The sequence below is a fragment of the Pezoporus occidentalis genome, unplaced genomic scaffold, assembly GCF_034315485.1.
Source record: "Pezoporus occidentalis ecotype Australia unplaced genomic scaffold, CSIRO_AGI_Poc_V1 ctg179, whole genome shotgun sequence".
Taxonomy (NCBI): domain Eukaryota; kingdom Metazoa; phylum Chordata; class Aves; order Psittaciformes; family Psittacidae; genus Pezoporus; species Pezoporus occidentalis.
In genome coordinates this window covers 1169126-1449724 of record NW_026913629.1, presented here as the reverse complement: position 1 = coordinate 1449724, position 280599 = coordinate 1169126, and the positions used below count along the sequence as shown (strand labels likewise).

The 280599-nt window shown below is 47.1% G+C and overlaps 10 protein-coding genes and 1 long non-coding RNA gene across 17 annotated transcripts in view; 8 read left to right on the top strand and 3 right to left on the bottom strand.

Annotated features, from left to right (window-relative positions):
* Positions 1 to 37843, top strand: part of ATP2A3 (ATPase sarcoplasmic/endoplasmic reticulum Ca2+ transporting 3) — a 53347-nt gene extending 15504 nt beyond the window's left edge. The window contains exons 1-22 of one of the 3 annotated variants that reach the window (XM_062614956.1): positions 2503 to 2566; positions 2689 to 2706; positions 3147 to 3229; positions 3418 to 3522; positions 4254 to 4392; positions 7389 to 7469; positions 8612 to 8697; positions 9218 to 9682; positions 15466 to 15554; positions 18849 to 18951; positions 19195 to 19326; positions 21209 to 21334; positions 22378 to 22596; positions 23067 to 23402; positions 23495 to 23715; positions 24421 to 24623; positions 24734 to 24819; positions 25435 to 25568; positions 26005 to 26122; positions 26776 to 26893; positions 28649 to 28721; positions 32569 to 37843. In XM_062614956.1, the coding sequence (XP_062470940.1) occupies positions 2518 to 2566; positions 2689 to 2706; positions 3147 to 3229; positions 3418 to 3522; positions 4254 to 4392; positions 7389 to 7469; positions 8612 to 8697; positions 9218 to 9682; positions 15466 to 15554; positions 18849 to 18951; positions 19195 to 19326; positions 21209 to 21334; positions 22378 to 22596; positions 23067 to 23402; positions 23495 to 23715; positions 24421 to 24623; positions 24734 to 24819; positions 25435 to 25568; positions 26005 to 26122; positions 26776 to 26893; positions 28649 to 28721; positions 32569 to 32644 (3060 nt within the window). In that variant the 5' untranslated portion in view covers positions 2503 to 2517 and the 3' untranslated portion in view covers positions 32645 to 37843. Of the gene's footprint in view, positions 1 to 2502; positions 2567 to 2688; positions 2707 to 3146; positions 3230 to 3417; positions 3523 to 4253; positions 4393 to 7388; positions 7470 to 8611; positions 8698 to 9217; positions 9683 to 15465; positions 15555 to 18848; positions 18952 to 19194; positions 19327 to 21208; positions 21335 to 22377; positions 22597 to 23066; positions 23403 to 23494; positions 23716 to 24420; positions 24624 to 24733; positions 24820 to 25434; positions 25569 to 26004; positions 26123 to 26775; positions 26894 to 28648; positions 28722 to 32568 lie in introns of those variants that run through there. The other 2 variants (XM_062614955.1, XM_062614957.1) reach the window with 2 other exon arrangements.
* A 4613-nt stretch (positions 37844 to 42456) lies between these two features.
* Positions 42457 to 53720, top strand: P2RX1 (purinergic receptor P2X 1). The gene is made up of 13 exons (XM_062614954.1): positions 42457 to 42795; positions 45961 to 46108; positions 46356 to 46427; positions 46860 to 46929; positions 47776 to 47872; positions 48161 to 48241; positions 49747 to 49888; positions 50512 to 50642; positions 51294 to 51384; positions 52078 to 52143; positions 52301 to 52393; positions 52895 to 52942; positions 53231 to 53720. The coding sequence occupies exons 1-12, from the start codon at positions 42659 to 42661 to the stop codon at positions 52937 to 52939; spliced, it is 1173 nt and encodes a 390-aa protein (XP_062470938.1). The 5' UTR covers positions 42457 to 42658; the 3' UTR covers positions 52940 to 52942; positions 53231 to 53720.
* A 6373-nt stretch (positions 53721 to 60093) lies between these two features.
* CAMKK1 (calcium/calmodulin dependent protein kinase kinase 1) lies at positions 60094 to 150850 on the top strand. Of its 2 annotated transcripts, none has more exons than XM_062614927.1 (16): positions 60094 to 60190; positions 98027 to 98577; positions 107683 to 107730; positions 109654 to 109707; positions 116864 to 116915; positions 117484 to 117617; positions 118181 to 118217; positions 120380 to 120401; positions 122331 to 122419; positions 134123 to 134322; positions 135033 to 135086; positions 136158 to 136231; positions 140813 to 140900; positions 141966 to 142094; positions 143034 to 143137; positions 149291 to 150850. In XM_062614927.1, exons 2-16 carry the CDS (start codon positions 98122 to 98124, stop codon positions 149361 to 149363), a joined length of 1614 nt encoding a protein of 537 aa, XP_062470911.1. In that variant the 5' UTR covers positions 60094 to 60190; positions 98027 to 98121; the 3' UTR covers positions 149364 to 150850. The 2 variants fall into 2 exon arrangements, with proteins under 2 accessions (XP_062470911.1, XP_062470910.1); XM_062614926.1 differs by lacking the exon at positions 60094 to 60190 and adding an exon at positions 61023 to 61281.
* On the bottom strand, positions 131831 to 266700 carry IFT22 (intraflagellar transport 22). 3 transcript variants are annotated; one of them, XR_009964080.1, is made up of 6 exons: positions 266581 to 266700; positions 266258 to 266337; positions 266059 to 266148; positions 265258 to 265460; positions 263445 to 264320; positions 131831 to 131843 (listed from the first exon to the last, which is right to left on the bottom strand). XR_009964080.1 is itself a non-coding variant. In XM_062614951.1 (5 exons), exons 1-5 carry the CDS (start codon positions 266617 to 266619, stop codon positions 264172 to 264174), a joined length of 561 nt encoding a protein of 186 aa, XP_062470935.1. In that variant the 5' UTR covers positions 266620 to 266700; the 3' UTR covers positions 263294 to 264171. The 3 variants fall into 3 exon arrangements, 2 of the variants coding, with proteins under 2 accessions (XP_062470935.1, XP_062470936.1); XM_062614951.1 differs by lacking the exon at positions 131831 to 131843 and having other exon boundaries at positions 263294 to 264320; XM_062614952.1 differs by lacking the exons at positions 131831 to 131843; positions 266059 to 266148 and having other exon boundaries at positions 263294 to 264320.
* MIS12 (MIS12 kinetochore complex component) lies at positions 159519 to 160339 on the bottom strand. Its single transcript, XM_062614921.1, has one exon. The coding sequence runs from the start codon at positions 160297 to 160299 to the stop codon at positions 159637 to 159639; it is 663 nt and encodes a 220-aa protein (XP_062470905.1). The 5' UTR covers positions 160300 to 160339; the 3' UTR covers positions 159519 to 159636.
* Positions 160606 to 166787, top strand: DERL2 (derlin 2). 2 transcript variants are annotated; one of them, XM_062614941.1, is made up of 8 exons: positions 160606 to 160743; positions 161084 to 161149; positions 161413 to 161486; positions 161936 to 162029; positions 162529 to 162724; positions 163241 to 163331; positions 164048 to 164133; positions 165650 to 166787. In XM_062614941.1, the coding sequence occupies exons 1-8, from the start codon at positions 160651 to 160653 to the stop codon at positions 165736 to 165738; spliced, it is 789 nt and encodes a 262-aa protein (XP_062470925.1). In that variant the 5' UTR covers positions 160606 to 160650; the 3' UTR covers positions 165739 to 166787. The 2 variants fall into 2 exon arrangements, with proteins under 2 accessions (XP_062470925.1, XP_062470924.1); XM_062614940.1 differs by lacking the exon at positions 165650 to 166787 and having other exon boundaries at positions 164048 to 164966.
* Positions 166919 to 176291, top strand: DHX33 (DEAH-box helicase 33). The gene is made up of 12 exons (XM_062614925.1): positions 166919 to 167136; positions 167402 to 167562; positions 168263 to 168490; positions 169146 to 169316; positions 170049 to 170234; positions 171289 to 171400; positions 171770 to 171929; positions 172337 to 172425; positions 172961 to 173088; positions 173648 to 173851; positions 174550 to 174636; positions 175672 to 176291. Exons 1-12 carry the CDS (start codon positions 166956 to 166958, stop codon positions 175978 to 175980), a joined length of 2016 nt encoding a protein of 671 aa, XP_062470909.1. The 5' UTR covers positions 166919 to 166955; the 3' UTR covers positions 175981 to 176291.
* C1QBP (complement C1q binding protein) lies at positions 177517 to 182826 on the top strand. Its single transcript, XM_062614939.1, has 6 exons — positions 177517 to 177795; positions 177960 to 178110; positions 178975 to 179062; positions 180068 to 180163; positions 180958 to 181080; positions 182388 to 182826. Exons 1-6 carry the CDS (start codon positions 177555 to 177557, stop codon positions 182535 to 182537), a joined length of 849 nt encoding a protein of 282 aa, XP_062470923.1. The 5' UTR covers positions 177517 to 177554; the 3' UTR covers positions 182538 to 182826.
* On the top strand, positions 186041 to 195803 carry NUP88 (nucleoporin 88). Its single transcript, XM_062614924.1, has 17 exons — positions 186041 to 186391; positions 187219 to 187388; positions 187831 to 187956; positions 188153 to 188239; positions 188868 to 189044; positions 190086 to 190269; positions 190707 to 190857; positions 191536 to 191634; positions 191783 to 191873; positions 192071 to 192172; positions 193175 to 193333; positions 193527 to 193652; positions 193962 to 194027; positions 194190 to 194270; positions 194590 to 194716; positions 195082 to 195200; positions 195577 to 195803. Exons 1-17 carry the CDS (start codon positions 186056 to 186058, stop codon positions 195638 to 195640), a joined length of 2265 nt encoding a protein of 754 aa, XP_062470908.1. The 5' UTR covers positions 186041 to 186055; the 3' UTR covers positions 195641 to 195803.
* RABEP1 (rabaptin, RAB GTPase binding effector protein 1) lies at positions 199359 to 244836 on the bottom strand. The gene is made up of 18 exons (XM_062614922.1): positions 244697 to 244836; positions 224990 to 225118; positions 222657 to 222860; positions 221244 to 221404; positions 218025 to 218144; positions 215423 to 215558; positions 214514 to 214692; positions 213504 to 213629; positions 210345 to 210812; positions 209049 to 209153; positions 208220 to 208336; positions 206862 to 206960; positions 205481 to 205621; positions 204602 to 204791; positions 204275 to 204330; positions 203579 to 203677; positions 202070 to 202186; positions 199359 to 200000 (listed from the first exon to the last, which is right to left on the bottom strand). The coding sequence occupies exons 1-18, from the start codon at positions 244728 to 244730 to the stop codon at positions 199899 to 199901; spliced, it is 2583 nt and encodes an 860-aa protein (XP_062470906.1). The 5' UTR covers positions 244731 to 244836; the 3' UTR covers positions 199359 to 199898.
* An 886-nt stretch (positions 266701 to 267586) lies between the features above and the next one.
* Positions 267587 to 269235, top strand: LOC134161765 (uncharacterized). The gene is made up of 2 exons (XR_009964079.1): positions 267587 to 267909; positions 267940 to 269235. It is a non-coding gene; the product is annotated as an uncharacterized LOC134161765 (long non-coding RNA).
* Positions 269236 to 280599: the final 11364 nt, after the last annotated feature.

Sequence of the window (280599 nt, the reverse complement as noted above, 5' to 3'; positions counted from 1 at the left end):
TGAGCTCTGAGCCATCAGCCAAAGAAAGGGGCCATTCAGGTGCCAGCCAGGAGTTTGTATTTCAGCCTCACTGCTCACTGTGTTATCCCAAAGGAGCTGCAGGTTGGGGATCGTGCTGGTTCCCTGTTGCCATAGGACATGGCAGTGCTGCAGCTCAGCAGCACCACCTCTGCTGCCCTCCTCAGTGCCATGCCACGCATCAAACGTGGGTTTTGGTGGGTACTAAACCATTTCATCTCTAGCAAGATTTTGGAAGGAGAGGGAGAGGCTTCAGCCCCAAAACTTCTGGTGAGTTTTGATTGATTCAGATCCAGAAATGTGGGCTTATTGTGACTTTCTGCCTTTTTTTGTCTGGGTATTTGGTGCAGAATGGGCACTAAGCTGCCATGCGAAGGGCAGTGGAAGGAGCCGCTGATGGCAGGGGAGGTGCCTGGTTCTCAGTATACTCAGAATTGTTTTTTTGGGAGGTGCCTGCAGCAGCGTTGATGATGGTTGAGGTTTGGTGACAGCGGTGGCAGTGTCACCGTGCCACCGGTGGTATTTCGTCTGGCTGCCCCGGTGCACGTGTTTCCTCCTGAGCTCACAGAAACCTGTTTTCCCTGCTCTGCAAACAGCATCTCTGCAGCTCTTCATGCACACCCCATGGGGGAGAAGCACTAAGAGGACCACGACATTTTGGGTGGCTCTTGGGGTGGAAAGTCACCCCTGGGCACCCCAAGAGCCAAAGCCTGCAAGGAGCCCCATCCACCTCCCTTGTGGCACCCGTCTGCCTCCAGCCCTCTCACCTCACGTGTTTGCACCCTCAGAGTGGAGCCTGGATGGAAATAGCTGCAGCACATCTCTTCTGCTTTTAATTGTGGTGGCTCTATGGGCTGGGGAGAGGAAGCTGGGGGTGGAGAGGAGCCGGCTGCAAAAGGGGGAAGAGCCACTTTCCTTCTGACACGCTCTGTGGGGTGATCTTAACGTTGAAGCTGCTCCAGGGTTACACTTACACTTCTCTGCCATAAGAATAATTATAGGTGTCACGCACTGGTCTGTTTCTCACGATGCAGGGCACCAGAGTACCCTTATCTAAGAGGTACCTGGGTTTAAAACCACTTGTAGTGAGCGTGCCTGAGCATTGAGAAGCTGGCGCAGTTTGCAGCATAAACACGTTCAGTCTTCTTGTTTTCACTGGTTTGTTCAGTGAAGGTGGGGTTGGGGTTGGGGTTGGTTGTTGGTTGGGTTTTTTTATTGCTCTGAATGAAAACACAATGGAAAACAGCCGAGCAGGTTTCACTTCCTGCCCTTGCTCAGGGCTATGTGCTGGGGGTGCTTGGGGACAACCCCACATTTGGTCTAGTGGTGGGGCATCAAGTGTGTCTGCCTTGAGCCAATTCCTGTTGGACTTCAGCTGGTCCCTTATTCCCCCCCAGAAACTCAAGGGTTTAGAGGAGGATCTTGTTATATTATCACCCCATGGGGTGTAGAAGTAGGTGGCAGCCAACAGAGGCTTTGGGACAGCTCTTTGGGAAGGTCTGATTGAAGTTTTCTCTGCTGGGAGGTTTTCTGCCCAGACTCACTGGTGCTGGTACCTTGTCACCTCAGTGCTAGGACCCTGCTGTATCCTCTGTGTGCTCTGTGATGCCTTTGAGCCAGAAGCTCAGCACTCCAGAGGGTTTGCTGCTGCATGGCTATGGCTTGAGTTTCTCCAGCAAGCTCTGCTGCGCTCAGCAAATCCTGGATTTCCTTTTCTGTCTGCATTTCCCCACCTTGGGCTGCTGGCAGAGGGTTTGCTCTGACCGTGCTCTGTGAGCAGCCAAAGGATTCACCCTGAGTGCAGGAACAGTGAGTGCGAGTGAAGATGAGCACCCCTCAGCAGCCAAAGCCAGGGGGGTCACTCCTGAGTCCTCCCTGGGTGCAGGACCTTGCAGTCCTTGGCCAGACCTTGTCATGGCAGCGCCAGCACCTCAGTACTGCATGGGTGAGGATGCAGGAGCGATGCCCTAGGTGAGTACTGGGGTTTGTTCATTGCCCAGTGGCCTTGGGACTGTTCAGCACATGTGGCATATGAAGGTCCTGATCATCCATGGGGATGTGGCAGTCTTGGAGAGACAATGGTGGTGGTCAGGAGCTCTTGGGGGTTTTTCAGGTTGTGCAGGTGGTTGGGAGCAGTGTGGATGGAGGCTCTGCACCCACCAGGCTGGATTCAGGAGGATGGCTTGGACCAGCTAAGCATTAGCTTTGGATTTCTTTCCAGGAGCATCGCAGGCTGTAAAGTACAACTGATGAATAGGGAATGTGGTCTGAAAGTTACAGTCCCCAGGGGGTCCCTATTGGCTTTCTGGCAGGGCATTTTGCATGATGGTTTGACCACTGTGTCCTGGATTTGGAGAGGGCAGCTCCTGAGGAGTATATTTTAGGCAGGCTGAGTGCAGCAGTGAAAGCTACAGGAGCAGCTTGCGGCAGGGAAATGATGTGTGGGTGGTGTCGGGAGCGTCCAGTGCCGCTTGCTTGGTGTCAGACAGAAGTTTGAGGATGAGCTGTCTTGATGCGGGAACGTGTGTGGAACAAATTGCATTTTGGGGTACTGAATGGACTGCTGGGGCGTGAGGGTTGCTGGTCTGGGCCCAAATCACTAATTTATCTTTTTATTTTTATCATTTTCTACTTTGTTTTGCTCGCTGGGCTGTCAATGAAAATGCACAGAGCTCCCTGCAGAAGAAGGTAAGTTGTGGGCTAGAGGTGAAGGTGGGTACATGCTTTGAGTCTGCGTGGAAGGACAAAGCGAAGGGGGTCTGTGGGGTCTTTTGATGTTGGTTTTAATCCCAGAGAAAGCTGGGCTGACAGCAGTAGCTTTCCTGTGATGACAAAGCTGCCAGCTGTGCGTGGAAACACAGAGGATTTAGTTTCTGTAGTTAAAACCAGACACAGTTTACATTGCCAGGGCAGTGCCAGAAATGAAGGTGTTTAACAGTAGAGAGAAAAATTCCCCACTGCAGCACTCAACATTCTTACTAGTGCCCACGGGCAGTGGGCACTGGAGCAGCTCTGCTGCGACCAAGGGACGGGCTCCTGGTGGTCTGAGTGGCCTTAGTGGTATAAACCCCTGTGGCCTTGGGTTATTTTGAGCACTGACTGTGCTTGGCTTCGTGTTTTGCCACCAGGAAAGTCCCTCTGGGAGTTGGTGTTGGAGCAGTTTGAAGATCTCCTCGTCCGCATCCTTTTGATGGCAGCTTTTCTGTCCTTCGTAAGTACCCTGGGCTTGGGGTGGGCACCTTCCAGGGCACAAATGGACCCAGGTGGCAGCCAAAGAGCAAAGGAGCTGGAGGAAGGTGCATGGTGGATGAAGGAGATGTAGCAGCAGTGCTGGAGGGTGTTTCGGTGTTGGTACTTGTTTCAGTCACATTGTGGTCCTTCTCTTCTCTTGCCCACCAGATCCTGGCCTGGTTTGAAGAAGGAGAAGAGACCACGACAGCATTTGTGGAGCCTGTTGTCATTATTATGATCCTGATCGCCAATGCTGTGGTGGGTGTGTGGCAGGTAAGCTGTAGCTCCCCTCAGCTGCCCTGCTGGTCTCTGCTCCACATGGCTGAGACACTTCATTTGAAGGTCTGGTTGCTTCTTGCCATTAGAAACTCATTTTTCAAAGGTTCAGTTCAGCCACTGATGCTCCTCTTCTTGTATATATTCAGCTTAAGGACATTTATTTATCTGCAGTGTGATCTGAGGTGGGTTTGCTGTATGGGGAAAAACATCCAGCTGTCGTGACAGGACAAGGGGTAGCGGGTTAAAACTTAAACAGGGGAAGTTTAGGTTGGATATAAGGAAGAAATTCTTTACTGTACGGGTGCTGAGGCACTGGAATGGGTTCCCGAGGGAGATTGTGAATGCTCCATCCCTGGCGGTGTTCAAGGCCAGGTTGGACGAAGCCTTGGGTGACATGGTTTAGTGTGAGGTGTCCCTGCCCATGGCAGGGGGGTTGGAACTGGATGATCTTAAGGTCCTTTCCAACCCTAACTATTCTAGGATTCTATATGGGTGGGATATGCTGCTTCCCAAACCAAGAATGAGAACATCAGTGCCCAAGACCTGGTGCGATTTAAGCCAGTGGGGACCATTTCAGAGCAGCTGAAGAAGACATGGCATTTGCCCCATCCATGGTGCAAATGGGTACCAAAGCCAGGGCCATGGTTTGGGTGCTCTGTCTTTGCAGCAGGTGGGGAAGGAGCCTGGTGCCACCACTGACAGCTCTGCTCCTCCTCCACTTGCAGGAGAGAAACGCCGAGAGTGCCATCGAAGCCTTGAAAGAGTATGAGCCCGAGATGGGGAAGGTGATCCGCGCTGACCGCAGTGGGGTACAGCGAATCCGCGCCCGGGACATTGTCCCTGGGGACATCGTGGAGGTGGCAGGTAGGGTTCCATCACCTTAGGGCACTGGGTGGGATGGGGAGGAAGCGCTGAACAGGAGGGCTTTGATGATGGACACCCTGCGGTCCTTGTGGCAGTGCCATACTGTCCATGTGCATCTCCTCTGGAGGCATGGCCACCTTGTTGGTGTACACTTGAGATCTTAGTTTCCCTTCAAATGCAGAGAGGTGAAATGAGCTGGGACAAAGCTGGGGCTCATCAGCCTGCTGAGGCTTCGCCCTGAGCATGAGGCAGTAGAGAACAGCAGGAAAGGGAAAAAAAGTGTGTGTTTCTGGCAGAGGTTTTGCATCTCGGGGGGGGGGGGGGGTGTTCCCCGTGTTCTAGGAGAACTGGAAGAACATTCAGTGTTCCGCCAAGATTCCCTCTTTCTGGAAGCAGCTCTCCCACGTGCATCCCCCGGACAGGGCTGGTGCTGGGTGCTGCGTGGTGGTGCCAGGCGAGCGCTGCCACCAGCTTGGAGGGGTTTCAGTGCTGCAGGCAGTAGTGCTGGTCCTGCCTGTGTGGGCAGGATTTCTTGGGAATGGGAATTTGTTATTTGGGAAGGGCGAGAGGCAGAGGGGACCAGCTGCAGGGTGTTCCTTTCTAATGGGGTTTTGCATTCAGCAAAGGATGTCTGGGGTCTCCTGCCTGCCCTGCAAGACCTAAGGAAGATGCATTTTGCTTATCCCATTTTGTTTGTTCATTAAATGATGCTGTAAATCCCCAGAGCCACAAAACTAATCCTCTCCTTTCCTCCTTGTGGCCTTGCTAGTGGAAACATGCTGCAATCCCTCCTGCGCCCAGCCAGCTCACTGTTATTTATGTCTTCCATTTGGGTTTCAGCTGGAAGATGAACATAAGAATAATGCAGGGAGGATCAAGCACTGGCCAGAGCCTCAGCTGGGCGAGCTGGCAGTGCTCCCAAGCCAGCTCTGGAAATACACTCCAGCTGCTGACCTAGCCTTTAATTAAATTAATTAATTAATAATTGATTAAATTCTGCCATCTTCCCCCAAACTGAGTGCTTGCTGCCTGCCCGCTAGCAGCTGAATACTGCTTTGTAATGGCACAGTCAGCAGCACGACTGGGAGGGAAAGAGCTGAGCTCCCTGGAGGGGCTTGCAAATGATTAGCAAGTTAACTGGGTTTAGGAGGTTCTAGGAAGTGGGGAGGATGCAGTCAGGCTGCCTGATAGGGAAGTGCACCAGGAGCAATAGCTCTGAACATGCAGTGGACATTGGGTGACATCCTGGGGACGGCAGGGACAGTGCTCGCAGGAGGGGACTGGCTTCTGCTTGTGCAAAGGCAATAAATTGGGCAGCAGGGAGCGGAAAACCTGCTACACTAAGAGGGGGATGATAGAGCCTTGGCTGCCATGGTCTAGGGTGAGGCATCCCTGCCCTTGGCAGGGGTTTGGAACTAGGTGATCATAAGATCCATGAATTTATGATTCTATGATGGTTGCACGTTGGCGAGCTGTTTAAATCCAGCTCCCAGCTGATTTTTGCTCTTCTGTAACAAGGCAGTCGAGGTGAGCCCTTGTGCAGGCATCTGTATATGGACTAAACCCAGCTGCAGCACCAGCTTTTTTTGCCTTACCCCAAAAGAGCAGGCAGGGCATTGCTGAGGGAGCTCCACCAGGTGCTGCACCACCTGCCTGCTCCTGCTTTGCTCCAGCAGTGTCTGTTTCCTCTCCTTCCCTTGGCTTCTGGCACAGGGGAGATTTGCCATGCTCAGGTGATGTGTTCAGTGGCTGGCTAATGGCAGCCTCCAGGTCTGTACAGGAACTCTGTCCTGTGCCATGCAAGCCTTCTGGGATGCTATCCGCTATCCACCCTGGAGCAGAAGGCACTGGTGCCCGATGTTGCAAATCTCCCCTCTGTCAGTTTACAGCCACCCCTCTTGTTTGGTCACCATATTCCTTTGTAAAAAGTCCTTCTCCAGATTTCTGGCATGTATTGAACCTCACAAAGGACCAGCCTCCCTCCTCATCTGCCCATGAGTTGTATTCAAAAGGAGGGGACAAGGAGACCTGGCTTTGCTATCCCACTGCCAAGCTCCCCGAGTAGTGGAGCTCTTTGCTCCCATTAAGATTCTCCAAAGTCTGCGTGCATGAAGTGTACATTCTGGGGGCTCTGTGGGTCCCTGTGTTTAACCACTCCCCCCCAAACCCAGCTGCAGTGTGGATCAGGGCAGGTCTGCCCTGACGGCAGATGTTTCACGCCGCATCCCAGCGCGCCGGGATGTGCAGCTGGAATAAGTGGTTGGTGATGGAGCCATGCCAGCCCCATCCCGCTGTGCTCAGGGGTGGTTTTACGAGCCCCGGGAGGAAGTGCTTGTTAAAGTCTGGGATCTGAGACGCTCCTTAGCAGCCAAGCCGGCAGTGTTGTGTAAGGGATGTGAGTGCTCTGAGCCAGGGCTCGCTCTGCATCAGTGTTTCCGAAGCACCGGAGCGCGGTTGTGGCCAGCCGATAAGGGAGCAGGAGGAAGAAACCCAGCGGGGAAAGGAGCTTTAAATGGGTTTTTTTAAGGAAGCACAGGCGTCTGAGAGGGTGGCGATTGGTGGCTGTGAGTTGATGGGGCTGCTTTCACCCATAACCACCCTGCTGGGCCAGGAGACCCGTGGATGGCTGTTTGTTATGCAGCCAGGAAAGGTCATCCAGTGTCAACGGCTTCCAGTCAGCCCACGGAGCCCTGAAACAGGGTTAAGAGTGATGTTGGGAGGCTCAGGCTGCTCTAAAACTGGGGTGTTTGGGTGTTTTTGCAGGGAAGAGGGAAGACGGAGGGTGCTGTAGGGGTTTTGCAGGGAAGAGGAGAGACTGGTATGTGGTGGGGCAGGCAATGCCTTGCTTTGGCTGCCCCGTGCAGAGCTCCTCCTTTGCTACGTGTCCTGGCAAACCTGGCTCAAACCACAGCAAGTTTCACTCGGGTGGCAGCTGGGGAAGGTGATGGGCAGGGCTGGGGGCACCTGATGGAGCTGCTCTTGTCTTGTCCTTGTAGTTGGTGACAAGGTGCCAGCGGACATCCGGATCATCGAAATCCGGTCCACCACCCTGCGGGTTGACCAGTCCATCCTCACTGGTACGTGCACGTTTGATGGGGCAGAGGCGGCTGCTGAGCACAGAGCTTTCCCTCTGGAGCCAGATTTGGGGACTGATCCTGGGCTGAGTGCTTTGCTGGGGTGGGAAATGGGTGGGAGAACAAAATGGGGAGGTCCCAGCATCATGTAAAAACCACGGCATAGGTGAGGTGAGCCTGGTGCTTGGGCATCCCTCCTGCAAAGCACAAAGCATGGAGCTTTCCTGTGCAACACAAGGGAGGAGGTGCTCAGTTCCTGCCCATTCTCCCCCAGTTCAGCCGTTGCATGATGACCGCTGGTGCACGAGGCCTCATGACTTCAGGGAGAGGTGACAATATTTGGGGCTTTCTTTTCTAAGCAAAAAAAGGCCTCTGGAAAAGCCTGTAAAGCTGATAATCTGTGATAGTTCAGGAATAATCTCTCTCTGCTGTCAAGGAAGGCCAAGAGGTTTGAACTAGATGATCTTTAAGGTCCTTTCCGACTCAAACCATTCTGTGATTTGATGAATGATAAGATGACAAAAAGGGCTTTCCAGTGTTTCAGCCCTCTTGCATGATTTTGGAAATGCATCAAGTTAGGAGATGACAGCAGGGAAGGAAACCAGAAAAACTGTTAAAAATATGAGGAAAGGAGCCCAGTCTCCTCAAAACATGGCTTTGCATTAACTTAGTTCTCCAGGGGCAAAAGGAACTGCAAAAAAAAGGGGAAATCTGCAAAAGACAAAACATAAACCTTCAGTAGAATGGCTTGCATGGAATCCCAGGCTAATTTGGTTGGAAAGGACCTTAAAGCTCATCCAGTTCCAGTCCCCTGCCATGGGCAGGGACGCCTTCCACTACTGCTCCAGGCCCCATCCAACCTGCCTTGGGGCACCTTTCCCATTGTGCTGCCCTACAATCCCCATCTGACCTGCGGGCTCCCTGGCACAGGGATTTGGCACCATCCCATTGGGCTGTATAGGAGCTTGTGTCTCCTAGTGCTGTGCACAGCTTGTTTCTCTGCAGCCCTCATCTTCGGGGCGCCTTGGCCCAGCTCTGACATCCTCATGACGGATGGTTTGATGGCCAAATGCTGCTTTAGAAAGGCTCAGGGCAAAGGCTGGAGAGGAAACGTGTGGTTCATCTCGCCCTTCTTGTCTTGGCAGGGGAGTCTGTGTCAGTGATCAAGCATGCTGACCCCATCCCTGACCCCCGGGCTGTCAACCAGGACAAGAAGAACATGCTTTTCTCTGTAAGTCCTTCATGCCTGTCCCCACCTCGCCTGTGGTTTTCCAAAGAGCCACCAAGTGAAGAGGGTGATGGAGGCGGGAGATCTCTGAGCAGAGAAAGGGAGTGCATGTATGAGAAAGTCCTAAATCCATAAGAGCAGCCCCAAATACATAAAAATAAGGACCTGCTTTGTTTGGGCTATGACACCCTTAAATGCCCTGGGCAACCACTGTGGGTTTTCCATCGGGTAGGATGCGTTATGGGTGGGGAAAAGGTTTGTGGTTGAGCCTGGAGCTATTGCATTTGAGCTTCCTCCTCTCTCATGCTCCTCTCGGACAGCAGTCAGGTCCTCAGGGGGTGAGAGAGCTCTCAGGAGGGATGTCCAGCTGCTTCAGGTTGGGTTTATGTAAAACCCCAGAATGTCTCATTTCCCCTTAACCAAGACCTTATGTTCTCCTTTCACAACAAGCACCCCATTTCCCTGCTCAGGCTGAAAGGTTTCATGCCCACATACCCACTCTGTCCCCTTTCTTCCCTCCCAGGGCACCAACATCGCCGCCGGGAAGGCTGTAGGGGTTGTCATTGCAACAGGAGTGTACACCGAGATCGGGAAGATCCGAAACCAGATGGTGGAGACCGAGCCTGAGAAGACGCCCTTGCAGCAGAAGCTGGATGAGTTCAGCCAGCAGCTCTCCAAAGTGATCTTCCTGGTGTGCATCGCCGTCTGGGTCATCAACGTCAGCCACTTCAGCGACCCGGTCCACGGCGGCTCCTGGTTTCGGGGGGCCATCTACTACTTCAAGATCTCAGTGGCGCTGGCGGTGGCTGCCATCCCTGAGGGCCTCCCCGCTGTCATCACCACCTGCTTGGCGCTGGGCACGCGGCGCATGGCCAAGAAGAATGCCATCGTCCGGAGCCTGCCCTCCGTGGAGACCCTGGGCTGCACCTCCGTCATCTGCTCCGACAAGACCGGCACCCTCACCACCAACCAGATGTCCGTCTGCCGGGTGAGCGCTGGGTGCTCAAGGGTTTGAGGTGCAGGGGGAATGCTCTGTAAGCCCCCAAGCACTCTGCGTTGCTCCATCCCCATCACTGGGGTGTTGGGCTTTGTTGTCCTCACCTGACTTGTTTCGTATCGGGACTGTGAAGGTGAGAAGATGGTTTGTAGGAAGCGCTGAGCTTCCTCTCTGCCTGAGCAGGGTCAGTAAGGCTGATGGCTTCTCTTGGCAGGGTTGTTATTTGAAAATTGAGGGACTCTTCATTAGGGACTGTAGTGACAGGACAAGGGGTAACAGGTTAAAACTTAAACAGGGGAAGTTTAGATTGGATATAAGGAGGAAATTCTTTCCTGTTAGGGTGGTGAGGCACTGGAATGGGTTGCCCAGGGAAGTTGTGAATGCTCCATCCCTGGCGGTGTTCAAGGCCAGGTTAGACAGAGCCTCTGGTGGCATGGTTTAGTGTGAGGTGTCCCTGCCCATGGAGGGGGGTTGGAACTGGATGATCTTAAGGTCCTTTCCAACCCTAACTATTCTATGATTCTACAATTCTAAGTAATTTTTATGAGCACACCAGGTTGGAGATGCCACGTTGCAGATTTACTTCAGGGCTACCTCTCAGAGAGCATTTCTGCCTGCTGGGCTGTGGAGTTGAGACAGAGCTCCTGGAGATGCCAGCACAATTGGCCTCCTCTGCCCTCTTGCCCATTTCCCCCTGTTTTGACCAAACCAGGGAGAAATTACAAAGCCTGGACCCATGAGATCAAAACTTGTAGGGTCACTGCAGTGTGTGAGTTTGTGACAAAGCTTGCGTAGAAATCCGTGGGTTCAGAGAAGATGCCCATGACCTGGTGAAAAGGTGCTTTGGTTACTTGTCCTTTGCTGGTGGAAGGTCTCCCATCAGCAGATGTGTGCAGCTGGGCTTGGACTGAAAAGCTCTTCTGGCCGAGGGAGCACTGGAGTGGTTTGGCAAAGAGATTGAAGGCTCCTGGTCTACCAGAGAGCTTTGTTGCTGCCTGCCTGGCTGCATGGAGAGGTGACTTGTTAGGAAAGCCTGGAGCATCCAAGTACTTCTCAGTTTCCCCATTAATGCTCAAGTCTCAGGAAAGCTTTTCTTCATGGCCTTGGCATGTCAGTTTTATAGGAGAACCTTGGAAAATGTGTTGCTGTGGGGAAAAATGGACCTGGCCACCATTCCTCCTCTCTGACACTTTGGTAGCGTGGTGGGAAGCTGTGATCGTGCTGCAAGCTGGCCATGGGCTTTGGCCACTGGTTTGCTCAGCACAAAATACAGATGACTGGAAACATCTGATATTCCTCTCCTGTAAATGATTTAAAACGAGACACTGCTGGGATGAGGCAGTGGCCAAGTTGCCCACGTGTTCCCACCAGTCCATTTTCTGATCCAGTGATGCAGGGAAGCAAGTAAAGGGTGAGCCCAGTATTTGGGCTCTCTTCAGCTCTGCAGACTGCAGAAGGAGAGGTGGGAGTGACCATGCCTTCTCCAAAACACTTCTTACTGGAGGATGTGCTCCTTGAACTCAGGAAGAAGTGCCATGCCACCGTCTCTTGCAGTCTGGCACGACGAGGAGAGGCAACATTAGGAATGCTGAGACAGGGAGAAGGCAGGAGGGGGATGGAGTGGGGCAGTGGCATGCATGAGGGGCTTTAGCATCAGGCATCATTTGCAGAATGAACTTCAATTAAATTGAAAATGCAGTGTATCATTCACCCCATCTCCCCACAGCCCCATTCCAATATCCATGTTATTCACTTGGCTGATTCCTCACTCCCAGGGTGCAATAGCAAGAGCCGGGCTGGCCCCAGGACACACGGACGTGGCTGTTAATGTTTAACGGAGAGGGATTCCCATGTTGATACCGACAGCACAGGGACCGCTGATGGCTCTGCTGAGCAGTGGGTGGGTAAATATTTGTGCTGTGCTGCTGCCGTGTCCTGGATGTGCTCCTGCCCCAGAAGCTGCTCAGCCACGGGGGTGAAAACCCACAAAAGCCTATTGATAGCCTGGGGAAATGCATTAATTGAGTGTGATTTCATTAACTCACACATTAAATTTGACTGAGCACAGCTGCTCAGCCAGGGTATGGTGCCAAGCAGTGCTTGCCCTCTACACCTCTGCTGGCATCAGGTCTGTAGAGCTGTAAAGTGACTCTTAAAAGGCTTTAGGTCTGCTTTTAAACCCTCAGCTCTGTTGCTGGATCTGAGTCGCACTCGGTGTCTGGATTTCATAGCTGGGATGCAGCAGAGCCAGCTCAGCAGGGTGCATGTGGATGCCAGGTAGTCTGCAGGGGTGAAACTGTGCCCCCCACACGCCCATGGGCATTATGTGCCCACTGAAGTGCCTTATGCCAGGGCCTCGTCCACCTGGGATGGCCAAAATCTTGGTGCTTTTGCTCTGATCTCAAGTCCACCAGAGGTTACAGCTGTGCAATATCACAGTAAAGCCAAAACACCAAAACTTATTAGATCAGATTGAACCTATGGTTTGTGTCACTCACCTTATAGTCAGCTGGGGTCTCTGAGACCACCGTCTCACCCAGCCTATGGTGTGGAGCAACCAGGAACAGCCTTCTCCCGGCTATTAAATAACTATGTGGTTGGGAGTGATGGGAGTCTGGCAGGGGGAGAAGGGGCAGAGAAGCTTTTCAGCTTTGCTCTTGCACATTTAAATCACTCTCCTAAAACTTTCAGCACCTTTTATGCATTAGAGCTTCATTTTCCAGGAGCTTGAGGGTGGTGTTTGAAAGTCAGGACCTGAAGCAGAGATGTGAGTGTGGCTGTGGAGGCTTGGGGCTGTTGCTGTGCAGGGCAGAGCAGGACAGGGCTGGAGAGGAGCCTAATGTCTGGGAGAGGGAGGTGATGGTTGGATGCCTCTGAGATGGTGTTTTGGGGAGCATGAGCAGAAAGCGGGTTTATCCTCAATAAACCGTGTAGCAGAGCCTGTATGTGCGATCTCCTGTTCCCAGTGCAGTCGGGGCTGTGTGGGCACTATTTGCTTTTAAATCTCCAGGACACTGCCTTGATTCAGCAGTGCTGTCTGTCTAAACCAGTGCTAATTAATGGGAGACCCTGCTGGGGGTTTCCTAGGGGCTCTGGCAGTTACTGATGGGTGCCGGGGCTGCTTCCAGCGCAGGAGGAAGATGATGCTGATCCGTGGGCTGATTGAGGGGTAAATGACTGCTGATTGCAGCCTCTTGCTATTCCAGACAGCAATCCTCTCTTGTCTGCCTTTTGATGAGTACTTCTTTTGAAGGTACTACAGAAATGTGCAGATGTATCCTTCACATCTCCTTCCCCGCAAGCCTGCAGGCGATGCATCCGTGGGTGCCCTTTGCTATCTAAAAATACGCCCAGCAGCGTCTGGCTGTGTGATACAGCGCCAGAGCCAGACAAGACTTGTCAGGTGCAATGGTTGAAACCCTTCTGGAGCAGGGGGTGCTCGTAATGGTTTCCTTCCCATCTATCTCCCTGTTGTGTTAACCCCCCAGATCACCAGCGTGGTTTTAAAACGGTTATGGGGGTGAGCAGAGGGAAGCCGTGGGGTGGTGCTGGCTGGATGCTGGAGCTGGTGTTCACCATGGCAATGCAAAAGGTCTCTGTGAGCATCTCTTGTCAGCCTCCGCAAACCAGGCTGCAGCATGCAGCTTTGCCACCTCCTCCTATTGCTCCTGTTACTATTTATGTTATTTCTGTGATGGAAACCTTACCTGCCCTCTTCACAGATTAAGACACAGCTGTTTCCTCTGGACTGCTTCCCCTGCCTGCAAACCTGACCCCTTTTCAGTGCTAAAACACCACTCAAACCCCTGCCAACACCTCTGCAGTGCCCTGGCTGCCCATCCCCTGCCAGTCACACAGGCTGGGAGCGGGCAGGAAAAGTGCTGTAACCTCTGGTTGCTGTGGGTTACACAGCACCTCTTTTAAAGCAACATGGAAAAATAAAGGGCCTGGAGTGACTTTTATATTTTTTCCTTTTACTTTTTTTTTTTTTTTTAACAAGAAAGCTGCTATTGTAAAAGTAGGAATTGTTTTGTAGCCATGAGTGGCTGGAAACAAAGAGGCCCCTATCAGGCCAAACCACCAGTGCCTGGGGTGGATGCTTCCAGGTTTTTCAGTAAATGAGCCTGGGTGGCATTTCTGAGCACAGGAGTCCATTTTCTGAACAAACCAGAAGGTTTTGGCTCTCTGGAAAGCCTGTGACATTGGATGTCTCAAAAAGAGATGAAGGATGCTCAGCCTTTGAACATCGTCTTTGGTGCTGGCTCAAAGTAGGTGCCACACTTCACCTTGGTTTCTGGAATAGTCATCTCAGGGAGGTTTCTGTTGAGGTTCTTCATGCGTTCTAGTGGTTGCACCTCCTGCCAGAGGAGCTCAGTGCCTCAACAGAGACATCTGGGACATCTGTTTAGCTCTTGATTTTCTTTGAAACCCTTCAGGAATGCTGAGGGGTCTCCAGGATGGGCTCTGGGAAAGGCGCTGAGGGCACTAGCCTAGCAAATGCAGTATCTGCAATTCTCTGTGCAGCTGTGGGGCCATGGGGAGGTTGCTTTGACCTCAGAAGTATTCACGCAGGAGGTGTTTGCTTTGAACCTCCTGCTTTGATTTGCCCAACCCTGTAGAATGTGGAGGTGAGAAAACCCACCAAGGTGTCTTGGTGCTAAACCTGCTGTCAACGTGCTTCACTAAGCTTGACCTTTTTGGTTTGGCTCTAAGCTTGCATCTGGGGATACTGGGCTGCGTGGGGATGTCTCTATGGTGGGGTGCCCTTTTATAGTTAACAATAATTAATAATAACAGTCAATTAAATAAAACACTAATAACACTAAAACTCACTGCGTTAAGGAAATGGCTGGTACCCAGATCTGTGGCATCTCTGGTGCTGAGTGACGCCACCCAATTCCTTCAGCATCTGTTGCTTCCCTCTCCTGGAGAGCATCTCAACCAACCAGAGGAAAATCAGGCTTCCTCCTGGCTGCTCCCGACAGGCAATTGCAGCCGGGAAAATGCATTCACCACACCAATTTTATTTATTTATTATGTTACTTTTTGGCCTCAACCTGGGTCATAAATAATGATTAAGCAGAAACAAGCGTCGCCAAAGTGCTGCCTTGGCTGGGGTCAGGCACCGCTCTTGCTCCAGCTGGATGGGCTGTGCTAGGAGGGGGCAATGGGGTCTGGGACAGCTTGGGGAGAGGGGGATTTGTATTGTGGTTTAGGTTTTGGGGGGTTGTTGCTTTCACTGTAGCACTAAGAAACTGGAAGGAAGTTTGAAAGGCAAAACTCACTAATGGAGCATGTGGGACTTGTACTGCTCCCAGGGGCTTTATTACTGAGCTGCCACACTGCCAGTGCCTGGAGCAGAGCTGAGAGCCCAGTAGTGTACATGGCAAGCTGGTGGCCAAGAGCTGGGAAGGGGTGGCAGGGGCAGCTGGATGGATCCTGCCCCACAGAGGCTTTCCAGGGCAGCCGGGGCAGGAGTGGAAAGCTGGACCTGGCTCCTTCTCTGCTCCAAGAAAAACACAGCCACCTTCTTAGGAACTGGCTCGGCATCGCTCCTCTCCAATGGAAAAAAAGAGCTGGAGGAGGTGAACATGTAAAAGGCTGGAGAGAGGTGGAAGGATTCAGGAACAGCCAGGAGCTGGGGGTGACCAGAGAGGGGGCTGAGCCCAGTGCACTGCTGGGATGGTGCTGGCTGGTGGGTCTCCATGCTGGGCACATGGGTTATACCAACAGATCACTGCCTGATGCTCTGTCTCCACCTTTCCCTCTTGCAGATGTTCATTATGGAGAAGGTGGAGGGCACCCAGTGCAGCTTGCACGAGTTCAGCATCACCGGCTCCACCTATGCCCCTGAAGGACAGATGTGAGTGTGGGTCCCCTCTGCTTCACGGGTAACACAGGGTAGCCCTGCATTGGCAGCAGGGTCAGGGGGGAGACAGAAGGGTCAAGCTTGTGCCTATGGCTGGGGAACCCCAGGCTTGCAGTTGATGGGTGATTGCCCTTTGCTGTGGGTAAAAGCCAAGGCAACTGCTTCCCCATCCCTCATGGTTAGTCCCTGCCCAACACAATGTGGAGGGCATACACCCCATTTCTGCCTGCTGCCCTCCTGCTGCTCAGCAGAGGGGCTCCCACATGCTTGTCTCTCCCTTTGTTCACAATAGAATCATAGAATAGTTAGGGTTGGAAAGGACCTTAAGATCATCCAGTTCCAACCCCCCTGCCATGGGCAGGGACACCTCCCACTAAACCATGCCACCCAAGGCTTTGTCCCACCTGGCCTTGAACACCACCAGGGATGGAGCATTCACAGCTTCCCTGGGCAACCCATTCCAGTGCCTCACCACCCTAACAGGAAAGAATTTCCTTCTTATATCCAATCTAAACTTCCCCTGTTTCAGTTTGAACCCGTTACCCCTTGTCCTATCACTACAGTCCCTAATGAAGAGTCCCTCCCCAGCATCCCTATAGGCCCCCTTCAGATACTGGAAGGCTGCTATGAGGTCTCCATCACCTTCTCTTCTCCAGGCTGAACAGCCCCAACTTCTCAGCCTGCCTTCATATGGGAGGTGCTCCAGTCCCCTGATCATCATAATATATCATCATGATCCAACAAGCCTGATTCTGAAACAGGGAAGATGGCAAGTGTGGGAATAGCGATGAGCGAGGCTTTTCACAGTACGTGCTCATTCTCCAAGTTTCTGAAGCCTGCATGTTTTCAGTATTGGCTGGCAAGTGTTGCCCCTGCTTCAAGCAGGACCCAGGGCCAGCTTGCAAACGGCTGCAAACCCTGGCAGAAAAGCACTCCCCAAACCCCATGGGCTCAGCAGGGACGGCCGAGGTGGCTGCTGTGCCCAGACACCATCCTACTGGTGTCAGGATGAGTTTTTGAGGGAGATGGGGGCTTTTCCCTGGTGTGTTATTACACACGTGGGGTTTTCTGCCGTTGAGTTTATTTATTCCCCTCCTTTGAAAGGAGGTGATGCTCCCCAGGGTGAGGAAGGAGGAAGCTCAGCCAGCGGTTGAAGCACTCTTTGCTCCCTTTGCTGTGTGATCCCAGACACGTTCTTCACTATGGTCCCTTCTGCTCTGCGGAGCAATGACCCAGGCTCAGACTTAATTTCATGAATATTTATAGAACCAATTTGATCCTTGGCTGGGAATCTTCATTACAAAGTGAGGCAGGACATGGGCTGGTATCAGTCTGCGTTTCAGTCCAAGGAGGAGGACTGAGGGGATGAACTCTGAAGCTCAGTGCCCCTTTCCTCTGGGACTGCCTGCAGGGAGGCTCCACGTCTGCAACAATTCCTGTTGCTTTTGAGTTTTGCTTCAGCCCTGTTCTTGTATCATGCATTGAGGGTGATGTGAGGGCTCACTTAAGTGTCCCAGAGAGAACCCCCCCATTCCCCTAAGGCTGGTGGCACTGAAATGATCGTTTTGCTTTAGCCTGGCCTCAGCATGGCAGATATTACTTGCTTGACCTAGGTTTTGCTCACATCCCTGCACAGCACCCATCCAGCAGCACCTTTGCTGATGCTTTTCCCAGCTCTGTGCAGGCACAGCCGATAATCAGGACGTATTCCCCCATCCCTTCCCAGCAATACTCAGGGGATCACACACAGCAAAAGCCATCCTTGGAATTTCCACCTTCCAAAACATGACAACCTTGGCCAGAGGATCTGCAGGCTCTTCCTTCCACCCCCTGCCTTTCCCGTGCCCATGACCAGGGCTGGGCAGCATCCTTTGGGCAGGAGGCAGTGGCTCTGCCCTGCCCGTTGTCAGCCCATTGCAGCTTCTTGTCCCTCAGCAAACAGGGCTTTCAGATTTCCTTGGCCGCTCCCTGTTTTCCGCTCCTGAGCTGTTACAAGGGCTCCAAAATGTTCTTTCCATTGGGAACCAGCAGTGGAATAAACTGATCCTAATAAATGCCTGACAAATTATTTTTCCAGCAAGCAGATGACCTGGCTGGGTTTATGCAGCTTTAACCTGCAGTTACCTCTCCTGGAACTGGGATCATTTGTTGTTTCCCCTGCAAACCACCGCTCCTATTTCTGCCACTGGGCAAGCGGCAGCATCCAGCTTTGCCTGGTGTGTTCAGGGCTGCTCCTTTTCCAGCGATGTTTGTGCTCCTTTACATAGCAAAGAGCTGCTATTTGGGAAGCAAAGGCCACAGTCTGCCACTTGCTTGGAAGCAGCCACAGCGATGCAGCTGTTAAATTTGTCTGCTGCTCTTAAATGCTCCCTTGGGTGCCCTTCAGCTCACCAGAACACAAAGCAGCATCAAGGGGAGGAGAAGGGACTTGCTGCCGGTCCTACAGCTCGCCTGGATCCCCAGCAACTGGAGATCCCCAGGGGAGTGGACGTTAACATGGAATTTGAATTCCTTTACTCCTTTTCTGTCCATCATCTTCATCATCAGCCTTTTGGCAGCCCCTGCTTTCAGGTCTAATGCTGTTTTGGGCTCTTCAGCAACCCCTGTTATTCTGGGGCCAATTCTAGAGTTTATTCGCCTCCTATGATATTTTATTTGCAACTGAGTCCTGCCGTGTTTTGGTAAAGCACAAAATATGAATGCAAGTGTTTATTGCCAAGCCTGAGGCTTTAACGGAGCTCTTTCTCCCACTTATCAGAAAACATTACAAAGGATATATAGGAGAGAGGAGGCCACAGAGGTGCTTCGAGGGCTGGAGCAGCTCTGCTCTGGAGCCAGGCTGAGAGAGCTGGGCTGGGTCAGCCTGGAGAAGAGAAGGCTCCTTAAGGGAAGACCTTAGAGCAGCTCCAGGGCCTGAAGGGGCTGCAGGAAAGCTGGAGAGGGGCTTGGGACAAGGGATGTAGGGACAGGACAAAGGAATGGTTTTAACCTGCCAGAGGGGAGACTGAGGTGAGCTCTTAGGCAGAAGCTCTTCCCTGTGAGGGTGCTGAGGCGCTGGCACAGGGTGCCCAGAGAAGCTGTGGCTGCCCCATCCGTGGCAGTGTTCAAGGCCAGGCTGGACACAGGGGCTTGGAGCAAGCTGCTCTAGTGGAAGGTGTCCCTGCCTGTGGCAGTGGGTTGACACTGGGTGAGCTATCAGGCCCCTTCCAACCCAAACCAGGCTGTGATTCTATGCTCATTTGACCATGCGAGCTGGTGTGAGGTTTAGGTGTTGTTTCCTCCCCGCAGCCTGAAGGACGAGCAGCCGGTGCAGTGCGGGCAGTACGACGGGCTGGTGGAGCTGGCCACCATCTGCGCCCTCTGCAACGACTCCTCGCTGGACTACAACGAGGTGCGGGGGCACTGGGGCAGTGTGGGGGACAGGGGATGCTTTTCCTTGAGCCTTGGGCCACTTTAGGGCAAAGCCAGCGGAGGTGTGTCCTTTGGGATGCCCATCCTTGGCTTCCCTTCATTGCAGGGTGATGCTCTGGGAGCCCCAGGGTGGTGCAGTGGGTGGCAGCATCCTTGGTCAGTGCAGCAGGTAGGGGACGTGCTCTAAAGCTTAAGTTTTGGTTTTTTTTTGTATGTTTTCTAGTCAAAAAAAGTCTATGAGAAGGTGGGGGAAGCCACTGAAACAGCCCTGACGTGCCTGGTGGAGAAGATGAATGTCTTCAACACTGACATCAGCAAACTGTCCAAGGTGGAGCGAGCCAACGCCTGCAATTCGGTGAGTGGGGTGCAGCCCCTGTGAGCCCCAGTGCTGGGGGACGAGAGGGAGAGGAAGGCTTCCGGATGACTGTTCTTTGAGCAGTGACCATTGCAGTGATCTAAGGACTGACCTGCCACAGGGTGAAATTCCCTGGCTCACAAGGGGCCTGAGCTGGTTTTGAAGCAGGCAGGGAAATGACCCTGGGGGGTGATGCCAGGGCTGGGGGGACAAATCTGGGTTCACATGGGGCTTTGGACCAGGTGATTCCCAAGGCTCAAACCCAGTTTAGTCCCTGCTCATCTGGGAGAGACCCCCTCGACAATGTCCAGAGCTCTGGAGGCAGAGGTTTGGAGTTTTATAGCTCCACAGCAAATCTTTAGGTGCCCAGTTTGCACTGAGCAGTTGTCCTCCACAGCATGAACCAAACCCCTGCCTGAACAAGGCTTGCTCTTTGGAAGCACCTATTTCTGATGTGAAAATACCCCGTGCTGGCTTCTCCTGGGCTCAGTGTAAACCACAACGTGGCTGTTCCCTTACTCCAGCTCTCCAGTATCTCCCTGTCCTCCCGGGGAAAACACACTTTATTTCATGTCTGGATTTACTCAGCTTTGGTATCATGCTGTTAGATCTCATAATGTCTTTGCTTGCTCGAAGGAAGGGCTCCCTGTTCTGGCATTTCCTCCCCAGATAGGCCAGAGCAGGTCATAATAAATCCCCTGCCTCCTTTCTGATAAGGGAGATGGAATTTCCTAGCCATATATCAGTCCAGCAGCTGCTTGGTTACGTGTACTCATCACTGCACTGCCTCTCGGGCTGGGGTCGGTCACTGGAGCTTCTCTCCTTACTCTTGTGTTATGCAGTGACAGAACACCCTTCCTTGGAGTTTCCTGGCAGCAATTCTTCACTGCTTCTTGCTTGTGCTCTCAGTGCCTCTGTGATTTGAAATCTCCAATGGGATTTTGGGGTTTCCACAGCAGCTGCTCCCAGGTGTCCTTGCTGATGTGCTGTGTGTGTGCAGTACAGTGGGGACAGCACTGCTTTTATGGGCACAGCACCCACTGTAGTCACTGCACTCATGCCATGTGCTGGGTTTGGCCTTTGGGAGCTGCTTGGTGTTTGCCTGGAAGATCCACAGATAGTGCTGGCATTTTGCATGGACAAATTCACTTCACCCATCTACCTCCCCAGCTCCTGCTCACAGCCTCGCTGCAGTAGGAGCATCCTTTTAACTTTGAACTTGCAAGGTTTTACTCCAAAAGGAGGAGGTTTTTTTGCCCTTTCACTGATGTATTTACACGTAAGTTGCTGTAAAAGTCCTGTTCAAGAAACTGGTTGTGTCCCTGTCACAAGCAAGACCTTCCTGGCAACAAAATGTAATTGTATAAGCTGTAAGGTTGGCATCAACATCCTCACTGCCCTCTCCGGAAAATACTTTGTATTGGACCCAGATGTCCTGCTCATTCAATGGCTTTTTTGGGGCGAGACGTGTCCTTCCAGGAGGGGAGCTGTGATGCCATCATGGATGAGAGAAGGAGTCTGGTTGAGGAGGATTGGCTGCTACTGTGCTGAGCATTTGGCTCCCGAAGTATTTAACTAGTAGCGATGGTAGAGCCTGGTTTGTGAGATGGGTTTAGGAGTGTTGAGGTGCAGGAGCCTGTCTGTGGGCACTGCCTGTGCCCATGGGTCCACGTGTTGGGGCAGCCCCTGCTCTGCCATCACCCTGCAAACCTGTAGGTACCGTGTGAGGGAACGATTGTTACTGCTTAGCTGGAAATTAGCACGTCCTGAAATGAGCTTGATTAGAGCCTCAGCTGCTGTTAATGTGATGGATTGTTAGATGGAGAGCACCGGCTGCCGTGTCCCTGTCACATCCCAGCTCAGCCCTGTGCTGTCCCCGCAGGTGATCAAGCAGCTGATGAAGAAGGAATGCACCCTGGAGTTCTCCCGTGACCGCAAGTCCATGTCTGTGTACTGCACACCCACCGGCCCCGGCCACAACTCCACTGGCAGCAAGATGTTTGTCAAGGTAGGGGAGCACCCTCAGCACCCTGCAGGATCCTCCTTCCCCATGCACACCCCAGCAGGATTTTGCCCTTACTGCAATGGGCAGTGATGCTTTGCAGTTTGGCTCCTCCCTTAGCTGTCTGGGGTCCAGGCAGGCTGGTGTGGGCAGGGAGGGGGTGAGTCTTTGCAATAATGGGAGGAGAAATAAGGAAATAAAGTGATTTAGAGGGAGAAAAAGATGCTGAGTGTGCTGGTGCTGGGGCCAGGGGAGAGCTGCCCCAGTGCAAAACTTGCCTTTATTAAAGGCTTGGACCCTCTGGACACCAGAAATGCCCAGAGGGTGATGTCCAGCTTTCCACTGTAACCAGAAATAAAATAGTGTTTTAAAGGGCATTTTCTTCCCAAGAAGAGATGCAGCAGGAATTTCCCCTGGCTGAATCTGAGAAGATTTGTATATTGTTGTTCCCACTGAGAGATCTTCTGGGTGGGTGAACTCTGTCCTCCAGGTCAGGTCAGGACCCTCCCAAACCACAGCATCTGTGCCCTGGCAGTCCGGGATGAGCTTTTTTAAGAGGAGCAATAGAAGGATTTCAAGTTTGATATTAAAAAGAAACTTGAGGGGGTCCTTTGTAAGGTTAGAAGGGGTGGGGTGAGATGCTGTGATGCTAGAGGACAGGCTTTCTTGGATCACAAAGGCATCGCAAGCATCCATTAAGCATTCTGCAGGCAGCAGAGATGCTGTTTTGGCAGCAAAGATTTGTCACCCTGATCCCATCCTGCTCTGAGAGGGGGTCTGTGGTGCGGGAGCATCCTGGAGAGACATGTAGGTTTTGCGGGATCCCCTGCAGAGCAGATCCTGTTGCCTGGGGACCTGATGCAGTGTGCTCGGTCGGAGGCTGCCATCTAGTGCACTGAGCCGCAGCGCCAGGGTCTGCATGCTGGACTTTGGGAGAGATTTCCTTCCCCTTTGCCCAAACTTGGTGCCTTCCCTCCCGCACTCCCTTCGGTGCTGGCAAGAGAAGCTCATCCTCTTGGTTCGCTCCTAAGCCCTCCTCCTCTCCCCAGGGTGCCCCGGAGAGCGTGATCGAGCGCTGCACCCATGTCCGTGTGGGCACCACCAAGGTGCCGTTGACAGCCCCGGTGCGGGAGAAGATCCTGGGCAGGATCCGGGACTGGGGCATGGGCATTGACACGCTGCGCTGCCTGGCCCTGGCCACGCACGACTCGCCTGTCCGCAGGGAGACCATGCAGCTGCACGACTCCGCTGCCTTCGTCCACTACGAGGTACGGCACTGGGGGCTTTCTCCAGGAGATTTTTCCCTTATTCCCAAAGATTTCCCACCGACTTCCAGCTGTCCCAGCAGTGTTTTCCGTCTGGCTTCTCTGGGCAGCAGGCAGTGCAATGGCTCAGCTCTGCTAATGGGTTCAGAGCTCTATTGCAGTTGTCCCAGAGCCAACAGCCCCATGCCAGTGGGAATCAGTCCCAGGGGGTGACTGCTGAGAGGGGCCTGGGAACCACCAAGAGGCACAGGGAGGAGGGGAGTGAAGCAAACCAGTGTGAGGAGTGGCAGCGTGGCTGGGATCATCCCATCGCGTTGGGTTATAGGGTGCATCCATGCAGCTGCTGGTAGAAACCTCATGAAAGTTTCCTCCTGGGGAAATCCCCATGTCTGGGGTGGTTTCACAGTGGAGAGGGAAGCGGCAGCATCCTGGGAAGGATTAGTGTGGATCTGGGGCTGTTTTCCCTCACCCAGAACAACCTGACCTTTGTGGGCTGCGTGGGGATGCTGGACCCTCCCCGCAAGGAGGTCACCTCCTCCATCGAGATGTGCCGCAAAGCCGGCATCCGTGTCATCATGATCACCGGTGACAACAAGGGCACGGCGGTGGCCATCTGCCGCAGGATCAGCATCTTCTCCGAGACTGAGGACGTGGCTGGCAAAGCCTACACAGGCCGGGAGTTTGATGAGCTGTCTCCCGAGGCGCAGCGGCAGGCGTGTCGCGATGCCCGCTGCTTCGCCCGTGTGGAGCCAGCGCACAAGTCCCGCATCGTCGAGTACCTGCAGTCCTTCCATGAGATCACCGCCATGGTGAGTCCTCCAGGGGCACCCCACCACCTCCTGGGCCCTTCCTCTCTGCCCGGTCTAGTCCTTTGCACCCCATTAATCATGGCTTCATGCAGACTGGCGATGGTGTCAACGATGCTCCAGCCCTGAAGAAAGCAGAGATTGGCATCGCCATGGGGTCGGGCACCGCCGTTGCCAAGTCAGCCGCGGAGATGGTGCTGTCTGATGACAACTTCTCCACCATCGTGTCAGCTGTCGAGGAGGGCCGGGCTATTTACAACAACATGAAGCAGTTCATCCGCTATCTCATCTCCTCCAACGTCGGGGAAGTCGTTTGGTGAGAGTCCCCCACACTGGGCACCACACCAGGGGGAAAAGGAGCTGGAACAAATGACCTGCAGTCCTGTGCATATTCCCTACTCCTGCCATCGTGTGATGGCCAGAACTAACCCTGGGTACCAAATGAAGCAGCCATGCCTTGTCTCATTCCCCATGGGCAAGGGGACTTTTCTGTTGTAGTTTTATAGTCATGCCACCTCCCAGGAACTGGTTAGTTAATCCATTGCCTATTTAAGCCCAGTGTCTGAGATAGGTGCAGATATCTGTGCACAGGCTGTTGCCACCAGGTCACACCACTGCACTTTGCATCGGGTCCTGAGTAGCTGCCCCATCCCTCACAGTAAACCAGTGCCGTCCTCAGCAACATGGGCACAGCCTGGGGATCGCTTGGGCATCCTTCACCCTTTTGTTTCAGGAGGGGTGTTTGTGCTGGGAACTGGAACCCACGTGGCCATGGGGATATAAGTGGTTGGGTTTTAACTGCAAAGCAAACTTTAATAGCAACAGGAACAGTTTTTAGCTGCAAAATTCAGTCCTGGACTTCTGGTTCCTGACTCAGGGGCTGCGGGTTCATCTGCAGGGCTTTGGGTGAATATTGAGTTTGGGGTATTTGGATCCAGTGTAGCTGCTTGCTCTCCCCTTACACAACACAGACACTTTCTCTGGCTTGTCTAATCTGGCATCTCTGGTTTTTACCCTGCAGCATCTTCCTTACAGCCATCCTGGGCCTCCCCGAGGCCCTCATCCCCGTGCAGCTGCTGTGGGTGAACCTGGTGACGGACGGGCTGCCAGCCACTGCACTGGGCTTCAACCCCCCCGACCTGGACATCATGGACAAGCAGCCCCGCAACCCCAAGGAGCCCCTCATCAGCGGCTGGCTCTTCTTCCGCTACCTGGCTGTCGGAGGTGAGCCCCTGTGGGCACCGTGAGCAGAGGATGAGGATGGGCACGGGGTGCCATGGGGCAGGGGGCCCCTTGCTGGGTGCTGGGGGTAAGGGTGTCTCTCTTGGCTGCAGTGTACGTGGGCCTGGCCACAGTGGGCGCAGCGACTTGGTGGTTCCTGTACGACGCTGAGGGACCACAGGTCTCCTTCCATCAGCTGGTGAGTTGGGAGGGGAATGGGCTGACCTGTTGAGCAGATGGGTGAGGGCATGGATTCAGGCATTGGGATATTTCCTCCACCTTTCTTCCATGGTTGCGCAACGCTCGCAGATTCCTGTTGGAAAAGACAAAAAATAAAAGCAAATTCTCTCCCTCAGGCTCGATTCCAGCCTTGCTCTTGCCAGTGACCAGCATGGTGGGCAAAACAATTCAAACAAGCTGAAAATAGCTCCTGTAGCTGATCCCACATTGAAAAGGATTGATTTTTCATTCCTGTAGGTCCAAACAAGATGGTGTGAAAGCGGGTGCCATCACAACAGCATGCAATGGAAGGTGTATTTTTGGTGGAGACGTGTGTGTGCTCAAACACTTATTAACTGCCCATGAAAATCCCTAAGCCCCTACCTAGCCATAACCCTGTAGCCCCAACCACAGCAGAAGCTGGCTCACTTTAGGCAGTTCTATCAGTTGCTCTGCACTGTGGGATATTTAACAGCAACCCTCATAATGAAGGTTCATCATGTACCCCCAACCAGTTGACGTGTTCCTCCTCTTTCCTGCCTTCCCTATGCTGCTGCTCTGCAGTGTATTTACCAGCTGTTTCCTGTGCCGACAGAGGAACTTCATGAGGTGCACTGAGGACAACCCCATCTTTGAAGGAATTGACTGTGAGATCTTTGAGTCCCGATACCCGACCACGATGGCTCTGTCTGTGCTGGTGACAATCGAAATGTGCAACGCTCTGAACAGGTAGTGTGGCCACAGGGTTGCTCTGAACGTGCTGGGCATGACCCATTTAGTGCAGGTCCTCTTTGAGCACCTGTTGGTAAGCTGGAGGCTTTGCTTTGACTCAAAAGAGCCACTTGGAGCATCCTCACAGGGGTACCCTGGGTTTGCTGTAGATAAACTCCTCCAAGGCAGTGTGCTGTTGCTGACAATGGTGGAGGAAGGACTGGATCCACATCTATTAGTGGTTTGAGTCTGTTAATGACCGGTCCTAATCCATGCATGGCTGGTTGTGTTGGGATTTGTGTCCAGATCCAGTTCACAGAAAAGCCTGAAAAGGGACAGTCTGGAAGAGAAGGGCTATAGTGTACAGCCTTGCACCTTGGGGAGCAATGGGAACACCCAGCTTGGGCAGGAACGGGAGGTTGCTGGGGTTAACCCTGTCCCCTTGCTTTCACAGTGTCTCTGAGAACCAGTCACTGCTGCGGATGCCACCATGGCTCAACATCTGGCTGCTGGGAGCCATCGTCATGTCCATGGCTCTGCACTTCCTCATCCTCTACGTCAAGCCCATGCCTGTGAGTGTCTTCTGCAACCTTTGTGCACAGCCCAGAGGCTCCTGCTGTGGGCTAGGACAGCTCTGGAGCAATCTTTGGGGCTGGAAGCTTCTGGGATGGTTGTCCCCAGCACACACCCTCAGGACCAGGTCATGAACCAACACGAGGAGTGGGAATCATCCTGCCCCAGAGAGCTTTTACCCTAAGTCAGAAGCTCTCTGTATAGGTAATGTAAAGGGGTGCAAATACCTCCAGAAGGTTGTTCAGCCTCTTCCAGAGGCATCACCCCCCTTTGCAGTCCAAGGCTGGCGATGCCTTGGTTGATGCCTGAGGGTGCTTAAGATGAAGCGTGTCACTGTGCCCAGGCGGTTGCATGGTCTGTTATGCCCTGCTGAGCCGCTGTAAGCACATGAACATACAGTCCTAGCTTGTTCCTCACTTTACCCATCTGCAGGAGAGGCCATTTTTGATTCATCTCTTGGCCAAGAGCCACCTTGGGATCATGACAGACCTTGAAGAAATCCTGCTTTTTGGGTTGTCTGGATCCTCTGTCCTTGTAATCCCTCCTAGAGAGGAATGACCCCCCTCAGCTTGTGCCATACAACAACCTGACCCTTAACTAAAAACTCCCACCTCCTTCCCTACTGACATATGCAATCCTTTGCATCTTGCAGCTCATCTTCCAGGTAACCCCCCTGAGCTGGCCACAGTGGGTGGTTGTAATGAAAATCTCCCTGCCTGTTATCCTGCTGGATGAAGGACTCAAGTACCTTTCCCGCAACCACCTGGATGGTGAGCATGGTCTGCAGCACACTGGGTTATGCTTTGCTTGGGGTTCGTGGTGACTTCATGCTTACCTCTTCTGCTCGTGTGGTGTCTGCTACTGCATATTCATCTCCCTTTGCTGTGAAAAAGGGACTTCTTCTCTTACCCCCTTTCCTGCCTGGCAGAGCAGTTGGTACTTACATCAGCTTGAAATACTCCCTTAGGAGCTGGAGCACTAGATAAATCTGCCATGTGTGTTTATTCAGCTCCTCTTGAAACTGGGAACTGATCCCTTCAAACAACAAATCAAACACGGGTTTCTAACAGGAATCCCTCCTTCCCCCCCCCAGCCTTCCGCCATCCTTATCTTGTGTTTGCTACTTCTATGTTAAGATCAGTTGAGAGCTTAACACCTTATAAACTGGTTTTAATGGAGCTGCCCTTTGCCAGCACCTCAGGATTCAGCTCATGGCATGCACAGAGGAGAAGCAGCTCCTGTGACGCAGGGGCAGCGGTTCCTGTGTGCTCCCAGGCTCCGCACTTTAAATCACAGCATGTGCTTGGGCAGCCCTCCAAAGAGATGGTATCATCTCGCATCCCTTGCAAAAGATGTTGCTGTAGGTGATATCTCGGTGCTCTTTCCCCTCTCCAGAGGGGAATAAAACAGGTTTTATTCATTCTTTAGGGTATGCTTACCCTGACAGTGATAGCAGGGGGAAGAAGGGCAGGAGAAACACTGCCCTTGCACGGGGAAGATGCAGTGGCTCTGGAAGGCAGATGAATAACCTGATGGACTAGATGTCCGTCCACAGCATCACCTTGCTCAAACCTTTTTCACCCCCTAGCAAACCTCTTTTTTTACCTTCACCCTTTAATAATGAGCCAGGAAAACTGTGCAAAGCCACTCTTGCCTTTCAGGGCTGAAGGCAGGTCCATCCAGCCCTGGCAGGGAGGGATATGGGGCATTGTAAGAGCTCTGTTTGGTGTCTCATGGAGCAGAACCATGCAAAAAGTTGGAAATATGGGATGGGGAATTACTGCAAGTAGGAGATGATTGTAAACTGGCCACCCTTCCCATCAGTGGGCCACAGCTCACATCAGCCTTCCTTTCTGTGGCAAGCTGGTGCATAACTGCAGTGATTGCTCAGAGGAGCCTTCGCTGAGACATGGAGGTGCAACTGTCACAGACTGAGGTGTTTTGCATCACCCAGGTCTGGTTTATCATGTGATTACCAGCCTTTAGCAACAACTTCATGGCACTGCTCTGGGCTGGGATGTAGGAGAACTGCTTAATTCCTGGCTGTTGCATCCCATGCATGCCCCCAGTGTTTGCTTCACCATCTGTGATCTGGGGATGAGTCTTTCTCCCACACTTTGCATTTGTCTATAAAAACTCAGTGCTGTTGGAGGGGAAGGGCTTTTCTTTGGCTCTGCCAGCACAGCTTGAGCAAGCAGGGTTTCTGGCAGGCAGATGATCCTTTCTGGTCCCATAATACGAGGTCACTGTTTCCTCCTCTGATACCATGCTCCCAGCATGAGCTGCCCTCATCCCCATGGCCATGATGCCGCTGATGCTCACAGGTCGCTCTGTATCTCATCCAGCAAAGGTTTCCTGTGCAGCTATTCAATCATGGCTAAGGGCAAAATGACATTTAAAGCATCACATTTGAAAGAAATAATTGAAATCTGCATCTGCCAAATTCCTCTGGGCTTTGAAAAGCAAACAGAAAACAAGGTCCAAAAGCCACTTTTAAGTGTGGTGTTGTGATTTTTTTTTGCCAGGCATTCTCAGGACAGTAAGACACAAGTGGAGCGGGGAGCACCAGTTGAAAACCTGCAGGACTCCAGAGCAAGGGTTGGCTTTCTTATGTGTTCATCCCTGAGTGCTGTATCCCTGTGCTTCCTCCAAAGTCTTGCTTATGTATGGTGGGAATCTGCTTGGAACGTGGGTGAATGTGGCTTGGAAAACCAGCAAATACCAGAACCCAGGGACCCTGTACCCAGACAGGTTCCTTTCCCTCCATGGTTTGCCTCAAAATAAGGTCTAAAAAGCCCATGAAGCAGCTGATCCTATGGCAGTTTTGCCCAGGGGCCAGGCACCCACTTGGTGTCCGCAAGGCAATGCTTGGGGTTGGTCCTCCACGTGGGACCTTCTGAGGGATGGCCAAGGGTGTTCAGTTGAGGGATGCCAATGTATAGCTGTGAGTTGTGCTGATTCAGGTTTTGCATGGAAAAGTTTCTCCTTTGATCAGATTTAGATAAGTTGTGTTTCCATTGTGCTGGATTTTCATTGTCCTTGAAGTGGCAGAAAGCTGCGGCTCTTCAGTTTTCACCCTGGTCTCAGTGCTTTACATTCCTCTCCCCACCACCCCAGTCATTTCCAGCCTCTCATCTTGCATGCTTTGCATATATTGCTGCCTTCATCCATCTCTGGCTACTCTGAGGTTTCTGCTGTCTTAGTTTTGGGACACAATGTGAGTGTGGAACAGCAGTTGAAAGGGCACGGCTGAACTAGGCTGGCTCAGTGCAAGCCACAGATGTTCTGGTCAGGAGCATGGAGATGTTCTCCAGGGGTCTGTCACACATGCTGGCAGGCTCAGAAGGGCTGACCCCCCTCAAGGACCTCTTGCACTAATACTTCTAACATTTGTCATGCTCTGTGCATTGAAATGTGTTGTTCCTTCTGAGCCCCATGGTGTGCAGGAGGCAGGTTTCCAGGCATCTGTGCCAAGACCTTGCATGAGTCTCTTTTCTGAGTGGTTCTCAAAAGATGCCAAACCCACACAAGACACTGAGCTAACGCCGGTGCTTGTGTATCTACATGCACCATCAGCCTGCTGCCATGGCCACCCCGCTCCCCTCCTTCCTTCCTGCACCATCCCTGGTCCTCCTCATCTTCACCATCTCAGAGCAAACCCATCACAGGCATCAGTGGTGGCACTCTGGTATCTTCACTTGTTTTCAGGCCCTGCCTGGCTCCTTGGACTTCACCGTCCTTACCTGTGCCATGGGAAAAGCAGGGGCACGACAAGAAGCAGATGCTTCCTGCCACACAACTGCCTGGGCAGCAGCAGTGTCCCTGAAAATGGGAAGTTTTGATGCAGAGTCGTTGTCAGCTTTATGCTGTAACCTCCTCCCAGAGGAGAGCAGCTGGCAGCGGTGGCTGTATGGTGACAGCTGCATCCCGCTCCCTGCCAAGGCCAGCTGGGGCTCCGCATCCCTCCGGGACAGCCCACAATGTGCAGGGACCACAGTCTGTGTGTCCCATCACAAAACTCCTTCAGCACATAGAGAAGAGGAACTGCTCCCCCTCATCTGCCCCACGCACCACACCTGGGGATGAGAGCACCCCCCAAAACTCCCATGGGAGTGCAGTGCTGCAGCCGCCCTCTTTCCCTGCGCCAGAGGCAGGAGCATCCCTCTTCCCGGAGCGGCAGAGAGCCGCAGCCTGTGGCCATGGCTTGCCCTTGTAGGGTAATCTCTGCGTGGAGCTACCTTGGCTGGGTGCTGGCGCCAGGGGAGGAATGCGTCCCCATGGGCCAAGTCGTTTGCTTGAGCTATGGGATGCTCGGAAGGAGAGTGGCAGCTGCACCTTTCAGTGCTGGAATCTCCCCAGGCAGGATCATACAGCTCTGCTGCCTTGCTTTTTCACTATTCTTCGTGTTTTCCCCTCGCTCCTGTGTTTTGTGTGTGTGCCACGCTTTAGAAATGGGAGAGGGAAGGTGTTGGAGTTGCTGCCCTGGTATTGAGAAGGGATGGCAGGAGGATTTCCCTTTTGGTCCTCTCCCAGGGTCTGGGCTGAGCCCTGGTGCTGTGGGGCAGATGTGCAGTTCTCAGAGCTATGAGGGCTGCAGCATTTCCTTTGGAGGGCAGTGATCCAGGCTGGTGGCTGGAGCCTGAATCCCTTCAGCATCACTTTCTACAGGAACCTGTTAAGAGGGTCAAAGGCAATAAGGAAAAACCTCCCCAAAAGCCTTGTCTGTCCCTGTGGGGAGCAGATTCTGTAGCACATGAGCTTGTGTTGTTTGGTTGCAAGTTTTCAAGAGCTGAAGGGCTGTGACACCCCTGAGAATTTGGTGTGAGGTAGGGTCCAGGTGGATCACAACCATCTGCAACCATCACAGCCATCTGCAACCATCACACCTGCAAATGGGTCCCCGCATCCCCGATACTCTCGTCACCCGTGTGTGGAGACGAGAGCCACACTGGCATGTAGGGACCTGCATCCTATTAAAGCTCCAGGGGTGCCAGTTCTCATGGAAAGACCCAACTTCCTCTGTGCCAGGGCGTGCTTAGAGGCATGAGAGTGACATTCTGAAGAGCATCTACTGTGGTTAAAGGCTCGCTGTTGGTGCTGGAGCTGTGTCCCCATCCTGCCCCTGCCCACCATACAGCACAGCCACAGTGTGAGCTCTCAGGGAAGCAAATAACCACCTGCCTGTCACCAGGCGGGGACTGTTCAGCTCCTGGAGTTGCTAAAGAGACACCCTTCAACACAGAGGAGATTAATTTTGATGACTGCAGTGAGGTTTAATACACTGTGGTCGCCAGCATCCCTGCGACCAAATAGCATCCAGAGGGATGCAACCGTTGCAGCACTCAGTTCTATCTCAGGACACGAGGGCTGTGCTCTCCAGCCAGCACTGGAAGGAAACTTTGGCTGAAGTTGCACAAAAGCTGTTTTCCCCCTTCTCTCTGCCCTGTTATTTATTAATTCCCCTGGAAGCCTGTTGGCATCAGGCTTGGCAGCAGGCGTGGAGCCTCGCTGGTAACCCCAGGCAGGACCCCTATTTATCAAGAGCACAGTAAAGGCGCTGCTCTGCGAGATGTGTTTGGTGATGTGTGCAGTGATGAAAGACAGAGAAATATGGTCGAAAGATTCATGATAAGTGATTTTTTTTCTAACTCTTCTCAGAAAGTGCTGCCTTGTGGGTATTTTTTAAAGGAAAAAAAGACTATTCCGGGCAGACAGAGCTGCCCACAGGGTCTTTCCCAGTCCTGGGCTGAAGTGTAGCCACTGCCTCAGGGCAGGGGACACTGCTGTCAACTGCTTGAAAACTGCAGATCTAATTGGTGCGAGTCAAGCCCTGGCAGGGATTTCAGAGCTGCTCACACTGAGCTCAAGCTGAACACTGTAGCTTTCCTTCAGGCCATGTGTTGGTTGTTGCCTTCTATCCATCAGTAGGGTGGGAGAAGAGAGGAGGGCAGCCCTGAGGCTGGGACAGTGAGTGACACAAGGAGATTGGTCCTTGCTAGTTCTTCTGCAGATATATATGGATGTAAATACATCTAAAATATATCTGCTGGGTGTAAGTGGTGCTAGCCCATGGAACGGTATCCATCTATCCTGCTGCAGTAGGGATTGGTGGTGGGATGCAGTGAGCTTCCCCCTCTCTGCACTGCTTGCTTCCCTGGGTGCTGCCTGATGCTCTTGTTAGGAGCAGTACGAGGGATCTCTGCCTGCTCTCCTTCCTGCTGTTCCTCCCTGCCTGGCTCTGACCCGTCCCTTTTCCTGCCTTCATAAGTGTGCCAAGCCCTTCCTCACCTGGGGACTGGCATCCTCCTCCTTGTGCAGCCCAAGCAGGTGGGGCAGCTCATAGAGATGGGATGCCAGCTCCCTTCTGGGACAAAACGAGGGAGCCGGGTTGGTTTTGAAGCCTTACCGATACTTTTTCTCCTTTTCTCGTTGTCCTTCACTTTAGGAGAAGAGCACAAGAAATGAATGACACGAAGGAAACGCTCCTCACTAAAGGATCCCTCGCTTGTAACTCGGACTGAAGCCTTGCATGTGTGCCCCTCGCTAGAGACCAGCAGGACATGCATGTGTCCGACTACCAGACAAATGCGGGTGAATCGTCGAAAAGAAAAATCCTGATTTTGTTTTGTTCTGTAGCTTTCTTTTTCCTGTACATAGGAGTGCAGTTACTGGGCAGCTGGTGTAGGGTTTGGGGACGGAGCTGTGCAGACCTGGGTCATCATAACACGGTTCCTTGGGAGTTTGTTCCTGCAGAATTTGAGGCCCTCTTTCCAATTCTCACCCTGCTGCGGTGAGCTCAGGCCGAGGTGCCCTTCATGGGAGATTGAGGGGGGAACCCGGGGTTTTAGGTGATACACTGAGTGTGGATGGGAGGCTGCATCCCCCATCGGGGTGGCATGCAGAAGGGCAGCTCCTGGAGTTGGGAAGGGTAGGGCAGGGAGGCGAGATGGCCATGGGTTGGGATCACTGCCCCTCGATGGTGTCCGTGGTGTCGGTGGGTGCTGTGTTCAGCTCCAGTGGCCACAGTGCCTGCAGGCTGCAGCAGGTCCACATCACTTCGCAGTGTGACCAGTGGTGGTGTGGATCTCATGGACGTGTGTTTCTATGTCGAGATAGGGTGCATGTCTTGGAAGGTGAAGTTTTCCCTATTTATCATGCTGTCCTGTTTGATCCCTGTGTTGTAGAAAGCCCCACACCTTCTCAGGCTTATCTGACACCAAAGCATGATGTAGTCTTGTCTATTCTCCCCTGTCCAGCATCTTGTGAGATCCCAGCTGCACTGTTTAAACTGTAGCCCTCTTCCTCATAGGGGCAATTATTTAAAGCAAGGCATGTTCCATCCCTGGAAGTGTTCAAGACCAGGCTGGACAGGCCCTTGAGCTACCTAGTCTAGTATGAGGTGTCCCTGCCCATGGCAGGGGGTTGGAACTGGGTGATCTTAAGGTCCTTTCCAACCCAAACCATTCTATGATGCTATGGGGATGACTGACTGTGCATTCCTCATGTCTACTGCTTCCTCCTGGTCATATTTTCTTTCCTCAGATGATTTTTAACTGTTTCCTTAGCAGGAGTAGTGCTTAAATCCTTAGGAGCACATCTATGAGTTCTTGTTCTCTGCTTTTGGAAAGCATCCCTGTCTTGCACAGGGCATCCTTGACACCAGTGATCCGCCTTCGAGACAGGAATGAATGTATGCTTGTACATAATGTAGTTCTTCTCTGTGAGCAGTGTTTGTCATGGCATCCCTTTTTATAAGGCACCAACTCTATTTTATCCTCTCGGGGCTTCTCTGCAGCAGGAGCGACACAGGCTGCAGTGAGAGTTTGTGGATCAGGAATGGATTTTGGGATCCAGTAAGTTGACCTTTCTCCATTGAGCTGGAGAAAGAGATAGTGGGGAGCTGATAGCTGAGAAGCTGATAGTGGGTGATTTCTTCTCCAGATCTCTAAATCTTCCCTTCTGTTTTCCTGATGTTCCCTTATGATCTGTCCTGATGATATTTAGTTAGCCAGACCCTTTCCTTTCTCTTAATTCCAGCAGCAGCACTAGAGCCAGGGTTTTACATAGCATTTGGCTCCTTTGCTGTTGGCTTTTTTCTTTCACTTTTTGCCTCTTGAGAGCTTCCAGTGCTTTGCTGTTCCTCTTTCACTTGGGCAAGAGCTACTTTTCCTCTGTACAGTAGGTGCCAAATATCATCCCTCCTTTCCTTTCTCCATCACCAGCATTGAAGATGAGCAGAGCCCCCCAGACCAATGGGAATGTACAGAATTGTTATACTACTGAGCTGATTTTATTGTACAGAAAACCTTGCATGAAATGTCGTTACTGTATTTAATATATAATGTATTCAAGGAATTTTAATATGGAGCTCTTTAAAAAGATCTTTATAGATACTCTGTGGTTAGAAGATTGTTGCTGATTTTTAATATTATTATACTTTGTCTTGAAGAAAGTTTTATTTTTCAAATGTGTTCTGTCTAATGGATTTAATTGGTGATCCCATGGGGCTACCAGTTCCTCCTTAAAGATTTCCACCATGGATGAGACTCACCCTGGTGCAGAGAACCAGGGCATGACCCAGGTACTGATTAAACCTTCGAAACAGGGCTTTAGTAAGACTAAGGCTATAGATGTGTGATTTGCCCTTCCCCACAAGGGTGGAATTCACCTTTTTAGAACATATCAGTGCAGGGAAAGAACCAGTGGGAATTTAAACCAGTACCAACTCAATGACTTCAGAACAAATTGCTTCTGTGTTTCCCTGAGGCTGAAAACCAGTTTGGGAGTGGCTGGACTGGATTCAGAGCATCCCAGCCCCATTCATAGGGTCCTGCAGGGCTTTCAGGTGCCCATTGGCATCTCCCTGGGATATGGTGGTCTCAGTCCATTGTGCCTACGGGGACTTGCTTGGTCCATCTGTTCTGTATTGCACCTCCTGAGTTACACCGGTTTCCCTGGGCTTAAGGTCTTGTGTAGGATTATTAATTTTACCCAAGCATGTATGTGTGTGGAGGAGTTCCTTGTGTAAAGGTCCCCCTAATAAATACTGAGTAATGGATGGGAGTCTCTAATACAAAGAAACCTAAAAGGGGAAACAAAAATGAAACAAGAGTTCTGCTTCAGAGCAGAGATGAAAGAGTGAAATCCTAACTTGCTTACACATTCCTGCTGGTAACTTGTGTGCTCTCACCTGACAGCAGAGAGCTGGAGGAATCGGGCATCCTTCTGAACCCGCTAACAGAGCAGCCATTTGAAGAGATGCTGAGTTTGTTACCTTGCTGTTGGCAGAGATGCCAAGCTGCTGCTGTTTTGTCGTTGATGGAGGTGCCAGGCTGCTGCAAGCCTGGGCAGCGTCAGTCTCTTGGTGCAGTCGTTGGGTTCCAATGGTGAGTTCCCAAACCCCAAGCCATCGCTGGCAAGCAACCAGAGCTGTGTCCCAGCCAAAGGCTGCTTCTTTCCAGCAGCAAACTGCATTTGCCTGTGTATTGTAAACTTCTAGAAAATACCTGGGAAATAGTGCAGGAAACCTCTGCTAAGGCTCAGGAGGCATCCCCCTTGCTAACAGGGAGCATTTAACACATCCCCATTTCCCATTCGGAATGGTTGACCACATCTCTCTTTTCCCCCCTGTCCTTTAATTACTTGGAATACAGTTTCACTCCATACTTTTTGATTACAGAGGCTTATAGTTCAAGTACTTTAATGAAATAGGAAAATAGATCTAATTGTTTTCCCTTTATGCTTCAATGAAGGGTCAGGATAAATCACGGAGTAGTTATTTATTGCATGTATGCCACCAGCAGCATGCTGGGCTATTTTACAGGCTGGAGCATGTTCTTGTGCAGACTTGGGAGATCCCAGAGCTGAGACCATTGCTTTGGGATCAGGTCTTGTGTCTTACCAAGGCATCTGACTGTGTGCAATACAAGGGACATAAACACTGGGTGGCTGTTTTGCCCAAGAGCTAGTTAAAGCAGCTTAGAGACAAAGCCTCCAGGACCCTTGCTTTTTTTACACCAGAGTTTAGGAATTACTTCCTTTTTAGTCTTATTTTGATAGTGCTGCCTGGAATATTCAAAGTTTTTAAACAAAACTTAGGGTTTTCCAACAAGACCTTTAGCATTGGTGGGCTGTTGTGACAGATCCTCCACATGCAAGAAGCAGCAATGCAAGATGCATGGTGGAGGACACACCATGGTGGCAGCGTGTGGTTGTCCATGTGCACTTTAAACTCCTTTCTCAGGGGCTAGGCACTGTGCTGGGTTACAGCCAAGGCAGGAAGCAATGGTCCCATGTCCCTGGGTCAGCTTTGGGCAGCAGCAGTGGAAAGTCTTTTGTGCTGTTTTGGGACATCATGTCATTGTGGCCAGTCACTGGATGAGCTTTTCTCCCTGTGTGATCCTATCAGGAGGCACATTGGGAAAGGGAAAAAAGAGATGCTACTCAGAGCAAAACAGTGTTGCATCCTATGTTTTGTTTCTCTCATGTGGCCACTGCACAGCTCAGGGTCTGGATGAGGTTTTTTATGTGTGTGTTTCAGACTTTGGCACTGTGAAGTTGTTGTATGTGTGTTTCTGATGTTCTGCTCAGCCAAGGCTGGATGGTACCACCAGGCACTGGAGAAGTCAGGAGGGGCTGGGGGACTTCATTCCTTAAGAGGATCAAATCTGGCACTGAGCCGGAGTCTCTGCTCACAGTGTGGATGGCAGAAGTAGCCAGAGGAGCAACAGGAAAGCTCAGCAGCAATTTTGGGTCACTCTTTTGCAGGTCAGGTTGATAGTGCTGATTCCCAGGTGAGTCCTGCTCCACCAAAACTCATCAAAGAATTGCTGTGCAAGGGCTCAGGCTAATGCTGTCCCAACTGGTGGAGATGTTCCTGAGGTTCAGTGACCGGGGCATCACATCAAACACACAGCAGTCCCCAGTGCCAGCCCCTAAGACTTGTGATTTTTGGTCCATACCTTGTATAAATGATGCCAGAGATTCAGTTGTCCCTGTTCAGTCCTACCTGGCCTTTCCTCCCCATGCTTCTGAAGTGGCAATTTCTGGCAGGGCTTCTCCCTGGAGAGGAGACAGCCCATCCTTTTGGGATGAAGGAGAAAGGCTTCACCCTGTGCAGAGGCTGCGTGGCACAGTTCGGGTTAGGGTTTGCAGGGCTGCAGTGAGGAAGGCAAATTGTGCTCCATGGACCTGTCCTGTTGGTGTCATTCAGCTTTCGGTATGAGAGGGGCATTAAATGAGCCTGAATCTGTGTGTGCCTGGAGTGATGAGGACATGGGTACCGCTGGCTGGTGTCCGATGTGGGTCAGTTTGGGTGCTTGGGACCAAGAGGAGGTCCTTAGCTGCCAGTGGCCTTGGTCTGGGAATACGCTGAATTTATATATGTGAGATGCCTGAACAGCCAAATCTAGAAATCTCTGAGTTTGTGCTTCGTAGTGAAAGGTAAATCATTGTGTCTTGGGGATGGGGTGGGAGGGTGTTATTTGAGGGGTGAAACTGAAAGAAACAGCTTTCCTATTTTATTACACGAGAGATATTTTTCCACTAAATTACCACTTCCTAAACTGTGTCCTGTGTCCGACTGTAAATACCCAGGTGTGCCATGAAGGCGTGGGAAGGTTCCTCGTGGTCACATCCGTACGATCCACTCTGTTCACACAATATCGGGCTGATTTGTTTTATACTCATAAAATTACAGAAATAAAAGCAATTTTACTGGACGTCTCTGGGGGTTTATGTTGGGTTTCTTTGTTGCTTTATGAATTATTTGGTTTTTGCCTTTCTTTGTGGCCGATTTGGGGGACGTTTGGGAGCCCATGGAGCTGTACGGGAGTGCCTGAGGGCATTCTTCAGCCGTAAAAGGAGCTGTGCTCACCAGAACAGGATTTCTTGTGGCTTTTCAGAGCAGCCAAACTAGAAATGGAGCTGAGCTTGTCTCTGGCATGGGACAAAGGCGAAATGGAAGGAGTGGCATGATATGACTGTTGGGAATTCTTTAAAGTACCAGCTAATTTGCTCTCAGGGCACAAGAATACAAATAACAGTGCTAATTTTGACTGGATCCAGAATAGTCCTCACCTTATCTCCCCCAGCTGAGAGAGGTTTAAATAAGCCCTGCAATGACCTCCATAAGAAATAATTATGAAATAAGTAATAATTAAATAACTTGGCCTCCTCTGAGGGTGGCACTGGGCCTCCAGGCTGTGTGTTTCCATCTCCACATCGCCCAGAGCTCTGCCCATGGTCACGTTTTGAGTGGAAAATCCTGATGCAACAGCAGGTTGTGTTTTGGAGCAAATCTGGGTTCATGGTAACATATGCTCATGGTGTGCTTTTGCTAGGAGGTAGCCCTATGTGCCCCTTCCCAATGGTACAAGCAGAAGAAAGGGGCTGCATAGGGTAGCCCAAAACCTTTGTAACCCAAAGGGGGTTACAAAAAGGGATGTGGGATACGCAGGCAAGTGTGAATACTGGTAAAAGGCCATTGCTTGGCCTCTTCCTGAGCTGGGCTCCAGTGCTGGTGCATGATGCTTACCACAGCCATGGCAGTGGTGGTCCTCTACCAGCCACTGCTGAGGATGCAGCGCTGTCTCAGCACGTAGCAGTGAAGGTAAAACCCCTCCACATTCCCCATCTGATGGTTCATTGCTCCCTGGACCACTGGGCACCATCACCACTGGGGCTATGCATTCAGAAAACGGATGTTACCCCCAAAACCCCACCCCAGTGCTCCCTGTACCCCATGGCACTGTTCAGCTGCCCCACAGGATGTGCCTGCCATGCTGCCAGCAGATGCAATGGGCAGCCCCAGCATCGCAGGTTTATGTGTTTGCTTTGGCGTTGGCTGAACCACAGCCGAGGTATTTCCAGGGTGACGTGTTGCTGCAGCAACAAGGGATGGAAATGCTGCTGCTGTGGGGTGAGTACCACCAAAAACATCTGCCTGCGCCGGGCTGTCGCAGCGCGGGCCGGGCACAGAGCGGAGCCAGCGCTGCTGGGAAGGAGCGAAGAGAGGTCAAGGACAAGTTAAAATTGGAAAGAAAACTGAACATGCTGTTTTGTAGGACCTTGCTTGCTCTCATCTGCCAATGTTTTTCCACACTCCCCTTCCCATCGCCAGCAGGGCAGCGTGAGCATCTCCTTTGGCTCACGGGGGCTGTGGTGGCCAAAGAGCCACTTAACTTTCAGGGGCTCTTTTTGGCAACCTCAACCACAGCAGGTCCCCTTCACACCCGTCCTCATATTTCAAGTCTCCTTGCCACCGTGGTGTTCCTCCCATCCGCAGCTTTGCAGCGTGCTGCACATTTTTGTGCTGAAATTCAGAGCTCGGTGTTGCACGCTGCCAAGCATGAGTCTGGGTTGTGTAATGAGCTTCGTCTATTATAGTTGTAATTTCCCCCTCCCCCAAGGAGGTTTTGGAGCCATCTCTGAGGGCTTGGAAAGACCTGGGAGCATTTATACCTACCACAGCTTCACTTTCCTGGGTGCGGGAGGGCTCAAGCCCCAGGCAGAGGCTTTCAGACCACCCTCTTTGTGCTCCTCCATGCTCTGGCTCTGGGTCCCAGCAAGGATGCCCTCGCATTTCCAAATGCCTCATTTAAAAACGCCATTTTTTGCATTTTTCTCTTGACAGCCCCAAGCAGAGGTTGAGTTTGTTGAAGGGGCAGGGGGAGGAGCTGCATTTGCAGCCATGGATGGAGCCCTGCGTAGCCCTGCGAAGCGCTGCCAAGGATCCCTCGGTGGGTCACCAGCCCTTGATGCCCTTGGGTCTGACCCAGCTGGAGCTGAAGGAGATGCCGGATGAGGCCAACCCGGTGCTGGGGACCAGGCAGTGCCAGCTGACTCAGGAGAGCATTTGGGCAAACAGGTCCTGGGGCTTTGCAACCCTGGGCACTAACACAGAGGCTTTAGGGCCTCATTTGCTGTTGCTGCTTCCACTTTCCCATAGGCAGCAGAGCAAGATGGGCTGATTCCCTTATCTCTGCCTGGTTTTGCCCTCTGTGCCCCCATGTTGTCCCACTCCCACCCTGTTTGGTCCCACATTTGCATGCTGCTCGGGTCCAGCCCAGCTCAGCGCTCTCTGTGCCCAGGACCTGCTGCAGCCGATCTCAAGCTGCTGCTGCTGCTCCTCCAGCAGCATCCTCAGTGTTGGCACTGAGCACACCCCCAGGGGGCTTGATAGGGACCAAGAGATGCAAAGTTGTTCAGAGGAAATGACTGTGGGTGTATCGACAGCATCCTACAAGCTTGTATCTGCAGGACTCCAGCAGCCCCAGGGTCACAGTTGCTGTGCAGGGGGTTGCACCAGACACAGTATAAAAATGCTGATAGAAGCATCTTTTTCCACTAATTCTATTTTTCATTTACGTGTTACAACAATATATTTATTATCACCACAGGTGATTGCAAACAGAAAGAGCTGGCATCAGGACAGCCCAGTGCCTGAGCTGCAGCAGCATCACACCCCATGAACTCAGCATCTCCTGGCAGGTAATGTCACAGAGCCCAAGCAGAGCACTTCCCCACAGTAACCACATGGTTAGTATGCTGTTACTGCTGCTGTGTGATAGCGTGGTAGCATGTGAAGCCACTATGTTTTTTTCTCAACATTTGGGTGCCATGGCCAAGAGAGTGCCCGTGTCAGGTGCTAATAGCAGCCAAGAGAAGACCTAGGCCCCATGGGTGCTCCTGCGCTGGGGTCTCCTGCTCCCCACATCACCACAGACACACCCGTGGGGTCCGGCCCCGCTCACCAGCTGCAACGTGGCTCCAAGAGGTACTATAATGGGAGATGCATATTATCTCCCAATGGAAAGTATTTTAGCTAAATCCATGCTATAACCATTTTATTGACTCCAAGTACCAGAGTGAAGGTTAGAAGTGACTCTTTTACAAGTCATTTTGCTGTTAAATTTAGCTGTCCTATTTTCATTATCCCCATGGCTTTGGCAAGGGTGAGCAGCCTTCCCTAAAAGGCCTCGTTTCATACAGTAAGTTATTTGCTTCTCTCCTGACAGATATCTAAGCTTATAAGGTTTGTCTGCTCTGCTCAATAGCAGTATCAGCCTTCAATCTTATATGATTAGCATCAGCATTTCATATTTGCCTTTGGCTCCCCATTTGACAGCTTTCCACGTTGCTGAGGCCTGGGGCATTGGGATGTCACGTCACTTGCAAAGTGGGATCATCTGATTTTGATTCCCAAGCTTCATGGTACACCCAAAAGACTCAGCTAAATGGTTCATCAGCTTTTCCCCCTATTTTCCCTATTGCCCAACAAAGATAATTGATTTGTTCCATTCATTTTGTGGTTGTCAAGTCCGTAAAATACTGAGTTGAAAGGTCAATATGATGCTCAGTGATGGGCAATTGAACATGGGAGGTGATGATGTTAAATATTCCAGAAGGGACATTTATCCCAGCAGGTTAAACTTTTCCATATTTCCAATAACATTTCCCCCTGCAGAGAGGGACCTTGTGTCAGACTCGATGGCTGCAGACACCAGTGCATCCTTCAAAGTCACGGGAAGCAGCAGATGAACTGGGACTCATGGGATGGATTCTTGTCCTTCTGGGGAGTGCTGAAGCTTCTGGGCTCCGGGCTTTTGGGGCAAAACTTTCTGTTTCCTCCAGAAACAGCCCTCCTCAGCCCAGTGCTCCCCAGCAAAGAGCGCACCCCTGTGAGGCTACCCGCAAAGCTTCCCACTGCAATGATGTTGCCCCCCAGATTTCAGTCTGGCACACAGAAATCCAGCTCCTTTCTCAGTGCTATCCCCTTGAAGCAGTGCCTGCACCACCCTGCTGAGCATCTCTCGCTGTGACCCGGCCCTGCTCAAGGCTCAGGAAATGCTGGGAATACTGAAAATGCTTCCAAACGTGCCCAGCCCAGCCCCTGGGATCCAGCCAAGCCCCAGCCAGGGAGCCCCACTGCGGGAAGGGGCTTTGGCTTCGCATTGCTGGGCTGGGGCTTCTGTGCCCACTCCCTCCCCTTTCCCAACCCTTTTACTGGGGCAGCCCTTGGGGGACGGAGGAGGACATGGGTTAGGGACATACACAGGAGACCCACAGCCTGAGGTGGCTGCCGGGGCAGGAAAGGTGATACCCTCTCCCAGGACCTCCTCCATCTCCACCATCCCATGGTTGCCTTGTGGTCCCTGCTTGCCTCGAGCCCTGCCTGTAGCCCCTCCATCCCCAGGGATGGACCCTGCCCGGATGAGGGTGCATCCCCCATGGTCAGATAGCTCTGTCCCTGTGGCATGTGGTTGCCCTGCACCCTCCCGCACCCTGTCCCACCCCCAGGCCATGTAGGGCACCCAGCCCAGAGCTTATAGGAAGAGGAAACCCCATCCCTGCGCAGAGGAGGAAACCCGACAGCCCATATGTGCACAGAGCACCACAGATAGCGTTTTATCCGCTGCCTTCTCCCTCCTGTCTGCAAGCACAGGACTCGCTCCAGTGGCAGCAGGCACGGCCTGCCCCACGGCACTGTGAACAGCGGGGCTGGCACGAGGCTGCAGCACAGCCCTGGCACAACCATGGGGCAGAAGTGCATGGAGAAGGTGTCCTCCTTCCTCTTTGAGTATGACACCCCCCGGATGGTGCTGGTGAGGAACAAGAAGGTGGGACTGACCTTCCGGTTGATCCAGCTCATCGTCCTGGCATACATCATCGGGTAAGGCTCCCCCGTGCCTGCTTTCCCCCAAGTTAATGCTTTGCTACCGGGTTCAAGAGCAGCAAAGAGGCTCCTCCATCCCCTCTAACCCAATGCAGGGGGAGTTATTGCTGATGGCAACACATCCCTCTGGACGCAGCCACTCCTGCGCAGCCCAGTGTCCTACCGTGGGTCTTCCAGATGGATGCTTGGTCCCCACATACTCTCCAGAAGCTGCTGTGTGTGCAGGCTGGAGGTTCAGTCCGTTCCCAGCCTTGCTCCGCGCTCCGGGGCCCCGTCTCCTCGCTGAGGCACATCCAAACGCAGCTCGAGCTGCTGGACAGTGGCCTGAGAATCTGTTGTTATTTTTATTTTCATCTCTGTGAAGTGAGAGGCCGCTGGGGCCAGCGCAGTGATTTGTGAGACCCAAGCGGCTGCAGACAGCACCATAAATCTCCCTGTCCACCGCCCGGCCGGGGAGGCAGGGCCAGTACAGCGGCTGGGGCCGGGATGGAGCCTTGCTCCACATGCATGGGCTGGTTTTGCTTGCGGGAGGCAGCTCCGAGAGCAGTCACGGTGCAAGAGCAGCTGCTTAAAACAGGCAGAGCGGAGGAAGCGGGGACAGAGCCCCGTGGGGATGTGGATGTGTATCCTTGGGTGCCCTGGGGCTGCTGCTCCTGCCGCGGCACTTCGGTCCTTGTTCCCTCAGTGTTGGGCAATGCACTGTGCTGTGGTTAATAACAGCCTTTGCTGTGCCTCCACAGCTGCTGTGGGCTCGGTACCCTTCCATCAGGAAGGGCCCCACAGCAGGAGGCTATGAACTGGTCAAATTGAGTGTTTTAAGGGTGGAGGCTGCCTAGTCAGTCCGGAGGAGAGGCAGCAGCTCCCAGGGCTCAGTGCAAGTAGGTAGCTGTAGGGAGTAGTGGTGCCCGTTCCTGCTTTTAGTACAGATCCCCTGGAAAGGGGGAAATCTTCCCACTGCAGGACTTGTGTGTCGCTCTGACCCTGCTCACCAGTGCTTTGACTCACAAGGATAACCCTCATCCTGAACTGCTGCCAAACCAAGACCTCAAGGATGTTCCATTGTAAAGGGTTTTGCACTGGCCCAGACTGGTGTTACTGGGAGCAGGACTGGCTCTCCTAAGTCCAGCAAACCTGGCCAGGGGGGATGCTCCTGCGGGTGGGGAACCAGCAGAGACTGTTACTCAAAGCACATCTTCCCAAGGAAATGCAGCTTAAGCAACCCAACTGAAAGGAGACAGGAGAGAGGAGAAAGGGAACCAGCCTGGGGGTGACAGCCAGGGGCAGAGGGGAGGAGGTTGGCATAAAGCTGCTGTAATTTGGGGGGGGGTCTGGCTCCGCTAGCAAGGAGCTGTCTGTGCGTGTGGCTGCCCACAGCCCCACCAGCCATTGGCATGCCCTCACTGCTCAAAGCCCTGCTCTGGTTCCCTGCCTGCACTGAGCCACCATGGTGGAGATTTTATCTTGGCAAGCAGGTTTGGCAGCAGATACTGATTTATTCACACTTCCCCCAGCTCTGGTCCCCCTTCGTAGGGGATGCTGGTAGGGATGCATGCCGATGGCTGTGCTTGGAGGGATGGGTGGCAGTGCCATCAGTGCAGAGGGGGGACATGGGGCTGATCCTGCTGAAACCTGGTGTTATCCTTGGGGGGCAGCTCTTGTTTCTGCTGACAGGCTGAGATAAGGTGGTATCGCTGCTGGGCTGGATGTCACTCTCTGGCTTTGGTTGCATGAAAACCTCACACGCGAGGAGGCTGTGGGCTGAGCCACAGGATGGGGCCAGTGAAGGAAGAGAGCTTGGTCACTGCCACAGGAGGGGGTGACACCAGGGGACTTTTACTGTCTGGGCAGGGCTGGATGTGGCATTTACAGCATGATGGGGAAATGACACTTTGTTTGCTGTAACCACAGCTGGGGGGGGGGGGGGGGTGCACATCCTGCCCTGCAATGGGGAAGCTGTGCTGCAGTACGGTGCCCAGCTCTGTGCGCCCACCTCTGCCAGGGGAGGATGAGGTGGCAATGGCAGAGGAGAGGAGGCAGATTTAGGGAACCACTCTACCATGGTGCTGCCCAGCTCACAGCCCCCACGGCATCAGGGAAGTTGCCCAGTGTAACCAGTATAACCCAGTATGACACTGCCTTGGCAGAGAAGGACATTGGAGCTGCAGGTCCCAGCTGGGGTGGCAGCAGTGCTGAATTTCTGCTCCCATTCCCAGGTACTGGGGCAGATGCAATCCCTGAGGTCTCTTTGCCTCCTGTCTTGGGATGCCAATGGGGTTGCAAGCCAAAACCCGCCATCACTAGGAGGTCCCCATAACATCCAGCACCCATAGGGCAGACTTCTGGGCATCACCTGGGGTTATTTTCCTCCATCCCCATTGCTCGAGAGCCTGAGAACAGGGGGCTGGCACCACGGGCTGTCCCATGGGCAGTGGGACCGGTGCCCGCGGTGATGGGACAAAAACCAGATCGCTCCTTTTTTAGTGCTGGGAGAGCTCCCCGGAATGGTTGCTTGCCCATGTTTATAGTGTCCCTGAGTCAGAGTTAATCCAACAGCAGCTTGTTTATGTCACAGGTTAAATAGTGTCAGGAGCCTGCTCTAATGGCTTCGTGATGGGTTGGAAAACGCAGGGAGAGCCCTGTGCTGGCCACAGCAGCGTCCCCAACCCTGCTCCTGCAGCCCTCTTGCACTCCATGGTTCCCTTTGTTGTATGGGGAATGGTAGCCCTAGATGTGAGCCATTTCCTGACTTACCCCTGCCTTGGCCCTGGAGCACTGATTTTTGGAGAGTGCCTATGAAATGGATCAGAAGGGTCCAGGTTGCTGAGCCCAGCAACCTGCAAACCCACCACAGGCTTTAATCCTAAATAGCTGATGGCCACACTGCTCCACCAGCCTTCACATGCCCTCAACCACAAACATGTCCCAGCCCTCAGAATAAACCATCCCACTGTGGGTGGAAGTCAGGTCCTGCAGCTACTGCACGCCTCGGGCAAAGGGTGGGAGAGCTCAGCATCACGTCACTCATCCAGCTGGAGGGAATTGGGCAAATAATTGGTGAGACTTGGTAGAAGAAGCTCCAATCCACAGTGATGTGCTGGGACTTGGGGCTCCTGTGGTCAAGCACCAGTGGCCATGCTCATCCCACCACCTTTCCCTGTCCAGGTGGGTTTTCCTCTACGAGAAGGGCTACCAGTCTCAGGACAGCATTGTCAGCTCAGTCTCAGTGAAGCTGAAAGGCCTGACGCTGACCAACGAGAGTGTCATGGGCCCTCACATCTGGGATGTAGTGGATTATGTCTTCCCACCCCAGGTAAGGATGATGGGAGGCTATGGGGGGGCTTGCTTTTGTCCCCACAGCTGCTTTTCTTCATGTGCTGGAGTGCAGAGGGGCTCCTGGGTGTAGGCTTTCCATTGGGCTAACCATGACATGGCATCCCTGTGGTGGAAAGCTGGCTGCTCCTGCCACAAACCTCTGCCCACATACCACCCCTGGGGGCATTTGGTCCTTGGGACCCACCATTGTGCTGGCTGTGAGCTCCTTGGCTGTGTCTCCACAGGGGGACAACTCATTCGTGGTGATGACCAACTTCATTGTCACCCCTGGACAGAAACAAGGAACCTGCCCAGAGGTAAACCTCATAGCTCCCTTCAGTGGCCTCAGCTTCTGCAATGTGGGGGGGGTTGTGGTGATGGCCCTGGGGAAGCAGTTCTGGCATTGCAAGGTTTAGTAAAAGCCTGAGCCTGGCTCCATAGTACCCTTCCTGTTTCATGAAAGCTTTTATTCTGCTGAAAACCAGGAAGCATCCCTTTAAGTTTTCTTCCCTTTATGATGATCAAGCAGAGCAGACTCGAGGCTTAAACAAGAGCATCTGCCTGGAGTTCAAAAAAGAAATCCCCCCTTTCTCCTGCTCATCCCTGGTTGGGAAGCGGTGTATGGATGAGGCTCCGGCTGCAGCAGAGCAGCATTTCCTACAAGGAAAACACTGCCTGGAGAGGCAGGAGGGACCAAGGGGCCAAAACCAGAGGTGTGATGCTGAGGGGTGGCTGCTTTCTCCAAACAGCTGCCGGACGCTGGGCTCTGCGCAAGGGACAGCGACTGCACCAAAGGCAAATACAGCCGCCAGGGACAAGGTATGGCACGAGGCCACCGAGCCTGGCACCGGCAAGGCTGGGGTGTGCCAAGGGTACAGGTTTGGGACCATCAGCTAATGGGGTTTGGGAAGAGCAGCTCCCATATAGAGCCAAGCTGAGAATGTTGGGGCTGTTCAGCCTGGAGAAGAGAAGCAGTGTGGAGACCTCAGAGCAGCTTCCAGTGTCTGAAGGGGCCTTCAAGGATGTTGGAGAGGGACTCTTCATTAGGAACTGTAGTGATGGGACAAGCGGTGATGGGTTCAAACTGAAACAGGGGAAGTTCAGGTTGGAGATAAGGCAGAAGTTCTTCCCTGTGAAGGTAGTGAGGCACTGGCACAGGTTGTCCAAAGAAGTGATAAATGCTCCATCCCTCGCAGTGTTCAAGGCCAGGTTGGACAGAGCCTTGGGCAACATGGTCTAGGGTGAGGTGTCCCTGCCCATGGCAGGGGTTTGGAACTGGATGATTTTAAGGTCCTTTCCAACCCAAACCATTCTATAATTCCTCTTCTGAAAGACATCTGAGCTGCAAAAAAACTCTGCCAGCAGAAGGTTAATCCAGACTAAGCCATTTCCCCCAGACTGGTACCCCATGGTATTGTCTGAGGTGTATTTTAGCAAGAAAACCTCCCAGTTGCTCCCTTGTGCAGCAGTGCAAGAGAAGCCCCTGCCCTAGCTGAGAGGCCACAATTCATTACCCTTTTCATAAATAAATAGGCACCAAAGTGATGGGTATTTTGTGCCTTGGATGTCCATGGCAGGGCTGAAGCTCTGACCAACTCCCACCCATCCCGGTGTGAGGCTGGGATTTCCCAGTGTCCTGGGTGTGAGCAGCTTCCTTCCCCACAGGGCTCATGACAGGCAAGTGTGTGCATTTCAACATCTCTGTGAAGACCTGCGAGATCTTTGGCTGGTGCCCTGTTGAAGTCGATGACCATGTTCCCAGGTAAGGAATGATGTTGTTGCCCCATTTTGAACCCCGGTCCCACCTGAGCTGCACCAGCAGCGCTCAGTGTAGGGCAGAGCAAGATGGGGTTGTCTCCGCTTCCATCCTTCTTTGAGGCTTTCCTGAACCTTGTTGGGATCTTTCACTTAGAAAGGGAAGGGATGAAGGAGATCACCAGTTTTTCTGGGTCCTGCTCATTCCAGTTTGGATGCATCCCCACCAAATGGGGTTTTCCCTACAGGCCAGAGGGCTGAGTGATAGACGCAGGTCAACATTTGTGTTTTTCAGCCCTGCCCTGTTGTCAGAAGCAGAGAAGTTCACTTTGTTCATCAAGAACAGCATCACCTTCCCCAGGTTCAAGGTGTCCAGGTAAGGAGAGGTTTAGGGGATTGCTTCTGCCCGGTTCCCTCAGGGGAAACCATGGGTATATCAGGATGTTTTGGCATAGAGGATGCTGTCCCTCACCAGCGAGCCCAGGACTACTCTATCTGTCCCAGATCAGTTGGTAGCTGTGGTTACAGGAAAGGTTTCTGGAGTCAATGTCTCTTGAGTTACCCTTGCATGATGCACATGAAAATACAGTTTCTCTGAGCCTTCATTTTGATTTTCCCCTTTACTCCCTGAAGATAACAATAAAATACTACATGACACAGTGGGATATGAGCAGCCAGACAAGCTTGGTGCCCAGAAATGAGCAGAGGTCCCTCTTAACATCACAGTTTCCACCTGCTTCTGCAATGGGTTAATGCCTGGAAGGGTTGGCCCCTTCCAGCTAAAGGCACGCATGTAAGAGAATTTGTGATGACACTAGTCAGAGATCTCATTTGGAACAAATTAACAGGAGCTGTTTGTGCTGGAGACAGTGGATTCCTCCTTCTAAGGTGATCACATCCTTGTGCTGTAGCCAAGGTTAAATGTCCTGGCGACCATAATGTTTGGCAAAGCCTTGAGCCGACCTCACACTGCACCCCAAGAGGTGTCGGGGAGAGGGGATCCCCACCAGCAGCAAGGAGAGGTGGCAACCAGGATGAGAGCAGGCGGGAGAGGGGACCTGGGTGGGGACAGCAGGTCCTGGGAGGTGAGGGCAGCCGGGCTGGCTGCTGCTGCAGGGGCTGAGCTGGAGCTGATTGGGGTCACAGGGAAAACTTCCTGCCTTTGGTCGCTGCTGCTAATTAAGCACTGAGCATAAATGATGGGATGGGGTTGAGCAAGGCACAAGTCTTACAAAACCATCTGGGTCAGGGAAGCATCACAGGAAAGCTATTTTTAAGGAAAAGAGCAGAACGGGGTGGAAGGCAAGGCATTGTCCTTTCCTGTTCACCCTTTCTGGAGGAGAGAGCAAAATCCAGCTCAGCGTAAAAGCTGCAGGGTATACTATCCCTGAGCTGTCCCAGCTGAAAATTGTTGGTGCTTGGAGCATTGCCTGGCAGAGCCCATGGATGAGCTGCTATGTGAATGGGAGAGGCAGCTGGGAGAGATGCTGGAGGCCATGGGAGGGTTTGCAAAGCTGAGGAATAAGAGAGGGGGTTGCTAGAAGAGATGAAGAAAGGCAGATGTGCTGGGTTTGGGCAGCAGGCAAAGCAGCAAACTCAAAGCAGAGGTGGAGAACATCTGCAGGAATGTTCCTCCATAGGAACAGTGCAGAAACACTTCCTCCATAGGAGGGGGAAATGAGTTACTTGATGGGGTGGAAGAAACCAGGCAGGGCTGGAGGGAAAGGGTCTCATGAGCATGCTGGTGAGGAGGTCCTGAACTTGACATTACCTGGCTTTAGGTTGGTTGCAATAGTAGCTATAGGTTGGACCAGGGACCTCAGAGATCCTTTCCCACCCAAATTACTGGGTTATTCAGATTCATTCTCTTTTCATTCCCAGGCGCAACTTGGTTGAGAGCGTTACCAAACAGTACCTGAAGAAATGCACCTACCACAAAGTCACTGATTCCTTGTGCCCCGTGTTTGACCTGGGATACATAGTGAAGGAATCGGGTCAGAATTTTACCTTCCTGGCTGTTAAGGTGCTTCAATTTCAAGTGATACTTCTTGCTGACATGGGAAAGGGGACACTGGCGGCGGAAACGTCCCCAAGCTGTTGAGACAGCTCAAGACCTCAAGGACCCATAAGGCAGTGCCAGAAATAGCTCTTAAAGACTATGAATCTCCTTGGACATGGTCTAATATTTAAACCTTTCTTGGAAACTCCCCTGTAAGATTGACAGGATTTGACTTGCTGGCAGTAAATCCAGGGTCGAGTTTGGTTTAATTTGTGCAATGACTAGAGCTGCATGGCAAAATTCCATCCAACCGAGCTTGGAAACCATGGTCAAACATCAGTGGTCATTGCACACTGCAAACTGCTGCCTTTCCCCAGGGACAGGGTGCAGATCAGGAGCAAGAGGGCATGAATTTAGTTGCGTATCGAACATTTAACAAAGAAGCAAGTGCCTCCCCATAGAGTGATGAATAAGGCACAAAGCCAAGGCTGGCCAGAAGGGCTGAGGCAGTGGTGGGGTCCACGTTCCCATGGAGAGCCAGGGCACTTCATAGCATCAAGAAAGGCCACATGTGAAGAGGGAAAGCATTTCTCCATGTGGGCCAGATCCAAGGAGGGGCAACGTAGTAACTCCCCTCTTGGCTGCAGGGTGGAGTGGTGGGCATCACCATAGACTGGAACTGTGACCTTGACTGGCCCGTCCGGCACTGCAAACCCATTTACCAGTTCCATGGCCTTTACAATGATGACAGTAATGTTTCACCAGGCTTCAACTTCAGGTAAGGAGACCCCTGTTAACCCTCCAGGCAGAATTCCGAAGTGACACCTTTGAGGATGCCAGAGCACTCAAGGGAGGGTGGAAGATCAGGTACTGCTCTTCCAAACACAACCTTTGCAGTGCCAGACAGCAGTGCTCCTTTTAGAATGGCATGAGAAAAGTGATAACCCATCCCTTGGCCTCCAAATTACCCCATTGCCTTCTCTGTGACTCTCCTCCCCCTTGCAGACTCTCCTGCTCAGCTGAGCTCTAGAGAAGCCCCTTGAAAGACTGGAGATGGTGCAGGGTCATCTTGCATATCCCCACACTTCAAACCATTCAGCCTCAGTTATGAGCTGCTGACCTAACTGCTGCTTTGTGTGGAGCTGCCACTTGTTCTGAACTAATATCTGCTGTCACATAGCATCTGGGGTCAGTGGGTATCAGCACAAGCAGAAGCTTGAACTCCAACTTGAAGGCAGGGAAACTGAGGCACAAAGGGAGAAGTGCCAACAGCCCAGCTCCTTTAGGGGTTAAGGAGAGGGTCAGGAGCAGGTCTGTGGCAGCACATCCCCAGGTCTTTGTCCTGCTCTGGAGGCCCCGATGCTGTTGGGTTGCAGGGGGCTGTTAGACACCCTGGCAGGCCACTAATGCTCACCATTCAATTGGACAGGTATGCCAAATACTACAAGGAAAATGGGGTGGACAAGAGGACACTCTACAAGGTGTTTGGGATCCGGTTCGACATCCTGGTGAACGGCAAGGTAAGGACGGTCAGGCCCTGGGGTCATCCCTGGATCCCTGGGATGCCTGTACCACATCCTCAGGAAGGTACCATCTCTGTAACACAGCCCTGGGGTCTCGTGGGGCCAGGAGAACCAGCGTGAGTGGTGTACTTGAATGCTGGCCTGATCACAGCAGCCGTGGGGAAGTACCAGGGAAGGGAACATAGAGAGGAAGCCCATTTTACAGGTCGCCTCTATCAGCTGGATTGGTTCCAGAAAACACCATAATGGGTTGGGGGAAACTATGGAAAGTCAAAAACTTTCTGATATTTCCAAAAGCTGAATATTTGCCTTTTTCTATTTTGTCTTTTTCTTCCTTGAGAAAAAGCTTTCCTTGTTGTTTTCCACTGGGAATATTTAAAAGGGATGTGTATGTGTGTCTCTGTGTGTATGTATGTATCTATACATATAAATGTATAAATAAATAGATAAATAATATAGAAAGCAAAGTAATTTCAACTTCTGTCAGCCTAAACCCAACTTACCAGATTTTTGTTTGGCCATAAACTTAAACCCAGCTCTTAGCCAGCTCCTCTTTCTGTGCTGTGGTTATGGTTTGGGCTGTTGCAAAGGCACTTTAGCTGAAGGCCATCTACAGCTCTGGACCCCTTTTATTACCTTTTCCCCTGGGCTGACTGTCACATATCACCTATTTCCTCTGGTTTTATTCAGGCAGGCAAATTTGACATCATCCCGACCATGACCACCATTGGCTCTGGAATTGGTATTTTTGGAGTGGTAAGTTCAGATATTTCCAAGCCTTTCAAATTATTCTCCTTGCCTGTGAAGCAGAAGGGACCCTCATTTGTGGGGCAAACTGGGACACACTGGAAGTACAAGGTGGCATAAGTGATCTGGGAGGGCAGCTCCAACCCTAACTGCTCTTTGATTTAAGGCCTCTGTCCTCTGTGACCTGCTCCTGCTGCATTTTCTCCAAGGACGGGACTATTACAAGCAGAAGAAATTCAAATACGCAGAACAGGAGCCTGTAAGTAACAGCCCTACAGAGGCTTTTGTGGGTGTGTGAGTGGGGATGTGTGCATGACACAACATTCATACTGAGGAGCAACCCGGTGCCTTCCTGACCTAGGGGGAATCCCAAGCCCATGGGACTGTCAGAGACTGGGATCCCTGAACATCCTCTCCAAAAGGAGACATCTCCTGTGTGTGACTCACTGATAACAGCTTTATTCCCTCCCTTTAGGCGCAGATATTCCAATATCTGGTAACACTTGCATTGCTGTAAGGGAAGCAAGGGGAGGCCAGTGCTTTAGTAAGCCGGAAAATGTCCCCTCTTCTGCTTGTTCAGAACACCTTCATGACTGAGGGATGCTTTGCGGCCTTTCAGGCATGAAAACAGCTCCCCTCAAATTCATCTGGAAGCATGTTTATACACTGGGGGTTAGAAGTTGCTATTCGACAATTTTCCTGGCATTAGAATGGGGTGGGTCTGTAAAGGAATCACTGTTTTCTCTCATTTAACCCCCAGTCAAAGTCACATAAGAAGGAAAAGGAGCTGGACAACGCACAGTGAGAGGTGAGTGGTGTTTCCCCAGCCCTGCTAGCATACAGCATATGGGTCTCAGGGCTATCCCAAGGCCCCTGGGAAGGCAGGAGAGCTCCGGGGAAGGCATGGAGGAGATGTGAGCTGTGAGCTGCAGTGTCTGCCCTGGGGTCAGCAGCTCTTCCCAGAGCAGGAAAGAGCACAGGGCAGCACTGTGCAGGATGTGGGATTGACATCACATCTGCAATGGCAGCATCGCTTGAAAAGGGGCAGTGGGGAGCAAGACACCAGAAACCACTGTACACCTTTCTCTCTTGGCAGAATCCACATTGACTGACAGACCTGCACCTTCTTCTTCCTTCTCCTCTCCTAAAACATGGTCATCATCCCCTGTCACCACCCTGCATCAGCTCCAAGACCAGCAGGAGCAGCATCTGACACCAGCTCAAGTGAACATGGCACCCTGCAGCTAGGGCAGGGTCCGGCCGGCCCAGCACCCTGCCTCTGGTGGGACACACTGCGATGCTCAGGGTGGGTTAAGCTAAAGGACCCTCAGGGCCCTCCAACAGCCCTGCTGCACCCTGCCTCGTGTGCTGGGGCCGTGCCAGGGCATCCTGCACCTGAAGCCCCTGGGAGAGCATCACTGCCTCTCTCCTTCCCCAGCAGCACTCTTGGACAGCTCCAAATTGAGAAGGGGAAGGAAGGAGAGCAGGCAAGAATCATTCCCAGTCCCTCAGCATGGGAGAAAACTCGGTTATTTTGTAAGGATGTATTTTATTAAAGAAAATAAACCTTTAGTTTTTCTACTACATCCCTTTGAATGCCCATGCTTGCCCTGGGTGTGGGGTACGCAGTGCTTTGTGGCATGTTGGGGAGGTTGTGCATGCAAAGCAATCCTATCAGTTGGGCTGGAGCATGAGGCTTTCTGTGCAGGCTCCCCTGGGCTCTGCCCTCCCCTGCAGGGCCCCTGGGCCTCTGGCCACGAGCAGAGGTTGTTATCAGTGTTGTCACTTGGGTTTCCTCCTCAGACAGGCTGGCTGGCAGGGAGCACTGGCGTGCTGCCGGCCATCGAGAGCTGCTCCCCTGAGCCAGCTCTATCTCTTGCTGCCCACATTGGTCAGTGTTAGCTGGCCAGAACTGACCTGCTTGGCCTTAGCCTCACAAACCAGGTCTCTGCAGCCCGGAACACAGCTTCCCCTCTCTGCTGGAAGGTTTGCACCAGCGTGTGCAGTTGGACCCAAGCCCCACATTGCTATGAGCAGACCCTGTCCTGTGCTGCTGGCTCTGTTCAGTTCTCTAGGATGCATCAACATAGGCTTTCCACAAAGTCTCTCTTGGAATGTTGTTTTGCTTCCCCTGGAGGAAATTTTGCCTTGGTCACTTCAAAACTGGATCCCAGCTGCGGTGGGAAAGGCAGCGAAGAAGGCATAGAGATTGCTCTGCCTGTGGCTCTAACGCCACTGGCTGTGGTGGGGAGCATGTGCCTGTGGGATGGATGCACCATGCTGGGCTTGTAGGGCCACAATGGCACAAGCCCCAGGCAGTCCCAGATGACGTCTGGTCATAAGCTCAACACGAATTTCAAGCCATACATTCCCCAGGGGGATCATTTGCTCTCAGAAGAATGCCTCAGCTTCCACAGGCAGGGGTTTCTTTTAAATTATCCATTTGGCTGTTTCACCCTTTCTCATGATGTGTAAAAGAGGTGCCAGGTGCTTACATTAAGGATGCATTGATGAAGGTGAGGATAAGCTCCCTGGTCTCTGGGGGAGTCCGTGCCGTCTTAGGGGGCACCGAGGGCAGAGGCTGGTGGCATCCCTGCTCTCCTGCAGCACTCACGGAGATGAAGCACTTCACAGTCACTGCCAAATGTCATGGTGCAGCTCTCCAACAAGCTGCAACCAGCAGAGGGGACTGGAAGACCATTTCACACAGGCAAGCCTGGGGAAAACTCAGCTGCTAAAGGTTAGACGAAGAGAAGCAAGAGTGTTCAGGTAACCTTTCACATCCACTTAAACTGGGTCCGTCTCCAGTCAGAGCTTAACCAGTGCAAGGCTGCAGGTAGAGCAGGCGGTTGTTTCTGCCTGCTTAATCTTTCAAGCTGCTTGTAATGAAAAGCCCCTACTCTTTCCTAGGAAGTATTAAAAGGCAGAATAGGAAATTAAGAAAAATGCTACTTGTAAATGATCCCCTGTAGTTCCTATTCAAAACCCTGAGTTGGAATCCCTAAAAGTCCTAAAATTGCTTTAAAAACCGTGGGAGGATTTATTTTCATGTCCTTGTTTGTTGGTGTTTTGTTGTTGTTTTTTTTTTTTGTAATGCACCATCTGTGGGGGTCCTTTCCTTTGCTTTTCATTCATTTCTGCAACCAGCAGAAGGAGACACTGTAATTCCCATTCTTTCACCAAAACCAGCTCCTCATCTAAGCCAGGGTCCTAGAGCCCATGGCTTTCAGGTGGGGGCCATTCAGACCCATAGCTGTCTGGTCTGGAGGAAAACCAAGCAAGGGTCTGGTTTTAACATACAGTGGTCCCTTCTGTCCCTCCTTTTGGCAGAGGGGCTGGAGCTGGGGCACAGGGGTGCGAGAGCAGGGAGGAAGGGCTGGTCTGCTCAGCCCCATGGGGGAGCTTCTGCTGCCATTGATGTCCTGTTTCAGTTTGCTGAAATTCAAGCCGAATTACTGAATGCAGGATAGCACACAACATCTGAAACACTGATAAATGGGATTCATGGCAAGTTTATGATTTGCCCTGAGAAAGGCTGCACCATGCATGCACCTGTGCTGCTGCTGAGCTTGTTGCATGGAGGTCTTTCAGTGCAAATCCCAGCAGGAGGTGTGGGTGACCAGCAGGACCATCCTGCTGTCCTCTTTCTTTGCCCTGATCTTGCTTTTAGGGTAAGGGAAGAATTTCCTGGGCTTGGCATCTGTTCTGGTCAGAAAATGACTATATTTAAAGCTGTAATAGAGCATCCAATGTACTCTGCTGCTCTGTGACTCCTGAGCAGTGAGCTAAAGTGTCACAGAAACCCAAAGGGATTTAGCTATCAAGTGAAGACTCCTTCAATAACAATTTGCTGCATTGCTTCCTATTTACCCTGTGGTGATTGAGGCTTGGGTTGATTTAGTGTTTATTTCTTTAAACTCCTTGTTTAATTGTATTTTGGTTTTAACACAGTTATTTAGCTAATAGAAAAATACTACTTGAAAGGGAACCTTAAGTAAATCAAACATGCCTCCGGTCCTTTCAGACAGAAAACACGCAAGAAAGAATATATATTCTCCAGCTAATCATTACAATATATAATCTCCAGCTAATCAATCTCCTTATCATTACAAACATCACCAAAAAGCCCTTGTATGTGGTGTTGTCAGGGTCTAACAGAGGACTCTTGTGTCAGTCATGGGTGTTAGATGAAGAGAGTGAGCCATGAGTGCAGTGTGACTGTTCCCATTTCACAGAAAGGAAAACCAAGGTACAAGCAAATAATTGCTGAACATGCATGCAAACGTGGTGAGCAGGTTCTGCCTCTGAGGAGATACTGTTATCTGTGAAAGTTACCAGGTTTTCATCCCTCAGGCATGGTTATTCTGACAGAAACCAAATGGCACAGATATTCCAGAAGAGCAATTGCAGAAAAACTTACTTGGCAGCAATTTTGCTGGTTAGTGATGATGCAGGGATGAGGAATTACATTTCAACCTCTGCAGAGCTGGCAACATTTAATCATTATGTTTGTGCACAATTCCCATCACAATGGGGCTCTGATTTCCACCTGGGGCTTCCAGACACTATAACAATGCAAATTAAAAATGAAGAACACTGTGCTATCTCTACTATCTCTAAGCCCACTCATTCTTTCTCTGGAACAGCAAAGTCCCTTTTATTTCCAGTCCTCCACTTAGGACATTATTGGATTTTTCCCTAAAAAAGCACCTGCCTTTCTGGATGCACTAATTCCCTTTCTCTTTTGATGTGAGAAAGCAGGTTTTCAGTCAGATAAATCCTCTGGCTGACACACAGTGAAACACTGACACGAACATTTATGTCCTCACAGCACTAAAGGATGCTTTTATTTCCTTCTGTCCCAAATATGTGCATTCTCGGGCTACATTGTGCTGGGTGGCAAAAGGACCCTCTCTGTCAGTAGAGCACTAGACACTGCAGTTCAGTCAGCACTCATACTCCCGGTGACAGTATGGTTGTTACAGCTCATTTTCACTGCTGCCAGCTCTGCATTAATTACGCCACACTATTTTCTTTTGATTTCTTTGGTGAAGATCTATTTCTAATTGCTTTATTGCCTTATTTTAGAAAGTGTAAAAGCCAACAGTGTCCCAGTGGATTCTGAATATAGCAACGCTGCAGTCAAATGATGGGCTTTTTAGCGGGGGTGAATCAAGATCGTTCCAGTTAACAGAGCTCTGCCCACTGGTACCAGGCATGGATCCTGCTCAGATTTATGGCATCAGAAAGAGATTTAGCCCAAGCTGTTCTTAGAAGAAATGATGGGTTCAGCCCTTTTTTTACCTAAACATACTTGTGAAATGCCTGGGGAAATGTCAGGTCTCCCCCTCATGACTGTAACCCAAGGACAGGTTGTCTGGGTCCCTGCACCCAGAAAACACATGGGAAGTAACAGGTTCCAAACAACTACATCTGACCATTATTGAACAGAAATACCAAAGTCTTCTTTTAATGTTGTTATAGCCACCATGGTCTAAGCATCAGAGACATTTGGGGCTCTTTTTGCACTGGTTATTGCTGCTCTGTAGTGTAATCATCTGTGTACTATGAAAAATGAAACTGAGGCACATGCTTTGTTGTTGTCATTGTTGTTCTCTGGAAAAAACAGCAGGTTCTGACTGGGAGTAGCTAACCAGGTTATTCCACTAGGTCAAGTGCTAGCAGTCTCTGCCAGAGGCGATAGTTTCAAACCCTGATGCCGGTGCTAAAAGCACTCTAGACGTCACTGGTGATTTAAACTGCCTAATGCTAAAGAAGACAGGTCCTTAGGGGACAATCCTCAGCACTTTCCTAACAGTCAGCATCCTCTAGGCAACTCAAAGCCAAATGTGAATCAGTCCAAATGACTTTGGAACCTTTGAAAATACTTCTCAGCAGTAGTTACCGCAAGAAGAGAGGAGTTTCACTCATTGCTCAGGAGATGCTAAGTTGAACATGTATGAACAAGGCTCTGCTTGACTGAATTGCAAGCCCATGTGAAATACATTAGTATTTTATGTTATGTATGTTATGGTCTTTCCAAGCAACTCTCATGCCCTGGAGCCATAGGAGCAGTCTCTCCATAGATGCAGCCACTTCCTGGGTCCTAGGCTCTTCTACCTGGGCATCCAAGGAGATCACTGGGGCTTTTACTGCTCAGGGCTTGAGGAGGCTTTACTTTACCTCATGGATATATCCAGGGTCCACCATGGCCAACAGACAGCCCAGAAGCTCAGGCTGGTGACTGTCTTGAGATAATATCTAATCAGTGATCATTAGCTAATATCCTGAGATGCTGGAAGAAGGCAACATCTTTGGAAGCCTATGGCAGGGGGGTTGGAACTAGATGATCTTAAGGTCCTTTCCAGCCCTAACTATTCCATGGTTCTAACTTGAGGTCATAAGCACTCTGCTGTCCTGTTACAATCACAGAATTGTTAAGTTGGAGAAGACCCTGAAGATCATCGGCTCCAACTGTTAACCCAGCACTGTACTTCTCTGGGCAGCCTCTTCTGGTGCTTGACAACTCTTTTGGTGAAGACATTTTCCTAATATCCAGTCTAAACCTCCCCTGGTGCAGCTTGAAGCCATTTCTCTTGTCCTATCACTTGTTACTTGGAGAAGAGACTGACTTCTACCTCACTACAACCTCCTCTCAGGTAGTTGTACATAACAATAAGGTCTCCCCTCAGCTTCCTTTCCTCCAGCTAAACAACCCCAGTTCCCTAATGATTAGTGTATCATCTTAACCACATTTTGATGCTTCTCTGAACACAGTGACAATCTGAGTCATGTTCTTTGGGACGGGAAACAAAGTTGGTAGTAAACCACACGCTGCATACAAGCTGTTGAGTTGCTTTGAGGTATGAAACCCGTGGTAAGAAATACATTTGTTTCTAAAGCAGAGGATTATTTGAGACCTACTGAAAGGCAATTTTTATCTGCTTGTTGTCCCAGCGGGAAGGAGCAGCAGTCTGCAGTGGGTTGAGTCCGGATGTTGATTTAATCCAACTCTTGGTCTCTGGCTAAAGCCAAGATCCCCTGGTGGGGACCCTGCTTGTCACAGCGGAGCCCAGCGAGCCTGAGTGAGAGTCACTTATCACAAACCCAACATCCTCAATGAATCCCACAGGAAACACACTTCACAGCTGGGTGCAGGGCTGCAATGGGAACCCCTCAACCCGGAGGCAGAGTCAGCTGCAAGCCAAGTAGGTAAAAGAGACTGGGAGGGAAATATAAAGCCAACGCATGAGTCATAAAACATAGGAGGACATCTGCTTGTAGGAATTCCTTGAGCGGTGGCAGTGCAATTAGCTGGTGTGCAGCGTGTGCTGGGTTCAGCCTCAAACCACGACACTGTTTCTGCCCACTGCCTTCAGGCTTCAGAGCATGCTTGTACATAAGGGTCAGGGTTGACTGTTAGAGCCTGGATGGGGGGACACTGTCCCATGCCAGCACCCCCGAGAGCAATTCCACCCCGCCCAGGATGTGTGAGGTGTGCTCCCACCGCCGCCCCCTCAGTGCCAGAGGAGAACACGCTGCTCTGGCACCAGGAGAACCACCCACAGCCCAGCCACCGGTGACCCAGGGAGCAGCCACCGGCGTGCCCACACCGGCTCCGTCTCACCCCATCCTTCTGCCTGGCACCACTGCCCCAGGCCCAGCGGAGCCTGCTGATGCCGGCAAAAATCCCAGTGTCTGAACCCAGGAACCTGTCCCCAGCCCCCCCCCCAGTGCTTCAAGTGGGCACCACACAGCCCCGAAAAAGGGCTGTTTTACCCCAAAACGCGCGCCTGGTCAGGGCACGGCGGCAGCCCCAGCACCGCCTCACCCTCACGGGCAGCGGCCGGCGGGAGGTGCGGCCGGCGCCAGCCAATGGGAGCGGGCGGGCGGGCGGTTCCTTAAGGCCCGCGGGCGGGGTCGATCGGGGCCCGCCCGCGGCCGGGGATCAGCGGCGCAGGTGAGCGGGTGGGCTCCGGTCACCTCAGCGTGAGGGGCCGCGCTCCCGCCCCGCTGCCGTCCGGGACCTCGGCGGCCGCTCCCCGGCCTGGAGCAGGTGCAGCGCGGCGGGTGCAGGGCGGGGGGGGAACAGCCGGGTTTGGTCCGCGGGCAGCGGCGCGGTGGGGCAGGGCGCGGCGCGGTGCGGTGCGGTGCGAGCTGCTGTTATCGGAGGCGGTGTGCGGGGGTTCCCTCAGGCCGGTGCTGCCTCATCCCCCGGGCGGCAACGGGCAGCCGCAGCTCCGGAGGGGTTGCTTTTACAGAGCCCAAAATAAATGGGAAAACCCAAATCCTTAAAGAAAATCCCGTGATTTCGAGCAGTTTACTCGCCGCACCGCTCCGTTTTCTTGAGGGGGGCAGAGGAGGTGCGAGGTGTGGTGAGCTCCGTGCGGGTTTGTCACAGCCTCCCAGCCATTGCTGCCCTTGGGGACCACTGTGAGATCCTCAGGGCTTGGGTTGTCTCGGGGTCAGTGCTTCGGTCTGAGCTGCCCTCGCACGGTCTCAGAGCACTCGCCAGGCTGGCGCGAAGAGGATTTGTCTTCCTCCCTATGCTTACCTTGCTCTGAGGTAAATAAAGCGCAGCTCTCAATGGCCTGTGTGCAGTGAGCGAGGAAAACTGCTGATCCTGCAGGGATGCAGCTTTCTTCAGCGGCTCCGGTGGAGCTGAAATTGACAGTCTGTTGTAGTTGTAACTTAATGGGATAGGTTTTGTTTAATGGGAACCTTGCCTTTCTATTTGCAGTAGTCTGTGGTTGAGGTTAACAGTGCCACTTCCCATTGTGTGTTAATTTCCTCCCTGTGAGGCATCTCTGGCAGCTTCAATTTGTTCTGGTGTTTGACATGGGATGGCTTTGAAGTGTTGCTTTTGAAACTGGATAAGGCAAGCAGGGAGCTATTATCTCAGTTGCTTGGAGAGAAAAACCATGCTGGGGCCGTGCTCCAGCATGTCCCTGCACAAGGCTTGGCTTGCTGTGCTGCACCCTGTGCTCAGGCTGGGGTGTGTGGTGTGACTAGGATTAATCTCCAGACGTAGCAATAAATGCTTTCCTGGGCTTGCTTCTTCAGCTTGTACCTGAGAAGGGCAGATCTTAGCAACCAGGAGCATAAGCACCAAGCACCAGCCTCTTACCATTCTGGCGAGGAGTTCAGGTATGTTATTGTTTGATACGGTGTGAAGGCTGGGCTTTAAGACACAGTAGGTACTGGGCTACTGTGTACTGTGTTCACGGGTGTGAAAACCTTCAATCTGGAGCTGTCTCGAGCTATTTCTTCTTGCTTTTGGCATGTCTTGGGGGTTGAAGCTGGAATGCTTGAAGTGGGACATGTGTGTGCATATGCTTCCAGGACAGTTCATAGCCCAGAGAGAGTGGGAAGAGCTGCTCATCCAGCTGCTTCTGGCACTGAGCCGCAAGGAGACCTTGCCCCAGAGAGCATCAAGGTGCCCCCACCACTGCACACAGCCTGCTGGTTCTTTACTTCTGCTCTGGTTTTCAAATCCAAATTAGGGTGTTTGTTAAGCACTAGATGTCTTGCCTGATACAATTAATTGTCCTTGTACTAACCAGACTTTCAAGGCTCAGTTTTCTTTTGCTAGGGAGAGACTGTGGCATTTCCCTTATGGGCTCTTGTGTGGTGGCTACAGTGGGAATCCCGTCAGCCTACAGCAGAGGAGGTATTTAGAAGGACAGTGCAGCAGTGTTCTGTTTGATGGAGGAAGAAGCTCTGTTTAGGTAGCAGTCACCACAAGTGCTTGTGTGGTTTAGACCTTGGCTGGGTTTGAAGAGGTGGCACTGTGCTATGTGTCACTGTACTTCAGCCAAGGATCTGCTTGCCAGAGTACAGCATCTCTTCTTGCTGGTTTTAGTTCCCTGCAGTTACTGAAGGGTGTATGAACCCAGTCGTTTGTGCCAGCCTCTGCAGACAGAGGAGTCCTGTCTGAAAGCCAAGTCTTCTGTTACATGTCAGTCCTGACCTTAGGAGAGCCTTTCTAGAGTCACTGCTACCTGGGAGCAGGGGGAGGAGAAACCTCTTTAGTAAGAGGGTTCAGGAAAAGGCTGAGGGTGCTTCATGGCTTCTGCAGGCTATTAGCAGGGTAGCTTGTGTCTCCAGAGGCTGCATCTGCCTGCCTGAGGGGCAGAGAGGATAGATCTGATGCAAATCAGAGTGTGCCAAAGAAGTGGAAGAGAAAGTGTGTGTGTGTGTTAGTGAGGAGCTCAGTGTGAGGATTTTCTGTGCTGGAGTTGTAGGAGCAGTTTGTCTGATAACATCTGAAATCAATATGTGCAATTACTCTGCTTTGAAGATGCCTGGAGAGAGCATACCTATTGCTGCCCTAAAGTGCAGGTGGCTGGGTCTGTTCAGCAGCAAAAGGCACTGACAAACACTGGGTGTGAGATGAGGCAGGCTTTGCTTTTGTGCGGGTTTCTACCCATCTCTAACTTGGGGTGGGGGATTTCTTCCTGCACAGCCTCTGCCAGATGTTTGCTGCTGCTCAGCCCTGCATTGCTGCTGAAGTTTGGCCGCTGGAGAAGACAGGAAGCTGAGACTGTTCCTTTGTTGAGAACCAGTGAGGAGGCAAGTTACCCCTTTGTCTTTTGGATGAAAGTGAGAACTGGGCTGTCAGTGTGAAGCCAAATATAAAGTCTGTATGAGATAAAATGTTGTTGGCTTGTACCTTGAAAGGTAGGACCTTGGACACATCTGGGGAAAACTACCTCTACAGTACCCCTTATGAAAATCCTTCCTCTTATGTCATTCCCTTAATGGTTTCTTCTCTGTTCTTCAGTCCTTTATTTTTTGGCATAGGATGTTACTTGCTTTGGGAAGCAAGCATCCAACATGCAGGTCGGTGACCCATCAGCAGAAAATACGTGGTTGAAGAAATGAATGTGGGTGGCTCTTTGTAAAAGCAGTGGTGATGATTGAAGTGTACAGAAGCAATTGCTGACATACTGCAATCATGGTGGCAGATCTGAAGGTCAGGTAGAGATGTCTGTGATAGACAAAGCATTGGGTACAGCAGATAAATGAATGATATCAGTGTCAGGTAATCAGGCATGTTTTAATTAAGGTAGCAGTTAAGCTGTGGCTGGAGAAAAATGTCTGAAATCTAGAGAGGAGAAATGCTGATAATTCATAGATTGGGTAGGACACTAATCTGAAAGATACAGGTGGGAAGAAGGTGCAGTGACTTTTCATGGGTGAGTGGGAGGGTGGTTGCTGACTTGTGGTGGTAGGTGAGGTGTAAGTATACCTGCATGTTTCTGAACATGTAAGTATACATGTCGGTTCCCTTTGAAACTGATATGTTTCTCAGGCTCATGCAGTTCCCAACAGGAAGGACAGTCTTTAACCACAGGAAAACATGCTCAGTTAGGAACATCTGCACCAGATCGGGATGTGACAGAAGTGTCAAGAAATGGAGCTGCTCAGGCCCTGGGCAGAAGTGGCAGCCCTGCACCAGCAATTGTCATATGCCTCAGGAGCTGCCCCTCCTGAGGATGGGAGCTCCTGGTGTTGGTCTGGGTGAGAGGTAGTACCTGGTGACAGGCACAGGGAAAAAGCAATAAGACCAGAGATGTGGCGAAGCAGCGAGGTCTCTGTGGGTTCCTAGGGGAGGCTTATGCCTTTCTTCAAGAGTTGCTATCAATTACCAACTGTAGCATTGTTTTCCAGAATGAAATATCAGGGCTATCAAAAAATCCATCTGGAAATCTGACACAACCTTTCCTATTTTCCTAGTTTCCAGCTACTGTGTTGCTTTCCAGTCTATTTTTTCCCTGTACCCTATGCAAATACAGTAATTTTATAGAGTTCATCATTAATGACAGGGTCAAGCACTGCATAACTTGCATTCTAATTTGTTTAGGAATTTGCAGTCTGGATTTGTTAGTCACTTTTCCTACTGGGTTAAGTCTTTAGAAACATTTTCCTGTTCCGTTGCTGTTTTCAGTTTTGTTTTTGGCTGAAGTGATATGGACAGAGGGAGAAGCATAAATATGTGTGAAGTGCATGACACTGGAGAATTTTCTTTATTGCTTTCACATGCTGGGGTCCCTGGATGGAGAAGTTCTGAAAGGTCAAAACTTTCTGAGGACACAGTGGGCAGAGGCTTGTGGCTGAAAGGGAAGGCTGTCCCATACCAGCTGTGGGCTTCTTAGCCCAGAAACCTGCTGGTTTAGGGAGTGAACCTGGCTGAATATGAACCCTTGTATTTTATTTCTGATGGCATCCAGTGCATGAGCTGAGTCATGCCTTGTGGATAAAGGTGTGGTTTGTTGAGGACTTGTTTCTTTTGGGTTGCTGCCCTGAGCAGGCATTATTTTAGGGCGAGTACCTCTGAAATCGTTGTAGTTCTTTCTGCCAGAAGCCGTGTGGGATTAATTTAGCTGTTTTGTCTCTGGGGTGGTTTCAGTGTTTCTGCAGATTGGTGTGTTCAGGGAAGGCTGTGAAATGTTGTGATTAATTCTTCAGTATTGTTCAAAGTGTATAGTGAAGTTGTTAGCTAGTTAACAGTGACTGCTCTAATTATTCTAGTGTGAGTGTAAACAGCAAGGTTGTGATGTGCCACTGTCTGCTGGAACAGCACTTGAATATATATGTCTTTGAGACATAGACATCCTTTCCCTTTTTCTTATTCCCATGTTATGCTCTGCACAACAGCCTGTGTATGTCTTGAACAAGCAGGAAAGCCATGGAAGTCCAGCCTTCCTTTCTGCCGATGCTGGAACTGAGAGGCAACTGCTCCCCTGAGATCAGTGGAGCCAAATTCATTGCCTCACTTTTTTTTGCTACCTTCTGCAATTCCCTCTTTCCAGTAGTTTCCACTCACTCACACCAGTGAAGTGAGGAAGACTCCCAGCCTTTTCAGCTGACAGCAGGGCCTATTTAGTTTGAGTCCTTGCTGCAGAGTAGAGGTGGAGCAGAGGGTCTGTATTAAGCCATCAGGAGCAGAGAGCTGTGTGCCAAGGTGGGAGGAAGAGAGCAGCTCCCTGAGACCTGCAGTTCCTCTGCAATACCCTGTGAAGTTTTCTGGGGTGTGCTGATTGTTTTTCTCAGCCAAGTGGCTCCATAATTGTGTAACATTCTGAGGACGAGGTATTAATGACACATTTTGGATGGATGTTAGGTCCCTCTTCCAGTGGGGAAGATGTTCAGGGCAAGACTCCTGGCTTTGCACAGCTGTGCAGAGAACATTTTCTTCAGAGGAAAAAAGTCTTCCCTGGTATTCTCACTTTACATGGACTTCTGGTATGGCTGTTGAACTCTAAGTACGATATGCAGAAGCAAGTCCTACAGAGCCACAACAAAGCTTTCAAGGGAAAAGGATGACTTGGTATGTAGGACATGAAATTAATGCAAAGAAGACTCATTCAGTTGTTTCCTCTGGCTACAGATTTCCTTGGTAACCTAGAGCTCCAGTTCACAGATAGACCCAAACACTGAGTGCTTAGCTTGAGTGTTAAACTAGGAGCAGATGTGAGGGGCTCAGCTGGGTGGGAAAAAAAAAGGGAATAAAGAAGTGCTGTGGAAGCCCAGGCTGAATAACACTTTCTGAGGATGTGTTAGTGTTTTTGTGACTGTGGTGAAGGTGTAAATCAGTCGTACCAAGGTGTGAGATCATCATACTCCAGTGACCTGGACTGTAGAGCCTACATTTGACAGTTTGGTACTGTGCTGGGGCAGTGCTCTGCAGTCAGATGCAGTCCATCTGGTGGCTTGTGTTCCTCAGTTGTCCTTCTGTTGCAGAGCTTACTCACAGTTTTATCTTGCGCTCTTGAGTGCAGCAAAGCTTGGACCAGCCACCCCATAGTTTGTCTTGGGTTTGCCCTACTTTTGCATGTTATACATAATAACTCAAAGACTGTTTTGCTGTTGATCCCTTGTAGTCATGAGAGACTTTATCATGGGGGTCTGTCTTTTCTTCCACTCTCCTACTCTAGGCAGTAGTTCAGGTTTCTGTTCTATAGAAATGACTCCTAAAACAACAAAATTGCTGGTGAGGACAGGATTTTTTTTTATATGCAAGTATCATGAACACAGCCTCATGAAGCCTGCAGTTGCAGGCTGTCACATCTAGAGTAGATAAAGCTGAAGGACTCGGGTAACAGCAGGAAAGAAAAAGTGCCAGCACAGCTTTGCAGAGTACTGTGGCATGCACACCTCCCTGAGGCTGGCTCTCATTACCAGCTCCCATGCTGTTGCATCAGCTCTGTCAAGTTACTCTCAACTAGCTCCTGCCTTTGTGCTTCCTCACTATGGTATGGCAGCATGCTGGCATTGCTGGAGCTGTTCTGCCTCCAGACCTCCTCATGTGCTGGACACAGCTGGTGGTCTTAGTCTGATCTGCTCCTCTGATGTGTGTTCTCAGAGAGAAATTGGGATGTTCGAAGGGACCCCTGCTAGAAGAAGATCTGTAGCTGTTGCTTCATGCTGGGTGTCTGCTACCTGACCCTCTCCTCCCCTCATACAGCACATGGGGCCTTATCTGTTCATGGAAAAGAAGCTGGAAGATGTGTGAGCTGCCTCCTTATTAGGAGCCGGGGATGGATGCAGTCTGGGGATGAATCACAGGGAAGGAAGCTTCCTTACTGCAACATGTGAAAAGTGATTGACAGTAGCATGAAAGAAAAAGAATGGATTGTCCCCTCAAGGGAGTTGAGTGTGAGTGCTGCCTCAGAAAAGTGTATTCTGTTTCTTCAGAGCTGTCCTCCCTCTCTTTTATGAATGGTTACAGACCAGTATGGAAAAACTGGGAGGGAAGAAGAGAGAACTTGGTTTGGATACTGATGATACAGAAGGCAGTAGCCCCGTGCCAAAGAAATCAAGATACTTGAAAGGCAGCAGGACCTGGTGCAGTGTTCCTGTAACAAAAGTTATTACAGTACACATGCATGACCCAATCACTTGGACAAGTGAAGCTTTAACTTTGGCACTAATGCCTGCTCTTGTTAATGCTGTCTGGGTAGTGCTCTTCTGTATATTGTTTGTGCCTGAACCAAGGCCTCAGTCTGTCTGTGCTAATGATGTGCCTGCCTCAAGTGGCAGTATGAGGACAGAAGATTCACCCATGGACCTCTTACTGATGAGACGTTTTGATGCTGAAGTCCAGATTGACCTTTCTGCAGCTTGACTGACAAAGGTTAATAATATCTGAGGTTCCCAGCTCTGTGAGGCAGTGCAAAACTGACCCCGAGATGAGGGTTTTTTTTGTCTTGCTGTGTCATCACCTCATCGCCAGGCTGAGAAATGGGCCTGGACATGTGGAAGATGTTTCAGTGCAGCTTTGTCAGACCAACCCTTGCTGAGTGCAGAGGGAACAGAAAAGTGTGCCTCTGCCTCTGGGCTGGGGCATGACATTATTGCTTGTGCAGAGTATGATTTTTTGGAATGGTGAGAACAAGGTCCTCTGGCTCAGCTTCTTATGTGCACAGCACTGGCAGAGGAAAGGCTGGGGGAGTGTGAACATCTGAGGAAAGAGGCAGAAGGGTTTTATGCAAACTTGAGAGGGCTTGGAGCTTCTACAGTGCTGTCAGGTCAGTCTAGTCCATTTGAGGGTGTGATATAGGCATTATGTCTTGTAGTGATGGTCATGAACTTAAGTGCTCTCAACTAGCAAATCAGGCTGCGTTACTACTGTGCACTTCCATGTTAGAGAGATCAGGCACCTCTTTGAGCATGTTTCTGTACTCTGAGGCTTCTGCGTTTTGCTTTCTCATACAGTATTGATGTGCTTGTAATTGCCTTGAAGCCAGAGTAAAAAGGCATGGTTTAGTCACAGCAATTCCTGGGAGTCCAGTTGCTTCCTACCAGATAGATTGATTTAAGTCAGGCTGCAGGACAGAGCTGGCTTTTTTTTTGTTAATTTTTTCAGGGTTTGCTGTTTCCAAGGAGCCAAAAAGTGGCTCTGCTCCATGCAAAAGCCACTGCTCTCTGTCTGCCATCCAGAGTGATTATCACAGATGCAAAAAGGCAATCTAAGGTTATGCCCTACTTGTGAGAATTGGTTCTTCTGTGGCATGTCCTCCCAGCCACCAAAGGAATGAATGAATGAGCAAAACCAGTACAGCTTTCCCTATGCTTGTCCCAACAGCTGTCTGCTTGGCTCGTTGTTTCTTGTGTTAAGAGCATAAACTTCACAGCAGGGATAAGTGCTCTCTCTGTAGAGCATCAGACACAGGTGATAACTGTGTCTGAAATGCCACAGCAATGGAGAGTAAGTCTCCAGGTCTGAGTGAAAGAGCTGCAGATGTGCTGGGGATGTGAGGCTGAAGAGCTGTTTGTTAAAGTGATGTGTCTGATCTGACTCCAGAGTAATGTGTTGCTGGGCTGCTTTTGGTTCCGTTCCTGCCCAGCTTCCCTGGGAAGCCCTCTCTATTCCCAGAGGTGTCGCTCACCCTTGCTGCTTTCCGTGATGAGGCTGCTCACCCTTTCTTGCTGCTTGCAGTAGGTTCACCAGCCTCCTGCTAATGGCATGGCTGCAATGCCAAGGGATGTTTGAAGCTTTGCAGTAAGCTGAATAAAACCACCTGGATTTATTGAGGGTGTGTTGTAGTTACTGCAGTGCTGCGAGTCTCATTCCGCTAAAATCTTGCGGAGGAAAGAAAACCTTCCAGAGTGTTTAATATTCCATGCTCTTTAGGTGTGAATAAATATTTCCTTGGCCTGAAACATTCTCCTGCTGTGAAATCCATTCCAGTCTCTTTGTCTAAGACAGCCTCCTTCCTTCTCTCTTCTGTGCCTCAATTTTTATTAACCTAGAAATGTGCTGACACTTCACCATCAAACTGTTTTCTAGCATGTTGGGGAGCTCTGCAGAGTGTCTTTGGAAGTTGTTTATGTAACTGCATGCAGGAGAAGAGGAACGTGGTTCAGAGTTGTTCATGTCCTGGGGAATTTGCTCTTCCTAATGATGGCTTTCTGCAAAAGCATGAGAGCTCTGTCCATGTGTGTCTGTTCCCTTCTAAGAGAAGGGTACAGGACTGGGGAGTCAGTGAAGAAAGATACTTCATCATTGTGCTCTTGGCAGTGCTCACTCCTGTAGAGAATCCCTCTCCCACCATGCAAGTGTGCTGATTTGAGCCTCTCTGAAGCTGTCTGTTCCACTGTCATGACCTGCAGGTAACTTGGTGCCTCTGCAGTCCTTGTTCTACTTTCTTGGCAAGAAGGCTGTGACTCATACAAAGTGTCTTCCTGCTGCACTCCCCAGGAGGCAGAGCTGGCTAACACTCTCTCATAAAAGAGCTCACTTGTTCATCTGTGGGATTTCTGCAGCCCCCTCATTTGGTGGCAGATGTGACTCCTGAGGGGCAGGAGGCCCGAGTGAAACTCAGGTGACTGCACTGCTCAGGATGGACCGAGCTCCTGCCACCAGCTGAAGGCAGCTTGCTTGTACCTGGACAGTTAATACCTTGAAGCAAAGTCATCCCAGCCACTCCTCTCTTGCAGGCATGGAGAAGCACCATTTCCAGCCGCAGCGAAGTCCTTCAGCTGCTCTGAACCTTTCTGCAGCTTTGGTACCTCCCAGGCAGAGCAGTGCTGGCAGTTGGGAACTGTGGTGTCCAGGCTGTGGCACTTGTGATTGGCCTGCTCTAAGGCAAATGGCAAATCCACTTGGGCTTGCCACATCTCTCACACAGATGCTGGGAAGCATCAACTCCTTCCCCTGGTCCTGTGTCTGGCCTGCAGTGTATTAAAGCATACATTTGGGTGGGCAGTCTCTCTCAAACTTTTCTGGCTACAATTTTGTCTTCTTGGAAGCTTGTAATTTTCTAGCCTTTCAAGCCCACCTCCCAGAGAGCATGGGAATTGTAAGTCTTTAGACAGATAATAAGAACGATGTAATTAAAATCCTTAATTTTATTTTTTCTTGTTGGAGTTTTTTAATCCCTTTGATTTAAAGGGTGGTAGTGGGTAATTGGATTCTGGGCCAGCCTCGCAGAGGCAGCCAGGGGGGAAGGGACCGCAAATGAGCCCAGCCAGGAAATTGCGCATTTAAATATAGTTCTTGGTAGGGTCAGCAAAACACCCAAGGGACAAATTAAGAATAAAATTTCTGCTGTAATGTGTTCATTTAGCTGCAGACATCATCTTAAGAGAAACAAAAAGGAAGCTTGAGAGAGAGGGGAGCAAATTGAAGGGTAGGTGTCCCTTCTGCATTACAGTACAGCGTGTACTGCTGCAAGTCTCTCCCAGGCAGTAGCATCCTTCTGTCCCCTGGCTGGTGCATTGGCCAATTCCCAGAAGACAAAACACTGAAGGGAATTTTCGGGTTTGGGGGCCTGGTGGTTTCACTGGGAGGTGTAATTCGCTGGGAGATGTAATTCATACTTCACATAATGCCGTGGGGCTTATGTTGTTATCAGCTTTGGCACAGGTTGCCTGGGTCACACTGTTCATCGGGTGGCAGGGAGGTGGGACCAGCCATGACCTTGTTTGCACTGTTTGGGTTATTGGGGGACAACTGAGGGGTCAGTATGTCACACATGCTGTTATATTGTATGAGCATTTTGAGAAATCACACCTCCGATGCCCTGTGTCACTTGGTAGGGTTCTCCCTAAACAGACATAACAGGCTTGTTTGTGCGGGTGCTGGTTGGGGTTAGACTTTCCAGGGAGTGAGTTTAGCACCCAGTTAAATGCCCTGGCCTTTGGGGATCATTTATGTCCTGGCTTCGGTTGGGATAGATTAATTTTCTTCCTAATAGCTGGTGCAATGCTGTGGTTTGGATTTAGGATGAGAATAATGTTGGTAACTTGATATCTCAACCTAAGGATTTTAACTCCCCTCCTCCCCCCTGTTCTCTCCCCTATGGCACTGCTGGGGGGAGTGAGCAAGCGGCTGAGTGGTGTTTAGCTACCAGCCAGCTTCAACCCTGGCACTTCTGAAGCTAATTCCTGCTTTGATTATAAGCTCTTGGAGCCAAAGCTTGCCTTTCAGTGTGCCTTACAGCATTAAGCACAGCGGGCAGTGAGATCTGTATTAACTGGTGGTGTTGCCAGGCTATTGAAAAGTTATAAGAACCTGGCCAGATTTTCAAGTGCTGGTCTCAGCTTTCTGCCTGGATGTCAGAAAGGGGAAGGTAATTACAGTGTGAACCAAGGAGAACAGCCTGGCCTCAAGGAGCTGTTGTTAAGGTTCTCCTCAGGCCCCAGGTCAGCCCATGTCAAATCACAGCTACATTTAACTCTTCATTTCTTCTTCCTTCAGTTAAATTACTGCTAAGTGATTTCTCACAAGTATAGACACCTTTTATACCAGTGGCTGTTTTCTTTCAGTAATCCTGATTGGGATGGGATTGCAGAAAAGACAGCAGTTGCTCCCCTTGCCCTTCCTTCTTGCTCTGCACAGAAGCATTGGCTTCCTGCAGCCCCTGTGCTGGGGTCTGCCATGGGGCAATGAATGTGTGTTTCTGTGACTTATCCTCTCTGACACCATGTGAAATGGGTGTTGGGGATGCCCCAATCTCCCAGTGTGGCTGGCAGGTATGTCTCAGATAGTGCTTTCTGTGCAGTGTTGTCACGTTGCAGAGCTCAGTTCCCTGCAGTGCTGTGGCAATTGAAAATGTAAGTAGCCTCAAAGGGGTGGTAGACAACTTCAGAGTTGCTCAGGGCTCACCAAGTGACTGCTTGAAGCTGGGAGGCAACTCTGAATTCTTCCTCAATACCATTACTGTTTTTAAACTCTTCATTCCTGCACTTGTACCCCTCCAATCACCCACTGCTGGCCCCTCTTGGGGACAGATGAGGACAAGGTGGATATGTGGCCTGACTCATGTGGTTTTTCCTAGACATGATCTGCTGGCTTGTCTTCTAGAAGTTGTTGACCTATGTCTCAAACTTGGTGCTGGTTCAGGAAGGAAAAGCAGTCATGAGGCCATAATGAACGTGAGCACAGAGTTTCATCGTTGCTTCTTGCAGTTCCTTCTGAAGATGGAAGGACTTGGTGGCAGCTGGGGCCAGGAGGTGGGACTTGAACCAGGTAAATCAGAGGTAAATCAGAGCTTGCTGTAAAAAGTACGTAAATTATTCAACCTGGTTTCCTTCTGAAAGGAAGACAAGCTAGATACGCGCAGAGCATCTCTCTCTGTCAGTCCTATCTGCTACCCTGCCACCTATCAGCTTCTGGAGCGTTTTTCCTTCTGGACTCAAGTGTTTTGCAGTGGTTAAGATTTGGTGTGATTTTTTCACAGGAATGGATGGTTGGGTAGAGGGAGAAGATGTTATGGAGAGGGAAAGGTCAAGGGCTTCAGTCAGCAATTCTGCTCATACCAGAACCAGCTGGAAAAAGATCCTCAGAGGAGATTTAATAACTGGGGAGGATAATGGTGAAGTACTTCAGAATATTAACCAATGCATCTAACTGGCTTAATGAAGCTGGGTGCTTGGGTTCTTTTTTAATCAAACAGATGGTCAAAATATTATGCACAAAAAATGAGATCTGAATACAATGAACACATTTAATTAGCAAATAGAAGACAGAGGGAGGATTTGTTTTTCAACTTGAGAAGGGAGAGATTCTTCTTCAGTGAATGCTCAAAAAGAGCCTTAAATGCTGAGGTTTCTCCCAAGTCTGACTGGTACAAGTGTTACTTGTAGTGGTTTGGGGGTTTGAGATGGCAGTCAGCCTGGGGGTGGCTGCATGTGGCAGCCATGCCTCGTATCAGTGGCTGCTTGCTGCAGGTTGGATTCCCTAAGAGCAGACTCAGTAGCAGTAATACTGCTTAACACCCTGCTCCAAATCCTTTTACCTAAGTGTTTACACCCTGCTCCAAATCCTTTTACCTAAGTGTTTATATGTGATCACCTCTGTTTTGCAGAAGGGGAAAGTGAGGTTAACCATGGCATAAGTTCATATGGTGCTGGTCCAGGTGCCCTCAGTATTCAGAAACCTGCAGAGCTTTTCACTGATGTCCTACGCTTGTGTGATTTGTGCCTGGAGTTTCTGCAGCCACCTATGTGCAATGCTGCTGGCCCCAGTTAGTGAGATCAATTCCTGCCACTGATTTCACTGGCCTTGCTGCTTTGCTGGCTTCTGTCCCTGCTGGTGCTCGTTACAACATGCCCATTTTATAATCTCTCTAACCAGCTTTGCTGTGCCATTGAAACCTGGTGCAAATCAATGCCTTTCTTCTCCAGACAGGAGACTCCCACATGAACCTCAAGTGTTTCTGTAGGTGTGTAACATAGACCCCAAGTCTTGCCAAGGCTGGGAGCATTTGCTCCAGTCTAATGTTATAAGCCATTTTGATATTAAGCCTATAATAATAACACCTTGTAGCTAAAGATTATGTTTTTTACCATTGGTGACTTACTCAGCTCTGTTCTATTGAGGCAGTGTTTAACAAAAGCAGAGACTTTCCCAGGCTATAATTAAACAGAACTCAGAGAACTCTTCTGCTTCATTTCAGTGCTGTGTTGCTCTACAATCTCATCTCTGGGGGAGTTATAAATGGAACTTGTGCTCTGCCAGCACACAGCCCAGGCGGGTCACTGTTCCCTGCCCAGATGTGCCTGTCCAGGTGTGCCCAGTGGTGTCCTAATCCTGGAGGGGCTCACGTACCTAAGGACACAGCTGAGTGGGTTCTTTGCTTGAGCCATGTGGCCCATTCTAGTGGCAGCTCAGCTAACACACTTTACAACTGAGATCTGGGGGGTTAGTTTCTACCTGCTTCCTTTTTTGTTGCTAAGGTTGGTAAAAGAGCATTTGGAGTCTGATGGCTCAGTGGTTAACAATTAGATGCAAAGGGAAGACTTCACTTTGAAGGCTCCTGCTTTCTATCTTAGGAGGTGTTGGTGAGCAGATGGTGCTATGCTTGGGGTTTGCTTATTGTTGCAGATTATTTGCCAGATAATTTTTCTGACTAATCCTTTGGCCTGGAGGCTGTTTCAAATCCGGGAGTCAGGTTTCTGCTCAAAACACTTGTGTTTGCAAATTCTACAATCTGTTCCTGTGCCTGCTTGCTCATGTCCCTGGGAGCAGAAGACTGGGTGGCAAATGTCCTCTGCTCCACGGGAGAGGGGCAGCTCCTAGAGCTGGGACCTCCCTGCCAGTAGAAGGATGGAAAGTAGCACCCTCATGCATTGTTTGGGGCTTGTTTTATATTAAAGCATGGCATGGCTAAAGTCCTTGGCATCACTACTATCAGAGTGACCGCCCCTGAGCGGCATGGTAAGGAAGCTGGTGTTTTGTGCAGGTGATGCTGCACAGCTTCACCTCTGCAGAGTGGCAGTTGGGTGATTTGCCTATATGTAGCAGGGCAGAGCACTGGTAGCAGCACTGATGGGGTTCCTGCAGCCACCAGCACAGGGCTCACCCTGCTCAAAGCCTGCTGTGATTGATTTCTTTTTAATTACTATTTTTTCCCCCTCATCTCTGGCCACCTCTCCCTTTTATAAAGTAAAAATACACTCTTGGCTGTCTCTGGAGAGCTGCCTGCGCTAACTGCTTGACTGATTTATTCTAGTATTTTAACATTTACTGGATTTACATAACAGCCAAACAATCTGTTTCAGGAGTTTAATATAAACCCAACTCTAGTGAGTCACAGCCATGTTAGCAATAATGCAAAGGGAGGCAGCTGGGGGAGTGAGGAGGTGACTTGTTTCTGCATGGGAATATCTGCCTGCCTGAAATATTCCTGACACCTCATAGCTGAGTGATGCTGCCAGTTCTCTCCCATCAGAGATTAGTTCTGAAGCTCTGAAAGAGCAGCAGGAGCATCACATCAGTGCTCCAATTGCTCATCTTGGTGGCCTTTCCAGAGCTATGCAGGCAGTGCTGTGTGTCCCTCCTGGTGTGTTAGGTTCCTTTACCTGGTGCATGCATGCTTGAAAGAGGAGCATAACTATGAAGGTGGTGAAACACTGGAAGAAGTTGCTCACAGAGGTGGTAAGTGCTCCATTCCTGGAAACATTCAAGATCAGGTTGGGTGGCCCTCTGAGCACGCTGATCCAATGGAAGATTTCCCTGGTCACTGCAGGGGGTAGAACTAGATGACCTTTAAAGGTTCTTTCCAACCCAAAGTATTCTATGATTCTATGAGAGCTGCAATATAAAACCTGTAGTGCTTGCTTTTTCAACTAAAAACCATGTAGTCTTTGCTTGTGTCAGAACATTGTTGGTGAGGTCCTCAGGGTGTCAGCAAGTGGGATGCTGATGTTTCCAGCACATCTTCCTGGGATATGGTGGCCCATGTGGATGGTTTTGGGGCTTGAGTGGATTTGAGCCCAGGGGGGCGAGAGCTGCCCCAGGCATGAGCTGGGTGAGCAGGGCTTGTTCCTTGGGGACAGCAGGAGTGAGATCCATCCGGATGATTAACAGTAGGCATTTCTCAAAGCATGGTGTGTATCCTGCAGTTTCAGGTCCTGTCCAGGCAGCATAATTCTGGGACTCCCTCAGTTGTCTTGTACACTTGTATGAATGCAGGAAAGTTCCAGATCAGCTCCACCGTGGACAGCCTGACCCTGCCTGCTCCAGAGGCTCTGTAATGTGGTCAAGTGAAACAGTCTCCAGCTTGAGCTGTCATTTATGAAAGCCCCAGGCAAGAGACAGCAGGAATGGAACCACTGGGCTCCCGTTGCTGCCTGTCTTAGAGGTTGGCTCCTGAGCAAAGCAAGTGCTTGCAGCTTGCTTATTTGAATTCTTGTCTTTAGAATGGAAATAAATGCTGGCTGATGAGATCCATTACAGCACTAATTTTAGAGCATGCCAAACACTATGAAATTGTTTTGTCTTCAGTCTCACTTCTCTTCAATCCCCCCACCCCTGAATTTGTGAAAACAGCCTTTGTGGTTATTCTGAATGCCCCGTGATGTCCCACTCACCAGTATCTTCAGGCGTTCTCCTTCCAGCCCTCTTTTATGAAACTTCATTCAGCCACTTGACCCTGCTGCTATGAAAGCTCTCTGGGGCTGCAGGCAGCTGTGTTGGCGCAATGCAGGCAGTGAGCACTCAGCCAGCCAGTGTGAGATGCCAGCAGAGCCCCCTGCAAGGTTGGGGGGAGCAGGGAAGGCAGCATTGGAGTGGAATTTCTTATCCTTGGGCACCCTGGGCTTTATAAGTCTTTCCAGCCCCAACCCAGCCTGCTTTCTCAGTGAGCAAGAGGGAAAACAGGAAATTCCCCCTGCTCTGTTGAAGAGTTTAAGAAGCAGTCCCAGATCTTCAGTGTTTGTCCTTGGCACTAATGAAAACCTGAGCCGATGCTCAAGAGGATGGAGCAGGCAATGAGTTAGGGATCGAAATCCTCCATCAGTGCCGCAGGTAACAGCGCACGCTTTAGTGCTGCTCCTGACTCGCAGTGTTTAGGAGAGACTGAGCTGCAGATTAAAGCTGGTGGCAAAACTCCAGTGGCTTCACCCCATGCCATTTCCAGAGGCTCTCTGGAGTATGTGTTTCATGAGTTTGGCAACCAGACATCCCTGATGGCAGCTGCTGTGACCATTAGCAGACTTGGTACCTGCCTGGGGTTGGAGGCTTGGAAATCTTCCCTCTCCTGCCCCCAGCTCCCTCACCCTTCTCTCACTGGGAGAGCCCAGCCTGCTGGCAGTAGCTGTATCCCTCAAAAAGAGCTGTCTCTTGCCCTGCTTCTTGTGCTGGAGACATTTCATATCTGAACCCAAGGTGTTAGCCCGCAGGAATTCGGCCGGCAAATGTCTCCACAGTCGGCCTTGGTGAACGTGGCTGAGATAAACCCTTTACTGAACTAAATGCAGTAACAGCTAATCCCTTGGAAACAGTCACCTGGGCCCTGCATGATGAAAAGAGGCTTTGCTGCTCTGATTAACAGTGCTGGCAAGAACATTAACTCACTTTTCTTTGGAAATGAAAAGCACCTCTCCAGGAGAGTTTAAGGGATTAGGCACCAGCTGTAATATTAAGGTAGGTTTTTTTGCATCTTCCTTCTAAATGTCTAGTGTAAAAGCCCATTCAGCCCTGGTCAATGAGTGATTACGGCTCAGCATCCCAGTGCTGTGGTAGAGAGGAGACTTGATGTGGCACAGAGTCCAGTGTGAGTGTGGTGTTACCCAATGAGTTTCCCTGGGAGGGCAGCAGCAGTGAGCACCCACTGCCTGTGCTGGGGTGTCTTACAGGGCACCAGGGCTCAGTATTGTAACTGAACCCCTATCAGACTGGCCAGCCCCCGCCTGAAGGGCTGAAGCTCATTTAAGCCTTGCTAAGAGCCAGATGACACTGACCTTTTCCAGCCCCTCTTTAGCAAATGCTGAGGCTGAAGGCTCTGGAGAGCGTTCCTTCTGTTTTGACAACTCCACTTTCTTTTCTAGGGGTGATCTGCTGATTTCTTTGCTATTTATTTTTAACACAACACTTGGTTTTGAAAACCTGAACTAGAAATTCCATCTACAGTCAAAGCAAAGCACTTGGACTTCAGTGAGGGACACTTTGGGCTGCATGTTTCAGGCCAGGCTTTTATCTTGATGCTGGTTTCCATGAGGCTGCACACCCAAGTTCTGCCCGGACCAGCGAGCATCCCATGTGATGGTTGCTGATGAAGGCTGTTGACCAGCAGCCTGGCCACCCAAACGGGCTCAACCAGTTGTATAAAATATGTCTATAAAATAATGTAAGATTGAGAAAAGATTTAACATCTGTATGAAGTATTTGTTGTTCAGAGCAGGTTCGCGTGCTCAGCACACTTCCAAAATCCAAAATCCCGTCGCCTTTCAACCTGTCTTTCTCCAACTGAATTTTCTTTCTGAATTTATTTTAAGTAAATAGCACAGAGTTAGCTTGGAAGGGAAAAGATACAAGTGTTACTGTTCAAAGTGTGCTTTGCTGGTTAGATATGGGAGACATCCAGGAAATGAGCAAACCCTTGAAAGTATATGTATTATTTATTCTTGTAGCTGATTAATCACCACTTGAAACCTTTTGGTTGATGTTATGTCTCTCTATACACTTCACCAAGCTGTGCTCCAGCAATGTATATGCTGGCATTTGTCCCAGTTCAGCATTGCAGGAGATGAGTACCACAGCTGATTTATGGAAGTAGGGAGTTTGAGCAGTGGAAGATGACAGTGTGGCACTAGGTGAAAGCATCGCTGAAAGTGAGAGACATCTGCAAGCAGACAGGACCCAGCACCAGGATGAGGAGTTGCTGGCCCATTTTGTGGAGAAGCAGCAAACTGGGGTCAGTCTGTCTGTATCTATATGTGATGACAGTTGGGAGTAAAACTTGACTCTCAGGCATTGCGCTGTCAGCAAAGACTTGGGCTCCCCACTTCTACAGCTGTGATTCCTCCTCTGAACTTGAATAGAGAAGTGCAGAGTAGTTGTTTGTCTTACCTGTCCCAGCTGTGCACCTGGTTCTGAATCCATGGGCTTGCTGGGCATACTGTGCAGCAACCTGCTGGCTCCACGTCCTCCCTCTGCCTTCAGCAAAGTAGGTGCAGTGCTCAGTTGCAATGGGTAGAATCCCTTTCCCCTTGCTACTGCTGGTGTAAGCAGAGGTGGCCCCTTTCCCCCAGCACTGCCCATCCCTGCAGGGATCTACAAGTTTGCCGAATGCTGCAGTCAGAAAAGTTCCTTTCATCAAATGCCTTCTCTGCAGGAAAGGAGTGAGGGGGCCTGGAGAGGAACTGCAGAGTCATAACAGAGATGCAGGGAAATACTTTTTATGGAATGAATAATGTTTGGTGCAGAGGTGGCAGCGCCGTATTTCATTCTAATTTGGGGGTTTTGGGGAGCAGGTGACTGACACCCCACGAGGGTGCAGGATGCTGTTCCTTAGCAGGCTGACATTCTCACACTCCATTTACCTGTTGGCACCCCTGTGGAGGCGTCTGTCTTTGGATGCCACTAACCCCTTTTCCATAGCACGTCCCTGCAGCCTCTCATGGGAGCTGGCAGCACACGAGGAGCCCCATTCAATTCCCAGAACCCCACACTTTGGGGTTGTGCTTTGTTTTCCTTGGCTGTACCTTTGCACTGGTGAGCAGGAGCCTTCCTGCTCTAAGTCCATCTGTGGCTTGTTGCTGATGCGCTTGGCACAGCCCAGCACTGCCTAGCCCTGAGCTGACAGACCTCATCAGCTCCAGGCTCGCTCCTGTCAACACATACATTTTTACATACCTTACATCATCCCAAGCTCTCCTCTCTCGCTGTGGGTGTCATCTCCCTGGCAAAGGACTGCTCTTGTGTGTGGGTTTGGTGCCTGGTCTGCAGCAGTGTGGGTCCCTGCACACCATCGTGCCCAGACCATGCTGGGTCAGGGGCAGCAATTCTGGCACCAGGGCTCCTCTCTCTCCCATACTGGCCTTCCTCAGGAGAGAGGGACTGCTAGTCCTACCCTTATGAAAAGGGCCGTTAAGCGTTTCATTTTGCTAAAGTATAAATTTCAGCCAAATTCTTCCTCTTGTCCCTGTCCTCCTGTGTATGTTAAGTGCTGTGAGCCCAAGCAGAGTCTCATTGCAAAGTAAACTGAGAGCCTGGGGGCTTAAGTGAGCCTTTTGTTACTGCTGTACAGGGCTTATGCTACGAACAACAGCAGAGATTGAACCCAATCCCTGATGAGCTTTCCAAGAGTCTGATTAATCTGTTGAACAATGGATCTGAGGTTTTGTTTTCATCTTTTTTCAGAGAGTTAAATCTGTGTCCCTTTCAGAGTAGCAGTGGATCATGTCAGCACAGCAGTGTTGCTTTCCTAACTGGCTTCAGGCTTATCTCTATTATGTGAAGGGTTTGCAAGAGCACCCGTCACCATGGCATCAGAATGCTTCCTGTGCCAAAACTGCTTGATAGAGACATACATAGATGTATGCACACACTTTCTGGGGTCTGTTGGAAAGTGAGAAGGCATTCTGCTGGAAGATCATGTTCTCGCCTGATTGTGCTCCCCAAACAGTTAGCTTTGCAAATAGCTCCTTTCTGCTCATGCTGGTGTTATGGCTCTGGTCCACATGCCATTGAAGAGAGAGACATCTTTCCGATGAGTTTAGGACCAGCCCCTGTACAAGCAGGATTTTGCATTTCTGTTGTTTATGGTTCATCCTGTGGGGATAGTGGTGTGCAAAGACAGAGTCGGTGACAAACCCTGACTCAAAAGCTTACTGTGTAAAGGTCAAGATACAGCAAGGGGAGGACAGCAGGCTGGGGAAGCAGGGGGAAGAGCACATTTTTAGCCAGTCAGACTAGTGTCTCCCCTGGGCAAGCCGCAAATGCTCTGTCTGGCTCTGACTTTCTGAAAATCACAGCAGCAGTCTGGGGAAATGAGATGTTTAAAGTGAAGATACTGATGTTGGAGGGAACAGATTTAAAGGCTGCATGGCACAAAACACATCTAGAGCTGAAGGAAGCAGGCTACACAACGTGCACTCGGGGAAAGGTTCCACTGTTTATAGCAGAAGCTTCTTCCTCTCTTGATTTCACCTCTTCTCGAATGCACTCAGTGATTGCTTTTCATGTATGAATGCTTGTAAAAATGAAGCTTCCTAAACAAGCATCAACTGTTTATACACGTCAATGCTCTGGTTGTTTAAAAACAGAGTGGTGATGAAGTTGCCTTGACCACAGTTGGCAGTCCTCCATGGAGCAGAGCTGGTGGTGGGACAGCGTGTGGTAACTGCACACAGCTCCATCCTTGGGGAGCTTTGTTGTCACTGACTTCACTAATGTGTTTATGGCAGGAAGGAGCCTCCCCAGGGGTGAGAAATCCATGTGAGTGTGTAATGTCTCTGGGATTTGTGCTGTCACAGAGCAGAGGGTGAATGAAGTCTCACCAGTGACTTCCAGTTGGAGCATGGTAAAACCCTCAAGCTGAAACCAGGTCTTTATGCAGTGTTTTATTCTGGGTATTTTCCTACTGCTTCTTTGCTCCCCACAGTCCCCTTTGAATTCAACTGCCAGGAAAGAGAGCTGCACTGGTGTGCTGCTGGTTACCTCGAGGGCAGACCTGCCCTGCTTACAGGGTGGATACAGATTGCTGAGGGAGTATTTCCAGGGGTGAGACCGACCTTACACCTCTGCAGCGGACTCCCAGAGAAAAGGATTAAGGATAATAGTAAGCTCCTTTCTGCCTGCTTCTTTCCTTGCCCAAGGTACAGCTATTTGTCTGCTGAGAGGATCAGTCTCTGGGTTCACTTCTCTCCAGTGCTAGGGGTATAAGTTCAAAGTGCTGCAGCAGTGTGCTGGTCTGTAATCCTCCAGCAGCCAGCGAGTGCCTTGTGTGATGGCCAGGAGAGCTGGAGGCCCCTGTTGAAGTCTTCCTGCCTCATCCATGCTTGGGAGAGTGGCTTGGACAGAGACAGGCACACAGAGCAGTTGTCCCAGCAGGGAACAGACAGATCTCATGACGTTACAACCGTAGCAGTCGAGCTGGTAATTACCCTTTATTCTGAAGAATGCATTTAGTCTGGGAGAGCGGACGTGTCTGCATCAGCATGAAGTGGATTTGTGGTGGAGCTGCTGTGCACTCTTCTTGATGACTGTTGGGTTTTCCTCCCTCCTGGAGGCTTTGTTCATGCATCCCATACGATCGGCAGGGAGAACAGTAGGTGGTGATGTGCTGGTGGGATGTGGGCTCTGTGTGTGCATATGTCTGTGAAGGTGTGTATAAGTGCCTGTGCCATCCACAGCAGCTGAGCTCTGCTCACAGCTGAGTTGCTGGTCCTGAGATCCTCCATGTGAACCCTTTGGGGTGTGTGTTGATCCACCTGCAGCTTTAGTGGTGTTTGCTGTAATGATGCTGAAAATTGACTTATCCTTTGCTAATCTTGTACCTGTGCCTGGAGGCAGCTGTTGTGAGCCTCTGTGGAGATTTCCAGCCTTTTCATCCTTCCTCATCAATGCTGGCAGCTTCTGCTTTGTGGTATTTGTTACGGAGTTCTAATATCCAGGTTTTTCTGGGCTGCCTCTTTGGGTGTGAGCCTCTCCATCCTCAGGCCCAGCCTGTTGTCTGAGCTCTCTTCCCTCCTGCTGCCAGACATGGGTCATTTTCCATGTTAGTAGGGTATTTCAGTGGTGAAGCTGAGGTTCAGGAAGGGAAGGGGAGTGTAGAAAGGTGGCCAGGAGGCATGGGCAGACATAGTGTGACATTTTAGCTGGGGAAGATGACTGCCATACTCCAGGACAGCAGCTGTGGTGCCAAGGCTGACTGTCTTTATGGAGTTATCTGACCTCAGTTTGTGAGTGGTTGAGTTGGTGGTCACTGGATCTGGTGCAAAGTTTTCCTCTGTGCCAAAGTGAATAATGAAGGCAGAGCAGCCTCAGCTCCGTAGAGGAGAGCAGGTGAGTGTTGGCAAGGCTTAACACCTCTAATCCAGCACAGGCAAACTGCAGATTCACTCCCTGGTGAGAAATCTCTATTCTTTTATGTCTGCTTATGTAAAAGTAGATGCTCACAGGCAGGTGCAGTGAAAACCCTGTCTGCATTCTCCTATGGGTCTAGTGAAAGGTCCAGAAAGCCTAAAAACTGTGGAAATGCAGTGCCAAGACACTGGTCATAGTGCGACGCCAGTGGTATCATCATGCAGAACGATTTAAATCAATTCTGTGTAGTTATTCCACTTATGAGTGTGGTTTTTGTGCTGCACTGATTGAGATGGAGAAGACAGCAGCCTCACAGCAGACTGTGCACTGGACTGTAAACCAGACTAAACAGACCAATTGTTGCTGGGGGGGGGGGGGGACACCAGGCTGTTTGCTGGGGGTGTTAATGTTGCTTTGCCTGTGGCTGCCCTGTGGAAGCACAGTAGCGTGAGGGCCTTTGGAGGACAGCCCAGACCTGCTGGCTGATGTCCTCACCTGGATGTTAGGAAGAGGGCAGAGAGTTATCTATCATAGACCTGCTGTTAGATCTTCAGCTAGCATTTCAAAGGCATCAAGGTATCTGCTGGGGTTTAAGAAGTATTTACGGGAATTGCATCTAGTCCCCAGTGCCCTGTTTCCCTGCCCATGAATGTATCCCACAGGATGCTTGTGAAGATGAGCACATTTGTTTTGCGGGGTGCTCATATTCCTCCAGAATGGAGAGATATTTAAGTACCATAAGTGGCTTAACTTAATGCTTTTGCAGCTTCAGATAAGAGCTTTCGCAAGAGTAACAGAAGGATGTTGAAAGAGTTTGGCTGCAGTCCTGGCACCTGCCTGCTCTGCGTCCCTGCTGCCAGGAGCAGGGCTTGTGTTTGCACTTGCGCTGCACGAGTGGCTGGTGCCAGCAGCTTACCCCAAGTGTCAGCTGAGGTTGGAGGTGGCTTTCAGAGCACTTGAAATGCAAACTCGCCACATGCTTTTCCTCTGTTGTTTCAGCACAGGGTTTCCTGATGGTGCTCTGTCTGCCCTACCAATTACGCTGATGCTGGATACAGGACCTCTTCCTGACCTGGGGCTGTTGCTGTATTAACATCAAATGGACAAGTGATTTAGGTAATGAAATGATTTAGATGTGGTCATGGATTGAATGAGACTTCTAGAGCCAATGTGCTTACTCATCAGATGACTCACGTCTTAGTCACTTTTAGACTAAGTGCTTCTGTTTTTGGGTGCTTCCAGAACAGCATGGGTAGAGAAGAGCTTAAAATTTCTACCTCCCCCTTTGATAATGTTTTTAAAAAGTATCTAAAAAAAGAATGATTGTGGGAAGGGAGATTGATTGATGGCTTGGCTTCGCGAGTGAAGATTTGGGAAGGGCTTTAACCACGCTTACTACAAGCACGATGACCAAGGGCGTGTGGGAAATGCAAATCTGGTTGGGAAAAAGGGTGCTTAGGCAATCAGGAAGTGCCCGACCAGGACTGTCATCTCCTGAGCGATCTCGAGCTACCCACGCGCTGGTCCGCCCGCGTGCAAGGTTGGATCTGCAGCTTCCCATGCACCTTGACACCTACCGTTTCGACCCTCGCCTGTCCATACAGACAAGTGAGAGTGAGCCCTTCCAGCTTGGGCAGAACTGGCCCCACCCTTTACACCTGAGGTTTAACTGCCACAGCCTGGCTAGCTAGGACGGTGACAGCAAAGTCCCCAGGTCATAGGTTTTGTAAGAGTGTCCTTCTCTTTGAGGGAAGACCATACAAGGCCAGATGAGCCCGGGTTTGAAGGTCGGAGTTTGCCTTCTCTTATGAGGAAGTCCTGACTTCGCTCACAAAGATTCAGAATCCCGCCTAGACGCTTGATGTTGTGCTGTTGCATCATCGGTCCCTTGTGATTGACCCAGGAGATGACAGTCTTGTTCCCGAATCCTCGTTAGCGAAGACGGGGAAGGGAGATAATGGAGTCAGATCAAGGCCTTTGGCAAGAACGTGATGGGATGGTTTATCTGACAGGAAAGGAAATGGCTCTGTCCTGCATCCCAGGAGCTTAGTCTGAATTCTACAGCACTGAGACTTTAATTTTGCTGTTTCCTGGTCAAGCAGAGTGATCTCATGCTTCGAGGCAGACTTCTCAAGCTTTGCTCTCAGGTTACTCTAGTGAGTCCACACTGTGGGTAGCTGCAAGTCTGAGCCTATTGTCAAATTCCTGTGCCACCAACAGCATGTAAAAGCATCCTTACATCAAAACTGGCCGCTGGAACGCTCTCAGAATTGCTATGCCAATAAAACTGGGCTGTTCTCAACTTGTTATTTACATGTAATGATATTTTTCCATTACCAAAATACTGAAGAAGTTGACTTAAACCTTAACATTCGCAAATGTGCACATGTTTAAACAACTGAATTGCATATCTGAGAACCTGGAGGAACAGTGCAAAACTGCTTTGTAATCCACTGTAAGCTTTAGATAGCAAATAAACTTTGGCTTTTTTTCCTGTTTAATCTCTTTCATTCTAATCTCTTCTAATCTAATACAATATAGGCTATTCCTGACCTAACCAGGTTCCCAGTATTGGTTTCTGCTTTTTACCTGACCTACATCGCTGGGTGGCAACCAAAGAGAGACAAAGCCATACAGGGAGCAACATGGGGCACTGCTGCTGGCTTAGGCTTTGCTCAGCTGTATGTGTTTAAACTCTTATCAGTGCTTCAGATGTTGAAAATGGGGCTGCACTGACTGTCAGTAACAGCTCTGTGAGCATGACTCTAGTGTAGATGGTTTGCTTTGTGTCAGGAATGATGATGTAGTGGTGTTAGATCTACTCTTACAACAGCGTGTTCAGTTACAGGAGGAGTACAAAGGATGAAGTAGCCAGAGATTGGGAATTAGAAATGTGGGATTCTCTTGCTGAGCATTGTGTCTTTGTGACCCTGAACCAGTGTCTCTTCCTAACTCCTCTCTGTAAATGTTCTTTCAGCCTTTAGAGAATAGGGACCATCTGTAAAACATGATTTGGTCACAGCAGGTGACAGATACTATGTAAATGAGAATTTCCCATTGAAATGTATTAGGCCACTATTTCAAACCCAGGAAGCTGAAGAATAGGGATTTATTGTTAAACAGAACTGGTGAAAGGAAAGCCAAAAAGAGTTTACTTATGTGGGTCCTTTGTCAGGTACTGGAGAATAATTCTCAGGCTTGTAGGTTTGAAAGTCTCTCTAATTGTCTATGCTAGAGCCCCTGGGTCACAAGCAGGACGATTTTACCAGCAGTCCCTTTCAGAGATTTCAAGGCAAGAGGAATTTATCCCTTCCACAAAACGTTTTCCAGTTTGTTTTGCCTCTTTTAATTGCAGAAGTTCCTTTATGTTCTGTTTTAAAATGTAACTAATTTACAAGCCCGTTGCTAAACCTCGAAGGCAAAGGTACTATACTAACACATGGTAATAATGTTGTTATAATAGTAACAGTAAAGGCAGATGTTAGAGGTTTGTTGTTACTGCACAAAAAACCTCTCAGGTGAGGTTAGTTCCGTGCAGAGAATGCAGATGAAGCTGCAGATAAAGCTGCATTCAGGTGGGTTACCTCTGTGGGTTTATTTGTACTTCTGCTCGGTGTTTGGTTGATGACGTTTGGTGTTTCTGGATCTGGGCAGGAGCTGTGTCCAAGTGCTGGATCATCATCAGCCTATGGTGGGATCTGTGATTTTGGAAGACTCAATCTGAGCATAGCTGATCTGTGTAACTGGATGAGGTCTCTCTGCCCCCCCCACGGCTGGACTGTGTCCTCACTCCCCGTGTCTTGTATGCAGGTAGCTGCAAACTCATCTGGACTGAGCCCAGCCCTGCCTCCATGGGATGTGCGACTGCCCTGGGGGCAGTGCAGTGCTCTCTCCTTGTGGTAGGATGCAGAGCTCAAGGTGGCTCTTTGTGCCGCTGTGGCTTGAGCAGGTAGAAGGAAGCAAGCTGGATGGGGTGGGCTCCATCTAAGAGGACGGATGCAATGGGAATTACTTCCAATGCTTCCTTGTGATGAGTCCTGCTAGCCTAAGAAAGAGCTGTAAACGCAATGTGGAAGAAAATGCTGTTGTCCTCCTCCCTTCCTGGGAAAGGAGCCCTGGGACAGCTCCAGTGGAACTGGGCAGCTCTTTCATTTAGACACGTGAAATACATTCATCCAGACACTCATGAGCATTTGCACGTTTCTGAGGCTGAGATTTTCCGTGTTGTTCACACTTTGGCACGTGAGTGTTGCCACTTCTGATGTCCTGAAACCATAGTTAATGTTCAAGTATGTGCTTAAGTGTTTTGCTGGAGTAGAGCTGACATCTCCATCACATCAGCAGTGTGTTGGGAAACTGTGGCTGCATAGAGACTATTGTTCTGAGATGCATCCTGGAAGGTGCTGTGCTGGCTAGGAGCCAGCAAGGCTTTTAAACACAGGCTTTGCTTATTTCTTCATGTTGTTCCCAGTTCTGTTCTTTGATTTCTTTTTCCTTGGCAACCAGCGAAGGATATCTGAGTAGCCAGAGCAGTGTCACTGACTTGTCAGTGATACCCTGACCTGGACCACAGAGATGTCTCACAGGACATGGGATGGCTGATGGGAGCAGGTCTTGCTACCAGTGCCCAAGTCAGCTGGCTTCAGATTTCCTCCTCTACATTCACCTGCTTCACATGGGGCAGGCCAGGCTGCATGAGCGGTGCTCACACTACGTTTGTAAACCACATCTCATCTTTCTGCATGCCTTTGCTTGTTATTAAAATGTATAATCATATGTCCCTCTTCCCACCCCCCCTTTCCTCTTGGACTGTATTTACCTTTCCACTGCCTTGAATTTTTTGGCAGCAAACTGCCAAATTCAGGTTTTATTTGGAAGCAGCATCATCTGCAGGGCAGAGAGGAGCCTAAAAATCATCTGGAGTTTGATGCTTTCTGACTGCTCTTGGGTTTTCAAGGCATTGTTCTATGGCTTTACCTGGTGTGTGCTGGAGAAGGGTGCCACAGCCCTAGGCAGTGACTGGGAAGGAGGCTTTGACTCTGCAAAGAGGTATCCCTGTGCGTGCTGCCATTGACATTGGCTGTGTCTCTTCTGTGCCTGTGTGTGCAGCTGGGGCAGCTCCTCCTGTAGCTCAGCCTCCCTGGTGCATACAAAGTGAGACTGCATTCTGTGTTGCTGTCAAAACCTGTACTTCCCTTAGCAAGGGACATCTCCTTGGCAGCAGATTTGCTGCTCCTGCACTTGCTGACTGGACCAGGAACGTGCCCTTTGCTGCTGCTGTCATGGCTCTGCAGAAGTAGAGCTGTCAGATGGGTTTGCATTATTCCTAATGCTTCAAAAAGGCTCTGCCTGGTCGGGTACAATGTGCAGTACTTATCGAGCCACAGAGAGCAGAGCGGCTGGTTTGGTGTCCCAGGCCACCCCAACCGCTGCTCCCACTCAGCCCCAGGCTCACTGTGCACAGCCAAAATCACTGGGGTGCAACTAGGGGGACCCAGGGTGGCATTTTCACACTTGTTTTTCCAAGTAAAGCTGCGCCTGGAAACTTTCATTGGTCTTTTCTGACAAACACTGAGATTATCATCAGCCTAAATATCTGGAACAGGGTTGCAGTGACTCAAAATGAACAGCTTTTTCCCCAACAGCCTTTGCCTGGTGACTCCCTGGATAATCTCCAGTCATTGACCTTGGGGCTTTCAAAGTGCATGTTGGCTTAAAGAGCTAAAGCTTAAGGCTTCAAAGGAATTGGGAAGCTTGCTACCCTTTACATTGCCAAGCAGTGTGGGTTATGTGTAATAGTGGACAAGGGTAATGTGTTATAGTGGACAAGGGTAATCACAGGGGTGGTTTACCTGGTTCTCACTCCTGTGGGATCTGTTGCTCATCCCCTGGAGCCTGTTCCCTTTGTACAGAGCCTCTCTGCTGCTGCCTTTGATTCTGTGCAGGTTAATGGAGGACGTGGTTTCCAGTCCTGGGGGTTCTAAAGATGTGAGGGTTGTCAGAAGGTGGGAGTTATTCAGGTGGAAATACAGGAAATACTTTGAGCTCTGAATTGAAAGACCATTTGTTTTTTCCTCCAGAGTTCAGTGCTTTTTGTCTTGCCCTGTGTAGTTGTTCTGTGCTTTGCCTTTTGCCTTGGGGCATACAGATTGGCAGAGCTGATGAAAACCTTCAGCCCATGGACACTTAGAGGTGGGTGCTGGGATCATTTCCCTGGTTAAAACTCTCTGTAGAGATCACCTAGACTAGAAATATCTTCCCTTATTTGCAGTGCTGGGAACAAAGCCTGCTGTGTTCTGCGCTAGACATTGGCAATCCTGGAACAGCTGGAAATGCTGGAAAAACTTCCCTGCAGCCAGCTTACAGGGCTAAGGAACTCCAATATATCCCCTGAAATACCTCTGGATCTCTCAAGGGCAGCTGAAAGCTTTTTACTTGTCTGGGAGGAAGTTAAACCTCTAAGACTGACATGTATAAATGTGAACTTGTTCTGCCTGATGGCTTGTTCTGTTTGTTGTGGGTACTTTATAAACAACACTAACTTCAGTGCTGTGAGATCTGAAGCTGGCAAAGGTATCTGATGCTGGCAAAGGTATCTGATGCTGACTCACTTTGCTGTGTTGATGATCTAGAAGTGTGCTTTCCCCGATCCCACTTTGCTGCTCCTAAACTGTACCAGCACTGTTCTGTAGTGATTTGCTTCTCTGTCATGGAATTCCTCGATATTGTGCAGCAATAGGAAATCTGAGCATCCGTGAGCACCTCGAAAGCAGAGCTAGCCATGACAGTTGCTATGGAAGGTGCTAATGGATGCAGGGCAGGAGACTGAGAACTATGAAATAAATCAACTGGGGAGGAGGAAATGGCCTGGCAGTGTGCTGCTGGTGCCAGTGGTGCTGTGGGCTGCTGAAGCAGCAGCCTGGAAGTGTGTGTGTACTGTGGGCTGTGCTGAGGAAGCAGGACACTGCTCAGGCTTGTGGGACCTTGCTGCAGACTATAGCCCAAAAATCAGAGGAAAACAGGCCCTGCATTGAGCTGGCAGCATTCACAGTTGGCAGAGCCCGCTGTTTGCTTGCAGCCTGCATAGGTTTGATGCAGAGTGCTGAAAGCTCTGCTGCTTGACCTGGTTTGTTACAAGACTCGTGTAAGCTGGTCCTGCCAGGGGGAGGTTGGTGTGTTTTCCTCTCTGCAGGTTTTGAGCCCAGATGGGCAGAGGAGGAGCCCTCAGAAGTGTGAGGCTCCTGCACGTGTGATGGATGTTGGCAGCAGTAGGGCAAGGGCCTGGAGGAAGAATGCAGGAGGTTGTCTCCATGTATTTAAATACCTGATGGGGGGAGACAGTACGGCAGATGGGGGCAGATTTGTCTCGGTGCCCAGTGAATGGACAAGAGGCAATGGACACAAACTGAAAACACAGAAAACTCCTTTTAAAAGGATAACAAAATAACATTTCCTGCATAGCAGGCAGCTGAATGGAGGCTGCCATTGTTGGGCAAAGCCGCCTTGCAAAGGGAGCAGACAGGCTGCTCCTTGTGGTCTGCAAAAGGTGGGCTCAGCTGTATGGTCCTTGTGGCTTCTGGTCTCTGACTGAACATGTGCAAGCACACTTTCTATGGGCTGCTTGCTCATGCCCTGGCCCCGTTTGTATCAGATGTGTCCTACTCTGCAGCCTAATCACCCAAAGGCACTGCAGCAATTGCTGTGGTTTAGAGACAGGTTTGATTTGAGTGCTCAATTCCACTCCCATGAAATCAGAGCAGATTTGACCATTGCGGAGGGTTAGACATCGCCCTTGCAGACTGCTAATGCTCTTCAGGTCCTCTTGATTTCTTCATTTTGGGTTTGTTCATCACTCTATCATTTTCTGTGGCAATTTTGAGGTATTATTACAGATTGCAGCAGAAGATGGCTCACCTGAGATGAGTTTCCCATAGAACAAGCTTTTTCTCTTTAAGCTGCCATTTACCTTGCTGTGGTACAGACATTTGAAAAGTCATTATTGCAATGAAGACCCTAAATATTAAAGACTCCCTCATTCTCAGGGAATTGTTTTGCTCATGAATCAATGGGGTCTGGCTATTGCCTTGCTTGTTAATATTTCACAGATCATCTAAGCCTTCCAAGCTTCACATAATCCGACATTTCTCAGTTGTTTTCAGAGGCACCCCCTCGCTAGCTGTTTCAGTGCCACCTCCAGCAAGCTGTGCTGCCCCCTCTCCTGGGAATCATGCTGCCTCTCAGCTCAGCAAGTGACAGCAACCATGACACTTCTTCCACCTCTTCCTCCTCCTTCTCCTCCTCCCTGCTCAGGTTCAGCCCCTGAAGTCTGCTCTCTCTGCTGCACAGATTCTGCACTGACCCTACAAGAAACCTCTCCGTGAGCTGACATTGTCCATGCCCGCCTATGGAACCGCAAGCTGTAAGAGCATGTACAGTTGGTCAGAAGGATGCTTTTCCACCAGATGATGGGGTTCAGCTTTCACTGTGCATGGTGCAAGCTGCATGTGCAATGTTTCCTACACTCTGGATGGGTATTGAAGAGGTAGGCAGACTCTGAGGTCTGAGCCAGCATCAGCTGAGTGCCAGATGGGAGCACACACAGGAGCAGCTTTGGAAATGGGGGTCTCCTGAGTTTTTGCTCTTCTCTGACCTCAAACCAAGTGATTCAACTGTTGTTCAGGCTCTGTGTGCATATTACAAGCCAAATCCCTTCCTGTTGCATTCCCTAGAATCTCTTGGAGGTAAGGCAAACCATGTGGTATGGCTAGGAACGTTCCAGGACACCCATCCATGCAGTGTGACTGGGCTACGTGTTCTCTACCTACCCCGACCTCCTCCATCCTCCCATCCTTCCTTGCTGTGGTGTTAGGAGCTGATGTCAGGCTGGCACAGAGGCTGGGGTCCTTCCTCAAGGCATTTGTGTCCCTTGTCACAGGGACAAATGTGATTTGTTAAAATCTGAGCCCAAGTTGTCTGCAGGGACAGTGTGGCCGTGTGGAGTTGGGTGTTGGGACGTGCTGGGTTTGTGGGATGTTGCAGAGATGGTGACTCAAAGCACGTGGCATGGCATCACTACAAGCAAAGCCTTTAGGCTGTGTGAGCCGAGTGCCTCTCATTGCCCGTTCTCTATGCTTTCCCAGCCATAATTTGCAAAATAAAAGCACTTCCATTACTCATACACTGATAAACAGCTTTAAAAGATTAAAGCAGAAGCAAATACAGTCCAGCATCAGCGTCTGATCCCCACAAGTCTCACCAAACCTCTATCTGCTGTAAAACAGGCAGCCAAACCTGTCGTACAAAAGCAGTTTGCAGCCAAGGTGTGAATACAAAGGAGCACAACTCCTCCTTAATTCGATGGTGCTGTCCCCATTGAAGCCATGGTTGAAATATGCTGCCATAGCTGCACCTAGGGAGGAGGGTTCTGGCAGAGCTCCTGCTCCCCCAGCGTTAGCTGGAGTGTTTAATGTTAATATTGCTCTTGCTTGGATAGATTTGGCACTCCTCAATGTTTTCTTGTTACAGGCATTTCCTTAAGTAGAAACTTTTTCTTCAGAGTAATTTTGGGCTGATTATTGCTTATAGACGCAATTAGTGCAATTGCAGCTGATTATACAGATTTCTTTCATCATGTAATTAGAGCATGGAGGGATGAAATACAGTGTGGTAAAACTTCCCGAGCTCAGTACTCTGTGCACAAGGTGATGGTTGTCTCTCAGGCTATAGACTGGAGATTTTAGTTCAGTATCCTGGCTACTTTCAAACTATACTTAAAACATGCCGTTAAATGCACTTCAAATTGGTTACTTGGTCTTCATGGTGTGAAGGAGGGTTCAGTTTTTCACATGAGGAGCACAGAATCAGCCAGGTTGGAAAAGACCTTGAAGACCATCAAGTCCAATCATTCTTCCAGCACTGCTGTCTCACATGTGCATCCACACCTGACACCCAGGGATGTGAAAGCATCGATCCTGCATTGGACCCAGTCCTCAGATCCTGTCTTCATCTGGAGTCTTTCCTTGTGGAAAGAGAGGGAGAGCAGGACAAACACGACGTGAGGGCACCTTGGGGTCTCTTGTCTGTAGCTCAGGGGCTGAACTAGCTCTGAAATCGCTGTTGAAAACCCTGAGCCTTGGCAAGGACTAAGGAGGAGGAGGAGGTAGAACTGGTGTGTTTGCAGAGCACGGTCTGGAGATGTTTGTTATTCAGGAAATCTGGCAGGAGCTGGGGCCTGAACCTGCTTTTCAGATTTCTCACCCAGTGCTTGAATTACAAACCCTGCTGTTCTTTGTCATTCCTGCTTGCTTTCAGAGCTGTGCTAGGAGCTTCAGAGAAACAATCCAAACATCTGGCTTTTATGATCTCATTTTCAGCTGTGGCACAGCAGCCAGGCTCACTACCAGCAACTGTGGAGAGAAGAAAGCGAAGGACCAGGTTAGTTACAGCAGGATTGAGTGATTCCTCAGCAAGACACAACCGTCTGTGCTCTGAAACAAGAGCCTGGTGAGCCACAGGATAAAGCGAGCACATGGTGTGTACGCAGAAAGCACAAGCAGTATATTCTTATTTATTACTTGTATTGGGTTGATGTCTCCTGTTTCCAGTCAGGAATCAGTAGGAGCAGTGACTACCCTCTTCCCAGCAAGAGCACAACCCAAATGGCTGGGCTGGTGTACATCTGTCTTGATTATCTCTGCAAGGGCTGCAGGGATTTGCTTTCTTTTTGGCTTCACAGAGCTGCAACTTGTTGTTCTTTGCTGCTTGGTTTGGGCTGTCTTTTGGCCAGTGGATGGCTCAAAGTGGTTTTCCCAGATGCCAAGAAGCTCTTGTGCTTCTCTGAGGCAGCAGCATTGTGAGTGGAGGTTGGCTGGAGGCAATCCCATCTTCAGGTGCCCTGCTTGGTGTGCCCTGAAGTAGCAGAGCTGAGATGAAGGTCAGCGTGCTCTGAATTAAGTTGCTGCAGAAAAGCTGAACCCTCTGGCTGCTCTCACACTGCAGCAGTGACAGCCAGTAAGTGGCTGGCTCCTTAGATCTGAAGAGCCACGTATTGTGCTGTGGGGCTGGGGGCAGCTCAGATGTTCCTCCAGTGCATGGCTGTGGGAACAAGTCCTCCTAAAGCTTCTCCAGACAAAGGTGTTGGAAGAAGCTGGCCGGACTTCAGGCAAGTGCCTCCCCATGTATAAGAAGTTGATGGGATCAGGGGGGGAGCTGGAATTACCTCCCTCATGTCAGGGTAGTGGATTAATGCTGAGTGCATGGGGAAGTCCTGCAGACCCCACAGCAGAACAGGGAGCACAGGAGAGACTCTGGGGTGGAAATAGTCCCAGGCTGTGCTGTTTGGTGTGGGGAGACAGCTCAGGCTCTGGAAGGGACTTGCTGACCTAATATTTCTGAAATGTCATTTGAGGAGCTGTTCAGGGCTTGGCAGCTCAGCCCAGGACTTGCTGCTTCTCTCCTTAAAGGGAGTTTCTGGTGCTGGTTGACAGCAGTCAGAGCAGATTCTTCATCGTGGCTGTGTGCTGTGGGGCAGCATCTGAAGGAAACACAACAACAAGCTCTGGATGATAGAAGATAGAGCTGGATGTGCAGGTCAGCTCTCCCCCAGCGCAGGACTGAGTTCCTGGTGAGGGTCTGACCTGAGCTGAAGGATGCTGGTGATGGAGATGACATTCCCTCTGCAAGCAGCCTGTCCTGGTGCATGGCTAGCTACAGCAGTTAGATGACCTGACTGGCCTCCTGCCTTTGCTACTGTACACTAAAGCAGCAGACTGAAGTCTTCCGTGATCTTTGGTACTTCTCTTTGTGAGAGTGCCTGTGGGTCTTGCGTGGTCAAGGGGAGTCTAGTGGATGTGGCCTTCATCCCAAGTTTGTGTGACATCTCTGCTGTTCTGCGTGCTGGCATGGAGGATGCCATCCACAGGCATCTAAGAGGTCTCCAGCTCTGAACAGCAGCAAAACTGCTGCCTGAACGCTTTCCATGCGAATATGCATTGTAGTCATCACTCACTGTGACTTATTTTACTGCAGAGACACTTGGTGCCTCAGCACAGGGCAGTTGTATTCTCAGAACCAGAAAGGAAAGCAGGACAAAGTGGGCTGAGGGCAGCATCGCTCCTTTTAACCTGGGAACTGTGACAGACCAAGCAGTAAAGTCACTTTTCTGGATGGTCTGTAGCAAAATCAGGAACTGAAGCTGGATCTGCTGAGGCCCAGCGCCTTTGAACCTCCCTGTCCTTTCTCATAGCAACATTTCTAGTTAGCCAAATGGATGGACCAAGCAATAAATGAGATTTATGATATTTTATTGTTCAAACAACACTTTGAAATACTTTATTGAGCAGCACAATCACTTGCATGTGCTCATCCCCCACTCCCATGTACAGCACCGACAGATCTTCTCCACAGTCCTGTTCCTTTCAAAACGTTTTTTTGTTCCATGTGCCTGGCTGGGAAATGTGCAGCCATTTGATAAGTGCATTGTGAAAAACAGCGTGGAAGTTTTAGTCTGTCTGCAGCACAGGAACAGCTACAGGGGGAAATGGCAAAGAAGAGATGTATCAGTAAATTAATTTTGCTCATATAAGCTTGTTGTCAGCTTTGGTTCGTGTCTGCAGCTTAATCCTCTGAGCTACAGCAGATGTTTAGTGTGGGGGGATCAGGCTGATGACCATGTGAAGAGCATCGAGCCCAAAGCTGCACAGGAGCTTGTGGAAGGTGGTGATGGTGTCTCCATTCCAATGGGGTTTCCCATCACAGCACGGTCAGTGTGTGACAGCATCACTAACTGCAAATCCCCCATTGATTTTGCCTTGCAGAAGTAAATAATTGCCTTTTGTCCTGAGTTTTATGCACAGTAAAGCTGGTCTGTGTGTAACTGATCTGTTTATTCAGGAGCTATTGCTTTCCAATACACTTCTGGAGGGTTTGTCAGTGAAAAGGAATCCTTCAGAATAGCAGAACCTGAAATAGAGCCCAGCTCTCCAGATGAACAATTATGTGCTTTTAAGTCTATTTTAGCATACTTTTAGCAGCTTTGTATTATTTGTTGTGATGCTGTTTGGGTCTGTTTTGATCAGATGAACTGATTTATGGGGGGGTTACCTTAAGTTTAAGTTGTCATTTAGCTGGAGTTTTGTCTTGCAGCCTGAGCTGTAGGTTAGAGCTCTACAAGTGTGCTGCTGCTTCTGAGGGGGTGACACCCTGGGGTGCCTCATTTGGGCAGGGAAGAGCTGCACTAGCAAGAACATTGCTGTTTGCCAGGACCTGGCCACTGTTCCCAGCGCTTCTGGCTTTTATTCCTGTTGCCTCAGCAGTGTGAGATGCCCGAGTGCTAAATCCAGGTGGGTGATCTATGGGCTTTCATAGCCAGCCCTGCAGCAACGTGGGAGATGCTTCCGTCCCCTTGCTCCTGCAGGCAGGAGGGAAGAAGGTGGAGGAGCTGCAGACTTCAATTGCAGGTTGATTTTCTGCTTGATGCTCCCTAGGAGTGAGGTGAGCTGGGACTGTCCAGAAGCTAAAGCTGCAGCAAGGAAAGGCCTGGAGTTTGTTTCTCTGTACCCAGAAGCACAGGGTGGAATCAAAGGTTTCCTCCCGTCCCTTGTGCAATCTGCATTAAATGGTGAAATGTGCCAACCTTCACCCAGAGCCAAGCACAAAGGCATCCCGTGAGGATTCCTCATGGGTGTCTGGCTGAGGAATGTGCTGCTCCACAGGCTCTGGAGAGCAAGGAAAGCCTCCTCAGAGACAGCAGGGTGGCCACAGTCTTGGAGTTGCCCTGACCTGATGGTCCTAGGTCAGCTCAGAAGCTTTCCAAGTGCAAGCCTCGCACGAGCATTTTGCAGACAGCAAATCCTCTGCAGGCTTCCTGCAAAGCCATTTGCAAGGACAGGATCACTGCTGAGCCAGCTCAGGGCTACAGCTGGGTTTCTGGCTTGAAGGCTGGTATGGGGCCTGGGAGAGCAAAGAGGTCTTGCCTGTGGGTTTGTGGGACCACATGCAGTATGTGCTGGACCAAACCCTGCACCCCTTCCCTTGCTGCCACACCCCAGCGCCTGCATCCTGGCTCTGAAAGGGATTTGTGCTTCAGGATTGAAGAGCTTAAATATAGTTTTAACAGAAGCTTTCAAAGCGAATCACACCATTTCATTACTGGTTTGAGTGAGCGACGCTGCTGTCAGCTTGTTTCAGAAAAGGCAGAAGGGGGCAAGATTATACCTGGGTGGAGAAGGATGGGAAGGAGTGAACAGCAGGCTGAGGGGAGGAATGTGTTAGATCTGGATGTTTCCTTTCTGTGACACTGAGTGCCCAGCATGTGTCCCTTATAACTGATGCACGACCCAGGGTGAAGCCTCCAGAGCTTTCTCTAGTTTCCTTATGGATATAAAAGATTGCTTGAGCTTGGCTGCTTCACTTCTGCAGGGATTTGGGAGGTCTCTCCTTGAAGCAGAGTGCAGCTGTGGTGTGTTTAACTGAGCATCACTGGGCAGCTTCCATCCTGGATCAATCTTTGCTCTGAGCTCCTCCCGTGCCCCCAGGTTGATGCTGGATGGGGCTTTTTGAACCTGCTGAGCTTCTCCTTCCTCATGTAAATTACATGTAGCCAGTGTGAAAACAGGACAATGCAAGTGCCACCTGGTGCACAACCTGCTTTGAGTGTGGAGGACCAAAGGTTGCACTATTTCAGTGTTAAACCTACAATGAAAGGCATTGGATGCAGTGCAGACTGCTGGACTAAAACTAAGTTCTCCTCCGCTATCCCCATGGGATGCATCCTACAGCACTGCATCTTCAGAGGTGTTTAAGGGATGACAGCCATATGCTGCAGAGCATCATTTCCTGCTCTGGACTGTGCTGGGAAGACTGAAATCTGTTTTGAATTGAGTCTGAAATCAGCATCCAGGAAAATGAGGTTTTATTCGGCAGTTTTAGCTTTGTACTGTGTTTCTGTGCTCTGTAGGACTTTTCCAAAGGAAAAGCTGATTCCCATATGCTGGTAACCATTAAGTATTGTTGATCTGCAACTCAATATAGCTTTTATACATGGTGGACAGCAAGGTTAACGTGTGTTTGCTCACTGTGGGGGGCCCTAGTACCAGACTGCCTTTGCTGTTGACTCCATTGCAAGTAACAGAACGTGGAAGTCACCAGCCATGGCTTGGCTTTCCAGGGCATTCTGTGACACTCTTTAGAGCCCTGCAGGGCACCAGAGGGACTACTGTGGAGCCCTAAAGGGCTGTGGAGTTCTCTGTGTCAGGTTTGGATACATACCAAAAGCTCTCGTACCCTATAAATAGGAATTTGAGAAGTCAAAAGTTTGACCCCTTCTCCTCAGCTTGTTCACTTCTCCCTCTGTTGTAAGCTCTGGTTGGCTGTTGGTCTAGCTGCAGAAGAAGTTCACTTCAGCTGTGTCACTTGTTGCACATCAAATAAAATCTCCTGTTTATGGCTTTCATAAACCCTAGCCTGATGCTTAGGTTTGCCTTTCCTTCTGAGTGTTTGCAACTTGTTTACAACCTGCCAGTGTTTTGCCTTCCCTTTCTTTTACATTGGAAGAAGCCAGAGATGAATGTCTTGGTTGTGCTTGTGCTGAGTGAATACAATTATTCACTCTGTTTGTATTTATTCTTTTAGGTATTTCATGGAGAGGTTCCTTCAGGCCAGATGCTGTCTGTGAGCATCACAGCTCTCTGCAGTGCCATCTGAGACTGTACGAGCTGGACACAGCCATGGGGGATTCTTCAGCAAATGCCATGGATGGAGGTATAGACATGTGCTGCAAAGACACACAAACTGAACTGGCAGAGCAGGTAGCAGCTATAGATGTGGCTGTTGGTCCAGACAGAAGTGACCAAAATGGTGAAGACAACACTGAAGAGAATGACACAGTCTTTTCTGATAACCTAAAAGACAGCCAAAGGAATGGAGTCAACAGTGACACGAGAATGAATGAATTTCTGCCTTCCCCACGGTCAGAAGATGCTCACTGGAGGAATGTTCCCAAGAGACCTCTCACTAGACCTGTATTATCAAGTAGGAAGTTGTCTCTTCAGGAAAGATCATCAGGAAGTTATTTGGCTTCTAGCAACACACCAGGTTATGGTCCTTATGCCACAGGGCCATCACCACGTATAATGAGGAGACCAACAATAGAGTCCAATCGGGTCTCCATATCAGATTCTGAGGTAGGCACATTCTCTCCTGTACTTGTGGTGTCAAGGTAAGGCAAGTCTGTCTTAACTGGTAATGGTGTCTTCAGTCTTTTGGAGGAGTAGATCTGAAAGCAGTGTTTCTTCTAAGGGGAAAAAAAAATCCCTGCAACCAGGGAGTGTGTTAGCTTGGAATTGCCTTTGCATCCATCCTCCAGACCTGTGCTGGTCCTTCAGCCCTCCCCTGCCTGGGATAGTTCTGTTGAGGGGCCAGGACCCCTGTAGTGGCAGCAGCGGCACACAGAAAGCTTCTTATGCTGTTCAGAGAAAGGGCTGCCCCCAAATTGCTTTGCTTTCCTGTTCTTTCTGTATGTGCCCTTTGGGAGTTTATAAGTCACAGCAGCTTTGCTGGTGGTATTTTATGGATTTAAGCTTCTGGAGATTATGTATCTCCTACTGTGTTTTGCCATTATTAAAGGCATGATTTAATTTTATAAAGAGCTTAAATGCACTGATTCTTCCTACTCCTGTCAGGATTTCCCTTTGTCTTTAAAGCTTTTGTAACAGCAGTGGTAACCAAGGACTGTGACCCTCCTCTCCTTCAGAGGAGACTCTCAGGGTGGCTGTGGCTGTTCCTGCTGTCTATCTTGTGGCAGCTCTTTGCTACCAGACCTGGGCTCAGACTTGTCCCTGAAGTGTAACACACTGTTAGTGGTCAAGTGTCTTGTTGGAAGCATTTGCTGGTTGTAATTCCCCGTGCTGTATGTCATGGAGAGGATGGGGAGCAGAGGGAGGGGGCTGTTTAGACCATGCTGCTCAGTGTGGTGCTGGAGCCGCTGAGCCTTCAGCAATGCCCATGAGGAAGGGGCAGGGCTTCCTTTGACAGCCAGGAGTGATGGACGTGCTGTAAAATGGGTGCTTCTTGAAGCCACAATGTTTTGTAAAGTGCTACTCTCTGGGGAAAGTCTGTAAGTAGGGAACGGGCTGTCTGGAGTACTGGAGAGGGAGCATCATCTCGGCAGCACTGGCAGTGGGTTTGGGGAAGAAAACATGGATTTACACCTGAATTTTCCCCCAAGTCCAGTCTGTGCCTTTTCCTGAGATTTTTATCTGCTATTTGTGGAGGAAAACCAAGTTTTCTATGCCTTGATGTTTTTCTCCAGACTGAATTTGATTCCCAGGCATATTTGTCTTGTGTTTCTGCTCTTGGGGAATAGGGCAGGGCAGAGGAAGGGGAGGGGGATCTCTGTGGGTGCCACAGCTCTGCAGTCTCACTTGGAGCTGCCATAAAAGAGAGGAACCAATGGTGGCATGGACCTGCTGGCCTTACCTTGCAGGGAGGGCTGCATCATCTGCTCCGTGCTGCAGAAGACTCTGGTTTATCTTGTGACCATGAGCCTTGTTGTGGTGAGGGACAGGCCCTTTTCATGGGTATTTTCAATCCTTTTCTTTTAGAACTGAAAGTACAGCAATGCTCATCCATGAATTCACTTCTCCTGCTGTGTCCAGGCACTGGAGCGGGACAAACACAGCAGCCAGGGGCTCAAGAGCTGCTACGCTCTGACTCTTCCTCACCCAGCTGATGGAAGAAGATGTTACTGAACGTGGCTATGCTGGTGCCACTGTGCCAATGTGTTGTTCTTGGGCACTGTGGTGCTCCCAGATGAGATGCCTAAATCCCACTGTGGTCATAAGGGCCCATATCTCTGAAGTTTAGACTTTTGCCAAGTGACCTAGAGCTCCATATCTGTGTGGTTTATTGTTTTCCTCCTGGAAAGTGAGTATTTGCCCTTTGCACATCTGAGAGGGTGGGTGCTGTGCACAAGCAAACTGGTCATTGTCCTCTGGGAAGTTTTGCATGTCACATTAGCTGTGAGATGGGCTGTGCCACCCCCCCAGATAAGAGGATATCCACAGAAGGTGCACTGCAGAGATTTCAGCTTCTCTGACAGCAGCCATATGCTTTAATAAGTGAGACAGGGAGGAGAGGAGCCAGTTTTGGAAGCGGACGTGACTTGTGTGCCAGCTCTCCCATCCTGCAGTACTTTGTGCCAGCAGTGTGGCTTTTCTGAAATCTGTTTCAAAGGAAGTGCAGTCGAGTGTGACTAGCACATTCCCATCTGCAAGCAAAGCCAAAATACCCTGTCCTCTTCCACAGCATCTGCATCCTGGGGAGCAATGGTTGTTGCCTACTGTGTGGGAAATGCTTAGTTTGAAGTGCAGATGTGGAGCCTTCCACTTCCCTGCTCCTGCAGCAATTCTTTACACTGTACTGTGTTTTTAATGGTCACTCTGATATAACTGTTAAGAGCCCTGCTCCAGTGCAGCCCAGATGCTTAACAAAGCCCTGCTCCTTGGAAACCATCATTCATATTAATGGGGTAGGAGGGGAAAGGGAGCCCAGGTGAGAGCTGTGCAGGTTTGGAGGTGGGTGCTTGCCCTTGCAGCAGTGCTCTCAGGAGCTGTGCTTCATCTTCCCAGCTTATAGGGGCAGTACCTGTATCCTGTAAGGAATAACAAGAGGACTAGGAAGATGCATACTTGCTTACAGGAGAAAGTTTGAAACTGACCACAGCATAAGGAAAAATAAGTGTTAGGTGTATGACAGCAAGGTGAGCGTGCAGTCTGCGCACAGCCCAGCTCCAGCACCCTATGGCTGACCTACCTAAGAGGCTATGTTGCATGGTCTTTGTCTTCATGGCTGTGAGAGGCACTGACAGTCCAAATCTGAGCTATACAGCAGGGACCACAGAGAAACGGAGAGCAGATCTTCAGCTGTGGTGTGCATTTGCTCAGTGTGTTTGCTCAGTACATTTGCTCTAAGCAATTAGCAAAGCTGTGCATGTGGTTAGGAAAGACTGCCAAAGCAGGAGGTACAGGCTGGGCTTCTAGGAGTTATGGGGGACTCCATGTTGAGGCTTTTGGCCCTCAATTGTGGTTATACAATAAACCTGCTATGAGAAGTGCAGTCCCAGTGTACGAGCAGCAGCTGCTGCTGTGTTTTCTGTTGATGCTTTTGATGTGCAGGCCCTCAGTGAGCAGGGAGGTTGGTGGGTCACTGACTAGATCCAGCTCACTGGTCATGGCATTGCCCCTGGTTTCCCTGCAAATGACTCTGACACATCTTCTAGGCAAGCTGCACATTTGTACTCAAGTCCATGGCTCTCACCTGCTCCTTTCTCCTTGCATTGAGTATCCAGCACCATCAGTCAGTGCCTTTCAAGTGGCAGTTCATCCATTGCTGCCCAAGTGAGTCACAGGGTGCAAGAATGAAAATGAAATTGATGAGCATTTGGGCTTTATCAGTGGCACAGATGCAGGCACTGTCTATCAGGAGCAGAGATGGATGGCACAGTGCATATCAATGTTTCCTGTGCTGTGCTGATAGCCATCTAGGCTGGAATCTGCTTTTTCTCTCCAGTCATAGCAGCAGTGTCAGCTTGCTGTCAGCAGCTCTGTGTCCTCGACTAATCTGGAGGAATAATGGAGAGATGTGCTATGAGGATACAGCAGAGGTGAATTTTCCATTGTTCTCTACTAAATTATGGAAGCACAGTGTGTCAGAGGGACTCTGCTCAGCTTTTTAATGCTACCTTGATATTTGTTCACAGACTGGGAGGAAAACTTACATTCAGGGGTGAGAGGACCCAAGAGCTGAAGCTGAGGCTGTGATGCAGCAGGAGGATTCACCCAGTGGCGAGTGGGCAGTGCATCGGGATGTCCTGTCCCTGCCTTCTGAGTGGGGCTGCTTGCGTTTGTCATTTAGGAAGATGATGGCTCCTGGGCTGGCAGGGCTGCAGCAGAGCCAGGGCTTGTTGTCTTGCATAGAGGCAGTTCCCAATGCCCTGGGACGCAGTTGGCAGCGCTGGTGTCTTGCAGCTGCTGCTGCCAAGTCTGGATCTGTGGTGTTAACTGCAAGAGAAGTAACGTGTTCTGCTCTCCTCACAGCACTGCTGTGCGCTTAACCTGATCTGCCCTATCTCTGTCAAAACTGATCTGTAGTTTAAAAAGTCTCCTGCTCATTCCCTGCTTTCTTGGATTATTCATGGACTATGGCTTTGGAAGGTCCTTTCAGTGCTGCCTTTTCTGGTTGGAGCACTCCAGAGGCTGGTGGGATTTCTGCTGCCTTTGCTGCCCATCAGTGTTTTGCTCTAACAAGGGAATGGCTTTACGTTTAGCTGTGGCACAGAAGTGATTAAGCTAATGCTATTAAGGGTGCATAACTGTAGAGCTGAGGCACAGGTCCCAGTATTTGGGTTGCTGGCCCACATTGCCTCTGCTGATGTGACATTCTCAGCTGCTGCTTGGTGCTGGCAGTGTGGCAAGAGGATTTCCCTGGGGCTGCTGAAAGCAGCTTCCGCTTTGCCGCACGGATGATGCTCCAGTGCTCGTAGGTTCCAGGGCAAGGCTCTTGGGACCATGTTTGTACAGACTGATGGGCACCTTGTCACCATGTTTGACAGAACTTGCCCCCTGTAAAATGGCAGGGCTTGTATCTGTGAAAGGGTAGAGGTGCTGCTTGTCAGAAAGCGGCATTTGACAGTGCAATGTTGTGGGGGGTTTTATTCTGCCATCCCAAACCAGCCTTTATAGGTAGCCAAGAAGTCTTATTGGAGGGTGGATAGAAAAAGAATAAAAGATGTCTTTTTCCAGGCTTTCTCCCCATACCTCCCAGCACTCTTAAGTGCTTTTTACTTTCTCTTCTCCAGTCTCTTCTGGCTGCGTTGTCTTTTCTTTCACACATTCCCTTTCTCTCCCAGCATCCACCCAGTCCCTGGCATCCCTTTTTTTTCCAGCCCTGGCGCCTGCATGGTCTCTCCACTCTCTGGGATCAGCAGGAGGTCATTCCAGCTCCCAGCCATCAGCTGGGGCCCTCTGTGCTTTAGGAGAATTGGGGAAGATGAGTCAGGCCAGTGCATTCTCCCTCCTTGATGCAGCTGCTGCTGGCCCAGCTGTGCAGGGAGGAGGATGAGCTGACAAAGGGAATTTTCCAAAGCTTGAGGTCCATGGCTTATCCCAGTGGCACGGAAAACAGGTTGCTTTGTCCTTTCTTTCCTTGGCTTCCTACATCTTTCAGCACCAGGCTGATCCAGGTCTCATGCTCCTCCAGTCTCTGGGAGCTGCCTGGTTTTGTTAGGAGTGAACAAAGGTGAACCCAGGTGGGACCAGGGCAGTGGTGGGGACCAAGCTCCTACGCAGCATGGACTGGAGAGCTTCCCCTTCCACGAGTCTCCCAAACTCATCTCTTCTGTGGTGCTCAAACTGCAGCTCTTTTGAAAAGATCATACAGACTTGGAAAACACTTCTTCAAAGAAGAGTCTCCCCCAGGCATTGCTAACTTCTTTTCCTTGTATTAATTAACCTTTATTTAAAATTACATTGCCAACTTGTAGAAGAGCAAGGTTTGAGGGAAGGAGAAAGCCCAAAGCTGCAGCTGCAGAGGGGCTGGAAAGGAGCTGCCTTCATCCCACTGGTCCCAGCCCCCTTTCATTCTTCTGACCACTGCCAACGAGAGAATACTTCCAGCTTTGGGGTGAGCAGTGCTGAGCCTTGTGCCAGTGCTCCTGCCAGCAGCTACTCATGGTGCTGGGCTTCAGGTTCAGCCCTTGGGTTTGGATGTTGTTTATTTCTTTTACCTCCATGAGCTCTGGGCTTTCTGTGTGTCCTGCTCTGCCCCTGAATAACCTGTTATTGTGTTCATTGCTGCCCCTGTATTACCCCTTGTCTGGCTTTTAGTTTTGTTTCTCTTTAGAACTCCTTTCACTTCCCCTTCCAGACAGGATGAGTTTAAATCGGTGCTAGTTCCCAATTTTCTTTCCCATGCTCCTCTTTAAAGTGTATCTCTGAAAGGCTGAAGCTGCCTTCTTTTCAGATTCCTGGGTTTGCCTTCTTTTAATGCATCCGTTATATAAGAATGTGGGCAGTCTGCTTAGTCTGGAAACAAGCTCTTGCTCTTTCCTCCTCATCCCTGCATTCATCCTGGACAGCAAAGCTCAATTCTCAATTTCTCAGGGTTTCTGTCACCCAGTGGTGGTGGCAATGGATTTATGGAATTGGGCCTGGACTCTGGGCTTCATAGAATAATAGAATGGTTTGGGTTGGAAAGGATCTTAAGATCATCCAGTTCCAATCCCCCTGCTATGGGCAGGGATGCCTCACACTAGACCACGTCACCCAAGGCTCTGTCCAATCTGGCCTTGAGCGCTGCCAGGGATGGGGCAGCCACAGCTTCTCTGGGCACCCTGTGCCAGCGCCTCCTCAGTAAAGAACTTCGTCCTTATATCTAACCTGAACTTCCCCTGTTTCAGTTTGAGCTCATTCACTGTGCTTTGTGATTTTTAATCAGTTTTTGTTTTCTGTGGCATTGATTCTCCCCTCCCTCTCTTGAGTAATACCTTGGAGATGTGAACAAATGGGCAGGTTGTTTTTAAGGTGGAATAATTCTTGCTCACTTGGACAGACACAGCAATCTGATTTGCTGACAGCTGTTCATTAAAGGATCTCATTCAAGTTCTTGCTCTGTTCTTATTTAGCAGCAGTTACAAATACATTGGCGTGATGAAATCAAGAGGACTGTACACTGTTATCTTTAAGAAACACTTGGCCCAGAGATAAGTGTTTTACTCTGATAAAGGAGCAGTACAATTATCCCACTTCCTGCAGGAGAACCAAATAACATCGTAATCACCCTGCCAGTCTGCAGCAACACGTGGCAGCAGTCACTTGAGCTCTGAATTATGGGCTTTCTCCAAGGAAATAAAGGTAGAAGGCACCTATAATCTGTTTTGATTTTGCTGCATTCAGCTCAAGTGCTGAAGCATGGGAAAAGCTCAGATGATGGTGAAAGGGTGTCCTGGCATTGCTCACAAGCTCTATTTATCAACAGTGAAGAACTAGAGAGATATTTCAGGTGATCAGTCTGGTGCAGGATGAGAGTGGTGATGAATGAGGGGTGGTGGGAAGGTGATGATCAGAGTCAAAGGAATTGGTGCCTTGGACACAGGGACCAGGAGTAGTCCCTCCTCGGTTGCACTAAAAGCTTTGGAAGAGGGTTTGCCCACTGGATGGACCATATCCTTCACAAAGGGATCTCCTCTTTCTGGGGGGCTACACGGTGTGTTGGCAAGAAGCAGCAGCAGACTTGGTGCTTTAGAGATGTCACCTTGGCTTGAAGCAGTACTGAGTGCAGACCAAATTGACAATAGCTACACGGAAAAGGCTGTATTTACTTATGGAAGTAACCCTGACTTAGGGGAGGAGGCTTGGTAACAGGACCTGGTCATTGCAGGAGCAGGAGGTACTGAGGTGGTTGGAGGCTTTCTCAGAGGGTGATGGCTTTTCCTGCCATTCTGGTGAGCATTTCCTCATCCCTGCAGTTTTGCACTGGCCGTGTATTTTGCATCTTTGCTTTTGCTGGGTCTTGTTCTCACCTGTCTTGTTGCTCTTAGTTCTGATGTATTGGGTTTTGCCTTTGGAATGACATGTGCTTTGCTAGCAGCAGAGTTAATACACTTCTACAGGCTCATTACTCACAATTGGCTCCTCTTCCCTGTCAGAGCAGTAGAAAAAGCTTTCCTTACTGAGAACAAGATTAAGATTGAAATAATTCCTTGTATTCCTGACAAGCCAGTGCTTGCAAGCTTAAAAAGTCATCACTTCACCATTCCTGTGTTCTCCTTCGCTGTGATGATTGCTTGTGTTAACAGTGTCTTCTGTTCGTGATGGTGGGGAAAGTAAAAGATACCATCTACCATGTCCATGTTCTATTGCATCCTGAGAGGCAGAGGATGGGGATTCTGCATGGGGCCAAGGCTGTAACACCCCTTGATCTTGCTGAAGGTGTCTGGCCCAGCTTTTCTGTCCTGGCACTACTTCTGCAGACTGCAGGGCTATTTTGAGGTTTATGGGGAGGCTAATCTACCTGTCTGTGTATTTTATATCAGCTTTGTTCCTGGTGCAGGGGCTGGAAGTGGATTTCCAGCCTTTTTAGTGCTTGGCAGTATCGGGGACAAATAGTGTGTGCTGTGTGTGGGGAAGCATGTCCCATCTAAAGCTGAGCACACACCACCTCAGAGGGGCCCTTCTCTCACCCCACTGAGCTTGGGGCTCTCCCTGCCCCTGCAGTGGAGGTAAGTGCTGTGTGTGAAGTCCAGACAATGGCAGAGATCCCCATAAGAGCGCTCTGACTCTTTGCCAGCAGCTCTGCACTGCAGCGAGGTGTGAGCTCTCCCCATGGTCCCCATTGTGGTGGCCAAGGTGGGCAGGTCCCTAGGTGCTCCCCAGCAGCCAGGCAGTGCAGGCAGAGCCTGGTGCAGGCAGAGCTGGGTGCAGGCAGGGTGCTCTGCCCACACTGCACTCACGGTCTGGAGCCCCCCAGGGCTTCTGTGGCATCTGGGGGTTTCTGCTTGTAACTAATGAGGGTGGAAGTGTCAGCTCCCAGTGAAACAGAGCTGTGGAGCTTTTGCTGCTCTGTGGAAGTGTTTTCCTTTAGGTAGTACAATGCTAAGGAAGGGTGGATTTAATACCAGGTAAGTGCCTGGCTTTTCTGTTCCACCTTGCTTTCCAGTGGTGGATGCCTGGGGCCACCATCACTCCCTGTGATGCTCCTGGTCACTGAGTAACTTAGCACCCCACCATTACAGCCCTGTCACAGCTTGCAGCATCCACCACCTTCCCACCCCTTGGGGTTTCAGTGCTGGGTAGCTTGCACACAAGGATCAGACCTGCTTAGGGGTCATGTATGTTACCACATCCCCTTTAAAGGAATCCTTTACTGTTTGTGTGGCACAGCGGAGGAGCTTGGATCCATGTGCTCTCCTCCAAGACCAGCCCATGGTCCAGGTGAGGGCTCCCTGGGTGCAGGCACAGCCCACAGAGGGTCCCTGTCTTTGCCAGGCTGATGCTGTGACCCTGGGGCTGGAGTGAGTCCCTGGGAGCTGCGAGAGCTCCGTGGAGCTGGGGACAGGTGTTTTCCTGCTTGGTATTGAGCACAGTAAAATAAAAAGTGTTTCTAGTGCCACGCATACCCGTTTAAATGAGATTTAGTCTTTCATTATTCAGCACTCTGCCTCTACTTGATAGTGATTCAAACTCAGTCGTTTCCTTTTACCAACACTTTAATTATGTTCTTTTGATCTGCAGGACTGCGTGCAGTTAAACCAGTACAAACTGCAGAGTGAAATAGGCAAGGTAAGTTCCCGGAGCTGGTGTTTGTCACAAGCAACCTGCATGTACACACGAGTGGAAAGACTGTGCCAGGCTAAGGGATCTTACTGGCCAAGGCCAAACCCTGTGTTTGGTTTGGGGGTGTTTTCTTTGGTTTATGCCTTATTAGTTTGAGCAAGTTTTGTTCAAGGTCAAAGTGGAGCTACTTCCTCTGAAAGCTAAATTTACCTTCCTTCCCTGTGCAGGTTGTTCAGCTGGCTCCCTTCCAGGGGGTTTGCTTGCCAAATGTCACACTAACAGCTTCTGACGCATTAATACAACCCATCAAAGAAAGAAAACCAAACAAAGATCAGGGCAGGTGTTTGGTCACCCCCAGGATGAGTTTAAGTTTTTATGTCCATCAATGAACTAGTTTAATTCTAGACCGCATTTAAAAGCTGCAGACTGATTCTAATAACTCCAAAGTTATTTCGAGGTCTAGGCTGGTGAGCAGCTCAGACACCTGCACGTTTGGATGTCTGCCACCACTGCAGATGGGGCCATGAGTGATGGTGCTGTCTGGAAGCTTATGTTTGCAGTCAGAGGGGACTGCACCCTGAGCTGCAGGGACCTTCGGCAGGAGTTTCATTAGCACAAACTCCTCTCCAAAGCAGAAGGCCCCAGGCCATGGGAGGAGGCACCTTACCATCTGTGCAGTAGGCTGTGCGTTTGGCTGCTGGCATCAGCGGGTAAGGATGGAGATACCACTGCTGGTGGTACAGCAGATCAGTCGATGTTATCTGAAACTCACACACAGCTTATGGCTTTTGTTGTTGGCTTAAGTATGACTTAAGGAGAGCATGAGGCCTTTTCTGTGGTGGATTTGCCCTACCTCCTCCTTCCCTTTGAGTCACAGTGAGCAGACAGGCACCCTGAGGTTGGTAGAGAGTCTACTGGTCCTGCTGTTCTTCTGGATCATCTGCATGGCTTGTTGGTCTCCTCTGAGAACAGGAGCTACATTCCAGCTCTTAGTGAGGTCAAGAGATATGTTTTGAAGGCTATAGTGTTAATTCTACTCATTTATTCAGTAGACACCTGAAAGAGGGGAGATTTAGATTAGGAAGAAGCTCTTCCCTGTGAGGGTGCTGAGGCACTGCCACAGGTGCCCAGAGAAGCTGTGGCTGCCCCATCCCTGGCAGTGTTCAAGGCCAGGTTGGACACAGGGGCTTGGAGCAAGCTGCTCTAGTGGAAGGTGTCCCTGCCCATGGCAGGGGTTGGAGCTGGATGAGCTTTAAGGTTCCTTCCAACCCAAACCATTCCAGGTATCTGTCAGGGATGGTACCTAGCCATGCTGTCATGTCTTGCTTGCATAAAATGTATAGTGTTGACATAGAACTGAAAAAAAACCATAGTGATTTGGATGGAGTCTGGCTCCAAGCTGTCACTGGAGCTGTGGTTACAGCAGCAATCCAGGTCTGCATCTGCCTGGTCAACATGCAGTTGGTGTAAAGCAGGCGGCTGCTCCTCACTGAACTCCATTTGCTCTCAAGAGATACAGAGGTTTTGTGCTGACAGTGGTCTTGTGCACAAGTACAGGAAAGGGAGTCATGCAGAATTTCCAGACTTGCACAAAACATATCTGCTTGGCAATGATTCTCTCTGCTCCCCACCCACGTTTGAGGTAAGACAGACACATTGGCTTTGGCACAGGGCAGGATGGGCTATCACTCAACTCCTCCAGACACTGTTAATCCTCAAATGCCCCAGGGCTCCAACAGAGTTGCCAAAGCATACAACCTTGCTGCGGGTTCTCATCACCTGTAGATTTTGCTTAGGGGTAGGCATAGTCTGGGACCTTGAAGGTGGGTTTTTTGGTCCCTGTCTACAGCCACGGTGTACCAGCCTTGAGCAGCGAGGAGACAAGGTGAAGCTGATGAACTGACTGTGCAATGTGTGTCTTATTTTTAGGGTTCCTACGGGGTTGTGAAGCTGGCTTACAATGAGAACGATGACAAATACTACGTAAGTGTGTCTCTCCGCTGCTCCTCATCCTTCTTTGCCCCCCTGCGAGCTAGAATCCCCTCTGCCTTGCTCCTTTAACATCTACATTTCCGATTTGGGTAGCGTGCAAGGGATTGAACCAGCTCCCACTGGGTATGGAGCTGCTGCTTGTGTGCAGTGCCAAATGGGGAGGGAGGTGGGGTGGGCTGCCTTATGCAAGAGGCAGGAATCTTGGAGGCAGGCTCCTGATTTGTCCTGACATTTTCTAGCTATGAAGCAGGTCACCTGAAATTAGAGGCATGTGGGTGGTGGTATTCAGTACCTGCTGTGCATGGGAAGATTGGCCTGGAATCAGCAGGCAAGATATGTAAGGAAATGGGGGTGTTTCTAAGATGCTGAACAGCATGGCCCAGGTGGGCAGTGCCTGGCTCCCCTGCAGCTTTCCCCCATGTGGGATGCCTCCCTGTACACCAGACAGGACCTTACTTGTCACGTGGTGAGGTGCAGGGTGCTGGGCAGAAGGCAAACCTTGGCTTTTAAAGCCTTTGCTGAGCTGAAGCCAGAGTTGAAGGGTTTCAGATTCACAAAGGCTGCTCATGCTGGAGGCTCCTTCTCTGGTCCTCCCCTTTCAGAGGCAGGTGAATCCTGACTGTCCCAGCTGGGATTCCCATAAAATCCATCTGCAGATGTGCTTCTGTCCCTGGGCTTGCCCTGTGGCGTGGTTTGATCAGGCTGAGGGCAGGAGCTGGACAGCTGGTGAAAGCTGAACTGCCTTGTGTGTGTGGCTGTGCCTGAAGGCTTGTGGAAACGGCTTCTAGCAGGTTCTGGTAGATGCAGGGCAGGTACCTGCTGAGCAGAGCTGGATGGTTGCGGGGCTGTTGAACCCAAACCCTGCTGCCCTCCATGCAACCCTGCCTGGCTCAGCTCCATACTGTGCCTGGTGAGAGGGGTCCTGCTTTCTCTGCTGCCATGGAGTGGCCTCCCGTGGGTGAAAATGGGCCCATCAGAGCATCCAGGCAGACACTTGTGTGCTGCTTTCTCCCTGTCGCAGTGCACAGAGCTGCTGGGAGCAAGAATATGCTATGCAGATATAAAGTGTGCTCATTCCCTGCTAGTCCCCAGCTAGCTTTTCATCCCTTACTCTTGGATTTACAAGCAACTTACCAGGTTGGAGGGGTTGGGTGGGACTCGTATGTCTGTTAGTGTTGGGAGCCCTACCAGCAGGCATGAAAATGCAGGAGAAATGTCTTGAAATGAAAGATGGAAGAGATGAGACAAAAATCTGGACAAGGTGCCCAAGCAAAGGAACCACAATTCTTTCCATCTCCTTTCCTTTCCAAGCTGACTCACCCACCCCACCAGAGTAGTTGCTGTTTCCAGTGGATCCCTTTCTCTGCTGCCCTGCGAGTCCTCCCTCCCACACCCTGCAGTGGGACACTTCTGCTGGTTGGCAGTGGTGGCTTCCCTGATCCATCTGCCCCACCAGCTTAGGCAGTGCCAGGTCCAGCAGCACAGAGCGGGAACACCTCCCATCGCAGTTATTTCCAGCTGAAAACATTGCTTTGAAAGTTGTGATCTTTACTTTTGGGGCTGCCCTTTTGTTCTGGGAACCCTGATGCTGTGCTGCAGGCAGGGTGATTGTCACAACTTGGCAGGAGAGAGCTGGGTTTGGGTTAGCATTGCCTGTTGTGTTCTTGTCCATGTTTTGTAACACCGTGGACATGGATTTAGCAGGTTGACTCAAAGTCAAAAGTGAAAGTCTGTGTCCAGGTTAGCCTGGTGTGTGTTAGTTAATCCTCACTTAATCTGCATTTCTTTTTCTAATCTAAGCAAACACTTTAAAGCTACTGCAGCACCAGAGGAGCTCCCATGCCTGCATGGGCACTGTTTCAGCCTCACTACCTGAAGAGAGACAGGATGTGCAGATCCCAAACCTTCTTTGGTTTACCCTGATTCTCCTTTTGGGGGTGTTTGAGGCAGGGTCTGGACCAGGTCTCAGCTGGGATGCTGGGGCTGTGAATGTGATCCTGGGAGGTGTGTGGGTGCTACAGCAGATGGAGAAGAGGGACCAGAGCGAGAGCTCATCTGCAGTGTCTGCCTGTGTTCCATTGCAGTGGATATGGGAAGGGAGAGGGCAGGTGGCTGCACTGCTGCTGAAGGGCTGTGATGCTGAAGTCTGTGTTTCATGCACTTCTTACCCTTCAGCTGGGGTAGCAGGAGCTTTCCCCCTTCCCTAGCCACAGTCACATGCAGACAGGCTGTCACCCCGTATCCTTCCAGGTGGCTGTGTGGATGTTTTCCCAGAGGGCAAGCCATGGTGGAGACACCTCTGCTTTTCCAAGACATTAAGGCAGCCCAGGAGCTGGCAGACAAAGCTTCAGAGAAGTAGCAGCCAACTGCATAACTGGCTCTCTCAGTGCTGAGATGACTTCCGTGTCCGTATCACTCCTGTCTGAGTCTGCGCTGCAGCAATGCACCCCGACACCCCAGGGTGATACCTAATGCCTGTTAGTAGAAGAAATTGCAACTCTGGTAGCTGGGGAGGGCCTTTTCTGTGTGTTTTCCCCAAATTTCGCTCTGAAGGGTTGGTTTTGTCTCAGTGCTGAAAAGCAATAACAGATAATGGAGGAAATCAGCCCTTGGTCTTTACTGAGCAGTCCCTGATCAATTCACATTTGCAGTGTTTTAGCACGAGGCCAGAGTGTTGCTGCCCACTTTATTTTCTTTAGCGTGCTGTGATAAAAAAACCTCAAAGAAAGCAGAAGATTTCTATTTTGAAGTATAATTCAGAGCGTGCCTCCTGGTTCTTGCTGAGGCTGAGGCCCTTTGCTGGCTCTCATAGAAAAGGCAGTTTATAGGTAGCAGGAAGTGGACCTAGCTCCTGTCAAAGCAAAAGGGAAGATTTCTGTTGCTTGAATGCATTATGGAGCTGGCCTAGAATTAGGAAAAACTCTTAAGGAAAAAGAAAAGCTGATCACATTTGGGGAAAGTGTAGATTGGGCTGTATTTACTTTGTAAAGATCAGAGAGTGCTTCCACGAGCTTTATCCTTCATCCCTGTGTAGGACTGCGGCGCTGTAGAGGGCTGTGAAAGCGTGCTGACTTACATCAGTGGATGCAGGGAATGTATTAGGCCGAGGAAATGGAACTTCCAACATGAAGTGTGTGACTCAGTGCTGTCTCCTAGGAGGACACCCTGTTGGGATGCAGTGGGCCCTGCCACTGCATTCAGTTCCTACTGCTGCTGCTGGGGCTTGTGAAGGTGTTACACCAGCATTTGTGGGGCTCTGCCAAGGAAGCCTTTACAGATGGAAAGGTTTCAGTGTCTCAGTTTGCAGGAGATGCTTTGACAGTGACCATGGGGAAAAAAGAAAAGCCAAGCTCTGTGGAAAAGCAGTAAATAAAAAGCAAAGGCAAATGTGTCCAGATGGTGATCGAGTTTGGAGTCATTGTGCTGATGGAATTTGATTCTGTGATGCCTCAGGCCATGTCTGCTTCCTAGTTTCAATCTCTAAATCAGCTTGCAAAGAAAAGTGGTTATGATGTACATTTGTTATGCTACTTCTGGACAAAAGCAATAGCATTGTATGTTGTCAGTGGGCTTCTCTTTTCCTTTTTCCTCTTTTTTAATCTGGTTTCCTAAGAAACAAGATTTGTGTGGTTGTGCTCTCTGCCTCTGTTTGTACCTGACAACCTTTGCATGAAGGGCTGCTTTCTACCAGCTCTCAACGATGGGGAGAAGTACCTTGCAAGTTTGTGAAAAGAAACAGCTGAGCAAAGTGCTGCTGCAGAGGAGAAGGTGGCCAGCAGCAAGCCCAGAACTTTCTAGCCCCTGGAGAATCCACTTTGGTCACCATCCAGGTGGGAGGGGAAGGCATGGCTCCCATGTTTCTCATCCTCTTGCTCACGTAACAGCTACTGAGCCACTGTCAGCTGCATAGCGCTCCTCTCTCCTGCCAGAGCTTCCTTCTTAGCCACTTTATCTGAGGGATGTTGCTGTCAGGACAGGCAAGGAAGGGCTGGAAATGCTCTCTGGTCTGCACACCATTTCTGCAGGGTGCTGTCATGCACTAGCAGAGGATTTAGGTGGTTTGTAGGAACTTTTGAGCAACATCTCACTACCCTGGGGGCTGCAAGTAGGGACTGTGCATAGGTCTCTGCCCTTGCAATGCAGGTCTCTCTGTTAGCAGATAAAGTGACATCTTACGTGCTGTGAGAACAGAGCAAAGGACAGCTGGTAAGTTCCATTGGCTCAATCCATTTTATCACCCTTCCCTCCTGCAACTAATGGCTATTTTGCTGTTGTTACCAGCAGATCGAGGTCTCGCTGTGGCAAAAGCTGCTGTAACCCAGGCATCCCCCTTTTCCATAAACCTGGGATCACCTTTCCCCCAGGCAGCTTCCCTGTGGTGCTAGGGGGAGAGCAGTAAGCTTAAATAATAACCACACAACAAAGAAAAGCACATGATTCCTGCTGCCTCTCAAGAGAGTATGTCCAGACCCCATCCATGTGTGAATAGTTGGAAGGAAGGTGGGTACAAGGGCATGTGTGGAGGAAATCTCCTCCAGGCTCTCTTTTGCCCGAGGAAGCTGAAGCAGTGTTTGCCAGTGCAAAGGGAAGATCCCTCAGCTTGGCTCTGAGCTGGTTCTTTATCAGGAAGGCATTACCTGGGTAATTAGCTCTGCCTGTGAGTACAACTATCTTTGGCTCTCTCATCCATGTGAGCCCAGGAGGAGATGTTTGCTGAAGCATCCCTGTGCTGCTCCCATCATGCACAGCCACAGTTCAGTGAGGAAGCTTTGTCCTGCCAGCTTGTACTTTAAAGTGGGGCTTCTCCACTGTGTGCTCTCCTCTCTGCTCTTGTGATAATCAAGTGGCTCTGGCTGTTGCGTGATGAAGTTTGCTCTTCATCCCCCATGGGACAGCTCCTCTCTTCTGATCTGGCCATGCTTGTGTAGCAGCAGGTACTGGTGCTTTGAGGTTGGTATAACCACATCCTGGTGTTTCTTCCACAGCAGTACATGTGGTTTGCAGTCAGCTCACTCATGAGACAATAATCCTCACTCATCTCTCCCTCGTAGCATCCTTTGAGGAGTTTGGGTGACATCAGTAGCTCTTGTTCCCTCCATTTCTGTCCCTAAGAGCTATTGGTCCTCTCTGTACCTTCCTGCTCCCTCCAACCTTTCCTCAGAGCCTGCCTCCAAGCATTGATGCAACTTGGGAGCTGCAAGCAGCAAATTGCATCCTCTATTTCTTCTTTTCCTAAAGCTCCTTTCTAGAAGGCAGGTAGGACTCAAGGTGGGGTAGGAGCAAGGAGAGCAAGGTTGGACAGAGCCTTGGGCAATATGGGCTAGTGTGAGGTGTCCCTACCCATGACAGGGTTGGAACTGGATAAGCTTAAGGTCCTTTCCAACCCAAACCGTTCTGTGATTCTGATTCTCCTCCCAGGCTGGTGATGGTTGGAACAGGAATAGGTGCACCAATTCCTTTGGTTTTCCCACAGATTTTCATTATGGAGGGATAAAAGTGGGGAGCACAGAAAGTCCTCCAGGCTTGGTCCTGGCTGTCCTTGGAGGTGGTTGCACACATCTTTCATCGTCTTTCAGCAGGCCATGAATCATTTGGCTGTGTGTATTGGCCCCAGCACTGTGCTAAGTACAAGATAAGCACTCTGAGTCTGTCTCTCAACACTGTTGTTTCCAACAGTTGGCTCAAGAGCTATCAGGCAGGACTGAGAACTACACAGTGTCTCTTCTCAATTACATCGGTGCAAATCCAGAGGATTTCAGTGGGTCAGGACCAAACCCAACAATCCTTCCAGGGAGCCATGAACCTGGCTGCAGATGGAGCACTGATGGGAGGTGGGAATCCTGGGGCGTGCAGTGGCATCGCTGCCAGGAAAAACAGCTCGGGAAGGAGTTTGCTGAAGTGGGTTCGGTGGCCTGCTCCTGGTGTACATGTTGAAAGCAGGTAGTGTGCAGGGAGCCTGCCTCCATGGTATTAATGCAGAATTCCTTGGCCTTTGTGTCCTGCACCCTCCTTGCTTGATTATATTTTGCAGGGATCACTCCAGTGTGAATTATACATTTGGATGCTTAATGAATAGGAGTAAGTACCAATCCTGGAGGAGGGGGGGAGTGACCATCACAGCTCCCGGGAGCGCAGGCTGTTTTCCTAAGCAAATTGTACCATAAGCTGGTTTCTCATGAAATATTTATCTGCTGGACCACTCGGGGCTGTTGGAGTGGCCCTCAAAAAGGTTATTAATGCAGAGAGCAGATGGAGGCACAGAAACTGCTTATTAAATTCACATTGCCTTTTGCCACTATGCTAATGCCAGTCTGGATGGCAGAAGAGATTATCGTGACCCTCTCCCACAGCTCAGCTGCCTTCCTGGCTTCACAGCAGTGCCAGCGTCAATCAGGTATGAGAATGGAGGGAAGCCATTGGCAAAAACCCACTTCCTTCCCTGTGCTTTCACTGTGCTCCTGTACAGAGCTGGATGCTCTGTTTCTGATGGTGCAGGGATGGTTGCCCACAAAATATCTCGTTCACAGCCTTGGGAATGGTGCTGGATCACACTGCACGTGCTCTGGCAGCATGGAAGAGGTTTATGGGGCTAAAGAATAGTGCCTGGGAGTAGCAAAGGTGTCCCCAGGCAGCACAGAACTCGTGGAAGGGCTGTGTGCTTGTCCTGTTCCAGGTCTGTGGAGTAGGTTGCAAGGGTGTTCACTGTATGGCCGTAAGTCTCCAGCTTTTTTGCTTCCTAGACCCTTGGGCAAAGCAAAACATAAGGTGGAGCAGCCTTGAAGTGGCTGTGATGTGCAGCATGGCCATAGCATCATCCAAACCAGCAGGTACATAAAGGTCAGCTCGAGGAAGCCACCTCTTCCCTCAAATGCAGAAATCTTGATTTATTTGAAATTGGACAAAGAAAAAGGAGCCCAAACAATTTCTTTTTCAGGAGAAAAAGATGAATGAAACCAATGGTTAGCAGTGCCTTTAGGAAAGCCTGGGTCAGCATGTGTGAGTCTGTTGTGGCCACCACTAACCAGGAGATCTCTAGGATGAAGAACAGACCTGAGCCAGTCCCTGATGCCCAACAGATTCCTGTGTCACAGCCATGAGCGCTTTGGCTCTTGTTCAGTTTTAACACTGCTTTTCCTTCTTCCTTCAGGCCATGAAAGTCCTCTCCAAAAAGAAGCTCTTGAAGCAGTATGGATTTCCACGTGGGTATCTCGCATTTAGAGGTCTGCCTGTTGTCCTGAGCCAGGAAAACCTCTGTAGAAACCTTATCTGCAAGGACTGCAGAGCTTGGCCTAGTTTGAAAGCTGCCCAAGTAGTTGGGAGCCATTTAAAATGCAGTGGGTAGTGAAGGTGAGGCACAACCACAGGGAAATTCAGTGCACCAGTAATTAGGTACCTGGCTTTGATATCGAGTCTCTTTGAAGTGCTGACTCTTCCATTCACCATCTATGAAGCCTAATTAAGCACTGGCAGTTGGGCAGGATAGACCCCCTCCTCCCCAGGGGCTCTTCTACCCTCTCAGATAGCACCTGGCTCCAGTGGCTGGTCTGCGGGACGTGGCAAAGAGACCATGCTGGGAATCTGGTCTGAATGGGGCTTTTAAATCTCAGTTCCAGTTGGAGACTGTAATGCTTTGGGATGCTAACAAGGTGATGAGATCTTCCAGAATAGCTGGAGGTATCTGCACAGAGGGGGCAGTGGCTCTTTACTCCTGCATGCCAGGTGCTGCTGAGAAGTGAGCTGCTCTTCACCACGTTATCCCACTTTCAGGTCGGCCACCTCCCAGAGGGTCGAAAGCATCCTCTGGAGAACAGCCAAAACCCATGGCACCACTGGAGAGAGTTTATCAGGAAATAGCCATCTTAAAGAAACTGGACCATGTCAACATTGTTAAGCTGATAGAGGTGAGCTGCTCCTCCACCCTACACAGAAACAAGCCTGTTTCTTTTCTTCCTTCTTCAGCTGCTCCTACTTGAGCCAAAACTGGTTTAAAATAGTTATTTAGAAATGTAGGCTGGTGATACCAAGCAAGATCATCCCAATCACATATGTCAAACTGACAGACTTACCTTGGCCTTTGGGCTGGTGCCCAGGAGAAGGCAGCTAGCTGTGCTTGTGGAAGTACCAGCAAGCTTTGACCAGTGAGACTTGTGTGTAGCCCAGCCTGGGATGGTGCACAAGTGCAAGGCTTTGGTGTCATTTTTGTTAGTGGCTGAGGTCAAGTTAGACAGTGCCTTTACTGGGAGGCTGTTCCTCCAAATACAGGCAGAAGCCCAGCTTTTTGTGGAGACAGGAAAATGTGTCCTTCAAAGCCCTTCTTTCTGCAGGAGTATCTCAACACCAGCCTAAGGCATTCTCAGTGCTTTACAGCTCAGCACAGGGTACAGGGAGCAGGAAAATGTTCCTTCTTATTCTTTCTGCACTTTTTCTTTTCCCTTTCCCCTTATCTCTCTGTTATCCATTACAGGTCCTTGATGATCCTGCAGAGGACAACTTGTACATGGGTATGTGATGTATGCTACCAGAACTGTCTGGGCTTAGACATAGTGATGGAAGTAGCAGGGCTTGGGGTCAGTACTGAGAGGAAACTTGTACCAACTTCAGCAGACTTATCCTTTCTGAAAAGTTAAATGCCTCTAAAGGCAAGTGGGATGGAAGGGCCTCTTGCAGTAGAGTAAGGCAGCTTTGTGTCTTTGTACAGCTGTGCACCTCCCTTTGACATGGGGACACAAAGGAAGATGTGACAGAGGCTATGTCAGACTACGTCAGTTCCAGTCCTAGAGCTGGGAGAAAAAGGAAGGGTGTGGGATGGTTCCTCATCCTCCTGGTATGAGGTTGGTCTCTCCAGACTCTGCCTGTGGGCAGTGGATAGTGGTGATGACTCTGGAAAGCAGTCTGACCCCTGCAGAGACACTGAACATCCCACTGAGCCTCAGGTCCCCCTACAACAGCAGCACTGAATTGCCCTATGAGATGGCCCAGAGGAGGGGAATGGCTGACCCTCTTCTGTCTCTGCTTCCCTGTAATGTTTCCTCATGAGACAGGCTCAAAGGTTGCTTCTCATGAAATAGTTATGGGATGCTTTTGAAGCTGCCTGTGAAAGGGGGCTCTGCCTCGAAAATGAAGCTATTTGCCTTTGAAAGGCCACTTTTCCCTTCCGGCTGGAGCCCCAGTGGCACTGCGGGAGCATCTCAAAGCAGCAGCCAAGGCTGATGCTTGTGTGATGGGGAGGGCAGCTGAGGCTCTTGTTTAAAGGCCTGAACTCCTAGGGATGAGAGAAGGGGAGAAATGAGGTAGCAAGCTTTGTTGAATGAAAATAAATGCATGAGGAATTCAAAACAGCTGCAGCAAAGAAGAAAACAAAAAAAAAAAACAAACCAACCAACCTCAAACCCCAACCTGTTGTGGAGCAAGATTTCACAACTGGCAGCAATAGCAGCTGGACAAGTGGGAAATCTCTTGGTCCCACTGGGGCTCCTGGGGAGGTTGCACTGGTCCCTGGGCAGGGGGTAGTGGTTGTGTCTCTCTTGTCCATGCCCCATCACTTCTTTGCTCCCATTTGCTCTGCCTGGGATCCCATGAGTGGTTCAGTCAAAGCAATGCGAAGTCAATGCCTCTGCAGCTCTGTCAGCAGCGAGGAGAAGTTGCGGGTGCTCAGCACTGCTGAGGACTGAGCCTTCTGCAAGTGGGCTTCCTCCATCCTCCTGCTGACCCAGGCAATGAGAACTGCACCTTCCTCCTTCCAAAAATGCCTCCCGCTACAGAGCTAAGCTAGAGAAAGTGGAGATTGCTCTTTGCTGGTTACTGCTGGCATGAAGTACTGCTGTGAGCACTCTGCTGCATGCTCTTTGGGAAGAAAGCAGGGGATGGAGGGTGCCAGGAGGAACTGGGCAACCTGCAATGCCAGAGGATGGTTGAATATTGAAATGCTGCCACAAGCTGCAGCTTCTTCAGCCTGGAGAGCAAGATGAGCCAACGCAGGCTGCCTTGTTGTGGCACTGCAGGTGTAAGCAGGGCTGCCTGGTGCTCTGGGGAAGGCAGTCTGACCTGATTGCTTGGGAGATGCAAAGAAACCCCTTAGTAATTCCTGAGGAAAGAGCTCTCCTACTAGGTAAAGCAGATCCTGAGCCTGTTTGCAGGAGATGGGGTCAGAAAACCACATTGCCACTGACCCCCTCATCAGACCCAAAAACTGATGTGCTCTACAAACCTCAGCTCACACCAACAAATCCTCTCCAGTTGCTCCTGCCAGGGAGTGTTTGCTTCTGACAGCCATGTAGCTGTGCTGCTGACTGACACAGCAGAAATAGAGCAACATGTTCTTACAGCAGCTCCTTGAGCATCAGCAATTTAGCAGAAATATCACACCAAACAGCCTCCCTGGAGGTACTGAAGGAGCCAGGACTCACAGAAGCACTGGGAGCAGCAGAGATGTGGCTGATAAATTAGCACCCACTGCCTCCCTGCGTGGAGCCGGCAGGGGTGGGAGATGCTTGTGTTTGCTGGAGAGATGAATATTTTCATTGACACGGGTGAGGGAAGAGAAGTGAATTGGAGAGAAATTGATTTTGCAGGTATGGGAATGGATGTGTTTTTGTAGGTGGTGAGAAAACAAGCCCAGTCTCCTCTTCTGATTCATTCATGGTTTGATTTCCTTTTCTTGCAGTGTTTGATCTCCTGAGGAAAGGGTAAGTAGCCCTCCTGGGATTCCTTCTGTCGAGAGTTTTGGTGTTCATCATTAGCTTCCTAGGTGAAATGGAGGTTTAATATGTGCAGTGGCAAACTGCTCTCTGCAGGCCAGCACAGAGGAGGCAAAATCCAGCTGTTTTGCTCTGTTACAGCATGGAATGATGTGGTGAATAACGATGGGCTGGAGGGCATCTCCTCGTGTCAGGCTTTGGTCTGGAAAACAAATTGGAAGCCAATTCCCCATCAGGTGCCTGGAAGAAAAGGTTTTAATGGCAATACTCTGCTGGGTAACAGCCACATCGTGGCTTCCTCTGGCACAAGTGGTTTAAGGTTGCATCAGCACTTACTGCCACCCATTGCCTTACTGTGCCCCTACCACTAAGGTGGTGTGGGAGGCTGTTTTGTTTTTCCATTGCAGAAGAAGTGATAAGGTGATGGGAGTCTCTCACTGCTTTTTGCTGCTCCTGCACTGATTCTGCAGCTCTGCAAAGTCACAGAGAGCTCAGGGGAGCTCTGCCAGGATGGGGGAGATTCCCAAAAGGCTTAATTTTCCCTCTGCTCCCATAAGCGAGCCTCCTGCAGGCTGCCAGCTCCAGCAGGTTGCTGGTGAGAGGCTCCCCAGTCTCCCTGGTGACAAGGCTGATGTCTATCCTGTAGGAGAGGGGGCCAAGGGGAAGCTCCTGTAATCAGCTGTGGCCAAGGAACGTGCAGTGTGGCCTGTCTGCCTCTAGCAGAAGGCAATTAGACTCCATTAGTGGCTCTGCCAGTCCTGCCACTCACATTATTTCTCCCTGCTTTCAGCAGCAGGAAAATGTGCGGAAAGAGGGAGAGAAGGCAGTGGCAGGAAAATGCAAATGGGAGATGGTCATCAATCAAATGGGCAGCAGGGGAGGGGGGAGCAATGCTGCAGGGAGGATTTGCTGCTGGGTGCTAAGGGGAAGAGCCGCAGAGCCTGGTTCTCTCCCTGGATCAGAGATGGGCTCTTCACCAGGGTTTGGTTGCAAGGACAGTGTCTCAGAAGCACTCACTTAAATCCAGCTCAAGTCAGTGGGCATATGTCCAAATGCAAGGTCAAGCTGCTGAGCACAAATGGGACTAACCACCCTTAGCTCCTGCCATTCTTCCTCTGGGGAACAGAAGATGCTGACTAGCTCTTACAGCCTCTTTGCCCTCAGGCACAGGCAGAGGAGGGGCTTTTAGAGGATACTGTGCATCTCTCAGCAGTGGAAAGCATACAAAGGAAGCATACAAAGGAAGGGAGAGGAGAAGCTGACCAGGTAACCTTGGCTGTTCAGGGCTGAATGGCTGATCCCTGAACAGCTAAATAGGTTTTCAAAGCAGTTTAGCACAATGCTAGAAACATTCCCACTTAACCTTTGAGCCAGGAGTTTGCTTCTGGATTCTGCCTTGGTTTAGGCTAGCTGCATGCTGGTGTTGCTTCAGGACTGAGCCCCAGCAGACAAGACATCCAGTACATAGGAACGGGCTCTCCTTCCCCACTGCTGCCTGGTACCTCCCGGTGGTGCTGGTGCTCACAGCCATAAGTAGCTTTGGCAAGAAACCTAAGGCCAGATCCAGTTTTGTTCTTTCACTCTGCTTTTCCTACTAGCACCCTGAGTGAATAGTATTTGCATTATTTTGTGCAGCCAGCAGCAGTTAATCCTGATGTTGACAAGGACGCTGTGGCTCACACTGGCTTCAGGGATTGTGAAAAGCCACCAGCCACCTCTAGCTGAGCTCACTAACCTTGGTGTCACCATGTCCAGAAGGGATGGTTGTGCCTCCATCCCATGACACAGCACCCAGAATCTGTTGGGACTGTGGCCCTCAGTGGTGGAGATGTGGTGATGGAGAATGTGCAACTCCTCCAGTAAGGAGTGTTAGTGCCATTCTGCAAAGTACTTAGTTGCTTTCCCTCTTCCTAACAGGCCTGTCATGGAGGTACCAAGTGACAACCCCTTCAGTGAGGAGCAGGCTCGGCTCTACTTCCGAGATATCGTCTTGGGCATAGAGTACTGTGAGTACCACCAGCGCTGACAGCAGCTTTGCAGAGCCTCCTGCTCAGCTGGGGAGAAGCCTCTCAGTTGAGCAAGAGAGGTCTCCTCTAATTGCATGTGATGGGGTTTGCAGTTGGTGGTGACCCTCTGAGCTCAGATTTACCCAGGCAGTATCACAGATGTGGGGAGCTGGCTTTCCTTGGAAAGGACATTAGGTAAATAGCTGCTTCCTTTTTTCTACAGTTTATCTCCTTCTGGAGAGTGTCTTTGAAGGTAATAGCAGAGCCAGAAAATGGGTGTTTGCAGTGACATGGACTGAGCCAGTTAGATACAGCTGGAACAAAGTAAATAAGGCCCAACCTGGATCCCCTGCTGCTCACTCATCTTAGGGCCCTGCCTGTATCTTCACCTGAGCTACTTGCACTGGAGCAGTTCATGCACAGGGTGCTGCCAGGACCCATGCAGTGGTCTCATGTGCGAGAGATACCCATGAGCTGGCTGGTCTGCAGTTACTGCTTCTGTACCAGCTGGGAGCATTGTGAAACTGCTGGTGAGCTGCATTTGTCTCTGTGCCTGTTTGATTCTGCTGTCCTCCTTGTAGACAGCCCTTTTGTAGAGTTTGTGATCTCATCATTGACTGCTGCTTTTGCACACTGATGCACTAAAGAATTGACCATGGTTAGAGGGCTGAATATGAGGAGGAAGAGACAATACAGATTTGCAGAAGCAATTCATGCCTTACAGATCTGTTAGTTTTCCAGAAGAGAAAACAAACATGTAGATAAGATGATCCTGTTACTTAATTGTGTTTTGACTGCCAAATAGCTTTTGATTAGATCCATTAACAGTAGCTCATAAAGAACCTCATAAGTCTCTTTGGATGAATGGCCTTTTGTAGATTAATGACTAAACAGTCAGGAAAGTAGGAATACAGCTTTCACAATGAAGAAAAGTCACTAGTGCAGTTAAACAGGAATCCATATTGTGGCCTGGGTTGTTCAATGTATTCCTGAATGACCAGTAAAAGGGTAGAGTACAATAAGAGAGGTTGGTGATGACATCTAATTATGCAGAATGGTCATTGTTAGAGCTGACTGTGAAGTCTGGGAGGAAGATGCCACAATAGCAAGTGATGGAATGATAAAAATTCATTTTTCTCAGTTGCTGACTGCAGGGTAATGCATGAGGGGGAGAAACACCACTAAAGATATGTGCATGGGGATGGGCTCTAAATTAGGTATTCTCACTCAGACTTCATTCTGGATGGCTCTCTTGAGAATGCCAGCCCATTACTTAGTGCCATTCAGCAAAGCTAACAAGGTTTGGGAAATTATTGGGTATGAAATAGAGAAGAAAACAAAAAATGTCATTATACAGTGATTTGGATCTGGAAGACTCTTAGGTACAGGCAAGGAGTACCTTGAGTATTTTGTGCAAGTCAGCTCAACCTGTCTTAGAAATGGCTCTCTAGAACTGAGAAGGGCCTGAGAAGGGTGATCAGGATGGTGCTGGAACATCTCATGTACAAAGACTAAAGCTCTTAAGATTTTAAAATTATTATGGGAAAGTGTAATATGACAAAGGCTGATAAAATCTTAACTGTCAGGGAGGTGATGAACAGGGGATGAATCTTCTCTGTATCTAAAACCACAAGAACTAAGGGGCAGCAAACAAAATAATGAGGTAGCCAGTTTGAACCAGAAGGAATTACCCTTTCCAGCTGTTTCAACCTTAGGAAATAAGAACCTGCTCCTTTAATAAACCAGAGGGAATTGTTTTTAGTGTGCTTTCAAAAAGCCAGCATGTAGCAGCATCAAACTCCAAAGTGACATTTCATACTGCAGTAGAGCTTTGAGCCGCTTCTGCCTCATTTCATGGGTTTCCAGTGGCCCCTGCAACCTTTTGCTCCTCCGAGCCAGGGCAAGCCCCTCACTTCTTTAAGGCTTTTGAAGGCTCACCTGGTTTCAGACACCTGCAAAGAAAAGTCTCTGAGTATTATAGACCTTGCTGAGGCAGAGGAGGGTGGTTTGCAGTGCCCAGGTCCATCTCCACACTGCAATACAAACACCACCTCTGGTTTCGTCTAAAACAAGTGGGTGGAAATAAAATCAATGTTTGCAAGCCTGGGACAGTCCAGAAGCTTCCAGGTGCTGCCAGAATCAGTCAGGAAGCTGGTGGGAATGTGTATATGAATGGGAAACTCAAGACTTTTTTCCAGTAGAGTTGGAAGGGTGAAGACTGCAGCTTTTTATATTCTCATTAGCATTCATATTACAGGAGAACCTGCTCGCCTGAGCTGGGAGAGCCAAGCTCTGCTGTGCTGGATGCTGCTGGCACTACATCCCTGCTCAGAGGAGACTTGGAGTTTTGAAGATAGTATTAAATAAAAGTAAAGTGTGGGTAGTCCTAGGCAGACAGAGTGAAAGTGGGTAATAAATTATAGGATGCCCAAGCAACAGGAACAATAGGATGCTTTATTTTGGGCTATTGAGTAACCATTTATTTTATTAGCAAATGGAAGTTAAAAATGGTGTTCTGGCTAAATGCATGGCAATTACTATGTGATTAAGAGGAAAAGCACACCAGTTCGTGCACACTGAAGGAGAAGTGTTGCCAGGCAATGCAAAGATTGCAAGGTAATTTTGATGTAAGCATACATAATTGTTATGTAATTTGGGAGGCTCAATAACCATGCAGCTGCTTGAAGCCTGCAGTCATCACAGCAGCAAATGCATCATTGCTGCTTGGGCTTTATTGAATTACAAGTTGCAAACTCCTGTCGGAGCCTGCAAAGTATTAATCCAGGGCTGTGCGTTGCCCTCAGTGCAGATGGGCTGGGATGAGTGGATAAGGGGCTGCATGGTGGGAGACATGGGCTCACCTTTTAAATTACCAGTGGTGGCACATGGTCCCTGGCCACCGTGTGTCCATGGGGACTAGGCTCCACTGGTTATTGGTGATGCTTGCGTGGGGTGGAGGCCTGTGAGAGGGCTGGCTCTGGGCAGCAGTGTTTGGAGGGAGGCAGTGGTCATGAGAGCAGAAATATCCCATGGTGGTTGGGATGACTGGCTTGGGCATGGTGGGAGGCAGGGACAGAGCTCCCCCATCCAGGCAATGGCATGGTCCCAGCCTCATTCATTAAGCAACGAAGAAACAGGCAGGTTCAGTGTGAGAGCCAGGGAGATCCACCCATGGTAGAGAATCCCCTCCTCTGGCCCCCAAACTGCTGAGAAATACTTTGAGCTGAAGTGCCATAATTTAACTGGTTCACATGTTCTGTTTCTTGTATTCCTGTCTTAGACCTGGGCTCTGTTGTGCGGACTATGTCAGGAGTTACTTAAGCACATGCAAACCTTAACTCCTATCCTGGGGAAATGGGCCCTACAAAACAGAGTGCTTTTGCTCCTGCTTGTAAGCACACACACCTCCCACCCGCCCCCTTACTGACAGCATTGCACACACCCCCTCGTGTGCTGGGGAGACAGGCTGTTGTCTGCGTGTTGTAAGCGCTACTGGAGTGGTAATTTCAGAATGTACTTCAGTTCTTTGGATGGCAAAGTCTTGCTGGATTATTTGTATCGTTAACTAAAGCATGTGCTTAAGCATCTCTGTGAATTGGGTATATGTGCAATTACCCCCCTTTCCACTTGTAACTTCCCTCTAGTAGTGCTTATCTGGGGTTATTTAAGCTTCAGTCTCCCTTGTAGTAAGGCAAACATTGCTTTCCCAATGATACCCAGCAGAAATAGGTGTGCTGGCTAGTGAATAGTCACTGAGGGAGTTAGCAGCTGTGGCAGGAGTCAACCCTGAAAGCTGGAAGGTGAATTCAGGGCTGAGTCTGATCCTACAGGTTTCAGTGTCTTGGGAACAATCACACCATCTCTGTGCCAGCCCTGGGTTATAAACCTCTGTCACATCTTCATGGGTGGCTTTTCGAGGCTGTTCTAGTCTGTGCCAAGTGGCCTTCCACCCCTTTGACCATCCGTTAGAGAAAGCTTGCAGGAGCTGACATACCCACCCCACAACAAAGCCTAAAGGTTTGCTGGACAAAGATATTCTGCTGGTTTACTTCACATATCCTGGACCAACTGGTGGTGACTTACATTTAATAACTGGACAGTAAATGGGTTTCACTGAAGGAGAACTTGGTGTCATGCCAGTTTGCTTTGGCAGATGAACAGTGGAAACCAGTACCAGGTGAAGCATGTAATGAGAGGGTTTTCTTCCAGTGTCAGGCTGCTGTCTTCTGGACAGAAATGTTTTCTTGTTGGGAGCAAATGTTTGGTTCAACACAAGGAGTAGAAACTTTAAACTCTTCTCCAGTGGCAGATGTATGTGGGAGCCACAGGAGAGGTTGAGTGAGAGTTCTATTCAAAAGACTTGAGGGATATGCCAGGCAGGTATCCATGCCAGTTTGGTTTTAGGACTGGGACACAAGTAGCTTCTTTCAGTAAGAGCCTAAGGAAAGAATAGGAAAGCAAATGGGCAGTGTGTCTGGGCAGGTAACCTGGCCGTGACACTAGCCAGGAACAGGTACTTAGCACAGAGCATGCATACAAGCTTGACCCAGGGGAAAACCCTGCTCACTTGCACAGTGGAGATGAAGCATAGCGACTGCCCCTGATGCTGTTCAGCTGCCAGCTCAGTGTTGGATTCAGCTCATAAGAGGCTCTAACAGTTGCTGTCAGTGTGACTGAAAGGAAGGAAAAACATTATTTCCTGTATTCTCTGCAGAAAGTGCACAGTTTCCCTCCTGTGACTGTATCTAAGGAAGCTAAGGGTGGCAATTCTGGTCCCCTCTGCAGGGGAATGCTTGTCTCATCTGAGCTACTGGGTTGAAGGGAAAGTCATGACACACAGGTAAAGCCATCGGGAAGTTACTTTTCCAACAGCAGCTCTATGCAGGGCACCTGTATGAATCCTTGTGATGCTCTGGAGCCCTAAGTGCCTAATATGCAAGCAGAGCTGGCTTTTCTGAGATGAGACTTAATCTACTTGACCATCAGGATGTGAGTATAATTTCCATTGTCTTAAAAGGAAATTTAAGCTAATAAATCAATAGCTGAGTCGACACAGGCTTGTCTCTTCTGAAAATATCTACTGCAACCTAAACCAGTGTGAGTGCACTCAAACATCAGTGGCATTAAATGGGTTTGGTCTGGTTTGGCTGTTGACACAGGCAAATTCCTCAGACCTCGTGTTGGTGTGGGCCAGCAGAGCTGGGACATGAGTCTGTGATGGAGCTGCTACATGCTCTGCTGTGATTCCCAGCAAGCTACTTGATCCGTCTGTGCCTCCGTTCCCATGTGGGAAATAGGGAACTGCTCCTCCTGTGCCCCTGCCTCTTGCCTGCACAAGTTAAGAGTTCCTCAGAATGGAGCATGTAGAGGTGAGGACTCTTGACTGCAGCTATAGCTGGAAGGTGCTGGGTGTTCTAAATGACAGCAGCAGGAGAAGAGGGGCTGGCTTGTGTTTTATCATGTGGAGACAAGCTCTGTTTAGATGATTAAAACAACCAAAAACCCTTTCACATAACCACAAGCATTGCTGATACTGGTCCATGAGGGCTTTGTGTAAGAGTGAGAGTAATGAGCTGGTGGAGCAGATCAGAGAGATGTGCTAGAGCCTCTTAAGAAAGATCAGGCTGTTTGATTTGTGATGTTGTTTGATGCAGTTATGTAAGTGGCCGTGCTCAGTTTAGAAGCAGCCCATGGCACAGAGTGGCTGTTCTGGCAGGACGTGCTGCACATACCCTGCTTCCAGCTTTCCCAGTGATCCCTCAAACAACATTGGCATGTGTGTAGCCATGGCAGGAAGCTTGTCCCCTGTGACTGGTGATATTGTGATGTGCTCGTATAGGCTGGAGGACAGGTGTAGAAGCCTTTAGCAAGGCTCTACCTCTTCTTCACCTTCCCTATTGCTTCCTACTGGCTGTATCCTATCCCTGTCGCATTTGCTGAGAGTATGATGGTCAGCAGGTGCTGAAGATGGAGCACAAATGGAAACTGAACTCTTCCAAAGTGCTGGGCAGTGCTGGGTGTTGGGATCCCCCTTTTCAAGTGGCAAAGCTTCGATGGATGGAGGACGAGAGTGGCAGAATGGTGAAGAGAGCTGGGATCCTCACCCCAGCTACACAAGGCTCATGCAATGAGCTGAACATGAGAGGGAAGGTGTTCTCCTTGCATAGCCCACTACAGCCACATCCTCTGTCGCTTTCTCAGTGGAACACTGCAGGCAAGTACAGAGGCTTGCTTCAGAGAGCAGAATTCTGTCTTAAGCTCTGGATGGTGGTGCAGCAGTTTTCTTGGGAGGGTGTTAAATCATTTCTTTGCTACAGGGCTGATGTGAGAGTAATACTAAGCAGACTCTGCAGTAGCACCATATGGATTGCTTTTGCCCTTGAATGGGAATGGGATTCTGTTTCTAATCAACTATAATTCAGCTTCAGACTCAGTAAATAATAGGATGTGTCAGTGCATTGCAAAGTTTTATATGGATAATTTTTAAATGAGCTTTTAGCAAGTTGGTATTAGCCTGTTGGAGGTCTAAGGTTTCCAGAAGGGAATGCAGTGAAAAGCACCTCTTCTAAAAGGACTGAGGGACAATCTCTGTTGCTAACACTTCCACCTCTCTTCTCTGGTTGTCAGTCTAGGCAGACAGTTCCCAGATGTTTGCTTCTGAATAAAAAGGAAAGCCTATTTAGTCTCTGAATGACCTGTGGGATCTAGAAATGGGGGAAGCATTTGTGAAGCGAGTTGCACATTGCAGCAAAAGCCAAGGGACTGAACAGCAAGAAATGATGTGTTCAATGGAGCTGTGCTAACAAGCAGTGATGGAGCAGAGAGGCAGAGCAACAGGAGACACGCAGAGAGGCCAGGCAGGGCTGTGTGCTGCACTTGCAGGTAGGAGCCATTGCTTTCTTTTAGTACCATTCCCAAATCACCCGCTGGCTTTTCAGAGATGATGCTCAGCATGTGCCAAAGCAGTGTCCTCAATGGATGTGTTTTGTGGCCTGGAAATACAGACCAGGGGCTCATTCCCTGGATAGTCAGCACCCAGATTGTTTGGAAGCTTGGAGGCATCTGGATGGCAGAGTGCCACGAGGCAGCTGTGACAGCCACTTGACATTAAAGACACGCTGTCTTGTTGTCCAAGGGCCAAGCATGAGGAACCATGTTTGTGGTGCTGATGAAGCAATGGGAGAAGTGGGTACAGACTGCCTGAAACTGTTGAGAAGATGTGAGTAATCCAGGTGTGCTGCTGAAGAGGCTTTCGGAGTCCATACTGGGACAAGGGCTGCCATAAGGACCAACTCTTCATGGAGCCCTGTGGGTGCTTTTCTTTCTGCCCCTCTTGGGAAGGTGTGAAAGCAGGAGCAGGGGGCAGCCCCAGCATGGCACACCCCACATCCTCATTGCTCTGAGGAACTCTGGGTTACTTTGGTTTGTACTTAAAACCCCAGACTATTGTATTCATGCTGCTAATACCAACTGACTTAAAATACATCGTAATGGAGAAACAAAGTCCTGAAAAGCCAGATTTTCAGAGACCTTTTATTTTGGGCAGTTATTTCATACGCTCTCAAATTTGAACAGCCAAGCATGGGTTCATCCCAGCTGCTACAGGCAGTAGGTGTAGCATACCTGCAATTGTAATGCAATGTCTGTAAGTGAGAGAAAGAGATAGTCCTTTCCCAACTGCTGCTCACAGCCTGAGTGCTCCGAATCCTCTGAGGTTGTATCTCTCCACCACATAGCATTGGCCTTCAAGCCAGCTTTTCTTAGGCGTTTGCACTCCGTGCCTGAAGTCAGGAGACAGTCTAAACTTTTAGGTGTGATTTCCCTTGTTTCTGAGCCCCGCTGGGTGAAACATCACCCTGAGATGTGCCCGGTCAGGCTTTCTAACACAGGCTTTGATGGCAGTGTCCTACGTGGGCTCTCCCCTGTCCTGCCTGCCTTGTTCATGGGGTGGCTCTGAGGTTAGCAAACAAGTCTTTCTAATGTGCTTTGGGATCTTTGCCTAGCTGATGCTCTAGAAATCCATGGAATTGTTATTCAGATGCAAATAGCCCTGAACTTCTGTCACCTATCCACTGAGGTGAAGGATGGATCTAATAAAACCGAATTTAAGAGTGCTGCAGAATCAGGCTTTCTCCTAAGGGCTCTGTGATATCTTAACACTGTTTCATTTTCATTATGAAGAGGTATTGATCTGTTCTTGGAATTGGGCCTGTCAGCACAGAAAGCACAGAGCACCTTGGAGCCCAGGGAGGCTGTTCCTGTGAGCTGCTGGCCTCTGCTTTAGGAGCAGGATCCTTTCCAGGATTTTTGACTTTGGGAGGGATGCAGACAAGTACATTTGCATGAGAATGAGTGCGTTTCAGCTGTTGATGTCCCCCTTGTGTGTGGTAGGTGGGGCCTGGAAGGGAGGCATGGATGGGATGGTCCTTCCTGAGGAGGTCATGGGTTAGTTTAAAAGAATAATCCCCAAACCCTGATGGAGCAAGTTTAGCTGTTACAGAGAGCTATTTTGGTTATGCTTCCTTAAAGCACATTTGGGGTTTTTATTCAGGTGTTGGAAGTGCTGTCCTTTCTGTGCCTGACACAGCCCTGCTCCTGTTTGCTAGCAGCGGCATCACAGTGTGTCCTTAGTCATAAGGACAGAAAGAGTGTTTTGTTTCTGGGACCTCTGGTCCTGGCTTGCAGTGACGTTGAATAGCAATCCTAACGAACGTCCCTTGCCTATCTGCTGCTCTTAACATCTGCAGAGGGAATAAACTTGCTCCCAGATGGTTCAGGCTGTTGACATTAGAGGGTTAATTTGTGCTGGTGATTGTGTTTAACTGACTGTGGCCGTCGTGCTCTCCTTGGGTGGCTCTGTGGGTCCTGTCCCTTCTGTACAGTCATCAGCAGTCTGGAGGGTATCATTAGGCTTTTATTTCTGAGATGCTTAGCTCTCCCTCTGGAGTTCTGCAGGGATAACACCATCTTTCCCTCTGCATGTTGTGCTGGAAATCAGATCACACTGGTTTAACCAGTACCTTTCCTGCAAGACAGCTCTGTCCCCAGCTCCTTCTGCAGCATGTGGCAGTGATGCTTGTGTCACTGCAGGCCCATCCCACTGCTCTGCCTGTCAGCCTTTGGCCAGCCCTGCTGAATTAGTTGCTTCCTGCCCTTCTCTCTGCAATGTGTTACCTGGAGGAGATCTGCCCTTGCAGCAGGAGTTGGTGGGTTGGGAGGTTTTTCTGAGCTTAGGTGTGTTTCTGTACTCCGGATGAGCAGTCCTGCTGCCTTTCTGCAGCTCTTAAACAAGCCAGGTTTTTCTGTTGCTTGGGAATGATTTGGGGGGCATCTTTTACTCTTCTTTCTGCAGCCCTGTATTGTACTGAGCTGTACCAGTGGCAAGGCACAGGGCAGGAGAGGATAAGACTGTGTGTTTTGAAGCCTGCTTTGGATAGCTGTGCTGGGGAGGATGTCCACAGCAGCTGACACACTGGGACTGTAAGAACTGTGTTGTTTCAGAGCAGAAAAGAGATTTCAGGTTGCCTTCATCAGGTTAGCAGCTCCATTCCAAATCATCTCTTGGCAAACATGAGCAGTTGCTCTTACAATTGTTGCAGCTGTGATGGAGCCTTGTTCACTTACACCAGCTGGTGCTCAGTGCACAATTCCTGTCCCACATCCTTCTCCCTTCATGGCTGTGTACAAGGCAGCTGGATTAGGAGGCAGAGGATTTGGAGATAGCAGAAGTCTTTGGAGCCAGCTGGCACAAGACTTTCATTACTGTCACACAAACAGCAGCATGGTGCCTGGTTGGACACTGCTGCTCCTGACCTAGCCAGCCACTTCCCTCTGCACCCATCTCTTTCCCATCCTGGTATATGATTTAAACTGTGCCAGGTTTGCAGAAGCACCTGGCTGACATTGCACTGCAAAGCCCTGGGATGTGTCAGGCTCACTCCTGAGAGCACAAGCTGTGCTCTTCTGCCCTTCAGGCGCTGTGCAGTAGTGGTCAGACTGTCCCTGACACTGACATCAAGCACATGCGTGTTCTAGACTGGGGAGCACACATGTTCATTGACCCTAGTGTTTGATAGCTTTCGTTTTTGTGAAGGATGTGTTTCTTATTTGTTCAACATTTGATATTGCTTCTGTGCCTAACAGCCAGCAGTGCCCAGATCTGCTGGGTACCAGGCTGAGCTGGGCACTGAACAAACACAGAGCAGCTGGCAAACTGCCTGCGTTTTCCCTCTGCTTTTATTAGATTGCACAAAGGCAGAGAATGGGTTCTACAAAATAAATAGTTATTTGATATGGGAATTGGTTTATGGGTTTGGTCTGGGATTTTTCCTTTCCTGTATAGAAGAAATAATAAGAAGCCTAGAGTACCTGTTTGCCTAGTTTAACTCCCTCAGTTTCCACACTTAGCTCCAGGGATGTACGTGTGTATTTGTGCCCTGTATTTATTGTTTGTTTTAGAGGCACTGGGAATCTTATCCTTGTGGTATCAGGCAGACACCTGCCTGAAAGGCAGCTCATCATCTCCAGAAGAAAAACTTTGCTCCCCCTCACTTGTTTTTTCCTCTCCCTATATTATCATAACGAAATGTCAGCTTGCAACCAGCTTCGCTGCGGAGCAGATGTCTCCTCATAATGACTGTTGTTGCAGGGTTTGCCATGTTTATCCTCACTGCCTTGCCAGGCTGTTATGGCATTAACTGGCTCACATCTCAACGTGGCCACGCAGTTAGTTGCCGCACGTCTGGAAGAGGATGTGAGCACCAGTGCTCTCCAGTGGGTTTTAGTCTGCTGGGTCTCCGCATCGGCTCTTTAATGTGCCAAGGAGAGCATCCCCCAGCTGTGCTTCAAACTAACAAGAGGTCCTTCCAGACAAACATACCTCCGAGTGGGACTTCCCCTCCCCAGACACGGCCTGCTGGAAAGCTGGCTTGAAAAGAGCAGAACAGTTACTTGAAGCTTGTTCTTTCTTCATCCTAAACCATAAATGGGGATGCTCTGTAGAGCAGGCTGCCTTCATGGCAATGTGTGGACCAGGTTTGTAAAGCAGGAAAGGGTTAGACCAGCATTTCCTCCACCCAATTACATGTTTCCTAGGAGATAAGGGCTCATGTGGAGGCATAAAAAAAACCATGCTCTGTTTGCAAGAAGGAAATGTGAAAACGGTGGTTGTGGCCAGTGGCAGAGGGAGGCCGAGGGGTCCTGTTCCCCTGCGAAGGGCAGTAAAGGCTTGGTGCATTTCATCTCCTGTTCGGTAAAGTCTTTTGGGGTCATTTTGGGTTCTGAAAATTGGGTTTGATCTTTAAACTTGTTCTCCAAGTTCCTGAGGAGTCAACCACTTCCCTTCCACTCCCTGCTTCATACAGCAAGTTGCTCAACTCACCAGCTGAAATGATAAGGCCAAACAAATCTACAGAGTTTGAGTGGTTCCTTCTCCAACAGCAAAGCGTGGTCCCCCTGGCTGGGGTGTTTCTGGGTTCATGTCTCTTCTTTGCCTGATTACTGGTGAGAGATGTATTTGAGTGTTGTACTCTGGTGTATGTATCAGTGAGGCACCAGAAAGGACTGGCTATAGGAAATGGAACTGCTACTACATTAGATTACATACACAGCAGTAGCTTTGAGTCAGGTGCCCTTCTGGACAGGTTTCCTTCCCCTGGGTATATTGGCTGCTGTGACAGACCATGCTCCTGTGTTTTGTTTCAGTGCACTACCAGAAGATCATTCACCGGGACATCAAGCCTTCCAACTTGCTCTTGGGAGATGATGGGCATGTCAAAATCGCTGATTTTGGAGTCAGCAATCAATTTGAAGGGAATGATGCCCAGCTTTCCAGCACGGCAGGGACACCAGCCTTCATGGCACCAGAGGCCATTTCAGACACCGGCAAAAGTTTCAGTGGAAAGGTAGGTCTTTGCTCACAGCTTGATGTCTCATGGGACCCCCAAGCACAGCACAAAGGGCAGCACCACACCTGCAACCTTTGTGTGTTGCTCACTCAGGGATTGTGATGCAAATTAGGGTTGTTCTTAAGTAAAATTGAGCTTTAATTCTGTGTTCAGTCCAGGCAGAAGTCACACTGGTTGTTCTGGGCAGCAGGCAGACACTTTACTGTGCATCCTTGCTCAGACAGGAGCCATGTTAAGAGTCTTTTCCTTGCCCAAAGGGAAAGAAGGAAACTTGATTCCTTTCCAAAATAATCAAGAGACACAGGGGGCTGCTGCACAACAAGGTTGTATCTTGATCTCCTGAAAGTGAGAGGCACTGCTGAGGCTTGTAGTGCAGACATAGGGATATGGTCTAATGGTTTTTTTTTTGCCTGGAAGACTTTTGAGGTTCAGCCTTTCATGGTGTCATCTGCAAGAAGAAGTAGTTGCTTGCTGGTTACTGTGCTCCACAGCAAGGGCAAGAGAGGCAATGTCTGTCCCAGCACAGTCCTCATTCCTCAGGCATGCTACAGATGCCTTTAGGAGCCCAGATTCAGGCAGAGTCTGCACAGTACAACAGAAAATGTTCAATGCATACAAATAATGCTCTCTGAATCAGTGGGAAAATCCAGCTCGTTCAGATAATCTGGATTGCATCTCATTTACTGCCTGTACATGCTTTCTTTCAGGCACTTGACGTATGGGCCATGGGAATTACCCTCTACTGCTTTGTTTACGGGAAGGTAAGCTGGCTTTCAGCTGCTGGAGCTCTGCATGGCAGTCTCTCTGCCTGGCTTTTGACTCATTCCTTTCCAAATAAAGGAAAATATTAGAAACAAAGACCTGTCTTCTGCAAGCTCCTGTTTTCCCCCATCACCCTGCAGATGAGAAGGAGCTAACGTGACCTGTGGAAAGGATGGTTTCTAGAGTTGATCCCTGTGTTCAGAGCCGTTGTTCATGCTACAACTCTAGAGAGGCATTGGCAGCACCAAGAACAGTTTGTTGAAGGATTAATCCATGCTGCCTGTATTTAGAAACAAGCCAGACAGGGCATGGAGGGAGGTGTAGGTTTGGTCCCAGGCTACTTCAGCGCTTCAGCAAACCAGATTACAGAAAGCTCTGTCTGCCAGAGCTGAGGTGGGCCAGATAGAGTCTTCTCTGGCAGAGCCAACTCTTCAGAGCTGCCTTCTGCAAACTCCATGTCCTGTCATGGCTTTGCCCTGTCCTGTCACAAAAAGCCCCTTGTCCCTCCCATCCTCTCCCAGGGCAAGCAGTACAGCAGGTATGTGGGGTCTGTGTGTGCAGGTATGTGACCTGAACCTCCTGTCCAAGCACTGACCTCTGCAGATCCCAGCACACAGGTGTAAGGCATCCAGCTCAGGGGTAGGAAGTGGCAGGGGAGATGACAGACGCAGAGCTATCTCCATTCCTGGTGTGATATTGCAGAGCTAAGTCAGGATGGAAAGTATTCTTTGACCTGTGTCTATAATGGTGTCTCATTTGGGCCGGTATCTCCATTTTGCCGGTAGAAGTGGAGCAGAGAAAAGGAAAATGTGTAGTTCACAGTCACCTGATAGGCTGGATGGAGGGGGGTATCCCAATCCACTTATGTATTCCCTAGATCCCTCTGCTGTTCTTCTGTATTTATTCTTTAATAAGGAACAACCCAATTTATTGTTGTGGGGAGATTTGATTTATCTCCATCTCTGTGTAGAATCAAGAGAGAACAGAGACTATACTTGTGTATGTGAGTGACAACACCTAAGCAATGCCAGGCTCTCTGACAACTGGAAAATCTTCTGTTTGTTTTACAGTGCCCTTTTATAGATGAATATATTCTGGGTCTTCATAATAGGATCAAGAACAAGCCTGTGGAGTTCCCAGAAGAGTAAGTGAACTTTACTCAGCTACTGTAAAATAACAGTTCAGTTCTCAGTGTTATTCACTGTGCAGCATTAATCCTGGTAGGTCACCACAGGGGGACAGACAAGGGGAGCTGAAGTGCTTTGCTTTCTTCTGGGTCCTTCTCATGGTTTTTGTGCTGATGATGTTGTTGAGGCACTACAGCTGCCTTTGCAGCTCATGTGTTCGTGTTGTGTGGACAGGGAGTAAAGGAAATGGCTCTTGAAACCTTTGGAAGTGAAGGGATTTCAGCATGGGTCTAGTAAGTTCTGCTCTGGCTACTTGACCCTGGATGCATGGTTTGGTTGAGGTTTTGTGTTTCTCCCCATGTGGTAGCCACCAAGTGATTCCGTGTGTTCACTTTCAAAAGCAGTGTGGTTATAGATCTTGGTCTCAGTCTAAGTAAACACATGCTTTGGACTTGGAGCTGGGGAAAGTGTCCAACAGAAGGATGCTTGTCCTGAGGTACACAACCACAGCTCGGTGCATCCCCACTCTTCAGTCTCCTCCAATATCCTCCAGGAACATGAGTTTTCCTGTGTGCTGGCAGACTAGGGCTAGAAAGAGACCCCAAACAGATTAATTTACTCATTTGCTATTAAGAGGCTGCTCCCACCCTGCTTTGGTCAGTGAAGGAAACCCTTGCTGGCCATAGTCAGAGCTGCATGGTGGGGACTGTTGGGCTGTGCTAGGTGGGCTGGCTGGCAGCACAGGCACAGCACATCCTCTAACCCACAGAAGTGCACTCAGCATTGCAGAGGGACATGCCAAGGCCACTCCCATGCCATTTGAGCAGTGGGAAATTCAGCATCGAGGTGCCGAGCGATGAGTGTTTGTGGTCTTGTCAGAGGAGCCTGGCGGGAGGTGATTACACTCAATATATGCTCAGTCCCTGCCACCATGCCTTTTCCCTTCATGCATTTCCTCCATCTTCAGGCCTCACATGACTTTCTGCTCGTGATTAATTTATTTCTCCTGATTGCTATCAGATGAAGCAGCCAAAGCTGGATTCTTCCTTTCCTTCCAAAATCAGCCCAGTAGTCAGGCAAAGAATTTCTGACCCTATTGCTCCTTTAATAAAAATGTAGAGATAAAATTACTTGATTTAAAACAAGCATGAGGAAATTAAAACTCTAATGAAAGGCACATCTCATATTGGAGAGGAAGGGAGGGATGTTGTCAGGGAGCCCATTAATGTGTGCATGTACCCAGCATCTATCACGTGAATGTTTTGTGAGATTCTCACTGAATCTTTAGACCCCTCCAGTGAAGGGCTGGGGCTCTGCCTTGGCAGTCCCAGGCTTCCTTCTGAGTCTGCGGAAAGCAATGGGTGCTCGGTCTGTCCTACAAGGACCTTAGAAAGAGATGAACAAAGAGGTAGCAGCCTGGAGTTTATGTGCAGCCGGTGTTTTATCCCTTCCTCCTCCTCTGAACCCCATCACTGAGAGTCTGTAAGGAACTGGTACACAGAGTGCCACCTTTCAGACCAAATCCTTACAGACTTATTAGAATCCATTTTATTGATAGCTGACAGCAGATATGAGAAAGTGTAATCTCCGTATCAGCCCTATAAAAGTATCAATGCATGATGAATAGTTATATATTGAGAAAATTCCTCTGAAACACGATGGAGGGAAATCCACAGCTGTCATCTTTAAGCCGTGACTAAACTTTTCATGGACAAAAAGGACTGATTTGTCAGGTGAGGTTTAATAAATGCAGTTCTATTCCAGTTAGTTGCTTTGTCCAGTTGCACTTATTGAGTATCATAGAACATCTGGAGTTGAAAGTGACCCATCATCCTGTGGCACAAGGTCAGGCTGCTTGTTAGATGGCAAACACAGGCCCCAGTCATGGATATGGAGCAACTCTGGCAAGAACCTTGTGCTGTTGGTGGGGTTTTACAGCAAACCAGTCTTTGGGCTGTTAGAACACGAAGGCTGCTCATGCCACATTGCTGTGTTCCCACTGGTTGCTCTATGGGCAGGGCAGGACTTGGTCTTGACAGCACTGCAGCAGCAGAAGTGGTTTATGTTTTCTTGGCAGTGTTCTCTGTGCTTGCTTGGGCCCTGGCAACCTTCCCATCCTCCCAGCCATCATGTATTTGGGTTAGCAGTCAGCTTACAAGTGACTGCTCCCATCTGTCTCTGCAGTAAGTTATTAACATTTAATGGGCTAACTGGGTTGTGCTAAGAACCTTTTCTTCATTCAGACAGTTCCATCAGTGATAATTGGGCTGCAATTTTATTTGGATTTCTCAGTGACTTGCTTTCCCAGCCTAAAAAAAAGCTGCACCCCTGGTTGGGTTGTGGGGGAGCAGAGAGTTACTGGGTGTTGACAGCTCTCTCTAAACTACATCTATTTGTTAGATAAAGGCAGCAACACACACACACATAAAGCTGGAATTCACTGGAGTGGATCCACCCTGGCCTCCCACAGAATTAGCATCTCGCTACACTTGGGAATATTTTGGTTTCAATTTATTTCACCATGGCTACAAAAGATACATTCCTGTCTGCAGACAGCCCATGGAAACTCATTGCCTGTTTCCTGACAACCTTTAGGATAGAGATGGAGCTGACTGTACTGGCGTCATTTGTCCCTTCCCTTTCCTTAGAGATGCTGGGGTAAATATTTATCACTCTGCAGTTAGCATTCATGCCAGCAAGTCCTTGGCATGACACAAAGTAGATGTACCTGATGAAACTGGTATAACTAAAAAGCAAGCTGGAGAAGTTTCTGTCCAGGCACGTATTAAGAGAGCCAGAAGCTCTACTGGTGAGTGTAGTTTCTCCTGGTGAAGAGCTGACCTGCAGGCACCCTGTAAAATGATCTGTGGTGCTGGCAGCCCTCCTAACTGGGTGCTGAGCTCTGTGATGCTTTGCCTTTTCCTGAGAGCTGTTACAGAACTACAACTGTGAGAAATTTCACAGATGTATTCCATAGATAGTGCAGGCATTTTAGATGAAAAATGCCGTCGGGTACAGCATGGAGAGAAGGGAAACCAGAGACCTGGCCATAACCCACTTGACACTTTGGTCCTGTTTACAGGGCTTTTCCTTATGGCATTAATCCTGTGTTGTGTAGAAGTCTGACACAGAAAAATGTTAGGTGATGATGTATTCTAATTATATTTTAAATAACACTGTTGCTGGTTTGGCACAGATCTGACATTAAGTGTTTTAAAAACACCATCTCAGTGTGGTTCTCCTGTGGGGACCTGTTTATTCTAACCTTCTAAATGCACTGTCACTCCCCATAGCTGTTTCTCTGTGCCTGGAGCTCATCTCAGGAGCAGCACCATTCTTCTCATTCCCACTTAAATTGTTACCTGCAGTGAAGCCGAGGAAGTGGGAAGTCTCTGAGGGCTCATCCTGCCATTCCCCTTGTCTTGGCCATACTGCCTGTGGACTTACAGCCCCCTGATGCAACTCTGAAAGTGTTCAGACTTTAAACTGAACGCACTTTCTGCCCTTCCCCACTGAACAAGCAGTGTTTCCTTGTGGTTGGTTGTTGAAGGTCTCATAACCAAAGTCCACATAAAGTATTCATACGTTATTAAACAGCAGCTGTGTTTAACTGAAATAGCCCTTCCTGTAACATGGCCTTCATTTAGGTTTATGACAGTTTATTCCCTCCTCTGCTTGGTGGGGTGCAGGGGAGGTGGGCACAGCCTCATCAGTGTTTTCAATCTGAGATCCAACCCTGCTGGGGAGTGACATTTCATGCTGCCAAATTCCATCATCTCAAAAGCCATTTGTGGTACAGGCTCTCAACTGCCTGATACAATTCTGTCATACACTGGCATTTTATTTCAGTAGCACTTTGATAATACAGATCAAGTGTGTTTTGAAGATATTGCCTGCACCATTAGTGACAAACTAGGGGGACAGACTGCAGGACCACTGGCTCCATGTGAATAGAATGGCTTCTATGCTCAGGCACTCCAGTACTTAGAGATAGTGTTAAAAAATCAGATATATTTCTCTTAGTCTGTTCCTTCCCGCCTTTTGTTACCCCAAGGCTGAGCTGTACAGGTAGGAAACACCCACTTACTGAACTGGCTGCCATCAGCATTCACAGAAGCAGTTTAGTTAACACAACCTGCTTAGCTGAAACCTGGATGTCAAAGGGTGATGTTTCATCCAGCACATTTGCTCGTGATGGAGGTTTGGCAAATCAAGTAGTGCCCTCTTGTATCATACAGTTCAGCTCCAGTCCTGCCCTCAGTTACGTTTTGTTGTCCCAGAATCTATCCTCTGAAATTCCCCTATAACTGTTTTTAAAAATGTCCTTTCATCCATTCACTTGATCCCTTGTCCTGCATTTTAAGAGTGTGCAGCTGTGTTAGTGGGCAGAGCAGGACAGCCCAACCCTGTAGCAGTGACCATGATGCCTGAGAAGGAACCAAGCCAACGAGACCTTCCTTTCTCAAGCCAGGTTTGCAGAGAAAGTATCTTCTGAGTGGAGCAGATTCTCTACAGAATATAACCACAGTAAGGACTGTGCATGCATGGAGCACTTAGAATTCCATGGTCAACTGTATACTGCTGTTTTCTTTACTCAGAGCACAGATAAGTGAAGAGCTCAAGGAACTGATTCTACGCATGCTCGATAAAAATCCAGAAACAAGGATAACAGTCCCTGAAATTAAGGTAATTTGGACATTGCTCTTATAGTCTTTTGGCTCAGCTGGTTTTGTTGTTCCGTTGGTACCTTCTAATGAGGCAGAGCTGTTCCCCGAGTTTGTTTTGGGAGCTTTCTCTGGCACACGGCCTCAGAAAGGGAGAGTGCTCATTTTGCAGCATGTAACAGCTCTGTCACTGCTGCTTGCTTGGGCAATATTGACAGAAGCTTTCTTGTTTACTTATTTAAATTGAAATTATTCAAAAGCTGCCTGATCCTCAGGGAATCCCTGGGAAAATCAACTCTGTCATGGGGACTGCTAGCTGCAGAGCCTGTGCTGTCGGTGTTGGACCTGTGTTACAGGGGCTGGAAGAGTGCTCCTCCTCTGGTGCTTGCATGGTCAGCAGCCTCAAGGCAGCACGTCTGTTTCTATCAGCATTACTTGGGAGATGCTGTTTGAGGATGCTCTCCCCCTTGTGCTCTAGAGGTTTGCGTGGTGCCCAGGTGGCAAGGTGGGTTGCTTGCTATTTATTTAAGCAGGAGGCTGTTGCAGTAGCATGAGGCCTCAGTACTCAGACCCAAGTACTCCATTTTAAGCATCTGAGCAGCCTGATTTAGTTGAAGATGTCCCTGCTCATTGCAGGGGTGTTGGACTAGACGAGCTTTGAAGGTCCCTTTTACCCAAACCTAAATCCTTACTTGTGCAGATGCACATATGATCTTGATTTTCCCAGGCAGTGAGCACGCATAACCCTAAGTGAAGTGTGTGCACTTGAGAGACGAAAATGAAAATGCTCTGGATAACTCAGATGTTCAAGGTGTTTCAGACTTGACTGAGAAGGTGCTGGGTTCCTCCAAGATGCTGGCAGTGGGTGCAACAATACTGGGAGTTAGGGAATGCAATCTGGCCCATGAACATATTGCAGCAATTTCCAAGGGAGCTGGTTGAACCGCATCACTGGAAGTGGAAAGCAGCCATACTGACAGCTTACCCTGTAATCAGTCCTGTGCCCCCATTTCTCTCTCATGACCAGCATCCCAGCATTCTGCTGTAGAAGGGAGACCTGCAGCTCTTTCCGTTCCTCCCCATGCAGGTGCATCCGTGGCTAACCAAGGGTGGTGAGGAGCCCCTGCCTCTGGAGGAGGAGCACTGTACTGTGGTGGAGGTGACAGAGGAGGAGGTGAAGAACTCAGTGAAGACGATCCCGAGTTTGCCAGCTGTGGTAGGTATACCCCACAACTGCATTCTCTGCATGGGTCAAGAACATGGTGCTTTGCTGATGCTTTAAAGTGATGAAAGAGGTGTGAGAGGGTACACGTGTGCTCCTGGCATGAAAAGCTTGGCCTTTCAACCTGGTGTGAGCTTTTTGTGCCTCCGAGTTCTGCAGGGCCTGACTATGTGAGCAGTGCTATTTATATCTGTCTGGCTGCTCTAATAGGAGCTGTATGGTTACACCCGCAAAGTGCCTGGCATCAGCCACCCCAGAACACTAGAAGCATCCCAAGTGTATTTTGTTTCATTAATCTAGAGGTTGCAAGACACCTCATTGAGCTCCTCAAAATGAAAGCTCCAAACCTGGAGGTGACTTGGCCAGAGAAGCAGGGAGAGGACATCTGCCACAGTGTATATACAGCTGGCACTTGCCTGCCAGCCAGTGTTGAGGGCTTTCTTGGCAGTTTGTGTGTGGCCAGCTGGAGATCTGTTAAGGGCAGTTGCTACAATGCAGGTACCTTTGGGGGGTTTCTCATGGGGAGAGAAGTGATGAGCATGACAAGGGCCTGTTTTCACAGCTCCTGTGGTGTGATATTAACTTGCCCAAACAGCCAGCTGGGGGAGTGGAAACCATCCTTTCCCCTGGATAGCAGGAGCTAGCAGCACCCTGCAGCAGTATTGCCTGCCTGGAGAATGGCCCAGGAGAGCTCTGGTGCCTCCTTCTCACGGGCTTGGACTACCATGAGTGACTGCAATGGTCAGCAGCATCTGCTTCACCTCTTCCCAGCAATCGTGTGTGTCCAGGGGTCTGAGCTTGCTGCCTAAGAGAGCGGCACTGTCACTGCCTGGAAGTCAAATAGCTGTTCTGTGGGTTCCTTTAGCTCATGCTCTAGCTTCAAGGAATCACTCAGTCCTGCTGTTCTCACCACTTTGTTTTGCTTCCCCAAAGATCCTCGTGAAGGCTATGCTAAGAAAACGCTCCTTTGGAAACCCATTTGAGGTTCAGACAAGGCGGGAAGAGAGGTCCATGTCTGCTCCAGGGAACTTACTGATGTACGTATACACAGCCCTGGCACTGCTGCACACACAGAGTAAAGGGGTTTGGGGAGGAGGAAGAAAGCAGTTTGCAGATGTTTTCTGTAGCATTTAAGGACAAAACTCCCTGCTAAATCAAACTCTAAAGGTTAAAAACTACCTCAAGTCCTCTAGGATTCAAATCCAATGCATTAAAGGAGCCTAAATACTCTGTTTATAGATGCAGTTCTCTGTCAAATGGGTTTGGCTTAGACACACATGAGGTGCTAAACTTGGATGTGATTTTTAACTTGTTAGTTTGTAATACACTGTGATCAAAGATTGATTAGAGCTTGGCGAACTAAAATAAGTTTAATTACAGTCTATCCTCGATATAGATTGGAAGGTTTAATTCTTCCATCCTTTTTTATGAGCAACAGAAAAAGTGCCAGATGAGCAGTTTGCATGTTTTACAAACTCAAAATGAGATGATGTGGCTTGTCCGTGGTTTGACTGGGCAGAGACACTGTAGAGAAACATGGGCAGACAGTGGAGAACACTTCGACATTGCTTTTTCGGTTGAGAAAACATAGAGACTTTTTTCACACTGGCAGTTATGAAACAGTGGAACACACTGCAATGGGATATTTTGGAGGTTGGATGGAGATAGCTATGCTGGCATTAAAAAGGGAATAGACAAATTAATGACTATTTGATTCATCAACAGTTTTTAAGCACAGTAGTCTGGATGTATGGTGGGGAGGAAGGTTTTCCTTGTCCTTTACTTGGCTCTTCTTCTTTCTCCCTCATTTTTGTTACTGGTCCCTTTCAGAGCCGGGATTCTGGGCCATCCATCCTTCAGTTACTGCTGGACCAGGAACAATTGTTTTCATGTTCCCACCCCACAGGATCTGTAAAGCTGTGGCTCACAACAAAGCTGTGTTATCCTAAAGTGATCCTTTCCCACTCAAAATCCCAGTACCATGCCTAGCAGACTCCTGTGAGGGTGTACCAAGAGTCTCAGTGCACCTTTGACAATGCAAATAGAAGAGTCTCTCTCTCTCTCATGAGTGTGTTGGGATTTGAGGGCTCAGTTCAATTAAGGATTATAATGCATTAGAGCCTAAGGATGTATTGGAGACAATGCATTAGAGCCTAAGTATGTATTGGAGACAATGCATTAGAGCCTAAGTATGTATTGGAGACTTGAGTAAAGTCTTTGCCTTTGAGTCCATGACCAGTTAGTACTGGACACCAGTTTAGCATTTAAACATCCATACACGAGTGCTGCTGTGGGGACCTCCCTGGAGAGCATGGCAGTGACAGCTCCTTTGCCAGCTTAGCGCAAGGGATTTGTCCTCGTTTATTTCCCTCGGCTCATTGCCTTCCTAAGTAATTATTGCTAATTTGACACTTCTCTGCCCATATCTTCACTATCATTCCTGCTCACTGCATTGCATTGCTCCAAAATGTAAACATACATTTCTCTTCAAATGTAGTCATGTAGTCAGAGTAAGGCAGGACTTCTCTTCAAACCCTGCCTGAATTGGTATTTCAAGGTGGTCTTTTCTAGTACCCGGAGCCTCTTCCCAAGACAGACCTGTTCCCTTCCACCTTCATTTGAGATGCTTAAAAACCCATGCCACTAACCAAACAGCTGGTGGGAAAACTTGATGCTGTGGCTGTTTCCTGCTTGGAGCGGGGAGCTTTATTATCTGCTCAGAATAAGTAAAGTTTATTTGATCTCATGTACCTGTGAAGTTTCTGATTAACCATATTATCAATGTCTAATCCCTTTTGACATCTTTTTAGGTCTTCAAAATTAGCTGTAAGCCTCCACTTTTACTTATCTCCTTTCCAAAGCTGATAGACAAATTCTTCAGCTTATACAAACCCAGCATCTTTCCCTGTCTCTACTCATTCCAGCCCTGTGTTTGCATTCAGGCTTCTTGTACAGGTTGAAAACTGTGTATCATTTCCACTGTTGTGCTGCTGTGCCCAGTGACCTTGGTTGACAAGGTATGTCAGATCAGGGATGGAGCTGTGACCGTGCATTGTAAGCACTTAGGAGTGTCCAAAAAGAACATGGACGGTCTTTGAATGCACCAGTTCTGCACTGCACCAACTCCTGCATTTTCATTTCTCAGTCTCATGCCATCAGTGCCAATTTTTGGCATTAAAAATTGACTTTATCCTAAATTAATTCATGCATGACTGAAGCTTTGAGGACTCATCTCAAAACTCTTCTGTTTAAAAGCCAGACATTGGCTGAATCTCTTCAACAAACAGTGCTGTACATTAAACACCACAGCAGGGAGGCTTTTTATAGGGAATGTGGATTATTGTTTCAGCCTTTGAAAAATGCTATACTGGTTGAATCTAATGAAAATTACTTCAAATTTAAATAGATTTGTTGAATCTAATTACATTGATTTGAAGTGAACCAAGTCTAAATGGGAATGTTCATTGTTCACTGAGTTCTCTCTCGATTACAGTGTTATTTCCACCAGGGCAAACAGAGTTAGACACTAAACCCATCCAGTTCTTAATTCACAGTGGGTTTTCCTCTAGTAAAACCAGTTTTAATAGGCATATAAAATAGAACATCAGTGCAAATGTTATGAATAGAGCTGTGTTAGTTAAGTTTTGAGTGAGTCTGGATGACTATAAATTTCCAGAACATAGCAGGAACAGACAGTGCTGTTGTAGCATAAGGTCCCTGTGGAGTTCCTGCATGTCAGGTGCCATTTCCATCCCTGTAGATGGAGAGGGGACCCCAAAAGTGGGACTTGCCAGAGGGGCAGTGCCCACAGCCATCACTGTCCTCTGGCCATGCTGCTGCGTGCTTGCCCACAAAGAGCTGAGAGAAAAACAAGCCACAGGTTCCCAAGCTCTCCACCACAGAGCTTCTCCTCCCCACCAGCAGTGTCTTTGGAAAGGGATAAATCAGCTTTTGTAATACTGCATCTCCTGCTAGTTATAGGTAGAAAATAACTTGGGGTGTTTCTATATTCCTGGAGTTATGGTTGGACTGGATGATCTTAAAGGTCTTTGCCACCCCAGTTGATTCTACGGTTCTATATAAGGAAAGAGGAAAGGCAATTAGAAAACTCCAGTTTCACATTGTATTTAATTAGGATGCATGTGAAATTGCCAGAGCCCCACTCACTGCTGCTTCGAGCATCTTACATCTGTGCCCGTACTGAGAATATGTTTTGCAGGAAATCCTCTGACAGCTGAGTCTGCTTTCTGGTACTTGATGTCTGACTGATGGTTCTTAAAATGGATCTGTCCTTTAAGCTCCCTCTTTGGGATTTGGAGAGGAGGAAGCTAAATCATGTGGTTGAATCCTTATTTTTAATTTCTCTCTGCACTACCTATACACAGTATGCTGGGCTCTGTTCTTGGAAAGGCTTTGTGCAGAAGTCTTTGTGATAGCAGGAGGCCTTTCATGTTTGCCACAGCCTTTGTTCCTTTAGAGGACACCATTAAGACCCTAGCGATTTGAAATAGCTCTTAAATTAGTACTGGGAGGAGAGAGGGCTTTCTTAGCACTCCTTAGATCTGGCAGAAGCAAATCCTTTCCCGAGTCTTATTTATCACTTTGTTTAATAGCACTGAAAAGTGCAAAAGGCAGCTGTTAAAATGGCAGACACATTCACCAGGTAGAAGGGACTAAAATGAAGATGCTCCCATTCAGCAGTTGTTTTGCAACAGCAGCACCTCCACACACCTAGAACTCATGTGTGAGTGCTCCTATCCAGAGCTCTCTAGCATTGCCAGCTAAGTTCTGGGCTTCTCTTAGCAGTGTTTGCTACATTTCTTCTGCTCCAGATTTCTCCTAATTGAGTCAGCCCTGGCTTTACCACACTTTATTGCTCTCATTTATTGCAACTACTACCTATCAAATTAATTGCCGTGTTTTGACAGACCCAATTTACTTTCTCATTATGGCTGCTATTACGAGTGATGAAGTGTGGTTGTCAGCTCCTGTATGGGGGATCAGGCTGGATTTAGAAAGCCTACCCTGTTTCCAGCCTTACCAAAAAGAAGGCAAGAGTCATTACTGCCCTTAGGGCCATTCTGTCCGTGTAGGCTTAGGCACGAGGAAGCAGGAGGGAGAGGGAGGTAAAAAACTGGCTGCCACAGGTCTCCAAGCAGAAACAGTTTTTCCCAAAGCAGCCCAGAGGTACTTGTCTCATGGGGGCTTTGTGCTGAGAAAGTCCCAGGGCTCAGTGCCACAGGGCTGCTCAGAACTAGGCTGCAGAGATCCCCCTGGGGCAGCCAGGTTTTACAGCATCAGCTCTGACAAGGGAATGGCTGCAGACTGGGTTTAAATTTGCCAGATGTGTCCACTGAAGATGCTCCCTTGGTCTCTGCTAGTGCTTGGTGTCTGTCTCTCCAGTCCCAGGAAGATTTCAGATAGGTACCATGTAGATGTGTCAGAACAGAGGCGAACCCAACCAAAAGCCATAACAATTTTCACTGCAAGATGGGAACTGCATGTCTCACAGGAAGAGCCATGCCCCACGGTGCAGGTAGGTATCCTTGTGATCCACTGGTGCTGAATCACACAGCCCAGGAAAGCACAGCCAGACGTCAGTCCCCAGTAAGGGCTGGAGTGGGTTTGTACCAGTGCTACCAGTGCCCATCTTTATCTGTGCTTCAGGCTGCAAATGAACAGGACTGATGATCCATCCTGCATTTCATCTGCTCACTAGGCTTGTTAGATACAGAAAGACAAGCTCCTTTGCCTGCTGCCATCATCTTCATGATCACTTTCTTTGTCTCACTGTTTTGCTCTCAGGGACAGGCTCCTCTTAAACACATATTTGCATCCATCTTTAAGGTAATTCAGTGTTTATGTTTCCCCTGGGTGCTGTAGAAACCCATGTCCTCTCCTCAGCCTGTGTGATTTGTGTGGTAGTGAGAACATTCGGCTCCATCCCTTCTTCCTGTAGGAGCAATTTTACTGCAGTAGTTCTCTGTGTGTGAAAATGATGTTTATGTATGCTTTTTTTATTACTATTATTTGTGATTCTTTGGCATTTCAGCCTTTTTTTTAGGGAGGGAGGGAGGGAGGGATGAAAAAAGGCCAGTTGGGTTTTAGCAGGAACTGCTGTTCAGCCCCGTGTTCACAGGGTGAATAGCTACAGAATTTGGGAAAGGCTAAGCTTTGGAATTCAGGCTCAGGCGTAATACCTAGTGGTTATGCAAAAGAAAGAGAGCTGGAGCCATCTCTGCTCCACTGCTCCCCTGTGCTTCTGCCTCTGATGCCTCACTGGGAGAGCTCTGGGCTGACCCAAATGAGCTGCTCTCCATTCAGTCTTGAGCTGCGATAGTTTTCTCTGGTTAAATCTTAGTCATGGGCTGTCTTATGGATGGCTGGGCTGGGTAGAGGTGTCACTCCTCAAGGATGCCCTGGCATGCAGTGCATTAGCATCCTTAGCTGCATCATTAATAGTTGCTGAGTGAAGCAACTTTGCAGTCTCATGCTCTGCCAGTGAGAAGGGGCACAAGAAGCTGTGAGGGAGCAGAGACAGAACATCTGACCTGAACTAGCCAAAGGGATATTCCATACCATAAAACATCCAGCTCAGTGTAGAAAACGGGGGAGTTGGCAGGGAGTCACTGATTGCTGCTCAGAGATTGTCTGGGCATTGGTCAGTGAGTGGTAAGCAATTGTATTGTGCATCACTTGTCTGGTTTGGGGTTTATTCCTCTCCTTATTTCCTATTATTATTTTTTACTTCAATTATTAAACTGTTCTTGCTTTGGAGAAGCAGTTATGGTATGAAGCCAGCACTCTGATCTGTGAAAGAACACCTCAGATGAAAGAAAAGCAAACCACAGCTCCCCAAATGCAAGCTAGGTAATCTGGAAACATTACAGCTGGTCTGCAAGACTTTCTCCAAGAGTCAGGTACCTGCTTGTGATGCTGCAGCCAGGAGAAGGGCATTCAGGGAAGTGCAAAGCTCAGTCTTTGGGGTGCAGACACCGAACAATTGCATAGGCAGAAGCTGCTCAGTACTGCAGTGCATCGAGCCGGTTATGTGGTATCAGCACAACAGGCTGATTATTTCCTGTTTCCTCTCAATATTGATGCTGTTGAGCTGGGGAAGAAACACCCCCTGCTTTATTTCTCACATTGCTTTGTGCCTATAATCTCTTTATTTCCTTGCATTCATGTAGAAAACAAGGGAGCAGAGAAGGAGGCAGGGACCCGGAGCTGCCCAACGTGTGTGAAGATGAAGCTACATCCTGAAGCTGCCTGGCTGTTATGGGCTGGTCACTCACATGCTGCTGCTGTTGTACCCATCGTGGTGTTGTCTAGCACACATCTGCCCTCATCACTGAGTCTGGGGCCTGCAAAGCAAACAAAACCAGAAACAAACACGGACCAACCCAGGAAACCAGAAAGGAGGAACCGAGCAGCAATAAGAAGAGCGAGTCCTCGGGCAGCACTGCTCCAGGGGACTGGCTTGGCCTCATGGGCAGCTGCATTCCTCATGCCAGGTGTCCGTGTGCTCCTCCGTGTGTGCCTTGCTCTCCACTTGTGCTTCATGTGTGGGCTTTGTAGTTGGGTGTCTTGGCTGATGAATGTGGTTTTATTTGTACCGCAGCAAACCAGACGTTGTCTTAGGCATCAATCTCCCCAGAGATGTTCTCTTTGCTCTTTGCATTCTTTATTTCAAGCATCAGGAAAAACAATTACATCAAAGCCAGGTTAAAACCCGGCAATGGTTTTATTTAATGCACTTCTGTGTATGAGGACACAGTCCTGCTCTTGTTGGAGATGATGGCAAGATTTCCATGGATATCAGGGAAATGAGGATGAGATCTTGCTTTTGGAGTGAACACTCGCACTCTCTGCCTTTCTTCCTCTTCTATCCCTTCTCGTCTTACCCCTCAGTTTTGCACAGGGTGAATCCTGCCAGCGTCAATGGCTTTGGTCAGGGCAACATCATAAAGCAGAAGAACTACAGGATCCTTTCTTTGATGTGCAGTCAGCCTTTGAATGTCATAAGGATCTGGAGCATTGGGTATGCTCTTACGCAGGAAGGCTTAACCCCACTGAGGACATCTGCTAACCAAGTGTGCTCTTCCCAAAGACCTAGGGCTGCACTCCATCTGCTGCACCCAGTCCACCCATGAATGCTGCTCAAAGCTGAAAAGAAGTAGCAGGTTTGGGTTTATTTTATATAAGGGTGATTTTCTTCCCCTCACTCGTCTCTTGGCTTCTATAAAATCATGTACCTGATGCTTTAAAACTTTAATTTCTGGATAAATGACCCAAACTGGGGTAACTCCCAAGGATGGAAGGGTTTTAGGCTAAGGAAAAGCTACAAATGAGATTAAAACATGATCTTTTGGGTTTTGAGGCTTTATTTTTTAATTTTATTTTAAGACTGTACTTTTTCTGCACATGCTGCTATTTTATCCATAGATTGCTTCTAAACCTGGGATTAGAAGCTTCATCTCTACAGTTTGACACCAGGTGAGAGATCCCCCTTCAAAGGGCAAATGCAGCTATTTCAGTGGCTGTTGGCTATACAGACTGTGTGTATACATCAGGGATTTTACTCTCACGCTCAGAGAGTAAAAACCAGTGACATCAATCCATCAAAATAATGTCAGTATTTTCCTTTGAGCTTTATGGGGTCTGTGCATGCCCCTGGGAAGCCAATGGGACTGAATTCTTATTTTGTAGTACTTAAATAAAGGACACTGGTAAATTTGGTTCCTACATAATCATCTTACTGCCTCTTTTTAGGTTAATCCTGAGGGCTTGGGACTTTGTCCCCTAACTTTTTTGTGTGAGGGGATACATGTATGAGGGCTGTTGGCAGCAGCTGCCGTTCCCATCCTGTTTACTGCAGTCTGGTTTGGTGGTTCCCAATGGTTTTGTAGCTGGGCTTTGCTGCTGATGCCTTCTGCTGCCTGTCCCAGCCTGCTTGTCTTCAGCCACCCCGGTGGGATGCCAGAAGCAGTCAACAGCCATATCTTGCCTGGAAATATTGGGAAATTGGGAAATAATGTTGCAGCTGATGTATTTTATTGAGGAGACCTTTAATTTTTAAAGCAGGCAAAGGCATTAGATCGTGTAAAGGTTGCTGCTGTGGGCCCGTGCTCTGCATCCGGATGGTAACTCCTGCCTGCATTGGTGCATCTGCCCTCACCAACTGCGTGCTCAGCATCCCCCAGGGCCTGTGGTCTGCTTGGATCCTGCTGCCTTGTAATGAAGATTAAGCACCCATTGAAAAGGAGTGAAAAGGGAGATGGGGACTTGGCAAGTCTGAGAGTACAGGGGGGCTGGTTCCAGTATTTAAAGGGTGGCTGCAAAGAAGACAGAGATTCCCTTTTTACAAAGAGTCCCATGGAAGAGGATGAGGGGTGATGGGCACAAGGGAGATTCCAGGTGGGCACAAGAGGAAGACTTTTCACAATGACAGCAATCAGCCATTGGAATAATCTCCCCAGGGAAGTGGTAGATTCCTCAACGTTGGACACTGTTAAGATTTGGCTGGACAGGGTGCTGGGACATCTAGGCTTAGGACGCGCTTTGTCAGGAAAGGTTGGACCAGATGGTCCTTGAGGTCCCTTCCAACCTGGTGTTTTACAATTCCATGATGATTCTGTGCCTGGTCAGGAGGAACCGCTGCCCTTGGAGGGGATGATCTCTGGACACAAACTGCTCTGCTGGGGACAGCGCGCTGGGATGCCGTCACATCCTGCTGCACACAGGGGCAGGGATGAGCAGCCCAGAGGAAAGAGCAGGAACAAAGTGTCTGTCCTCCAGTTTGTGGGAAAATGGGCTCTCAGCCTGCGTGAAGGAGTGACCTTGGACATGGACATGTCTTGGGAAGTCACCTTACTCCAGGGAGAAAAGGAAGCACTGGTAATCCTTATCTCCCTGGGACTTCTGAGGTCTAAGCAATACTTGGGTTGTGCCCAAAGAGCTCTGAGACTGCAAATGTAGGGTTACTTATTGTATATTTAATACATGGTAAGAATAATGTGCTAATGCAGTCAGTTGTTGGGGCTATCCTGATGACACCCAAGAGGGTGGCAGCCAGAGGGGCAAGGCTTTTCTCAGCCTCAACCAAATGATCCTTTACATATCAGCTCTATGTCATGTTCCTTTAGGGGCAGCTCAAGCGTCACCTCAGTTTTTTGAGGGGGGTGGATATGGTTTATGATTATCCCAAACGTCTACTGTGAAAAGATTGCCTTTTCAGCTGAGAGAAATCCTCCTGGAGCTGTGTCCAAGAAATAACCCAAGGTTATTGAGCTTGTGTCAAACCTTGTTAAACTGCCAGCCATGGGCATCTTTCTTTTCTGTCTCCACAAGTCATATCATGTCTCAGACAGCCAGGGAACTGGCATGAAATGAAATGTAAACATGGCACAAGCAGCAAGAGAAACACATTTATTCCAAGGGTGGGTGGGACTCCAGCAGGAATATGCTCTGCTTCTGGCTTGGCTGGAAAATGAAATCCTGGCTTCTTTATGTGTGTGTTTAGGGCAGCTTGGAGCAACGCTGCTCCTGCTCTGAAGAAAGGAAGAGACTAGAGACGGTATTTGTTTGGCTCTGGTGAGCCAGCCCATTTATCTGCTCAGGAAAGTTGTTCTCTTCAGCTGGATGGTGAGATACTTGTCTTGCTTCTCTCTGTGAAGGAGCAGATAGGGTTTGTCGTGGCAGGGCTCCTCCAGAAGCAAGAAGATCTGGTGCAGGCATGCTCTGATGCTTTTGTGTGTGGTTTTCCTTCCAGATCCTCACTTACCTGTTCCTGGAGCACGGGGATGCTCTGAACTGTGTTAGTTGGGCTCTGTGTGTTGGGGAACAGCTCCTTTTGCCCTGATGAGTGATGGCAAAGGCAGCCCTGCTCTGCTTTGGTTGGCTTTTCTAGGTGCAAGGACTGAGAGACCCTGAAGGGAATCTCTCTTTGGGGGAAATCAGACATCTCTTTGATCTGCAGGCAGTAGATTTGTTTGTCCTGCTCAACCGATAGCTCTCAGCCTTCAGTTTGTGAGGTAGTGCTAAGTGAAAACCATGGTTTAGTCCCTCCTGTCTGGCACAGGCTTGAAGACATTCACTGCAGTATTCCCCTTTGGGCAGGAATACATCACTGTGAATGTCACATTTGCAAATAAATGAGGTTTTCAGCTCATTACTGATGTATTGCACCGTGTGAATGGATGCCTGGAAAACCACTCACTGTGTTCTAACACTGAGCCCTGCGCAGGGGCTCAGCTTTGGGCCGTGGTTTTCCCAGTGATGTCTCCATGAGAAACGGCAGATGAGGTGTAGCCGTGTGGTTTAGCCCTGGAGCAGGAGCAGGTCCATGGGGTGCAGAATAGAGAGGGTATTTGTAGGGGGCTGTGGTTGGGGGTTTCCAGTGTCTGTGCTGCTGGGGGCAGGAGGAAGACCTGGAAGCTTTGGCTGCAGCACGGTGTCTCCAGCCTGATCCATGTAGGAGCCTGTGGCCACAAGAGAAACCACATCCCCAGCAGCAGTGAGTGTGGCTTGGGCTGTGATGATGTTCTGTGTTCTCAGTGCCTTGAGACACAAGAAGCTGACAAGCAAAAGAGAGCTTTCTGAAAGATAAGTTCCACACGTTTTCTTTATCATTTTGAGTGTGGGTAAGTCAGGCCTGGCCTGTGTTGGTCATGGTGGCATCAGTGATGTGTCTTGTTCGTGTCCTCTGGGACCAGCACCTCCTGTGCAGATGGCTGGTTGCTTTTTGCAGGTGTCCTTCTCAGTGTCTGCTGTCTGCTCAGCACTGTTCAGCCACAGTAACAGATGGTCCTTGCTTCGGGCAGGGATCTCACCTTGGTGTGGATGGGGATAGCAGGAGAGGCTCCTTTCTGTCCCCAGGGGATGGGGATCAGTAAATGTAAACACCTTCCTGAGGGAAGGGCTGTGCTGCAGTGCTGCTGAGAGCATGAGCACATCAGGTGTCCAGCAGGAATACTGCAGACTGGAAGGCAGATAGAGTGGGGTTTGTGTGTTTGTATAGCCTAGTTTGGGTGCCAAGGTTCTCCATTCACCAGGGCACATTTACAGTGGTGTTTGTGAGCAAAGCAGTGGAAGGGATTTCTTTTCTGGCCCAGAGCCTCCTACAGAAGACCATGCTCAGATCTCTCCCAACCTGGATTCTCCCATGACCCTGTTGTTCTGAATGCAGCCTTCTATGGGAAGAGGGAAGGAAACGAGCTTGGGAATCAGTGGCTGCCTTTCCCCTTCCCTTCCAGAAGGAAAGCCATGTATGCTCAGAGTCCCTGCTAGCCCATGCCCTGCGTCAGTGACCACGAACCATCAGGCAAAGTGTTCCAAAACCTGGTGTGAATTTAAGAACAAGAGCTGCAGCTTTGGAGGGTACAGTTCAGATCCTCTGTGCGTAGGTTTGCTGCTGTTTCCAACTTACAGGCCTATTCTGTTGCTATTTAAGTCTCTTGTTACATTTGATGTTAACTATGGCGCTGTATGTACTCTGCTGTCATTCAAGCATGATGTATATGCACTCAGTACCGTAACGGCGCATGGCTGTTACACTGTAAATATGTACCATGAATAGAGAGGCTATTTTTTGCATGCTTTTCTACTCTAGACCTGAACAGAAAATGGCAATAAAGTCCACAGAAATGACACTCGAGTGTAAGTGCAGTTCCTAACGCAGCGAGTTGAGTTGCAAGGGTCCTTAAAGATCATCTATGATCCAGTTCCAGCCCTCTAACATGGGGATGCAGCATCCTGGTTCCACCTCAGTGGGTCACATCCAGCCCCAGGGCTTGGCCAGTGGCATGTCCCAGGCAAGTAAATGCCTTCAGGGTTTATGGTTGTTTTGGGATCTCGCTGGGCACTCAAGCTGGGGTTTGACCCAGCCACATAAATGGCTTGAAAGCTGCTTCCCCCTCATTTTCTTTTAAATGGGCTGTGTTTCAACATGGAATTCTTGAGCAGTAAATGATAATTTAGTGCTTATTATAATATTCATTAAGAGCTGACTTCTGCAGTAGCATTACAGCAAATACTAATTATTAGAAATTAAGGTGACAGGATGGAATAACATTCTGAGTTGGGTAAGTAGGAGTAATAACAGCCCCGGAGGGATAAGTGAGGCAGAGCAGCAGGAGAATTCCCATTCTGTAGGGACAAGAGGTAACAATAGCCCAGCAGCAGGCACATGGGTGAGGGCACACAGCGAGGGTATCAGCTCCAAAGGCTCGATCCTGCCCTGTTATTATTTCTCTAGTTCATTGGCTGAGTTTATTATTCTTTCCCTTTTCAGGCTGAAATTAAACTCCCCACAGTGATTTCCCACAAGCAATGGGCAGATGCTTCTGCCGGGCCTGGTATTAAATGTGTGTCCTTACACGCTGCAGGTCTGGGGGCTGGTAACCAGTTGCTACCTTTGCTTTGGGTGGTGGGTTTGAAGCAGAAGCCTGAGCCCTTAGTTACAGCCAAGGCAGAGCTAAACCAGCTTCCGAACCATGATTTGCCCTGTTTGTGGCTCCACACCATGCACAGCTGCCTCCAAGGGCTTCCCTCTGGCAGAGGCTGGTTGGTCGCACTCCCTCTTTCCTATGATTTAATTATGGGGAGGGAACAAAGATTTTACATGTGAAAGTGATCCCTTTCACAGTATCACAGTATCACAGTATGCTAGAGATTGGAAGGGACCTCGAAAGATCATCTAGTCCAGTCCCCCTGCCGGAGCAGGAACACCTAGATAATGTTACACAGGAATGTGTCCAGGCGGGTTTTGAATGTCTCCAGGGAAGGAGACTCCACAACCTCCCTGGGCAGCCTGTTCCAGTGTTCCGTCACCCTCACTGAGAAGAAGTTTCTTCTCAAGTTTAAGTGGAACCTCTTGTGTTCCAGTTTGTACCCATCACCCCTTGTCCTATCATTGTTTGCCACTGAGTAGAGCCTGGCTCCATCCTCGTGACATTCCCCCTTTATATATTTATAGACACTTATAAGGTCACCCCTCAGTCTCCTCTTCTCCAAACTATAGAGACCCAGCTCCCTCAGTCTTTCCTCATAAGGGAGATGCTCCACTCCCTTAATCATCTTTGTTGCCCTTCGCTGGACTCTCTCCAGCAGCTCCCTGTCCTTCTTGAACTGAGGGGCCCAGAACTGGACACAATATTCCAGATGGGGTCTCACCAGGGCAGAGTAGAGGGGAAGGAGGACCTCTCTCGACCTACTAACCACCGCCCTTCTAATACACCCCAGGATGCCATTGGCCTTCTTAGCCACAAGGGCACAGTGTTGGCTCATGGTCATCCTGTCGTCCACTAGGACCCCCAGGTCCCTCTCCCCTACGCTGCTCTCTAACAGGTCGTTTCCCAACCTATACTGGAACCTGGGGTTGTTCCTGCCCAGATGCAGGACTCTACACTTTCCCTTGTTATATTTCATCAAGTTATTCCCTGCCCAGCTCTCCAGCCTGTCCAGGTCTAGCCAAACATTTACTGCGATCTTTCCTAGAGCAGTTTCCAGGGAGGTCCAGCAAACAGGGCCAGGAGGCATCAGCAACCGAGCCCTGACGGAGTTTCTTCGCTTGAGTAAATCAATGCTTTGCCACTAATGTGACCTGAAAGCCCATTTTCTGTGCCCCATTTATTTTAATGCTGGAGCTGGGGCACGGGGGGAGGCAGCACCAGGGCAGCTTTCCCTAAATCCCACCAAGGCACTCGGAGCTCTCTCCCATCCCGTGTGTGATGTGCAAACACATTAAGGGAGAGTGCACACCAAGCGGGATAACTCTCATCGCCCCTGGTGCGGCGCAGTCTCCCTGCCTGTCACTCTCTGTGGTTTATGGCAGGGGAGGTTTCTTAGGGCTGTTTTGGGAAGGGGGATGCTCTTGTTTAGGCTGGGCCAGCCAAAATCCCTGTGAAAGGACTTTTCTTGACATAACAGGGGATTCTTTTTATCATTCAAATGAGATGTCGCTGTGTGAGCATCCCCTCCCTGCCCCTTGAGGCCTGCTGTAGGGTGAGGATGGGGAAAGGGATGGGGCCAGCAGGCCAAACACCTGAGGGAGGGAGCTGACTCACCGACAGCTAGAGGTGAAGCAATTAAAGCCTGTGGCTGCCACCAGCGTTTCCTGTCTGTAATTAAAGCTTTTAATGAGGAGGCATATGGTACACCCCCCCCCCCCCACCTCCCCGGCCCCAGGCTGGCACTTGGCCGGGTGTGGGTTTATTAACAGCTGCTAATTGCATCCTCATTCCGTGAATACATTGAGGGGGCTGCACCGCCCGGCCCCCAGGGCTCCCATTGGCTGTGAATGATGCCAAAGCCAATCTTCATTGCAACTCTCGTTTCCCCTTTGCATTGGGAACTGAAGCCCCCGGCGTTTGCAGGGCTTTTTGGGGGCACCACCACCCCTGGGACATGGTGCTGGCTCCTTTCCCACTGCTGAACACATCATAGTCCCAATGGCCACAGAGGGACTCGAAGCCTTTCCCCGTCCTGATGGTGTAACCAGCTGCTGGGACATCCTCAGCGCTCCTGCATGTCCCACACTAGGAATGTGTGTTATCCTGGGAAGAAACAGAGACTTTGTTCCCCTCAGACCTCAGCTCTGCCGCTGGAGTGCTTGCTGGACTATGGGGCAGCCACAGCTTCCCTGGACACCTTGTGCCAGCGCCTCACCACCTTCACAGGGAAGAACTTCTGCCTAAGCTCGGAGGCCGTCCTTATATCTGATATCCTTTTCTGAGGAGACACTGGATAATTCCTGGTGCACAGGAAAGTTACAGCGGGGTGGGGGGAATAATCCGTTTCTGCGAGGGAAGTGCTGGAATGGTCTCCTGGTGCCCTCTGCTGCCCGTATCTGCACGTCGGGATCAGTGATGGGGATGTTTCCTTCACTGGGGCTGATTTTGTGCTGTGTTCCCAGTTTCATCCCATCACGTTGGCATCAGGCAAGGTAAGCGTCACCTCCTCACTGGTGAAACTTCTGTGTCTGTCCATTCACCATTTAACTGAAAATGTTACTTTAATACATGCGTACAAGTACTTTTTGATCTGTACTTTTAATGCTTATCTGAATTTCACCGGCAGACACTTAAAAAACTAGTGTCATTCCCTCCCACCAAGCAATTGTTCCTCAATATCCTGCTACAGAAACACCAGGGATGTGAGATGTGTCATTACTCTTTGGGAGGGAATATATTCACCAACACCCTTCTACATGTAGCCACCCCCCTACAGTTAAAGACTTAGACTCTTAAAAGTGGGTTTAGGACCGAAAATGAAGTTGGGTTACAGGCTTTTAATAGCAGTTGAGTTTGAGAAGCCATATTTCTAGAGGGCTCCTGGCAAAGGTCCTGCTTTCTTCACAGAGCTGCTCTCTCATTTATTTCAGCTAAATGGCATTTGTTTAGCTGGAATCAACTGCCTTTCACACCTCTAATTCTCCTCTTTAGTTCTGAGAGAAGATAGCAAACATTTTGAGGACTGCTATCAGTGACCTGAAGTTTGGAAGCAATTCCACTGAGCCATGCCCTGGAGGACAGGCAGGGATAGGTCATTTCACCCCCATTGTCAAGTTCTTCCTTGTAGCTCTCTTGTGGAGACCTTTGTTGGTTCTATTCCCAATTTTTGCCACCCCTGAAACCAAGCCTCCACCTCAACAAAGATTCACTAAAGAGATCCAGAGCTCAGCATCAGAAATCAATTTCCTCTGGGAGCATTTCAGGGCTGACCACCAAATCCCACAGATCCCAACCACACATGAAGGCAATATATACTTAAAGATACTGTTCTTACCAAGCTGATTCTGTGTAAAGTCTTCAGAAGTCAGGAAAAAAAAAGAACAGCAAAGCGTATTCATGCTTTTAATATGTGTTTTTTATTGCAGTAGCTTCTAAACTATTCACAAGTTTCAAACATCTAATCTAGTAAAGGAGAAATCAGTATGGATAGCTCATGATAGTTCAGGAGGCTCAAAACCTGGTGAGGCCAGTGGGAAGATGCTCACAGACTGTGATGTACTTCAAGTGCAGCTGGAACAAGCTTAAGCAGCTTCAGTGACCACAAGCCTTACAGTCCACCTTCACAATGCTTCTACAGGAGAATGATTAAACATGAATGAAATTAACTTTTTTAGTAGAAAAAGGCCACCGGACAACAAAAGTTAAACCAACCAAACTAAGACATATAAAGCAACACAGTCCCTAGTTCTTGGCCTTTAAAAGGCAGTGATAGCCTTAGGAAGGCACATCTTCACTGACTAAAGCACTGGCTCCCTGAGCTGGAAAATCACACATTCCTGCAGGTCTTACTCATTCTTTTCTTCTTCAATAATCCTAAAATTAGACCAATGCTGTGTTGTGTTCAGTTAATGTTTGTAACGTCAGGAAGGTGTCTCCAGAGCCAGGTTGTCCAGGGCTTTTTTCTTCCCCTGCTTCCCTGGGTTGGTGCTAAATAGGTACAAACAGGCACAGCTCAACAGTCTAGATCCTGGCAGGGTTAGAGGGGTCAGGACTACGGGAGATGCTCCTGCAAAGATGAGCGCCTGTCATTTTAAGCAAGCTGCTTTTTCAGCATCTCGTGATTCAGTATCGTACTTCTTTAGTTTCTTGCTTTTCTCTTCGATACCTTTCAGCGTACCTTGCAGTTTCTTAAGGCTGGGTGTCAAGAAAGTAAAGCTCTCCCTGAAGCTGCAGTTCCAGTGCTCCCTGCAGATATTCTCAAGCCCAACAGAACACTGCAATATCTTCTCCAGCTCCGCCTCAACAACCTCCTGCTCCTCCAGCTCCGCCCGCAGCGCCTGCCCCGCGGTCACCTCCGCCTTGTACTGCTCCTGCAGCTGATGGATCTCATCCTGAAGCGCCTGGAACTGCTCTTTGCTGTAGGGATACTGCTCGTGGACCTTGTCCTCGGGAAGGAGCACGTTCTTGGGGATGTTCAGCACCAGCTGCAGAAGCATTTCTTCCATTTTACCGAAGAGCTCATCGAAGTTCTCCTTCAGGAAGAGGAGGAACTTCTCGGTGCCCTTCCGGATGTGGAGGGGGCTGATCTTGCCCTCGGAAAGCCCCTCCAGCTTCTTCAGGATGACGGTCTCCACCAGCAGCATCATGTCGAACAGGTAATCCTGGAACGCGGTGTAGACCCGCAGCATGCACGTCTGCGGCGTGAAGCCGAAGAACTGCGCTTCGTAGGTCATGGGATTGACCGACATGGCGGCGGAGGGAAGGCCGGGAGGAGCCTAGCTCCGGCCCCGGCACACGCGGGAAGGGCTGAACCCGGAGCCGAGGGGAGCCAGGTCCCGCCGCCGCCGCCCGCTCCCCTCACGGCTTCCCGCCTTGTTCAAGCTTCCTCAGGAGGACCGCCCCGCCGCAACCAATCAGTGACCGCGAGGAGCGCCGCGCTGCCCAATCACCAAGGGCTCCACCTCTCGGGGGCGGGGAAAGCGAGGGGTGAACCAATGAGAGCGCAAGGGCGCTGCCGGAGCCGATTGGCTCTGGCGGGGGTTGGCTGGGCTTGTGCGTGCAGACGCAGAGGCGCGGCGGAAGAGGTGGGGAGAGCTAAGATGGCGTACCAGACCTTCCGGCAGGAGTACCTGCAGGTGCCGCCCGTGACGCGCGCCTACACCACGGCCTGCGTCCTTACCACCGCCGCCGTGGTGAGTCCGCACCCCCGGGGCCACCCTCAGAGCCGGCGGGGCGCGGAGGGTGCGCGGGAGTGGGGGTGAGGCTCACCGGGGAGCAGGGGTTCCCTCAGGCACCTCCACCCAGGGCTCGGGCCTTCAGGGCGCTCTGAAGAGGGAACTCGCTGCAGGCAGCCCGTGCGGAGGCCTGGGAGGGTGCAAAGCACCAGTAAATAGTACCGAGGGGTGAGGGGGTTATCGAGGCTCGGTTCTGCTGGCAGGGGACTTGTTGGCCTGGCACAGAAGAAAGGGGTTACTTACTTGAGTGCGCATAACTTGGTGTGTTGGTTCCATCATGTGTTCTCTTCTTTTCCAGCAATTAGAACTAATCACACCCTTTCAGCTGTACTTCAACCCTGAGCTAATATTTAAGCACTTTCAAGTAAGTGTTTTCTGAAGTATGTGGGGTTTTTAAAGGGCGCTGTTGAGTTTGAGAGTGCCTGGCCTCTCAGAATTGAGTGTGGCAAATGACTGGGGGTTTTCAGTCTGGCTAACAAAGCTAGAGTGCAGATCACTGTTTCTTAGCATAAGTCTTAGATTCATGGACTGTAAAGGAGAGTTCAGTTACATTGTTAGCTGCTTTTCTATTTAGGCGATAAAAATAAGCTGTCGTGTTTAAAGTCCTTCTATTTGTCTTATTTCCAGGTATGGAGGTTAATCACCAACTACTTATTCTTTGGACCAGTTGGCTTTAATTTTTTATTTAACATGATCTTTTTGTATCCTTCATGAAGTTTTCTTGCTTTCCTTAGAAAGCACAACTCCAGAGCACAGGCACGTGGCTATGTGTGCATGTAGGCAAAGGTCCTGTTCTGCTCCACCATGAAGCTCCTGGGAGTTCAGCAATGATGACTTCACTGATGTCAGGAATGGGCAGCAACAGGATCTCCTGCATAAGTTGTCAAGAATTTTGCTGTTTGTATGTGTGGTGCTAAGACTTTGCTGTACAAACCTGATCTTTCAGGTTGGTTCTGACGTACAGGAGAAAATCCCAAATCGCCTTTTTTTCCCTCTCCTGGGTCACCCTCTCTGCTGAGGTATCCAGAAAGAGCCAATCGATGGAGTAAATTGATAAAAACATCTAAGCTCAGGTAGAATTGAATCCTTTTCCACTTGGGTCTTTCTTCAAACTCATTTGCAATCAGATTTTCCTGAGCTGTGGCTTCAGATACCGTTACTGCCGAATGCTTGAAGAAGGCTCTTTTCGAGGTCGGACGGCAGATTTTGTGTTTATGTTCCTTTTTGGAGGACTTTTAATGACTGTATCCTTTTATTCCAAGCTGCTTTGTTAAAGCTAAAGATACATGAATGAGAACTGAAACCATGTTACTTTCGTCTTTAATCTTAGATGATAATATGCTTTGTAGGACAAGGAATAACAGTATTTGTTGAAGTACTTTTGAATGCTGGGCAGCTGGTGCTGTTAATACAGAGCTGGTCTTTCAGGCTCTTTACTGCTTGACAGGATCATGGAAATGAGCTTATGGATGAAAGGATGCTCAGTTTATCTCAGAGCAGTGCTGGTGGTTCAGTGATTTCATGCTAAATTATATTAAAGAGATTATTCCTGCTGCAAGTATACTGAATCCTGCTGTAGGTGTTGAATTTGATCTCCAGTAGGTTTGATTTACTTGAATATGCAAAGCAGAGTTAGCAGTTGTATGGAAAACACAGGATTATGAGTTGTGCTGTGAAATACTTCTCATGCTTGACCTCCCAACAATGACCTGGTGAACAGTTTTCTTTAACTACCCATTGCAGCTTTTTGGCCTGTTTGTAAACTTGGTTTTCTTGGGCCAGGCGTTCACAATAATGCTCGTGTACGTGTGGAGCCGCAGGAATCCCTATGTCCGTATGAACTTTTTTGGTCTTCTCATCTTTCAAGCCCCATTTCTACCCTGGGTATTGATGGGCTTTTCACTGCTGCTGGGGAACTCCATCATTGTGGATCTTCTGGGTAAGCAATTGCAGGAATCACAAGGATCTGTTCCTGCCAGTGTTCTACATGAAACAACATGTGGAAAAACCCAAGGGCTAAATGCCTTTTATTTAGTACCAGTTCTATATACCAGGCTTTTCTGATTTCTAAACATCACAGCATAGCATATGTTGGGCTGTAACAAGGATGGAAAAAGCTTCTCATGGTTTAGCTTTTTATTACTTGGAATTAGCCCAGTTATGATTTTGGGCAGCAGACTATTGAAGTAAAATAGCTTATATTACTATTTTTATCAACTAATAAAGCTATAACATCAGTATGATTAATAATGACAAACAGTTTTCCTTATGTTTTGTAGTGCGAATTAAGCATTTCATGTGATGTCAGCGTGCTTTATCCTCTCTCTTATATTTTCTGTGAAAGAATCAACGTGGGCTTTGGTTGTTTTTTTTCCTAAAAATTCTAGTGAATCATTTGGAAGTTGTAAAAGAGAAGTGTTGAAAAATCACCATTTGACTTCTCTTTGCATGCTAGGCATTGCTGTTGGGCATATATATTTTTTCTTAGAGGATGTCTTTCCCAATCAGCCTGGTGGTGGGAAGCTTCTGAGAACGCCGTCTGTCCTGTAAGTACTGATTGTAAAGCTAAACACGTGTGAATGATGTAGAAAAAGTGCTTGTGTGGAAAACTGTTTATAATTCAGTCACAGCAGCTTCTGGTAAATCAGGCAGCTTGAGGCAGAACTGTGCTGTGCCTGTAGTGGCTTTTTCATTTAACTCATGTTGTCAAGGGAGGGGAGGATCTTACAGACGTGGAAATGGGAACTATGCTCTTCAGGACAAGGGCTAAAGGGTAACCTTTGATTTCTTCGGTAACACTTGTTAGTCTTTGCCTGTTGGTGGCACCAAAGATGCGTGTCTGAGTCCTGCTGTGTATGAACAGTGACTGAGGTGTTAAATGTAATAGATCTAATGTTTTTTCTCCTGTCAGTCATCCTCATTTCACAGTTTGGCAGAAAACGTCAATGTTCATGGTACTGAGTGCTACTCCTGCTCAGTTCCCTCTTGTGGAGAGGGCTGTAATCACGGATAGAAGGAAAAATTTCTTCACCTAAAATTAGTTTTTAGCTGAACCTTGTCAGTCTTGGTTGGTTTAGGCACATAATTCCAGCCCTTCTTCCCGGGGGGTCTAATTGGAGAGCAAGTGTGACTTGGGTACAAATGATGCATGCTTCAGCGACCTGTTTCTGAGGGGGGATGCTGTTACAAGTGCAGAATTTGGTCTTGGTCTTATTGTGAAACACACATTCTAAAGGGGGGAAATCTCTGTTCTGTTCTCCAGCAAAGCAATATTTGATACACCAGAAGATGATCCTAATTACAATCTTTTGCCAGAAGAACGACCAGGAGGATTTGCATGGGGAGAAGGTCAGCGCCTTGGAGGCTAATAAGTGTCTGTGCCAAAACGCAGTGAGAACTGGGAGAGACCGACCTGAGCAAAGATCCATACTGGGGACTTTTCATTCCCCATCGCAGAAAGGACACTTTTTGACAGCAATATGGTTTTGAATACAAGCACTTTATGCAGTCTGATCCAAGACACTTCCAGACTACCACTTCCTGCCTTTCCCAGTCAGGGAATTTATTGTGCTGGTAATGAAAATACTAATCCAGTGGAGCCAAAAACCTAAAACTGGAAACCATTTCCTGTCAGCTTCAGTTAACAAGGCCATGAGTACTTGTTTGAAGTGATTTCTAAAGTGGTTTGGTTTTTTTCCAAGTTATTTGATACAGGAATCTATATGGAAAACTTTACAGGAGACAAACCCAACTTTTTGGGGTTTAAACTCATTTTTTATTCTTGGATAAAACTAGAAGATGGTTGAAAGTGTAAGTTTCTATTTCAGTGGCACAGGGTTTTTTAGTCTGAGGTGCTACTGTCTCCGGTCATGTTTGAATGGTAAGAAATACAACATGCAGCATAATGCAGGCGTTTCACTTTGCCAGCTGGGTTTCTGGAATGTGACTCTATGTGGATACGCGTGCCAGGCTGAGACTGCATTTTGATGGCTTTGCCCCCAAGAGTGTGCGTTCAGATTTGAGTCTAATTGGTTTAAATAAGTAGTTCTACAAAATCCACCCCCCTACGCATGCACACTCCAAATGGTTATGAAATGGCTTGGAGCTCTAGGGAAGAAAACTTGTCTGGAGTCAGAACTGCTCAAATATCTCAGATGATGAGGTGAATAAAATGTTGTGTGGATCCTTTTGGTTAATCCTTTGTAAAATCCTATAGTCTTGATGCAGTTGGCTAAAAGCAGAAGTAGGGAAAAGCAGGTCCCTGAAGAAACAGCATTAATGGAAGGTTTTTCCACAAGTGTGTCTTGGAACTGCTAGGAAGCAGGATTGTCTGCTCAAGGTGTTTAATTTGTGGTCTGAAGTTTGTTATGGGATGATTGAGTGTCCAGCACAGGTCAGTGACACTGAACAGGATTTAGCTTGAAGTGATGTTGATTATAAATACCTAGATGAGGAGCTACATAAGGAATTAGGAGCATGGTTCAGCTTGACCTGTTCAGTCACTCCTAAAATGCTATGGACTCTACTGCTGTAGCTCTTTATACTGTAATAGATAAAAAGAGAGATTGCATCTTCCTCCTATATGTGGGAGGATGGGCTCAGCCTTGATACCCAGGTGGTCATCTTGTTCAGTCTCAGATGTTGCTGCTGTTAAAAATCAGCTACAGGTTTTTAACTTGTTTGTAATTCAGGAGATGAAAGTGTTGGGATCTCAAGAGGCAATGCTTTGTCTGCAAGCAGTGTATTAGATTCTGAAAAACAAAACAGTGAATCCATTTGTATCTGCATTTTATCTGTTAAGAGTTATAAAAACTTAAGGGAGATTTCTATTTTTTTCTAAAATAGACTAAATCTTACTCTCCAGGAGTACTAAAACCGCTTTGGGCAGTGTTGCTTTATGAGTTGGATCAAAACCTTTTTTTACTTCAGTGTTTAAGAGCTGGTGAGGTGTAAGGAAGTGGTGATGGAGAGAAGAGACACCCCTGCTGCTGGGATAAAACCTTCTGTAAATCTAGAACCTGACTGTGGAGTAGTGTTGTGCTCTTGCCTGAGGGTGGCTGCTCAAATCATGTGCTGGTAAGATCACTTGTCCTTGCTCTGCCAAAGCTGCTTTCCCTTACACGCTGCCTTTCACTCTGGTAGAGTAAGATAGTACTCTTCTCTTTACAGAGTAATGCCATAGCATCCACACAGCTGCATCTGGGAGGAACTTTTAAGTGTTCTTACTTGTATCACAGGACAAAATGGACTATTGCTGGCAGGTTACTGCCTCACCTGGGCTTTAATTGCCCTTGAAACCACTCTTGGGCAGCCTGTCCCACAAAGAAGTGTTTTTTAAATACCAGACTCCTCTTTGGAGGGTGTATCCTCAGCTGTTTGGGATGTTGGAGGTTACTTCATAGCATTATAGAATACCAGGTTGGAGAGCCCTCAGGGATCATCTGATCCAACCTTTCTTTCAAAGCATGACCCAGACTAGATGTCCCAGCACCCTGTCCAGCCGAATCTTAACAGTAGCCAACCTTGGGGAATCCAGCACTTTCCTGGGAAGGTTATTCCAGTGGCCGATTGCTCTGTGGAAAATTTCCCTCTTGTGTCCATTTGGAATCTCCCCAGAAGTAACTCATACCCATCACCCTTCATCTTTTCCTGGGACTCCTTGTAGAAAGGGAGTCTCCATCTTTTCTGTAGACCCACTTTCAATACTGGAACATGGTGATGAGGTCTCCCCCGAGCCTTCTTTTTAGCAGGCTGAACAAACCCAGTTCTCAGCCATTCCTCGCATGGCTGCCCAGTCCTTGGATCATCTCTGTGGCTCTTCTCTGGACTCTCCAGCCCGTCCTCCTCTTTTTTGTAGAGTGGGGACCAGAACTGAGCACAGCATTCCAGGGGCAGCCTGGCAAGGGCCGGGTACAGCTTCGTGCCAACAGCTCGTAAGCGGGGATGCCGTAGGTGTCAACCCCGCCTCTCTAAGACGCTACCTGCAGCTCATCTGCACCTCTGCTCTGGGCTTTGGGCTCTGTGGACGCGGTTTCACCGCGGCAGCCGCTGCCGTGGCCCCGCGGGTCCCGCACTGCATCTCCCAGCAGGCCGCGCCGTGCCCGCCCGCTGACGCCAACCCCGTGCGCGGTCGCAGCGGAGCTTGCGCTGTGCCGCGGCCGGCTGGAGCGATGCGGCTGCCCGGTGAGGGGCCTCCGGCCAAGCGGCCGAAAGCGATGGTCCCGGCGCGCCCTGCCGGGCAGCCCCGCGGGCCGCCGCCCGTCGAGCAGCAGCGCCGCAGCCTGCCCATCTTCCCGGTGCGGGGCCGGCTGCTGGGCCACATCCGCGGCCTCGACAGCGCCGTCGTCATCGGTGAGTGCCGGAGCCGGCGGGGCTGGGGAGGGGGGCAGCGGGTCACCCCAGCGCCATAAGCCCGGCCGGGGCTCGGCGAGCGCGGCTCCCCTCAGCCGGCGGCCCCGGGGAGCGCAGCAGCCGGTGGGCGGCCGCACAGGAGCGTAGTGAAGCGTAGTGAAGCGGTAACAGCTTTGTTACCGAGGGTGGGCTGGTTATGACAGTTTGTGCCTTGAGGTTTATGAAGAGGATTTAATAGAAAAACTACTCCCTTGGTGTTCCTCAGGAGAAACGGGCTCGGGGAAGACCACCCAGATCCCTCAGTATCTCTACGAAGCAGGAATTGGCCGCCAAGGCACCATCGCTGTGACCCAGCCTCGGCGAGTAGCAGCGATAGCCTTAGCTACCAGAGTCTCAGATGAGAAGAAGACAGAGCTGGGAGGCCTGGTAGGTTGTTTCACAGCGTCTTTAGGGAGTTAGCTTAGTGCTGCAGTGACAGTGGGGCCGTGTCAGGGCTTAATGGTAAAGACAGTAACAGCCACGGGGCTTAGCTTCATTTAATAATATGCCTGAATGGGGAAAAAAAGGCTGTGTTTACATGCTGCTGTGGCATGGGTGTGTGTGCTTGACTCTGTATTTGTGGTATTTTACTTCTTGGTTATTCTCTTGTGTTCTTCAAGTTGAAAAAAATACTTGTTAATGAATAAAACAAGAAGTTTTGCACTCTTTTCCAGTGCTCCCTGTACTGAAAGTCACTGTCAAGGAGAGCAGAGTGCTGAATCCATACAGACCTGTGAATCTGTGGGAGAAAAGTGGAGGAGAAAGACTCTCCCTATCTAAAATCTTTGGAGATCATGGTGTAGTTTCTAGCAGGGGAGGAAGGAAAGGAAACTCAGGGCAATTGCAATGAGCTTCTAGTTGGGAAAAAGCCAACTGGGATACAGTGTTGGGAGCATCCTTTGGGTGATTATGAGACTTGCAAGATTAACTGCTCTCAGACTGCAAACACACCGTTACACTTTCCAGAGCCTCTTTGCAGTTCCAGTTGGCTCTGTCCTACCAGAGTGCTTTGGAGTCTTCCTTTGTGGTACAATGCCAATGAGAAACACAAGTAACTCTATGCTGTCTGTAACATTCGCTCCTGTAGGTTGGCTACAGTGTCCGCTTCGACGACCTGACATCTGATGAAACCAGAATCAAGTTTTTAACAGATGGAATGCTGCTTCGGGAAGCGATTGGGGACCCCCTGATGCGGCAGTACAGCGTTGTCATCCTGGATGAAGCACACGAGAGGACGATCCACACCGATGTGCTCTTTGGAGTGGTGAAAGCTGCACAAAAGAAACGAAGGCAGCTAGGCAAACTGCCACTAAAAGTATGTGGCAGGGCCTGGGGCTTGGACTTGAGTATCTCCTGGGATTTGCCAAAGCATTTGAAATGTCAGCCTTGACTCTTTGTGTTTCAAGAGGTCCTTTTAAGTCTCAGTATTTAAGGGTGGCCAGCATATGATGTGTGGGCCTGATATGACACATCTGAACAGCCTATCTGGTCACCTCCATGGTGCCCTTTTTCCTAAGAGCCCCTATATGGCAGCTGTATGACTTGCTCACAATGGGGAAGGAGATTGCACATGTGTGTTGGGTGGATGTGTAATGAATTTGTGTGAGTATGTGATGAAGTGTGTGAAAGCTTGTTGGTTTTGTTGGGGAAGGCATAAAAGGGACTGGTAGGGTCCTAGCCCAGGCTTGTTCAATAGACTGCTCTGCAGCATAGCTTTGTGGGTATCAGCTCTCTTTCTTAAGTGTCAGAAAGAATTTTAACACATCTTTGCTTATTTTATCATACCAACATGTTACCCTTGTGTGATACCAAAGCTGATGGCTTCAGTAAGGAAAGATCACTCTTCCCTCACAAACTCTGCATGCTTTTTGCTGTTCTGAGCACATATCTCAGTCTCTGGGAGCTGATCTTTGGCTAATCCTGACTGGATCAAAATTGCAGTGCTAACCCATCTTATGCTCCTGTTGAAGGTGATTGTCATGTCAGCAACGATGGATGTTGACCTGTTCTCCGAGTACTTCAATGGAGCTCCTGTTCTCTATTTAGAAGGCAGGCAGCATCCCATTCAGGTCTTTTACACCAGACAGCCTCAGAGTGATTACCTGCAAGCAGCACTGGTGACAGTCTTCCAAATCCACCAGGTAGGGCTGTCTCATCAGGTTTGTGCTCTTTGGGGCCATGGATTGTTGACTGGGGAGGCTCACAAGCTGCTGGGGCAGAAAAGATGGTGTGAGCTTGCTGCTGCCAAATTGGAGATGTTCCTGAGATGTATCCTCTGGGAAAAGCAGGTAGTTGGGGATCATGCCGAGTTAGTGAATTTGGATTGGCTTAAGGGAGGGGTTAACAAATGCCAGTGTTATTCCAAAAGTGAAAAGAAAGATTGGAACTGGTGAACTGTAAAGAGCACTGGGTTGCGGGGGGAAATCCAGGTATAAACTAACAGTAGCATGAAGATGATTCTCGTTTACTGTCAAAGCATAACTACAAAGCAAGTAGAAATCTGTTCAGATAACAGTTTGTAGGCATTTTGTGACTAAATGTTTGTATGCAAAGCTGCCAGGGTGCTTGCTGGCTCTCTCCTTTGCACATCCTGGACAGTTATTTCATGAAACAGAGATGTGACTTTAAGCACTTCCTCCATCCTGTTAAGACTGAATCCTGCAAAATGCGGTTTACTCCTCACTCTGAATCCATTGGGAGCTTCAGGCTGTTGCACACCTTGCACCACGTGTGTGCCTTTTCCATCTTCCTTACCTGCTTTGCTGACTGGCTCTCAGGACAACATCTCATGACAAGATCTCATTACAATTTCAGTTCTCCCTCCCTATCCAAATCATCTTCACTTCTCAATTTGCTTCTTCCTCTGGCTCCAGGAAGCACCCTCTTCTCAGGACATCCTGGTGTTTCTGACTGGTCAGGAAGAAATCGAAGCAATGACCAAAACCTGCCGAGATATTGCCAAGCATCTCCCTGACGGCTGCCCACAGATGATGGTGATACCTCTTTATGCTTCTCTGCCCCACTCTCAACAACATCGCATCTTTCGGGCTGCCCCTAAGGTGAGGAGATGTGATGGGTAAGCAGGAAGAGTTTGCAGGAGTGTTTGGAAGAAATGTGGGATTTAAAGAGTTAAAGCAGTCTGTACTGATCCTAAGTCAGTCTCCACTGTCCACTGGCATTAGCCTGAATGGTTCCAGTATGATATAAGACAGTGCAGCTGGAATGGCATTAACTGGTGCATATGATAAGTCATCTGGGATCATAAAAAGAAGGAGGAATTAGGGGGTGAAAAGAGCAGAGGCATTGAAATTTGCCCTATTTCGTGAGAAGTTTATGCCCATATTACAAAAAAGCTACAGTGGTTATTGGACAAAACAGTAAGAAAGCTGCCGCAGAAAATATATGGACTCAGTCAGAGATCAATATGATCAGACAAAAGCCATTTATTACAAAGCCTTAACCCCTTAAATACTATTTCTTACATGCACTTACAGTGATTTGGCATATTATGATTGGATACATGTCCTGAAGACCCTTTGCAACTAGCATATAATTGGTTAAGCACAGGTGTGGGAACTTGACCTCGAAAGCTTGCCAACAGTCCACAGTTCTCATTACATCAGTGAATTCTAGCTTCTTATCTTGCTTGCTTAAGCTTCCTTGGGCCTCTCACGGCCTTGCTGTATCTTTCAGGATTATTCAGAGTTTATGTACCAGTTATCCATTTTCCCGTGAGAACACTGTCTCCACAGAAAGCTAAAAACCCAGGCATATTGCAGGGCTCTAAGAAAAAGAAATTGTGCCACCTCAGGCCCTTTTGTACCTGTTCAGCAAGAATCCAGCTCTTGTATCAGAAATGAAACCAAAATGGTTTAAAGACATACTGATAACATCTGTCCTGGATGGTGTATTTTACCACAAGTGTAAGCACATGGTTTTGGAACTGATAGGAACTACAGGTTATCTTAATTTGCAAGAGCTGGCATAGTATGTGGTCTTAACACGCTGCAGTGATAAGTATGCTTGAGCCATGCTTTCCAAAGTAGCAGCATTTCTTCGTTGCAGCTCATCTAAGGTGGCTTGTGACTGGCTTTAGTTTGCTCTTCCTTCCAGGACTGTCGCAAAGTGATCCTGTCCACCAACATCGCAGAAACCTCCATCACCATTCCAGGAATAAAATACGTTGTGGACACAGGCATGGTCAAAGCAAAGAAGTACAGACCCGGTGAGAGAGCCTATGGAACAGTGCAGAGATTGTTTTCAGTTTTGTAGCAGTTATTTGAGGCAATGAGCCCCACTGAGAGCTGATTTAAAACACCCTCTGCACTGTCTAAATTAATATCTCAGGGTTTAAGGGTGGGTTTTGGTTGGTTTTTTGAGTGCCAGTCATGTGGGTGTAAAAATCTGTCAGATATGAATCTCCTCTTCATGGACACAGTGTGTGATAATTAGCTTTGCTTCACTGTGCTGCACCAAGTGAAATCCGAGCAGTATTTGGATGGCAGACCCTGGGATGTTCTGTTGTTAACCCGACCTGGTTTCAAAGCTGTTCTTTACACAGACATTGACTGAAGTGATGCTTTTCCATACACAGAAACTGGTCTGGAAGTGTTGGCAGTCCAGTGGGTGTCAAAGGCCCAGGCCTGGCAACGCACAGGGAGAGCAGGGCGAGAGGACAGTGGGATCTGTTACCGGCTCTATACAGAGAATGACTTTGAGAAGTTGAACCAGATGACAATACCCGAGATACAGAGGTGAGGACGAAACCCTGATACCATCCCACTTCTTACCACACTTCTTTTATGTACTGTTAAAGAACTGAACAGCAAAACTGGATCTAGGGTCTAATGGAATGGCTTTTAAGAAAAAAATAACTTTAGAGACTGAACAGAAAAATTAAGAAGCATTTGCTCAGGGACAGTTGGGTCTGAGTCTCCAAACACACATGGGCAAAAGCTCTCTTGACTTTTCCTCCAGATCTTGGACTTGCCTCTTACCCTTCCTGATTTAGGAAGTAAGGCTTCACCAGCCAGCACCGGACTAGTCTCTGTCAAGTTGCAGCACAGGTCTGAGGGCTCTACCTCGGCTTACAGGCAACTGAAAAAGAAGAATATAGTAATAAAGGAAGAGCAGTCTCAGGGTTTTTTTTGTGCCTATGCAGGTGTAACCTGTCCAGTGTGATGCTTCAGCTCCTGGCCCTGAGAATTCCCAATGTACTCACCTTTGACTTCATGTCCAAACCATCTCCTGGTAAGTAAGTGGGTGAAAGAAGATGATGAATGAGTCACTGAGAAATTGCTTTAAAAGAGTGTCTGCAGTCCAGCTGCAGAAGATGGAGTGTGAAAGGTCAGAGCTCTGAAGGAGAAGCTGCATCCTGGTGGTCCCAAAGGCTCAGATTCATTTACTGCTCATTGATGGTACTCAGTCTCATCAGAGCAGCCATGATTATGGCAGAGAGCAGGAAAGTCCAGCTTCCAAACAGAGTAGGGAGCAGCTTTGAGTCATAAAACCCACAAAGGTGTGCTATGACTGCCAAAGAAAGCCACAGGGAATCTCACTCAGCCTCTGCTCAAAGCTGGAGATGGTGGCTTTAGTTTTGCCACTTAAATTGGAAAAGGTGATTGTTCTGGATAGAGGGGGATAAACCACAAGGGCACTAATTTGTCTAAATAGGAACTCCTTGTCCCTGTGACCAGGGGGAGGCAAAACAAGTAGTGATGGTACCAACTGATCCTTCACTTTCCTGCTAGGAGGCCTCACAGCCTGAACGTCCTTCTTTTGACAGAGGCTATTCAAGCAGCAATTGAGCAGCTGGTCCTGATGGGAGCTGTGGAACGAAAGGACAATCAGCTTGTCCTGACCCCCCTGGGAAGGAAGATGGCAGCTTTTCCACTGGAACCAAAGTTTTCTAAGGTAAAAATTGTAGAAATCTCATGTACTCTTCCCAATTCCATTGGCATTTCTCTTTCAAACTTCTTAAGCAAGGTCTGGAATCCGGAGTGACTGCAGCTGTACCGGTATATTTGCCATACGTGAATGAAGCACAGCTTTATTTACAGCAACTGTGCTGCTTTACTTGTCATTTGACATTTAATTCAGGGAGGGTTTTTTAAAGATAATTCCTTTCTCTGGCCCCTCGGAAGCAGACACAGGGTTTACTTCCTTGTGATCTCTGGGATTGCTGGTAGCACACTTCAGCAGTTTCATGCAGCGTCTGATGCTGTAGGTGATTTTAGTCACTGTGTTTGTGCAGTATATAAAATAGCCAGTCCCAGGAAAGAGAACAACAGTTGCAGTTAAAGGTGCTTGATGGGCCCATAGGAGGATTTACAGTTGCCTCTAGGCCCAAATGTTTATGAGATTGTCCTGAACAGTGCTTGATAAAGTTCCTGGGCTGCCAGTGAGCGGAAGGGTCTGCCTGTCTGAAGTGGATCTGCTTGACCAGAAATGAGTTTTGCTCTGTGATTTGCAGACCATCCTCCTGTCCCCCAAGTTCCACTGTACAGAGGAGATCCTGACCATCGTGTCGCTGTTATCTGTGGACAGCGTCCTCTACAATCCCCCTGCTCGGCGGGATGAAGTGCAGTCTGTCAGGAGAAAATTCATCTCCAGTGAGGGGGATCATCTTACCCTGCTCAGCATTTACAGGGCCTTCAGGAATGTCAATGGCAACAAGGTAGGATGCTCTGAGGATGCCAGTGCTGGCTGGGTTCATGGTGGTGAGGAGCTTTTTTGGCATACAGCAGAGTGGCATCTGCATCCTTCATGGTTGATGCAGTGTGCATCCTTTACAAGTGGGTAACTAGAGAAAGCTGTTCAAGTGCCTAAGGTTTCTCCAGAAGCTGTAGAAAAGCTGGTTATCAAAGCTTTTTGAGGCCAGTTCTAAAGCAGAGCCATGTCTCTTCCTCCCCTGGTTCCAGCTGGAAATGGGAAGGAGTGGGAGAATGTTGAGACTTGCTGATGAATACCTAGACGTGCTCTTGGCAGGATTCATTGCAAAAACAGAGTGTGTTGTCAAGCAGATTTTGGTTTGTCCTACCCTATAGACTTCTCAGTTTGATTTGTCGATCTGTAGACTCATGTGCCCCATTCCTTGCAGCATCTGTCATTCTCAGGTGATCACTTTTCCCCACCTGTGGGATAGCAGGAGCTGTTTCACAGCACTCGGTGGCTTGCAGAGCAATTCTGAGTGGGAAGAAAACAACAGTGTGCTGGTTTTTAGCACTGTGTAGACAGAGGGGAGTAGACAGAGGTAGAAGTGTGGCCAGGAAATGGGTTAGCACTTTTCCTCTGAGGGAGAGGTCGTGTGTTTGGAGGATTCATGATTCAGGGTGAGGAAATGGCCCCTTCTAACTCCCGGTGTCTCTGCTGCAGGGATGGTGCAGAGAGAACTTCATCAACAGCAGGAACATGATGCTTGTGTCAGACGTCAGAGCTCAGCTCAGAGACATCTGTGTGAAGGTAACTTGTTGCCACACTGTATTGCTCTGTTTGTCCCCAAACTGATTTTGCTGTGCATCGAGTCCCAGGAGTAGGAAAATGTGGGTTTGTTTTCAGTCTCCCATGCATAGTCTGGTAAAATTCCTGACTGTGCAGCTGCATCCCCAAATCTCAGAGCTGGGGGAGGCTCAGTGGGTTGAGGAGAGGTAAAGAGGGAAGGGAAGCTCTGGGAAAGTTTCTTGGATGGAGGAAGTTTTTCCCTAAGGAGTTGTGCTGCTGGAGTGTGGATGTGACTGTGCTCTGTGCGCTGCTGGGTGATGTCAGGCTCTGCAGCCCATGCTGACTGGCTTCTTCTCAGAGTCAGGCATTCAATTTAGCAGCAGCTTTCACATCAGCACCATTCCTGCCAGTCACAGAGCATCAGGCACAGTGTGGGAGCTGCTGCTGAAGTGCTCACAGTCTGCACGTGACTTGGGAGCCACCATTTGGCACCTCTGTCCTGCTGCCAATGCTCCTTGGTCTAAAACCCACTCCTGGAAGGACAGTCTTGATCTATTTTGCAGCTCATCTTTTGCTTCCTATTAACCTGTTTCCATGCTCTCCTCTCTTACTAGCTTCTCAGAGACCTGAAAATGTCACTTAAACTGTAAAAAAGGGTTTCAATGAATTAGTGAGGCTACAGAGGCCTATAGCAGGTGGGCCCAAAAACCAAGGAGTGCAGCCTCAGCTGGTTTGGATTACTAGAGGGGAGCAGTAAAGCTCAGATAGGAGTCAGAAAACATGCAGTGACTTTACCTTGCAAGATCAGTTCTTGCTGGATCTCCTCCAGCACCGCCAGCTCATGGGGATCCTCCAGCATCTGGGAAAGACACATCCCAGTGATCCAACCGTCCTGGCTGCTCTGTCACTAAACCTCCACACCTGACCGAGCTGTCGCTATTCCCCACGCTGGCAGGATCTCTGACACAGTATTCGTTGTCTCAGAAGCCCACTAAAGGGCTGTGTTTCCCCACGAGGCTCTGTGTAGACACTTGTGTGTCTGTCTCTGTTGCACAGCTCTCGATGCCGATCGAGTCCTCCCGCTCGGACACCGGGAACATCCGCCGCTGCCTGGCCCACAGCCTCTTCATGAACGCCGCGGAGCTGCAGCCGGACGGCTCCTACCGCACCGTGGACTCCCACCAGGCAGTGGCCATCCACCCCTCCTCTGTGCTCTTCCACTGCAAGCCAGCCTGCGTGGTGTACAACGGGCTGCTCCACACCAACAAGTGCTACATGCGGGACCTGTGCGTGGTGGACGCGGACTGGCTCTATGAGGCAGCGCCTGACTACTTCCGCAGGAAGCTCCAAGTGGCCAAGAGCTGAGCTGTGGGTCTGGCACCAGCAGGTCTGGGGGTTTTAGGGCTGGTTTTGGGTTTGTAACGAACGGATGGGAACGGTGGAGCTTTGCCTAGGTCAAAACCTTAGAGGAAAAGTGCTTCGTGAGAGACAGACCTCACAAGAGTCTGTGGCTTAGAACAATCATCCTTTTAACAGGTGAGCTCTAAAAGAGGAGTGTGCTCTGTGTACAGGGTATGGGATAAATCTATCCCAGGAGGGCAGCTGGTATCAGATTGCAGTTTTTAATAGGCTTATAGATAAAGAAATAAAACCCTAAGAGCACTCTTGGTATACTTCATGATTGTGTTTGTGTCCTCAGCAGCTTTTACTGCAGTAAATAAATAAAGCAAGTTGTAAATGTCTACATATAGGGAAAAAATGCCTCTTTTACTGTTTCTCGAAGGGAGGTGCTACTGTCTGTTACCTCATCAATCATCTTCCTGCCTTCTTATCATGTTTGCTATCTTGGGACCACACAAAGGCCAGTAGTGGCCTGTTCCTAGGCAGGGTGATCCTGAATGTCTGCAGGTGTGTGCTGGAGACGGATGCCCATCCCTTTGTTGTGCCTCTTTGCAGTGCTGTTTTCTATTGGTTTGAAAAGAAGAAGGAAAAAGCAGAGGTGAGTGGGCACAGGCAAAACTGGCTGCTTCTGTTTGTGTGAGCTAAGCCCTTTTGGGTTGGGATTTCCAGAGTGTGCAGCGATTTCAGTTGTTCTCACTGGAATTGCAGGGAATTACTGAAGCACTGCATCTGTTTCTTGGGTTTACAGATCTTGCAGCTCTAGGGGAAAATGTAATATGAAATATGTAATATGTATATGAAATGTAATGGCCATTTTGTTTGGGCAGTCTAATGAACAGTCGGGTTAAGGGAGGGGAGGGGGTTTTATTTACAACTGATTTGCAGTTTTTCACAAAATAGAGACATGGTGGCACAAATCCATGGCCTGGGTGACGTTTTGTTACATGGAAGCTGTGTGGATGTGATGGGGGGGATGGATATGGGTGTGATGAGGTATGGATGCCCTCTTGCTACAGTGAGCAGCAATGTGGTTCTACTCAATAGAGGGCAATAGTGCCAGCTTATAGACAAAGGGAAAACGGTGCCAGCAGAGTTTGCCTTGGTCAGTCCTCCCTCTGAGATATTTATTGCCAAAGGAGGAAAGAACACAAAAGTCAGTCCTGCTTTTTCCAAGCAAGCTGCAGAGGGCTCGGTGCTCACACTAACAGCGTTGATGTACAGCAGTGAAGCTCCCGCCATCCCCTCTCCTGTTTCATCCTGCAGCCAACAGGGAAGCCTCAATATTATTCCCGCATCCTTTGCGCCTTCACCCCTGGGCCAGTCCCGGTGCTCCCGGTGCTGTCCCTGCCCCGGCCTCCTCCTTAAACCTCCTGGGTTTCCGCTCCAGACTATAGCCGGGGCCGGGACTCGAACCCGGGACCTCCCCACCGCCGCGGGGGCCGCCGGGTTGCGGGGTGGCCGGAAGCGGGTCTGTTCTGTTCCGGGGCCGGCGGTGTCCTCTGCCCGCCCCGCCTCTCCGCCCCGCACCGCACCGCGCCATGCTGCTCACCCGGGCCCTGCGCGCCGCCGCCGCGCTGCGCCCCGCGCCCCGCCGCCTCCTTCCCCTCTCCTCCTCCATCTCCTCCTTCTCCTCGGCCTCTCCCCGCGCCCTCCTCCCGCCGCCCCTGCCGCGCTCCCTGTGGCAGCTGGGCGGCGGCGGGGGGCGGACGGCGCTGCTGCGGCCTCGGCGGGGCTGGGCGGGCGGCGTGTCCTGCGGGTGCGGCGGGCTGCACACCGAGGGTGAGCGGGGAAGGGAAGGGAAGGGAAGGGAAGGGAAGGGAAGGGAAGGGAAGGGAAGGGAAGGGAAGGGAAGGGGGGGACGGACGGACACGGGACACGTGCGCGACCCCATCCCGTGCGCGGCACGTGGTGGCCGTGGCCCATGTCCCGCCGTTTCCCGGCAGGAGACAAGGCCTTCGCGCAGTTCCTGACCGATGAGATCAAGGAGGAGAAGAAGATCCAGAAGCACAAGGCTCTGCCCAAGGTGTCCGGCGGGTGGGAGCTGGAGGTGCACGGCACCGAGGCCAGGCTGGTGCGGAAGGTCCCCGGAGAGAAGTGAGTGAGGGCTGGGGAGTGGTGACGGCGCCCAGGTTTGCCCTTGTGCTCGTGTCGCTTCCCCTCCAGAGGAGGCCACGGAGGCGCTGCGAGGGCTGGAGCAGCTCTGCTCTGGAGCCAGGCTGAGAGAGCTGGGCTGGGTCAGCCTGGAGAAGAGAAGGCTCCTGAAGGGGAGACCTGAGAGCAGCTCCAGTGCCTGAAGGGGCTGCAGGAAAACTGGAGAGGGGCTTGGGACAAGGGATGTAGGGACAGGACAAGGGGAATGGCTTTAACCTGCCAGAGGGGAGACTGAGATGAGCTCTTAGGCAGAAGCTCTTCCCTGTGAGGGTGCTGAGGCCCTGGCACAGGGTGCCCAGAGAAGCTGTGGCTGCCCCATCCCTGGCAGTGTTCAAGGCCAGGTTGGACACAGGGGCTTGGAGCAAGCTGCTCTAGTGGAAGGGGTCCCTGCCCGTGGCAGGGGGTTGGAACTGGATGAGCTTTAAGGTCCCTTCCAACCCAAACCATTTGATGAGTCTGTATCACTGTGTCCTGTCTGTGCAAACTGACTGTTGCAGAGGGTCTTTGTTCTACCACCTCGGCTCAAAGGCACTTTTTGTTTAACACAAAGTTGCTTCTTTACTGTGCCTTACAAAGTTCCCTGCAGTTAAAAGCAGCAGTTCAGTAAAACTTGATAATCGGTTGTGAGAGTGGGTGAGAGGCAGCTGCATTCAGCTGAGCATCTGCAAACTGCAGCACCTGGCTGTGCTCTCGGCGTGTGAACTCAGCACTAGGAACACCATCCCTGCAACGGGAGCTTCAGACAAGACATTCTGATGGGTGCCCTTTGAGTGTGTTCAGTAATCACCGCTTCTGGTTCTTCTGCAGGGTAACGGTGACATTCAACATCAATAACAGCATTCCACCCTCAGCAGATGACGAACCACAGGAAGGGCAGAAAGCGGAAGAGCAGGAGGTAACTTGGTCTTGATGTGCACTTCAGTGATGGGTCCACAGAGGGAAGGTGGAACCTTTACCTTGAGCACCAAAGCTTCCCCCCCCCCCATTCTATTGATATTTGGGAGCATTAAGTCACAAAATGAAGATTTTCCCGAGTTACCTGTCACTTGGTTGTGATCGTCCTCTGGCAGCAGAAAGGCAGAGCAGGTCAAGAGGGTTCTATAAGGGGAAATGAGAGGAACTCAGACCTTAGAGCAGCCTTCCAGTACCAAAAGGGGCTGACAGGAAGGTTGGAGAGCAGCTTTTTGTAAGGGCATGTAGGGAAGGAGCAAGGGGGAATGGCTTTAACCTGCCAGAGGGGAGACTGAGATGAGCTCTTAGGCAGAAGCTCTTCCCTGTGAGGGTGCTGAGGCGCTGGCACAGGGTGCCCAGAGAAGCTGTGGCTGCCCCATCCCTGGCAGTGTTCAAGGCCAGGTTGGACACAGGGGCTTGGAGCAAGCTGCTCCAGTGGAAGGTGTCCCTGCCCAAGGCAGGGGTTGGAGCTGGATGAGCTTTAAGGTCCCTTCCAACCCAGACCAGTCTGGGATCTTTTGCCTTTGCGATCCCCTTACAGTAAATAGTGCAGTTTGCACTTAGCTAGTGCAAGTCCTGGTGCTGGCGGGCAGCATCAAGGAGACACAAAGCTATTCACACGACTTCACTTACGGAGCTTTGTTGGTCACAAGTGTCTCACTCCTGTTCAGTAAAACTCTTGTTAGTAAAAGTACTGGTAAAAACTGTAAAGGAGCAATATAACTTGGGCAGGTGCTTCATCCGCAGTGACACCGATGCTGAACAAGGCAAGGGGTGTTGGTGAGGTTGTGGGGGAAGTTTGGGTTGTCCTGGGCAGGTCAGAGACTGCAGAAGCAGCTGAGGGGTGGGAACAACGTGTGCAGGGTGGGCTGTGTGTTGTGCTGTACTGTGATTGCTGCTTTGGCTCCTGTTCAGATTCCAGTGCTGACGCAACTGTTCTCTTATTTAGCCTGATCTTACATCAACTCCAAACTTTGTTGTGGAAGTAATAAAGGATGATACAAAACAGACCCTTGTTCTTGACTGCCATTACCCTGAAGACGAGGTGGGTATCACACTGGTTGTGTCACACCTGTAGCCAGCTCTGGGCTGTGATTTGCTGCACGTTTCATGCTTGACTGTGGTGTCATTGTGCTCTGTTGAATCGAACTGCTCTTGACAGCCTCTTGCTTTTCTGGATCTGCAGAAAATGCAGCCCCCCCTTGTATCTTTTTTAAACACAAAAACCAGCTTTGTGTTTGCCAGAAACCACTCTTTGGGGAGGAGACTCTCCATTGCCTAACTCGCATCACAACGTGGTGTTTGGGCTGCTTGTCAACCTGTTGATTACATTAGAGAAGGGAGGCACAGCTTACCTTGAAGAGCATGGCAGCTTGAGAGGGGTGAATAAGGATGGCCAAACCAAGATACATTTATACAGTGTGTCAGTAACTTGCAAATCTCATTGTTGTGATGGGTCACAAAGAGAAGGAGGGATTAAAAAGGGGGGAAGAGGATAAAATTTGGGGCTTTGACTTGCACTGATCTTTGTGGTTTACTTTGTAAACCATATCAGATCATTTATGCAGCCAGCCATAGTGGACAAAGGGTGGGCAGATGTGTGAGACGGGTTAGAATCACACACAGGCTTGTTGCTGGCAGCTTGAGCTGGTGGCCTGACCTCTTCTTAGGTGATCTCCTGCGTTCTCCTGGGTGTCTGTGGTTGTCTTCACAGGCGTGCGTTGAGAGGGGAGCAGCACAGCTCTACTGCTGGTCCTGCAGTGCAGTATTCCTCGCTTTGGGATGAGCTGGGGGTAATAAGAGCTAATTGTACACCTTGTGTCTCATTCACTGTTTCAGATTGGAAATGAAGGAGAGGAAGAAAGTGATATTTTCACAATCCGGGAGGTCAGTTTCCAGCCCACTGGAGAATCGGACTGGAAGGACACCAACTACACCCTCAACACGGACTCCCTTGACTGGGTGAGTGCTGCCAACACAGCCACAGGCTGTGGAGTGCACTTGAACTTGCCTCTCCCGGCTGTCCTTTTGCTCCGGGGCTATGGATGAAGCCTGTCCTGGATATCTGAGACAGGGAGTCCCCCACTCTACCCCAGCTCCTCATGATGTGGTTCTGCTGCAAACTGAGGGTTGTTTGGTGGTCCCAGCAGTCTTGCATCGCTGGTGGTGTTCCTGACAGACACACATGTTGGAGCTTGTTCTGCTCTAGGCTTCCTAGATTGATTTCCCAGCAGCTCTATTACACTTCGGAGATGCTTTGACACTTGCTCAGACACATTTTGGTCTGTGTGTTTAACAACGAAGCTTATCAGATGCCACACACACCCCTTTGTTTTGTGGGGTTTCCAGGTATGGTTTTATAGTTGTGACACTAAAAACTGACGTGCCCAAGAATCTGGCATCTGTTCCTATGTTCTCGGTGCCAGGCTTTCAGAAGCTTAAATCATAGTTGGAGGCTGTGTATGGTTAAAACTTTACTCCTGGTGTGTACCTCTTTGAGGAGCACTCATGTTAAAGTGGGTTAGTGTGCTGTACAACATCCCACACTGCTTGTTTTCCCCTCTCTGACTTGAGACAGAAAATCAATTACGGATGTGTATTATTTGGGATGTTCTCAGAGTGCAGAAGTCCAAAATGAATCACTTGCTCACAAATATTGGTCTGTTTAAAAAAGCCCCACACCACCAACAGCAGACCAAGAAACACAGGACAGGTATTGTTTACTATTACTGCACTAAGCAGCCAGCATGGATCTGCTTCCCTGAGGAGCAAGGGGGGAACCACAAGCATTAATGTGCCGGAGCTGCCGCAGTTAAGTAGGATTAGAAAGAAAAAGAAACAAGGAGTTGATGATTGTAAAAGACTTTGTCTTTCACATATTTACATCAGATACCACCCTTTACAGACCCTCTTAGGACCATTCACCCCCAAGGCCACGGTGCTACATAGAAGGGACAAGCAGAGTGTGTAATCTTGGCAGACTCTTACCTGCTGACTCGTAGGGTCAGTGGTTCATCTCCAGGGTGCAGCTCATTTGTCATATGTTGGCTTTGGGTCTACACATGGGATTTGGATGGCCTGTTCATGGCCACATCCCTGCAGGTGTTCCACCCAAGGCCAGGCCTGCCCCAAAGGGATGGGAACTGCCTGGTCTCCTGTGGGAAGTGGGCCTGATCTTCCTGGGATAAATACCAGCTGCCATGGGACTTTTTACGAGCAATTCCTACCCAGGTGGGCTCTGCTAAGGAGTTTCCTGTTCTTGTTTCCAGGCTCTGTATGATCACTTAATGGATTTCCTGGCTGATCGAGGAGTGGACAACACGTTTGCTGATGAGTTAATAGAGCTCAGCACTGCACTGGAGCACCAGGAGTACATCAAATTCCTTGAAGACCTTAAAAGCTTTGTGAAATGTCAGTAGGTTAAACTAGGAAACTTGCCTTCGAGTGTGGGTATTCCACAGCACTGCTCCAGCCAGCAATACCCAAATATATCTTCACAACAGGCATGGAGAGTAAGTAATGTTGAATTTGGAGGCTGGGAAAAGGAGGATTCTCACTTGTATTTAGGGATTTGTATTTATGTTGCAGCCCTGATCAAGTTCTCTCTGACATAAACGGTCCAGAATTGCCTCACCCTGCTTGGTGGGTTTTGTACAATTAAGGATGAATGTGAAGAATAAAATCGGTTCAACATATCACTGAAAAGAATGGTGCTTCCTCTTCTTCCTGCTCTGCCTTTGCTGCCCAGAGAGTGGCCCCAAAACTGCTGCTGGTGTCAGTACAGCTGCTCACAGAGCTCTGTGTGTGCTGATACAGCACTTTCTCTGGGGAGAGCTATTCAAGAACCTCCAGCCATGCAGTGTGGCAGAGCTGTGTCTGTAGGAGGGCTGACGGCCAAGCAGTGCTAATTATGAACATGAATCTCATTCTAGGGATCTTTGCTGTCTGGATGTCAGGGAACAGAATTCAGGGTCCTAAACATCACGTTCAAGGAGTGTTTCTAAAAAGGAATGTGCTGCTATAATCAATTACATTAATGTTGCTGCAGGAGGCTGGAGCACTTCAGCTTCAGCAGAAGGACCAAGAGGCTGTGGGTGCTGATGTGGAAGGCAGTGGGGCAGCAGCTCCCACTGTCTCCTCAGACTGTTGCCAGTTGTTACCTGAAGGTCACATTAAGTTTAAAGAGAAACCGCAGCTGAAGTTCCACTGTGAGCCCTGAGTTAAAGACGACACAAAGTCTGAAATAAACTAAAGTATATTTATTGCAAAATATATCCTGTGCCATTCAAAGTGCAGGGCAGGGCAGCGCTGCTGCCTTTCCAGGTATCTGACACAGTAGCTACAGGTATGTACATGAAAATACTAGCAGCTCTGGGGACGATTTTTACTCTTGAAGTCCTTCCAGTACAAAAGCAGCAGTTGAATGAACTTACAGGAGAATCGTCCAGGAGTCACAGACCTTAACAAAAGGCAAGATGAAAGGGGATCCTAATGTATAAAATGAATTATTAATGTTCAAAATTTGTCTGAAATGCTCCGCTCCCAACACCATTCTCATGGTGATTTTAAGTCAGCAGCAAAGCTATAAAGACACAGGAGCTCCAGCCCGAGCCAAAGGGATGGTGTGTTCTCCAGGAGGTACAGGTGAACCTTCTGAGGAGGCTTAAACTGAAGTAATCCTTAAACCTTTTCCTTGTGAACCACTTATCTGAATGGATGTTCCACACAAGACAAGGAACCCATTGGCTAACACGTGAGACAGGTAAGGCACTACATGGGACAGGTCCTTGGAAGATGCCCTAGTCCAGCAGTTAAGGCAAGTTGTGTCTCTTGGCTTTGCTTTTCACAGTAACTGGTCAAAACTAAAACCATTCCCAAGGAAGTTTGTGGAAGAACTCCAGCACAACCCCCCAAGGGTCAATGGACTTGTGGTTTCTGCCCATGTAATTGAGAAGGGGATCCAAGCAGAGATCCTTTCCAGGAAGCTGACATTTAGACTCACCGCACAGCTCATGAGGAGACTGGCTTCTTCCTCCATCCCACTGGTGACTGTGAACTCCGGGCTGTGGAAGCACCTGTGGCTGTGCTCTGTTACAGTGTTTTCTAGGAGTGACCTAAGCTTCCCTTCTGTCATATCCTGAGGAAAAAGGGGGTTAATAGAAGGCTTAACCTGGCCATAGCTTAAACATGCCTCTTCCCAGCAGCAGACATGTCACAGTGCAGCTCACCTGTGTGCTGATGTGTAACCCACACTGGCAGAAAACCACATGATTCCTCACAGTCAGGTTATTCCTAGAAAGAGCATTCAACGAGCAGCATCAGAACAGAGGCAGATGTTAGCAAAAACCCTGTTAGATTTAGGAGGTCAATGTGGGTTTTTTACTTGAAATTAACACTAGCACCAGCCTCTCTTTGCCCATTGCTTTCATCTGTTTGTAAAGCCCAAACTACTGCAGGGGAGCAGAGAATCTCATTCCAGTGTTGAGGACTTTTCTTACTTTCTACACACTGGGCAGATGATCTTGTCACTGGCATCCAAGCCATCCAGCATCGCGTTGAGGCATTCCTCATCAAACTGCAGGCTCTGCTCATACTCTTCCATAACCAGCTGCTCTGCAATAACAACAAAACACCCTTAGGCACCTGCTATGAACTCAAGGCAAAGCTGTACAAGTGGAGCTGCTGCAGAAGCAGGGGCTAGGGTGGCCACTGGTTTCAAAGAACTTTTCTTTCCTTGGATCAGGTTTCTATGTGATGAAATCAACCCATTTTGTCCCTATGGCTCAATCTTTAATCCACCTCTGGTGCCTTTCCAACCAGCAGTTCAGAAACATTCTGAATTGATTTATACAGGTTCCTACAGCTCCCCAACACCTCAGCCCTGTTTCTACGCTCTCCTCTCTTACTAGCTTCTCACAGACCTTACAATGCCATTTAAATTGTCTAAAAGGTATTCACTGCCTTAGAGAGGCTACAAAGGCTCCTCCCCTATAGCAGGTGGGCTCCAAGAACCAAGCGGTGCAGCCTCAGCTGGTTTGGATTACTAGAGGGGAACAGTAAAGCTCAGATAGGAGTCAGAAAACATGCAGTGACTTTACCTTGCAAGATCAGTTCTTGCTGGATCTCCTCCAGCACCGCCAGCTCATGGGGATCCTCCAGCATCTGGGAAAGACACATCCCAGTGATCCAACCGTCCTGGCTGCTCTGTCACTAAACCTCCACGCCTGACTGCGCCGTCACAACCCCAATTCGCTCTGTGTGTTCTTTGGGCTGTAAATCTCTATTTGCCAAACCGTGCGCTGCGGGAAGCAGCCTGTCCGACAGCCACCTGTGCAGGGCCGGCCAGGACACAGCCTCCACTGCTTTTCAAAACACCGATGGTTTATTCCTGCTCTCGGCAGCGGGAAGCGACAGAGCAGCTCTAAAACCCACCGATGGGGAGCCCACCCCCTGCGGGATGCGCAGGTCCTGAAGGAAGCCGAGGCACTCACAGCGCTGCACCCCACGTTACAGCTGTGGAGCGGGAACCCCAAACCAGCCCCGAACACCCACAGCCCCATGCACACAGCGATGCCTCTGACCCGCCCGCACCCCGCAGGGAGCCGGCACCGACCTGCGGCAGCGCCTCCGTCCCGCCGAGGGCCTGCAGCGCCCGCCACTCCTGCTCCATCACCTCCCGCACCAGCGCCGGGCCCCTCGGCCTCTCCCCGGCCCGGCGGTACCGCTCCAGCAGCTTCGCCCGGCTGCTCCTCAGCCTCTCCATGCAGCGCTGGGAGCGACACACACACACGGGGCGCGTCAGGGAAGGGAGGGAGGCAGGGAGGGGGCCGCCCGGTCCCGTCCCGTCCCGTCCCCACTCACTAGCCGGTAGGTCTCCTTCCAGGGCGGCGCGGCCCGGCCCTTGTACCGCGCTCGGCTCCGCCATGGCGGCGCCTCCATGGCCCGGGCGAGCCGCGGCGCGCCTGTGCCGCTGGGCACGCCGGGAAATGTAGTCCCGGCGCGGAGAGAGCGGCGGTGGCTGCTGGCGATGGCGGCGGAGAGCGGCCCCGCGGAGCAGTGGCGCACGGCCCTGCCGCAGCACGAGGTGCTCAGCCGCCTCCGGGAGCGAGAGGCCGCAGCCCCCGGCGCCGCCGCCCGGCCGCCCATCATCCGCAACCTCCTCTTCGGCCTCGATGGCGACCTCTTCCTCTGGGACAGCGAGCACAGCGCCCTCCACACCATCGGCCTGCGCCGCCTCGGCGGGCCCGAGGCCCCGGGGCTCAGCCGGTACCAGGTAAGTGGGGAGAGCCCGAGGGACCGCGGGCGGGTTGTGAGGGCAGGAGGGGACCGTCACGGGGAGCGGGGCTGAGCGGGGCCGGGCCCTCAGGGCCCCGGGCTTGCTGGCGCTGGGTCTTTGCTCACAGAAACCCGCCGGCCGTGTGCTCGGCAGGTTTTGCCCCGCTCTTGACCGTGTGACCGTTGTATAAATCACTGTCCAGAGCAGGAGCGGGCGGTGACCGTCCCCATATGGCCCTGGTGATGCCGCACCTCGAACCCTGTGTTCAGCTCTGGGCTTCTCACCACAAGAGAGACATTGAGGTGCTGGAGCGGGGCCAGAGAAGGGCAGCGGAGCTGGTGCAGGGCCTGGAGCACAAGTGTGATGGGGAACGGCTGAGGGACCTGGGGGGTTCAGTCTGGAGAAGAGAAGGCTCAGGGGGGACCTGATGGCTCCCTACAAGTGCCTGACAGGAGGATGGAGCCAGGAGGGGCTGGGCTCTGCTCCCAAGGAACAAGGGATGGGACAAGAGGAAACAGCCTCAAGCTGCCCCAGGGCAGGTTTAGATGGAGCTGAGGAGCAATTCCTGCCCCAGAGGGTGCTCAGGCATTGGAACAGGCTGCCCAGGGCAGGGCTGCAGTCACCGTCCCTGCAAGTGTTCACACCCCGTGGAGACAAGGCCCTCAGTGCCATGGGTCAGTGGTGGCCTTGGCAGGGCTGTGGTAAGGGTTGGACTTCATGAGCTTAAAGGTTTTATCCAACCTGGATGACTGTGATAAAGATGTGCCGTGCTTCCGTGAGTGCTTTTGGTGGCTTGTGCTTAACTGATGTATTTGTATTTTCAGACCCTGATGTGCATAAACCCACCCCTGTTCGAGGTTTATCAGACGCTGTTAAGCCCCACGCAGCATCATGTGGCGCTCATCGGTACGAAGGGGCTCATGGTGCTGGAGCTGCCTAAACGCTGGGGGAAGAATTCAGAGTTTGAAGGTGGGAAATCCACGGTGAACTGTAGGTGGGTGAGACCTCAGGTGGTTAACGACACCCTTGTCCTGCCACTGTTCCCTTACAGCCTCTCCTGCCTTGGGCACCAGTGGATAAGGAAGACATTGGTTGTGTTGGGGTTGTAGGGACAATCACAAATGAAGTTAACTTGCCTCAAGGACTTGCTGATTGTTAAGTGACCCAAATAAATTACCTTCTTAATAGGGTGCAGCTGCTGAGGAGCTGAGTGCTCCTCTGTAGTATTCTCTATTCTTTCTGGAGTCTTTTAGCCATACATCCAGCTGGAAATAACACAGGCTCCAAGTGAAAGCTGTAACTTCAGCTTTAAGAATAATACAGCTAATGGCTTTGAAACCTTTTAATTGGGTTTCTAGCTCCTCTTGCCCCCCCTTCCCCTTCGAAGTAACTTGTGTGTGTTTTGTAACAGTGCATATCTCTGCTGTGTATTTCAGCACTGTCCCTATTGCGGAAAGGTTCTTCACAAGCTCAACATCTCTGACTTTAAAGCATGCTGCCTGGTATCCCTGCGAGACACTGGAGCCCCATATTGTGCTCTTGACTTCAGATAACACTATACGGTAAAACCTGATTGTAGTTTATTATCAAAGGGTTGTTTTTTTTTTGCAATAGCCAGTCTGATTCTTTGCTAGATATTTGCGTCCAGCCATTCCTACCAGGATTACCAATAAAAAGTAGGATGGGATAGATTTTGGACTGGTAGCAACTGTGTAACAGTGCCCTCTGAATGCCCATTGCTGCATTTCTTTCCTCTAGGTTTTACAGCCTGAAGGTACCTCACACACCCATCAAGGTGATCGCTCTTTCAGACACTGAGGAGGAGACTTTCACCATCAAAAAAGGGTTTGTGTGGCTGCTTGTATTTTGAAATGCTTTTGACAGAATAAGCTCTGTGTTCTCAGCTGTGTTTTTAACGAGTAAGTGATAAATCTGCCTGGAAACCTGATGTGATGTGGTTTTTTTCCTGGACTTTCTCAGCAGCAACTGCACTTTTTCTTGGCTTTGTTTTTTTCCTTTTTTTGTCATCCTGAAAGCGGTAACAAACTGTGCAGTCAAGTGTTTGTCAGAGTAGTCGTGTGAAAAATACACCTTGTCTTTCAGATGGGGCTATGAAGGGCTTTTTGAGTGAGGAGTGCAGAAAATAGCTCCTTTTTTTTAGTCCCTTCTTGGCCTACTTAGAAAGTAAGAACTTGAGGGTCTCAGTAGTCAAGTCACAGACTGCCACAGGAAATACCAGTATGCCCATCTCTTCTGTCCTGTGAAATGGGGCTGGCTGGTGGGTGTGTTGCAGAAATGAGGCACTGTGAGAAGGATGTTACTCACATGCTTTTGCTGCTGAAAATAGCACATGTCCAAGGACTGATGGGCAGGTGTTTGGTGGTAATTTGTCAGCACGTACCCATGGTCTAGTTAAACACTTGTGTCCTTAGAATTGTTGGTAACTTCAGGTCTTGTTCTCACTTGTGCCCAGGAGAGCCTACACAGCATCACTGGGGGAGACCGCGGTGGCATTTGACTTCGGCCCACTGGTGCCAGTCCCAAAGAACACACTGGGACAGCGAGGCAGTGACGAGGTGCTGGCCTATCCACTTTACATTCTGTATGAAAATGGAGAGACGTTCCTCACCTACATCAGCCTGCTGCAGAGGTAGGATCATGTTCCTCATCAGGTTTCATCATGTTCATCATCAGGGGTGCTTCTATGTCTGTACAGTGTTAGGGCTGGAGAGCCATCTCTCGGTTTGGCTGGGACTCTGTAAAGGATGCTGGGCCGGGGTTTATTGTATTGCAGTCTGGTTTATCTCTTTATGTCAGTGCTAATAGGCTGAAATCCAAGAATATTTGTCCTCCTTTTTCATCTAGATATTAAGCGTGCAGTTTCCACTGCTGAGAATTCACTGTCCATTATTTGCCATCAGAAATCCGAAATGAAGACACCAGACTGTTAGAAGATCAGCAGGTCTAAGGGTATTTTAGGATCTCCAATTCACAGTGCAGGCATCCTTAGCTTAGTGGCATCCTAGGAAAGAAAGATTTTAAGATCATAGAGGGTTTGCAGGCATGTTCCATGATGACATATAAGAATGTAAATCAGGAATATAAGCCCAATATAAAAAAAAGTTACTTCAGAAAACTGAGAAGATGGTGGAAAACTTAAAGTTGGATCTAGTATAACTGAATATTAAACTGTGGGGTATTTTGGTTTGAAGCAGCACCGTTTGCTTCTGCACAAGAAATACTGCAGCACTGAGCAGATCCTGTCTGTAGGCAGTGAAAGGGGCTCAGTTCTTCAAAAGTTCTACCAAGAGAAATGATGTGTTGCAAAATGCTGCTTGTAAAGTGCTTTAACAAGGAAGAAACCAATTAGGTGTTAAAGGTAATGCACCTTTAGTAATGAAATCTCTCATTTATTTGCAGCGTAGCTTGGTTGCTTTCAAAGCATGAAACATTACTGACCTCCAGTTTCTTCTCTGACATCTCCACCAAGAAGTTGTTGTTCAGGCTCAATCTGCAGAAGCCTGGGCTGCTGCTGGCTCATAGAAATCAGAACTAAAACCACTGGGTTGTTTGGGGTTTGGATTATTTTTAGGTCCTCCTTATCTTGTAGTTATTGTGCAGCAAACTCTCGCAGGTAACTATGGGGAGCTCTCCTTCCACGCCTCATCTTGTGAACACATCTTTATTCCAGCACTGGGAATCTTGGCAAGCTGCTTGGCCCTCTGCCCATGCACCCTGCAGCAGAAGACAACTATGGCTACGATGCTTGTGCTGTCCTTTGCCTGCCCTGTGTTCCAAACATCCTGGTGATTGCCACCGAGTCGGGAATGCTTTATCACTGTGTGGTACTGGATGGAGAAGAAGATGACGATCCGGTATCTGGTCTTGGGGTTCTTTTTGTCTACACACATTTTTGTTTCTTTACTTCCTGGCTGCCAAGATGGCAGGATGCCCACAAGTGAATGCCAAGTGCCAAAGCTGCATTCTTTTATCATGAGGTAGTGAGTCTCCCTCCTCTTCCAGCCAGTCCCTGGGATTCTCTGATGCTTTTCTTCTAAGTGTCAGATCTGTGTATCCTGATGGTAGGTCAGATTTTGATCAGACTTACTATGAACTGTTTTAAAGAGAATCTTCTAAGAAGAAACTCTATTTCTGAGATGATTTTTTTAAAGTGGGGAAAAATAAAAGGGACTTGAACTACTTCTCTGTCAGTTAATACTCTTGCCTGTGCTGTGTGAGCGTTGATGTTGTTTATCTTGGCATGTCTGTTTAAATGATGTTGCACAGAATGAATTCTCATTGCTCTTTACAGTCAGAAAAGTCATGGGACCCAAGATCTGATATTATTCCTTCCCTGTACGTGTTTGAATGTGTTGAGCTGGAACTTGCACTGAAACTGGCATCAGGAGATGAAGAGGAGCCTTTAGAATCTGACTTCTCTTGCCCAATCAAATTGCATCAAGGTAGGGCTGGTTTTCAGGTTATTGGCTTTATTTAATGTTTTTAAGATCAAGGTACGTATAAATTATCATTTGTGTCAAACAAAGGGGTGTTAAAATAAGAATTTGGTGTCTTCAGTAAAGCTGTAGAAGGAGCAAGCCTGGGAGGTGCTTTAGTGTTCACTGAAGGGCAGATTACAGATGGTCACATACTACTGTATTCTTTTAATGTGTATTATAAAGTAGAATTTGTTGCATCTGTGTGTCAGCATGTGCTGTGGGGATGGTGATCCTGATGGAGGAATCAGTGCCTGCTGCTTAGACTCTCTGATACAAATGTGCGGCAGGAGGTTGGGTAGCACAGAGTGTTTGGGTCTTTCTAAACAAGAAGCTTGTCAGAATGCTCATCTGCTGGCTTTAAGTGATCTTCCCTTTAAAATCCAGTGGACAGGTAGAGGTGTGGGGGGATAGGAATAGTTCAAAACAATTCATCAGGTGTTTCAAGTGTAATTATATTTTATGCAGAACTCTAATAACGTGACCAAAGCATCAAGCTCAGTTTTTGGATGGGGATGAGTTAGCACTTGTAAGATGTCAGTGCTGACTGAACACTAAGTTGATGCACAGCTCAGCACTGCAGGTTCCAGTGGTGGGTTTTTCTCAGTTCAGTGCCTTTTCTTACATTTCCTGTTTCAATTTCAGATCCAAAATGTCCCTCTCGCTACCACTGCACACACGAAGCTGGTGTCCATAGCGTGGGGCTGACATGGATCAACAAACTGCACAAATTCCTTAGCTCAGGTGAGTGGTGAGACCATTGCACACAGAGGGAAGAGAGTGCTACTGAACACCAGTGTTCTGCTAGCAGCAAGTTGGTAGATGGGGGTAGTACTGAGAACCCCTTACCGTGCAAAGCAGACCTGAAGCATTCTGACAAATCTCTTTGTAGATGAAGAAGACAAAGACAGTTTACAAGAGTTGGGAGCAGAACAGAAGTGCTTTGTTGAACATATTCTTTGTACAAAACCGTTGCCATGCAGGTAAAAATCAAACTCTATTGCTTCCAAACCAGTGAGTTGCTATGGAAAGTATGTATGATTTGCCCTCTTCTGCTGCACTCTTTCCATTAAAATTAATGCAGTCAGCTCAAAAGAACGCAGATAACATAACTAAGCACTTTGTGCATCAGGAACAAAACTCTTTTGACTGGATAATTTTTGTGCTTTCTTCCCTGCAGGCAGCCTGCTCCTATTCGAGGCTTTTGGATTGTTTCTGACATCCTGGGACCCACAATGATCTGCATCACAAACACCTATGAGTGTATTACAAGGCCTCTCTTGTACGTGGGTCTGAATTGGTTTGAAATCTGTGGCTGTTGCATGAAAAGGATCTGAGGCTATTATTTCATTGCTCTATTATTTTCACCCCAGCCATATGCATCTCCCATGACACACAGGGCAGTTTGCCTCCTGAACACTCCCTGGCTGAGCACTTAAGTGTTATTATAGTAGTTACTTGCTACTGATAAGGTGTTTGTAGGGGATATAATTAACCTGTAGCACTTTTAGTGAGTATTAGGACTAGAATTGCATCTAAAGGTTCTTGAGGGTATTGTTGATTTTTCTTCATTGTTATCATGAGGAATCTGTGAACCAAAACCTTGTTTACAGCCAGTCCAAAGATTCTGAATGAGCACCAAGGTGATGTTTGCTGTAAAGAGAAAAAAAATGGATTCTTAAAAGTGCCTTAAAGCAGTGGGATTTTAGTAGCCATTTCCAAAGCCACTGCACTTTGGGAGCGGTGGGAAAAATCCAGACTCACGTGGTAGGTTTGCATGATGAAGTGAATGTACTGAGGGGAGGGCATTGTTTTGGGTTTGTTTACTGCTAAGAACACTTCAATGTGTGACAGGTACCTTCAGCTGGTGTTAATGTCAGCTTCTCACAGACCTTGCATTATTCTTTTAACTACTTCTGCAGTGCTTTTAAATAGGTTTTTCTGTCCGCTCTTTTAGACCCCATTATCAGAAGTAACAGGGGTGGGCAGTGATGCAGCAGGCTGCTTTGAAAAGCAGGTAATGCCCCTGTTCAAGGGGCACTCGCCTTGTTTCAGAGCTCAGCTCTCTTCTTGAGTAAAAGGGTATTTATGATTGCTAGTTTCAGCTGTGGCCAAGCAGAAAGCTGTGGGGGTGTGATGCCACTGACCTCCTATAGACCTGGAACACTCCTGACTTACTGCTGTAATACCTTAATTCCACAGGGCTGACTTCCTTTAACTACTGTTTGACACAGTATGGATGTTTCTGGTTTAACCTGTGTTCTCCCATTTGATGCTCTGGTAGAAGTACAGTCCATCCTGCATCCCCTCCACTGCTGTGTACCAGGGAAGACAAGGAAGTTGCTGTTTCCCCTCTCCGTATCCTGGCTGCATCACAGCATTCATTTGAGAAGCATATCCGAAGCATCCTGCAGCGCAGTTCTGCCAATCCCTTGGTTCTGAAGTAAGCAAATATGTTTTCCCAGGGGACCTGAACAGGGAAGGCTTTCAGGAATACTGTGTGTATAGCAAAGGGGTTTAACTGTAGCCTTCCATAACAGCCCTGCTGAGCTGTCACCATAAATACTGCAAATTGTTTATCCTTGCAAAGGGATGGGTTGGAGTAGGATTGCAAGCCCATGTCTTATATTATTCAGGTCTGCTGATAAAGATGCTGCTCCTCCCCCTGAAGAATGCCTTCAGCTTCTTAGCAGAGCCACCCAAGTGTTCAGAGAGGAATATATACTGAAACAGGACCTGGCAAAGGAGGAAATTCAGCAAAGGTAATACAAACCCCTCATAACTATGGGCTGCACAGCCTTTGTGAAACAACAGCACTAAGTACTGAGCACTAAACCTCTGCTGCACTAACCCTTGTAAATGAGTAAAATGTACTCGGGTAAGACTCCTTCTTCAAATTAGAGTTATGTCGCAAAGTTAGGGCAGAGTGGAGGAGTTTATTCCCACCACTGCCCATCCTTTATTGTCTTTAGTTCTTCATAATCACTTCTGTGCTATTGTCTGTGTAGCATAAACCCCAGCTGAACTGGGTTGCTGGTGGAGGTGATTTGATTTTATGTTTTTATTTTAAGAGTGAAGCTGCTGTGGGGACAGAAGAAGAAACAACTGGAAGAGATTAATTACTGTCGGGAGGAAAGGTGAGGCTAATGTGTCTGCTTTACCAAGTCAGACATCAGGAATGCAAGTGCTTCATACAGGGGCCTGTGTGCAGTGAGTGAGAAGTAAATGCATGTCTGGCTCTTTGCTCTGTCTCTCACCTTTCCTGTGAATCTAAATAGATGTTTCTCACTTGCACAAAGGAAAAGCCTGCGGGAAATGGCCGAGCGCTTGGCTGACAAGTACGAGGAAGCCAAAGAGAAGCAGGAAGATATTATGAACAGGTGAGTGCAAGCTCTGCTCTGTTTCATCACTGATTACTTGCTGTTAAGTAGGGGTCTGACAGAACAGGGTGGGCAGAAAGTGCTCAGTTAGAATCCAGGGTTTCTGCAGTTCTCTTTGCTGGGGCGCAGTGGTGATTTTTCAGTACAACTTCAGGCCCAGGCTGAGCCAGCTCATGGTTTAGAAATGCCATGTGAGAGGAGCTGAAAGGGGAAAGTCAAGTCCTGAGCCCCTGAAACTCAGAAGAGCAACAGCAGCACAAGGCTGGTGGTGTCTTAGCAGTAAGTTCATTCAGTGACGTTTCTTGCTTTGTACACCAAGGATGAAGAAAGTACTTCGGAGTTTCCACTCTCAGCTTCCTGTTCTGTCAGACAGTGAAAAAGACATGAGGAAAGAGCTGCAGACAATACATGACCAGCTGCAGCACCTGAGCAATGCCATCAGACAGGTGAGAGCGTATGTTACTGGACCCACCTCACTCACACCCTGGGACAGTGCTGGTAGAACAGGGTCCTTCCAATGGAGCAGCTTTGTGCTTACATTAAATTAGCAGCAACATACTAAAATAACTTCTGACCTTGTTATTCACACAGAGAGACCTTCTGCAGCCCAGTATAAACCCTGAGAAAGCCTACACACCCCCTCCATAGTCCTAGCAGTAACATCCTCCTCTTTGGGGGAGGTAAAGTCCAAAAGCAAGCAGGTTTTAACCCAAACACGCTGTGCTACACCAATTTGTGACTGTAAGCAGCTTTCACTTTGGCAGCCAATGCCACCACTGACTGGGGTGTTCTTTTTGTGCATAACTTCCAGGTTAAAATGAAAAAGGAATATCAGCAGAAAAAGATGGAGAGGGGTTCCAGCCCCCGAAAACCCAGCATTAGCCTCAGTGCCTACCAGAGCAAGTGCATCCAAACCGTCCTGAAAGAAGAGTAAGTTAAAGCTTGGATCCTCCTGTAGAATTCAAGCCCTGGCACTTACAAAAGCAATTCCAGTTGAGTTTCTGGGGTATGGTTTAACCTCTGTCCTGCAGGAAGGGGGATCACTGATGCACTAGCTGGAGCTTGGTGAGAGGGGCTGAAGTATAAGCTGTGCCTCTGTGTGACAGCAGCACTGGCCATCTTGTGCTAGTATTAAACTAAAATCTGCTTTAAGTTGGCTGTTTGCCCAGGGATGTTTTGGCAGTCTCCGTCCAGCCCATAATTAACAAAATGACTTGCAGCTCTTTCCATTCTCTGTATTTCCCTTCCTGGTAAGTTCTGAGCAAATGACTTGCACCCTCCTGACTTGGATTTCTTTTTCCTGAAGGGGAGAACACATAAGGGAAATGGTCAAACAGATCAACGACATCAGAAGCCATGTGAACTTTTGACATGCCCTCGCTGAGGAAGCTGCACCAAAAGACTGGATGAGCTTTAACGTTCCCTGATATCTCCCCTTGTATATTTACCATTTGTACGTCAAGCAATACACCTTTTACTTATTGTTTTGTGAAGCTGGACTGTGAAATAAGATACTTTTGATGAGATTCCTTACATACTGTGTTCTTTGCTTTTCTCCTGGGAAGGAGGCACGTTACATTGTGCCTGTTCCAAGGTGCTCCAACTAGCTCCACAGTGTGGGAATTGCTCCCTGGGGTTATTCTGGGAGACTTCTCCCCCCTTGGTCCGAGGTAGGGGAGCTCTGTGGCTGAAGGCAGAGTAGAAAGACCAGAGAGAAGCGCACACACTTCAGCAGCTCTTTTTAATTTGGAACACTTTCTTCATAAAGGACACACCTTCAATACAGTTAACAAATGGTTACACACGAATCCTGAGGACAGCAGAACTCTACACCCACGATTGCACGGGACACCAATGGTGTGGCTCACCGGAATGCAGTAGTAACTTCCAAACACTCAGTTTGCCTTTAGCAAAAGATGGCTCCAGAGTCTTAATTGACATTAAGAGGTCAGTTATTTATCTTCTGTAGACAAATGTCAGTGGACAATAAATAATTGCTGTCCCTCACCCCAACCCCTTAGAAAAGGTGACATGGTCAAGCTCAGTTTTGAAAAGTAGTACTGCACTGCTACAAAAGTGGCACAGCAAGAGGTGCCCCAGTAAAGCTGAAGGAAGGGGGCTGCTAGTACCTGCTGGGTAACGAGGGTACCAGGCATGCTGCAAGAACACTTGGGTTTTTGTACAGATTAAGACTATACAAGTAGAGGAATGCATTCAAAACTTGATCTCATCCCTTTACAGTCTGCAAGAACAGAATCCAGTTTTCTAGTCCACTCGCCCTGTGTATCGTGGCTGACCTGCCTGGTCAGCAGTGCCTGTTGAGAATCTCTTACTAACCGTGGAGAACCCACCACCCTACTCAGATCATGTTCCAGAACACCAAGAACTGGAGGGAAAAGCATTTGTGTTCTGATGTTTTATGAGCAGTAACACCATAATCCACCCAGTGAGTATCTACAGCACGAGCTTTCACTACACTTAATTTACTTTCTTTTAACTTCGCTTTGCAAGTTTGGCACATGCTATTTTGTTTTTAAAGGCCCCTTTAAGTCTCTTTGAGTTGCTGCTTCTGAAGCTGTGCTCTCCTTCCTGGGGAAGGACAGCCCCTCTGGGGCAGGACAGCTTTGCAGTGAGCATGGCTCCTACTGCCCCTGTGAACAGGCAGGTTTCCAATCAGAAACATGGTCACAGCTAGGCCTTAAACAGGAGGGAAGGTGTTCAGGTGTGTGATGGAATATGGGGGGTAAAAGGGAACAACCGTACAGTTCTTGTACACCCTTCGTCTCCAAACCAAGAGGAAGTTCCTTCACAGACTCATGCAGTGCCTGGTTTACCAGTGTCCTTGCTCTTACCAGCACTGCAGCCCTACCACTGCCTCCAGCCTCCTCTAACCAGACCAACCGGCCAGCATTGGCCCCCGAGACCAGCACAGGAGCATGCACAGCAACACACACACATACAGAACACCATTGGGCAACCACTGTACTTGTTACTGTGTCTCCCCAAAATGACAAACTGATTGGCACGTGCCTGTCTGCCCTATTGGGTTGCAGAGACCCAATGAAACCCTACAGCCACCAGCAGAAGGCTGACCTATGGGAAGCCACATCACCAAGCTGTGAAATGCACTAAGGGAAAGCCACACCAGGCCTGGACTGGTTGAAACAACCTAAACTGGTCAGCTCTGATCCCTGTTGTTCGGGGCAGGGCTGCTGAGGATGGGCACGGACACAAGGGCCAGGAAGGGATGCTGAAAGGCAGTGACCAGCCACTTCCCTTGCTCTCCTGCTCTAGGAGCACGGCCAGAAACCCAACCAAAGCCTCTTTTTCTGCGTAAGTCTTCAGGTGCAGCTCCTCGCATCCAGCTTGCTGAAGAGCTGTACAGGATTTGGTATAGTTTCGCTATACAACACTTAAGGCTTCCTTAAACAAACACTGCTGCACAGGTACCAGTAATGGTTACGAGCTAGTTTTTGGGAAGAAAGGGAACAGAAAAAGCTTTTGTTTCTGCAGCTCCTAATAAAGGCCCAGAGGATTTTTCTCCAAAGTTTACTCAACAGAATGGAACCATCAGAAAACTGAATGCAAAACATCTGGTATCAGATCTACGCATCAGGACACAGCTGCTGTCACCTCACCTTTCCGCGAGTAGTGAGAAAGGGTAAAGAAATCGTGGTAATAGCCAATTAATAAAGAACCTGAGCCATATGCAGACATGAAGTGTCATTTTAAGAAGATGACAACCTTGCCATCTATTAGTCTTGTCATTACTAAGGTAGGAAAAATAGCTCTTGGATGTCAGGATTATGAAAGGAATTAGTTGCCAGGGTGAATAAAATGCTTTAATTCTTGCAATGAGTGACAAGCAATTGAGCTTGTATGTGTCTTTTGGGCTGGTTTAAGGCATTCCTCTGCAAAAACACTGGTTCTGTTAATAGCAAGATATACACTGCTAAAAATAGGATTTAAGCACTTAAAATACAGTCATGTACATTATAGTCTGAGGCATTTTGTGTCACTTCTCGTTTTCTTCATCACCTTCAGATCTATGGCCAAGCATGTAAAGAAAGAACAATAAGCAAAAGGGGAAAGTTGCAATACAAATGTTGGACAGCACCAACCTGCTCCTTTGGCCTCCTTTCCTTTAATGAGTGGCAAGTAGGGGCCAGATCAAGAACTCCCTAAGCACCACCAGCACTATCAACACCTGTAGTCACACCTGAAACTGCTGCTTGCCAGCTGTGGGCACAGCCCTGCTGTGACAAGGGGAGGAAAGGGAGGAGGAATGGTCAGGTTAGTAATGGTCATGCCACCACCATGCATCTATAGAATAAGAAATCCAAACCTACCACCCGCTTGATCACAAGAACTTCTTGCCTTTGCTGTAATTTAAATGTACAGTTATAAGAATACGGGACAGTCAGCTCTGAGCAATGCCATACTTTAAAGTAAGAGATGCACTGTACCTGTCCAACTTGACCCAGCAGAGTAACGCAGCTCCTCCACACTTGTGCTCTGTGACAGAGAGTGCAGTCACCGTTCAGTGCATGCAAGGCTGACCCAGGAGAGGTGGTAGGCCAGGCTGATGCCTCATTCAGCTCCTTACCTTGCTGCTGCCCAGCGAAAGCCACCAACCTCACATCTGGTGTCACCCATGGGAGCAGAGCCAGCCTGCAGTGACCCCATGCCAAAGCTCAGACAATGCATAGGGTCTCTACTAGCTTTGTTTGTTACATAGCAAAGCGATTACAGGTACTGCTCAGCTTTAAGAGAGGAAAAAGAACCAGTTGTAGTTCCACGTTCTAAATTACAGTTGTGAAAAGAGATTACAAAACAGTGCATTTCTTGTGCTTTTCTTTTAAGTATCAGAATTCAACAGAAAAAATGTCAAGGAGCTAAATTCTCAGTACATTTGTCATCATTTGTTTTTTGGATTAGCATTGATCTGTTTAGGAGACACAGCTCACTCGTGTCCATCACATCCCAGCAGCATTCAGGTTCTTCAACACAAAGGTCAATGGTTTAAAAAGGAAAAAAAAAAAGGGGGGGGAATAGTACTGAGTTATGAAATAAGATCAATATCCAGTGTCCTGCTAATAAAGTCATATTTTAATATAAAATATTCATACAGCATACTCTACACCTCATTCTCTCCGCTAGCTGAATACTGTTACCGACTAGTCAAACAGAAAAACTTCAACCACTTTGCTCTTCAATGTTTTGGAGGGACAATATGGTTTCCAGCAGCTACTTTGATCACAGTAGTGGGGGGAAAGGAAAGAGGGAAAGACACGGGGTAAATGTTCCAAAACTCTACATTAGGTTACGGAGTCGGCTGAAAGAGGAGAAGGTTTTCAGAATGTAAGGACTGATCCCACTCAGTGGAACGCGAAACACCACACGCATTAGTGTTTCCATTAGAAAGTTCTCCTTCCTACACTGCAAGTCACCCTTGTGCTCTCTTCCTGCCCAGTACAAAACCTTTTTCCCCCTCTAGAAACAAAACTTAAGTCATTGCTCCCCTCTGTTGTCTTCTGCTCTTTCGGTTAGAGTTAAATAATAATTAATGTTGCTATAAAGATGAGTTAAAAACCCCAAACGCAGCCTTGGAGCCCGCTCATCAGGGTGTCATGTTTCAGGAAGCTGATTAATGTCCGTCAGTTTTGTGTCGTTCAGGATTGCACGGATTCTCTCCAGGGAATCTGCCTGCCGGATCCGCTCCAGCTGCACCTACAGGGAACCAACAGACAGGGCTGAGCTGCTGAAACAGGCTGCTGCAGAGCCACAGCTGAACAACCGCCGTGTTAGCAACCCTGGTACCCACACAGGCAGAACTGAAAGCAAAGCATCATCAGCTGAGAAACACGAGACATGAAGGAGCACAAGCCTCCTGCAGAACCAAGAACAGGAGGAAGGAAGACAGAAGGCAGTTTTGGCTTTACCATTAAAAGCCACTTTCTGGGGGACTCAAGCAGGCCTTTGTCATCACTCTCTGTTTTGCCCAAGAATCAGTCACTGACACCAACCAAAGTGGCCAGGCACACAGGAGATGTGCAAAGCAACATAAACTTGCACAAAGAGCACATAAAGGAAGTGCCTCACACCTGCCTTTAAGCCTCTCAAAGTCAGAGCTAAAACACCCTTTGAGGAAACACCCTATTTCCAAACTCACTCCTACTTGCTTTCCTGGTAATCTCTTTTGAGCTCCTTCTTACATGCTGACAAAGTGCCCAGCAGCACTGTGTGGAAATGAATGCTGAGATCACAACTTCTTATTTAGTATTTCACTTTTTCCATTCACACTTTCACATTCTTTCTATCAGGATCTGGGCTTTCAGCTGTAAATTCCCAAGTAGTGGTTAACTGATGTTCAGCCCCTCCTCTCCATTGCTGACACCTAATATGGCCAGTGGACATCTCACAGAAGTGACACTCACCCAGGCTCTGCTGATGAGGACAGGAAGGAAATAACCCTGTGGAGCTATCAAGAAACCAAAATCCTCATTCAATGGTAATCTCTCGTGTTAGCAGATCTTGCACCACATTTTGTGATGGCACAAACCATGGTTTAAACTGAAAGTACTCACTGCTGGTGTGTAATAACTGCTGAGGGGTGACAGAGAGCACAAACCCCAGAGCTGCAGCACACAGGCTGAGCTCACTGAAGGCCTGCACGTTTGGAAGAGTGCACCGCACAACTTCAGTGGTGAACCTAGTTAAGAACTATGTAATGCAGTGCAAGCAGTACTCAACAAAAAAGAGAGGGTGATGACAAACAAGAAGGAACTTCACTGGTCAGGACAGCTCAATAGCCTCCTTTGTCCTACCTATTCCTCCAGAAACAGCCAGAACAAAAGAAGACAGTTCCTAGTGTCCGTCCAGCTAAACTCTGCTGAGTAAGCAATCTCACTATATTCCTTACTTTAGTTTTGCAAATAAACCTGAATACTTGACTCAGACAAGTTGTATTTTTACTTCTGCTGAATTTCACTTAGAAGAATGGCCAAGAACTCAGAGCAGACAGTGCTGGAGTTCAGTACTGCTGCTGTGAACAAGGATGCTTGGTAAGCGGCAACGTAAGGGGGGCTCACAGACCCTGAAGGTGAGACCCATCTCTCCTGGCCTCCCAAGGAGCCAGTCAATCACTCCACAGACACCAACACTGCAGGTTCCTTCCTGCTCTCCACACTTATCAGAGAAATCAGCCTGACATACTGGAATGAGCCTTGATGCTCATTCCTTCCTTCAGCCACCTCTTGGTACCTCACCACCAAACACTGGCTCCACTTTTTGGAGGAAACACAAGGATAGCGAACAGCAACAACAGCAAGGTTAGACTTTTAGATAGCACAAATAAATCAGTAAATACAACACAAAGAACTATAACATATATTCATATCAAACAGCACAAGTTTCTCACTTTTTCCTCAAATATTTGTACCTTAATGATTTACTGTGAAAAGTGACATCCTGGAAGACATCAGGAGATGGACAATGAAATGCTAAGATCTAAAGGTACCATCACCCATGGTTCTCTCCACTTTCTTTTAGTACAGTAATTGTGTATCTTTGATGCTGAGCATTGGTTGCAATCAAGTAATCAGAATAAAATCCCCAGTAGGCTTTAACAGTAATATTGTCCTAGGAATACTTGATCAGTTTATTATACCAATACCTTTAAAAATTGTTCATAAATACTAAAGTAAGAAAATTTACAACTGCTACTTCTTGTTTCACACAGCTGTGGAGAAGTAAAGAAACAAAAGCAGCACCTTACAAATTGGTTGAACTTCCCTTACCTGAAGCGTCTGAGAAAGCTTTACAAAATCTCTCTGTACTTGCTCACTGACATCTAATTCAGTCTGCAACCGCTGAGCTTTATTCTTCTCTTCAAATACCAGCTGTTCCAGGTTTGCCTGAGGAGAAAAAGATTATGTTGTCTTTAAACTGAAGTAAAAAGGAGAAGCTCATATAAACTGATTAAAGCATGACACTACAGCAAAGCAGTGTGGTTATCCTCAGAGCCCTGGCAAGAAATGAAACTGCTTGCTCTTTCTACACCTGTTTTCCTAACTGCAAAATCAGGGGCTAATACCCATCAAACATCCTCATTAGACTGGTTAAAGCATGAAAAAGCTGCATGTCTTTTAACAGCACTATGTCCAAGGATCTCAAAGTAAAAAACCAGATTTCTGAGTCTGTCCTGGGTTCAGCAGTAGCAGTCATTTTTCTCTTTCTTGGTAGCTGGTGCAGTGCTGTGGTTCTGACTTTCAGCCTGGGAACAGCACTGGTAACACCAATTGGTTTAGTTGTTGCTCAGTAAGGTTTACTCTGATCAAAGACTTTCTGAGTCTCATGATCTGCCAGGTAGGAGGAGAAGTTGAGAGGAAGCAGAGACAGGACACCTGACCCAAACTAGCTGAAGAGTTATTCCATACCCCAGCACGTCATGCCCAGTATAGAAACTGGGGGCAGTTACCCAGAAGGGCTAGATCGCTGCTCGGGTCGGGCTGGGTATCGGTCGGTGGGTGGTGAGTGGTTGTATTCTCTTCCCTTGTTATTTCCTTTATCATTATTGTTATTGGTGGTAGCAGCAGTGATCTGTGTTATACCTTAGTTACTGGACTGTTCTTATCTCAACCCGTGGGAGTTACATTCTTTCAATTCTCCTCCCCATCCCTCCAGGAGCGGGGGGAGGAAGAAGGGGGTGGTGAGTGAGAGAGCAGCTGCATGGGTCTGAGTTACTGGCTGGGCTTAAACCATGACAGAGTCTTAATGAAAGATGACCAGAGATGAAGGGCACTAATCTGCTGATAAACATACAACCAGTTTGCTGTCTTGAGTTTTAGTCAAACAATTCTTTGGGATGGGGTAAAAAACAACCCACTACCAAAACCAATAGAGAGAAAGAAATCTGATCACAATTAATGTAACTGGCTGCCAAAGTAGGGCTCCTTCCTACAGCAACAACAAAATGACATTCATTCAAAAGCATCAAAGCTTCAAACCCAGGTTTGCTTTGTCAGGATATTTTCTACATGCAGAAGTGCTACTGAAGCCTAACTTGGGAAGCCAATCCCAAAGAGATTCAATTTAGCAGCAACTCAGATCCACCACCTTACAAATCCAAGTGCAAAGTGCCTGGGATGAGGATTTAAACTGCATCTTGTGGACACTACTTCAGTGCCAGAATCTTATCAACATTCAAAAGCTGCTTTCTTCATTCTTATATAGTGACACATTCTCTGACCACAGCCTCACCACCACAAAAGATGCATATACATCTCACAGCCAGACATCACAGCTACCTTTGCTGCCGTCTCCTTCTTCAGCTGTTCTTCTAGAGTGGTTTTTGCTTCCTTCAGGCTCTCCAGCTGCTGCATGTTCTCCTGCGATGAACTTTCCAACTATATTATAATAATAATAAAGAAAGTATTAACTAAACCTCCCAACATTTCAATTTCTCACAGACCTCCCCTTCCCAGACCCACAGTCCTTCTTGGTACTCATAAATACACCTAAATAATCTCTCCAAAGGATACAGAAAACACCTCATGACATCTCTTCTCCTCCATTTATTTGGTTTTGGGGTTGGAGAGCGATGGCCAAACTTGACACTCAGGTTATTATTTGGTAGCCTAATATGAGTTAGGAATTATTTAACAAAGTATTGAAATTACAGATTAACAAACAGACCAACAGCTCTTAAGTAGCAGAACAACGAATGTGTCCCAGTCCTACATGGGCATCAGTTCAGCTGTTTTGTCCCTTAACATTCCAGGCACAACCTCATGTGTTTCCTTTGAAACAGGCACAAAAGCTACAAGGGTGCAGATGGGAAACAAGTTCATTTTCTCTGATATGCAAAGGTTGATGTGAAAGACAACAACAGTGGCACTGACAGAAGTAGCAGAAAAAAAGAATCCTACCCTCTCTGTTTAAAAGAAACACCCACAAAGTAACAAAAAACCCAACAAAAATCCCTCTGTGAAAGGGCTCCTTACCTGCTCCTTTTCCACTTTTATTCTTTCCAGTTCAGCTTTTAAACTGGAAATGGAAGCTGAAAAACAAGAATGTTAAAGCTTAAATGCAAGAAAACCACAGGAAAGTGGACATACTTCTGCTAGCATTTAAGGGAGAATTAAGCATGTGCTACATCAAAGGTAAACAAAGAACTGTACTTTTGTTTTCAGATGTACAGCTTTCGTGTATCTGCTGTCAAAAAAGGGTGGTATTTAATACTCAGGGAAGTCTGCTTCTCACCAAAGCAAGTCTTCACTTATCTTAATGATTTCCAATATTCCTATGTGGAGACTTTTACCCCTGCTGACCTATTTCCTCTTTGCAATTCTCGATTTCCAGCTGCAGAGTTTCTTCTATGTTTTCTTTCAAATACTGCTCAGCTTGAATCTGTTCTTTTAAGAATAAAATCTCTGCCTTGAGCTTCTCCTCAAGGTGATCTGCTGCTGTCCGCACACTGATGATGTCTTCACGGTACTTTAAAATCAGCTCACGGAGCTCCTGAATCAATGATTAGCAAAGATTTGTGTTATGATCTTCAGCTACACACAGTACTGTATTTACCACCATACAAGCCAGAGACCATGTTATGCTATCCTGAGGTTTGTCCCACAACACCAGAGCATCCAGCAACGTGTTAAAACAAAATCACTGTTTGCTTGGCCTACTAAATGAAGAATGTGTAAAGATCTGCAACTCCAACAGGTTTATGATGCTCTCCCCCTGCCTTCACCCCCACCAGTCTTCTAAACTTGAGTTTAAGGGAGTGGCCATGAACGGTATGATAAGGCTTATCATTATTCAAGGCTCTGGATTATTACTGGTCCTAATGCCTGGACAGATATTGCAGTGACTGACTTAGCTTCATTTATTGTATCAGTATCTACATCGGAGCCATGGGTCTGACCACCTGTGTGCCAAGTTGCAAAATGCAGCTTAAACTGGAATAAACACACACTCTGCTGACAACGGAGCAGATATAAGGCCATAGTTAACTCATTTATTATCTATCCACACCCTGCAGCAGGCTCATGGCACAGGGGGATCAGTTTGCACATCACAGACATACAGGGTTAAAATCCAGGTTACTTTTCATCGTGCTATTTGAGTCAGCTTTTTGATAAGGAAGATTCTTCCAGCAGGATCCAGTCACAGGTATTATTTCTGTTAATGACTGTAAAATGTTTTACCTCTGCCGCTTCTGGTAGAATGAAATCTTCAGCTTGCTGTAAGGACACATGCAAGCTATGTTTCCCTTGAAGACTTTCATTATCTTTCTGCAGTCTCACCAACTCTTCTGAAACCTGCTCCCTCGACTGTGTCAGGACAGCCTTTGATGCAAAGAAAAGCATAAATTCTCACTTAGGGTCACGCTCAGATCTCTTCATGCCCCATCTGCTATCATTGCTTTCAAAAGTCTGGTGAATTGATTGGATATTCTTTGGAAAGAAGGGAAACAAAATGCGTGGAACAACAATATTTTTGGCCTATGCACTAGAAATAAAGGCAAGATCAACATTAGCTGTACAGGCAGGCGGGTGGAAGCAAGTGATAAACACAGCCTGGTCAACCCTCCCAGTTTCCTTCTGAGCTAGGTGTGCTCATGGAGAGGAGTAGGGCGGAAATCACTTGTGGTTGTGGGAACTGTCAGTGGTGTATACTAAAATCACTGAACAGCTCAGCTGCAGCATCAAGTTATTCTAACCTTAAACATTCATCCTGAAACTTCCCATGGCAGGTGTCTGCCTCCCACTGTCTTTGGAGGAAAACATCAAAACAACTGATCCCTTGTAAAGAAAAAGGATTAAGAGAACATAGTTCTGCTTGCATTAAAAATGAAAAAAATCCACTGAACTTTTCCAAAAGGAATAATTGCTTCAGATGCAGAACATCAAACAGAATGTTTCTGCAAGCAATGTCCTGATGTCCTACAGACCACCCCAGACCCCAGAAATGCAATACTGGGACTCATGGGAATGCTCTTAGTCCCCACAATGCTGTGCAAAGGAGGAAAAAAGAAGAAACATGATTCTAATACAGAAGGGAATGAGCTGCTGTGAAGAAGTTAGACTTGTTCTGCCCTCTGGAAAATGAGGTCCTTAAATAAGTTCCCACCCATATCTCTTCCTGGGTGTTAAGACTGGTATTTTAAGTCTGACCCGTAAAAACACTGAGCACTCATTTCCAACTCAAGAAAAAAATTCAATAGTGATGGTTTTTGTGATGAATCCTATAAAAGTGTCCTGAAAAAACCTACTGCATCTTCAGATCTGAGGTGAAGCAAGACATTAAATGGGCATGGAATGTGCATAATGGATAAGGGGGAAAAGAAGTTGACTAGTGATCTCCATATTAATCAATCCACATACACACAGAAGTAAGACTGACCCGCAAACCGCTACAGGTTCAGAACTTGCTGTCAGAGACTGGTACCTTTCCACACTGAGATGCACAGCTCTCTTTAGCCAACCTTGGCTGGGCAGCAAGACAAAGTCTTTTACAAACAGATGGAGCTCCAAAGGTTAGACAAATAGCACTGTTCAAGTGATCTCTGGGCTTAAGCTGTCTTACCATTTGCTCCTGGACACTTCTCTTCGCTTGCGAAAATGCCTGCTGCAGCTCATTGAGGAGGTTCTCTGACTTCTGACATTTAGCCATAAGCAAAGAGATCTTAAAAAAAAAAGAAAACCCACACAAAGATATAAGGCATGAAACAGATTCTGAAGAAGAAATAACCAGTGAAGTTCTCTTGCTTGTTATCATTATTAATATGTAATTGGGAATTTCAAACTAATCCATTAATCTTGTCAGCTCTTCACGCAGTAAATCATTAATGCAGCTCAAGTCGGTAAGAACAGACACTGTCCTTCTGTACCAGTAATATATTCCTTTTACCAAACTCTAAGCCACAAACAGACAGTTAATTCTAATCAGACTTTAATGTAAGCCAGTTCTGAGACCCTCAACGGGGTCTGCAGAGCTACCACCACAGCGTCCAGCATTTTCTTTAAGGTAATTTTTCATACCTTTCTCTGAAAGCACAGATCTTCAAAAGCTTTACAATTAAGTTATTCTACAGCACCACAGGCTTAACAGTAACATGAAGAATTACTTAACTAAGAGCACTCTGGTACGTCCAAAAGAATGGACATATAAACACGTTCCTGTCATCTGGGAGAAACTTTGCTAAGGACTGCTTCCTTAGTAAGAAAAAACATACTGGGTGGGATGGAAGAGAGAAAGTATTCCAGCTCAAGTGAAGTAAATTCAATGTCTTGTATACAGCATTTCCCTAATTAATAGGCCAAAGATGATGACTATTCATTTTGCTTAAAGCTATGATTACCACACATCTTATTTGGCTCCGTTGTTCCAGGAGTTATGTACACAGCTCAGACTGAAAAATCTTCTAAATGGGCTATTATTTCAAAGAAGTCTAAGTGCATACTTTGGACCAACTACTGGTACTCCCTGTTCAGCTGCTCATTAACTGGATGTCTTCACCACAAGACCATTAACTGTGTGCCAAGTATTGATGAGAGCAAGTGGTACAAATAGTACTACTCTTCTACTGACAAGGACAGTGACCAAGAACACAGGGCTACTTTTGCATGTCTGGGGGATTTCACACAGAACTCACTTCAGAACTCAAACCCACTCAACTTCCAATTATCACCTCTGTAATGGATTTCAAGATTAGAGCTGAAATTTCAGGGTGAAAATTGGATAACATCATACTATTAGAGACATGTCAGACTTACCTAGAAACTGTGGGAGACTCAAGTGCAGCATAACTAACCCTAGAAGCTCTCACTTTTGTTGCCTCTACCACAGGCAGTCCATCCATATCTAACAGAAGATGAGTTCTTGCACGTATTTTTGAATACCACTTCATGATTCCTACCATCTTGATTACAAAATGCCTGTACCTGGTTAGAAGAGTCTTCAGCACTTTGTTTCATGTAATCCTCCAGCTCCTGTTTATCTTTCATTGTCTTTTCCAGCTGGTCATTGGCCTGCCTCAGCATCACCTGCAGCTTTTTCACCTGTGTTAATACAAAAAAATCATGTAGTTTTCCATTCTTTTAGAGAGCACTTATTTCCCAAACACCAATATAACCTACCCCATCACACCCCCTCAAACCCCTATGCAATGCAGAAGTTCCTTTGTTGTTCTTCTGAAACACCACACATCCCTGATTATACCAAACACAGAACATCAAACTGCACTGAACCAGCTTCAATCACTTATTTCAAAGCAGAATGTGACTCATGCCTTCTGTACCCATCTGAAAAATGTTCCTCAGTATACGTCAGGAAACAAATATCCTCCAATACTTCACAGTCATTTTAAGTCTCTAGGATGAGGTCCTCTAATTTTTCCTTTGCTGTTAACAGTCCCTGCATTACCAAAGATATTGAATTTAATGCATGACAAGCATTTTAGAATATAAATTATGGAAGATACTGACTTCAGCATGAGCACAACACTTTTATAGAACAGTGCTTTTACTGCATGGTCTCATAGTACCGAATAAAGAGGTTCTCCGTGGTGAATCCTTAAACACATACACATGGTGCTCATGATCATATACCAACAGCAAACCAGGTTATGACAATAACATGTTAGCAGTTATCCAGATTTTAACTATGTTGACATTATTGAATCAAAACCAATGAATAAATCAGCAGATTGTTGTACCCTCAGTAGTTCAAATAACTACAAAGTTCTTGCTAAAGCTGGAAGAGAAATCCCACCTGGTCTCTTGTCTCAGCCTCCTGAATCTGGATACCTTGCAACTGCTTCTCATAATTGGAGCACATATCACAGCGTCTACCCAGCTTGTTCCCTGCGTTCTGCACCTGGAGAACACAGAGTTATCACCTGCCATAAAGTTCTTCAAGGAATGCCAGAGTGCTACATACTCTCAGGTGTGCTGTGTGATCACAAAATATTACAGATAAAAGACAGTTCTAAACATAAATGATAACGTTTATTACCTGCAGGATATCAGCTTTCCTGGCAGGAGTCCCATGGCAGGGGGTTGGAACTAGATGACCTTAAGGTCCTTTCCAAACCTAACTATTCTATGATTCTATTAGCACAAAAGCAATAAGCCATGATGTGCAACAGTTCATCATTCAGTGTGTGTGAAACTGTAATGGTTTTGGCCACGGGGAGAAAATGGAAGTTTTCTCAAAGCTGCAGCTGCAAGTCAGGTTTGAGCTGGAACTGTATTTGTATTTGCTGCTCCATGTCCCACCCACATGGAGACATTCACACACCCTGCCCTGCTCCTGCCTCCAGAAACACATGGGAAGCAGTGCATTTCTTTTCTGAATTCTAAGAAAGGGTTGGAGTAAAGCATCATCGAAATTTCAAGAGGGCAAGGAAATACTCAAAAGTAGAGGATTTAACACAGCTCCGAGAACCACAAGAGCCCCACAATACTTTTCAGCAGGAAATCAAATGCAAGCTTTGAACTGGCATCATATAAAGCTGCTGAAAAACTGACAGGCAGAACACCCAGAATCAACAATCTCCTTGGTCACCCATCCTGAAACTGGCACAGTGTTAAGTTTAATCTGCTGCTTGTTGGTCTCAGAAATTGGTTTTTGATGATGCAAGTCCCCAACAATTTTCTGAAGCTTTCTTTGTGGTTGCTTTGTGTGTCATGCATATCTTGGCTGCTCATTTCTAAGCTGCACTCCAAGCACAATCCTCAGTAAAACTCCTTGGCATACAGAACAGCACTCTCAGCTCTCCTCCTTTTGTTAATCTTTCCACTTTCCTAGTCATCCCCCACTGCACTGTAACATCCTTTCCTCAGCTTCCCATTTTCTCCTTTTCTTTGAGTTCTCCTATCTTTTTTTTATCCTCTCACGTATTTGTGTGATCAACAGCTACCTCTGCCAGACCCCCCTAAGGGCAAAAAGAGCCTGTATTTAGTAAAGCTGACTCTATGTAGAGCAAATGAGGAAGAGCTTGCACCTAGCAGACAGTCCCCAACGTGCAGGCAGTGGTCACAGCAGACATATGTGCTGGGTACCCACCTCCTTCTGCAGCAGATTCCACTCCGTCTCACTAACCAAGCGGTAACCACTAGGAGATACATAAGCACTTTCTACGCCTTGTGTAACGCTGGAAAGCAGTGAAGCAGTCTCTTCTTGCTCTGGTGTCATTGCTTTGATTGCTTTTTCCTGATCTTTGGTTAACATAAACCCACTTGGCATTTGCAGAGATCCAAGGGAAGCTGTATCAAAGTTCTCAGACACTGAATCTGCTCCAACAAGTGGTCCAAAATCCGACTCATCCAGGTTCCCAGCAGATTTTGCTTTGTTGTTGTATCCTAAAGCTTTGGACTGTAACGATCCAGATGTCCCCAGACTGTCTGTTGACTGTGCTCTCCGCAGTCCATCTTTAAACATATCATTATCTGATTTATTGAAAGATTCACCAGAAGAAAGAAGCAAGTCTGCATCCAAAGAATGGACTGAGCCATGGGTGCTATTTACCTGCACCTGGAATTAAAAACAAGGAAGAAAAAAATATATACTTCATTCTAGAAGCATGGTACAAGAGGAATGATGGACGCTCATTCTCAGACACAGTAAAGGCCACTTTAAATTGGCTTTGCCAAGAACATCTGATCACTAAGCTTACAATGGCAGAGAAAAGGATAGAGAACTGAAATGCAGCAGCTTGAATTAGAAAACAAGAAACAAGCAAAAAGCCAGAGTTTTCTGTTAACAGAGTGCTTTCGTAAGAATCTGTCTTCCTGCCAGACAGGCAAGGACATGGTCACCTTACATCTTCCAGTACCTGAAACAAGGCCCTTCTTCCACTGAAGAGATATACTTACACTATCACTTCTAGACCTACTATCTATACAACAGAAAGCAAACACTCCACTGCCACAAGGCAATTCAAAAGTCTTTCATAGAACAAAAATCTTTAACATAAAAATAAATGGAGAATGATACGCTTATAATCTGTTCTATCCAGACAAGTGGATATTTCTATTTCTTTCTTCTACTTGGAGTGTCTGAAACAATATTGTAAAAGAAATAAATACTTTTCTTTAAAAGATTATTTGTACATAAAAGAAAAGCCTGGGCTTAAACAGAAAGGTATCCTGGGGAATGCCAATAGCAAAAGCCACACTAACTGTGCTGTGATGTACACAAGGCACATTAAGTCTCTTGATCTATTTCTAGTATTTGCAGCACTGAAAAGAGAGCAGTAATGCTTTATTTAAAAAGCATCAGACTGCTTTCAAAATACCTTCCAATATGTTATGCACTTCTACTCTGCCATTAGACATATAAAGAAAATAACAGTGAGAACAAGCCTCTTGAGAAAAACAGTGATTTCTGAAATAGGCCCAGCAGAGATGAGCAGGCTGCTGGTACTTCCATATAGGTGTTTATAACTTAGAACTAAATATTATGTGCTACTGGGTTTATGACTGTTGTAAATGCCTGTTTTAATAATTTTAGACATAGTATGTATATTTACATGTATATACATGAGTTCAAGCTCATAACAAAAAGCCAAAAGAATACAGACTTACATAAAATTTCATGCTGGTGATACAGTTAATGAATAATTTGGTTTATTGCAAACTGTTCAACAGAGAAGAGCTCAGAAATTAAATTACGACAAGTTGAAAGATATGACTGACAGTATAATTCACTACCACCTGTAAAACACATTCCATACAGTTAAAAACCATCAGAAACAGCAACAAATCCCAATCCAGAAACAAATCCGAACCACTCTGGAAACTACATCCTTTCTCAAAATGTAACCACTTCCATTATGTGTAATTCCTAGAATCAAATAAATGTTGTGATGAAGGAACTATAGCGGATCCTAGGAAGTGAGATTAAAGAAAACATTAGAAGATAAAACTTTTGTTTGCCATAATATGTTCCATTTGCATAGCTGGACAGAAGTGTTAGTATACAACACTGTATCTGCAATAGAAAGTTGTGTCCTTATGGTACAATAAGAGCATAGAACTAGACCTCAGCCACACTTAACTGTCAGGCTTCCGTACATCCTTCTGTATTCTCAACTGTTATAAGTAATTGATGGGAATAAAGGACAGACTCTACAGCTATATAACTTTTTTCCCTTCAAAAAGGATAATAAATAATATTAAATAATAAATTAACACCTTTAGGATACAACAGTAAAATAATAAATAAAATAATAAGTAATACATATTATATTAAGAAATAAAAAAGGCAAAATACTGGCTCACACTGGAAATTCTCAAGTCTCCTGACTTGTCTCCAAGCAAGACTATAGCACAAGACTATTTTATTAATTTGTCCCTATTCTGACTTACAACTAAAATGGAACCTGTTAGATAGGCAAGCAAAATGCAGTGGAAAAGGATAAGTAACTGCCTATTTTGATACTGCATCCAAGTTCCAACCTGTGTGCTCATAGGGTTTGCTTCCTCCCAAGTTTCACTGAGGCAAACATCACACACAATTGTAGCTTGTCCCTGTGTATGACTGTCTACAACACCCAAATGGCTCATAACTCATGACATGCAGCAGCATCCCTTTTTCTGGCTGTTGGAATGGGTTACTAATACAGCTCAAGCAGCTTGGTGCAGAGCCCCAACTACTGGCTTGGCTAAAAAAATAAAAAAAGCTCATTTTTCGCTGCTGAACAGATGTGGCCAAACTCCTCAACTGGCACAGCTGGATACATCTCAATATATACAGATTTACACGTCATACTGGTGTGTGCACGTGCTACGCAAGCGGCTAACCCCCCAGTCAGGGATCTGACTTGCCTAACCAGTGCCAGGTCAGCACAGAATTCAACAAGTAGGCCAGCAAAGCAGATACAATAGACTTGCTGACTGTTCAGATATAATTGGTTTAATTCTGAACACTTAGATGTGCTAGAACGCAGGTATAAATCCCAAGAGAACTTAACAGCAGTTAACATCCAGAATGCAGAAGGTAAATTACAGGTTTTAACAGTACCTCTCAGGATTATAAAGTATTGTCTTCCATTCTTTATTAAAATTTATCCATTCAGGTGCAACTGCAAAGCTTTTTCATTGCTTAATAAGAATTACAAGCTACAGAGAATAAAGGGCATTAATTTGGCATTTGTATTTGTAATCAACACCCTGAGGAATGCACGAGCGTTCCAAGTCACTTTGGACTATCCACTTGTTTTACCTCTTCATTAGAGAGCTGGGTGAGTGTTTCCTCCTGGGCGAGAGAACATGAAGCTTTTGTTTCATCATCTGAATCTTTTTGCTTCTGCTCCTTTCTCTTGCTAAGCCTTTGCTGATCATCTTCTTCCTAGAAATCAGTGGTCAATACAGAACACATATAAATGAGACAGAATTTTTCTGTAGCAGTCATGACATTATAGTTTCTATGATAAAACTAAGCCACAAAGGCAGTACTGAGGAAAGACTATTTTGGTTAAAAACCTGGTATTTCTCACATAAGGGTTCTTTTGGTTACAGATCTATTGTTCATTTCACAAGGTACCCAAACTTACTTTTCAAGTTTACTGGCAAATTCATGTTTTACAGTAATTTTATTCAGAGAACATATTACCTAGATCAAAATTCTTACTATAAGGATTACCAAATAAGTAACAAAAGTAGCTGTTACACTGGCTACTGCATAAAACCTAGTAACATGTTTTCATCACTAATGGCCCCATTAACAGTCATTATACAAGCCTGAATGTTAAAATGTGAAAAGGTGGAATGTAACATATGAAAAAAGAATCAAAAGACACAATACAGAGCACTAATCATATGCATAAGCTAATTTACAATGAAGCTCTTGATTTATGCCAGAACTAGGTGCTGTATTGGAAAAAACCTAAGAAGTGAAACTTGCTACCCTAACATCCTTAGTCCAAATGTTCTTTGCCATAGATGACTCTTTCTTCTTCCCAGACTAACTTGTGGATATTTTTACCTTTTCATTTAATGATATTGGCAAAATTACTTTTAAAGTTACTATATACATTAATATTATTCACACAAATGGAGAGTTTCTGTTAGAACTACCAGCTGTCACTCAAATGGAGAATTTCTATTAGAACTGTCAGCTATCTGAGCTAGTAACACATTTAATAACTTGTCTCCAATACGTGATTTCCATACTTGTTCTATCACATTAAGTCTACAGTATTAACAAGAAAAAAGACAAAAGCAGCAAGTAACCTGATCCTTTTTTTTCAGTTCTTCTACTTGTCGGAGCTGCTCAGAGGTCAGAACAATTTCCATACGTTGCATGTCCCTCATCAGCAAACGTTGAGACTCCAAGAACTGGTCATTGGCTTTTTGCCATGTGTGTTTCAACTGGTTGTGCTGCTGTCGCTCTTGCTCTAAGAGATGGCAGACTATTCAAGAACAGAGAGTTATTCTGAACTGAGATTTTTACCCTCTTTTCCAAAGAGAAGCATTTTCATGAATAAAAGTAATTATTGTTCTAATCAAGAACAGTCAGGCTTTGCCCAACAACTATTCAGGATGAAATAGAACATTTTAATCCCCAAACTTGGCTTGTGAGTAGGGACATACTACTGACAGTTTAGGATTCCTCAATTAGGAGACTAACGCCTTAACTTCATTCATGACTTCTAAGTTGACTTTTTTCTAGTGCTGGTTTCAAAACACTGTCTTCTATGTCCCTATTTATTTCACCAGAAGGTTCTGGTTTTCATTCCTCTACAGCGATTCTGCGCTGTACACTGACACATCCATTCCACCACCAGGCATTCAAACTGACATACCTTAGGGAGATACATCAACACATTATGGAAATGACGCTCATAACTATACAAATAAAGGACACCACTAAAAACACTTGCAGTACTCTAAGAACTAAGCAGAAATTCAATAGCATCCCTCAAGAGAGTGAATGGCTGTTGTTTTTCTCCATCATAAAAGAACTCCACATTCAACTCTTCTGTAAACATTTTAAGGGCTTTCACATTTAAAAGTACTGCTTCCTCCCCCCACAATTTCCTTAAATCCAATTCAAATAAGAAATCAAAAAAGAATTAATAGCTATGTCAGGTTTTGCAACCTTAGTGTAAAAGAGTCAAAAGATTCTTATTAGATAGATACCTTCATGCAGTTCTTTCCGCAACTTCTCTGCATCTTCTTGCAGGACTGATTTTTGTGTGTTGAGAACAGCCACATACATCTCCAAGTCTGTCCTACATGACTTCTCAGCTTCCAAATAATGGTTCAGTTCTTTAACCTGGATAAAAAGAGGGAAATCTACCATCTCAGTGCATGACCACACTCAGGCATTTCTTTTTTGTTAGTTCTACATCTCCTGTTTGGGTAATGCGCAGGTGCTGAAGGACAAGTTTATTTCTAGAAATCACAAATATTCAACCACCAGTGTGCAAATATATATGTGTGCCAACAGTACTTGAATTTACTTCTGAATATATTACTCATTAGAAACAGAAAACAGTTTTCAAACCCATGAAAGACTGCTGCAAAAAGACAGGAGAATCTGTCAATGCAAAGCAATTAGATGATGACATACTGAAGAAATATGATTGTAAGAGAGGGTTACATAAACATCTGTCAAACATGATGCTCTTAGAAATGGATCCCATCTTGGAGCAAGGAATGGGTTGAAAGGTTTCTTTTCTGGCACTACTCAGTTTCATGGTTTGCTGAGTCAGCAATCAGAGTTTTTATTTTAAAGGAAACAAAAGCCTTCAGGCAATTCCTAACTGGCTCCACAGAGCTGCTGCTCATCTTCCTCCTCAGCAAGTGTAGAAGCCACAGACACTAACTCAGAACTCAAGACAACCCTTTGGCTTTAACTTGCCACTGATGGTGGAGACAACTTCTCCTCCCCTAGGACACCAAGTCTTCTATCCACTAAATGCCTTTGGAATGGAGAAATCTGACCCCCAGGGAACAACCCTTGGGAAGGAAGGAACAGGAAGGGGGATGTGGGATAGGAGAGAAAAGAAACACATTGTTTCATTAATCCAGCTAAATACCTGACATTGAAAAAGAAAATGACATGACTCAGGCAGAAGATGAACCAACAGAAAAGTCAAACACACTGCTCATTCTGCACATCATTCTCATACCCACCTAGTAATATACATCATGTAAATAATATCTTGCAGTTTTATACTGCCATGTATTAAAGTACTTACACAACTTCCTAAGTTTGTGCTTAAATGTCTCCTTGCTACATACAGACCAGCAATTCTTTCCCAATAAGCTAAAAAGGCGACCTGAAGTAGGGCTTTTGGCAACTTCAGACAGAAGGAATAACGATAAAAAATTGACCACAGGTAAGAATTAAATGCCTAAGTAATTTTCTTTGGTAAGAATCACCATCTAAAGCAAGACTTCTTTAAAACCAACCTCCCAATAAACTAGAAACACGTATGAAGTGATTATCCACTTTTTTCCAAGAGATGTGTGGTTGTGTTTTACTAATCCCATAGAATGACACTGTCAGATTTGAGAGGCCTGACAGAGACACCAGCACAATTTTATTTCTGAAATAAATTGGTCCTGAAACCCTATCAATTTTATTCAGGCCTTGCCACAAGAATGACCTATGATTTTTATAACCAAATTCAGCAGAAAAGTTTGAAGGAAAGTTCTAGACTGTTCTTAAGAAGAAAAGATAAAAAAGGAGAAAACCAAAAAGCATTCTGAGAACAAGCCAGCAAGAGACAGTTCACATTTCCTCATCTTCCCCACATTCATCCTCGCAATGAAAAGGAAGTATTATTTGCATCAAGAGAAAAAGCAGAACTACTTGCAGAACTGTTATTCCTAGGCACATTTCAACCTGAAAAAAATCTGACCTATAAAGAGCAAAGAATCTAGGAGGAAAGAAAACACTCAAGCATGGCCTGTCAATCTAGCAAAAATATTTTTAGACTGTTAAATGAATTCACACTGTACTTCTAAATCTCAGGAATTTATAAGGAAGGTATTTATTCCTGTGTCTTAAAAACATCCCCATGGTAAGTTACTTTGCAACTTCAGCATATCTGACTTTCAAGTTAAAGTATTTGTTACAGCAGACATCTTCATTTCTGTATAAAACAGTCCATTAAATGCAACTATCTTACAGTGCTGTAGATATTATTTACCCTTCAGAGCTGATGAGAAAATTCAACAGGGGTTCTGAAGTACGTGAAGAACACAGGAATGCTAAATAAATCACTGACCATGATTTCTTGGCAGCAATGACCAGTATCTCTTTCTATGAATCTGAGGTTAAGATACAAAAATCCTGGTGATATTGCCTCAGTTTTAAGCCCAGGGTTAGACAACGAAACATAGCAGATGCTGGATGGAAGTAGATCCCAAGAATTTTGCCAAATGCAAATCTTCCTGTGGCTGCAAGCCTGACAATAACCTAAAGGCCAGGCTGTTGGAGAGACGTAAAGCAGCTATTTTTCTAGAGTTTTTTCTTTTTTATTACTAGCAGACCTGAAGCCATGGCATTTGAACTTAGCACAGATGACACACACATAACACAACCCTCAAAACAGGAAGATGGAAAAACGTATCTAAGCCAAATATGTTCTTTGAGGTCCAGGAGAAAAGATGTATTGCACATGAACACTCTCACAATGCATATTTTTCTCTCTTATAAAATTTGACTTATCTACATCAAACCAGCATGATGCAAGATATAAATTCAGATACAGCTGCAGCTCCACCTCACCTTTGATGCTTCTAACTCTTTGATTTTTTCTTCAGCTCCTGTCAATTTCTCCTTTAGCGCTGCAATCTCTTTCTCCATGGGCATCACAACTGAACGCAGCTTCTCAGCATCTTCCTGGGCCTGAAGTTAAGGCAATAAATTATGAATAACACATTATCATAGTTTTCACCACAACAGTTTCCATTATGGGAGCCATTTGGAGAAAATCTCTATGCCAACAAATACAGCTGACTGAACTTCCACTTTCAGTACTCGTCTTACTGCTATTTACTTAGTTCAGCAGTCATCTCTATGACAACAGGCCAGTATTACTCCATTCACAGAAGGCAGCTAAATTTTAAATCCATGTATGGATTAGGTCATGAATATTCGTTTTTAAAGAGAAAGTTAGTAAATCTATCACTGTTGATACTTGTGAGAAAATTTATGGATCAGGCATTCCAAAATATGTTCGTTTTTGTTATTAAAGGCCTTCATTGTCCTGCAATGTGCTACCACATAGCAGATATAAAAGTGTAACACAGAACTGCAGGATGAGTTATTGGCCATTCATTTACTTACAAAGATAGAAAGGATCTGCACAGTAATGCATAGTGTAGCTTTGCTCTGCTTTAGAAGACCATTCTTCAACTTAAAATTACTACTGATGTAGCATCAGGTTTTGGTGTCACTGTACTGTTTCAATACTATATATACGCAATTGATCAAAAACCCCATGATTTTTCTCAAACAGTAGTTCTGAATATATCAAAGCTGGACAACAGAATGAGAAGACTGATATAAGGGGAAAAAAAGAGAAACAGCCAGGTAAATATAGCAAGAATTAAAATGAGAAACCGCATTCAGTGCTCAAAATCAGAATTACTCGTGTCAATGGGCGATCCTGACATCCCCATTTCCTAAATGGATGCACTAAAATCTTTCCAAGTGAAGGTAACAGCTCCCATAGACTCCACAAGAGCAAGCAGAACACTCAAATATTCACCACAGTAAAATTCTTCAAGCCATGAGGAATTTAAGCAATCTAATTTGGGTGGATTTATGTGTTGGAGGTTCAGAGCGCTCAGTTGTTCTCTCTTCTACTGCAGGGGAGGGAAGGCTGCGAACTGCACCCCAAAGCTGAAGCATCAAAAAATGACACTTTCTTAACCTATCAGCAAAGGCAGCCACTAAAAGATAATGTTCGTGTCTTGTTTAAAATCTAAACTAGAACCCTACACTGGTTTGGGTTGGAAGGGACCTTAAAGCTCATCCAGTTCCAACCCCTGCCACGGGCAGGGACACCTTCCACTAGAGCAGCTTGCTCCAAGCCCCATCTATCCTGGCCTCCAACACTGCCAGGGATGGGGCAGCCACAGCTTCTCTGGGCAATCTGTGCCAGTGTCCCACCACCCTCACAGAATGCAGATCTTAAAGGCTACCCATTTGATTTTCAGTTTCTGGTAAGCTTACTGACAACTCAATTCTGAGCAAGACTTTCAGGAGGAAAAATAGACAATATTTTTAACCACTCAACTTTTCTAAACCTAAAATCAATAGGCAAAATAAAACAATATTGCAATACCATTATACACATGCTACCAGCACCTTGAGCTCTGAAAAGCTTTAAAGAAAATTCTGTAGACTAAACAAAATTAAACTGCTTCATGTTTCATTGACTTCTGCTACATTCTGTCACTGCTAGTTTGCTTGTCCAAGGAGCGCAAATAAAATCCATGAGGAAAGCAAGGGACATCACATGATGCAGTGAATTCAATACCAGGGACATGTGACAGTGTCACACGTACATACATATCCTGTCACTCGCAGCCAGCAACTCAGCAGTCACATTTTTAGAGCAGATGGGAGCAGTTCAACTTCTCAGGTTGCTTTATATTTCATTTATTGTATCTGTTCTATTCATTTAATGCTACCTATATCTGACTCATATAAACTAATGACAGGCCAACATTTTTAGGCCTGTTAAAAAAGCTTTTCCCTCATTATTCATGATAACTGAAAGAATATTTCATCACCAGTCTGATTTCACACAGTTCAATGCTGAATATAGAGCAACAAATGTATCCATGCTGGAACCAACCAGTTCAGAGAAACAGTCAGAAAGGTCTCTGAAAGCAGAATCAGACTGTTGAACATAACCAACTGGAAAGGCACAACTGCATCAAATTCCAGGACAGAAGTTACTCTAGCTTTTAGTGCTTGGTAAACACAGCTGAAGTTTGACACCATGGTTGTAACATAGTGCAAATGTGTCCGTTAAAAACACAAAAAGGGGGGTGTGTGGAAGGCTGGGAGTAAGGATGTGAATTAAACATCAGTGTAATAGTGAGCTAAGCACCTTGAATAGCCTCTATCTCCTAACAAAATGAGTGCTGGTCACTAGGTCTGCTTTTGACAGTGAAGTAATTACCGAGACTCCAAAATTGAGGTTAAAGTTTCCACTCAAACTTCTAATAGAATGATATTATCTATCTTGTTGAAAAATGATACATAAAGATACTGTCATATGCAGCAAGAGATGCCACAGCATCTCATTTCCTGTATTAAAATGTGTTATTCAGACTCTCCTAGAGGTGTGATCCTTAAAATTCTTTTCTTCCATTGTAACATTTTGCCAAACTAACAGCAATCTACTTCCATGAACTCTTCTAAGTCACAGATCTCTGAACAACAGCAACAATAAAACGTTTCCAAACTCCAGGGCAATTATCTTTCATTACCCAGAGCCTGTTTTGTGGCAGCAAGGTTCTGCACTTCCTAGGAAGCTACTAGTATTGTGTTGCACAAACATGACTCACCTTAAAGAAAGACAAGATATTTTAGATACAGCACCCATTAAAAACCTCAGAAGATTATATGATCTGAGAAAAAGAATAAAGATGCACAAGTGTAAAAGAGATTCCATGATTTCACAGTCAATTCAGAAGAATCTTGAGTTCACTTGACGTTACAATGAGAGGCTTTACAAGGCCTCCTGCCTTTACAAGCTCAAGGCCAAACCTTAACCACCTTCTCAGATGCAATCCTCAGAATCATGTACAATATGTTTATGGATTCAAATGCAGGATTAGGTCATGGTGACTTTCTTGAACACACAGCTGAAAGTTGGCAGAATGAGGCTGTGCATATTTCTGACGAACTATGAGCAGGCAGTGGAAATGAACTCATCCATACCACTACAGGTCTGTACTGAAACTGAAAACCTAGATTTCAACGTACCTTTTTCATTTCATTTTCTAGGTTTTCTTCCTCTTGACCTTCAGACAGTCTCCTTCTTAACTCTGCTATTTCCCGTTCCACATTTTCTCGATACTGATTCCACTGAGCTCGCTCCTGCTCCATCCTGTGATGATACTGGAGCTCATAGTCACGAACAGTCTCTATAAAAGAGCAGTTTCAAAACTTATTTTCAGTGGAAGTTAAAAAAACAGAGCCTTAGGAACTCTACCTCCAACCAGCCAATGATTTATCATAATTGATCAAAACAGGACAACTCTCCCTTCCTCTCTCTTCCCTTTGATTCTTGCCCCAAAACCCAACTAACAGAAGCAAAAGATCCAAAGGAATCGCATCTCGATTTGTACCACCACTAGAACAGAAAACAAACAAGCCCCCAAAACTGTGTAACTCCTCATTTCAAAATAACATACATTTCTAACATCCTATTTACCAGCACATTCGTACTTCCAAACACATCATCCAAGCAATCTAACCCCTACTTACTTACTCCAAAATGCAGAAGAACTAGAACATCTCATGCAGCTTTCATTTCCCTAATATTACCCCTTCAGGTAAGGAGCTGTCTTTGTTTACACACAGACAGCAGCTGGCACAACTGCACCTTCATCTAGGTGCCTGTACCTATGTAGATCATAAATAAACAGAAACTTGTGTACTCAATATACATGAATGTTTGTCTTCTCTGGGGAAAAGCATAATCAGGTTATGAGAAAAACTGCCTACAGCCAACAGGTTGGAGGCTCAGGATACTGTGGTCTTGTTTATGAACATTAAAGAGCAGCCAGTTATGGCAACAGTGTCCCCAGTTTACATCCTGCATTCTGTTCCTTGCACACAGTTTGTCTCAGAAACGTCAACAGCTGTGCAACATGCAAACATAACAAAGCATAGCTCAAAACTATCAAGGAAAAAAAAAGACCCATGACTGATACAGAGCAGCATGTTCAGTCACTAGCCTGGGGAAAAGTCTGTGTGATAGTACTGGAAGGACACAACTGTATGACAGCAGAACAGTGTTTACACACAACAAGAGAAGAGAATCATGCTGCCAGCCTAAAGCTGTTTTCAGACTTGTCAAATTACATTCATTACACTTATCTTCATGGAATGATGAAGCATCACACTCATAGTCCCTCAAAAATGCTTTGCATATATGTGGGAGTTCCCATTGCCATGATTCCTTCTAAATTCTAGCCTCATATTAACAGAAAAGAACCAACAAGCTCTTTTTCACAAACTTAGGAACTATGCTTCATCCATCACTTCTGCACCCAGGTTTTGCCAAGCCATGAAAAGCAGCTATCCATGTTCTGTGCAAGAGCCAGCACACAGCACTGAACGCCTCCTAAAGAGGGGCTTGATCTTAATGGCAGCAGCTTCCCTGGTTTTTACCTTTCATAATAGCTTGTAATGAAGCTACTTCTTCTTGCCACTGTCTCTTCACCTCATCGATAGCTTCCTGCTTTGTATTCTCAGACACGGTAGCGATAGCTTTGATGTTCTCCATTTCGGCATGAGCCTCCATCAGCTGGGTCCGCAGCTGTCCCAGATCATCTTGGGCTGCTTGCAGCACTGCATTTTGTCTTTTCAGGTCCTCTGAAAAGAAGTGTTATTTGCATTTAGCTTGACTAATATTTACAATTAGCTTTATTTACATTTAGCTTGATTAATAAATTCAATCTGAAGAGGATCCATAGCTGCTATGGCAAAGAACAGCGCTCTAACAAGGGGGCGAAGGAAGTACTGATATTAAAGCAACTAACCATAACAACCAAACAAACATTAACAGGTACCTTTAGGGAACATTATTTCTTGATGTCACTTGCCCTTGCCTTTCATTAAACAAGTACCTTCTCATGGATGCAGCCAAAAAGCAGACACTGTAGATATAACCCACGAAATCAATACACTGGATGAAAGTGAACTGTGCTTTTAATTAGTTCATTATTACTTAACTCACTCTGGTAATTAATCTGGAAAATATAAGAACAACAGACAGGAAACCAGTTCTTCCCTCACTTTTGGCACCAAAATGATCCTGAATTTGGATAGAACACTTCGTATTTCTTGAACAGAAACACTCTGTGACCACTACGTGGAGCCCACAGAAGAATATACGCTTTATCATGGCTTTTCCAAAACTGAGCTTCTACTAAAAAAGGGATACATTCAGTGAAACATCCACTACTTGTCTAACTGTTGCGACTACAAATAGAAATTAAACTAACTTCACATTATCTTCCTGAGTTTTCAGTTAATCTGAAGCAAAAAGCTCTAGAAGATGTATATTATACAACTGACTCCAAAAGCACTAACACAAAATATAGTTTTATGCCCACATCGCCTATTTCAATGGCAATCACTTTTAGCAGAAACATCTGGCCAGTGTACAGCAGACACCAGTTATCTCCATGTCTTTTCCTCAATACCAGAACGCTTATCAATCCTGATGCCTCACACCTTACCTCTTGAGAGACAGATTGGAACCCAGAGCTAATTGGGTACTCAAAAAGGCATTAACTCTCATGTAAAACAAAACAAAACAGGATCATATAGTATTTATATTACTTAGTTTTCAAACAGTATTAAGGATGGGTTGCAACAGTCACAATGTACATTTAGGAAAAGGTCTTGAGAACTGGAAGGGAAAAAAGCTTGGGAGGGGGAGAGAAAAGTAATTGCTTGTACTTTCTCCTCTGGTGTCCTTTCACCGGAGCGAAAGTACATGTGAAAGTTGGATGTTTTTTCCATCACAATTGATTTTTATTTTCTTTTGTTTTTACTGTGCTGGAAAGGGAGAATTATTGCTGATCTCATCAGCAGTGTCTTGTAGTTTAAATTTCCTTTTATCAAGCTGCTAGAAATGCAAAGAAAAAGGCTTTCTGTATGGTCTGATCTTCATTACGGCTGTTGTATTTCTGCTCTCATAAGCTTATACAAGCAGCTGCAGTCTTAATGCATTTTTTTTTTGGCTCTGCTTTCATATGTTAAAGACAGGAAAATCATCAGGATTAGAAATAAATCAATTTGGCTCTCAGAACAACAGCTATCTCTGCTCTGCAATTCTGCATCAGATATTTGAACTCATATGGTTCAAATTTTCCTCTAAAGAGTGTTATTGAAATAGATGCCCTTGGCTGGTATTAAAATTTTTATGTTTGCCTGCTTATATTCTACCTCAGATGGAAACTGAAGACAAATTAATACTGCATTAAAAAGCTAGGCACAAAGCACAAACAGTACACCATCTAGACCACTTCTTTCCACTTACCAGATCAGCTGCTGTTCACAGAGAATGAGCACACCATGACTTCAGCAAGTGAGTATTAAAATTCAGTGGTGTTTTCAGTGTACACCAAGTTACTCTGCTGATTCCTATCCATGCAGGCAAACTGAATCCTAAAAATTCATTCTACGAAGCTAAGTAGCCACCTACTGAATTTCACTCTCTGCTTGTTTCTTATGTTCTTATTATAGCTGTGTAAAAGATTACTGTTACTTTTCTATTTTTGGCAAATCAAACACAACAATACCTTATGCCATTAACCACACTGGATATCCTAGTAGAAACCCCCCTTAAATCCTAATTATCCTTAAAAAAAGAAAGTGTGTGGCGTGCACAGGCAAATGGGAAGTAGTAGTTGGCCTTACAAACATTATTCTTCATACAGGAAGTATGTGAAGTTTAATAACCTTCAGAATAATTCAGAGAATTGAGAACTTACCCTCCTTAGCCAAGTATAACTCCTTAAATTTTGCTCTCTTTTGATTAAATTCTTGTTCAAGCTGCTGTTTTGTGCGCAGAAATTCTGCATTGACCTTTTCCAATTCAGCTACCCGTTGTAGAAGAGCAACTGGAAATGAAACAGAAGATAAGGTACATCACTAACAGGCATCCCATTCTGCAAGCTTGAGGTCTGGGGCTTATCCTTTTAAAAATGTCTTTACTCAGCTGTTCCCCCACGATACCTCAGGACAACCAGTCACAGTCCTTTAAACACCTTAAATCTGGTGGTACAACAAAAGAGAAAGAAGTCCACAAAGCACCTAAAGATTGTTACAATGCAGTTATTACTGAAGAAAACATATAATACCATTGTATTGTGCTATAGAGGTCCCACACAACCACCGACCCTGTAATATTGATTTTTGTGTGCAATGTTGACTACTTTGCACCTCAAGAAGTATAGATCTGGTTTAGATATCAGTTTTATACTGCACACCTCAGAATTCAAAATTCAAACATGAAACAGAAGCAAAAGACAGATGAGCCAGAACAAAACCCATCTCCATGGTGCAATGCACTGAGCAAATAATGCTCCTCTACACAATTCTCTATCTGTTCTGCAAAAGCATTTTATGGACACGTTCCAAATCTGTTGTGCAAAGCTGAATCTCTTCTTTTGAGTTACAGCCTCTGTATAGCACAGACTAGATACATAAAATAGTGATCCATCAGAAGTGTTCACACATGACACCCAACACGCTTCTCGCCAAGAGCAGGTAGTGACAACATAGTACAAAGGCTGCATCAAACATTTACTTACAAACAGCTGGAATTAGGTCTAGAGCTTACAGTGGTAAAACAGTGGATGTTCAATGCCACTGGGATTGGCTGAGTTATATTTAGCTTTAGTACCTGGTGACTTAGAGCAGATACAAACGAAAGCACCTTTTAAAAGCACAGGTATGTTGTACCAATTGCTGGTTATGAGGGCGTACAGTGTTACAAAATACAGCATTATATCTGTCAGCTAAAAGATATATGTAGATCCAGGACTAAAGAAATTTTAGTGCTGCTTTTCTACTGAAATCCCAATGTATATATTTTTTTATTACCTTAAATACCAATAAATCAGTTTTTCTTGCCAGCAACCCTACCTGGATAGTGCAAAGCCAACTGCAGAGGAATATTCTCCATAAAATAAAGGAACCTGCAGCAAAGACGACACACTGAGAGCAAAGCTTCAAGTGAGTTAGGAAGGTGGCTACATCAAAACCAGCGAAGCAATAGCACACATGGAGCCAGCACCAGAGAACAAAAATGCTTCCCAAAGCTAAAGAGCTGCCTTTGATCTCCTGCTGAAGTCTTGCAAAGGGAAAGGGTTTGCTGATATCTCCACTCCCCACTACTTGTGATGGGGGATGATGCCAGCAAAGCCACTTCCACAGCCCGGAGGGAAGAGCAGCTCACTGGCTGGCCCCTCAGCCTGCTGCCACAGTGCCTCACACCTCGGAGGACTGAAAAGCCAGGCTTGGCTCTGAGGAGGTGGGTTTGATCTCAGTTTCAGCTCTTGAAAGGAAACCATTAGAGGCACTGCAGCCTGAGTGAGCTGTATGCTGCGGTTCGGGCTAAACTGCGCAGGCCCAGCCAGGCAGCTGCCAGCCTGCAGGCCTGAAGCTACATGCACATTTATAGAACCATAGAATGGTTTGTGTTGGAAGGGACCTTAAAGCTCATCCAGCTCCAACCCCTGCCTCGGGCAGGGACCCCTTCCACTAGAGCAGCGTGCTCCAAGCCCCTGTGTCCAACCTGGCCTTGAGCACTGCCAGGGATGGGGCAGCCACAGCTTCTCTGGGCACCCTGTGCCAGCGCCTCAGCACCCTCACAGGGAAGAGCTTCTGCCTAAGAGCTCACCTCAGTCTCCCCTCGGGCAGGTTAAAGCCATTCCCCTAGTCCTGTCCCTACAGGCCCTTGTCCAAAGCCGCTCTCCAGGTTTCCTGTAGCCCCTTTTAGGTATTGGAAGACTGTTACAAAGTCTGTCCTGAGCCTCCTCTTCTCCAGGCTGAACAAGCCCCATCTCTTAGCCTGTCTCCATAGGACAGGTGCAGCACAGGATGGAGGAATGTGGACACCACTCACCTTACAAACACTGCCTTGAAGACCATACCAAGAAGAGTTTAACTCTACCATTAATTCTGACAGTTAACAACCAACTGAAGTCAAACCCCCATCCCAAAGAAGGCTCAAGCCCTCCTTGTTTACTGGTTTCTCTTTCCATCTATCTCCCACAGAGAGACAGCAGCAGCTGTGCCACTGCGCCCATCAGAGCTGTTGTGCGAAGCAAACAAGCTGTATTTCTTCCCAAGGTGAGAGTTGCTTCTGCAGAGGATGGAAGGACGAGAGGACACCACAAAAGCACAAAGTTCAAGTGTGCTAAAGCTGTGGGAACAACAGACTCAACTGTTTCAAACCCTCCTGCCCCAGCAGAAAGAAATGGCAGAGTCACCATGCGGGAAATGCAATCTAACTATTTCCATTTTTACACTATCCCCCTCTCTGCAGCCTGGCAGTTACGTGTAAAAAGCAATAAATAAATAATCAACCTCCACCACAACAGAGCTCTGCAGCACCAGCAGCAGGCATTCAAAACCCCAACAATTTAAGATATCACCTGCAGGTCAGGCACCACTGCTACTGTGCATTAACATCAGTTTTCTGTTCAGGTACTAAGTCTGAAGTGGTTTTACCACCTGTGCTACATATATAGCTCAAGACAGACCTTAGCATATCCACACTGCAGTGATCCAAGGCACACCAACTGGAGGACAGCAATCTATGCAACCCATCATCCCCTGGAAATTCATGTGCATGGAAAGTAAAAGCAAAAGAAGGTTTATTTTCTAAGACAGCATGACAACTACCTCCTTTCTGTTGAGTGTGATTAAGCTCACAAAAACATTTTCTTCTTTCTGTGACTTGTATGGAGACACTCCAAAAGGAAAGTGTGAACCCAAGCTGCCAGATGCAGGTAACTGTAGTCTGCACACCACCAATTAAAGTCTGCCTGGAAACGTACTGAAATCAATGGCAGGAAATGGACTCATTCATAGCTTTTTTTCAATTAGCCTTTCTCATTTATAGCTTACTTCTCTCCCTGAATTTAGGTCCAACTCACCCCAGGTCTGTAACAGAGCTGAAAACTTTTTATTTACCATCAACAGGCTATCAATTTAAAATCAATCCCAATCCCAACCATACATTTTGCAGTGACAGTACTCATTAACTTGCCAGGATCGCTGTCCCTATGCACCTATTTCCACGCACAGATATGTAGCTATCAGTGTTTAATGACACCAGTGAAGTATATAGTAAACAAAAGTCTGACAGATGGTCAGTTCTGGTGGAGCTACACCTGACTGAAAGAGGATCTTCTGTCACACATGAGATCAAAACAGGCACAGAACATGCTGGAAGTCATAAAAGCAGTAGAAGACCTGATTCCCTAATTAGAGCCCCAACTCATCGAGAAACAAACAAAACCCCTAAAGACCCATTTTCTTAACTCCTGAAAGCAGACCAAATTCCTTAACTCCTGACCATTGAGAAGTTAAATGAAAACTGATGTGCCAAACTGAAAAACAAACATGCACACAAAGTCCCTTTGGCCAACAATTTATTGGCTGTAAACAACACTTCCCCCCCCCCCCAACTGTATATCAGGCAAATAGGCTCCTGATGACATGAATATTATTTATTTGTTCCTAAGGAACTCAGGATCACCATCTCCCTGTTTCACACTAACATTACAGCCAAGTAGAGTATGCTATTTTGTGGCTTAACCAGGTAGAAGAACCCAAAAGAAGGGCAGCAAAACTTAATTCAGAGTGGAGTCATCAACTGACGGGAGAACCATGAAACTACAGGGTTATACGAAGAGAAACTCTTGTGAAAAAGAGACAACTTTCTCTTAACCCACTACACAGCAAAGTTTCAGTTCAAGGGAAACCCAGGAACGACACACATTTCTCACCGAGTAGTTACTGAAATGCTGTTCCACAGATCAGCTCCCAAAAGGATTAAATTTTATGTATGACAAAGCTTCCAGTTACACAAACACGGAGTGACCATTCCAGAAGCAAGACAGACAAAGCTGATTATCAATAAGGCTATTTTTGAGTACTAAATCTCTTATAAAATTAATACCAAGCTTTCTACTTGATATTTAAAGTGTCAAACATGACTTCAAGAGTTCAGTCCTACATAGCTGAAATCTGAAAAACAGAACAGGAAAAAAACCCTAAACATACAACAAACTTTCTTGAGACAAAAATGAAATTATTATCATTAATAACAACAACAACCACCATTCACTTCTGTTATTCTTCTGTCATTTCCTACCTCCTTCTTTTCCTGCCATGATTGCTCAAGACAGAAGTATGGACAAATAAACATATATGGCTGCATATTTATATCTATTTCCTAAGAGTACTCATTTTCATTTACCATGACATCATTCTGGAGCCACAATTATCTTAGCATATAAATTTTTAATGTAAGAGTCTGCCACCAGGACGTGTGTTTAGACTGCAAAAGCTTTTCTTTGTCTTCTTCAAACAGGATTTGATTAATAAATACATAAATAACCCCCCAAAAGCTCCCACATCCTTAAAATACACTCCAATACAGCCCGTTTGCGAGAGGCACCCGGAAGCAAACGAATAGATCATGGTTCTTTTAATAAATACGTTGAACAGAAGTAATTCCTGACTCATAAATGGAAGTTGCTTTATTTTCAAGGAACAAAATTTACTCTTCCACAGAGATATTCAGCAGTGGCAGACTAAACTGAAGGGGGAAAAAAAGGAAGGAAAGAATTATTTGGTTTTCCCAAACTTGCATTAAGTATTTTATTCACATGGAGAAATGGTTAAATCCATTTCTGGTCAGCATACGCTTTCCTAGTTTTATTTGAAGACACAGAATTACACCAGACTTCTCACTTGACACTTGTTTTCAGGGTGGCAACAAATCCCTTTGGATTGTCACACCTCTCCTTTCCAGAGTACTTCACTGCATGCAATGATGATAAGTAACTTAAGCTACAGAAGAGGAAAAAGAAATGGCTCTAACCAGCAGCTCTGCAGAGGAAGACATGCTGCTGCTCGCCACTGTTACCACTGAGTAGTTCTGCAGAAGTAACTCTGAGGCAGTTCCCCATTTTGGCTTTCAGAGACATTACTGCATTCATCCAACAATTTAATATCCACAGTGTGTTCTCTATTGACTAAACATCCACAGGCAAACAGTCCAGTGCAAATTTAATGCTATATACGTAAAAACTTAGTATTGTTGACAAATGCAGATCTCGCCTACGATACAGAACTGAACCTCGCTGCATCATACCTGTTACAATATCTTTTTATTTATTCCAATGAATCAATAATTGCAGGATCAAAAATATTCAGCTGAGCACTGCATGTTATGAACATCTAACCATGTTATAATGATTACATTAATGGAAGTTTGCAATACACTATTAAACTTTGAAAGTAATATTATTTTTCATTCAAGCTGAATGGCTGAAAGACACCTTTCCACTGTAACTTTTAGCCCTAGTAGTGCCTATTCCTACGCTATTTTCCTTTATGTTAAACACTGTATGACGTGCTACATTAAGGATCTCAGGAAAAAAAAACAAACAGAAAGGCCACCACAATTAAAATCTAAAGAAATTGAAGTGTTTGACTAAATGGGAATATACTCTTCTATAATACAATCAAGACAAGAACAAGAATAAAGGGAAGAGAAAATAAGGGTCCTTTAAATGGCTTAATTACCCCTGCACGGTTGAACAGCCATACACAATAACTGCTAAGCAATGTTTGCCATGATACTGTACAAACTTGCATCACTGTTTATAGGACCATCTTCATGGCATTTGACATGAGCTGCTTGCATTTCCCAGGGGCATCATCTCTGAAGATCTTGGTGCTGTTTCCACCAGCTGCTGTTCACTGTGAAGTGTTGCTCAAGATCAGCACCAAAGTTACATCTGCTTTACATTGATGCAGAAGGCAAACAAACCTGAGAGCATTTCCAGGTTCAGGTCAAACACCAGTTACCAAAAATGTCACTCAATGCTTCTTAGTAAGACAACATGCTGTCCTGGGTCTTTGGTGTACAACCATTTTTACTGATATCTTCCTCGAAGTATGTTTATACAGCATCATTACATGGGAAAAAAGCCAACGTGCTGTTTCTGCTTCCTCTTTTTTTTTTCCACTTCCTGCTTTTTCTCTCCCTTTTCACAGCGTTCACATGTTAACGACTTCCTTGCTTTGTTACTGCCTCCCTCCTCTTCTTTCTCGGACACAAACCCAGGCACTTGCTGTTCTGGGGTCCAATTCTCCATCCCTTGACACTCCATTTGCACTCAGTAAAGTGGAACCACTCCTAACTTCTTCCCACTTTTGATAAGCCCATTTCATGTGACGAGTAATGCTCCTCACCTCTTCTACCCATTTAGTCATTCTGCCCCAGGTAAGTTAAGTCTAGTTTTACATTGATGCTTAGTTAAACATTATATATATTAGATTGCAGTGGAACAGCATTCACTCACATCAAGTATCACAGGAATGCAGTTAATTGCATATGTCCGTGTTGACAGAAGTGGGCTTGAATTTTCTTCCAGCAATTACTTTCATTGCTAAAAGCACCATTTCTTCCCAAGGACAGTCCCCTACCTCCATCATTAAAGCCTGGCTTTTCCTACATCCCTTAACAGAGCAGCTGGTTCTTGCCTTCACCATTTAACTAGCACTACCATCAGCCCTCTCAGTTTTGTGCGCACAGTTTTCCCCACGGAAGTTTCAACTTGATGCATGAGGGGTTTTGGCATCATTAGTTTTTACTTCATTTCTTCCATTGCTGAATGCAGGTGGGGAGAATAATCCCTTATAACATTTCAGGAAAATGTTGTTTGTTAGCACTTTTAATTTTGGGCATCATCATTGCAGTGATAACTTAAACAGGGCAGCAGTGGGTGAACCACAGTGTCAGAAAAGTCACCTGGACACTATGGTTATCCTACAGGAAGCATTTTGGCTGCATCCTGCTGCTACCATCAGCGAATCTCAGGCAGGCAGAGCTGGTAAGCTTGAATACAGAGCAGAGTATTTCAAAAATCCACAGCAAGCTACTCTCTGGTGAATTTTGAATTCATCTCCAGTGACACAAAATGGAGAGAACCGAATTCCCAATCTCATCCCACTCATCAGCATTCTCCCTGCTCTCTCAGTGGCACATTTATTCCCTTTGCTTTAACAGATTTCATTTTTTATAACCGCTCTTCACAAGAGGATCAATTTTAAAAGACGACTGCAGGAAAGAAGCTCAATGACTTCTGGGGTTTATGAAGGGTTTATTTACTCTACAAGCTGTGTACATTTACTCAAACTAGGCACTGCTTGAGCAAACAAGACCATAGGGATGGCTGCACAAAACTCAGCAGAAGGTTAAGTATCCAAGTCATGGGGAATTTTGCAACTGTGGTGAAGGGATGAAGGGTGTCATTGCGTGTAAATTCATCACTCTCATACAGTGATGCGATGATGTTTTTGATTTTGGCATAGGGAATTCTTTTTCGTTGTTGCTGATGTGAGTGAAGCTTGTGAAGACTGTGTTGTATGTGGATTTAAGTGATAATTCTTAGATATGTAAATGAGAGAGGTTAGGGGTGGAATGGGTTTGCCTAGCAAGGTTTTGATAGCAGGTGGCTGAAGGGGTGGCTTCTGAGAGAAGCTGCTGGAAACCTTTCCTCTGACAGAGCCAGTGCAGCCAGCTCCAAGACGCACCCACCACTGGCCAAGGTCAAACCCATCAGCAATGCTGGTAACACCTCTGGGATAACATAGTTAAGAAAGAGGAAAAGACCTCTTCAATTGCAGCTGCAGAGGAGTGGGAATATGCCAGAGAAGCAGTCCTGCAGACCTAGAGGTCACTAAGGTGAGGGGAGCAGAGGAGATTCTCCTGCAACCCATGGTGCAGACCATGGTGGTGAAACTGGCCCCCACAGCCCATGGAAGCCCACAGTGGAGCAGATATCCACTTGCAGCCTGGGGAGAGCCCCACACCAAAGCAGGGGGATGACCAAAGGAGGCTGTGACCCTGTGGGAATCCTGCACCAGAGCAGGCTCCTGTCAGGACCTGTGGCCCCATGAAGAGAGAAGCCCATGCTGGAACAGGTTTACTGGCAGGACCTGTGACCCGCAGGGGTCTCACACTGGAGCCATCTGTTCCTGAAGGACTACACCCCATGGAAGGGGGCCACACTGGGGCAGTTCATGAAGAACTGCAGCCCATAGGAAGGACTCACGTTGAAGAAGTTGGTGGAGAACTGTCTCCCATGGGAGGGACCCCAAACTGGTGCAGGGCAAGAGTGTGAGTCCTCCTCCCCTGAGGAGGAAGAAGTGACAATGTGTGATGAACTGACACCACCTACATTCCCTGTCCCCCTGCACCACTGGCAGGGAGGAGGCAGAGAATGCAGGAGTGAAGCTGAGCCCAGGAAGAAGGGAGGGGTGGGGGGGAAGGAGTTTTAAGATTTGGTTTCATTTCTCATTATACTACTTTGATTGATTGATAATAAATTAAACCGATTTCCCCAAGCTGAGTCTGCTTTCCCCACAACAGCAACTGTTGAGTGATCTCTCCCTGTCATCTCAAGCCTTTCCTTGTATTTTCTCTTCCCTGTCCAGCTGAGGAGGGGAATGACAGAGCAGCTTTGGTGGGCGCCCAGAGTCCAGCCAGAGTCAACCCCCACAGAAAGTTACATAGCCAGGTACTGGTGACATTTCTTTACAGGGGTTCAACAGCTTGCACTGAGTGTCATTGCTACTGTGATTACACCACTATCAGCTCAAAGCCCGGACAGATCTATATACCCTGCAGTCACAGCCTGACTTGATCCCTTTGGCAAACCTTTTTGAGCATTTAATACATAGAAGCTTAAACAATGCACCAAACATGTCAGCTTTCACACACACTTTCACCACTCCTTTTATTTCATCAGGATGTCCTACCGCATTAAGTGGTATGTTAAACATCCAACACAATGGATGCGTTAAGCAGACAGAGGAGGCTCCTTCAGCCTGCAGCAACACCTCCTTCAGGCAGAGCCACCTACTCCGATGCCACAGTATTTTAAAGCAAGTCCCCCAAAAATGTCAAGTCACTTAATACCTCCTGACCAAAGCAACACTGAAAACATGAATGAGTCTTCATACTTACACAGAACTGCTTCTGCCAAGGTTTTCCATGCTACCACATCTCATCATTTGCATGATATAACCTCAAAACGCAGAAGAGGATTTAACTGCTTCACATAGCAACTGTACTTGACAGTGAGGGTTTCAGTGTATCTTGCAAGAAAAACAAAATTTAAAATGAGGATATTGTCTGTTTTAAAAAACCATCAGAAATCTGCTCCTCTGATCAAATGAGAGAGCATTCCTGATTGACAGCCACTGAGGGAGAGATTCTGACACGCACATCACTACATAGGAGGCCACGTTCACAATCTGTCACTGAACACCACAAATATGTTTTCTTACAATGTAAATATTTGCTAAGCCAAGACAAACTCAGTACTGATCTTCTTTCAAGATCATTTATTTGCTGATTCATTTGGGAATCAAATGAAAATGGGAGGGGGAAAAAATTCCCTTTGACTCCTTACGTTTATCCCTTCGCCTACAGATTTATTAAAGGCGGTCCTCTTTTGGGAGGAAAAGTGAATAGTGTATGACTCAGCTTTCAGGGAAGAAAGCACAACAAACCAACCCTGCTGCATTGTTCTTCTATATTAAATTGCTTCTTCAAAAATAAAACTATTCCATTAACTCAAAAATTCCCCCCAGACCCCTAGTCTGAGATCTCGTGCTCACCTGACATTTGTCACTGGGACAACAACTGAGGTGTAGCTTTGGGAGCATCCAGACTGGACCATCCCGAATACTCTGCTTCCCAGTTTCTGAGCAGAAAGAACAAATTTATGATGAGGTAGCACACTTGAAAGTTCAAAGGAAGGTGACAAAAATGAATGAGCAAGTGGAGACATAAGCACATGGCTAGACCAAGAAAATAATGCAGAAAAACCCCAAAAGTCATCACTGCTGTGAAATTTATACAGGCAATGGCTTGTGTAGTTCACCATTACTACAGGTATGAAGAGACTTCCATTTCAAGGAAATCAGCATCTTTGGGGACATTTTCAAAAGCTGCTACAGTCAATAATAGCATGCAAACCCACTTCCACATGTGCAGCTACCAGACAGCACCACTGTACCGCTACAGGTATCAGCAAAGCTTCAGAAACAGCAGTAATTCATGCATAACCTGAGAGTTATCAGTGTGAACAGGCATTACAAAAGGGAGTTAACTCCAGATTTCTTTTCCTCTGTGGCTCCCTATCCCTTCTTGGCCACTCAACATGGTAGGCAGAGAAGATGCTGAGAAAAGTAACAGGTGAAGACTTACTTCCAGAGTAATTTACAAGTGTTAGTTGTCAGAACAGCAGGTTGCAGGCATGAAAACATAGTGCTTAGAGTAATGTCTTAAAGGATATAAATCTTACTAAATGGCCTGGAAAATAATTTTGCCAGATGACAGATAATAAATGATGATTACCATCTTTCTTTGATAAGGAACAGGATATGGTTCCTGTCATTTGGAGCAAGGTTTCTACAGAAATTTAATAGCTTCCCTGAGAACAACAGGATACTACTCCCCCAAGCCTCTATAATCTATTTCTTGCCAGAAAACACTGCCATCATTCTATATATACAGGGGTTTTTTTGCTACCACTAGTCAACCAAATTAATTTCTGAACAGCTAAAAGGAAGAAAATCCTCCTCCAGCATTAATATTTAATTAAATATGCCTGGGATACAAGCAGTATAGAACATGAAGACTTTACTAAGCCTGTAGGTATGAACATTTTACATCAACTTAAGTACTGATGGTCACCTGAAGAGGTAACTTAACACTCCCACTTCACCCTGACCACGCATGCCTTTTATCCCCACCATGCTGCCTTTGAGGCTGTACAGTGACAGGATCAGAGAAGTTACACAGCAAGAAGTTGGGGGATGGCAGGGGAGTAAGTCAAACCAGTTTTCAGCCTAACCAGGTCCCCAGGCTTATCACTTGGCTGAGAATATACCAGAACTGGCACAAACATGATGGCGAGGATGTAAACTGATTTAAACTGTGATAAACAGAGACTGAAGGATACCCTTGGACACTCATATTACTAATATGAGGTCTCCACCCTTTCCTTTATGCTCATCAGGTCTATCACGAAATTAAACTCATTAATCCAGCAGTGAGTAATTATCACCCAGGTGACTGAGTTGAACTGGCTGAGTAATGGGTTCAATGCACAGAGGTGGCACAGAAGAAATGATGGGAATGCCATTGTGGGAGCAGGAAGAAGAGAGCAGGATCACTCCATTCAGCAGCAGCAACCTTCTAGGCTGCCTCAGCTGCAACATAAAACCACAGCCCATGGGTCTAGTTTGATAATCAGTTTAAACCTAAGTGCATGCTGCTTGCCAAAAGAAATAGCCAGGCCTTCCTTCTGTCCTGCACTTTCTCTTGTGGCAACAGATCACTGTACTCATGCAGCAGAATTTAGTTTTTAAGACTTGATGACTGTCATTTGTAAGTGATAAATGACCTTCCTCAAATCCTGATTTCCATTCAAGGCTCTCCAGGGGAAGCTTACAAACTTAATCTGTATCTGAAAGCAAATTCCAAAGCTCAAGTTTCCCATCAGTGTTTGTACACACATGGGTTTTGAACAAATGCAGCTTTTGAAAGGGTGACTACAGTATAGATGGATTTGGACTGGTACAAAACCTAGAGCTGTAGATAAAAATATATACGAAAACATTTGTGTTCCAGAACAAGATTAGGCTTACATTTGATTTTGTGATTCTGATTTACTTCTGCTTAAAAGCAAATATGCTAGTACAACAATGCAGTTAGATTAGACCTATAATGTGCTATTACAACCCTTCCTGCTGTATCATCAGCTAAACGTAACCCTCAGTGCCTCAAACTAACATAACCTTTGTAGCATCAAGAGCTCCTACACCATTTAGAGATTTAGTATTTTCATCTCCAGTTTTATCTAAAACTCAAACAGAAGCTGAAGACCTGACAGACAGCTATAATATGTTCACAGCTAGAAGCATCAGTCAAGCACAGAATCCCGAGGCTGGCTAATTGCTTTCTCATTAATTTAGCACACATCCCTAGATAGAGCACAAAGATGAAGATATAAACAGGCATCATGAAGTGTCAATTAACAAAACCTTACTTGAAACCAATCTTTAAAAGAAAATCTAAAATATGTGGTGGATGTCACAAAGATGCCAGCTTGTCAGATGGCTTGAACTAATAGAGCCAAATTTATGCTTCATATTTCACCAAAATAAACCAAGGAACACCACAGCTAAATTATATCACAGTGATTTTGGCACAGACTACTGTTAATGCAAGATGAATGCTCCAATTCCTGTGTCTGAAGTCAATGGGAGTCTAATACGAATTTCAGTAGGCCTTAGGAAAGGCAATTTTCTTAAAAGGGTACCAGATATGAAAATTAAGAGTGGATGGTTTAACATAATTACTGCTTGAGCAATAACTTCTAGCACCCATCTGTGTTTCTCCCTATGTACATTAAGCCAATGACACTGAAAATACAGATGTAAGGATTGGTTTATATTCTGTGGTTGTACCCAAGTTACTGTTTGCAAGTTACCGTACATTTTTTTTCCAAGCAATCAACCGTGGTGCTTGTCTCATCATTTTGCATAGCACTGACGGAGCACAGAGGAAAATAGAACACAAAAATAATTTCTGTTAGTATTTCAATGGTGACCACCCATGCAAATACCAGAAGTTACTGTACCAAGGCATAGGTGTGGCGGGTAAACAGTTCGACACAGAAACACTCAGGCAGAAAAGGTGAAAGAGAGCTCTTCTTTGGTTTTGCTGATTTCTCTCTTTTGTTACTATTTTAAAAGCATTTCAAATCCTGCAGCAATTAGCTGTAAGTTAAAAACATGTATTGACAAAAGATGCAATATAACCCACATAGTCTATTCAGGTCACTTCCCTAAAGGCATGGGCAGCACTGCTATAATTAAAGTTGGTTTGGTTTGATCCTCAGTTAAGCCCTTTCTCTTACCTACAGGCCATTCCCATTGGAGCACCTCACTGTCAATGCTTGTTATCTTTCAGTTATTGGTTCTGATTCTCTTTGCCATGTATAACTTGGACCTGTTATTGCATTTTTGCTCCAATGTTTTACTGAAAAGCATTTTCCACAAAATATAACTAGAAAATAAATATTAACAACAAAAAAACCCCACCTGAATTGAAATCTCTGCTCTTGGTGTGACTCATCACAGTAAGACATAGCTCTTCACTTACTGAAGTAACTAAATCAGGCTGGTTTTTAAGATCTTATTTTTCAGTTCTTAACACTGCCAGACACACAAGACCAGACAGGGCTCACAGAACAAGCCCAGCAAAGCTCAACAGTGCATGTTTCCTGCCCTGCTCTCTACTGATACCACCTTTCAGAACTGCTCTGACAGCCAAAAGACAGAACTTTGACATTTTTCTAGCTTTTCAAGAGGCAGAAATTAACTTCCAGCAACTAATTTTTGCTATCTGCGAGGCACTTAACTGCTTTGCTTTAAAAGATACCAAGGAAGGTATTAAAGAATTAGATGTCAGCCAACCATATGATAAATAGATGAGTGAGTAATGATCACTGCTTGCAAAAAACCTGTTCTGAGAAAACATTCAGAACCTGAACACATGTAAGGCAGGGTTGAAAAGCAGTTGACTTGCTCTTGCTCTATACCAAGAGTAAAGCATAAAAAGATCTTCCCTTCTTAGTAAAAGAAATGGAAAGATCTTAAAGAAAGATATTGAACAAACCAAGATCCAACACAGCCAGGGAGCAATGCTGCTTGCAAGACATTTTTCACAGAGGAAGTTTGTAGGGTCATGCAATTTTCTCCAGAAGAATGGAAGCATAGAGTAAATGGAGAGTAAAGGTATGCTCACTGCAAAGCAGAGCAAGCAGAGAGCAGCCAAAACAAGGGCCAAGTACACCATCACCCACGGACTGGAAGTTGCAAAAGGCCTGTGAGAAGGAGAGCAACGTTTAAAGAAGATGAGAGGATGGCTGGGACTGAGGAAACTGGAGGATTAGCTGAAGAGCAGGAGTTGCCCAAGACAAGGTCAAATGACTGGTTGTTTGACTGGAGAGTTAAAAATCTGTGACCAAAGGTCAAGTAAGACCACATTTCTTCCACTTAACTGTGTGGAAGCAGAAATTGCCAGGGGAGATGGAAACAGATGTGAAGTGTGATTCAAAAGCTTCTATTTTTCCCTCTTTGTTGTATTTGGAGGAGTCAGGCCAGGGAAGACAAGCATAGGATGGCAACAGGAAGGAGAGAAGAAGCGCCACAAGTCAGCTGAACGCCAACAGCAGTTGTGGTTGACAGAAGCAGACATGAATGGAAATAAATCAATCAATCAAACATAGCAATTCCTCATTACACGAGCAGCCATGCTGCAGTTCTGCATTCTTAAGGTACTACTGGCACTGCCATAAAGCAACAGGACAACCCAGATGTTTTCTCAAGCACCAGGTGTATTTCAGTGAAGAACTAAAAAGCAATGCTCTTGTTTCTGAAAGACAGAAATATTAACTACAAGTGTGCTACTCACTTGTTCCTCCTATGTTAATTTATGTGAAGATATCAAATGATTGCAATTTTTCCAGAGATAATTCATCATCATGTTTAACTGACTATACCATGACTAAAATTACACAATGCTTACACTATTTATAGAATAACTTGCAGAGGCTAGTACCATTAACTCAAACACCACTAAATCAGTCACTAGAAACAATTCTGCGAGTAAAGACTATGAACCACTCAGAAGCACTAGACCTTTGGAGTGAAGGATGCTCCTCTTAAATACACACACACACACAATGGCATTTATAGGTAGTTATCTTTTCTTTTCTCCCCAGCCTTATTGTCAGAGTCTGCTTAGTAAGTGCTGCTTATCAGAGTTCCCGGTTCTTATCTTGGAAGACTTCAATCACAGTAAAGCCATAACCTCCTGGTTTTGCTTTTCAACTACATATTTTTTTAACAATACCCAATATAATCACATACCCCAATGTAACATGGAAAACTTCACATCTGAAAGGGATTTTTAGTAAAGTGCTGGAGTGACAACCCAGGAAGCCTGCCATTCAGCCATCACACGTGGTGAAGCCTATGGGATTTGGTCCGCTCCCACACTGAGACACACTGTTTGGTTTAGCTTCTTCAAAGTTTTACAACAAAATTCCTCTTCAGTCACTTTCAAGGAAGTGCACAGAAACTAGTTCCACAGTGGGAATCTGCTCCACCCACAAAGGGCTATGGGAAAGCAACTAAGCATCTTGAAGCAGCAGGCCAGAAAGGGAAGAAAACAGTTGCTAAAGCCATCTTCTCTGTGAGGATGATCAAGTGGCCAAGCAGCAATAGAAATGGGCAAAGAATTTCTATTTTCCAGTGTTCGAAATACAAGAGAGTCAGTCCATGTGCTAAAATAGATTCGTTGTGCCTTCAGGCAAGTCAACAGCTAATTATAATGAACAGGGTCAGGGTATCCTTCAAAATTAAGAGAGAGATTTGGGACTTGGCTTCAGCAGTAAACCAGACACCCTCAATGGGTATATTTCTACTCCAGAGCAAACAGACCTGCTGAATGGACCAGAACTTCCTTAGAAATTCTTAACAGTGGAAACATGTACATTCAAGGTGTCTGCTTTGCGTTTGAAGCCAAATCCCAGATTAGTGCATTGAACTGACACAGAGAAACAGAGCGCTTAAAAAAAAACAACCCAAACCTGTGAATGTTTGTAGGGTATTTTTATGAAAAATATATTTATTTAATAATATTAGTAATATTAAATAATAATAAACCCAGGATAAAGCAAAATGAAAGTGAGGAAAGACATTTTTTGGCTCTTGGAAAGTACCAACAATTCTGAAGTTACTCCCGAAGAGGAGAGTTTAACATTTGACAGTTACATCAACAGCTGAACTTCAGTGCTCAAAACCAGTCCCCTACCAAGCACACCCGGCTTTTGAGATGAGTAGTCACATTTTCAGATACTTCAATTTCATCTAAATGTGATACTGACAAGGAAAATAACTAGAAGCATAAAAGCATCTAAGGTTTAAGTTTTGTTACTTAATTTTCTATGCGACGTCCCAGACCCCTCCACTAGCAATGCTCAGCTGTGGGAATATGTAAGAAGTACAGCAGCAGCAAGTCTGTGCTCTTGCCAGGATCCCATACTACTGCCACAGGGAAACAGCGCTGCTCATGGCACTGCTAGTGGTACTAAAATCAATATGCCAACCTCCTCCAACCTTCCATGTAGAGATGAACGCTCTTGCCCCTGAGAGCTGGCAGAATCTCCAAGCACAACAAAAAGACACCATTTTCACTGGCCTAAGCACAGGGGTAGAAACAAGTTATTCCAATACTGCATGAATGCTTTCTGCTGGCAATTCTGATTAAGATATCTGATAGACTGTGCCATTAACAGCTTCCTTTATTACAGAATAATACCAACAGTTATGCTAATTACCAGTCTGCCTGTACTATGGCTCAAGTTTACTAGTGCAGTAAGAAGAGTTTAATAATTTGCATATTATTGTAATTCATTTTAGTCTTGAAGAATTAATGTTTTATGTAACTGCAGTTTCTTGAAGCTTTTTCCAGATATGAAATGGGGAATAATATTAAAGCCCGAGCATTCTGATGCCAAAATATTTTGTTTGTAACCTTATTTTCAGAGCGGGCAAGCATCCAGACCCGTATTAAACCCAGGGAGGCTGAGAGCACACCACCCTCAAAAAGAAAAATGTTTGGAAAAATAAGGCATTTGTGTTCCAGTCACACAATCTAGACAACACACATGAATTAAAGCACTTTGACCAGGATCAATAAGCAGCACACACCTACTTGCAGCACAGGTTGACACCATTAGCTGTGAGTTCACAGCACAGTGCACAGAGCTACACCAGCGAAAGGACTCTGCACTCAGCCTTTCTGTGATTGCTATCGTATGGAAACTCTATTACCACACACAAAAGAATTAGAGGGTTATTAACATCCACACTAAGGCAAAGCACAAAAGTAGGGTAGGACCTGAACTGCATTCTTTTCCTGTATCTTTGTGCTATGCCTTCCCCTCTTCTTGGGCCCATTTTCATTTCAGTATGGGCATTAGAATAGAATATACATTCTGTATGATATTCCTCTCCTGATGTTCCATATGTTATTACTACAAGAGAAATACTAGTTCTTTTATACTTGCTTTCAACAACAAGAAGAAAATCATAGCTGATGTGTCTTGAAGAAATAAAGAATGCATAAGGCATTTCTAATCAATATAAGTAGTTATAACAAGCCATTATTTTTCCTTAGGGGAACATACTAATCCAGTTCTATTTCGTCACATGTAATCTTAAATCAGAGGTTATACTACTCCTTTAAGCAATAAATTCAGTGCAGACAACTAAAAATACTAAGGAATTCCTTTCTTCAATATTTTCTCTATATGAAAATAGAATGGAGAAGTTTCAAGGCACACTTTTGGCAAGTTATTTAAAAATAATACCAACACACTTGATAACAACAGTATAGTAATCTGAGTGGATTAACCCCTCCCCAGACTGGTCCTATTACCACCAGAGGAGGATGAGGGAGAGGAGCCATTTTAGGAGCTCCAATTCTTTAGTGTGAGAACACAGCAACCACTTTCAGAATCCATCCAACGTGCAGGCAGTTCCCTTCTGCCATGTGTCTTATTTACAGCATCCTCATCTTCCCACAGCTAGTAAGCATAAGAAAGACAACAATCGGTACCTCCTACAAGAAAGACTTCATCAACCTACCTAATTACTAAATTTTACTTGCACCTTTTTGCCTTCTTTTATGTTAAAGAACATCATCAACAAAATAAAATCTTCCCAACTTGGAACTTCAAATATACTACTAACATACAACTACCTTTCCTGGTCAAGAGGCAGCGAACATTTGTACAATGCACAGCTCTGCTGCACACCTGCAGTCAGACAAGTTTGCAAGAGCCAAGAAGAAAATATGTTGGAAGTTGTTCTGTAGCTTTCAGAAGCACAGGCTAAAGAACAATAAACAATGGTTATTCATCAGAAAGTACACAAGAGCAACCCATACCAACACTGATCTTACAAGCATGACAGCAAGCAAATTCACCTTCCCTTTAGTGCTCTAGAAGGACAAGGGTGCAATCATTGGCCTTAATGTAGGGAAAACCCCCACAAGCTAAGCACCTTCATCTTTAACACTTTAAAAAGGTAGATTGAATTAGTGAAATCCCTGAGGAGAAGCACTTTCTAGTGCAACTCCACTAAAAAAGAAAAAGCCCACACAATTCCCTAGATATGCATAATTAAGAATCCATGACTGCCCTTTTCTAACAGTGCTTTCCCAGGGAAACTCGGCTGCTCCCTAAAAGGAGAGCTCTGGCATAGTCCCATGGCTGGGTAAGCACCTATCCTTCAGGATTCTGCACATCTCTCTAGTCCTACTTCTACAACCTGTCCAGCCTCAAACAACATTCCTTGCTCTCTTGCCCCCTCCCATATATCCCATTCACTAAACACTGCCCCTTCAATCCCATCTGTCCAGCCAAGCATTTCTTACACTTTTTCTGATGTGCACACAGTTCCGTAACCTATTCTAAGGGGAAAAAATACTTTCTTGTAATTCCTCCCAGATCAGACACAAATAACCTTTCCATAACAAAAACCTTCAGGGAAAGCTTAGCTGCCTCTTGCACAGGTAAATACCATCTTGAGAGAAGAGCTGTCATTTTCTTTTGTCTTTTCCAGCACAGGAATGAACTGTCCACACGAAGTGTCCTGACCTCAACCTCCCGAAGAGCCTTTCTGCTGCACGCACAGATCGAATACAGCCCAACATCACCTGCTGCGGCTAAATCAATGACAGAGTCCTACCCAGTCGATCAATGTCTACCTGGATACAAGCATCACCACCCTTTCCCCCTCCTCCCCAGGGCGGGAGGCCTTCCTCATCCCACCGCACACGCAGGCTGGGAGCCCCTTTCCCGGCAGGAGCCAGCAGCGCTCCCGATAATGCTCCGAAGCATTATCCTCCCTCCTCAGCGCTGGGGAGCCGCCCTTGCTCCACATTAAACACATTTACAAACTAATAACCCCTTGCGATGCCCCCTTCGCCCTCTCAAGGCCTTCCCGGCCCACCTCTCCCGGCCAAGCTCCCCCCATGGGCGCTCACCCGCCTCCGGCCGGGCACAGCTCCCCCCCGGGCCCCGCAGGCCTCCCCATCGCGGGCCGTGCCCCACGCACCCTGCCCCGCCGATCCTACCTCCTCGCTGCCCTCACCACCCACCCTCGCGGCCCCGCAAGGCCGCCTCCTCCAGGCCGCTGCCCCCCGTCCCCCCGCCGGCGCGGCCCCGCAGGCGAGCCCAGGGCTGGGCAGGCCGCAGCCGCCCGGCTCCGCGAAGAGAGGCCGCATCCCCATTTACCGTCCGTTGGAGGGCTCGGGCCGGGCTGGGCCATGGCTGCGGAGGGCGGGCGGCGCCGCCTCGGCCTCCTCCGCCTCCAGCCGCGGCGTCGGAGCGGGAACCGCTACGCCAGGGGGCCCCGGCGAGAGTCGAGAGCTGCCGGCCCAGACCTCCTCCTCCTCCGCCTCATCCTGACAGCGGCCGCCGCCGGCGGGAGGAGGAGGAGCGCCGCGCAGGCGCCCACGGTGAGACCACGGGACCGGCTGCCGCCACCGGAGCTGGGAGGGCTGCGGCCGCGGTGGCTTCTCTCGGTCCGGCCGCCGCCCGGCACCTGCTGAGCTGCTTTGTCACCCAGTGGCCGAGAGGCGGGGCAGAGCCGGCTCCGGAGGGACCGGGGCTGAGGCCTCCGCCCGTGGCGGGCAGGGCCGGGGCGGCGGCGGCCTCGATGGAGGAGCCGGCGCGGCTCAGGGCGCCCAGCGGGGTTCCCGTCGCCCCGAGTCCACCCTGAGGCTCGATCGCGGCCGAGCCGCCGCCTGCCCCCTGCTCCCGGCCGGTTCTCCCGCCTCGGCCTGGCCGAGCGGCAGCGGGACACCCCCGGGGCTGTGAGGGCCCCAGAACAGTGCTGTGCTACATAGTGAAGGTGGCGTGGCCGGGGCTGTGGTGGTGGATGGAGCTTGCCGGGTCACAGGATCTCTTCTGCGCTGATGGAGGAAGGCATTAATCCTTCCACTGCACTGGGAGATGGGGTCTGAGCTCCATGTTTTTAGCAATAAAGAAATAGATTTACATCCGTTGAGGGCATGTAAAACCATAGAAAGAGTGAAGAGTTGATACCAAGTCCTGTCATGGGCCGGTCTGTTACAGCTGGCCTTAGGGTTTGCATCCCCCAAAAGTCATTTTTAAGCTGGATCTCACTTGTTCCTGCAGTTTTTAAGGCCTTGCAATCAAAGACATGGTATGGCAAGGCATGGGTTTCTGTGCTTCATGTTGCATTTTTGCTCAGTTGAACCAAATACAAAAGTGAAATGGAGAACCTCCGAAAACAAATCTTTTACATTTTTCCTATTTTGAGGTAAATCTTGTCAGGTTTTGCTGTTGTAAAGTACAGGCTTAAACTGAAGACAACTCTTCAGTGTTCCCAACTTGAGACGTGTCGGGCTTTCTTTTTGTGGATATTGGGAGAATCCTGTTGAAAATCTAGGCCTAACGAAAGGAACTGAGCGCTTCAAACTCTCTCCTGGTGTGTGTTTGTATGAGTACCCCAACCTCCCCATACCAGCAGCTGTTTGCATCCTGTTCATGTCAAGGCAAAACTCCCACACGTTTTGATTCGGCCTGGATCAGACTCGTGCATCACCCCTGCTGCAAACAGAAGGTAAGATAATATCAAACTTGATATCTGTTGTACCTACAAGTGCTTATTAAGGGATAAATATCATATGTCTTGCATCACTTCCATAGACAAAATATTGACTATTGGAATTGCAGCGTTTCAAAATCTTAATCAGAACTCTTGGGAGTACATATTAAATGGGGTTTATACAGTAGTTTGAGGAACAGAAAAACTGTTATGGGGCTTGTATTCCCCCCCTTCTTGTTTTCCAGCCTAAAGCTGTACTAGCTTTGTAGGTTTGGTTCTTACTTAATCTTTACTTCTTTTTTCTAGACAATAATCGAACATGAAAGAGGCCAAGGTTTATGTAGTATCTAGTCACAATGGCTTGTAACCTGGAAGAACTGGGTAATTTCCTCTTTGCCTCCCAAAATGTCCCATTTAATTCTAATCACTTGTAGTTCTCATAGCCTTGGTCTCAAAGGATTTTCCAACATGACTCAGCTAAGCTTTAGAAGAGGCAAGCGAGGTTTTAACAGTGGTTTGCACTCATAGAAACAGGTCTGTTGCAGTGGCAGAACCAGCAGACACCAAAAATCCTGAATTCTGTTGCTGTAAGTGTTGGACAAGCACAGTATTAATGAATCAGCGAGGCATGGATCAGAGCTGAGAGCTGCAGGTGGGCAGAGACTATTTCTGGAATAAGCTGCTCCAGGAATAACAAAGCCTCTAGAATCCCATGCATTTTTATCAAATACTTTTGGCTTGCAAGTCGAACATGGCTGTTTTCAGCATCAGTACCACAAACTGCAGACACGAGGTAACGGAAGATGCATCTTGCTAGGGAGAGTGTGCTGTGCTAGCACAAGCTGGAGGAGTAGCTGGCACCTTGCACTCTGCCTCAAATGTAATCTTGCAGCCTTACTGGAAAGGAGAATGTTTGCAGCTTTTGTTTAGATAGTAACATCCAGTGAGAAGCAGTGAGTGTGTACTCTCAGGGGAAACCAGGAGTAAATTGAGGGGGACTGTGGTGGTTTGGTTTGCAAAGAGACTAGTGAAGTGATTTACACAACACATCTAGAAGAGAAGTATTTTCTTTTTCCCTGAGGAAAGTAAAACAAGTAGCAAAAGAGCTAATTAAACCTGTTTTCCTAATAGATCAGTCTTGTGATTGATTTGATGTTCATGTATGCTCAAGTTCCAAGTGAAACTTCTGTTTTTTAATCTTTCTGTGGTTTTTCTTTTTCTTGTTTGTTGTTTTTTTTTTTTTTGTTTAATTGGAGCACTTTAACCTCAACTGAAGCATCTCTTTTCATTAGGCTTTAAAGAATGGTCACGGTCACTATCTCTGAAACTAGCCCCAGATCCTAGGCCCAGATCCTATTTGGGACACGGCCAGAGTTACCCTGTCTGTGTCCCAACTCCGTGACAGGACAAGACCCAATTACATACATTGAACTACAACTTGCAGCAAAGTACACAGCTTTGGGGGAAGTCATTGCACACTCCAGCAAGTCCCTTGGTGTGGATGATCAGAGGACAAAGGCCTCTGATCAGACTGATGAAGAGTATAATCATGAAAGCTTTGTATTTGTAGGAAGTGAGACTAATAAAATACAGAAGTAATTCCTTTAGTTTTGAATGGTACAAGATACCGTTGTTTTATACAACAGCTAAGCTGATTATACAAAAACCAGAGTCTTTAAAAAGGTAAACTGAAGTTCTGGACTTGCAGGGCCAAGTCTACATCTGGTGTGAATTCAGAGGAAACAGGCTGATGTGTGGAAAATGAGAAGCTGGCCTGTAGCACAGAATCAAAATGGAGATCAAAAAGACCCCCTGAATTGTGCTGTTTCCCATTTACGCTGCTTTACTGGCCTACTGGCCACAAAGAAGTTCAGTTCTATTGTGCCCTGTATGGTAGGAGTATGCAGTGAATTACAGGCCCTGCTCCCCATGGTGTTCATCTCATAAACCATCCACTGTTTAATTCAATTCATCCAAGAAAGCTGAGTAAGAAGGCAGATTCGGGAAGAGGCTTTGTGGATTGCTAGACTAGACTCCACTGCACTCAGAGAGGAAGAAAACTCTAGAACTGAGGATCCCCTGCCTGAGCAAGTAGGAAAACTAATTCCAAGACCAACTATCCCACATACTATCGATAACCATCTATCCTACATGACTCTACCTGTAGGTGTTACACAGTGAAGATTTTGGTAAGAGACTCCTTCCCTGAACAAACCATGAAATGACTTTGTCTTGAGATGAGTGCAACAGGAATGTTTGAATGTAGAGAGTCAACATCTGTCCAGACAAAATAGAGTGCAGGTGAAGCCCAGGGAAACAGAAGTTGTATTTATCTTTAAAGAGGGACTCAGCTGCTCATGATATCAAGTCTTGAGTTCATTCAGAAGGCAAATACTTGTCCTTCTAGCAAAAGAGAAGAGGAAAACCAGAACTTACTGCTTGCACTTTAAATATTTCTAGGTTTGCCAGAGTTTGTCTACTGTTTTCCTCACTCCTTTATTTGTTTAAAATAAAAAATCTTCAGACTTCCCTAATGTTTAGAAGTTTATTTTCCTTTTGTTGAGATTGATAGGGCATTAGAATTAAGTATTAGTTCTGCAGATATGAGTGTTTGTAGGTTTTGGTCCTTTCCTTTTAATACAAACCTTTTGGACAAAATTTACATTCATCTAAGTATTACCATAAAGAGGTTGGTTAAAAATCCCAAACCAGTCATGCTCTTTGCTTCAAAAGTTATTCTGGAATGCAAGGAATTCAGTCTGGAACAATTACATTATTTGCAATGGTAACTTCTTAGCGAACCCTGGAATAGTTCATGTGGTTAAAAACCTTTTCATGAGCTATTGAAAAATTATGTTATCCCATCTATTGTTTAAAGGATTCCATGTGGTCCAGTTCTTTGAATATATGGGAAGCAAATGAAGCCAAAAATGAAAATCTGGCAGGCAAAAAACAAAGTGCTTGCATTGGCCCTAAATCCAGATATATGCGCATTAATGATCTCATTTGAAAGATGTCTATATTAAGATTTGAAAGCCCTCTGGGTTCCCAAGGGGCAAGCTCATTGAATATTGTGATGTACCATGAAACTAAACAATTTTTCTTACTGCAAAATAAGCAAGGAATCAGAAACTCATTCAATGTGCATAGCAAAGGACGCATTAAGAGCATAGTCCTTTGGGTAACCTTGCTCAGCAATGCTTCATTAGAATTGTCACTGCAGGGAGGCACAAAACCAACACTGCTTTGTACTTACATACCCCTTCACTGCAAGATCTAAAAATATGCCATAACCCATTTAGACTCCCTATACCCATATTAACAAAGTTGTCTACAGACACACAGGGAAGGAAGAAAAGGGGTTCAGTAGATATGCTGGCAAAACTTCCCATACTGGTTTAAACTGTCTTAAGATTGAGTGTAGGACTGAGCAGTGTTTAGCCTTAGTCCAAAACTGCCTTCATCAGTGACTTAAGCAGAGATACTGGACTTTGTATTGCAGTAGCTGAAGTGTGGACACACAGTCCCCCCTGCCAGCTCTGTTACTGTAGCAGGATTTTATGATAGATGAGAGCAGGCATCAGCAAGGCCCATGTCAGTCCCCACACGTTCATCAGACTTTGCCCAGCAAAGCCCAACGTGGTCCAGCAGCAGAGACAATGAAGGTAGTGGAACCCAGAAAGAACTCTTGGTTTTTGCTCTGAGGTAATATTTTTCTTTTAAAAAACCTAAAATAACAATGGGGGAGCTGCTTTTCGGGTCTGTTTTGCATGTAAATATTGCATGGAATAGTAATCTTCAGAAGAACAGACCATGTTAATGGTAGCATCTCATGCATTCAACTTCCAAATCTTGAGAAGAGCAATTCATTAACATCGATAAGATGACCCATATCAGATCTGCAGGATTTGGGCCATTTATCCCATTTTCTTCCTCTGAGGCACAAGGAGATCAGATATCTCATAAATTCTAATGATTGCTATGCCCATTTGCCAAGAGAAGGATGAAGCATTGCAAGTATTATGAAATTCCTTGTCCCATGTGTTCATATTAAGTGGTGTAATCAGAAGGCTTCCATGTCAAGACTTTAACAGCAGTGCTCATTTTGGGGTGTTTTATTAATCCAACCTCTGTTAACTCTTAGTATGTCTGTTTCAGAACTGCCTCTGGCAATATTTAGAAGAACATGATGCCCAAGAAGACTCAGCAATCTTTGTGTAAACCATGGACCAGCTGAGGAGATTCCAGAGGATTTCAGAGGATCACCAGATCTTTGCAAATCCTTCAGCTGAACAAGCTCACCCTTCTGAACTCTTTCATCCAGGTAGGATTGCTGGAAGCTCCAAAAGAATAGCTCGAGGCCTCAGGTGGGACTCTTCAGTGATTCCAGAGCCTTTTCCAGGCCTCTGCTTGTGCCTATGTGCCCAGAGGCAGACCAAGCCAGGTACTTGTTAGTACAAGTTTAAATCCTGCATTTTCAGTCAGTGAGTACCCCCAGTTATTCCAGCTGTTTCCTCAATATCATCCCATCCTTATGAATCCTTTTATTCCCTATTTTTCCCAATTTCTCTTAGATGTTAAAGTGGTCTCTCAGTTTGCTGCTTTATTTTACTAGAGTGCCTTTTCCAGAGCTGCATCCTTTAGATGGAGACACACAAAATATGTTATACTTCTATGACACTTTTCAGTGGAAAAAGAGCCTTTTAGTGGATCTGGAAGAGAAGAAATTATCTCGGATTTACAAGCCTGAGGATACACAAAAGTCAGCAATAGTGGGGGGGAAATTGAGCATGTATCTCTTATTTCCTTATAGCTTTTTTGCTATAAAGCAGATTTCCTTTGATTATTCATCACACGTTTAAAAGTGTCAAAAAGCTTCTGACCTTCTTTGAAAAACAGCTGAAGACAAACATCTGTTGTGAAATGAATGCTTCTTAACAGGTGAAAAAGATCAAATGAACTCATTTTCTATGGAATCTCGGTTTGATTCTCTCATAAATGTTTGCTGCTGAGATATGCTTCCCTGCCTTACTCTTTCACTGTTCATGCAGCACTAGAGATCCCTTCTTCTCTGAGGCCACAGGAGGTTTCACATTACGTTGTTAACCTCCTTCAGATCATCTTCTCCATGCATAATCCAAGTTACATTTACATGCAGATATAATGCCATTCATCCTACTTTATTCCACTTGCATCTCTCCTGTTGCTATGGGGAACACTGATAAGGAGCCAGTTAGCAAATAAAATATTTGAGGAGGAATGTGAAAGCTGCTACTTGGTGGATTTGTAATAGGTAGTGATACTTGATTTGGCATTTGTCCTTACCTAGCTGAGCTGCTGCCACTGCAGCTTCAGCTACGTTCTTTGTAGTCAAAACATGCTCTTCCCACAGGACTTAGAGGCTTAGGCATGTAACTGTATCTGACCCTGGGGAATTTTTGCAATTCTCATGAGAGGAGGGATTGCTTTGAAAGAGCTTTTGCTGGCATGGAAGTACAAAGAGCACCATCCAGTGTCTAATCAGAGTAAATACACAAAAAGTCGATTCCATTGAGGCAAAAGCGTCTCTGCACGTCTCATAGTCAAGCTACACTTGGTGGGATGCATGATGATCTACATAAAAAAAGACTACAGTCAATTATAGAAGAAGATTCTAAGGGAAGGCTGGCAAAATTATCAGCCTTTCAGGAAGCCAGGTGACAACCTGGAAGAGCACATCTTTTAAAGAAGAGCTGTTTTCTGAGTTGGAGTTACTGATGACTGAGGGAGCAAAAGGCAAAAGCAGGAGGAAGTGCAGGTGTCAGTAGATGGAGCTGGTGAAGAAAAGGATGCATATTAAATCCTTAAAGGGAAGGACCTGCAGCAGAGAGAGAAAATAAGGCCAAATCCTTGTCCTGTAATCCTTCCCCTTTGCAGAGTGGAATCAGCACAAAGAGGCTAAGAAGTTACGCTGGTAGCTGAGAAAGTAAGGGAGCAGTGACTTCAGCTGCCACTGCCCAGTCTCAGCAGCCTTGTATTGTTTGACAAATGCAGATAGTCCTGGACTTCAAGAGGGAAAATTATTTGGAAAAAGGTCTTGTACAGAAGTGTGCAAGCAGTAGTCATAATTCTGAGTAAGTATGGTTATAGGTTTTGGTGGGCTAGAGATAAGGAACTAATAGGAGAACAAGGAGTCCATGGGGCTAAAAATGGGCACAGACAAAAATTAATATTATCTCCAAAGAAGTGACACCCTAATAGATGTCCAAGAAAAAACATGAAAATTTTCCATGGACCAGTAGTTGTGCAGCAGTCTGTGGAAACTCCAGGTAAACAAGAAAACAGGGATGTTTGGTATGTTATCAACAGGATATTTATTAACCAAAGATGCAGAGTGCTCCAGTTTAGCACAATGTGTGTAGTAACATAGCGCTAATATATCCTCCCTAAAGTCAGACTTTGGGCTGGCATAATTCAGAAATGTGGTAATCCAAGACAGCTCCTCTGTTGTTTTCAGCATTCCCAGGAACAACTTAGCATGTGTTCTTACTCTTTTTTGTATTGAACTTGTGGAGCAGAACCCACTTCTTTGATTAATATTAAGCAGAGTTTTGTTTGTACCCTGTGGCAGAAGTGCCCAGACAGAGCGGTTTGAATACTGAAAACATGAGAAGCATTTAATGTTCTGTGGAGCTCTGTTAAAGTTGTCTGAATAGAACATCTGGTATCAAATCTTTGGATTAAACAGTTTCTGCAAGTATTTGGACCTGCTCTGGGTCTGTGCTTTGTTCCAGCTTTACATTCCCTCTCTTCCTTCCTTGTTTCTAGAGCCAATAGATGATGGTTTATTGCCTGGTGCAACCCATTAAACTCCCTTTGTTGGGGCTTGGCAATTAGTTGAGCAGTAAGAGTATAAAAATCACTTTGGCATCTGTGGGATTGGAATGGCAACACTGACTTAAGATCTCCCTGAAAGGCTTTTTATCTGTCCTCAAGGTGATGGAGAAAGAGCAAAGAGTGGTCATCCAGAGACCTAGGGAAGGTATTGTCTGTTGTGTCTGCGGAGTGTAACCCTGCTGGAGAGTTTTTGTCTGTAAACTGTCTCTGCACCCCACAGGGACCTAATGTGGATACATCCATGCAAAACCTCCCTGCCAGGGGAAGGGAATGGTATCCCACTGCTCACCACTGACAGATCCCAATGCTAGTCCTGCTTTATGTTCAAGAAGAACTCCTGCAGAGTTGCAGCGTGAGAAGGGGAAGTGGGAACTGTTGTCATGTTGTATGACTGATGCCATACAATGGATAGAAGTGCCTATACTTAAGAGATCCACAACCCCAGTCTTCCAAAACACACATCACTGCTGGGCACAGTGAGGAAGGGCAGGCTCACGTGTTCTCCAGTAACTGAGACAGCAGAGGAGAAAGGTCTGATGCACATGGACCACCTAATATAGAGGTGTTTGAGATTAATTCATTTCATTTGAGGAAGTATTTCAGCTAAGAAGGGCCAAGCACACAGAGCTCCCATTGCCCTTCTTGGGACTGAGGACACTTGGCTCTAGTCCTTGGCAGGTTCTCAGATGAGTGGTGTTGCAAATCGCCTGAATTTACCTGTGCAGAGGCTCTGATTCCTGGAGGTGGGACCAAAGCCATGAAGAGGCATCAAATGGGAATTCCTAAGTTGCATTCAGAATATTGTGAAGCAACTGTTTTACATGCAGTAAGCAAGGAAAATGTCTCGCAATGTAACATCTTATGCTATTGAGGAAATGAGATATTTTGAGTTATATTCCTTTAAGATGTCTTGCAATATTTAAAGGACTGATTTGCCTCTCTTTTGTCTTGTTTTTAGGCTTGATACATCAAGCAAATTTCAGTGGAGTTATTCTTGCCTCACACCAATGGTAAGAGGAAAGAGAAGCATGTTTCATGTTATTTTGTGCCAGATGTTTCGTTGGTAGAAATCCATAGCTCCACAGGCACCAATTTCTTCAGGATCTGGAATGTCTGGCACAATTTCTTCCTCCATTCTGGACAGTCTGTGAAGGAAACTGCTTTGTTTTGCAATATTGAATATTCATGCTGGGAAGTTATAAGCAAAAGCAAAATAATGAGAGACAGGGTCTCTAATAAGCTTCCTGTCACATGAGGCTCTGGTTCTGTTGAAGCAGATGTGGTTGCTAACTTGTTTCCAAAATGTTTGTTGAGTGGTGATTAGATTCTGTCATACTGATGTTATCTCTCTCTGATCTCCTTCAATACAAGTAGTTCTGCAAACAGTGAAATCTTTTTTTCCTATGGATTTATATCTTGGATTGTGTTTCACCATGGATTCTGTGATGCTTGTTGGAGATTGAGTTCATTTTAGCCTGTTTCTTTAATGAGAGATGAATAATGTGTCTTCTTTACTTGGCTATTGACTTTCACAATTAACTATCTCAAGTATGTCAAATTTGAGTGGGAATTATGAACCAGTTCCAGAGTGATTTGGGGTCAACTCATGTAAACAGACATGAACACGACTCTCATTTGCTTACAAAAGCAACAGGTAAGTATCAATTGTAAAATATCTTGTCCTTGTGTATTACCTGCTTGATTCTGTTCTGGTTTGTGATAAATCCTAGAAGATGTGCTTTATTTGTAAAGCTGTATAAAATATGGGAATTGATTTGCTACATTGACTGCATATTAAAACCTCATGAATTTATACTTGCTATGGGCTACACAAGAGATTTCATTCTTCCTTTTTTGTCCTTGCTGGAGCATGGGAAAGAGGTGACATGCATTTTAACTTATATGTTTGCACAGGCAAGTGCAGAGAAAGAACAGATTGTTTTTCCTTTAGGATTACTCCTCATCAGTTCTGGTTTGGAAATGAAGAAAGGAAACCTAGAATTGAAAATGACCTTTAGGTTGCTGAGTACAGTCTTCTGCTTCTGCAGTGAGCCACATTCCCAATCTTTTTCATAGAGATTGTGCTATTCAGAAATACGCTCTTTCCTCCTTGTCTCTCCTGTCCTTCCACTTTCCTACTTTATTTGGGTGTTTGGTCCAGAATTTCCTTCTCTTGGTAGGAGGAAACCTTCTGATTTCCGTGGTCAGTTTATGTATGTTTGGTTTTATTCTAGGAACATCTCTGAGGGTGCATAGTTCTTTTCTACACCGTGTATCTAATCTGAGACTGTACATGTGATCTGCTGTGCCGAGGCCAGTAAAGCAGGCAGGAGTTAGTCTTCCCTTAACTTATTTCCCTCATACTTTCACTGTCTATAGCAAATTCTTCATGCATTTTTCATGATATGTCACATAAGCAAAGTTCTTTGGATCACAGATAATTTGAGGAACTGGTCAAGTGAGAAGGGTGGTGGGAAGGTTGGCAGCAGTCTCAACTGGTTATATGAAAGTTAAAGATACAGTGAAAAAATGTGAGGAAATCCTAGCCATTTTAGCTTGTTTGTACTAAGTGAGAGGCCTGTAGTCTTTCCCCCTTCCTCTATGTTAATTTTCAGGTGTTGGTAACATCCAGTCAGACTTCATGTGGTTTCACAGGGGTTTCATGGGGCCTGACCTGGGAAATTGCAAGCTTCCTTGAGCGTCATGTGCAGGGTCAGAGTTCTGTACCTTCACCAAAGCTAACTTTTCTTTCATACCTGTCTCAGTAAGAATACAAATCCATCTTGATTTTAACCATTTTACTTTTATAACACGTCTGAGTAACCTTATCATCATCTCTGTGATTAATAACCCTACACTAGCCCTTCAAACTCTCTACTTAGTTTTTACATTGAAAAGTAACATTTGCTTTATCTGGAGTAGGAAATGGTTATATGGCTATTACAAAATGTCAGCAGGATTTAAGAATAAAGCTTTAAAAGAATCACAACCAGTTCTTTCAAACCTCTTTGATACATTTTAAGTTGCACTTTAAGTTGCACCTATCCAATTTTCTGCATACCTGTTGAGAACAGTCCTGCAAGACAACTCTAGAAGTCTCTCTCACTGTCTTTTTTATTCTTCTGCAAGGTTAGTTTAGTTTGTTTAATGTAAAAGAACAATTCATTTTCAAATGAAAAGCATGAAGGTGGAGCAGTAGCTAAAGAGGTAGAAAAAGTAGATGAGACAAGAAGGTACAAAGTAGATCATCAATTTGATGTATTCAGCTTCACTTGTGCCAGGTAAGAGGTGGCGTCTGTTTACGGTTAAAGAGGAACAATCATGTGGAAACAGAGCAAGAGCTAGAGATCAGGACTCACACATCTTCAACTGCAAAGTAGCCAGATTTCATCATTGTGTTTGATAATGGCCCTTTAAACTGAGCTGGATCTCTGAAAGGTCCTAAGAGATGGCAATGGAAATTTTAAACCCAGATTTTAAGACTGTGGTTGTTCTTGCAGTGGAGCTTTTCCTATAGGAGACCATGTCAGCTGGAAACAGTGTCTGTGTTACGGTGACCCCCATGTTGGTGCTAACCAGCCATGCTTGGATGCTGGGTGCAGAGGCCTGCTTCAGACTCTTCAGATGCGAGTGATCTTTGAACAATGCTCATCCTGGTCTTCAAGAAAACATACCAGCAGCCAAAGATAACTGGAGTGGAATCTGGTTAATCCCATCATCTTCCACACTGATTCCCTTCCTCCTCTGAGCCTCACCCTGTCCCAGGGGTCTGCAAGGGTGTGTGTGGCAGGCAGCCATCACCCAGGAATCTCCCCTCTGCCTGGCAATTCAAGACTGGGAGGGATCTTTCCTGTTTTCTGGCCCCTTTCAGGACTGACAAAAGGAAGCCAGACGCAGCCTGGAACTTATGCCAAAGTTTTCCAAGTCTTTGTTAACTGGCAGGATGATGGAAATCAGCCAGTAGCGTCTGGGTGTAAAAGTAAAAGGAAATCAGATGGAGCCTCCAAGAGTCTAACAGGAACTGCAGATGGTTGGGAATGAATGTCCTAACTTTGGGGGGTTTTTAATATTAAATTTTAACAAATGATACAACAAAGAGCAATCCACAGCCACCCAGCAGATGCTCATATCACCAGAACAGAAGCACACACACATTCCTGCTCACCACACAAGTGCTGTTAATGATCTCTTTGCCATGTTATTTGATTTTTAGCCTGGCTATAAGAATATACTGTCTACCTATGTGTCAGCTTGTTTATCTCACCTGTCCCTTCTTAAGCCATTGACTGTTCTTAGCCACCTCTTGTAGAATGAAAAAAGTCTCAAAGTCATAAAATCCTAAAAAATTCATTACTGTAGGTAGCCAGGTCTGTATAGAGGATAAGGGAGGATACCCTTCTAAGAGGACAGAAAATCTACACTTGGGTAAATCCTTAAGTCTGTTGCAAACTGGGCTTCAAAAGCACTTAGCATAACATGTTTATCTAACACTACCAGCTTTTCCTGGGACTGGCAAATGAATTATTTAGTAATGGAAACTGCATGTTTATCTGTTTGGCTTCTGTGCGTTCATGTTATAGAAAACTGTAGGAGTGTCTGTAGGGACTGCAGCTTTGTGTCATAGACCCTGTGTCTTAACAGGAAGAAGAGAAGAGAGCACGGAGAGGCAAGTTTTGGCTTTTATTGCTAATACTGTGTAAAATAGCCTTTGTGGTCTGCAGACTCAGACCTGCGCAGGTCTGTGTGACCTAAGATTTATTACACCACTGCCATATTTATACATCTCTCTCCAGATCCTGGATATGAAAGAAATTAAAGGTCCAAAAGTTCGGCTTCATGTTAATGCATCCAGATATACCCAATATTTAACTTCTCTGGACAAAGGAACTTCATTGAAGGCTGGCTTGTCCTGTTACATTGTGCAGGTGTCAGCACTGTATGCTGCAAGGCTTCCTGCAACCTTAGTGATAAAAAAGAATAAAAGCCAAGTGTATGCTCAATGGGAACCAGATGGAGTTTTCATTAGATATGACTTCTAATGATCTGCTTTAAAAGTAAAGATACACCATTCCGAGCAGAAGAAGGACCTCCTTCAGCTTCGTTTCGGTCCCAGGCTTATTATCTTAGCTACAGATAAGCAAGATTGCAAGATCTTTGTATCATTAGGAATTCTAGTCAAACTCTCCTACACCATTATTAGAATTCCAAACACAGCAACCCAATTTTGGGGCCTTAACAATAACTTTCCCTAAGATGTATCTTCATTTAATGATTCAAAGTTATTGGGCCTGGCAGTTGTTTGCTCAGTTTCTGGAGTGTTACCATGTAACCTGGGTCAGAATAAAGATCCTGGAATATTCATTGCAGGGCAGAGCTTTTGCTTCTTCAAGGGCCTGGTCTTCACAGTGAGCTTTTGTGTGACTCTTGCCAAGTGGTGTTCCTGGCTGTGAGAAGTGACCCCAGCAGTCTAGAAGGCCTCAAGATCCTTCCTAAAAGGACAAACCCTGCAATCCATGCCTGTAGGTACTAAATCAACTTCTGACAAGTAAAGAACAATAAAATCCCAGGGTTTTAGGAGTAGATGGTTGTTGCCAAACCACAATAAATGCTTTTGTCTGGAACTCATGGAACAGTAACATAGCAATGGAGGGTGTACCCTTGTCTGTTATTCCCTCTGAGCAAATTCTCAGAGACATGTTACCAGGATTCAGATAGTTTTCATGGAACTAGTAGAGTAATAGGCTTTCATTTCTTTACAAAGGGAGGAAGAGACAATGGAACTCAGCAAAACTTATGGCAAGTTTTTGTTCCTGTCTGAGGGTTATGTAAGCAAAACCACTGCCCATCCTCAGACAGAACTCTCTAAAGTGAGCCTCACCTGAGAAAATCTGTGTTACCTCTTTTCTGTTATGAGCTGACAAAATTGCTTTACTTCTTCTGCCTATATAATTACAACCTATGTCTCCAGATGATCTCCAGCTGGAGAGCATGAATCACAATCCACATTCAAGGAAGTTTGGAGCTGATGTTCTGGTTCATTGTCACCTCTGCAAATACATACAAGTAATAACTTGTAGAAAATAATTTGTAGAAAACAGCTACATAACTAAAAAATACCTGCATGAATAAAAAAGCAGTAAGCCTCTTGTTTTCCTAAGACAAGGACTAGAGGGATCAAGTCCAGTGATACTCTATCACAGACTATTCATTAAGCACCGTTCTGAAAACAGGTTTTTCCCACTCTCTCTGTTAGAAACCTTCTTCAATTTCCAGACTAGAGTTACTAACGACTAGTTTGTTCACATATATTATTATGCCGAACGTGTCTTTAAGTTTCGATTGTACACAAATAGAATGTGAGCCTGGATATTTGGGTTCTTTTGGGTTTTGTCTCTTTCAGGGGAAAAAAAAAAAAAAAGATAAGATCACCTTGTATTCTAGATCAAATTATTTCCTCCTACAATTCAATAAGCAAAAGGAAGAGATGATAAGAGAGTGCTTTGTATTTACGTTTGTGTAATTTAGTCAGAATGCTCCAGCCTTTTAGCAACAGCATCCCTGCTCTACTGATTGCTCCTGTTACCTTACATCCAAGTAAATACAGTCACTTTTCTTCCTTTGTGACATATTTGCAGAAATCAGGCACGTGCCCTCTCTCCCTGTGTTCTACAGTGAAAAAACCAAACAGTTCTCATACAGTGGTTTCTTCTTCAGCCATTTGGATGGCCTTTTTATGATTCAGGGGAGCTTTCTGAGCATGGTGACCAAACCTACACCCCATTAGCACAAAGCCAGTTCCATCAGATTGTGATTACACTGAGGGGTAGGAGGTTTCCAGATACTAGTGCACAGTAGTAGAAGAGGACTGATTGATTTTCTGAGGATGAATCCTCAGCAAATTCTAAGCAGGTGCCTTTATGAAGGATCTAGTTGTGTAAGCCTCAGTCACTCAAGGGGAAATCTTGTCCTCGGTAAATAACATAAAATACACTCCTGAACTGACGATGGGCCTGTTGCCTACACATTAAATAACCCCCTGAATTGCTTGAAGTAGTAGCATTTGGTGTCCTTTATTCCCAGGTGCAGTAGTGTTTGCATATGCATGAAGAGCACTGTGAGTTACTGTTGGAGTGTTTCTAGCATCTCAGGAAAGGCAGCTTCTCAACAAGGTAAGTAGATCTTTTGTGGAATCTTTGCTGCCACCACTGAAGTATTCCACCAGAGAAGTTGTCTGGAGAAGTGGTAAGAGGAAATACAAGTGACCTCCAGAGCAAAATACTCCTGTTGAAAAGTTAAGTTGTTTAAGATCTGATTTTAAGAGGTCCTGGATACCTTCTAGAAGTTGTTTCCTAAAGTGTCTGCACACCAGGACCCTACATATTTTAAACTGAGCATGCAAAAACACAGCACGGATGGGCACTCTTAAATGTGGTGGCCTACGTGACTTCCTTGTAGCCACTTGGCAGTGAAATAATAGAAGTAGGAACACAGGATTTCTTATGTCTATTGTGTCCATTAGAACAATACTCCTGAGAGCAACTAAGACCAAAAGCCTGGCCTTCAAAATATATGACTTGAAAGGAAAGCTGCATTTTTTTGGTAAGGTCCAAATGTATTTCATTCAGCTTTGCTGCTACTCCCAAAGTTTGGTTGTAAACAAGTATGATTTTTACCCTGGAAGCCACACATCTGGATTGCAGTGCCTGTAACTGTTTTCATCATCACAAGTAGTTACTTGCTTTATAAGGTTCTGCGTGTGCAGAAAGCAGCTTGTAAGAGGTAACCTGAGCAAACTCTATTTTATAATTGAAGAGCTTAAATGTCTTAAATTTATGGCAGCAAGGTGGCCACAGCCATAACTTTCTCTGTATGACCCTGAAGTCTTTAAAGTCTGCATTTCTAGTCCTGCAGAGTTCTGATTCTGACTGCTCCCTCTCAAACGTCCATGCTGACTCTTTGTCTAGATAGGTCAACTGTCCAAAGCAATGCTGGACCATGTGCTTTCATGAGAGATGAATGTGAACGTGAGTTCACCTACAGCTGTAACCCTTTTTGTAGCTACACAGCAATAAAACTTGGAAATTAAATTCTGTACATCATAAATATAGTGATGTATCTGTCAGCATTATCAGTACTCAATGCCAAATGACAAAATAATGTTGCACCTGAATAACTTTGTTGTTTCCTCACTGCACAGTATGGACAAGGGACCACGGAAAAAGACAGACTTTTAACCTGTGCACATACAAAGCAGGGGTTTGGGGGTACATGGCTGCTGGCAGAATGAGAAGGGGACATGAGCTGTTCACTCTAAGGGGCTGAGGACACCTGGAGAACCTGTTTGTTTGGAGGACCTGACAGACTTCACTGGTTCCCTGCCTTCCCTTGAAAAGGTCATCCAAAAAGCCTTTCAAGTGTCCCAGTATGGTGGTAAGGTCCTCAGTGTGAATGAGTAGAATAGAACGCTTTTGCTGTTATCTTCTGCTCCTAAATTGTGGCTACTCCTGCTAAACCTGTGGCTTGACAACTGACTTCTGGGTAACTTGTGGCTGATTACCTCAGGTTCTCCTTTACACTTGTCTGGGCAACTTTTGCTCTCACGAGCAGAAATACAGACATGAAATACTAACCACATCGCTTCAAGCAAACAAATGGGACTGTGCACCCCTAGTCTGAGTAATGCCATGGCGTGGTGTTGGTTGAAGCTCTGCTGCCTTAAAGATAGCACAGGATGGGTGGGCTGTGAAAGCAGAGACAAAGATGTAATGCATATTCTCTGGCATTCTTGAATAACACCCTCTTCTAACTGGGTGATACTGTTGACCTGTTTCATAAATCATTAATAAGTGATACTTCTGAATAAATACTTTCTCTGTATCTTCTCCAACACTAAGGATTAATTTTGCATGGGTCTATGCATTTACTCTGTTCTTCAGCAGTGACAGAAAGTGATCTCTTGGCCAGATTTTATGAATTATGTTGAACATTTATTACATATTATGATCTTTCTGGATGATATAAAGGCAATTCCAGGGATCTGTCTTTGTTTCTGTCTAACTTTTTCTTCTCTAATGAATTGCAGTATATAGATACCTGTAATTTACATCCTGGTTTTGAGTTTAAAGTAAGATCATGGTTAATGTTTTCTATGAAGGAGGGTGGTGAATAGAAGAGTTCACTGACTTCTCAGCTCTGGAATCACCCAAACATGGGGTTACATTCCAAACAAAATAGTTGGTGGGTTTCACACCAGTTTTTACCAGTGCATATCCCAGTGTTGCTGTTGGGAAAACCTGGATTTATTAAGGCAGTATTTTTGAGAACTTGGCTCCAGCACCACACAGCTGGCAACAAGGAAAAAATAATCTAAGGCAGCATGTGAAAAACTTGCTGTATAGTAAGATTGTGAATTTTCCAATAACTGCCTCCAATAGACCACCCTATAACACTGGTTGCAAACATAGAAAGCCTGACTTTCTCTAGTCATATAAATCAAATGTAGATGTTGAAATGCCAACCTCCCACTATTTGCCTACAACCTTTTCTTTTCATCTCTTACTGCTTATGTTGCTTTTTTCTTTCCTGATGTCCTTTCTCTCATTGATGTTCTCTTTGAGTACCACCACCCAGAACCAAGAGGGGCTTTTAGCTTTAATAGCAGAACAGGAGCCAGCAGACGATGAAAAGAAGCTGGGGCAGCAAGCTGAGCACACCAAGTACCCAAGAAAAGCACAGTGCAGGCTATTTGTGTGTGCACACACTTCACGTGCTGTGCCAACCTGAGCAAACCAGTGTATGGTTGGAATAGGAATTCTCTAAAGGATAAACTTAAGCTCACTTTTGGTGTGTTACTTGTAGCCATTAGGTTTACAGCTTGGAACTGTTCTAAGATCTTTTAATCTTTCACTTTACATGCCTTTGTTTTAAGTAAATAGGACTTAATAATCAAAGAGAAAAATAGCTGGGGAAGTATGAAACACAACTGGGATAGAGAGGCTTTCGGACTCAGCAATGTGTGTGTTGAGCATGAACTTGTAGAAGTACTTCAAAGAGTATACAAAAATAACTGAAAAATCTACCTGAAAACAACGATAAAATAAACTTATTTTCAAGGAATCGTAGAACAGTATGGGTTGGAAGGGACCTTAAAGCTCATCCAGTTGAAACCCCCTGCCATGGGCAGGGATACCTTCCACTAGAGCAGGTTTCTCCAAGCCCCCTCCATCCTGGCCTTGAACACTGCCAGGAATGGGGCAGCCACAGCTTCTCTGGGCAATTTTAGCTAACACCAGCCAGGGCAGTGACACGTTTTGGTAAATATCTCTTGTTGGAGCTCATTAATGTACTACAAATTTATCCCTGTTTTCCTTACTGAAACTTAAGCATTTTTTAAATGTTTTTATTGCCTTGGTACCATGTTACAAGAAAAAATGTCTTCTACAGCAAAACATACCAAGAACAGGGATGAGTGCAAACCAAACACAGCAGAAAGTAAATTAGCTATGAAACCACTTACTTCAGTGCAACAGGGACAGCTTTTCCTTCTCTGAGAATGTAGAACTTTTTCTCTATTGGAGCTCCTGACATAGGTCAAAGCATTGCACTACACTGAAATTGCAATTCTTTTCCTCCCAGAGACACCTAAACATTGCCCCCAATCACACATTTTGTTGGAGCAGAAGAAAAACCTAGTCCTCAGAAAGACTGCAACCCACTCTGCCTTCCCAAGGCAATAACTATGTAATGTTCTCTCTGCAGATGCTGGACAGAAAGATAAGGAGAACTTGAAACATAAAACTGTGGATTCTATACCATGACTACTTCTCAGATCTCTATTCTAGTCAGTTTGTACTGACTTTCAAAAGCATGCCTTCTCCAGGAACACAGCTAACATGAGCACTTTACTCAGGTGCTTCAACAGAACTCCACCGATCTTCTGTCAGGTTTTCTTCTCTTAGCACCTCTACAAAAAGGGATTCTGAAGAGATAACCCATACATTTATCTTTTGGTCCACACTAACATATTAAACAACACCTTCCTGTACCTGTTGCCAGATGAAACCAAAGTGCAGATAGTTACCCAACCTCCTGGATGTGCAGCCATCTCTGGCACAACAGTTCATCTGATGTCAGCACTTGTGTATGGGTTGAAGTGTTTATAGGCTGGCAAATTCCCTTTGTGAGGACCTGTTCCCAGGCTAGTGTACCTTACAAAGACAAAATAATCCTTTTTCTTCCTTGTTCAGTATTTCTTTTAATGTTACGAGATAATTGACATTTCTTCCCTCTCTCTGCTCTCATTTATCAAGGTGATAATGCTTTTGAAGTATTTCATAAATTCCATCCGAACATCTTCAGGATCTTCTTCCAAGTTGGAGTGTATCAGTTTTAGCCTGTTCAGTGGGTAAGCTTTGAAGGTAAATAAAAAATAATTAGATATATTCCTTTTATAAAAGAAATACAGTCAAGGTCATGGGACAGCTCATGCTGAAGTCAAGTGGGCTTCAGCAGTATCCAATGTTTGATACCCCAGATAACACACAACACATGAAGAAGAAATGCATCATAGCTTTTTAGCACTATAAGCAAGTCCAACTTGTTGCTAGGTTAAATTCTTCAAACATTATTATTAAAGCTTCAAGTCCTGGGTTTGGTCTCACATGCAGTTAGGCAGAATCAAACAATTTAACATTGAACTGCAGTTTTACTACTGAAGTGTGTCCTGGTTTTAGGTAAACCATGACAAAGTGATAGGACATTCTTTGATTATATCAAAATAATGGAACAATATTGTTATATTAAATATGTATTAATTGAGTAATACTTGTAAGTATTTGTTTAATACTGGAATAGTATTTAACACTGGAACAGATTGCCCAGAGGAAGTATGTGTTCTCATTTGTATGAACAGCCACAAATACATTTGCAGTACATAAGGTACCTATTACTAGTTTTAAGAGGAAGATCATTAGCCTTTTATTTCAGAGGGCTCCTGTTCTTTTGATGGATAAAATGCAGGCTCAAGTGGCCCCAGGAGTGTCAGTTAATAAAAGATAAAATTTAACATCAAAACCAAAATAATAGTGATGGCACAGTATGGCAGGAGTTCCAATTCCTGGGTCAGCTGCATACTCACTGTGTGACCTTAAAGCAGTCACTCAACTTTTCTTGTCTTTACTTTCCCTTTTGTGAAATAGGCTTATTGCTCACCTTCTAGATGACCTTTGAAATTCCTTATTTCTGGTTTTGCAAAACAGTCCAGCAGATGTAAATGAAAAGGGTATGGACAATTGTAAAGATAGATCAATGAAAAACAGAGTTACAGGTTGAGTTTTCCTCTTCTTACCCAAGGACAGATCTTCTGTGTCACCCCCACTGCCTGGCTTGTGATGTGCAACTAGGAGACACTGACTGTCAAGCAGTGACTGCTGCTGCACGAAACAGGAGTACCACATTTCAATTTCTTTCAGGTGACTGGGCAGCTCAGGGTTGAAGATTATTATTACCCCATGAGAGTCCTTCATCAGAGCTGGCCAGCATGTTTCAAACCTTGAAAAACAAGAGAATGATAACAGAAACACGCACTCAATCTTCCTCAAGTTTTATTCTTCCCTCTTCAAGAGCACATTTCAGTACTTTATTGTAACATGAGTGATCGATCATATTCCAAATGTTTTAATTTACCTATTATAGTTGTCGGTCCTGTGATTTACTGACAGTGCACTATTTGGTCAAATGCTTATTTAAACTTTTTTCCCTAAAAGTGGATCTGCCCAGTTCTCAATTGTATCTTTTGGAAATGAAAGCCTACATCACAGGTACATTGTTTGAAGTCCACTCACATAACTTCAAGGAGATAAAGACAGTTACAGAGTGGGCCTCTGTCTCCTGTACCTATTAACTTCATTCTAGGAGCTACGGACTTTATGTTGTACTTGGTCCTTATCCAAAACCAAGTCAATTGGGCAGAGGGCACCTAGTATCAGGTGCTTTATAACAGGAAGCTGTATAAAATATAATCAGGTAAAGAGTTGGGAATATTCCTCATCTCAAAAAGATCATCTGCTTTAGGCCTTAAGTATGAATATTTTGTGTAAACAGAACTATTAAAAGTACCCTAGAGGCAGTAACAGCAATGCTGGCTTACTTTTGATCACCACTGCAATCCCACAACTCAAACCGACACCCAGCTCCCTTGGTGTTAGTGTTCAAGTTTGGCATCTCGTACTCCAGGATCCTGTGAAATGGGTGGATATACAACATCACCAACACCACACAGCACCACAGCCAGAGAGCAGGACTTTCCGAGGGGCTGGCTCAGTCAGCGTGCTCTGGGTTTCGCTCACCTCAGAGCCTGCGTCGGGCTGTAGCTGCCGATCCCTTCTATGTTCTCCGAAATGAAGTTTGCCAACACCGACTTTCCAGACTGGCAGAAAGTGAAGATCCCGTGGGAAGTTAACGTGCCAAAACCACACCAAAGAGCAGCGCACAGTGTTTTACCCAAGCCCCCTGATCTCTCTCCATCCTCGGCCCCCAGTGCATTCAGCCCTACCCCCAGCCATCCTCCCGCCTCCAGGGACCCCTCAGTCCCTGTGGCCACCTCAGCGGCCCCCGCCTAGGAACAGCGACCCTCAGGGGTCCGGTCGAGGGGCCGGTTGAAGGCGCTCACCTCGCGGGGCCCCACCAGCAGCACCTTGGCCTTCAGCATGGCGGCAGCGGCGGCGGCCCCTCCGACCCTCTCGTTGCCTTAGCAACGCGGCCGCGGGAGGCGGGAAGGCCACAGTGGGGGACGGCGCGTTGCGATTGGCTTTGTCGCAATCACGTGCCCGGGGAGGCGGTGCGCGCGCGGCCGCTCTGAGGTGGCATCCGGCTGGGTGCGTACCCGGGGCGCTCCGCTCGCCCGATCCCATGGGATCCGCCCTCGCTGCCGCCGCTTGTCCCCTCACAGATGGTAGCGGGAGATGGATGCGGCCTCTCAGGTACCCCGGCGGTGGCTTTGCCCCCGGGCCCCTCCTGACGGAGCTGGCGGTGTGGCAGCGGCGCGCCGGGGCCCTGTGGGCTCCCGCAGGCTGCCCGCTGGCTGCCCGCGGTGAGGTGTGAAGCGCTGAGCCCTGACCAGTGTGTCCTGAGGGGAAGCCCTCAGGTTTTGTGTCCACCGGGCGGGACTGAGAGCAGGTCCGCTCTGTTGCCTTCGGCCTTTCTGCCCTCTGGAAAGCACGAGTTGCGTCCACAGGTACTAAGCAACACTTAAATACTGCACAGTGTTCATGGTGTCACTCGCAGCTTGAGCAGCGCTGTGCTTGCCTGAAGTGTCATTGCGATTTTAACTGCAGATTCCCCTTGAATGGACGACGAAGCAAGCTCTTGAAGTTTCTTATTAAGGCTTGTTAGGGGAAGCAAAAGGCTTTTTAAAATCACAACTTCTAAGAAAAAAAAAACCAACCCATCTGGCAGACAGATGTGCTGCTTCAGAGCTGTTTAGTGCCCAGGTACAATAGCAGTTTTAGGCAAGCTTTCAAATAGAGCCTCTAAGGCGCTACCATAATGTAAATATTTATTACTAGGACTACTAATAAATGTGAACCAGAATTGCTCTGCTCTCGCTGAGGGGGTAAAAAGTGTTTTTATGACACTATAGACGTACTTACTGTACCACTCCTTATGCAGAGGGTAGTTTAAACTGCAGGAAAACCCTTTGTTTTCAGGTTGGTGGGACAAAGGCAATGAAAATACAAGAGCTGCACCTAGATTCTGCTTTAGCAGACTGGATGTGTATTGTCTGTGAAGATCTGCATGTGATTCAGGACAAAATCCACACAGAACAGGGGCAACTCATAGTTAATCCTTCCCGCAGCTATGTTTTCTATATTTCAGACCTAACTTCCAAGGAAAAAACACAAAAGGTGACCCAGAGAGAAGAAATTAGAATATCCTCTCTTACTTGCTGGCAAATGTTATTAGGTGCCACTAGCACATGAAGAGAAATGTGTTATAAAGGGTCCTATTGTGGGCAGCAGTACAGAAAGAGGGGGGAAAAAAAGAGTAAGAGGTAACTGAAACTGGGTAAAACTGGCTGTTTGTGCAGCTGCCCAAAAAGCAATTAGGATTAATTTTTAGATGAGGTGTCAGGGGGTTTGTCTGTTTATGTTAGCCACTGAAGAGTAAGGAGAGCACAGCTGAATTAAGGCTGCAATTTTTGGATTTATCCATGTGATTTAGGGTTCGAAGTCACTTTAGAAAGTGGGAATTAAGCTCCCAAGCCACTTAGGGTGACATTTTCAAAGGCATCTAAGTCAAGTACATTTGATGTTATCAGCATCTGCCTTAGGCATATGGGTGAAATTAGATTAGTTGCTGATGTATTGTTTGCTGACAGTACACATGTACAAATCAGTAAGGCCATTTTGTTTCACTTATTTAAACCTCTGTTAGACTGCAGCAGAGAGAAAACTCCAGCAGTAAGTGAACTACTTCCAGACAATACTGGTAATGGTCTGTAAGTCTTGCATTTATTAGATGGCTGTTTTTCCACCATAATATGTTGGTAGCAAGCGCAAATGATCATCTCCAGATGATTCTCCATGGATAGATCCTCCTTCTTCCTTAAAAAGCCAAAAGCAATTGCAGGCTATCAGTAATACTTCAATAAAACTTTTTCACTCTAGAAAGGTCTGTGAGAACTCAACCTGTGAGACACATTGGTTGCTGTACCAAGGCAGGTGATTGTTGTTGCCTGAATTACAGATAAGAGACTCTGCCTCCAAGTTAGAGGCCCACAGGTTTTACTGGAAGCAGCAGCACAACGTAGTGCCAGTCACCTTTCAGATAATACTTTAGCACTTGCAAATCATTCAGTCTTTGGGAGAACAGCAGTTTAAGTTTTCATTATATTTCTTTTAATGTGGCATATAAATTTTTTCCTATGAAAACAACACAAAAGAATCTTTCATAGGCTTTTGTGGCTCAGCAGTGGTACTTTATATATTGTGGCAATGTTTCCAAACTTGGGAAAGCATACCCTAGAGCACTCAACTTGTGTGTGAAAATAATGCCTTGGTTAGAAGTAGCACCACATGGTAAAGCCTAACCATGAGAGTGACTGCTCTGCCTGCTTGTTGTGCTTTGCATGTCATTTATTGTGTGTGTGCAGAAACAGCTTTCTAGTGGGCACAGGCAGAAACCTGACTGGCATCCTCTGTTTATTTTTACTGGTTCATTTGGGGGCAAGGCATAGAATACAAGAATTGAAAGGAAGAAATGCCTCTTTCTGTGCACTGAATCCTGTTACTAAACATTAATAAACTGAAAGCTTGTTGCTTCAGAAGCTCAGGGAAGGGATATGTCTCTGAGGTTCAAAGCCTAATTGATCAAGTAAATGATGAAGATTTACATGAAATGTAGCTGTCCTCTGGAGAAAATTTTGGTGAAGCTATGAAAAAAGACCAAACAGAAATAGGACGTTACAGTGCATTGACATGGGTGCAGTGCCACTCTTTAGCATGAGTTTCCCTTAAAAGTGGCTATTAGGGAGGGGTAAACATTCAGTTCAGTCTTCCTCTCTCAGAAAACCTATGCTGGAATCAATAGGAAAAGCTCACACAAAACCTTGTGCTTGGTTCATGCCAGCAGATTGTCAAGGACTACAGCTCTTCGATTTATCTGTGGTCTCCAAGTCCTTCCCAGAGGAGATGGGGATCTTTATTTCCATGGTATAGAAACACAAGCAGAGAAAGGTGAAATGTCTTGTCTCAGGAAGCCACCTGGCAGACAGCATATCTAAGATGAATTAAAATGCTTCTAAGTGTCATTGCAGGCTGTGGGCAGTCACAGAGGAAGCAGACAACTCAGCAGCCAATGTGTTTTCCTGACCAGCGGACATGAACTCAGTGACACCTTAAGGGGCTCAATTCCCCCTCCATCAAAGTCAGAGGAAGTTCCCAGGGGATGAATTTGACTTGCTCCATTTATGCAATGATGTATAAACAAAACACAAGGAGCAGCAGTCTGTCTCCACGACCCCCACCCACAAGAGAACATAGCAAAGTGCTCTGATTTTTGATCACACTACAGGAACCCAAAAGTAGGATTTAGTTTCTACGATTTAAATCTTAAGATACATCTGCAGATGATGTCTCTATAGATGTTTTGCTTATTCAGAAGTGGTTGCTCTGATTACATTCTGTGGAGCAACAGTAACACCTAGTGGCTAAACGTGCCAGTCCATTGCCTTCTTTCTTCAGCAAACATGAGTTGGAAGGGACATGGTGTGATTGACAGTTCTGACTTGTAAGGTCAACACTTACATCTCTAGGGATTTGCCATTTTTCTTTCAACCCCCACCACGTTCTGTTTTCTATTAAAAGTGGTAGATGAAATATGAGGCTCTTCCTCCCACCTCACAACCCCCTTCCCTTTTCTGGCTCATGGAGGAGGTTGTTCCAGTCCATCTTGATCTGTAGGTGGGTGGGCTGTGAGTGGCCAAGCCTACTGCTTTCAGCCTGGAGCACTCAGATTTCTGTCAGGAATCCAAGCTTTTTTCTTGTGTTTTTTTTTTTGTTTGTTTGTTTTTTTTCCTTTTGTTTCTGAAAAGGATCAAACAGATCATCTGATGGAGGTTGGTGACCTCAGTGCATTTGATAATGTGGTGTTAACTTGCCTGTGTTAAGGCAGACCAATCTGATCTGTTCCAAGAAGTACCATTTCTTAAGATGTGGTATGTGGGATTGTTTGCCATGATCTGCTGGGACTGTTGATTTATCAGAGAGGTACCCCCTAGAAAAAATAGCATTTGAGAGGAAAGAACCCACAGATGTTTATTGTGTTAGCAGGAGAGCCCTTCAGAGGGTCTTCTTTCCCCCTCACGGGGAAAAGTTTCAATTTTTCCATGGAAAAAGACATTAAGCAAAAGTATTTCTGCTAAAGCCAAGACTATTTGCATTTGTAAATAGAGCCTCAGCTCTTTGTGGGAATTATAGCACTGAGACATTATGGTCTTGCCATACTCCTGCTGTCTAATTTTAGGCTTCTGGTTTAGGTATTTGAATTACCCCCTGGAAGCATCTATTTAGGAGAACCTTCACTGCCTGTTAACAGAGCCTGGACTCTTAATTTATCCTGTGGATGCGTGGTCTTTTATATATGACATAAACTTGTACCACCACCTACTCAAAGGAGTAGTATTGCCTCCATTCATGTCCTCAGCTCTCCATCTAGCTTCCTACCAATGACCTGTTTAGATGGAACGCATTAAACTGAAATTAGTTTTCTGAGCCTGTTCACTGCAAAACTGCACAAAAACCTCGTGTGGCAGAAAGAAGGTGATGAGGACCAGTGAGGACATGGCTAAGTGGGTCAAGGATGGGAACACGTCTTTTGGCTGCTGTGCAGGTGTACATTGAATTAAGGCATGTAGGTAGTTAAATCATTAGTCAGACCTCTTAAATATGATATTCTCAATACCTGTTTGTGAGAGCAGACAAAGAGACATGAGAAATACTGTGCTGGGATGTGCTGGGCACCCTTTATATTTGGAAAAGAGCATGGCAGCCTTGTTGGGCTGGGTGAAAAACCTTTCTTTACATTCGGTAAAATGGTTTCATAGGTGGTAGACTAGAGGGTGCTGAAATGAGACAATCAAAGGATAATTGTTATTTCTGAGTCACAGGGCTCATGGAACCTTTTGCATTAGAGCCGTATGCTCTTTGTTTTGAATATAGGATTTCAAAGTAAGTTTTGGTTCTCACTGGCAGCTGTGGTGCCTGCCGCCCCTCTTGGGCTGCGAGGAGCCTGCATTTATTAACACTCTCTGATCTATTTATTCACTCAAGGCCAGACCCTCAATGACTTCATAGGAGGCAGGCAAAAAAGCATGTACTGTCTTTAGAGGGACTGCCATGTGGTCCTATAGGAGAGGAGATCCTGCTGACAGGAAGATTTTGTTTTCTCTCATTTTCATCCTCTGATTTGACTTACGTATTACTTTGGAGTTTATGGCCAAACCCAGGAGTTCCTCTAACCCTGTGGTCCTTCCAGGCATTATGTTTCTGCTCACATCCTGCACCAAATCAGCTGTCTTTTCAGATGTCTCACATTCATTTTCATTTAAGGCTCAATTACGTCTTGGCAGGATGCCATTAGAGACAACAGATTTATACCATAAATTAGTATAGAACATAATTGGTATGTTTTGAGGTGTCTGGAACAAGATCTTAAATCCTTGCTCCTTTGCTTAGGCACCTGGATACAGTAATGAACGTTTATGCCTTCAACTTAAAAATCTATAGTCTTGATAATTTTGACTCTATTCCCTTTGAAACCTGGGAAAAGTAGTACATAGCTTCCAATGCTTGACTTGCCTCCTTAATATCTTATGGCTACAAATATGTGTTGACAGTAAGAAAAAAGGAGCTGAAATAATTCTTGCTTTCCAGGCTGAATCTGCAGGACAGGATGTCAGAGAATGTAGCCATTTTTAAAATCAACACCCTTAAACAAAACTTCTGGAGACATTACATCTTATCCATCATAACACAGTGTTAGTTCAGTAACAGTTCAGAGAAGCTCAACATGAAATGGATGTGTAATATAAAAGAGAACCACTTTCACCTAAATAAATTGGACTTTAGTTGACACTTTGCACCAGCTTCTGCCCTTGCTTTTGTCTGACAATGATTCTCCATTTAAAAAATGTTCTATCCACAGCTGGTGTCTCTTGACTCCTAGAAACAAAGGAAAACTGACCACAACCCAGGCTGGCACTTAGGCAAGTACTTTGTTGAACACATCTCTCTACAACTACCTGAAAGGAGGATGTAGTGAGGAGGAGGCTGGTCTCTTCTTCCAAGTAACAAGTGATAGGACAAGAGGAAATGTCCACAAACTGTGCCAGGGGAGGTTTAGGAACAATTCTTTCCCCAGAGGGTGGTCAGACATTGGAACAGGCTGCCCAGGGCAGTGCTAGAGTCACCGTCCCTGGAAGTGTTCACACCCTGTGTGTGACAAGGCTTTCAGTGCCATGGGTTAGTGGTGGCCTTTGTGGTGCTGGGGAGTGGTTGGACTTCATGATCTTAAAGGTCTTTTCCAATCTAGTTGTTTCTATGATTCTGTATGTGAGATTGGCACTTTGACTGGATGTGACCTGCAACTGCAGACTTGTTGTGAGTGAAGATCCTTGTGTTTCTGCAGGCAGGGCTAGCTGTAGAAGCAGTGTGCTGTCCTATCTACTTTAAACACCACGAGGAATGTCTTGGAAATCTAAAAAGCAGAGTAGACTGAGTACTCTAAAAGAGTTCATATTTAGTATAGATTGTTGATCATGTAGTATTAAGTGGGTCGTTATTTTATTGTTCTTTAATAATGTAGAAACTTAAATCTTCTACTTTTGGCTTGGTTGGTAATGTTGTCTTGAGCTGGGTTATAAAAATACTGTGCTTCACCTAAGCACAGACTGTTACAGTTTTCATTTCATTAGCAAGCTCCAGATTGAGATGGATTAATGCAACCATTCCTTCTTTCTTTTGCCATGGAAGTTTTGAAGTATAATCTGTCACTTGTGAGAACATAAACAATTGGACTGGAATCATTCCAAACTCTTTACTGAAAGTGTTCAAAGATTTAATGGAGTCCTCAGTCATAAAATCTTTAATTTGAACTAGACCTTTATATTCTCCATTCTTAAATTCCCTATTTTTACATCCAGGGGATTTCCTGTTATCCAAGTATGTACGGAGGCCCTTTATTTCCCTCTGTGTGTGTGTTTTTTAATTCAAATCAAATGTAAATGTCAGTGGTTGATTGTGCTTAACCTCCTTAGAATCATATTTCTTATTTAATTGCATTACATTTTAAGGTTTAAGGCTATCTATTTACTGCTGTTAATAGCACACCATATTTTAATGAAGCTGTTATCTTCTGCAAATATATACAGAACAATGGAGATGGATTATATAGGGGCTTTCAAAGAAACTGTATCTCAAAGCCATTTAAAATGAATAAACACAGTAGAGTTTCAGTTAATGCAGTTCTTTACCTAACCCAGCTTCGAAACTAAGGAAATGAATGCATTGGGTTATCAGGAGTGTTTGCTGTCCTCTTCCCAGCCAGAGACTGCACCTCAGGAGGTCACTAACCCAAACTGCAGTGTGCCAGGGCATATGGTTGTTCTCACAGATGCTCCAGAATTGCAGCACTGCCTTTTCCAAAGTCCACTCACCTCCTCTGTAAGTTGGCCAGACTCCCCATCTGCCTGACCTGCAGCTCTGGAAATCTATTGTCAGTCAATTCAGGGAAGGCTCAGAACACGGAAAAGAATTATCTCATTTTCTTGAAACAGCTGAAAAAAAGGCAAGTATCACTTAAAGATCATCACAGAAAATCTGGGACAGATCTACTGTGCTCCAGTGGAAAGGCAGCAGCTTACCACCTGCTTTCAATGCAGAATGGAGCATTACCCTGCAGCTGGGGCACTGTACTGAGCCACTGTACTGGGCTTTCCACAACAACCTCCGAGTGAAATACTCAAGATGTGAACTGAGCCAAAAAATGTTTTCCTGTGAGCCACTTCTTTCAAGGCACACAGCGAGGCCAATAGTCTTGTCCTACCATTCCATAAAATACCAAAAATCTCCTTAGTCTGGTCAAGAGCTTTTCCTTCTTTTTTTGGGGCAACAGTCAGTTTAAACATTTCATGCTATCTTGCAGACTTTCTTGTTTGTTTTCTGCCAAGAAAGAACAACTTACCTCTCTCTTTAGATTATGTCTGATCTTGCTGCTTTAATTTTTTCTTCTTTCATTATTTTTACTGTTTATACCATATTATTTTTATTCCATTTCTATTCTCCTTACAATAACTATGATATATATGTATAAAAAAGCACTAAACCCTCTGTTGTAAAGGGAGGCACTGAGAGATTTCCTGGTGGCTCTGGTAATTCAGGGGGTTCAACCAGATCTTTCCGGGTGTAGACTGACAGTTCATGTATCCTTCCTGCCTGTGACCCAGTGGCGTGAGGGGTTGTGAGCCCCTGTAATCTCAGAGGATTATTTAGGGGTTGGGTTTGCATCTGTAGAGATGCTGATCTCCCTTAAGCAGAACAGAAAATGGGGGAAAATGAAGAGCATGTCTTGTGGTGAAGGAGAGATCTGTGTTCTATGCAAGGAGGTGGATATTTGCAAAGTACAATTTCGTAGTTCCAGTTTGGGTCATCAGAAGGAGAAGCAAGGAGGGAAACCTGCATGCAACCAGTTCAATAAGGTGCTCAGACTAGACTTGCCTGACAAAACCTCCCAGAGGCCATGGAAGAGGGATAGATTTTGGATACCAGGCCATTTGGATACCATACCTAATGGTAGGGTATCTATTGGTGACAACAGAGTATACTGTGAACACCTAAACTAGCATTAGTGTAGGTGTGCATAGCCAAGAAGTACTTGGATCCAGTTACTTTGCAGTGACTTTAGCCTTTAATGCCTGCAATGATTCTTTCATACTTAGCACCTTAGCTGCCTTCCTATTGCTTCCACGGAGGAATCTTGAAGATTCAAGAGAGATTAGATAGAAAGCCAGCTAAAGGGCTAGACAGTGCCACTGAACAGTGCTGCGGTTTACTTAAGTGATTGCTCCCCTTAGAATGAACTGAGTAAAATGTTAAGAAAGGAGAACTGATAAATCTGGAGAATATTTTCTTTAAATAATTCCCTGAGTTCTCGGCCTAACACACAGCTGTAGAAAAAAGACCCCAGCAACTGAGCAGGATGTTAGGTTGCATTATGGTAAGAGCAGAGCATATATCAAAAGGTGTTACTGTTATTATATGGAACATTGGTGAGTTCTTGTTCAGAGTGCTCTTTTCAGTACTCTCACTCTACCTAAGAAGGATATGATTAAGGGGATAAAGCAGAGAACATAAGAATAATACTGCACCTTTCAGCACTGAGTTATAAAGCAAGACTTAAGAGCTTTGGTTATTATCTTGTTTAAAAAGAGATCTTGCTGAGATTTTAAATGATTTTAAAGAAATGAAGGGGGTTATTCACGTAGAAACAGACAAAGTCTGTAAAAACAAGGAGACTTAATTTGAAAAATAGGATCTTGGGCAAAGAATGAAGAATGTGAAGGGAGAGGCTCACGTGAATGCTTCAAGAAATATGTAATGTCAGTTATCGGTGAGCTCCTGTGCATCTAGATGCAAGGTGCTTTAGAGCAGAATAAGGTGTATATAGAACTGTAAGGAAAATATGGGTATGACAGTTGGGCTGTAGCTGCCTCTTTACCAGTTACACAGAGAGATAGCGAAAGCCATATTGGAGCAGGCTCTGGGAAACACCTGCAGTAAAGAGGAAACAGAAGGTCCTGCCGCCCGTGTGGTAGGGTCCAACACAGGCAGACTTGGTGCAGGAAGGCACTGGCAAGGAGTTTGCAGTGTGAAGACAGATGGCTGGCAGGTAAGGTGTTTGTGGAACAAAGCAGAGGAGAGAAGAGGGAGAAAGCATACTGCTGTTATTAAGCCACCTTAACTGCAGGCACCTAAGGTGAAAATAGTGGAGGCAGTTTCAGATATCAACTGGGCAGGATCATGCTGTGGAGGTGGTGGGCCCTGTACAATGGCTACAGTGCAGCAATTTACAGCTTGCAGCCCACAAACTTCCGAAGGTCCAAAGCAAACTCCTAGGGGCCTGTGAAAGCCAGCTGAGAAAAGCAGACTCTTGTGGTTAGGCCTCATTGTCATGGCCCACAGGGTGAGTTCCTAGGAGTCTGGGAAAAAAACAATCGATAAAAGCTGGAAAAGTAAGAATGGAACATTTGGATTTGCTGCGTGGAAGAAAGGGGTCTCCACATCTCCCCCAGTTCTTCTGTTCCTTATCTCCACAGGGCAGGTGGCACAGCCTCCAGGGGGATCAGGAGCTGGGAAGAGGGTGCTTATTTCCATAAGTCCTTTCTTACCTGTTTTGTGTGCCTTTACTTCGTATATTTTGTCAGAAAGGGGGTGGGCCCACTCCCATCTATGTGACTTGCGCAGTACAGAAAGGGAACTCAGACTTCCATCATGTTGGGTTGCTCATCAGGCAACCTGGGTCCATGAGGAATTGAAAGGAGGAGGACTTCAGGGCTGGAGCTTAAAACTGAAGAATTCTTTGGTCATGGAAACCCTTGCTTCTCTGAGATTCAGAGAGACTCTCTGATTAAGGATGGATTTTCAAATCATCTAAGAATTTGGATCCCACTGAATCTGGCTATCCTATAGTCTGTGACTCCACTGAAAATTGGAGCCTGGGATCTGGTCACTCCTTCCACACTGTTATACAGTACTGTGTTTCCTTGTAGAAGTTCAAGATCGACTGTGGTCTGGAGAATTTGTAAGTTCAGTGTTTATGTCCTGCACAGCATCAAGTAAGCAGGCAGCCCTTGGTGACTGATTGAGCAGGAGCATAGTTCAAGGATACAGACATGGAGACAGACTTCCCAATGTTTTCTTGAGTGACCTCAGTGATGGAAGAGGGAGCTTGCCTATGAAATCTGTAGATGAGGTAAAGCTGGAACTGAATGTAAGAACACTGGAAGGCAGGATTAAAATTTCAAGTGGTCTTGACAAATTTGTGATAGGATCTGAATAAAATAAGATGCAACTCATTAAGGAGCACTGCAGGGCACTGTACTTTGGCAGGAATAATTTTCACTAGCAAATGCAGGATGGGGGAAAGTCAGGCTAGCTGTTCTGCAGGAAAGGTAGAGAATCCCAAACTAAACATGGATTAACAATGACGTACAGATGTCAAAAAGGCAACTCCTCAGCAGGGCAGAGAAGTATTGCACAGAAGTATAGGTCATGGATACCATACTATGAGATAGACATAGAACAGCTGGGAAGTCCAGAGGAGAATACCAAAAAGTATCAGAAAGTCTGAAGGAATTGGGATTGGTTTGGCTCTAGAAGGCAAGGAGAGGTGTTAAAACATTTTTAGAAGTACTCTGAAGAACTTAAAGCCTGTTCAAAAGGAGAAAGAATAGTTTTCTACATCCATAATGGATAAAGTAAGACATTAAGAGCTTAAATTGCAACTAAACAGCCTGAGGTTGGATGTTAAGAAAAACTACCAGTACAGAGCACAAAGCATTGGAATATGTTTTCAAATGAGCATGGGGAGTTTCTGTCTTGAGGTCTTTCAGTACAAGGCAGAAAGATTTGTGCCAATAGTAATCTGTGTATAATAGATCCTGCCTTCTAGCATCACCAAGAGGAAATAAGTAACTCTTGCTACTTCCTGGCTACCTCTGAATGTGTTTCTACTCTGGCAGTTTTAAGTGGAATAAACCTGGTGCTGTTTTTGCCTTGGCTTTATCACACCTTTGTGAATCCCTCTTTTATTGCATTGGTGAGGCTGATGGATCAGGGCGTGTTCACAGACTCCCTGCACTTGCGCAGATCCATGCTTCAGTGTGTGTCCAGCCGGGAGAATTGCTGCCTGATGTCAAAGGTGACATAAATTATTTTTCTCAGAACACAGTAACGCTCAGAATACATAGAATTCCACCTTGAGTCATCACATTTTCCATCTGCTGAATTATATTTCAATCTGAGTTCCTTTATCCAGAATATTACTTTATAGTACCCACACAAGTGCTTCACTCAGGGAAAGTTCTCATCAATGGATTTTGCCCAAGTTCTGACTTCTGTATCAATTCTTATGCTTCACACAGTATCACTGTCTATCATATTTACTGTCTGCTGAACTGCTTGTGTAAGTGTAGTGGCTTTTCAGTTATATCCCATTTTGAGTTCAGCTGTGATTGATTCATTCCAGGTCAAATTCAAGACATTTTCACACATTAGCTACCTCCTGCCTTAAAAGAAAAATTACCACAGTTTGGATAAGGTTTGGTTTGACTCCCCAGTAATAGATATGTTACAATAACCTTAGAAATCTTATAATTTAATTTATAATAGAGGTCTTGAACTCTTCCTGTTACTAACATCTTATCCATCTCTGCTAATTTTCCAAGGTTCCTTGACTGCTTTGTTATATCACAGGGAAATAACGTGGGCGTCTTAGGAAGCTGCAAGGGGTTTATCCAAATTAGTTTGGGGTTTAGATGGTCTTATCAGTGACTTCATTCTAACTTCAAAAGGACACTTCATAATTCTAAAGCTCCACATGGTCTTATCAACTAGAACAAAGCTGCTTTTCCTTTGGTCTCCTCTTAGTTATCCACATGAAAAGTGCACTCAAAATCCAAGGGGTGGCCATTTCAAAATCTGTTTGCCATTATTCTAACAATATTGTGGCTCTTTTTTTTTTTCAACTAAGTACTGACTTCTATAGAATTGCAAGTTGTGCTGGACCATTGAGATGCTATTGCAGCTCTGGAGCTGGGCTCTGCTTGCAGCTCTGATTGTGCTTTTCTACCTTTCTGAGCCACCTTTCAAACTGAAAACATTGTAGAAAACAAATACCTCTTTTGCTGTATCATTCCAGTTTTTTCCTTTGCAACTGAACAGAAATCAGACTAAGCTTTGAATGTTCCTTTTATTGTCTGTATTTCCCCCCACTTCATTTATTGGCTGGCTTGCATGTGGTGTATATGTTTAAAGAAATAATAGATGATTTCACAGATATGTGATGTCTCAGGTATGCCCAGTGGACTAGGAAGCTGAAAACCACTCCAGACCATGTGAAACCCCATGTGCCTACACATGTCCAATAAATAATGTTCTGACATGACACTAAGGCTGTCACTCGCATGGAAGCTGAGCAGTGTGGGTCCCTCCAAGGACCACATTTTTGTGATGGCAAAGTCAATAGTTGTTGCTAAACGGAAAACCTGACCCTTGCCTCTACTATTTCTCCTTGTGGTTCCGTGCATCATGGCTTTCTAGTGTGTGTCCTGCCTCTTCCATCTTGAACTGCACTGGTAAAATACATGCAGATCATTTAGCCCTGGTTGCCTGGGCAAACCTTCTATGACCATGCTTATGCACAGGCATAAAAAGTGTAGCTTTACATTGTGAAATATATTCTGTCTGGTTTAGAAGAATAGGACTGTTCAGATTTTAAGGGTTCTCTTCTCCAAGCTGGTCCTTCTGATAAATGGAATGGGTTACGTTTTTGTTGGCTTTGTTACTTCCATCACTGTGTTTCCAATTTATCACCACAGTTTTGAGAAATTGTTAGACTATGTTGCACTTGTAAGCACCATGGGGAGGAAAAATATTCATTTATTACTGCTATTGTACTTGATTATATTATGCATATCCAAAGGACTAAAATGAATTGTCCTCTTTAATTCTCCTCTCACAGTAGACAATATCACCTTTCTTTTCCCTCTTTCCAAAACCAGCTTGGAAGTTAATTTTTCATGTTCATTTTAAATCAGCTGTACAGAGTGGGAGCAAGTGTGCATTCGGGACAGGGCAGAAGTAACAGGAGCCCAGAGACTTAAGCTCCATTTCTGGCTCCGTCTGTAGCACTTCGCAGCCTTGAGCAGTCATTTGACCTCTGCTCTCTCAGTGCATGAAATAGGAAGAACATCAGCTTCCTACAGATGTCTCTAATAATTTGCCAGAATCATGTCTTGTCTAATCACCTGTGTTTAATATCTCCAAGGGTCTTGCAAAGTCAGTGAAGGCTGAAGCAGCAAATTTTGCATGCAACCAAAAATAAAATGCTCTTGGACAATTAAGACTTGAAGAGC

What these genes read in the sequence shown, in the direction of transcription:
- C1QBP (XM_062614939.1), top strand. Translation starts at nt 177,555, where the DNA reads ATGCTGCTCACCCGGGCCCTGCGCGCCGCCGCCGCGCTGCGCCCCGCG. An exon ending in AGAAAGCGGAAGAGCAGGAG is followed by an intron (nt 179,063 to 180,067) that starts GTAACTTGGTCT and finishes TCTCTTATTTAG; the next exon opens with CCTGATCTTACATCAACTCC. An exon ending in GCCATTACCCTGAAGACGAG is followed by an intron (nt 180,164 to 180,957) that starts GTGGGTATCACA and finishes TCACTGTTTCAG; the next exon opens with ATTGGAAATGAAGGAGAGGA.
- IFT22 (XM_062614951.1), bottom strand. Translation starts at nt 266,619, where the DNA reads ATGCTGAAGGCCAAGGTGCTGCTGGTGGGGCCCCGCGAG. An exon ending in AGCCCGACGCAGGCTCTGAG is followed by an intron (nt 266,149 to 266,257) that starts GTGAGCGAAACC and finishes CCCATTTCACAG; the next exon opens with GATCCTGGAGTACGAGATGC. An exon ending in GATTGCAGTGGTGATCAAAA is followed by an intron (nt 265,461 to 266,058) that starts GTAAGCCAGCAT and finishes TTGTTTTTCAAG; the next exon opens with GTTTGAAACATGCTGGCCAG.
- MIS12 (XM_062614921.1), bottom strand. Translation starts at nt 160,299, where the DNA reads ATGTCGGTCAATCCCATGACCTACGAAGCGCAGTTCTTCGGCTTCACG.
- RABEP1 (XM_062614922.1), bottom strand. Translation starts at nt 244,730, where the DNA reads ATGGCCCAGCCCGGCCCGAGCCCTCCAACGGACG. An exon ending in GTTATACTTGGCTAAGGAGG is followed by an intron (nt 222,861 to 224,989) that starts GTAAGTTCTCAA and finishes ACTTCTTTTCAG; the next exon opens with AGGACCTGAAAAGACAAAAT. An exon ending in AGAAGGAGACGGCAGCAAAG is followed by an intron (nt 202,187 to 203,578) that starts GTAGCTGTGATG and finishes TTTTCTCCTCAG; the next exon opens with GCAAACCTGGAACAGCTGGT.
- DHX33 (XM_062614925.1), top strand. Translation starts at nt 166,956, where the DNA reads ATGCGGCTGCCCGGTGAGGGGCCTCCGGCCAAGCGGCCGAAAGCGATG. An exon ending in TAGGCAAACTGCCACTAAAA is followed by an intron (nt 168,491 to 169,145) that starts GTATGTGGCAGG and finishes CTCCTGTTGAAG; the next exon opens with GTGATTGTCATGTCAGCAAC. An exon ending in CAGTCTTCCAAATCCACCAG is followed by an intron (nt 169,317 to 170,048) that starts GTAGGGCTGTCT and finishes CTCTGGCTCCAG; the next exon opens with GAAGCACCCTCTTCTCAGGA.
- NUP88 (XM_062614924.1), top strand. Translation starts at nt 186,056, where the DNA reads ATGGCCCGGGCGAGCCGCGGCGCGCCTGTGCCGCTGGGCACGCCGGGA. An exon ending in CCCAATCAAATTGCATCAAG is followed by an intron (nt 190,858 to 191,535) that starts GTAGGGCTGGTT and finishes TTTCAATTTCAG; the next exon opens with ATCCAAAATGTCCCTCTCGC. An exon ending in CAGGAAGATATTATGAACAG is followed by an intron (nt 194,271 to 194,589) that starts GTGAGTGCAAGC and finishes TTGTACACCAAG; the next exon opens with GATGAAGAAAGTACTTCGGA.
- DERL2 (XM_062614941.1), top strand. Translation starts at nt 160,651, where the DNA reads ATGGCGTACCAGACCTTCCGGCAGGAGTACCTGCAGGTGCCGCCCGTG. An exon ending in TCCTTACCACCGCCGCCGTG is followed by an intron (nt 160,744 to 161,083) that starts GTGAGTCCGCAC and finishes CTTCTTTTCCAG; the next exon opens with CAATTAGAACTAATCACACC. An exon ending in TTATTTAACATGATCTTTTT is followed by an intron (nt 161,487 to 161,935) that starts GTATCCTTCATG and finishes CTGTGGCTTCAG; the next exon opens with ATACCGTTACTGCCGAATGC.
- P2RX1 (XM_062614954.1), top strand. Translation starts at nt 42,659, where the DNA reads ATGGGGCAGAAGTGCATGGAGAAGGTGTCCTCCTTCCTCTTTGAGTAT. An exon ending in TTACCTTCCTGGCTGTTAAG is followed by an intron (nt 49,889 to 50,511) that starts GTGCTTCAATTT and finishes TCTTGGCTGCAG; the next exon opens with GGTGGAGTGGTGGGCATCAC. An exon ending in AATACGCAGAACAGGAGCCT is followed by an intron (nt 52,394 to 52,894) that starts GTAAGTAACAGC and finishes TTTAACCCCCAG; the next exon opens with TCAAAGTCACATAAGAAGGA.
- CAMKK1 (XM_062614927.1), top strand. Translation starts at nt 98,122, where the DNA reads ATGGGGGATTCTTCAGCAAATGCCATGGATGGAGGTATAGACATGTGC. An exon ending in ACTGCTTTGTTTACGGGAAG is followed by an intron (nt 135,087 to 136,157) that starts GTAAGCTGGCTT and finishes TTTGTTTTACAG; the next exon opens with TGCCCTTTTATAGATGAATA. An exon ending in GCTCCAGGGAACTTACTGAT is followed by an intron (nt 143,138 to 149,290) that starts GTACGTATACAC and finishes GCATTCATGTAG; the next exon opens with AAAACAAGGGAGCAGAGAAG.